General features: G+C 42.0%; 1 protein-coding gene and 1 long non-coding RNA gene across 3 annotated transcripts; one reads left to right on the top strand and one right to left on the bottom strand.

Moving 5' to 3' along the window:
• Positions 1–76,030: 76,030 nt before the first annotated feature.
• On the bottom strand, positions 76,031–102,611 carry ISX (intestine specific homeobox). Its single transcript, XM_064654925.1, has 5 exons — positions 102,018–102,611; positions 94,215–94,457; positions 82,260–82,411; positions 77,989–78,105; positions 76,031–77,317 (listed from the first exon to the last, which is right to left on the bottom strand). Exons 1-5 carry the CDS (start codon positions 102,295–102,297, stop codon positions 77,081–77,083), a joined length of 1,029 nt encoding a protein of 342 aa, XP_064510995.1. The 5' UTR covers positions 102,298–102,611; the 3' UTR covers positions 76,031–77,080.
• On the top strand, positions 80,757–286,417 carry LOC135414307 (uncharacterized). 2 transcript variants are annotated; one of them, XR_010430655.1, is made up of 3 exons: positions 80,757–94,133; positions 94,288–94,421; positions 284,842–286,417. It is a non-coding gene; the product is annotated as an uncharacterized LOC135414307 (long non-coding RNA). The 2 variants fall into 2 exon arrangements; XR_010430654.1 differs by lacking the exon at positions 284,842–286,417 and adding an exon at positions 212,912–215,590.
• The last annotated feature ends 1,941 nt before the right edge of the window (positions 286,418–288,358 follow it).

The raw sequence follows: 288,358 nt of genomic DNA, 5'->3' as shown, positions 1-288,358 counted from the left end.
CTCTGTTCTGCCTAAGCATCCGGAGGGACAAGTGGACGTAGTGGGGGCAGAGGTGGCAATTCTTCCTTCCCCATCCCTATTCACTGTTAGGGACCAAAAAAGGGGAGGATAGTCAGTGCCTGGAGAGGACACTGCTGAAAGCTGAAAAGGTACTGAAAACCTGCTGGGAGTCTGTAAGAGGCACAGGAGGAAAGGAGAAAAGTTAATAGTTGATGATGACTGGAACTAATGAGACCTGGATTGAGTCACTCCAACTGAAACTTTTCCTGTGGTTGGGGCATTTATAAGGTTTCTTGTCCATGTGGGCTGTCTTGAGTCTAATAAGCTGTGAGTTCAGCCTGCAGACTTTCCATAATTTGGGACACAGGGACTGTCCTCTACCCAGACATCCTCCATTTTTTTTAATGAAAATCTTTCATTTATGCCTGTCATGTCAGTTAAAATCAGCTAAAATTGTCCAGTGAGCTCAAGGTATTGAGGGAAGGAAAGGCAGACAACTGGACAGACAAACACATGTGCATTAACTCCTTTGCACAAAGCTTAGTTTTGTGAATCCCATTTCCTTAGAAAATACTTGATTTTTCAGCAAGTAGAAGACGGACTAAAACACCCTGAGTGCCTTGGGGATGTGAAGGACCATGAAAATGGGATGCTCAGTTTTTATTGTCCAACTTCCATAATTGTTCTAGAGGAGAAATGCCACACATGATGCCTGAAATCTTCAGCCAGCATCTACCTCCAGCTTCTCCCCTGCAATTATCTTCTAAAGGGAAGAAAATTGTTTTCTGCTCTCAGTCTCTCACTGCTGCTTTCTTCTTCTTCTCCTTTTTTTCCATAAACATCATGAAATCATCACTTGAAAAGAGGAGAGAGGGAGAGATTAATTAAGAAGCTTGTATTCCAGTTTGAGGCTTTCACTGATAATCAGAAACTGCTTGAGTTGTGCTTTCAGGGGTTTGTAATAAGAGCAAAATCTCTGGATAGCGAGACAGGCTGTAATTAATTTCTCTCTCCAGGACGATTACAGATATAAATAGTAAAACAAAGACAGACAAATATCAGCAGAGGTGCCACGTTGCATGTACTCCATCATAATGTGGCTCAACAGCAGATTACTTTCTACTCAAGGTCAGTGGTTCACAGCATAAAAAGGATATGGCACAGAATTTCTAGGAGGTCACTCATCCTGGCCTTTGCTAGCACGACACCTGGTAATCATCACTTTTAGCCATTTTTCCAAGTGTCAGGCATAGAAAGGAAACTTTCTCTTCTCATCCCATCGCTGCACTATCAGAGACCTGTCCTTAGGAGAGCTGGCAGCAGAAACTAGTTAAACTGGGGTAGTTTGAGCATCAGTGCAGCAGTATTGTGGGAAGCAGAAAGTCTTAGCAAGGAGATGAAAGGGAAGGATTGTCAGAAGCCTCTAGCTGCTTTTCAGTATCTCAGGTTTCATGGAAAAAAAAATCAGTGCCTTGCTGCCAGGGGTCTGCAGCAAATTTCAAAAGAAAGAACTAGTGTAGTGTTGCCACACTGAAGAAGTTTGCTGGCAGCCTGCAGAAGCAGGTGTGGCATACAAATGACACTGGTTTGTTTCAGTAGGTGCCATCTTCACAGCCAGCCCTGACACTTCCAGTGTCTTCAACATGAAATTGCTGACCAAAGAAGCCTGGGGAGAAGAAGGAGAAAGCTAGGCAATGCTTTGGGCTACATGCTGTAAGACACAAGGGAGCAGGGCTGTGGGAGAACATGTAGTTGCTTTCATGTCCCCCGAGGATGGAGAGTTGTAATGTTCTGGAGGTGTAGCTCTTCTGTATGCCACTCAATCTGAAACTAAGTGAAAGTCAGTGAGATAACAGCCAGCTCTTTCCTAGAGCTCTTTGTTAGCAGCCATCAATGTTCTTTCAAAGAAGGTCAACAGCATCATTGACTATTTTATAGAGAAGGACAATGAAGCAAGAGAATACACAGACCAGTGCACTCACAGTTTCTGCTAGCAACAGATACTGTGTTTTCCATGACCCATATTGAGCTCTAATCCAAAACTATAGCTTCTTTTAAGGGCAAAAAAGTCCAAAAGAGCTAAACTATGAGCAGTTTCCAAAGCAAGTTGATGCCATAGCAATGAAAACTGCTCCTGTTTTTCTCTACAGACTTTCCAACAGCAATATCCAGCTCTGTGTGTTGTGGGGTGAAGTCACAGCCCCACAACTGAAGTTTGAGGGGTTTGGAATGTTACAAAGTGTTGGGCCATTTTCCATGGGAGCAGTGAAGCTAACTAGATAGTTCCCATGGACACAGCCTTGAGCTGTGTGGCTGAAGTGCAGGTGCGCATTCCTGTGTTTTTGTGGAAATATGTTTGTGTTGTGGGTGTGGGAAAGTAGAAGTGGGAGAACCTAATAAAAGGCTGCCTGCTGCGCTGAGCAGGCAGACATCTCTTTGTCTCACTCCCTTGTGTGTGCTGTGTGTCTTCTTCCCCCCTCGGACCAAGGCCCTTCGACAGATACCCAGCTCTGTGTGTATGTTAGTAGTAGGAATGAGGGGATAACTCACTTTGAAAGCTTTCTTCTGGGGTTTATGTAAAGTTTTTATCAACTTGTTCTTGCACTGACAATCTGCCTAAAATAAAGGACTTTGCTTTGAAAACAGGGACTCAAGTATCTACTTTTAAATAAGCAGAAAGGAAGCAATAGTTAGGGACTGGCTGAATAATGCAACAGGCTCCCTTGTAGAGGAGAACAGGAAGGATCGAGGTGATGGTGGGTCAGAAATTGTTGTTTGTCAGGTGAAGAAAAATGTAGGAGATATTGAAAGGTCCAGAGAAGGTCAGTGAAGATGGAAGTGTCATTGAATTTACAGATGATGAGAGATTGCAGGGACTCTTTAGCCAGAAATGATGACTAGTTGGAGGGAGACTTGTCTGCGACATTCGCAATGATTAAAGATGGAAAGTGAAATTGATTGCTCCTTCCTTTCTTTCCTTTCTTTTTTTTTCTTTAAACTCTGTCCTGCAACATGGGAACAAGGGGTCATTCACTGAAATTAAAGGGCAGGAGCTTTAGAGCTGATAAAAAAAAAAAAAATTTTTAAAAAATGCTGCATGTAATTTATCCATGGAATGTATTGTCCCTCTCCCTGAGGTCATGGATGCCAAGGCTGTGGCTGGATTTTAAAGAGGCTGGACTAATTTCATAACCTTTTACAACATTTGTGGCTACCTGAGGCAAGGCAAAAATGACAGGTATTGAATCACATGCTTTGGGGCAGAACCTGAAAAATCCTAAGGCAAGGTGGACATCTCCCTGGACAGCTCCTGTCAGAGCATGGCAAGCAGCTGGAGTGAGTTTAAACATGCCCACCCTTGTGCACCACTCTTTTGTGAGGGTTCTCTGCCTCTGGAGTCACCTGAAGGGAACATGGCTTCTCTCATTTCCAGGATGGGATTTTAACAAAAACTCACCTTCATAGTTGCCCTAAGCTATGAATTAGTGCACCTGTGCCTCAGTTCCACCACTGCCAACCTCACGCTGCAGCAGGCTGCCAGAGTAGAACATGGCTGCAGAGGCAGTGAAACAGCATTTCTGCAGCCAAGGAGTCAGCCAGGGTGGAAAAGTCACCACGAGGTCTGAAATACCACAAGGGACAGATGAAAAAGATGTTAGTGATGTACATGGTGCTTTACGGAGCACTTGTGAGAATCAAACATTATTGTCATACTGACAAGATGAGCCTTCTGTCAAAGGAATATATGCCAAGCCCAGTGCTTGGCTATTGAGCACTCTCCAGAGTAACTGGGGTCTGTGTTCAGAGCTGAAACATGGATTCAGCTCTCACATTCATTTGGCCTTGCCTTTTCTTAAGGAAGGCAGCAACCATCATGTTTTGTGCATTGGAAAGAGGTGGTTTCATTATTCATTGGCCATGAAACTCAACCTGCTTGGGAAAATAGTGAACAAAGAACAGATAAAGTTGCAAATCTGCTGTGACATGAGTTCCAGGGTGATTATGCCAATGATGAAGGATTTGCCATTTCTAAAGCTGGGCCCTAAAGATAAAATTAGAGCCTTCTAATGTGCTATAGATGGCACACTCAGAGGAAATCATGGGCTAAGGTTTAAGTTCTGGGGACTGGGATATGGTTTTGTTTGCCATTCTGTTTTCAAAGGAAGATGGTGATGGAACATATGCAGTTGTTTGAAAGAGAGCTTACCCTCTGGCAAAACACAGATTAGAGAAGCTTATTAGCACTGGATTCTTCACTGGAAACATCAGTGGTCACATTCCTGTGTCCTGGAGAGTCATCAGACATTTCCAGTCTTAAGGGAAACATAAGGCTCTTAATGCCCTTTCCCAGTATTTTCTGAAGTAGGGATTTCATGTCAGTGCCCCTAACATTTCTTTTCATGCCAGTGATCTTCTGGCTACTCTTCCTTTTTTTTTTTTTTCCCTCAACAGCAGCCATGACTAATAGCTGAGGTTCTTTATTGCTCTGCTGTGCCACCAGACATAAGTTTTCCCACCTCACCAGTCAGAATGGGATAATGTCATCCTATTGACAATGCTGTTAGCTCACTGAAATGTTGCATGATGTCCTCCCAGTGACCAATTTGTCTGGGCAAAGCTGTTATCTGTGTGGTTTCCTGTAGAGTTTTGGGGTAAAATCCCTCTTCAACTGCACATTCTTTACATTCTGATCTTATCAGGATAGCTTCCTGATTACTTCCATTAAAATAAGTAATCCCTTGTTCTCTTCTCTGTCACTTCATCCTTCATGTGTGTTGTGCATGGCCAGCTGGAGAGGATGCTTCAAGTAGTGGTGGACTGTTTCTCAAACTGACATAGAAGAGCAGACTTGTGAATTTTTTCCAAATCCCCAGACGGTGCCCTCCACTGAGATTGCTGTTGATCAGGTGGAGCTCTTTTCCATCTGGGCTACAAACATACAAATACACGCAGAGGAAGGATTATTAATAATGCAACAGTGACTGTGATGAACCATGATAGGTGGTGACAGAAAGTGAGAGATGAATACATTCAAATCAGCGTGCTTGGCAGGTATATGAAATATTATTGTGTTAGAGAGGGGACCTTTAGCACTATAATGCCAATACCTCAGGCGAGAGATTCAGCACTGATGCTGTCAGTCAAATTTGATTTTTCCTAGGTTCCTCTCACCCATCACTGTGGTGTAGGAGCTCCTTTTATCAAGCAATATCACTGGTGCATGTCACAGGTGGTTCTTTCCTCTTTCCTACTTTTCTAGTTCCAGGAGAAAGAGAACAAAATTAAAACAGGCAAATAGAGAAGGAGGAGAGTGGGTGCATCTGTGAGACCTGTGTTACAAAGAGGAGTGCATGACACTACAGGCCGCTTAATAGCTCTAGTCGGATCCGCAGTGCTAAAGCAATTAGCAGATGTGAAAGGCAGGGAGCAGGAGAGATTCCACTGCAAAGAGGATCACCCTCATGTAAGCAAATGCAATAACTTTTTGAGACCATGAAGAGAAAATGTGAGGTGAAGTTTTTCAAACAGTCTGTTGATCAGGCTTCTGCTTTTCTTGATCCTTTAGACGGGAAAGGATGAAAATATTTCTAAATTTGAGCCCTGCCTTCGCCATCCAAAAGGCATATTTTATCTCACAGAAAAGCGTAATGTCCTGCTTGTCTTCTTTTTTGGGAATGGCTCCCTTTTTTCAGCCTGAAGAAATCAGTGCTGAAAAGAATGGTGTGGTTGACAGGTCCCTTGGCAGTCTGTGAATGTTGAACTCTTCAATGAAGGTCTCACCAAATGATTTGTGGATGATCTGCATGCAGTTAAACATGTTTGCACATAACGCTTATCAAATAATTCTGAGTTTTGCACATGCAAAAGTCTTGATGTGTTTGCAGGCATTTCATGATCAGAAGTAAGAGCCTAAAATTTGCCATCTTAAGTTGTTCCTGACAGAATAATCAGCATGCTCTGCTGTGCCCTGTATTTGCACCCTGTTCTGTGCCTGAATTATAGATAGAGGAGATGCTCAATGCAGTTAACCCTTCCCACCTGGGTGTTTTAAGAAGCCAGTTTTCTCATTCTGCACAGTAAGAAATCACAAAAGCAGACTCACTGAAAGATAGTTTGGGTCTGGGAAATTAGGAATGAAACTGGCTCAGATACAGAGGAGACTGGGGGTGACCAAGTTTTTAGGAGGCCATTGTGCTGGTAGTGAGGTTGGGTTTTTGTTACCTGATTTTACACGCAGCATTCATACTACACCCAGCTCTGTTCTGAGAAGAGGTGACTTGGCCCAGGCCGGTTTTGTGTGAACCACTGAGCTGTGCTGGTTCTTATCCTCAAAGGCCACATTCAGATGTGTGCAAAGAGAGAAACCAGTGACCTAGGTGAGGTTGGCACTGCTGCTTGTCACAGGCTGAGATACATGGAAACAGCCATACAAAATCCTCTGCAATCCATAAGCCTCTGTTTTTGGGATCTGTGCTTTGTTGACTCTTTAATCACAGGAAGAAACACTAGCATCTCATGTATGAGCAGATTGGACACTCTGGCCAAGAGCTAGGGCCAGACTGGGCATAAATTGCTGCTGGAGACTGGGTAAGCTGGGTAAGCTGGTCTCCCAAAGTTGCAGCCTGTAAAGTACATCTAGTCCAAAGGTAGGGAAAACTCACTTTTGCACAGATGTGTAAAAAGCACTAAGATTCAGTCAAATAGAGATAAAATCCTAAGGTTGCTACATAGGGGCTTTGTTGTTTTGTAATTGTGAATTCTGCAGGGCCAAAGACTACAAAACTTCTATGTTTCAGCCAAACTTGCTTATGGTATAACTCTTTAAACTGTTGACCAAATCAAACACTAAGTGGACCTATTTGCTGTTAGACTTCGCTGAGAAGTTTAGACAGCAAGGGGGGCTCACTGAAGCTTGTGACTCAACAGGAGGGACCATAACCTGATTATACTATAATCCACTGTAACAGATAATAAAGCTGTTATTTAGATATTGCATTGGCAACGTTTAGATACTGTATTAGCAATAAATCTAATCATCATCATCCACATTATCACTGTGTCCTACTTCTTGTGCCTGGCTGAGAGCCTTCTCTCCACTACTCTGCCACAGTGTCTGACTCAAACATGAGAATAGGGCTACAGTGTTTTAAACCCTTTCCCATCACATCTGGGGATTTGGATTACCTGCAGCTCCTGCATTGCTATGCCTCTTTTGTGGACATATCCTACAATTGAGCTGCACTTGAAATGTTCTCAAGTCTTGGCTCAAGAACCACAGGGTGGTTGCTTCCAATTAAAGGCCAGAAGCAGAGACATGGGGTTAAATGTCTTTGTTAAATGTCTTTGTTAGATGTCTTTGATTACTCTAGCACCTGTACCAGTGCTGGTCAGTAACTATACAACAATCTAGAGTAGCTGCACCTCTGACGGACAGGATGAGACTCCTGAGAGGGCAGCATCTGTTCCCTGGATTTAATCTGTTTTATTTAAAAAGAGAGGATGGCAATCTTTAGGGCTGGCATATTACAGGGGTCCTATATGCAAATGTAATCATGCATATGAAAATCCCTTGAGAAAAATCCAAATAATTCTTAAACTGGCACACAGAATATACTGTTAGAGGTGGTCAGCCTGCTGGCCATTGCATTTCAATTACCTTTACGTTCAGTTGGTGCCACTGAAGTGATTTTCACTAATTAGTGCCAACAACCAACAGATACGTTTTTTCCTTTTTGTTTTCTCCTTTTCAAAACCGAATTTAGTGCTGATGAGCAGTGGCAAAATGACAACTCTGCACCCTGCAGGGTTTTGTTCAGCCAGGGAACTAGTCCTAGCATAGTATGAGCAAGGGATGCTTTGCTTGGGAATGGATGCACTGGGGAAGCAGGAATCAGTTAGCTGCATTTCCTTTTTTAGCGGTGTGGTGCATGTTCCCAATGTTGGGGTTGGAGTGGCAGCTTTGTGAATTTTCACATGTGCCTCTTCCAACTACATGAGGCACATTTTGACTTTCCTAGTGAAAGGCAAAATTTTGGATTGGAGGGAGTAGGTGGAAGGGGATTCTACACTCGTGCACTGCTCAGGCACTGTTGTCTTGTGCCTGACTGTGGTAATGGAGTGTGCATACAGTGTGCTGTGGAGTGAAGAGAATCTTTTTTCTTAGTTCAGAGGCAGCATTTAATTGAGTTCCTTATATTCTCCTGGCTATCCTATAGAGCACATTTCCAGGGGGTGAGGTCGTGGAAATGTTGCAGCCCAGCTAGGAAGGGTCTGCACCTGCCTTCATAAAGGCTGCTCCTTGTGCCTCAGACTGTATTACAGAATCATAGAATCACTGAGATTGGAAACGACCCTTAGGATCATTGAGTTCAACTGCTAACCTAGCACTACCAACTCCACCACTAAACCACGTCCTTATTATATGGATGGGAATTGTTGGTGCTGATGTCTCTTTGATGCACTCTGATGGACTGGGTAGATAAGCCTTCCCCTTGCTAATTCCCCTTGCTAATGGGACTGGTAAAAATCAGGTTGCACAAACCACAAAGCAGCAGGTAGGATAACAGTGGTTTCAGCCACCTGTCATGGACTTGGGCACACTGACACACAGAACTAGGCTATGGTCCCTTCTGTGCCCTTGTAGGCAGGGGAAAACAGAGACATCAAGTCTGGACTGTGTTTCTTGGATCACTTGAAGCACAACCAAGCAATATACTGGATTCAGGGTCTTCAGGACAGGCCAAATGGTCCCATGGCAAAAAAGAAACGAAGCACCAATGCTTTTGTACAGCAGCACTTTCCATCACCATGAAATTGCTCAGCACAGACTAATGAATGACAAGGGCCAGTTACCTCAGTCACCAGGGATGCCATAAACAGCCTGGCTGCTTGCATCTCATTCTCTTCTTCCCACCCTGCCACCTCTCTCCCTGAAGCCCTAAGAAAGAAGAGGAGGAAGGTGGATATTTATGAGCACATCAGGGAGAAACAAGTAGCAGGTGTGCTTGAAGCCATGCTTTTCTTGTGACATTTTGTTATCATAATTATTATTTCAGATGCCTTTGGAGTACAATCAACAGTTGTCTCCCCATGAATGTGCTTAGTAAAAATGTCTCAAATGCATGAGAGAATCCATTTATTGCTTCTGTGTTGCAGGAAGCTGAAATTACTGCTTAAATAACCTCTCAGTTCAAGTGAGGGTAAATCAATGCCGACCGCGGAGAACAAACAGTGCAGATTTTACTCTTGCGACCCAAAGCTGCACACCATCACAATTCATCTGATCTTCTGATCTTGCCAAATGAAAATGGAGGTGAATTATCTGTCTTTTTCCAGCTGGTATCCCTATGATGTGGACAGGAGATGCATTATTACAATAGTTAAAGAATTTTTTTCTCTTTGGCTGCCTGCTTGTACATTGAAAAGGGAATAGGAAAAACCATGCTGCTGTCCTGTTTAATGTGCTTGTGTATATTGTCTCTTGCTTAAGGTTTCCTCCAATGAATCATTTAAAATCATATTAAGCATCTGCTTTCTCTGTTAAATATTTCACATGATTATGGACTGAGTATTGCTTTTAGCCTTACCTAAGCCATCTTCCTGAGTCTGAGGGGTTATGCAGTGGCAAATGAGGTCAAGTCCTTGTCTTCTCAGTTTTCATTGTGGTATATTCAACATGTGCGAGTTGCATATATCACAATCCTGCTGCATTGCTTTGCTCTAACCCTGACAGAAGCAGCATAAATACATGATTGCTTGTATTACATCTTTATGGCCAACAGAGGGCTGGTGCCTATTCAGATTAGTTTTGCCAGAACATGGTAGAAATTGGTCTGGGATGCTGTGTTTTCTGGGTGCCAGTCTTCTGCAGTCATGTTCATCTCATATTTACCATCTTATGCTCTTTGAGGTCCTTGAATTTTTGAACCACTTGTCCAGCCATGTAACTTGACATATATTTAGCCATGAATTTCACTCTTAGGCTGGAAGTGTCAAGAAAGATTTTTCTCTATTTCTGAAAATATAATGAGTAATAGTAGATTATAGCATTCTTGTGTGTTGGACTTTCACCTTGGTTGTTTTGCCAGTTTGATTCCTACAAGTTCAGAAGGACAGTGAAGAGCATAATGTAGAGGTCAAGCCTTGTGTAGACAAGATGCCTACATGTTCTAGGGATATTCCAGCACTCTGGGGTTGTCTGTGAATAAATCTTGCTTCCAGCTGTTTGCTTTAGCTTCATAAGGTTTCCAGACCTTCATAAGATCCTTCAAAATGCAAAAGAGTCCTTGAAATTGTTGATGGGATGATGAGTCGAGGAAGCTCATCATCTTCCTGACAAGGACCTTTTCTAGAAGAGGCATTTTAATTCTACTGCATATTGGTGCAAGAAGTGGAGGGTGAAATTTATGGTCTGTCATGTGCATGAGTGAGATTAGCGGATCTTAATGGTCTCTTCTCTGACTTTAAATTCAATTTCCCATTTATTTTTCATTAAACTTGGGTTGGGGTGATTTTAGTACTCACTTAAGCAAGGGGTTGAAAATGTGGGATATGATCAGGTGGAGAGGGTCTTGGTAAAAACCCTGGAAAAGCTGTTTAATCAGCAAAAAGTTTCTCTGTGTGATCCAGGCACTTGGAGCTCACTTGTTTATGACTAAAGAAGAGGTCACAGAGAGGGTTCCCACAAGTTGTCTTGTGGAACATACTGTCTCTGATCTCCCCTGCTCTGACAGCAGAGCTACAGAAAATTTACAGAGGAAAATTTACAGGACAGAGAGAGTTTTAACCACCTCCAATTCAATTTAAAGAAAAAAAATCACTCTGTGGATACCATCTACGTACTTAGACCCCCCCCAAGAATCTTGAATTAGTAAAACCTGCCTCGAGGCTGTTGGATGATCTTAATTAAACTAAATTAATTATTTATTCAAATAAAATAAGATATTCCAAGGCTCTCCAGGGAGGCTGTAAGAATAATAATGCCTCTTATTAGAAAACATGTGAAAACCTCACACAAACTCGGTCCATTTAATTTATATGGGATCCTGTTTTCTTAAACTCTTCAAGATTCAAAATAATGAATTTTCATTTGGGTATGGTAGGACTCCTCCACCCCTCTCCTACCATCGCCCTCTTCCTATTTTGTGCTGTGGAACTGCAAATACTAGACGGACATCTCTTTTCCTGAGAAGCTTTTGGCAGACTTTACACAAACTTTTAAGATCATTTATACAGACTCGAAAACAGCAATGCCAAGAAGATATTTCTTTTCCATGACACACTGTGAGTGATTCTTGCATAAAATTGCCAAGCACTTGACAAAGTCATAATCACTAACTAATGATCCATAATGCAATTGCTGTAATTAGTAGCATTATTGATATTACCTTACCAGAGTAATTGGACTCACTTAACCTTTGTTTGTAGCAAGAGAAATTGGGATATTGATGCTGACAAGGACTGATGTCAAGTGGACAATAAACAGTCTGTACAGCAGTTATTTGCTGACATGCCTGCAGCTTGGTCTCTGCTACTTACCATAGCTGTCTGATTGGTTTGGAGCTGCAAGAAATTGGAGCAGCGGAGAGTCCTTCTTCCACTGGATTCTGCCCAAACCTGTCAAGGCTGTGCCTTGACTGAAAGGTTAGGTGTGGTTCAAGTCCCACGACCTGTGGATTAAGCCTAGTGTGTGCATATTCTTCATAGGAATAGTCAGCTGGAGGTATCTGCTGGTGGGCAGAGCTGGAGTGTGCTTGGCTCTCTCCAGGGAGGTGAGTGGGGCAATGCATCCCTGCAGTGGCCTGGACCTAGAGGTACACCTTCAGGGAATGGCAGGGTGCTCCACATGCTGTGCCATCTTGGGTGCTCTGCCAAAAGCTGGAGAGCCCTCTGGTGAGGCTTGTTTTTCCCCCAGCAAGGAAATGAACTGAAACCAACCACACATCAGATGGCAACAGCTCTAGCTGCTAAGAGACTGGGCTGGATTCAGCGTGTTGTCATGGAGGAAAGGGCTGGCTCAGATTTCACTGTGAAAACAGCCGCCAGAAAGAGGGGTTTACTCAGACAGGTTGGCTCCACCGAGGGGGTGGAATGACAGATGACAGATGATGGCCATGTGGCACAAGGAGCAAGCTACTTTGAGCTGAAGTCCTGTAGTAAAGCCTTCAGGGAAATCAACATCTTTCTCTTTTTAATGACTGCGATATATTATATTGTCCTCCCCCTATTTGTTTGAATAGGAAACATCCACCAAACCTGTCCATCTGTGCACAGGCTGTCCTCTCTGAAGGCTGGTGATGAGGATAAACACCACCTCTCTTCCCACTGCCCATTGCAGGCAGGCTGGATAATCATGATGTTCCTCTTGGCTTTGTACCTGTACAGTTCATGGCTTGAATAACAATAATATTGTCTGGAGAAAGAAACCATGTCTTATGGGACTCCTACCCTCTAGCCGGAGCCCCATTTTGAAGGGTGCAGCAGGGAGAAAGGGCAGAAGCTTTGAGAGGGGTTGCTGTGGAGAGGTGCCTTTCACCTCAGCAAAGCCATCCCTCCCACCAGCTCACCCCAGGGCATTGTAAGGAGCTCCCAAGCTGCACGGCTGCATCCAGTCTCACAGAGCCTCACAGGGCTGGGTGAGGGCCAGCCTGATGGCTCTGTCTTCCTTGTTGGGCCAGCTACCTTGGTGCCATTTCAAAGTTATCTCCTAATTAACCTTGACACAAGCCTTAGCTTTCCAAAAGTCTGCTGGACCTCTGAAAAATTCAATTTTTGTTCTGATGAGATGTATTCAGATGAATTTCAGCTTGTCAGGGCCAACAACCAATCTCAGTCCCTTAAGTGTACAGGTGGATGCTTAACTCTACTTGTCCTCTTCATCATAGGGAAAACCTGCTACGTGCCAAAAAAATTAATTTGCTCATCTTTATAAAATGTATTTATGAAAAAAATCTACAAAGGGGAAATTAGATTGAAAACTGACTCCAGGCACCACTTAGTAAGAATTATTTCATGCCAGTATGTGTTAAATTCAATACCTATTCCATTCATGCAGTGTAGTTTATTAAAATGAACAGCATCTCAAATATGCATTTCTGCATTCAGTTACCTCAGCCTAGTCTTGATGGATCTATTACAGCTGAAGGATACAAATTTCTGTCAACTGTGAGAGAGTTTGTGAACATTTGATGGTGAAAAAAAAAAAGGGGAAAGTTGGAGGCATGAAGTGCCTCAGCCTAAAAATAGCAGTGAGAACCAAGCAGCAGGAGACCCACAGCAGAGCAATATATAGTTTGTCTGGGGCCTTTCCGGTGACAGAGCCTGACTGCCACATCACTGCTGACAGATAGTTTATTGTGAGCATTTTCCACTGATAGGGAGGCATTTTCCTGGGGCTATCTCAGGAGGTGCTGGAGCTGAGGTGCTCTCAGTAGCCTCCAAAAACATCCTATATCATGAGGGCTTGGTTTTGTTTGAGCCTCCTTAAACAGCCTGGTGAGGTTCCACTCCAAGCCCAACCACGTCTTTATGCCACCAGCCCTGTACCAGCTCTGCCCCTGGGACCCTTCTGTTAGCAGGCACCTTTCCACCCCCATCCCCAACAGCACCTCTGGCCAGGTCTGCTCCTCCCCTCCAAAAACGAGGCTGTCCCCACTTCTCATCCTGACCTCTTGGTACCTGTCCAGCACCAGGCAGCTGCGCACCCAGCTTTTTGTTTCTCACACCAGTGGACTGCTTAAAATGTCCCAGTGACTAAATTGAGTGTGTAATGGACTCCCAAGGGGCAGCTGTCATAAAACTCTGCAGCAGTAAACATAGTCCAGAGGGTCTGAGAAAGCAAATGAAGAATAGCTAGGTATGTTGGCATATTTAAATGGGCCATCTTGGCTTCTCTGTCTGCATACATTTCACTTTTCTAAATTTCTTGCCTCCACCTCAGATGTTTTGCTATATTTAGCTTGATAACTAGCTGCATTTCCAGTAACCTTGCAAAGCATTTTGAGTTAAATGAATATGGAAGATCCTACCAGAAATAGTATGATGTTATCTTGTGTTACACACAGGCTTATTTTTCTGCCATTTTCCTTCCTGAGGTGAAAAAGCTTAAAACACATATGTGCCTGGTGGTTTTAGAGGGCAGCCCCAGCGCTAATTACGTGTGTGAGCTAAGTACTTCCATTAGCTTTAAAAAGAGGAGAAACATGAGGCTGAAGGAGGAAGAGACTTGCTAAAAAAGTCAACGGAGGGTCCATGGCAAAGCAGAGGTTGGAAACATGGAAGCTGGTGTGTGTTAAGTCTGATAAATCAAAGCTCTCATTAGTACTATATGCCTGCACTGACTCACATGATTAGAGATTTTGCATCCACCCTTTCTGGTGCACGCTGAAGCCCTGACTTCAGAAAATCGAGTGCTTTGCCCTGGGTAATAAAAACAGATGTACTCCAAACTGTTAGCCCTCATTGGAAAAGTAGCGCAGGGACTGTGCTGTTACAGCTGGGTTGTGGTACCCGACATCTGTTGCACTGGTCAGCTGCAGCCAGAGATGCACTGTCTGCTGGAATGCACCTCTGTGAACTGACTCACTGAGACAGCTGGAGCTTTAGCCCCATAAATTAGGAGTTCCACAAAATGCTGGGCAAGGACACAAATCAGTGGGTCAGTCCAGCACCAGAGATGTCTAAAAGGAATCCATTTTTGCCAGGGTTAAATCTTCCCAATCAGAGGCAGCCATTTGGAGCCTGGCTTTGTCACACAAGACTAATTGACAAACCTCTGCACTATAATATTATCCCTGTCACCCCACTGAAACACAATAGTAACACTGGCTTCTATAAATCACCCTGATCTTAAAAAGGAGAGTTAAATGAGCATTGCATTATAAACCACAAAGCACATTCATCACTCTGCTACCAACCATAAATATGACAAGTGCATCTATCAATTCAGCACCTTTCTTTCAGGTTTACGTACATGGACATTAGTAACTTAATGGCTCCGGAAAGCTTTCCCTTCCTAAATACACTGTGGAGTCCAGTCTTTCATTTACTGCCGTTACTAGATGTGGAGCTCAACTGTCTGTAGCCATATTGCTGTGCTGGGAGCTCCTGCAAGGGAAAAATCCACCTCTCTGGAGGGTGCACCTAGAGTAACTCTCTTGGAAAGAGTTACTCATGCTACTACACTGCTAGTTCTTTGACTGTACAAACTGTGGCAAGAGAAGGATGTGAGTCTACTATAGCCATCGAGCTACGCAAACTAGAGAATAGTCTAATGGAAAAAGGATAAACAGGTCTAGAGATAAGTTTTCAATGATTTGCTGTCAGACTGTAAAGATTTATTGAGTGGGTACTCTGTGTCTCCTGTAATATCGTGTTTTCATTAAAATGGCTTGGTGGATGGCCTAGGGAATTTTTAAATCTATCAGATGAGGGTGAGCTGGAAAGAGCTCTACACACATCTGGAAGGCAGGATTTGAAATGGCTAATGGGACTCTGGAAAATAGTATATGGTTCAAGGAGGAAAACCATCAGTCGGAAGGTTGCTGGATCCTCTTCTGGACGCACTGTCACCACACTTGAAGATTCGAGTTCTGAGCCAGCTGGTGACATACAGTGGAAAACATAATGAGGGAGGAAAAGTGAAAGAACTAGGCTTAAATGAAAGAAGAGATGATTGAAGGCAGAGATGACAATGGTTTCTAAATGCACAAAAAGCCATAGTACAGAGAACAGGAATACATATTTTTTTTCCTGCCTGCTTTAGTGAGGGAAAGAAATAATGGCCTTACATTGTAGAAAGAGAGATTTAGGTTTGGCATGAGGACAAAACTTTCTGACAGCAATGGCAGAAAAAGCAGTGGAGTAGGTTGCCTAGAAAGGCAGTGACATCATCGTGGGAGGCTTTTAAGAGCATACTAGGCACAGCAGACAGTGCCTTGTGGAAATGGGGTGAAAAAAACATTGTTCGAGCCCTTCCATCCCTGTTTTCAAATTCTGTGTTTGACTAGCACTAGAGCTGTTAATCCTGTTTGCTCTACAGGATGTAACAATCAGTGCTCTGTCTGCCCATTTTGCCATGTGCAGTTAGATTTTAGAGGAAGCAGGCTTAGCAGTTTCCCACTTGCATCTTTTCTACCTCCTGCCGAAGAATGGGTCCAGATGAGTCATCACATCTTCCTTCACTTCTCTTGATCCTTTGGAGTGAACAAAAATGGAGCCCAGCCCGACCTTGCTACTCTGAGGGTAACAGATGGACTTCAGAAGCAGCACAAGTGCAAAATCTCATGGAGGCATTGCTACTAGAGCACTGAGCACACCCAGAAACAGCTTTTAAAAGTCAAATCTCGGGCACTGCTTTTGGATAGAGCAGCTGACAGCATAAAGACTGGCTGTAAAATATCTAATCCTCCAAAGAGAGTAAAGCTAACAAATGTTACGCTAAGCCCAGCGTACAAGGATACTGCCACAGCTAGATTCTGGGGGAAGGGATTGGTAACTTGGGATGTGTGGAAGTGTCACTAGAAGAGTTTTGAGAGAAAATGTCAAGACTTCCTATCTTACTTGCTGCCTGTGGTTGTGAGGGTCTGTGCCTGATGCTGTGAGGCTGACAGTGTTCTTCCAGATCATCAGGTCTGAGACCCTATGACACTGGTGCTGACCCCCAGGTCCCCTTCTGTTGTCTGGAGGGGATATTGCTCCCTTTCTGTCCCAGCAGCCCACTCCCACTTGCACCCAGCCTCTGTAACACAGACCACCAGTGCAGCTGTAGCTCCCACAATATGATGTCACTGTCCTGTGGACTGGCTTAGCCAGCAGCAGGATAGCACCTTCATGGGCCTGGCTGGGAAGGGGAGAAGAGTGTGGTCAATCCTCTCTGCCTAGTTCCTGCACCCTGCATTAAATGGGACATTTTAGTGGGTTTTTTCATCTCACCCATAAAATATCTTTTGTAGCCAGCCTGGAAAAAACAAACAAAGAAACAAACAAAACCCAGCAGCTTTCTTTCATCCCCTCTTCCCTCCCCAAACCGCGTCCATAAGCAGATGCCTGGAGAAGAATAAGTGCAGGGCAAATGTATGTGCTGCTCCTTCTAATAAACATCACTTGTTAAATGATTTAGGCCAAGTCAATACACAGAAATCACAGCAATTGAATTAAGTGGGTGCTGAGGAAGCTGTAGGTTTATTCTTTTTCATTCAGTGTTGCTCCTGAAGCCCAGGAAAATTTTTTAGGGCAAATCACAGGTGATTTGCCAACATTCCAACCCAAGCTGAGGGCGGTGGTGCAGATGAGGAGTTGGTGATCTTCTGGAGTGGAGCTGATTCCAGGGACAGACAGGACCTTGCTGCTGAGCCGAGAGTATTTGAGTGCGTCTGGAACCTGTGAGAAGGGTGTTATTTGTATGTTTCTTGGCCTGATGCTCTTGCTCGTATGCTGCCCCTTTACCCTCCTCGAAGACAACTAGCTATGAAAGGGCTTTTGGTGGTGTGCTTCACTTGCATGTGTGCAGCTTTTAAGCAGGTTAACTCATGCACGGACTCTAAACTACCAAGAGCTTTAGGGATAGTGAACTTGCCTAATTAGATCTTTGTCACTCTTTGAAGCAAATCATGCCAAGGACACATTCAGCATGTTAAGCCAAACACCCTGAATGTTTAAAATACAAGAATTCAAGATTTCTCTCCAAGCTTAATCACAACCCTTCACACCAGTCCATGATGGTGCAATCATTGATTATGTGATCACATGCTATTTTTTTCCAGATGCCCTCGTGCATCATTTCTCATGACTAAGTTTAGTAACCAGCTGTTAGCAAGCTACAAAGGAAGACACAGATGGGAAAAGTTGATATTCAAGTGGTTTTAATAGGCCAAATCTGGGCAGGTGCAACTGGGCACAGCAAATTCTGCTGCTGGAACTTTGCTCCTGCAATATTTCCAATCTGTCATGTACAGTACGGAGCTAAAAAGGCTCTTACAAGCCCCATGGAGGCTTTTTAACGATGGAGAGGGATAGGAAACTTAAATAAGGAGGTTGTGGGGAGAGGTAGTTGAAATGGCTACAAGGATTTGGGGAAAGAAAAAGGAATGTCATGCAGTTGCTGTTCTTTCCTATGACCAGGAGTAGCATGTTGCATCAGGCAGTACTTAAAGAGGAAGAGAGAGACTAAATCCTTCTCAGAGGTGTAACATTTTGCATTAGGCTCAATATGAAAACATTGCCTCAAAACGAATCTGAACATAAGTGAAGTTAACCACTATAGCCAAAGTTTATGGCTAGCACACAGCTCTTGGCTAAATAATGATACCAAAGCATATTCTTTTTGTTTTAAACGAGGTCCAAATAACTATGGAGGTCTGTTTTGAGGAAAAATTGACCAAGCTTAGCATATCTTAATTAGCTTCCATCTTCCCAAAGGAAAAAAAATTAAATGAGATGGTATACTTCTTAATTCAACATGCCAGAAAAGACCATCTTTGAATGCCTGATCTGTTACAGATGCGTCACTTTTTAACATAACTCAGCCTGGCTTAACACATTTTGACAGGCTATCATAACGTGCTGTGGCATGTTAAGAAGAAATAGTCATTCTTTTGGATGGGGCTTTAGATCAAATAATATTGATATCAAAAAAAACTGGGGAAAAAAAAGAAACCCTTACAAGTGGATTGTAGGAATGAGATATATTAGATCAGCTATTTGTCAGATGGTGTAATCTGATGGTCCCAGTGGTCAATGATGTGTTTTTCAGTAGTGGTGAAGCTCCTGTCAGTATTCAGTTGTTAGTGTTCCTGAAGTGTGAGAGGTGAGGATGCTTAAATAATCAAGCTAGATAAAATCTAGCCACTTTCAAAACTCCACACAACTATTTCTTTGCTTTGTGTTGCTGTAATAGGTATTTCATAGTGAGTGTAGAATGATCAGGTGTTTGGATGGCCACAAAGTTGTGGAATTAACAGTCATACCAGAGGTCTCATCTGGCTTCAGCCATCCAAAGATTGTGCCTGTGGTGAGTATTTGGTGGTTGATATACATGAGGTTGGCAGTCTCAGTCCAAGTCACAGTGGTGGCCGAGTGTCCACAGCAGAGCAATGAACCCTTGGAGGAGCACTGAATTTGGGGTGTCAAGGTTTTGGCTGCAGATCTTCCTAAGCTGGCAGTGAGAAAGCTTGGTAGTTACCTGTGCTGCTTTCACTACCTGCAAAGCACTGCATTGTTCCTGCACTTCTTATAGTGGATTGTGACCAGATGGGGACAGAAAGATCCAGTCTCACCACTAGAACAAGTCCCAGGAGATGCTTAGTGGTCAGGAGCAGGCAAGATGGGAGGGTTCCCTCAGAGAGTGCTTTCCTTTTGTCTCTTTTTAGAACTCAGCAGAGAGATTGAGTTTTCCAAGGGATACCACCTAGACGAGGTCCTCCAGCCTAGCTGGGCTGGAAACATTTTTAGAATTTTTGTTGTACCCTTGAGGAAAATAGCAGCATGAGTTCTTTGGCCTTCTATGGTACAAATCTTAAGGCTACTTGGAGGCCTTCATCATGATGCTGTGAAATAGGCTATCCCCAATTTATAACTAGGACATCTTAGGCAGAAGGCAAGTTAGGTGGCATGGCCAAGGGTCCCTGGGAAGCTGGTGGTGGGATTTCAAGGCAAGGAAGGCATCCTCACATCTCATACAATGCAGATAAAGGCTCGTTAGTCATTAACTGGAGCTTATCGGAGCAGATGGCACTGCTCCATCTTCTTCACCAGGAGCCTGCTGCAAAGCCAGCAGTGACATTGGAAAGGCTCCTACTTGCATGATGGGCTCTCAGCCAGTTCTCTTTGCTCCTCCGCCAAACGTTAGGGGTTTTTTGCAGTTTTCGATTTCCTCTCTCTTCACTTACCCCCATCAAGGGCTTGGCTGAATACAGCAATAAGGAAGCAAGGAGGGTCAAGTTTATAAATGACTGTGGGAAGTTTGGTTTCCATGGCTGCCAGCAATTACTGTGCAGGCTCAGATGAGTGGAGATTACAGCCCAGGGCTGCTATTTTGCGCGCTGGCAAGACACAATAACAAATGACAAACTTAATTCACTGCTGCAGCAGGGAGGAGGCATCTCACTCTGTGAACCTGGGGCTTATCTTACAGGAGAAGCAGCTCTAAGTGGATTTCTCCTTTTTTTTCTGGCTTTGCTGATGCCAGCTAATGCATATTCTTCAGTCAGTAGCATCATTTCACCTCAGAGATCTTAAGTCTATTAGTCAGCCACCCTTTCTATTTCTGGACCTGGGAAATGTTAAGCAAATAAGAAAATTCAGCCCCCCGAGTGGGCTTAGAATTCAGCCTTATTTTTAAATTTTTTTTTCCCAAAGTATCTGATGAGCTTTTTTCTAATTGAAATACAAAGTGAATAGTTGCTTGGCCAAGATGCAGGGTGGCAGCTTGCATTCCACAGGGGCTGGGAGTTCATCTCTCTCCAGAACATTTCCACATGCTGCCTACCATCAATACAAATGCCAGGGACTTTATTTATAAGATTACATGTCCACTTGTATGGAGCCATTTATTACTGTTAGCAATCAATTAATAATCCACAGCCATCTGTACTAGCTCAATTTGGTATCGTGGCTTAGACCACAGTAAAGGGTATGCACTTGGGCAGTGCAAGGTGTGCATTAGTATTCCCAGCAGGAAGATTTCAAGAGACCATCTCTGGCAAGTTTCAGTCTTTCCTGGTGCCTCTGAAGCAAAGGAAGCCATTTGGGGCAAAAAAGAAACTTTGCAGTCTGCTCAGTGCTGAGCAGACACAGTAATAGAATGTACAGCTATAGAGTGAGCTGGCACTGAGGCAGTGCATTTCAGCTGTTATCTTAGTTGTTGCTGCAATGTCCTGGCAAGCAGACAAGTAATGTTCCTTACTTACAGGTACAGGAGATAAATACTGGGAGTAGAGTTATGCATCAATGACCAGCTTCAGAGCAGATATCACTCAGCAAGTAGCTACTCCACTGAAATCAATGGTACTTTTGCTATTGATGCTTTCCTCTCTGTTGGATGCCAAAAGAGCAGTTTGGCTCTTGCAGTCATGCCTTGAAAGGCAGGTTTGAAAATCCCAAGAATGTTATCCTGGATCTTCTCTGGAGCATCTCCACTCCGTCAAACTGTTTCTTGAGCTGAGCAATCTGGGTTTCTGGTGTGGTTGCACCAGCTTCAAAGAAAAGATGAAATTATCTCCTTATTGCTCTCAGAGGGTCCCTGATCAGGTATTTTATCAGACCTTTTGGTGATAGCATTACACTGGATATTTGTGCTTGACTAATTGGGGTTTGTAACTCATTTTTAAAGACATTCCTATCTGTTACCTGAACTGTAAGTGTCATCTACATTTTCTGTTCTTAGATATGTTTATGTCACATATGACTGAACTGAAACATGTATAGTTCTAGAGTATTTGTTGCTCCAAAATTACCAAGAAATTTCAAAATTGTTTGTATTGGTGACATCTCCTCACAATTTTGTACCCTACCAATCTTAGTATGATAGATTTTAGTTACAGATTTGAGTAGATCACAGGTATGAATGTAAAATACCATCATGCCAGCCACCTCACGCTGTGGGACCCAACCCATAAGACAATTGCATGATGACAGCTTTCTGGTTTCAATCATATTTTCAGAGTCATCAGTCACTTTAATCCATTTACTACATACTCTTCTGGCTTTGTATTGTTCCAGGATTTAAATCCAGCTAGTGTGTGGTACCAAGTTGAATGCTTTGGAAAATCTTATTTTTTTTTTCATCAACACCCTTGACTTCATCAAGTAAACTTGCAATCAAGGCAAAGAAAGATATTAAGTTCATTTGACAGGGTCTGTTTTCCATAAACCTCTGCTGATGGGCATGAATTATATTCCCCCTATTAGCTGCTCCATTATTTTACCTGGGATCGATGTCAGCTTGACAGGCCTATAATTACCTGGGTCGTCTCCTTTACCCTTTTAAAATATTAGCTCAACACAAGATTTCTGTCAGTCTTGTGGAAATTCCCTGCTGCTCCGTGAGTTATGGAAAATTACCCTTTGTAGTAGAGAGCTGTAGCCAAAGCAGCACAGGACAAGGCTGTCTTCTCTCACTCCCCATCCCCTGCCATACTTAAAAGGTGTCCCCCAGCCTCGCTGCTATCATTACACGTAGTCAAGAAAGTTGGACTTTGACCACTTGCCCTGTTTTCATGAGCACAGGACCCACTTTCCGCCCAGCACCACTACATGATGCCTTTTTTCTGCTCCATACCATGGTCCTGGTTTTCACAGCATGGACTTTCAGGAGCAGAGCTGGGGCCTCTGGCAGAGCCATGCCCCTGGGGAGCACATCCCAGCTGTGGGTGGCAAAAACTAAGGACATCCCAATTGTGGTGGCTGGGCTGCTGGGCCACTGGGCTGCTGGGACCCAAGAGGTGATGGTGTGTCTGTCTGCCAGCTCTGCCTTCTGCCTGGGGAGAACAAATGGTTCCTCTTTCTACGCTGAGCCTCCTGGCAGGCAAAATGGGGTTGGCTCTTTCTTGGCAGGGAGCTTTGTAGTCTGTACATGAGAGGAGGTAAACATGAATACATTCTTTGTCTTCTTTTTTCTTTTTGTTTTCCCTTCTTTTCCTCCACCTTCTCCACAATCTCTTTTCTGCTTCTGCCTGCTTCTTAACCCTCATCTTTGTCTAGGTTTCTGCTGCTGTTATCATATCCAGGCAGGGTCTGTGTAAAACAAATGCATATGCACGTAAGCACAAGAATCCACAGCCTATTGGACCACATGATGAGTGCTGTGTCTTTCATGCTCTGGAGCTGTTCTTGTGCATGTAGGCTGCAATTTTAACCGATGTCAAGGTCCCCTGGTGAGAGACAGATATCTTTTAATATATAACTAAAAATTGGCATGAATAGCTATAAGTTCTGTAAGGAGGTAAGCAGACGTGCAGGGAAGAGTTCATAATCAATAATATCAAAAACATCATAGGGGAAATACACAAACTCCTGCTTTCTCCATTTATGTGAGCACATAGATCAGTCAGCATATACACAAAGAGCAAGAAGGTACTGAAAAGGAGCATCCATGTCAAGCTAGGCTAGATGTTACACAGAGTTTAATAGATGATTCTTTTTTAGGTGTATGTTTCAGCAGTGTACCATCCCATCCCAAAGCCAAGACATTTTTATAGCAAGGTTCTCACAGATTCCTTATGCTAACATCCTTCAACTTTTTCTCTGACCTTCTGAGAAAAAACAGATCTAGAATTCATAGAAAAAATCTCAAGCATTACTGGTTTTTGCTTCCAAAAGTGATTAGAGTTAGGCAGGGAGAAAGGGTAAAAAAAAAGTTGTAGACCAGGAAATTAGAAAGGAAATATGTCAACATAGAATTTTTCCTCATGGGCTATTGACAAGGGACATGGCCAGTACAGTAGCAGTGAGCGATCATCCTGTCAGGCCACTGAGATGGAGGAGACACAGAGAACTCACTCAAATTTATGAGGACCCATGTAAGATGCTAAGCACGACTTGCATTTGGATATTAGTTTGCAGGGAAGTGATGTTTCTCTTCCCAACACAGGCCCCATAGAATAGTAATAAGGAAACATTAAGGACTGGAACCAGCTCAGGGTTATTTTATTAGTGTATGTGGTTATCAGGCAAAGCCTAGCACTGGGGATCCTGTTACACACCACTGCTTCCCAGTCATTACTCCAAGCTTATGAGAGGAGCACATTTCCCTCCTGGGGGACTCCAGAAAATTGTTGATTTGGAGGGTGAAGATGACTGGCAATGCTGAACCACTCACACACACACAAAATGTCAGACTTCACTTCCCATGTTTTAATGTAGATGCTTCAAGAAGAGACTGAGTCATTGATTTCCCTCTCCAGGATGAATCCTAAAGAATAGGTAGGCACTGACACACAATTTGTTTCTCTGTCTTTCTGATAGCAAATAAATGAAGCAGCATTGAGAGTAGTGCTGAAGCCACTCATTGACCGTGAAGCACCCACCCTGGCACACGGTGGTGTGTGCATTAGGATAAGGTGGTATTGTAGGATTAACTCTTACTTGCTTGCAGGAGAATAAGCCTGAGCTGAAACTGGAGTCTCTTGGTAATTTCACTCCCATTCTGAACTGAGGGCATTGGTATTTAATGAAGACATCGGAAGGTAGCAAAGTCTTAAGACTTGGCACACCTGACACACCTGACACACCTGTCCTTATTAGCATTGCTTGGAGAGGAAGTAACCACACTTAAAGCTCAACCTAAAATTTGTTGAACTTACATGTAGCTCCCCATGTACAGCAGACTCCAGGAAAATTTCTGTAGGTACAGAGATAGATGACAAGGCCGAAATACTTTATCTGTGCAAAATCCAGGAGCACAGGCAAGTGAGTTCGTGTAGCTCAGGGACTTTGTGGAGGTCAATTGGGACAAGAAATTTTATTTCCTTTCTGGACTGAGCAAGGAACACCTGAGTCCAGTCTGTTATGGCAGCTCAGCTGATGAGTAATAATTTCATTTCTGGTGGCTGCTCTGCCACAGATGTACTGCAGATATACTGCTCATCCCAGCACTGCTTTAAAGGAGTGGGAATCAGGATATGCAAAAGAAAGAAGGGAAGAAGGAGATTTTGTTTGCACCTGCACTCCCTGCAGGCAGTGGGGTACTGGCTTATCAGTGGTTCTTCACTGGAGAAGGAGCAGGCTTTTGCCTTTTGAGATTAGATGAGCACTGCTCAGTCCAAAGGAAATTATCTGATTTTGAGAATTTCAGAGAAGTAAGCCATGTCCTTCTATGGTATTGCTCCATTCCCTATATTTAACCTCCACTTATGGGCATCAAAGCAGCAGTGGCCTTTTTCTGTCACTAGCACATCCCAGCATGTCCAGGGACTACTTTGGCCCTCAATGAAAGGGAAATCAGCAATAAGCACTCTCCAGGCAGGCCCCAGGAAACTCGCATGCTGCCAAGGCTACACAGCTACTGGTGTCCAAAACAGCCAAAGTCTGCCTGCTAGCCAGTGGTCTCTGCAGCACAGACATCTCCGGAAGGATGAGGCCCATCTTGCCCATGGCAATTTTATGTCAGGGACTCCTTTAGGTCAGGATTAACTCCTGTTGGAGTAATATCCACATATGCTGCAGTATCTGCACGCATGACTGTGTATAACCCTAATTGTGCGAGTGGTTCTTGTAAAATGCGCAGGCAAGGGCCAGTCCTTCATTTCTCAGGTCCAGTGCAGGCCCTTTAACACTTGCAGCATGTGTTCAAAACATGAAGTCCAGCAAGATATTCACTTCTACAACTATGGCTGACAATGTAGTTCTGCATGTTGAGGTTTGCAGAGCCCTGGAGTTCTTGCTGCCCCACAGTGGAAGTGCAGGAGTGATTCCTGCTGTTCCATCACAGTGACCTGGTAATGACAGGGCAAGGAGGGAGGAAAGATTCTCACTACCCTAAAGCAAACAGCAAAGAAAGACTGAAAAATTGTGAAAAATCATTTGACAGCTTGTCTTTAATTACAGGGCATCAGCCCTGTGCATTGACCTGGACTAAACAGAGTGGTCCCTCTGGGGTACAAATGTCTCTTGCTCTCCGTGCTGTTTGTCTGGGAGCTGGAAGGGATGTCAGTAAGTCACCAGGAAATACCATGTTCTCGCAGACCCTGAGGTGCCTTAATTTTCATAATAATATTGTTTTCTTCTTAATTATTAATAGTCTTCCTAGATGAAAATAGTCTTTAAAAATGTATTAAGCAGAGATGTTCTGCCACGAAAGAAACAAAAATATAAAATTTCGTCTTGTAGCTGCCTGAAGGCTTTATCCCAAAGAAAGATGTTTGAAGGAGAAAGAATAACCTAACAAATAAGGCACTGGATAGAGACTTCAGGAGCCTCACTGCTCTTCTTGACTGTGCCACGGGTGTCCACTGTCACCTCTGCTCCCTTGCTGCTTAACTGTGGTGCAGAACAAGATGTATTTCCCTGGTGTGTGCTTTCTTTTGAAGCTTTAATTTTCTTGCTTCTGACTGCAGAGGAGACAGTAGTCCAGGGGATTGGTGTCGTATGGGGAATTTAACTTCTGTTGAAATACATATAGTAATGTAAAGGAGCATTGATGATGATAGACAGAGGGTCTGGAAAACAGATGTAACTGCATTTGGGGAGAAGTGGGTTGTTTCTAGACATTTTTCAGGTGATGATGGCTGTTACCAGTCTCTAAGACAATGTTCCAATGCTGTCATAAAAATAAAACTAAGCTCTAAAGGTGAAAAAAAACCCCAAAATGTCTCTTGGCTGTGGTCTCAGACCAGTTCAGGTATGCTCTGAGAAAGAGGATACCTGACTGCAGCCCTCTCCTTTATTATCCCCTACAAGTCCTTTAATGCTAAGATCCATGTGAACCATCAAAGAGCCAGCACAAAAATTATCCTTAAGGGAATTCTGTGCTGGTATTATTATTTATACTAGCCCAGTAACATGGTAGGTAGCTCTCAGACTCCCCATAGAATACTGTCTGCATGGTTCAGGTAGGGAAAGCAAGGCAAATAGCTTAAGCAATTTATCCCAGAAAGCACATGGGCTAGGAGCAGAGCGGGAGCAGCACTTGGATGGTCCTGTGTGTGTGCACTCCTCTGCACTGGCTGTTTAGCAATGCAGTTTGTCCCCTTAAGGGGAGCAGAATCCCCCGCTAGGATTGTTTAAACCTGGCAAAACTCATCTATTCCAAATGACTACCCAAAGTAATCATTTACATGCAACCGAGTATTGTCTCAGAAGTAATTTACTACTGATTACTTCTCTAATGTGCATGCTAGTCGTATGCAGCTGCACAGCATTACATGATAATCAGCCCTACCCTTCCGAGGGGAAAGCTAACTAGCTCGACACAATCCAGACCCTCTTGCCAGCGAGAAATAATCTGATTATTCTGTAAGATTATTGTTTTTCCTTTGCAGAAAGTTCTGATCCTTCTGTTACATCCAAGGACATCCATCATCCCAGCATGCGTGAAGCAGGCCACTAGGTGGAAGTGTTGGCTGAGCGAGCTAAGGAGATGCAAGCTAAATAAGACAGAAGAAAGTCCTGGGTTCCTGGCTTGCTTTCTGTTTAGGAACATCTGTACTAGCAGCCCAGCCTCACACTTGGTGAAAAGCACCATTGGTGAAGGCACTCTGTCATTTTGATAGTGCATTGCTGTTGAATAAAAAAAGAAATAATACAGAAGTTACAACTTAAATTGAGATGGCTAAACACCTGACTGAGGCATCTCCATAATAGAGAAGCCAATTTTGCAGAGTTCCTGTTGAGTTCAGCAGTTGTGAAAAAATACAGCTGTTCCTTTGAGTGCCTTAAAAATATAAAAGCAACTAGCATAACCCCTCGGCTTTAGGGATCAGCCTGTGGCAATCCTGGCCTGCCATGTTCTCCTGGTACCTCCTTATGCCCTATTTTGCTGCAAGTTCAAAATTCTGGGGAAAACGATCTTTTCTCCAATGATCAGAGAGGTTTGGCTGGAGAAGGGCTGGCACATTGATCGATCGGAAGAGCTGCAGAGGTGTGATGCCTCCCTGACCCCCCAGCCTTCTTGAGGTAAAGGAGGTGACCTGGGGGTGAACTCTGCCTTTGGCAGTGCAAGGAGGATTGGTCACAATAGGGAGGGGGCCGTCCCGTGTGAGTGGTGGGGGCTTGTCCAGGCACAGGTGGGGACTTGTCGGCAATGTGGCAGCTTGACTGCTCCCCCCATCAGATGCCAGAAAGTGCTGCTAAACCTAGGTACCACGGTGATTTCTTCCTCTGGGATATCTCTGAGGACGACTGAGTCTTTTTGCTTCTCTTAAAGCGCGAAGGAGAGGGGCAGCGGGAGTTTCTTAACAGAGAGGGAAGATTTACCAGTGGAGGGAGGTGTTCCTGCATGGGAAGCTGCTGCTTTACCTCTGTGTTTACTCTCCCAACAGTTCCCACTTAATTAAAGCGCTCCAGCAACAATAAATACTTTCGGTGTGCGGTCTCGCCATGAGCTGCCTTACACAGCGGGGTTCACAGGGCTGCTGCATTTCTGTGCTCTGCGGTGGCTGCCCGGCACTCGCCATACCCACGGTTTCTCTTCATTGCCTTTTTAGTGTGCCTGAGCATGATGAGCTTGTGCCTAAAGGGGGCATAAGTGAATCTCCAAAGGATGGGGGATTAATTTGGAGAATGTAGTACATCTCAGTGTACATGGGTATGGATACTGCAGTGTGACAGCTCTGTAAATCCTCCCGTGCAACCCACTAAAGTGGAGGACAGGATGCTGAGAGTTAAACAATGGCTTTCTGGCAAGAGGGCATCATTGCACGCCTGAAAGAAGATGGGGATGATGAAAATAAATGAATGCCCTTAATAGCACTCTTCTTGGAGCTCTGAGGAAGAACTGTAAGTTAAGAAGACAAACTACGCAGTCTCAATCATATGAAACTTAGGAGGACTCATTCAAGTAGGAATTATCAGGTTCCTATGTGGCAGACAGGGAAAACCTCACTGCTTTTTTTGCCTTAAGGGTTGTTGTTTTTGGGTAGCTCTTTCAAAAGAGAGTCTTTCAGGGAACTGGGCTGCCCTTGCCACTGCAATGTCCCAGCCTTCCAGGCACTGAAGCTAAGCCAGGAGGTCAGGGCATCCAGTTATTGGAGATTGGAGCCTCCAGGCTGCTTCTCAGAGCAGATGAACTGTGCTATTTCATACAACAGAGAGATGATGGGTTGGGATGCAGCTAGCCAGCTAATAGTGACACAGCTAGGTAGTATTTTGGATCAGTGCCTTCTTTTTCCCCCTACATGCTTCTGTAAGTCAAAGCAAACTTTAGATTAGCCCCTTCAGTTCTTCAGCCCCCCCTAATGTTAGGAAACACTCCTTAGAACATATTAATATACCCCTTCCCAAAAATTTATTTTCTTCATGCTCTTTGTATTTTTGTAGTATGGCCCTCAGTGGATCTTATAACACATTCATTACTTCTTAGGGGCCACGCATAGCAGCCAATGGCTGGAGGGAGCACAAAAGAAATGCCTGTCTCTCCATACCATCTTCTGTGCTTCTCCATAGACCATCTGTTGAAGCACAGAAGTGTCAGGTACCAGACTTACTGCTTATCTTGCATGTTGTAAGATGTTGCTCCTGGGACCATCACGGTCTTGTTCATGGTGGCAAAGTACCTCTTGTTTTTCCCACTCTGTATGCCTCGGAACCCCCAAGAAAGAAGGTTGCTGATGCACCACAATTGGTGGCCTGCAATACCTCCCTAGCATTGGTTTTATTTTACGTGGTGCTGTAGTCACTGACAAAGTGATAGCTGCTGCTAGCAGAGCAGCAACTGCTGTAAGCAGGGAACAGCTTCAGGGCACAATGAAAGACATCAACCCTCAGCCTGTCGTCCTTCCTTTGCTCTGTTGAGAAGTGCCCTGTCTTGACAAATATGCCACAGTGTGAGCAGAGCTAGTGAAAGATTTGCAAAGCTGAGAGCATGTATCCCTAAATTTGTCCACCCAAATGAGGCTTGTGATGCCCCAGACCTCTATAGAAAAAATTAAATCCCAGCTACTGCAAGCCTCAGATTATTGGCTGAGAGCATATATTCACATGATACCTTTGGAACTGTGGAAATCCTGGAAGTTGAAACAAAGGCTAAGACATCCCAACACTGGACACACTAAATAATATGACAGACCATTATGTAATGATCCAGGAAAAAAGGTTCTGCTCCTGTAGTGGCTTTGTCAGAGCATCACCACTGAGGCCTTGTGGATATAACTTTGGCCCAAAAGGAGGGAAAGGCTCCTGCTAAAGGTGCACTTGTGGCCCAGCCACTGACTTTTTCCAGCTGAAGATCCACCCCAAATGCTTGAGTTTAGTGTGCTTTTTCTGCTCCCCAAAAGCAAATTCCCTTGTTTTCTGAAACAGCAAGATTAATACTTAGGGCTTGCTAACCATTTTACATGTTCAGTGTGCTATACAAATATTAACTAATGAATCTCATCATGACATAATTAAATCTTATTTTACAGTGATTGAATGTTATCTTACACTTTATACAATACTGTAATTACAAAGATAGGGGGGGAAAAAGCCTAATAGATCTAAGAGTGAGAACGACTGACAGTTTTATGGTTCCTTTTTTCCTCCTTCCTTGTATCCAAGATGACTGGAGAATCCAGCACAGTTTTCTGAAGGCCAGAGGAAATTAGTTCAGAAGATGAGCAGATCCCAAATCCCATGATGGTTGATTTTTTTTTTTTTTTTTTGAGAGGGTCTTTTCAATGCTGTTGTTTTTCCAAGTTCCTGAGAGATCAACACCAGTCTGAGCCTAGTTCAGCCTAACTCTCCCATTTCTCTCTGAAGGAACCAAAACTAAATGCAGGCAGCAAAGAGTACTCCTTCCTCTGATCCTGATCCCCAAGGAGGATTTGCTTACTAAGGAGAGCACGGATCCATCCCAGCATACAGCCTCCTTGGCTCCCTGCTCACATTCTAAGCACTGGACAGCCCACTGCCCTCCCTCCAGGACCCACCGTGGGGTACACACATCTACAGTACCTGGCCCTGCAGCTGCAATGCTTCTTGGCCTCATAGCAGCCCTGAAAAAGTGGATGCCAGGGTTTTGATGCAGGGAAGTGTGGATCAGGGCACTCAGACACCCGAGTTGCTGCTGTGTGGGGTGGCCTGGTGGCAGCCCCCTGCAGCACCCACCCATGAAAGGTGACCAAAGCAGCTTGTGTTTGCAGAGACCCCTCTGCCCGCTGCTCCCCAGGCTGAGGCAAGGGAGCAAGGTGTGAGAGGGGGAGTGAAGATGGTGCATGAGAGGAAAGGATAGACTTTGGGGATCACCCTCTTACAGCCTGCTCCATGTTATGTCCTATCATAAAGTCAACATCTGACTCTGAGGGGTTATGAAACTGCTTTCCAAAAGGAATTTCTTCCTTATCTCTCCTACATTGTTTGCCAGGAATAAAGCTCTTCTGAAACTCTCTTCTGGACACAAGGATTGCTCTGTTAGCACAGAGCAGGAGGGGGCAAATTGATGTTGCCAAGGCAGAGTATTTGCTCTGAGGTGCCTTGCATGTGAAATATGGGGATGGGCTGCAAACTCATTTCAACAGGGCAGCAAAACTGGGAGTTCCTTGAAGATAAAGCAGCCCCAAAAGGCCAGTTGGACCAGGCTCTGCTTAGCACAGGACACAAGAAAGAGAGTACCTGGCTCCAGACAACCATCTGGATAGCCAGAAAACTGCTCTGCTATGTTTCAAGTATCCAGTGCTCCCAGGAGAGCCAGAGGTTTCTGGGATGCTGAGAGTTGGTGTGACTTCCACTTGCCAGAGCTTCTAGAGACTCGTGACTCTGTGCTAGCAGCTGTTTTATGGTGGGCAAAAGGGTCCATCAGCAGACTGGGCATGTGGTAGGCAACGTTAGCCACAAAAGTGAAAGAAGGACACAGGTGGTTGCAGGAGGGCAACAATACTAATTCAATCTATGACAGAAATAATGTTAAGAGGAAAAACTACAGGATGGAAGATAAAGAGGATGCTGAGTGTGATCAAACAGGAGTAGGAGCAACTAGTGGTGAGGAAGTGACCCAAACATTTGCTCTTACAAAACCCAGTCTAAGATCTTGCTGAGAGACGGGTGACAAGTAGCAAACAGGGGAAGCAGGCAGACAAGCCCTGGATGGCTTCCTCCTCTGCAGGATGTGCTGACAGCTGTGGTGAGTGGTGAGCCTTCATCCCTGGGGCACTCCAGGCATGGCTGGTGCAGGCAGCAGGAGACAATGCCCACTGGATCTATTCCAAAAGCAGAAGAGGTTCAGCTGCATCTCAAAGTCACCTTCAGAGAAAAAGCATGGGAGTAACTTGAAAAGGAGCCTGTGTTAGTGGGGCTACCCTGATGCTAGGAGCAGATCAAACCCCATTCAGGGTTTGAATATCCTATTGTGCCTTAAGTTTGGTTAGGTTTCCTGCTGTGCTGATGAAGACACAGTGGCAATGCTCCTGGGAGATGTAGAAAGGGGTGTAGGTGCTTGCAGTGCTATCCAAGATGCCAAATCAAGATTTCTCTCTCTCTATCTAGGAACAAAGTCCATGAAATGCTCAGCATTTTAACATGTCTGTTCTGCAGTGGATTAGTGCTGACAAAGCTTTTGTTATCCTGTTATCCCTGGCAGGTTGTTGTTTGTTTGGTTGGTTGGTTTTTGTTTGTTTGTTTGTTTTTATTTTTTTTTTAAACCTAAATATCTGAGTTATAATCATTAATATCTGAGTTGGCTTTTGTGTGACCTGATAGCCAAGTGCAAATCTCTTGCACCTCTTGGAGCACCGGAATTGCTTCCATTGCTTTATAGGAGGTGGTGTAGCCATGAGGGACAGTGGGTGTCCCTCCTAAATCACCACTCCACAGTGAAGGTGATAGCAGAGAGGAAACCAGCTGAGGCTGCCAGGGGGAGCAGCTGCAGTTGGTGCCCTGTGAGTTGAGGGGTATTCTTACTCTGGCTTTTTGAAACAGATTATATGCATAAATAATAAAATATCTTGCTCTGGGAAAGTGACCAGTGAGCTGCTCCATCTGGCAAAATGTGGGCATATCTGGGGAATTCGGCAATCCTGAATGGATCTGGCATCTAAAAGACTGGGTCACGCTCAGAGTCACTCACACCCCTTCTGAGGGGAGAGTTGGAGAAAAGGATGAAGAGCAAAGTGCTGTTCTTCTCTGGGGGGCTGGTGCTGGCTAGTAATCTGTTGGCCCAGCTTATGAGGGCTGCTTATCTTCTCTCATTTCTCAAGGTTCAGTTTCTAAAGGACTGGCTTCCAGTTGGCAAAGGGAGCTCCAAGCAACTTTGGTTTCATTGGTAGTCTCTGAGGGTGTCTAAATAGATCCCATGGTGCCACAACAGCTGCTAGCTGCATGGTCACCCTGTTCCCCTTTGTAAAGGGGGTGCCTCTGCCCCCTATTTTTCTCCTGTTAGTCTGGATCCATGCTGAGGTCCTGCTAATGGTGTAAGAGGACTGTCCAGTAGGGACTGTCACCATGACCCACGGTGACCTTGTTCTGCATGCTTCTCTCAGGCAAAGGCCAGCAAATAACCCTTAGGCAAGGAGGTAACCTTTTGTGCAGGGGTCTCTGAGGTCTCTTCCTGGCAGTTTTTAAGCCCTACTGGACCACAGTGGTGTAACTGCAAAAGCATCCCTCTCTTCTGGACCAGGCCGCCAGTGCTGCTCTGGTGGTTGTTCTGCAGCTTGCATGACTGGCTGGGATTGCCACATTACTCCTGGGCTGGACTTCCACCCCTGCCCTGTCAGGCGTATCAGACATTGTCCCTGGCACACAGTGGGCTGAGGAGATGCCACCAGGACATTTCTGCTCCTGCTTCCCATGGACCTGTAGACAGCCCAGGTGGCAGTGCAAACTCCATGGCAGGACATTTTCTGCAGAAGGGGTGCATTGGACATGCTTAATGACACTTTGAGCACCTTTTCCATAGCTTGTAAGCCCCCTCACATGTGCCTCCAGTAACTCTGCTAGCCTCTTTGTGTGGCTTCTTATCAACACTATTGCATGGCAGGGAAGGTGTCTGAGCTCAGGTTGCCACCCAAGTCTTCAGGTACAGGGACAAAAAGAGGGAGGCTATATCCTCTCTCTCACCTGGGATGTGAGCTTTCTCCCTGGGTCCCCCTTCTCTCCTCAACAAAAGCTCTGCATGATTATGAAACTGTGACAGCAGACAAAAAAATGTCGACTGAGGGAGAGAAGCATAGTGGGCAGTCACATATTATCACAGTTAATCCCTTGTAGTTTTTCCCCAGTGAGAATTTGTGGCTATCAAATAGTGTTAAAAATTGCCACAGGCTGTGTGTGGGGTGCAGAGGGGGGATCAGTTTGCTTAAGACCAACATTGTCTCCCCACTAGGGATCATTCTGTAATGCCTGATGAAGGACATGGTAGTAGCTCTGGCATGGATTAGCTGCAACCCCTCTGTTAACCTGTGCTATCCCACAGAGATGATACTGCAATAAATAATCAAGCACATCAGTGCATAAACATGCTGCCTTCACTCTCCCCAGGTCCTATTCCGGTGGAGCAAGCATTGTGTATTCCACACCAGGCTAATCATGGGGAGGAAATTTGCTGCAGACTGGAATCTCATCAAAGCAAACAACAGCAATCTCAATGAATTGCAGCAACCCAAGTGTCTGCTTTAATCACTCACTCATGTGTTTCCTTTAGTAAAATAAAAGAAAGCACAACACATGTAAACTTGATCGCTCTTAAATGAACAGTTTAATCCTGGCATGGCTCTTGCTTGTCTGCAGAAGGAAAGGGGATTGTTTTTACAGACAGGCTTCCAGATGCTGTGGCACTGGAGCCCGTGTTGCATGCTGAAGGGCAAAAACATAATAACCGAAGGAGGGCAATAATGCTAGGTAAAAATCTGGTGCCAGGAAGCTTAAAAAAAGGTTATATTGTAAGTAGGATGGACTGAACAAGTGCTTTGGAAATCAGGGAGTGTGTTACTGGTGTCACACTGGATGGCACAATTGCAGGCTTGGGTAATGTTGAGGTGTCATCAACCTTTTCCTTCTGGAAGTAACAATTAAGGCTGTTGTGGAGAGAGTTATTTAGAAACAACAGAAGCTACTGCCTAAGACAATCTACTAGCTCCTCAGGCCAAAGACAGGATTCATCCAAATTATTTCTTTAGGTTATCTAGACTTTGATACCTGCTTTTTCTACCACTGGGGTGCATTGGAGAGTTTCTAATGAAACAGAAATTACATTTTTTTCCCCATGGAACTTTGATTGTTTTACATGCATTTACAGTGCTGCTGCACTTCAGCTCATTTGAGGAATAAACTCACAAATCCATTCCATCACCCTCTCCCCTTCTTGCAGAAGAAATCCAGAGCATCTCTATTTCAAAAAGTGAAAGTTGGACTTTTTCTTTCAATAGTCTGTAATAGACCCATGTATTATTTCATTTGCTATTTTGTCCCACTTAACCATCATTCCCCACTTTTCAGAACCTGGAAAATTATTTGGTTTGATTCAGGATTGTGTTAATAGATTTACCCGAGGGCACTGGCATTGACTCTAGTGGTATAATGCCTGATTTACGTCCTATGTGAGAACAGAACCAGGCATGCCACCTCTAATCCTAAATAATTTTCTCACTTTCATATTGTAATATTGATCTGTCCATTTCAAAGCAGTGGAGGCATTCATCTTGTTATCAGATTCTCACAGGAGCACAAGGCTATGTTCAGTCAATAATTTCTCAATAAATGCTCTATTTTTAAGCAAAAAACCCACCCAAAAGCAGACAAACAAAAAGAGTTAATCCTTAGATTTGACTACAAAACAAAGCTAAGTTAATAAACTGTAAAATAGTATGGAGCAACGGGGCTAGATTTCCCTATATTCATGTTGGTTTTAATTAGTGATTTACCCTGGGATGAAGCCCCTGAACTCAGCAGAGCTTGCTGCTAAATAAGATGTTATTGAGCAATAAAGAGGCCTGACTTCCCACCGTGAAGCTCTCAGTACAGATGAGCATATGTGTCCCTTGGCCGCTCATATTAGGGAATGAGGAATGTGGATTTAGGGAGAGTGAGTGGTATGTGGGTCCATCCATGGGAATACTCCCTTTTTAAACCTGAAGCCCTCAGGATCTCACCAGCTTCAAAGATAATTTTTCCAGGTTTAAACAATTAGAGCATCCTAGAAACTCTCTAAGTAGCTGAAGCAGCCCAGTGCAGGTGCTGAGAGCCATGTTATAGGCAGCTGGCTGGAAGGAAAAAGCCAAACAGGGCATGCACAGACACCTGACACAATGTACCGAGACGCTTGCCACTGACTTCAGCGGGATTGAGATTTCTCCTCCCCCCTGGTGCTGGGCATCAATTGTGCTCTTGGGCAAGTTGCATTGAAACACGGGAATACAGCTCTCCTCCCTCCAGCTGTATCACGGTTGATGCAGCCTAGTACATGGTAGGTTTAATGCCCTGGTAGCTTCTCTCTCCACCTCACTTCTGGCTTTTCTGGTGTATTTGATCATGCATTACTTCATCTTAGCCACACTCCATTACGTTTTTTAAATGTTAATCATTGCAGGTCTAGCAGTCCTCATAACAGATGGTGAACTGGCCTGTTTATTCCTAATGCTTTGGGAGAAGGTGGAATAATCAGTAAAGATATTTATGGTGAAATATGGTTTCAGCAGGGTGGGACATAGTGCCTACATTTGCAATAGTAAACCAAACAGTGCACAGAAACACTCATGGATATTGGCTATTACTGGCTATCCTGTTGGAGACTTCTCAAGCACACTGCTGGCCTGTGCCAGCTCCATGCTTGCCTGTGGGATTACTGGGCATGGTTTGGGAACTGGATAGTTTCACAGACAATTCCCCTGAGGCAGTTTGCATACAGCTGCCCTTCTCTGAACCTGGGCAGAGCATTAGGCAGCTGCAGGCTGCTCCATGGCACTTGGCATAGGGAGTGTGTCCAAAGAAGGGCAATGAACCTGATGAAGGGTCTGGAGCACAAGTCTTATGAGGAGCAGCTGAGGGAGCTGAGGTTGTTTAGCCTGGGGAAAAGGAGGCTCAGGGGGACATTGTCACTCTCTACAATTACCTTAAAGGAAGTTGTACTGAGGTGGGAATCAGTTTTTTCTCCCAGCTAACAAGTGGCAGGACAAGAGGAAATGTCCTCAAGTTGCTTCAGGGAAGGTTTGGATTAGACATTAGGCAAAATTTCTTCACAGAAAGGGTTATTAAGCACTGGAACAGGCTCCCCAGGGAAGTGATGAAGTCACCATCCCTATAAGTGTTCAAAAAACTTGTGGATATGTCACTTGAGGACATGATTTAGGGGTGAACATGGTGGTGATGCTAGGTTGACAATTGGACTTGATAATCTTAGAGGTTTTTTCCAACCCTAATGGTTCTATGATTATATGATATCCCAAACCCTGATTTGCCAGTATAGCTGTATTCAGTGACCCTTTCACTCTCCTGGTCACTCCATCTTCCTTCTGTTTGGACTGTTGTAGGAAAGCATCACATTTCCAGCATCACATTGCTGAAAAGCACACTCATTCCAGCCCTGGAAAAAAGAGCAGCTTATGTTTCCAACACAAACCTTGCCTCTGAGGGCTTGGCTTGCTGTAGTCAGGTCATGCACTGACACTGGGCTTGCTTGAGCTGAAACGCCATGAGGGTTGACCTGAACACCATCATCAGAGAAGAATTAATACCAGGTTCAACAGAAACATCAAGAACCCAGGCAGCTGGTGCATGGTCATTATGCTGGGGATGATGTTTTGGTACCAGAAGGAGGCACTGCAGGATCTTCTTCAAGATCTTGACCTCATGTACACTAAATCTCATTCAAAAGGCAACATCTCCCATGATGTAATCCCCTTTAAAGAGCGGACAACACTGGGGTATCTCCAGGGGAGAAATGCATCAGACAGTAATGGACTGCGTGATCCATGAGCTCTAAGGCTGTTGCAAGAGTGTTAAGAAACAAATCTTAACTATGTTGAAAGGGTGTTATTGCACACCAAGGCACTGGTGTTTCTTGGCCACCCCATGCCTGCTCCTCCCAAACTGCCAGCCCTGCTCCACCTCTGCCACTTGTTGAGATGTGCAACCTCATGACACCTTGCTGGTAGCACCTACAAAGCTGATAGAAGTAGAAACCTAACCCTGGCCTGCTGGTTCCATGCAGAGCTCCCAGCATAAATAAACATGCTTGTCTACAGATATTCATCACGTCTTTTTTTCCATGAAGCCTGCTAGGGCAGTAAAGAAATGTGCAGGAAAAAAAAGCAGTTTTTTAAAATAACTTAAGAAAATTTATCACATATAGGTGGTCAAAGTTCCAATGCTACTCACAAGGAATGGTTAAGTATCTCTGAAAACCTCTAAGAAATTAAGAACTGCCAAGAAATACGTGCCTTTTAACTCATATGCCTATGGTCAATTGTTGCCATAGTTATATCAGACAGCAATTCACACTCTGTCCTGAGCTCTCAGCTCCACTCCAGGCTCTGGGAGGACCTCTGAGATGACCAAGGCAGTCACAGCAAGTCATTTAGCAAGGAGTGCAACACATCCTCTTCTCAAGAAAAAGGGCTGAATGAACAGAGAGGCCTTTGTTGCACTGGCCCCTGTGTTCCAATATGCACTGTTTGTGAGGACATCATGCAAATCTCAAAGCCAAAGCCTGCCCAGAAATGCAGAGACTGTCATTTCATTACTTCAGTCTGAGCAAGACTGATTTCATGCTACATTACCTTTCTACATGCTGCAGATGTAATTCTAAATACCTGTGCCATTTGCTCTGCACTACATGCTACACACGTGTTGGAAAGTAGGTTATTTTGCTGACAGTTTTGAGAAGGCTGTAGTTACAGCAGTGCTCCCGTTTGAGTAGCACCTAGTGAATAGGGTACAATATATGATCAAACAGCATTGGCAATCCCTTTTCATTAGTGGGAGTAAATGTTTGACACTGCATCAATCTTCTGCTCCCTCTCCTCTTCCTCTAGGAGTGCCAAGTCATTTTAAAGACACATTAAATTGCCAGAAGACTCCCAAAGAAAGCCAGTCAGCTCGCTGCTCGTTTGGATAAAGTTAATTACAGTGAAAATTAAAATCTATGGTTCTTGATTGGTGTTGTTGAGACTTACAGAATCTCATTGTCCTTGGGGAGCTACCTGCCAGCTCTCCTTCCTCCCTCCCTCTTCCTTTCTTTGTTGTTTTTTGTAATTGTTTTGTCGCCTTTGTTGAGTGTATCTGACCAGGGGCTGAGCTGCCAGGGGCGTGATGTGCTGCTGCCGTGCACTGCTGACTGAGAGCAATGTGGAATTGCCCAGCCTTCATCACCATTGCCATGGCATCTTGTCTCAGTTGCTGCCTTGAGATAGGACAGGGGGATTTTACAAGGAGAGAGAGAAAGTATGTCCTGGGACTGATGGTAGTGCATGGAAGGGGAAGGAAGAGCCTCCACAGACATCAGTGTTGCTTGTGAGCCACACTTGCATAGGTGGCTTCTGGCCAGTCCCAGGACTGCTCTGGAAGAGTGGTCTAGCTACAGACTTTATTATTTATTTATTATGGTACTTTTTTATTTTTTATGGTACCTAACACCTGCATTTCCCCAGCCAAGGTTTCCATTCATAAGAACAAAATCAATTACAAATGGTTAATAAAAAGGACTTGTGATGCCAAAGAGTGCTGACTGTCATGTGGACTAGTAGTGTGTGCTCTCTCACTGTTTCTTTAGCATCTCTCCCAGGTGGAATCGAAGCATTCTGGGGAAATGCTTGAAGGGGAGGAGAGAGAATAAGCTTGCTCTGTGCTGACATGGTGTCCTCGGCCCTTTCCTGGACTGCTGAAGCCAATGCACTCAGCATCAGGGTACTTTTAGAGAGGGCTGGTGTGAGAGGTGTCAGAAAGGTGAAAGCAATACAGCACTGCAGAGAGACATGAAGGCCCCAGCATGTGTGTCTGATGCTGGACCTTAGCAATGCCCAGATAAGTTACAGAAAGTAAAATTTCCTCTGTTTTAAAAGCATAATAATTCAATACCTTCATAAAAGATCACAAAAAGATGACTGCTTATCGAGTGGAGAATACAAGAACACAGTCACAAATGTGACAAATTTTGGCTTAATTGGGTAAAAGAATGTTAATGACTGGTTTTGATTGAACAGCAAGAATAATTGATTTAAAAACCCACATAGAACATTCAAAATTCTGGAACAGAAATTTCTGAAAAATTAATAGCTGGGCATATCCCTTAAAACTCCTGACGAGGGTTGGCTGTCTTAGGAGCATATGGGATTTGTCATCCCATCTATGGAGTTTAGGATACTGGGTCATATGAAGAAAATGGGGATCAGTGTGCTGACACATATGTAACATATCTGGTGGTTTTACACATTCTGAGAAAGTTAGTTTAAAGTATATTCTTGACTTAATACAGCCTTGCCCAGAAGTGCCATTCTTTTTATTTAAGGCTATTGCATGGAGGTGGCATGCAGACATTAGCTGCCTGAAAGCTCTTCATCTCTGCATTTCCCTGAGCCATATCTAAACTCTGACTCTTATGAGGTAACTCCATGCCATGAAGAGAAGGTATGTGCCTCAATGTGCATGTGTATGAGAGTGGGGCTGCTCAGGGCCAGGTGGTAAGAAGGCGAGAAAGAAAAAACAATACTAAATTCAGAATCAATTTCATGCTGCCTAAAGCCAAGCTTGTTCTCTGATGGATAAGAACACATCGGGGGATACAGAGTATTTGTTTGGCATGTGTCTCCAACCAGTAGATAAAGGCAGAGCTGCTCAGAATCACTGTATTGTAGATTTTCAAAGGGAAAAGCAATGTCTAAAAGTGCAAGGAGAGAGCAACACAAGATTTCTTTAAAGGGAACTTAAAGCAACCAACATGAAAGCAAGTACTTAAACTAAAAGCAGTTTCCTCTGCCAACTGGTTTGCTCTTTTCTCCTTGAAATTCCATTCAGAGACTTAAAAATCACTGCTGACATTTTGCAGAACATCTCCACTCCCCTTCTTGCCCACTGTAGCCCTCCCTTGTGCATTAGGACATGTAAGAATTAAACTGACACAAAAAAAAATAGCACCTTGAGCGGTTTCCAGGCACTTCAGGGGCTGTATCCTGACATGGTGACTTTAAACTGTGCGTAGTGGAGGGAGGAAACAACTCGGCAGTAACGAAAAGCCATTGGAATAGAGGGTGATTGCTGACTCAGAAATGATTTTGTGCATGCAGGGACAGAGGTGACAGCCAGAAATGCTACAAGAACTTGACCAAGTGGTCACACCAGGCCTGCTCTTGAGGAGCAGGTTTTTGCTGTGTCTGTCTGTTCTTTTTCTTGGTATTTGACTTCTAGCACTGAATTCTGTAGAGACTCCTCCACTGCTTACTCTGACTGAAAGTGTTCCTGGAGTAAAGCCGTTTAATGAGCCTCTGTCCTGTCTGCTCCTTTCCCTGAGGGTTCATGCCCTGAGTGGACTAAAACCAAGCAGTTATCCACCTTACCAAGCCCCCCTGGGACACAGCCCTACACACTGTGGCCAGCATCCTGACTAGCATAGTTGTCTTGCTCCTGCTTTGCTGGAGATGACCTGATGTCAGCCCACAGAAGCAATGTAGACACCTCCTCGTCTTCTCCAGGTAGGACAACCCATATAGGCAGCAACATATTGGGCTTTTGGTAAGCCTGGACTCAAGAGGGTCCTTGGTACCTATGGCTACCCCTTCATTTCAGGTGTGGCCTTAGGGGCTTTAAAATCATCCCGGGCTTATAAAATCAGAAACTCAAAGGGAGCTGCTGTTCCCTAGTCAATGAAGCTGGCTTGTGAATGGGAGCCTTTCACTCTGTGCTTCCTCTCTCCCCCTGCGAGAAGTGGAGATGATAATAAAATGTGAACATCAAACCTTGCTTTGTGGAGTTCTTTGATCCACAGATGGAAGGTTATATAAATGCAAAGTGCTATCATTATTTATAAGGAACACACAGTCTACAGCTCCTTGCAATCTGGTGCGGTGGAAATAAACAGGAAGGCACAAATTTAGCATGATGACTTCACTGCTGGATCTAATAAGATGCAAAGACAGGCTGGGAAGATGTAAGTTTGTTTGAACACATGATGCTGTTTTACCAGTAATTGACGAATACAAATTATGAAAAAAGAATCTGATGTGCTGGATTCACAGGTGGTGAGAACTGATCTGACCCCTCTTAGTGCAGCAATCTCTGAGAGTTTGCATCAGTTTCATTTCCCTTGTTATCAAAGCTTTACTTCCAGAGAAATCTATGTTTTAGAAGCTGACTGCTTTCCTTCCAGGTATAAATTAATGTGGTTAAAATGACTGTCTTAAACCAGTGCTGACTTAAAATGCTGGTATTTTGTGCAGTTGCAGCAGGAATGCATTTTAACTAATAGCAGGCTGACAGCTTCAGAAACTGAAATCCAGGAGTTATGCTTAAGAGGAACAGGTGGGAAGACAGCTGTTCCTCTTCTGCTAGAAATGAAAGAGCCAATTCCTGAGCTGCTGCCTGGCTTTAGGGAGTATCTCTCCCTCTCTGTCTGTCTGGTGCTGTGGGATCCCTCTTTTCCCTGTTTTGACCTTTTTTTTTTTGTTTCCAGTGTGTAGGCGCAATACAAGAAAGGAAATACGAGCTCTCTGGCAATGTGCCTCAGCTCTTCCTTGGGGGTATGCCAAGCTGGTGGAGGAGGGGACCAAAGGCTCACCTCTTGGTTCCTCTGGGACCCAGATGCTGCTGAGATTTCTCATACCTGGTGATCGGTAATTTGGTGCAGAGACTGAAGGGTGAAGGCTATGGGTCCCCTCGCTGGCTTTGCTTTGGATGCTGTGAAATCCCTATTAGGCAACTGGGAAGGCAATGCTGCCCAGAGTGTTCTGTGGCCCACCTGTCTCCCTCCTCACTGCTCTGGACAGAACCACTCCCAGCAGTGCAACCCAGACTGCTCAAATCACCTGCCCCAGGGAGGCGCTGGCTGAGGGCTCCCTCTCCCTGCAGAGCTTTTTCTAAGCCCCAAATCAAATTAAAACACAACGCTCTTTGCTCAGTGCTGCCGGGGGATCGGGAGCTGCACAGGCTGGGTTTGGAGCTGTAAGTGGACTTTGGCAGCTGCTGTGAGTTGACCTGGTTATGGGGCTGTTTTACAGCGTGATCACACCAAGCCCATTTGGACCAGCACTGCCTGGAGAGACGAGGTGAAACAGAGGCAGGCACATTCCCAGCATGGCAGTATTTCAGCATCTGGCTCCAACCCCCCACAGAGCACATTCAGGGATTTTAGGCAGCAAGTCAAAGTACAGGGGCTAAGGGACCTTGGTTTTCATAGCATATCTTTGCTTAGGATTGAGAGACAAATGACAGGTAAGAGGGACCTGCTCAGGCTTACCGATTGGCCAGGCAGGCAATGGCTATCTTATTTTAAAATCTTGTTCTCTAATGCTGTACTGTTTGCCCTTTGGACATTAGGCAAAGCATTGCTGTTTGCGCGCTTTTCTGAGCACCTGCCTTACTCCCTCGTGTTGCAGGGATTTACTTGTGTTGAGCTCTGCAGGGCCAGGCAACCACTGCTGCTCACCACTGCCACCAAGGGCTCTGGCTGGAGCTGAGACTGGGAGGAGGAGATGCCTTTGCCTGTCTCATCCACCCCTCCAAACAGAGGTGCAGGAATGAGTTTTCATGCTAGGCTTCCACAGGTGGGAGAAAGAGTAGGAAGTTCAGCAAAATTTGTAACTTTGCCTGCTGTTATTAACACTGAGAGAGGGAACGCGTTCAGAGACGGATTGAACATCAGGTTTGCTCGAGGAATGCCATAGATGCAGAATGAGGTATTTCCCAGAAACTGAGGAGCACTTGGACTCAGGGCATTTGAAGGACTTCTGACCAGCCCCACATATAAGGGATAAGTAGTGGCATGCTTGGACTATGCTTGAGCTGGATGGATACTACGGGTTTTGTGAAGTGATGTTCTTGTCTTTTATGGAAGGGTATGTTCTCTGGGTTTTGTGTTGTGCTCTGGAGGAACAAATGAGTCATATATCCAGAAAACAGACACTTTGCTTAGTGCTTTGATGCACAGTGTTTCAGGATATATTATGTGGAAAAAAACCTTGTCTGATCTTTCAGTGTTCATTCTTTATCTCTCCCTCTGTGTCTCCTGTTCAGTGAATAAGTACTAATACTTTTCCTGAGTATAGGACAAGCTGTCAGTATTCCTCAGAGTTTCTCATATATTATGTGCTTTGCACTGTACATATGTTGCATTTCCTGTGGAGGTGTTTTTGCTTCTTCAAGCCCTTTCGATGGGCAGATAGATACTACAATTTCAGTGAAACATGAGCTCTTGTCTCTTATGGCCTCCTGGATGGCTTCCGAAGTCATTGCTCTGGTTAACTTCTCCACTTCCCTCAGTGCTGAATGATGCCACAGTACTGGGGCTGGGAAAGGACTTTGCCGACTATAGCTGCCTGGAGATATCTTTGTGTACAACAGAAGGGATCTGCCAAAAGGTCCTCCCTTAATCCAGAAGTGGATGTCTGTAATGGCAGAGACCAGAGCAGGGTGCTGAGTGCCTCCTATGGGTGAGGGATAACCTGGGCTATACCTATTATATATTCACCCCACTATCCATAAATCCCCTGTTTCCAGCTCAGTGTTCTCAAACAACCACACGCTTTTTCAAAAGGAGAGAGTATATATAACACAATGGGCAGAATCACAAATACTTCTGCTGTTCTGTGAGAGCTGTGATGTGATTGGAAAGTGTGTACAAAGTGAGTATAACAGTCCTCTCCTGCTGTTATATTTTTGTTTGCTGTTCAGCTGGACTGAAATCTGGGAACATCATCAAGCAGAGGAGGGTGGAAGTGTCACAGAAGCTACTTTCATGCTTCATTGGGCATCAGCTTGTGGAGAAGCACCTGTGGAAAGTGGTATCTAGCATGCTTTTGCCTGCTTGCTTGCTTGTTCTTGCCAACAAGCAGCAAGTTGAAATGAGCAGTATCTGCATTCGGAATTGCTTCTTGTTGCCAGTTAGCAGATCCAGCAATAGAGGGGACTGGGAAAAAGTGGAATATATCTCCATGTCCTCTGGTGTACACAACAGTTGAATATGCAGCAGGGTAAGCAAACCCATGAAACAGCTTTTGTATTGTTATATCTGGGCAAACTGCTTTATCATATGCTAAGAGCAGGCTTGTAGACACCTGGCATCAGTTGTAGCACCTTGCACTGGGGCCAATTAACCCCGAATGCCACATGATGCTCCTCCAGAAGCATGTTCTGGGCAACTTTCCCTGGAGTCCAGGAGTCTCAACAAGCCATTTCTGCAGTGGGATGACAATTGTAAGGTTGCTAGTATTGGCACAGTCAGAAGAGGGGTGCATTTTACTGCTGCAACATTATGTAACTACCTTCGCCTCACAGGATGAATCCTTGAAGAAGTTCTGGTGAAGTCAGTGGCCCACAGTGTCAATTCAGAGGAGGAATGATCCTCTTCCTCTGTTGGGAGGGGACACCCTTGTTTAGAAGTGGTAGCGGCATGGCAACCTCCCACACCAGATGGGGATGACAGCAGCTCATCTGTGTCAGGCAGGGCCAGTGGTTGCCTTCTCTGGGTTTGTAGCCATCTCTAGTGGAGATTCTCAGTCTGGGTTATTCTCCGTCTGCTACTACCAGTGAAAGCCTCTTGGTCAAGCAGCGGTGCCGCTTCCCCTCCCTCTCCACCCCTCATATCCCTGTTTGTTAACTGCATCCATTCAATCTTTTTCAGTTATCTGCTAATCTCCTCACAGTCACTGTTGAGCCAAGATAAACATATATTCTTTAATTTTTCCCTTGTAAATCAACTCTTCCGCCCCTTTCATCATGTTTTACTGCTCTCCTCTGAACTCTGTTCACTTTAGGCACATGTTTCTGTCTGTAGGATGCTAAAAGCAGAATATAACCCCTCAGCTCTGGGTGTTGTCTGGCTGGAAAGGGCTATTACCTCCTGCAACACCTCAGGGACATGAAGAAGGTGACCTGCTGATGAAGGACCTGTAAACTGCTGGTTGTCAGCTCTGGCTGTTGCTAGTCAGGCAGCTACCTTCATCCTCCTGGGCTAGCCGATGCTCTCAGCCTAAGAGGTCTCCTTTCTCCACCTGAGGCAGATCACTACAGACAGACCAAAACTGCTTTGCCCACTGCTGCTGCACAAGGTTTTCACCAGAGCCTGTCGCAGCACTGGTGCTCAGCCCTGTCCCGCTGCCAGCACTGGCAAGGGAGGCTGCAGGAGAGAACAAGCCTGCATTTCATAGCAGTGACTGGCTGTGGAGGCAAGTTCCTCCAGGTTTTTGTCATTGTCATAATTCATGGCCAGCTTGCGTATGAATTTATTATGTGTCACTGCCAAGCCTCCTTCAGTTTCACTGTTTTCTGAATTTTCCTTCCTCCCTTTAAATATCTGTTGTGAATCACTTATTTTTTCCCCTTTCCACATTCCCTTGCATTTTCCGTCCAAGGGGGGAACTGGTTTCTTTTTCATTTCAGAACAGTCTCTCAGGGTGTGTTGGTCTTCCTTCTGTCTCCTGCTTTTCTGCTACTTGCAACAGCTGTCACTTCAGGAGCAGAAATACAAGTAAGGGAGAATCCCCGAGAGAGCAGTAAGACATGGCCAAAGTAATGAAGCTAAAAGGCTGGCTCTGTACACTGGGCAGCATTAGCACGGGGCGCAGCCTTGGCTCCTGAGGTAGCATCACGGTCTGTTGATGATGGGATTGTAATGATGTCTCTTTCTGTGGGGCTGCTCCACTGTAGCTTGTCTGCTTAAGCTCTGTGAAATGCTTTTCTTCATAAAAATAAATGTTTCTAGTTAAAGGCTGTTGTGAGAGGACACAGAAATTCTACCAAGTCAGTTGCACAGTTTGAACCATATCTTTAGAGAAATCCAGTACAAGGGGCTGGAGGTGCTGGGCAGCTGTTTGAAAGCTTAGTTTTCTGACTAAATGCATCTGCTGATGATGTTTTGACAGCTTTCAAAATAAGATGGCGCTTGCAAATATCCTTGTCTCTTAATGCAAAATCTTTATGGATGGCTGTATCTGAAGGAAATATTCCCTGCAGGTTATGGTCGCAAATGATTGCTGATTTGTGAAACTCACGCTCCTGATAAAAAGTGGTGGGTAGGTGGGGCTCTTTCAAGTCTTTCTCCATGGAAATTTGAAACGATTCATTTTGTAGTCCAAATGTTTGTCCCTGAGCCTTCTGCTACGTTACAGCTGCATTCCAGCTAATGCCAGCAAACTCCCACCAGTGCCTCCTGGGCACAAGGTCTCCCAGCCAACATAAAAAATAACATGTCTGCTGCCTTCAGAGGGTTTAAGTTGTGCTGCCTGGCAGGTGACACCACACCTGAGACACAGTTGGTGTAGTGATTTAACACCAGCTGGCAACTAGGCACCACGCAGCCCCTTGCTTACCCCTCCCCAGGTGAGGTGGAAAATCAGAAAGAAAGATAAACCTTGTGGGTTGAAATAAGAACAATTTAATAACTGGGGGAAAAATAATAATACTACTAATAAATACTTATAATACCAGTACTAATTGTAATGAAAAGGAGAGAGGAATAAACTCCAAGAGAAACAAGTGATGCACAACCCAATTGCTCACTACCTGCTGATGGAAGCACAGACCTTCCCTGAGCAGCCATCAGCCCCTCTTGGCCAACTCGCCCCACTATATATACTGAGCACGATGTTCTGTGGTATGGAATACTTCTTTGGCCAGTTCAGATCAGCTGTCCTGGTCGTGCTCCCCCTGAGCTGCTTGTGCAGCTCCTTACTGTCAGATCTTGGGAAACTGAAAAATCTTTGGCTTACAGTAAGTGCTACTTAGCAACAACTAGAACATCAGTGTGTTATCAACATTACTCTCATACTAAATCCAAAATACAGCAATGTATCACCTACTAGGAAGAAAATTAACTCTATCCCAGCTGAAACCAGGACACTGTCCTTTGGAGAGGGAACAGTACAGCTGCCTCTGAGATCAGGATGTCTCCAAGTCAGTGTCATGGTCAACAGGCTGACGAAATAAGAGATGAACAGTGCCTAAAAAAGTGGTATAGTGGGAAAAGTAGGAGGAATTGCTTATTGGCAGTCACAACAGCTGTCAGGTGTCGTACACAGGACTGAGCTCCACAGACCAGACTAGTGTTGAAGTAATGTGAGTTAGTTTATCTTTGAACTGGTGTCCTCCTACAGGACTCTTAGTACCTTGATGGGCCCTCACTGGCAAAGTAAATGGACATGTGTGCAACAGGCAATGCACACATGCAAAACTACACACCTGCAAAACTATGAGCCACGTATGCTCATATGTGAGGCATTGCACAACTGATCAGATTGTTGATGGAAAGTAGAGGTCTCTGCTCCACTATTTCCATTACACACAAAAGAGCTGGCTGCAACGCTTGGATGACTTGATACTCTTCTGTGATCTCAAGGATTTGGGTCATATTAAGCAACTTGCCTCAGTAAGTGACAGTAAGCAGGGCAGGCTTTGTGGGAAGATAGTTTTGAGTCGCAGAGCCTGTACAGGACAACACATACTACAGCTTCTGGTGCTCTAAGTATTCTGTACATTTTTAGAAATGCAAAATGAGACTTTAAGATTTTATCAAAGCACTTATTTGTGCTTTATAAAGAGTCAAGATAGAGCTATATTTTGTGTTTTGTGGCTATACACTAATTATTTGCTACTTATTTGCAATGCTGCTGTGGATACCTTTGCTGTTGTCCCAGGTATTCTTCAAAGGCAACATCAAAGATGGGACATGGCCATTGAAGCACCAGCACATCCTTAAAATGGCCCTGAGGATTCTCCCATTTTTCTGATGACAGTGATATTGCATATTAGATCGTGTGCTGTACCCACAGTCCTATTAGCAGAATGGGGCTTAATTTGTTTCTCTTGGCAGCAAGTCAGAGCTTCCAGAGTGCCAGAGTTAATGCTAAGCTAATGCCGAGTTCCCCACTCTGTCTGTGACAAAGTACCTAGTTGCTACTGAATTTCCAGAGAAAGATGAAAAAAATGTGATGAGTAGGGGGAGAAAAGATGAAGAGAAAAGGAAATGTAGCTCATATTTCCTGCATGAAGTTCAGATCACTGCATTTGAAAAAATAAATCTACCTGCTACAAAAGCATGCAATCCCCTGTGAAATGGGGTATGTATGTGTGTGGCTCCACATTCCTGGGTTGGTTTAAAATATTTCTCTTTAGCATCAGTGCCTAGCACACATTGGTAACAGGTTAGGCATGTCCTTTCCTTTCAGAACTGGAGCTGTCTGGGGAAGACTGAATGGAATAATTGATTTTTTTATCAGACACAATAATTGAGGAATAATGGAAAAGGAAAGCTCAGAGGAAGAAGGGTCTGGGAATTGTGGTAATACAAAGGTGAGGAATCCCTTGGGGACAGATCATATCAACTGAAGTGAAAGAAATATATAGGCTTTTCTGTCCTTCTGGCCTCTTGTAATAGCAAAGTGAAGAGGAGAGCAGGGAGTAGGAAGGGAAGAATAAAGCCAGCTTCTTCTCTCATTCATTCCACTTTCACTTTAACCCTCTGCTGTCTTGTGCAATTGAAAGCAAAGTGGGATGTCCTGCCCCTTTTCCTCTAATCGATGGGTTAGGAAACTGTAACGATCCTGAAGAAAATAGCAGTTCAGCATGTTCAAGGCTGATGGGGAAAAGGCAGGCCTGGTGAGCCTGGATTTGGGGTTTGGAAGATGCCAGTTGAAGAATGTCTAGTAAGAATAAGCTCATGCCACCTCCTGAGAAGCATTTGAAGAAAGTTTGGATGGTCTGCACCAAGCAAAAAAACCTCACAAGCCTAGATAAATGTCTACAAAACATCAGGAAAACTTAGCAAAAGCAACTGTCAATTTGCCTGTGCTCTGCTGCCTACGAAACCCTTCTAGTGATTTATGGCACCTTACAGTATCTCAGATCATAAAGATGCACTGCCTTCCCTTGGGGAAACTTGTCACACCAAGCAGCACACTATCATTGCCTGGAAAAGTTTTCTAAGACTTTATAAATTAATTTCTTTCTTTATCCCTTCTTATGTTTCTCTTCCAGTAATTTTGCTGTCCCTCTTTTTGTCTGCTTGTCATCAATTATCCTACTTATTTTTAGCCATTGCTTAGTGAACTGATACAAACTTTGCTCTTTCCACCTTTTCTTGTAATTAGATGTCTCTATTCAGGTAATCAATTATATATTACTGTGTCAATAGCTTTTCAGTATTGAAGTGTCCAGAACAGAAAACAATAGTTTAGGTGTGATGTCCATAGAGAAAGAAGAACATGGCTTGCTGCTGCATAATGTATACAGTGCTTCTGTGCACAAACGAGGGGGTTGCATTGTCTTGCCAAAGTCATATGCAATTTGCCCTCTATTATAGCCCTTAATGTTCCAGTGTTGCAGTCCTCTAGTTCCCATTAAGCACCTGTGGTTTGGGTTATTTTCCTCCTCCCTCCCTGATCTCCTCAGATAATTTTATTTATTTTTTTTTTTCACCAAGCTTAATGTTTCATTTGGGTAATTTCTCCTGTTGTTCCAATTTCTCCAGTTCCCAGTTTGTTATTTCTCCTCCTTGGCTGCCTTTGAAAGCAAACTCTCACATCCTCTCTGCTCTTTCCTCCAAACTGTTCCAGATCTTTAATGAAGATATTATTAAAACCAGAATAAACAATGGAACAATAACAGTCTTGCTGCAACACCCCTCCTGATGCTCCCCTTACTGGGCACATACCACCAGGCATGGCTTGCAGCCAGTACTCATGCTTTGTCATGTCCACATCTATGCCCTTGTGAATTTGTTTTGCCACTGTAAGAATTTGCAAGTTGCTCTACAAAATTCTCACCTTACCAAGGTGGGAAGAATTGCATCTGGTGCATTTCCTTTCTCCATCATAATAATTTTAGCAAGTGTGTCAGGAAAGCAAGCCAGCATGACGTGCTCAATCATTTCCCATCACTCTTAGACCACAGTGCTCCTGTATTCCTTGTTTGGCAGTCCACTCGCTTTGCTTGTGCTCCTTAGCTTTGCTTCAGAGCATTTATCTCCAAAACTTTTCCCTGTTCCCCACAGACCAATATACATCCTTAACCTATGGTGTATGCAACCCTTTGCAGTTCCCTTCCAAGCTCATTGCAGTTTATAGGACCAGAGCCTCAGCTGCTATAAATTGTTATAGCTCCACAGAAATCAATTGAGCTATGTGATTTGTTCATCAGCTGGACATCTGGCTGGGATTTTATGGAAGACCATTTGCATGGACTGCAAATAGGGCACTAAAGATCCCCAGGGCCAAGTGAGCTTGGGGAATGTGGGAGGGTAAAAAAAAAAAAAAGAGAGATTGTAGAATAAGTCAGCTCTAGCAGCCAAAAGACCTGGAGGAGAGCCAGATGAGACAGAAAAAGCCATCAGCATGGACTTCTGTACTCTGAAAATGCCATTAATGTACTTGCCGCAGATGCCTCTCAGCTCCTTATTTTGATGGTCCACCTAATTCTTACACAAGTTCTTTTTCTTAGTATTGGGTCACCTCCCATTCTCTTGTATTTCAACAGTATCTTTTCTCATGTAGCAAGACTCTTACTGTACAAGGTGCTGTAAATGCACAAAAAGACCAAAAACTTATCCTAGAAATCTGCACACCATTTGCCACCAGTAGATGCAGTCTGGGAGCAGAATACTACTATCAAAAAAGAACATGGGCAGCTTGATAAGCTGTGATCCTGGTCCTTAAATGCTGGAAAAGTTGCTTCTGTGGGCCTCTCCTTTCCAAAGAGAAAAATGGGAAGCAGGAAAACACACCAAAGGGAGAATGGTCTGAGAAGATGTCAGGGCTGCCTGGTGCATAACCCAGCTGCTATTTGTGAAATCCCATGGCCACTCTCCTAGTGAGCCATAAATCACTCAGGTTGTCCCAGCTGGGCCACAATAACTCACTGCATACCTTCCCTTAGCTCAAGACAAAGTGCCCTTGCTGAGCCCTTGCAGGCAGAGGTCTGAGCAGATCTCAGTGCCCTCCAGCTTGCTGCCAGCCCCATGTGCCATCAGGCAGCTGCTGGTGACCCTGAGTAGAAACTCTTGCCCTGGAAAGGGGCCTTTGCTGCTCACCTCTAAGAAATAGTTTGCCCTTGAGATGGAGAAAAGCTGAGGCTTCTAGCAATCATTAGGAAAGCACTGAGGCATATAAGCTGTTGGGTTGTTGGTCATTTGGGCAGTCCCCAAGAGGCTTTTGTGTGGATGGGAGGGTGAGAAATGTGCCTTACACAACATGTGTAAATGGTAACCAATTTTTCTTTTTTTTTCTCCTTTTTTTTTTTTTTTCCTGAGTGCAAAAGGCCTATAAAACAATTAGAGCTTAAAATTGGACTCCTGGCAGAGAACGAGAGAGGGAGTTTATGCCTTGTTAAGTGTAATCAGTCTGGTGATAAGGGGACAATTTCAGCTGTGTGAGATATAATTACATCATAAACTCCACATTACAAACAGGGCAAGCAGAGGTGAAAAGGTAAAGAGGGAATAAACTATGAAGCCCTTTGGTGGACGTGGCAGAGAAGACTTTTCTGGACTCTATTTCCCAGAGAAATTTCTCCAGCTGGACTGGGAGCTGTGAGCTTGCAGGAAGGGCATGCTGGCACCTCAGGGCTAGTGCCTGCCATCATTCTGCTGGGCAGCTGGATAGAGTGCCTTGCCACGGCCACACCTGAGGTTTCACATCTGCCAGCTGGAGTGAAATCTTACTTTGGGCAAGTTAAATATTAATAATGTTTCAGAAAACAGACAAATATTTCTTTGTGGCCTGAAGCTGGAGGAGACCATCTGCAGCTTCGCTGCCAGCTGAATGTAGAATGACAGCCAGCTTCAAAGAAAAGGGAGGCACAAATAACCCTCCTAGGTGGTGGTGGTACACCTAAGGCTGCAGATGCACAGCCTGTTCGCAGGAACAGGAGCTACTGCACAGCTCAGCACCAAGCTGGAAAGGATATGGCTGCCTGAACAGAGCATGCTGCTCTGGAGCCCACTGCTCACAGGCCCTAAATCTCAAACAGGATCCTCAAGCTGTTCCATCAAAAGAGTTGTACTGCAGAGCTCAGCACCAGTTTGTCCCTTTCCCAGGCTACCTGTGGTAGCAGTGGGAAAGGGTCTTCCACCTCCACGCAGGACATCATATTGGACATAAGGAAGGGACCAGGCTTGCCCTGGGTATTGACTCTGGCTAGCCCCATCAGGGGACAAATCTCAGAAATGCTCCTCAGAGCACATGTGGCTGCCTGGGTCTGTCCAGGAAAAAATGAGAGACATAAATCTGGTTTAACACTAGCTACTTTAGGTAAATACTTCTAGAAGTGATGTTTTGAAAGGAGGAAAACAGAGTAATGAAAGAGAAGCAGCACATTGGGGGAATGTGGGTTCGTTAGAGAAGTTTTTGGAAATGCAAGATTTCTCAGATCCGGTACTTAAATTATTGACAAAAGATTAAAATAATGTTGGGAAATTCTTTCATGGTTTTCTCTCTCAAAAATAGATGGGCATTTTTTTAAAAGTTTTTTTCAGAAACTCTGCTCCCCATTTCTGGTTTTATAGCTAAAGACCTTCTTTATAGACTAGAAAACTGTGTCTGGGTCTGGGATCAAGAGTTCTAGTCTTTTCTTGTCACTGGCATGCTTCATGGTATTAGATAAATCACTTAACCTTTCTGTGACATACTTCCCCGTCTGTAAAATGAGGTTGATAATCATATTTGCTTACTTAACAAAAGTGTTAGAAGAATGAATTATCACTGTTTTTATAACCATTTATATCTCGCTCTGGGGCAAAGACTGCTTTTTTTTCCCCTGTGCTCATGCAGCAGCACAGGAGTCATGCTCTCTAATGGGTCTTCATAAGTTCTATTATGATATAGAAAGATAAAAATTAAATATAGCTTTTGACAGTGCAGCAAACAGGGTTTGCAAGTATGAAAAATATAATGAGTTATGTTAAAAGAGCAAGGGCTCCTGTTTTTGGTGCTGAAGGAATGATCGATTAAGTATAATGATAGCATCCTGAAATATAACCCTACCTCAAAGTGGGCAGTGTAATCCTCCTCTGGCAGCCACTCTTCTGTAAAGGACAGAGAAAAATAATTAATGTTTATACAGATCCATGAATAGATTATTATTATTTAGAGTACTTGAAGAATTTGGACAAGATCAAGTTGCAATAGGAGCTTTACAAGTCCAAAGCTGGACACAGTCCTCATCCTAAAGAGCTTGAGGATAAAAGAGACATAGCATGAACTTGAGACAAACCATGTCAAGAGAAGTAGAGATATGTATGTTCAAGGACACATAACAACCACCAGAGATGGGGATTCCCAGGCTGACATTATTTTAAGTCATTTATGTCACTGCTTCCATGTGACTATGGTTCATGTGCTGTTCCTGTGCTGCAGGTCAGCTTTATTCATACAGGCTTGGTATTCTTACTAGGAACAGGCAAAAAAAAGCAGACTGGCCAATCTGGAGAATTAGCAACAATGCAGACAACTGAGGAAGGAGGGAATCAAGGAAGTTTGAACTGGCTTTTGGAGTGGGGACCATCACCAGCAACAGTCAGCGCAGCCTTGGCTAGTGCCTGATGCTGTTGCTATGGAAGAGACTTTCATGCATCAATCAGGACTGAGTCAGTCATAAGTAAGGAGCTCAGCACTTACTGACATATTACATTTAGAAGGACTAATTACTCCCTGGTGTTGTCTACAAGGAAAGACTTAAGCTGCAAGTAACAACACAGTTTCATGGAATGGCAATGAAGCAGCTTGGATTAAACCCTGCTGTGAGTCATTACTGCCACAGCTTTAGCATCAGACTGATCACAAATACTCTGTGTGAAGTCTGGGGCTGACATCATTAGGCATCTTCCTCAGACATCCCCCTTATGGAACTGGCTCAGTACTTTCTACTCATGCATGACTTCTTGGACCAGCACAGAGGGAGTAAGCAAGCTTTATGGGCAGAGAACTACAGCAGAGGTAGATTGTCTGTGCTTTGGGACACAGAAGTGATTCCTAGCTCCTGGCTGTGCCAAGAGCAGAACTCACAGAGAATTGCTGCTCTCGTGTCTAGGCCACTTTGTCACCCTCCCTTGCCTTTGAGGAGGGTAGTTTCTGTCATTTTCCTGATTGAGCGGGGTCATAATTTCCATGAGTTGTAGGGACCCTTCTCAGTTTGGCTTTCCAGAGGGTTTAAGGAAGGTTCACCACATTGGAGGATGGGCCCTCTACCTTCCCTGCCAAAGTCACCAGGGATGAGATGAACAGTTGGGTCTGTGAGAGAAACACCAACCAGAGAGGACCTCATGGAGTACTGGTTAAGCCTCGTGCAGTCTGAATGTGATCACCCCTGGACTGTGAGCCATCGTGAGACTTGTAGGACAATCCTTGGCATTTTTCTGATAGACAGCCTTGTGGTAATAGGCTATGTACCATCAGCATTTCTTGGCTGGAGAAAAAAAAACAAAGAGCAGGCTGACAGAGGTAACCAGTACATTAGGGCAGACTGTTGTGGGATGCACAGATCGTGAAGGAGGGTTGGGAAGTCCTCAACATCACAATCGCTGTCAGCATCACAACTGCATCCCAAGGCACAATGCTGGGTCAGCCCACAGGATCTTTTCATTTCCAGGGTCACTGTGGACAGCCTGGTGACTGCAGGAGAACATGGCCTCCATGAGAGCATGATGAACCCTATCCATGTCTTTCACTGTCAGCAGGAGGGTGTGGGGGTAGAAGTGAAGTGTGAGGCTGTGTAGGGAAGAAGGGGAGATGGTGAGCAGTGATTGCTCAGGATTCCTGCAGTGCTGCCTGATCCTGAGGCAGGCTCCAGCTGCCAGATGAGGAGGACCAGGTGCTACAAGACTGGATGGGTTCTCCAGTCATGCCATCTACGTACAAAGTATGCCTGTATGCAGAAAATTTGGAGGGAAACAGTTTTGTTTGCGTGCTTAAAAAAAATCCCCAAACCCAAAGCCAGTGAAAGTGCACTGTATTTTTGTCCCCAGTATTCCTTGCCCAGCCTGGGTACACCTCTGCTTGGCATGGTAGGGATGCCCCTGGGACAGTGCTTGCATCAGTATTGGAGACCCCTCCCGCGTGTGCTCCCTGTGCTGTCCTTTTCTGTGGGGGACGAAACAAAGAAATCTCTTTATACACCAAAGACATCTGACAGTAATTGGAAAAGAGCCCAAAAAGTTGAAACCTACCATCAATGTAGGAAAGGATGAAAGAGAGAAATTATGGCACTCAGTCCTGACACCACTATTTCTTGGCAGTAGATGAGTATCAGTACATCTCAGATAACTCCCCAGAGAAAGTAAGTGCAACCAGAGCTCAGGGGAGAGGAGCAAGGAGCTTGGAGGCAAAGGCCCCATCCTTCTGCTGACCCCTGAGGGAAAACTGATGTCCTTGCCACCCAAACTGGCACATCTGACCAGCTTGTCTCTCCATGCTTTCCAAATGGCCTTGGCAGTGGATGGAGACCTCTGTCTCTCCATCCTGCTGTCTCAGATGAAATCCTTGTCTGCAGGAGGCAATACCTCCAGTAGCAGGGCTGAATCTGACCAAGATGCCACTGCTTTGTTCCCTGTGCTGCTATGTGATGGTGAGAAATCATGTGTGCGTTCCATCAGTCCCAACTGGAAAGCATCCCAACAGTCATCTTTTCCCAATTTCTAAGTACTTAGTCACATTATCTGAGCATACCTAGTGGCCACCTAATATGTGTGTCCAGGCTTTTTCATGCTTGGAAAAGGAAATATTTGACATACTGCTTTGACTGTAACTGTTAAAAGGAGTCTGCCTTTGGATTGAAGCAAAACACTAAGAAATCCTTAGAAAATCTCCCAGCAGTGTCAGAAAAGTGACAAGAGACTGAAGCAAGGGCTTAATAATGGAGTGACTCTTCCAATCAATTGGTGTGAGTTAATTAATTAATTGCTACAGTTGCAATGACATTCCCTCTGGCTGAGTAATCGGGGAAATCAGCCACCTGAGGCTCTTAGGGAGTTAATTGCCTTAAACTTTGTTAAAGCAGAATGATAATACCATTTAAAAAATGCTATCAATGCACATTTCTTGTCTTTTTGGACCTTGCAAACCAATACTTCATTTTGCAGAGCCAAACCTTTAGAGTTTTACTTGGAATAACTGAGTAATGGAGACAGATGAGGTGGAGAAACACAGAGCACAGCTGTGAAATACAAGTTCTCTATCATCTGAAACAGGAGCCATGCTGATGAATTTGAAATACCCTGAATCACTCTCCAAACTTTCAGTGTCCATCCAGACTCCTGTCCTTTCTTAAGTGTTTTGTCCAGCAGGGAGTGGAGCTTTCCTACTCTCTTGGAGTCATGCTTCTCTTTTAAGCCTTGTGTGAAAACCCTTTTCTTTTGTTCAACCTGATTTTATCTTAAAGAAGTGTCGGCAGAAATAAGAGAACTATTCTGGGAAGAGCAGAAACCCTCCTCCCTCCCTTTTCACAGTTACCTATTTCTCAGGTTGAAGCTGAGCTTCTCTGTGCTTTAGACCTCCCTTCCAAGTGAGCCCTTTGAGACCTTTGGAGGACAGTTGGTTTTCAGTCAGTGGAAGTGGATATTTTTGGCTGAAGCCCCTGCAGACATCTTTTTAAGGAGGCAAAGTGGAGGCCTTTGAAAGATGACAAGCTGTCCTGATACAAAACTAGCCCTGTCCCAGTAGCAGCAAAATCACTGTCAGATGAGCGAAGGCTCAGCCTGTCGTGTGTCTGGCTGTCTGCCTCTTAGACTGGCTGTCACTTCTGCTCTCCCTGCAAACCCTGCTTGTTTGTCTGTGGTTCCAACATGCAGTGTGCTCCAGGCAGCCACCTTTGCTTCTCCTGCCTGGGGCTCCCATCTGTACCCTGCAAGGTTTTGACTTTCTGCTGAGTGATGGAGCAGGAGAAAGAAAATTCCTGCTTGGACTTAAGCACTCTGAGAACTCCCTAGCCAGGGCTTGCTAGAAAACTCCACCTTTTGTTGATATTTCTGATTGGAAACAACCCACAAAAAGTGAGCTGGAATAAAGAAAGCAAAGGAAGGAAACAGATTTGTCCATCCAGTGTTCATCATATGAGAGATAGTGAGTGCATGTAGAAGATATGGGCATTGAGCATTGAGAACTTGATATCAGTTCCCATAATTTTTATCACAGTGGTTTATAGTGGTTATTTCTTTCTTTTCCTCATAAAACTCTTTGAGTCCTGCTGCTGTAGCATAATCTTAGTGTTTGTTAAAAATGAAGAGAGAGCCTAGCACTTCAGATGACAGAGGAAAGCTAAAAATTGTTAGCCCTACAGCCTCAGAAAAGGGAAAAAACCCAAGAGACTCATGTTATAAATGATACTTTTAAACATTCCAGAGATTTTATAGGGCCATAATAATAATAATTTTCTTACTGCTTGAGATTAGCAAAACTAGTATTTCCTTCCTTGACCAGGATTAAGGATTCCAGGTCTCGGCGGTCCTTTTGAGGAGATGACTAGGGGATGGGTGTCTCACATCTCCCCGCTGCAGCCCTTTCACAGGCTCCCAGTGAGGAATGCTACAGTTCTTAGATGCAAACCGCCGTTTTCTCCCTTCTATCTTATCTATCAGTCACTTCGTGTGTGAGCTCATACACATATTATTAAATATAAATACAAACCCCAGGCACACATTTTTATCCTTAAGTAATAAAACCTAATGGAAGAATTTACAGTCATGGGTTATAAAGCAATAATAGTTGTAAAATCATTTAGCAGGGTTCAAATACAGGTGAAAGGAGAAGTTCAGAAGTTCAGCGTCTAGATATGTATCCTAGCAGTTTCCTATGACAAACAGCAAATCCCCTATTGACATGCTACCAGTAACAAAAGCCCAGAATTACTCTCAGCCCTCCACTTGTATTTTTGAGTAGATGGCTTGTTCAGTTTTATTACTTTTTGAGCATACTTTCTACAGGTCAAGTTATTCAGTGAGTAGAAGTGAGGACAGGCTGAAAAGGTCACTGCATAGTCAACAAGAATCCAATTTCTGTACAGTGCCACTCCGGCCCCATGAAGAGGGAATAAACTTTGTACTTTAAACATAATACACATGATAAATCACAGGTGGAAACCATTGGAATTACCTGGAGAAAATTCCCAGTACAAGCAGGCCTGGGCACTATTTTTATTGGCCCCTCCAAGAAGACTTAGATGCTATTGTCATTAAAATGCTTACACATGCTTATATTGCAGTTTCTGCCATTTCTAGCAAGGCAGCACTTTCTAGTGACTACTGCTTACTACATGTAGCTATTGCAGGCTGAGCAACAACTTTGCTAAATGTCTTCACCATGCCAAAGCATAAAACACGTGCTCTGTCCTTAAGAGATCGAGTGTGTTCTATTGGTGCAAGAATGAAAGCAACTAAAATCTACACCCCAGGAATCACATGAAGCATGTCGGGTGGCTGACTCTAAACTTCAGGTCCCTCTCTCTGTGTTGTGCCAGCCCAAAGCACTGAGACAGGAATGAGGTAAGAACCCCATAGCTGTTGTTAGCTCTGCTTCTGCTGCTGCAATACTTAACATCCCACCTGAACTTTGCCCTAATGATGGAGGCAGATAATAAGCTATAAGGTTGCTCACTGGATAAGAAGATAACTTTGCCCTATGCTTCATTTCGTAATTATTTTTTCGAAAACAAATTATTAGAAGGTGTGAGATGTACTAAACAGATTGTACCTTCTCTCAATAAAAAAGGACTCAATTTCATCAGCAAGCTAGTGGAAAGGAGATAGCTTTGATACATGCAACACAAGAACTTTAGCATTTCATGGTCTTTGGCTTCTTTTTAACTTCATTAACCTTGGAAATCTAAACTACTTCCAGAGAATTAAGGCCACACTCCCAAACAAGCCCCTATTACTGGCATATGTGAAGAAATATTGTCACTTCCTCCAGACCAATCAAACATTCATGTTTATCCTGAGAATTTAAGAGGTTCTCTATCATAATAGTGTGCATAAAACATGTCTAAACACCCCGTGCTCTTATTGAAACAGGTTGCCATTTTGTTGTTGTGATATTTCCACACCCTAGGATGCCTGGGGTGCTGAAGCAGGCAGCCAAACAGCCTGGCCAAAATGAGGATGTTATCCGTGTTTTTCTTGCTTTCCCATGTGGCCAGGCTGTTCTTTCAGGGGTTTGTTTGAAAAAAACATCAGAGAAAGCTTTAGTTCTTGTGGCAGTAAACACATTAGCAGTTTTACTTTCTTTTGCCTGTTTCACTCCCTCTGTCTTTTATCTGTCTTTCTTATGCTCTCTGCTGTTTCTTTCTTCCTTTAGTCCTAACTCCTGGTGTGATTTACTTTTTCTCTGCCCAGCTATTTCCTCAAGGACAGGTTACAGAAAGTAAGCACGAGGTCACTGGCTGGAAAAAAAGGGCATCTCTGTGGACTGCCCCTGTACTGCACCCAACAGAGACCTCTTCTGAGAGTTTATGCAGTCTTGTCTGCAAAGAAATGGTGCTAGACACAGAGCAAGCTTGAAAGGCCAGTTCTTTGGAAGGCAGGGAAAGTCAGCATTTTGTCTACCTGGAAGGCCTTGATCCCTCCCTCCATCTGTTGTCCTCCATTACATGCCAGTGCACCTGGCTGCAACACCTTTGAACATTGTTTGAAGAGGATCACCAGCTGAGAGACTCATAGATCAAGAATCACTGCCTGTCTGGGATGTGAGACAGATGGGTTGGGCTTTTAGTGCAGCAGGGTAAATCTAGACAGTTTACTGGGAAAAGTTCCCAAGCCCATTTTTCAGGGTTCAAGTGGACTGAACCATGCTGGTACTGACGGAACTGTGTCCTTGCGAAGCAACAGAGTACCTGGCCCTGCATTTGTCAGGGATGTGGTTAACCCCATAGCTACTTGCTTCTTGACATTAATTATCCACCTGTGGTTTTCCCCTCTTCTTCTCATATATGCCTTTACCCTCCTTCAGTAGAGTTTTGCAGCTGACTACAAGATTTGTCAGTGCAATCAGATGCCCTGAGACTGGACCCTGGGAAAAGAAGACAAGCAAAACCAACCAAAATTTTCATCCCCCTGGGATTTTCAGGTAGCCTCTTTTCCCCAGGTGAAGAGTTCCACTTTATAACATCACTGCATGAGACAACTCAGACGAAACAGTTCCTCCAGCTTTATATACAGCCAAGAAGAAGCACCGCACGCACAATGGCTCATGCAGTCAGGGCACATGTTTACAGAACAAATTTAGCATCGACTGAAGCAGATTAACAATTGGTTGCAGAATTTTATACATCCTCATTGTCCCCTAGGACATCATGAGTCAGTGAGCAAGCTGTTGACAGCACAAGAGATCAGACCTTACCAGCCCAGCAGTAGCTCTCATCACTGTGGGCGTCAGAACCTGCAGGTGGAGATCAGTGATGCACACTGGGGCTACTGACGTTGGTGTTAGGACTTGATGGGGCTTTAGTTCCTAGCCTGACAGATGTCAAAGAAGGGGGACAACAGATTGGCAAGGAGAAAACAAGAAAGCCTTATGGGTGGGAGAGCAGATACCTAATCCCCTCATCTCCAAGGCTCTTTGTGGTGGATTCCCAAGGAAGCAATTTGCAATGGGTCAGTTTAACCTACAAAAATTAGTAATCAGGAAAGACTCTGCATGGGGTGGTTTAGAACAACTAAAATATGGAGCCCATGTTTTTACCTGACCTGCTGAAAGAGCCTGAAGTTGTATCTAATAATTGAAATTAAGTGCCAGCCACAGCACCTTCAGGGGTCTTGGTATACTGATGAGTTAAAAATACCAGGTAGATGAATGCAAATAAGATCACATTTATAGCAAATGCTAAGAATATAGTGCTGTTTCTAAGGTAATTGAAAAAATTACCCCTTTCTTTATTAAGGAAGGCAACATTTTCTTATTGTGTAGACACAGAAGTTGGAAAAGTTGGTTAGTTGTTCACACTAAGTTGAATTAACCAAGTTGTTACTTTGTCTAAAAAGAGTGGTAATGTTTCACACTTGTACCTGAAATGGCATAGCAGTAGATTCCATTGTGGCACTTGAGGGTTAAACCTTTTTATGGGCCACCTTATTTTCCCTTATTTAGCTCCATGCTCCATTTCAGCCCCACCGACACCCAGACCAGGTTATGACCTCCCTCAAATAACGTCTTGGAACTAGGCAGCTCTTAGGAACTGTAGTTGGTAATTGTGAATGAGATAAGCTGGTTGGGAGGCTAATTGCTGCTAAATGACTTGATTGTCTCATACAGACAGCAGGAAGGTCTCTCTGCTCCCATCCCACGTGTACAGTGCAGAACTGGGGTCATGTAGAGGTGGCTGATTAGAAAAAGTAAATGCAAAGGCTGCTGACCTGCCTAGACCATCAGATACCTGTTTCTAGTATATGTGGCTAACTGGCCTTCTTCAACTTTTTAATAGGCTGATGCTTCTCAGAGGGTTTGAGAAGTGCTTTCCCTCAGGAAAAGGGAAATGGACATGGACACCAGGCACTGCCTCCAGCTCAGCCATGATCCCCAGCCTCTATGGAAATCTACATTGTTTATATTTTGCAACCTTTATTTCCCAATACCCTGGCACTGCTGAGGAGCTTTAAGTGCAGCTTTGTGTAGAGTGTGTAGTATGTGCAGGTCATTGCTAAATTGCACTTTCTCCTTAGCACCTGCTCTGCCAGCTGGGCTGATGGAGAAACTGGGATTCTCCTGAGCTGGTCCCAGGTAGTAAAGCCTGTGCCATGAGAAATTGATGAAATGAGCTTCCTGTTCCCCATTTGCTCACCTGATGGGCAGAGCAGGGTCGTGCTGTCAGCTACAGGAGCAGACATCTCCTGAGGAAGGAGAGAGGCAACTAACTGTCCAGTTCCATGCACTGGCTTGTGTGTGACCTCTTTCACTATAGGGAAGTGGCAAGAAGTGGCAGGAGCAGAGCAAGGCTCTAAGGAAAGGTCACATCTTGTAAGTGGTGCTGCTCAGGGAATGTAAAAGCAAGGACTGGTGGGATGTGTGTCACACATAATGCTATTCTTGGTAGTGCTCAGAGTGTGTGACCTTGCGCCAGACTTCTCTGATGACTGTCAGTCCCCTCCAAGCATTTTGCCTCACCATATGAGGTATTTTGGAACACCATATGTCAAGAGCTAGGAGGACTCTGTGTTTGGCATGTGTTTCTTGGTGTGTGATGAGACACAGATGTGTTGCATAAAATTTCTGCTTACACTGAGGGGCAAATACCAGACTGAACAGCCCTTCACATGGCAGGAAACTCAAGATGTGGGGCAACACATAGTAAAATATTTCTTTTGCAAAGGAAAATTCCATCACTCATGAGACTGTGGTTTTGTTTTATTTCTCTGTGGCATTTTTGACTGACATGTGAGCATTGCCACTGCAGTGGGCAATGCAACCATTGCTTAGAGCAAGTGTTAAAGTTATTACATTTTTTAGTTCAATTTTGCCACAAAGGAAAAAAAAGTGATGTAATAAGTAAGATAAATCTTTAGTCTATATTAGGATAAATGGGACAATGCTTAGATTAAACTCTGTTACTGAAGCAGCATTGATTCCAGGTGGAAGTTGCAGAGCTCAGCAATAGGAAGGCAGCCGTGATGCCTTCGGTTAATGAACACATTCCTGCTGTCATCAGCCCAGGCGCTGCCTTTACACTGCCCAACTAATAAGAGAGAACAATGTTGCTTTGAGTTTTTAATATAGTCTCCACCTAATGTGTTGCTTCCACCTGAGTTTGGCTTTGAGCATCGGGTATTTTTTCAGCCTCAGAAGAGAACTCTGGGACTTTGAAGCCATTCCTCCTTGGGAAAAAGAAGCCATTAGCAGAGATTTGTGTGGGAGTTTGCATGCACACAGGGTGGTGGCATTCTGCTCATTGTGATGCTGTGAGATGTGGCAAGATAAATCATTTTAATCACAGAGCCAGTGGAGAACGTTTCTTTTCACCCTTAGATTTCTCGATGACCCAGGTGTAACAGTGAAAAAACTAATCCCTTGAAAGGACATGTAGCTGTTTCAGTGGCCAGATTTAATATACCATAGGGTGGAAATATATGGGAAGCATCCGTCAATGTGTCAGCATTTTAAAATGAGGAGAGGGAAAAATAAAGAAAACAGCCAACAAAGAAACCCCCAAGTGGGCAAAATGGAGTTTGTTTAAGAAAGACTATCCAGAAAGGACATTGCTTTGCTTTCGCTTGTATTTCTCAAGCCATAAACTTGCTTTAATGTCCCCTTGTTCTATGCTAACTTCTCAGTGCTCCCAGGAGACTTGGCCTGAAATGCTAATTTGCAGCAGGGAAATTCTGTAACCTTTGTAGGAGACCCTGAAAGCACCTCAACCTGTTTCAGATACTTTGACTATTACCCAGTGAAATAGTGGATGCCCCCTCTCTGGAAGTGTTCAGGGGTAGGCTGGATGGGGCTCTGAGCTACCTGGTCTAGTGGAAGGTGTCCCTGCCCATGGCAGAGGGTTTTGGACTAGATGATCTTTAAGGTCTCTTCCAACCCAAGGCATTCTATGATTCTTTGATTATTTTCTTAGGTGCGGCAGCTCTCTGTGGAGAAAAGCTGAGCTGAAGCAGTGCTGTGTAAGAAGGCACAGAGCAGTGGGTGGTAGTCCATGTCCTGACCTCCTGTGCCTCTCTGGGGAGCCCAAGCACTTGACAAATGCTGTCCTCCATTTTCAGGGATTCTTGCCTACATAGTGGTACCAGAGTGAGATCACTGTGAAAGTAACTCAATCCAAATTGTGTAAAATGCTTCCAAGTTTGTGTAGCCAGCTGACTTTCTTGGTGGATGCACACTGCCTTTCTGTAGCAAAGAGCTGGTGAGGAGAAACTCTTTCTAACACGCCCGCCACTCCCTCTCCCAATTTGGAGCTTGACTCTCTGGTGAAAGGATTCCTTGAACAGGGTGATGATGTCCGATTAAAGTGAATACAAACCTGTTAAGAAGAAGCAAGATCCCTTGGGGATCAGCCAAGGAAAAGGACTTGGTTTCCGTTCAGAAGTTACCGTGACCTAGACACCACCAGAAAGTTTTCTTCTTGTCTTCTATTTAAGTAGAAAAACTTATCATTGTCAATAGAGAAACTCTGAGAACTGCCTAACCTTCCCAGAGTTTTTTCGAATCGAACTTTATTGGCACATGTGTCTCAAAATTGATGGCCCATAAAGGAGAGATTTTATTTAGTCCAAGAACAGGTGGGAGGGGAGTAAGAAAGGATGCATGTGTGACACAGGCATGCACAGATAGTGTCCAGGCAGCCCTCTGTGGGCTATCTGGGAATTCTCCCCCCACTCCTCCCCACCAAGGGTAGGGTGCTTTTGGTGAAGTGCAGCTCCTGGGCTAGTGTGCCCAAGTAGCTTGCAGGCTGAAACTGGTGGAGTCTCACCAGGTTATTGCTCTACATTGGCCAAAACTAAGCATACCTTGACTGTCATGCCAGCTTGCTGTGAGGTGACGTTTAGCATGACTGGTGCCAGTGCTTCGTGCTGCATAAAAATGTTGGCATGCCATTTGGCTATTTTGGAGCTGGAAGAACAGGTTCTGTCCCCGGGAGATGTAAATCTGTTTGATTTATTTAGCGAGTGAGCTCCTGCTTTTAATTTTTTTTTTTTTTTACACTGGGATCTTGTAATGAGTTTAGTGAGTTAAAATCAGATTATCAAGGGTGGCTCTTCACTGCCAGCAAAACAGAAAAAAAATTAATCAAGAGTTTCTTGTCACCTGCTAGAAAATACTTTCCATCACCCCTAGGGAACTGTGCCTACTGGAGACTGTGAGTGATTCTGGAAGCAGCAGGCAGGGAAATCACTTATTTTATTAGCTATATTTTGCAGCCCAGTATGTTTGTACAGTAAATAATATTTTGCATAAAGTCACTGGCTGATGCTGTGCTTTTTATCATGGACTGCTATTTTTTACAGCTGCTCTTTTAAGTGTCAGCACTGAGCATTTTTTTGTGTCATCATCTGTGCTTACATTGCTATGTGTGGCAATATAACTGTTCCAAAGCTTTGTACTGTGACAGGGGTGTCACAGTTATTTGGGAGAGATGGAACCACACTTTGAACATTTTTCACTTTTTGCAAGGCCACATTTATGGTGTTTGTAAAATTCTGTGCGATTTTATGGCGTTTCTAAAATAACGTCATTTTATGGCATTTGGGAAGTGCTGTGATTTCAATGAAAAGTGGACTACACTGGTTTCAATGAGAGAATTTTCCAATGCCACTGAGGGATAAAAAAACACCCCTAAACTTTCTGAGCATAACAGAAAACTTTTTGAGGACAGCAGCAATTAAAGTGTTTTCTGCCTTTAGCATTTAAGTGATTATTCTTCTAGTGGTAAATAGTATTTGCTACTTTGTATGACATGTATGAGAAAAGAGTACAGAAAGAAAACCTCTGTAGTTAAGAATTTTAATAAAGGAGAACCTCAAGGAAATTACATATTTATAGTCACACCCATATGTAAAGGAGTAATCATGTTCAAAGGCTGCCAAGTCCCTAATGCTGATAATGGTAAAATTTAGTTCTGTGCAAAGGGCCAGAGAAGGAGCTGTGGGGCTTGTCTCTGCTCAGTATCCTCCATGTTAATTTGTCCCTATTTGCAGGATGTTAATGCTCCTGTTTGTCAGAATTAAACAGGAATGTCATTAAATACTGCAGTCATTTTTATTCTTTGCAGCTGTGTTACCTTCAATAACTATGGACAACTCCCCCCATCTCACCTCCCCTTCTTGCAGGCTTCACTCTTAGCCATAATTGGAGAAAAATCCAGAGAGGGGCTGGAGGTGAGGTTTGTTAGAGCTGCTAATTAGTTGATGCCGTCACATCAGAATTACAATCCAATTCCTTGGAGGACTCCAGGGCCTCTTCTCTCCAGCTTGGAGACAGATGCCAAATTTACCCTCAGAAAATAGGGGCAGATGATTAGTGCTGACACTCTCCAGTTCTGTCACTGAACTGTCTGGCACAGGGTGGCTGGTTTAAGGATCTTGGCTGGAATTAAAATTTTCTGTCAAGGTTGCTTTTCTTTTATTCTTATTTTATTTTATTAAAAAGATTCCCAGACTAATTCGACTGAATGGGAAATTTGATGAGGGAAATTTCCTTTCCGAGGCTTCTCATTCTGGGAGGAAGGGAAAAACAACAGCAGCTTTGCTGACAATAAAATTCAATTAGAGTTGAACTAACATTGATTGTTGTGATTTCATTTGTGTTTATCTTTTAATTAAGCTATCCTCATCTGATTTTTAATCTTTTTAAAAATATTTCCCCCCCCCCTCTTTTTTTACGTGTGATTCAGGACCAGGTGTTCTGTGACTCTGAATGAAAATGCATAGTGCTACATCCCTTATTTACCATGCTGGATGGTGAAGACAGCCTTCTAAGATAAATACTGTTAGGATATGTATACTGAGGACAGTATCCAGACCATGCCCGATATAGGTAGGCATTGTGAAGCCATAGTTTTGTGGTCACATCTTGGCTGCCTGAATTAGTCAATCTCCCTATAGACTCTCTGGAGAGATTTATAGAATCACAGAACATGATGAGCTGGAAGGCACCCACAAAGATCATTGTGTCCAATCCATAGTCCTGCACAGGACTATCCCCAAGAATCACACCATGCGCCTGAGAGCATTGTCCAAATGCTTCTTGAACTCTGTCATGTTTGGTGCTGTGACCAGTTCCCTGGGGAGCCTGTTCCGGTGCCCAACCACCCTCTGGGTGAAGAACCTTTTTCTAATATCCAACCTAAACCTCCCCTGACACAACTTCAGGCCATTCCCTCGAGTCTCACCACAGAGAAGAGATCAGTTCCTGCCCCTCCTCTTCCCCTCATGAGGAAGTTGTAGCCTGTGCTGAGGTCTCCCCTCAGTCTCCTCTTCTCCAGGCTGAAGAGACCAAGTGACCTCAGCCACTCCTCATATGGCTTCACCTCAAGGCCCTTCACCATCTTTGTTGCCCTCCTTTGGATATTCTCTAAGAGCTTAACATCTTTCCTGAATTGTGGTGCCCAAAGTTGCCACAATATTCAAGGTGAGGCCGCCCCAGTGCAGAGCAGAGTGGGACAATCCCCTCCCTCGACCGGCTGGTGATGCTGTGCCTGATGCCCCCCAGGACACAGCTGGCCCTTCTGGCTGCCAGGGCACACTGCTGAGGTATACTTGAAGTCCAAAAGCCCTGCTACTTAAACATAATCCTTCTCAGAGATGCAAGCAGTCAGCAGTAATGAGAGTATTTGACACCACCAGCTCTGAGGGTGTAATCTTTGCCACTGTGCTGCAATTCCCAGGTGAAAAGACACAGCTGGACCTGACATCTGTTGATCACAGCTTCTGTTCACCAGGATGTGCACTCTGAGTTTTCTCTGCCTTGAGGAAGATGGGATGCACAGCTCTGGTATGGGGTAAGAGGTAATTCTTTTTCAGACTGGGTCATGGTGTGGGCAGGAATGCATAGGCTGTGGAGATGGAAGGAGAGCAAAAATCAAAGAGCCCAAGCAGGATCTAGCGGTCTCCTAGGAGAAGCAGGACTGGGTTTATCCTCCCTGATCACATCCTCTCCATGGAAAATGAAGACACAAGATGAATTTTGGTTCTAGTAAATACTTATACTGAGTAAGAAGCAGTTATTGTGTCACAGTGCAATAAGATGTTTCCTGGGCTAGTGCTGTGTGCTGCAACAGATCCTACAAGAGCTGAGAAGATTTGGCTTCCCAGAAGAGGAGGTATGAATTTTCGTAGCTCCTTCAGCACTATTGTTCATTGTAACGAGTACAAATTTAACTTTATTAAAGCAGCTTTTCTAAGGTAGCTCAGCTAGACACAGAAAATATGAGACTACCACATGCTGTTGTTTTCGTAAGGACAGCAGCTTTAATATTGGAAAGCAATAAATAGCCCAAAATGATAATAAGTCCTGGAATGCTGTGCTAATGCTGGTCTGCACTTGAGCAACTCCCTGTGCAATATCAACAGGCCTCTGGCTGCAGTTTTCTTCAGTGAGTAGGTGCATTAGAGGTGTTTTTTTCCAGCATACATCGATCTCTGGTTCTGCCAAAGACGATTGATATTTTCCTGTTGCTAACAACAGGGACTGAACCAGACTCCCACAGCCAGACTCACCATCCTTCCTGGAGCCATTCCCAGTCCCCAGTAACAGAGAGCTGAGCAGTGGATTTCTTCAAGATATAGATCAGAAGGCAGTGTTCGCCATATAGCGCTCCACATATTTAATGACTGTTCATAGGAAATTGCTTATTTCGTGTGTAGTTTGTGGGTTTCAAGAATCAGCAAAGACTTGTGATGCCTGGGGACCATTTTGGATATTTGGGGGTTGAAGGTGGATCTGCTTTTTGCATAAGACACCTTGTATCCACCTCAGTCAGTCAGTTTTCACAGAGTCTGGGTGAAATTAAGTAGACTTGTGAGTACTCAGGAAGGTGGGTGCTTTGTGCAGGATGAGGTAATATTATGATTTTTTTGTTCTGAAATAGGCACAGCAAGGAGATTTGGACTAAATATTTTGCACAGAGGAGGAAAAGGAAAATCTTGATCCTGAAGGGTTTCTGGTGGCTGGGGAGGCACCACAACTCTCACTTGATACAGCTCTCACAACTTCACATCACAAGATGATGCCAAGGACAGAGAGACTGCTATTGAGAAATGGCAGGATGTTGGGTTATTTCCTTGAACAGGATGAATGCACAGGAATAACCTGATAAACACAACACAACATCAACGTGGAATAGCATATGCTCAGAACATCCAGTGCTGATCATCTGAGTACTCACTGATACTGAGCTGGGTGTTCATTTGTTCATCCAGTGTGGCTGTTTTTGTGTTCTTTTGCTCCTGCTTCCTATGAAATAAGCAGTTTTATCAGTGGAATTTATCTTTTGGTCCAGTAGACTCTAAACAGTTTAATTCAAGAAATTCACACACACACATACACAGCCACATTTACAAACACACATACACTCATTAGACATGGCTATCTACATATTATTCTATTGCTGCTTCTTAGTAACATATGATTAGGTAATAAAATGCCTCCTAGTCTGGTTAGTTTTTTTCCATCAGTTAATGTAAGTTTATAGCTTTCTGTTCTGCATGGCACAAAGTATTCTTGCTCTCCTCACCACACACCCCTCTCCAGTGATGCTCCACACAATACCACAGGCAAAAGCTGAGTAAATAAAAAGCCATTAGGGTAGCTAAATTGGGCACTGAAAAGGGTAAGAAACCTCAAAAGGGTGGGGTGAAGTCTAGCTCTGCCCCCTTTCATGCTTGCATTGTGTCAGTGTCCTTAATTTAATGATTGCATCATGCTTTTTAACCTGCAGGATCAGATTTCATTGCATACACAGGATGGCAGGACTCACTGAAAAACAGCCTTCGGTAGAACTTGTTTATTCTCTTTTTTATTAATTGTGTGCTTTCAAGCCCCCTTAACTGCTGCCTGTTCTGGTGGTAAAATTATTCCCAGCCTACCGGGCTCTCTATGGGGATGTCTGAGCCCCATAGACTCACATCCTGCAAGGTAAGCATTCCTTATTTTGCAGACAAGAAATGAGGCACAAGCTGGCAAGAGCTGGGAGCACTCCTGAACTTGGCACATCACCGTCAGATTTTGGGGATCTTATTTTTGCAGGCGGGCACTGCCAACTAGTGCTGTAGTGTGATCCAGCCAAGCCAGACATGTGGAAAAGGCACCTTGCATAAGTGAAATCTGCAGTTTAAGCCACTAGCTGAGCATCCCATAGGAACAGGTAGAGCCAAATCTGCCCCTCACCTTGCCTCAGATCAGCTCTTTGTTCCTGTGCAATTCACTGCTATCCACCCATCCCAGCTCCATGAACCCACTGGCATCTACTCCAATCACACCTCCCTGGCTCCCCAGCTGAGACTCATCACCCAGCCATCCTCTTTGGCCTGTGCCAGTCTTTGTCCTATTTCCCACTCCAGCCATCCCACCTTCCCTATGGAATGTTCCTCCAGTACTAGGCTTGCTCCACTGACCTGATCCTGTGATTGAGGTGGTGGGGCACTCAAAAATCAGGGAAAAAGGGCCTTAGTGGCTTTCATGAGAGTATGAGAGAACATGTTGTTCACAGCAAGACAAGAACTGAACTTGTGGGAGGAATTCATGCTGAACCATCAGAATAAGCACCCCTAGGGAGCATCGACTCCACAAGAAATGTAATTGCTATAATCTGAAGGACACAGAACAAACCTGTGCAAACCAATACTTTTCAAAGACTTATACTTTGGCCAGATGACAGTAGTTGGTGACAATTATGGAAAAGAGCAACATTAACAGAAAAGGCCACCTCTATGCTAGATTTCAAACTCCTGCTCCAAGTGCTGTTCTCAAAAGGGTACTGAAATTTTGTCTCTGTGAACAAAAAGTTCCATTTCGCCAGCCTCAGGGACTGAATTGCTTAGATTCAAGGCATTGGCCTAAGGCAGACAGATAACACAGAGAAATGTCAAATTTTGAAAGTTAAAATTTTTTAAAATTCAAAATGTCTGAGAGCAGGGGGATTGCACTGTGGAGTGCTGTAGAATGCCATCAATAAAAGATTTTTCAAACACTGGCAATGCAGGCTCAAATTTAAGACCCCTTGGTGGGGACCTGCTTTTCCTTAACTATAAGAAAGATAATCTTGAGATTCATATGATAGACTCTGAACATCAGACACTTATCTGCTCCTGCTGCAGGCAAATGAAGGAGAAGGCCCCTCCTGGGTAGATGTCTACATCAGCAAGCATTTTATGGCAGTGAGGAGGTGTTTTGCCCTGCCAGGTGCCCCTAGAAAGAGGGTGCACCTATTCCTGCTTGGGAAATCCTGACAGCATTGTATGGGACAGCCCTAAGTTCAGAGCAGTAAAAAGAGATTAGGTGAGGGAATAAAGCAAAAGTAGCAGTGGCATTAGTCCTGTTAATGTATGGGGGAGACAAAAGAAAAGAGATAGGGAATAGCAAGGCTTCAGAGAGTGGAAAATTAGTGACAGACAAGGTTGATATTGCTGAGAGTCCTAAAAGTTTTCCTAGCTTCAGTAGTCACAAACAAAGTAAAGGCTACCATCCTAGAGTCAGAACTGTGCTTCCTGCAGAGAAGCAGAAAAAGTGTTAAATTGGCTTTTCCTATTGTTGAGAACAGACAAAATGGTTCTTTTCTGCTATGGAAGCATTCAAAACCATTAAAAACTGACAAGGCCTGGGGTCTGTAAGGCTGTAAATAGCAGCATCTATATTTAATCAAAGATGATGAAGGCTTCAGTGAATTTCTGTCCTGTAAGCTCAGCATCAGCTGTGTGACAAAGATAAAGAATGCAATGGCAAAGAACATGACTATGAGAGTTTCAAAATGCAGAAAAAAGGGGTAACTACTACAAATTCTTGGCACGTGGTTGCTAGCTGGTACTTTTTAATTCTTAAACAAGCTGCAGATTGTTCAGGTGGCTGACATATACTGCTTGATATGCTGGTTCCAGAAAGGATTGCAGTGCTAATGCAAGCTACCCCATGAGGGGACATTCTCTCCTTGAAATGCCCATGACATTATTATTATATATATATATAATGGCTGTTGGAGTAGTGAATTATCTACTGCTTTGAGACAGATTTTTTTTCTGCAGCTGATTAAAAAGAAAATCTGTTTGAGTTTCCTTTTGAAGCATTTAATCTAAACCCACCTTGTGACTATGACACCAAGTTCATTTTTGATCAAACTGAAGTCCTTTCAGAATCTCCAGCTCTGAAGAGCTGAAATTAAAGGCATTTTCCCTTCCCACCCTCTCCATTCTGCTGAGCTTCAGGAGATCAGGGGGTGAGTTTTTATTGTTAGCCACTTGAAAACAAAACTGTTATATGTACGTGTCTTTGGATAGACACTGTAAATGATGGATTTCAGCAAAAGCAAGACCATGTCCTGGAAGAGGGGTAAAGCTGTCCCAGGAACAGAACAGGTTTGCATGAGGGCACAAGAAGGGAGGAAGTGTCACAAGAGCCCCTCTGCGGAGAGCCAAACTATCCTGGTTGGATAAAAGCTCACCTGAATTAATTCACAGACAATTATATTTTGAATTAAACTCTTATTTACACCCAGTGTTTTGCTTTGATCTCCCTGAGATGCTCAGACATGGGCTCATTTGGTCCCTGAGCTAGAATTGATAGTGTTTTCTCATAACAAAAATAAACCAAACTACCCAGGGGCAAAAAAGGAGCAGAGCAAGGAAATAAAAGTAGGCCCTTAGGTGAGACCTATAATCCAGGCCAAGGGGCCACGTGAGGTAACAGAGGAAGGATATTTTGCCGTCACCTAGTAGAGTCAGGTCAGGGCACAGAGTGGGAAGAGCACCGAGAGCTTGGTCGAAAAGCATAAAGAACCAGATGTTTGGCTGCTTTAAATCAGAGCTTTTTTTGACCCGAGGTCTAGTGTATACCTGTTTGGAATTGCAGAGCAGGCAGCACCCTCTCTGCACGCTCTCTTTCTGACTGTGATCAGAACACGTGGCAATCACAGGGGTAAAAAAAAAAAAAGAAAAAAAAAGAAACCTCTAAAAGTAAACAACCCCCTCCAAACTCTAGCTCTTTTTTTTAGCCATCCCCAACAGAACAACAGCAACAACCATAACAGAAAATCTTTCTAGATGCCCCTGGGCTCTCTAACTGTCTTTTAGTGAAAAGTCAGTGTGAAAATGGAAATCAGGGCTGTAAGCCAGGGGGAGAAATTGTTCAGGTCACAAGGGGTTTTAGGGAAGATTAAAGGTTGAAACTGTCATATGGAAAATGTAAGTGGAATGTCATGGGAAGCTGTGAGACTGCAGAGGGGTCTCCCCCAAGGGGGCTGTAAATCCTGTCATTTGAAATCGGGTGAGGAAAAACCTCTGAGCATCTACCACAAATAACGGCCTCTCATTTTTGTCAGGTACTGGGACAAGACGGGGCTTTCCTGTCACTCTTTTCCAAAAAGCTCTTAAGCTAATATGACCTGGTCCAGCAGATTGCAGTAACAGCCTTCCAGGATGTCCATTGACGGGGACCACGTAGCTCCACGCTGTCACCTCTCATTGCCACTTCTTTTGAGAAGTGATTCAGATCCGCCAAGGGAACAAAGTGTTATCATGACTGGATTTGAGCCTGAACTGAATTCTCTGCCAAGCCCTTTGGATAGAGACAATAACCCCACATTTTTGTTTCAGGTGTAGGATGAGTCTGCTAAGAGGTGGTCAGGGTGTTTCTGGCTGGGACAAGTGTAGCACATGGTGGGAGGTCACATGGACCAGTTCACTCCAAGGCAGTACAAATGGAGTCATATGCCAGCAGTGAGAAATCTGATATCTTTTTTTTCCAGCCAGTTGTTCAGGGAAAGCACAGACTATTACTCTGAAGTTAGGATGAAACTATGACTACGTTTCTATACTCAGGTCTTGCTGGTGTGTAGTCGGCTTCCTTAGATGACCTGTCCCTCAAGCAACCCTTTGTCAGGTTTAAGATACATTTTCCCCAAATAATCCTATATATCTGAAGGGCTGTGGAGTTTAGGATGTCCCAAAGATTCGTGTACCCAACCTGACATTTTCTGGAAGCATCAAAGGATAAAACAATGTGAAAGTAATATCCTAACGACCAACACAGCCATGAAAGAAGTGGAACTTGCTTACTTCTTTCTTGGAAGTTAAGTAGGGGATGCAGAGGAAGGGAAAGATGCCACTATTAGAATGAGATATGATGAAAATCTAAAGACTAGGAGATGTTGGGGTATAAAAGGGTGCCAATGCCAGAAACTGCCTCACTTCATGTTAATTTGTTCTGGCTGCACCTCAGAATAAAAGCATGAAATTGGTGAAAAACATGGCAATAGTACTAAGTTTCTCTAGGATTTGACCAGCTGCATGTGGAAGAAAGTGCTACACACATCATGAAACCTAGATTTGCTTTCCAGTGGAAAATTTTGAAATTTCATAAACAAACAAGAAAGCCTAAGCAAAATTGTTCTGCATCAAAACAAACCCTCCAAATATTGAATCTGCTAGCAAAAAAGGAATTTCAAGACTTTGATTTTTCAATATGAAGTTAATTAAGCTCTGCTTCTCACCTCTATCATCCAAAACAGGGCTTCTAGAGGACTTTGGAAGCATGAAGCATCATATTCTGGGCAGGTGTCATGATGTGTAGGAACCCTGGCTGTGGCATTGTCAAACAGACATGGGAGTGGACAGAAAGTAGGCAGTAACTCTGGAAAGCTGCTTGGTTTCTATTAAAAGTCTGATGGAATTAAAATGCTCCATATCCTGACCAAGGAAAATGTTCAGGTGATGATCTCAGAATCCTCCTCCAGGCTACACAAATATTCCCACAGGATAAGCTGTAGCAATGCAGGTGCTGGCTTGCATCCCTGGTCTGTTGTGCAAAGAGTCATGCCCCTTAGCTTTAGATGATTACGATGCCCGTGTCTGTTTCCAGATAATCACTGCATAGGGCCTTTTCACATCCCAGAAACTGCACTAATGTGTGAACTGCGCCTAACTTAGAAACCTTAATACGATCACTTTTTCTTCTTAAAAGCGAGCCCAAGGTCCTTGACTTGGGTGTGAGTAGCTACAATGCAGTCATCTAAAGTTGCATGAGGTGAACACTACAACTGATTTGTGTTGATTTTAATCAGTTAGATGTGTAAGCTCTTCATTGGAGCTGAAGTTTAGCCCTGTATCTGACTTGACTGTCCTTCAGATGACAGATAAAATGACAGGGATGAAGATGATGCATAGTTCAGATCTAAGCAGGTATGGGAAAAAGGTCTTGCATAAGACTTATAAAAGGAAGGACACAATACATCTAAGTTCTGCTGAGCAGTTGTGGCCTGAAGAAGTGAAACTCATACAGGATAGGAGTTATCTTTTCCCCTGCAATGATCAGCTACTTCCTAGCTTACAGGTCTTCCAAACCTAAAGTGCTTGGAAGGCTGGTACCATCCAGACGAGAAGAAAGCTGTGACCCACTATGTAACTAACAATTAGTGGCTATAGGAAGGCATTAGACCTGACCACTGCAGTCTGGCTGGAGGTATTTCTAAAGTAAGCAATCTATTCAGAGGCATTAACCCACCTGCACTCCCATGTGCACAGGACAGCCTGCCCAGCAGACCACTGGGTCACAATTTGCTTTTCTCTTGGACCTGTCATGAATGGCCACCCTTACAAGTGATATTTCTGGGAAGAAGACCACATTTTAATGGCTTTGTTCAGTAGCTTCCCCTGTCAGTGTGCAGTCTGTGCTGTGGACACAAGACAGAAGGTGGTGCAACCAGTACTTTCCAGCAGTGAAAGTCAGTGGAGGTATTAGCGGAAGCAGGATTGGACCCTGAATAAGCAGGGGAGAAAAAAGCATCATATGCTGGAAGGAGATGAGTATTATGTAAATAATAAGGCACAGAGACATTTTGTAAGTGGGCAGGCCGATCTCATTATTTATCTACAATTAAACTAAACTGTGGGGTCATATCATCCTATTACAGCTAGCAGATTAAACTCAGGCTGTCTCTTTTTGTTATTGTTTCTGATGGGGTTTTGGAGCTTTCTTAATTCAGGTCAAAAAATGAGAAGCTTCTTCATAAGCATTTTAATTAACCAGCTGAAGAATTCTCTTGCCCCCAGAGACTCACAGTACCAAATCCAGAGCTCAGACTGTCATATTTCAGCTCAAATTGTGCTTGTGCCCTTTTATTCAAGTCAAAAACACAGGCAGCAAATCAAACCCACCCTCCTCCCTCATTGACTACTTGGAAAAAAAAAAAGTATCTTGAAAGTTTGATTTTTGACCTAAACATGTTCTTTGCAATCTCCAGTCCATGAGGACCAGAATGTATGAGGAAAGCGACCCAAATCTGCAGAGAAAAGCCCTTTTGGCTGGACCTTGGGGCTGTGCACACTTTATCACAGGCATCTTTCCTTCCCCAAGCCATCATCAGTGCGATAGGGTCATCCAACATTGTCTCATGGCTGAGTAAAACCCCAGTCCTTTTGCAGGGCTGCTTGGTGCACTGTCCGCCCGGGGAGAGGCGCTCAGTTGAATGGTTGGGTTTCTAGGGAGCGTGCGGCAGATGAGGAGCTCCTTCCTGGTCTTTGGTGGCTCTTGCCCACATTCTCTAGGTTGCAACAACTTTTAGTAGCAGTCCTGCAGCATGCTGACCTTGCACCACAGCCACCCATCATCCCAGCAGGTTTGTTCGGGAAGAGGAGTGGCACACCTCCAAAATGGGCGTGGGGGAGGAAGGCACGCCCCCAAAGTCCCCCACTCCCCCGCATCCTCCTCTATGTGGAGCTGGCGCAGATCCTGCTCCTTTCTGACTTGTGGGGTAGTGACGAGCCGTAAGGGGGGAGGACATTGAAGACCAAGTACGGTTTTGGGAAGGACAGCAGCTCCATGTGGTGGGGAGAGAAGGAGAACGCGCTGGGCAGCCAGGCAGTTGTCAGCTGTCCTTGCAGTGGTGAGTAGTATCCCATAGCAGGAAAGGAAGCAGAGAGCTTTCTTGGCATCAAGCTTGGAGCCTTTCAGGAATAAAAACGTAGTTTCAGGTGAATCAATATGGACTTTTATTTAGATACAATTTACAGTCAACCTTATTTGTTTCCCTGGTGCTCAGTAATTAAGAAAAAAAGTTTAGAAGAATAGACTTCCTAAAATCTAGTTGTGTGCTGTCACCCAGGGAGCAAGGCAAAACACCCTTTTTTTCTAGCCATGAAAAAGCTTCTGTCAGGAAAAGAGCCTGTGTGCCAGCCACATAATATTAATAGTCCTGGACATGGCAAGGGTCAAGGGCAAAAAGTAGTGGTAAGCCTTACAAGGCTGGATGTTTTAAAGAGATACTGTCTGTTAAGAAACATGGCTTTGTGGCTGCAAATGTCTTATTTTCTCCTCTTCAAAAAATTTCTCACGATAAAGACAGTTTGAATTAAAGTATGATTTATGGAGAAGTGATTTACAAGCAAAATGGGGAAAGACTACCCTGCAAGACACCTCATAGCATATTTACAAAACGGGTTTAATATTATGAAGAAATGTGTTATTTGACCAGATTTGCTGGGATTTCTTGTCATCATATTGCCATTTTTGTTTTTTCTAGTCCTCCTTCTCTGGGATAGTCCCATGTGAAGTGATTACCTGATGAAGGATAGCTGTCTCTCCCTCGGTGGCTTTATACATAGTGTTCAATACTTACTGTGAAATCTGACTTGGGAGCAGGAATGAAATCAACTTCTGTAAGATGCTGAAGGCCACCAAAGTTGCCAAATTTTTCATGTTTCCTCCACTTTGCTCGCTGATTCTGGAACCAGATCTGGAGAGAGGTAAGAAAGAAAAGGCACAGAAATTAACAGAATATGAAGGAGAAACTGCTCACAGCCAACTGCTTTCCCTGCTCTCTAAATGATCGTCATAAAACATTGACATCCAGCTCAGCAGAACCAGGGGTTGAATCTAATGGAATATAGTGGGTTTGATGCAGCACCTTTCACACTCTGCATAGCATGTGGGATCTCTGGACTATCATGACAGACTCTCTTCTACCACAGCTCACAGAAGATCTAGAATCACCCTAATCAAGGAAAGACACTGTTGCAGCTCTTACAAGCCTCTCCTGGGAAAGCAGATCCTTCTGTGGTCAAAGCTGTGCAGTAGTCAAGGCCCATGACGTTCTGTTTTCCCTGTTTTCCCCAGGAGGTGTGATGTGTTGCATGATGGGGCTATTTTGCGCTGTTTCCACATGAACAGACTGAGAAAAGATCTACCTAGATGCTTTGCTGGGCTGCAATAAAAATGTGCCACCAGTGGAGATGCAGTAACAGGGTTCTTCCTATATTTAACTGGTAGCATTTTGAAATTCACATAAGGGAACTAAGCAAAAGACCCAAGGGGATCACTCAGCAATCTATGTTGTCTGCCATCTCTTTTGCCTGAAAAACAGACAAATAATTTTCTCAGGGGAGTTTCTTTCATCTATTAGCTGATTTGACCAGTCTGACTTCTGGAAGAGACACGCATGTATTTATTTTGAAGCAGCAGTAATGCACCTTGCTGCATTGTTGTGAAAAGTTTAATTCCACTTCCACTGTAGTTTCTATCTGGCTGAGGGACTGGCTGTTTGAATGTAAGCAATAGGGTCACATGAACACAAAGTGTTAGTGATCAAAATCAGATGCAACTGGATATAAATATGTATGTATTTTAAACCAAATAATGAGCAGCTCAATTATTTCTGCATCTCTTGCCCAGGAAGTAATGGGAATGTCAGGAGCCCTCTGCTGTATTACTGATAGTTAGCAATACCTGAGGTCATTGAAATGACAGCTTTATTTATCTGAGTTTGCATGTGTTTGAGAACTGCTTAGTCTGCATGAACTGCTCCATTCCCTTTCTACCATGCAGGAGTTATGTGGTGGAATAGCACCACTTAACACTGACAAAGTGATTGAGAGAAATAGGGGGCTGAAGACAACATTCAGCCTCTGAAGTGCTCCTTAAAGTCTGCACACGGGATAAAATTCTCTTACATTTTTTTACTAAAGGCAAAACTTTCAGTCGTTCTCAGACCAAATTGGTCTTTTCTGCCCAACCAGCTCTGCAACACACTTAGTAACACGGTTTCTCAATGCCCACTTTTCCAGTGTTCCTGAGCTATGGCACTGAGACAGAGCACAATATTCCCATGTGTGTTCACAAAAGTCACACCAGGGGCAAATGCCTCCTTAACCCTGACAGAGATTTCACAAGACTCATTTACAAGGACTAAAATAGAATGCAGAGGGAGGGTGGTATGCCCCGTATTGTAGGAATGGCCTCCATTTGTTTTACTAATTATGTAGTTCAAATTCATCTTTTTGTCAGTAAATGGTTCCTATGACATACCACCTTTGAAATGTTGCCATGGGATACCTGTTGCAGACCTAGTTTTTTGTCTACTAGCACATGCCATTTGATCTGCTCTGTTTTCTTAATCCAAGCAGGTTGTAGGACCAAGACAAGATCTTCACAGTGCCATGTCATCAATGATATCAATTACCTTAATAAACCAAATACACAGAATCATAGAACAGTAGACTGATTTGAATTGGAAGGGACCTTCAAAAGATGATCTAGTTCCAACCCCTCTGCTGTGGGCAGGGACATTTTTCACTAGACCAGGTTGCTCAAAGCCCCATCCAACCTGACTTTGAACACTTCCAGTGATGGGACACCCACAACTTCTCTGGGCAACCTATTCCAGTGTCTTGCCAATCTCACCATAAAGAATGTCTTTTTTATCTTCCTAAATCAATCTTCTTTCAGTTTAAAATTGTCACTAATAATCTCATCATAAAAAGATGACTTTGGCAGCATCTTTTTTTCCATAAGCCAGTGTACTCTTCATTAACAGAGACTCATATCATCTTTTTCACAGTTTTGCAAAAAATCAGTGTTTGGCTGACAGGTTGTCCTGTTTACCCTTTAAGTACTGACACAACATTACATTTCTTCAAGGCCCTTGGAACATCCCTTGTGCTCCAGGACTGATTTAACATCAGTTAACACTGATGATCCAAAGTGCTTCTCAAGCAGCTTCTTCAGAACTACTGGAGGTAAGTCACTTAGATGTCTATATCTACAACTGTAGCAGCTGCTGTTCAACATTGTCCTTACAGAAAGTGTTACCACCTTACCTGACATATGTCCAAAGATAGAGCAGAAACTATGACTGAACATCTTTCCTATTTATGCCATATCCTTGACAGTCCTACTGTTTCAGTAAAATAACAGATCAATATAATTGATTACTTTTGGGTTTGTTTTTTTGTTCTTAATCGACTTTTATTGAGTTTTTGATCTAGAGTTTTTCTGACCAAAACTTTGGCCTGTATCCTCCTGCCCTGCTTATTCATTTTTTTAAATTTCTTGTTTCTAATGTTTACTCATCCAGCATTCTTCATTTTCTCTTGTATGTAGGCATGCACACATGCAGTGATGCAATTTCATCTATTCACTTAAACTGTTTCACAGCAGTCATATCTTTTTTATTGGTTGGAGGACACAAGCTTTTTCACAGTTATAAAATGTTTTATTTGGTTATCTGATTGTTCACATTTTTTCCCCAGTTAAATTACCTTTCTGAGGTGATTTGACTTATATTGCTTTAGCTTTGTGAAAATTATTATTTCAAAGTACCAAGAGCACATGTGAATTCTCAGCATGCTATTTGGTTTATATGTGATAAATGCAATCAATCAAAATTATAACAACTTGTAACTTGCACCTAAGTTACTGCTAATTTTTGCTTCTGTGGCTGATTTCCCTTTAGCAGCTAAGATGAAGTCAAACACAGAATTTCCTGTGTCGTGTGTAACCCTATCTGAACTGGTTATTTGTCATCTGCAATTCATACATCGTGGACTTTTTACTTCCTTCATTTACATTTCAGGTTGATGTTTCCCATAATAACTCATTTTTGTTTTTCCCCATACAGATTATAAATAATTTTTTTAAATAGAAAAGTGCCCTTTTCTTTCCTGTGATTTGTTGTTCTGTTGGGAACACTGGCTGGTAGCCCGGCTCGTGCCTTATGCCATTGGAAATGCATTGTTGGTGCATTGATATCGCTAGTAGGCATATTGTGGCTATGCAGTTCCAATTCTCCCTGTCACCTAACTATGAAGCAATATCATCATGGTTAGTCAACAGCCTCAGGCATGTCATAGTCAATAAACTGCTTCATGCTGAACTTTGATTGTTAGAGTGGGATATGTGCATAGAAGTGCATCAATGATTCTACAATTATGGCAAGAAACTGCCTTGTGCAAAAATCATCTCAACAGTGCCTGATAAACAACACCAAATGTCAATACACAGGGGCATGTACATTTTAATGTAGCAGATCTCATATGCAGTAAACATCTGGGGTCAATTTTTAGCTCAGTCAGCAAGACTATATTACAACCGAGGGAAACTGGATTACTTTCTGTGCACTGAAATTACAACTGGGACATTTATAGCCTGTGATACCAAAATACAGAACACTAAAGAAAGCATTTTCTTTTGGGCAGCTATTTCCAGATTTTTTGAGACCCTGTGGAAGATGGATGTGGATGACAGTTTGTGCTGGATGAATATTAGCCCGTAAACAGTTGATAAATGACTAATAAATATTTTCATAAATGGCCGCTCTGTTGCTACAGAGTCCGACAGGTTGCTCATAACCATCTGTAACTCCTATTTGCTATGCATTTAGTACGCTTAGAGCTCCTGCTAACCCTTTGATTAATCCCATTTGGTTAGTCACAGTTGGGTGACAAATACTTCTTCCCTATTTGTAAAAGGAGAACAGTGATACTGGCCTTGTCTGTAAGGTAAGAGAGAGGTCACGTAATTCATTAGCATTGTCACCCAGGCATAAGCTATTAAGAATGTACTCTGAATAATGAATTGCTACAGTGAACATAGCCTTTAGGAGAAACAATATACCTGAACTCTGGCTTCTGGGAGGTTTATCTTTGCTGCCAGTTGATTGCGAATATGGACATCCGGGTAGTGAGTCACTTGGAAAATCCTCTCCAGTTCCTGGAGTTGCTCAGCTGTGAACGTTGTCCGGATTCTCCGTTTCCCTTTCCTCTCAACTGTGAAAACAAAGAAAGGTGTATTGCTTTTTACAGGAACAACCTACAGGACTACAAGAAGATTCAAAGAGCACATTGCACAGGATTACATTGATGGTTCTTGAATATCTCCTGTGAGGGAGATTCCACAGCCTCTCTGGGCAACTGATTGCAGTGCTCAATTACCCATCCCTATCTTTTCCTGTCATACTGATCTTACCAAGCTTTCCTCCAGCTCTGATGTATTATTTTATTGCATTGTCACTCTACAAATTTGGATGAATTTTCTCCTCCCAACAAGATCAAAGAGTTTCCAAAATGTGTGAATGTTGTGGAGGGAAGTTGACCATTACAGACTGACTCACCACTGTTCTCTTCCCATACCATTCCTTCAGCAGTAGGGATAGCCAGCAGTTTGACTTTGCAGTTATAAAGAAAAGGTATTTTTCTGACTATACCATTGTGGTGTGTGGACTTTCTAAACAAGCTTAGCCTTCATAACTTAACCTTAAAACAAGGCCTTAAAACCCATGGGGAAGTTTCGGTGTTGTGAATTCCTCAGGGGACTCATAGACTGCTCCATTCCTTCACCTGCTGTGGTGTGACCATGCTAAAGACGTCCCTCAGCGCTTCTATACTGTTTTGAAAATGCCCTCCTACACCAGGTATTTTATTTAGATCATGAACTTTGTGTGACACTTGGTGTAAGTTAAAATAAGGTCTAAGTTGCTCTGAAATGATGCTGAAGGGCTGATGTCTTTCAAGGAGGAGGGGAAAAGAGCAGCAGAAGTGAGCTCTGAGGCAGCTGATCTGCGGAATGTGGAGTGCAGTCTTGTCCCAAGGCTGGAATCCTCTCTGATGCACAAGTGGAATATCTTCCAACTGACATTGAATGACCAGCACAAAAAGCCATGCCCCAAGTGCAGTGAGTCACAGGGTTTCTTCTACTGAGCTTGGAAAACTGCAGCCTGATAGGAGCATAAAAATTCCGATATCATTAGTGGCTATGATGAGTTTGCTATTCAGTGACCTGAAGCAATTGTCAATGAAACCTTGTTGCTCAAAAAAATGACTGCTTTGAATAACTGCTTTTGGTCTTCCATGGTCCGATGACAACTACCAATTCATACTATGTAAGTAGATGCATACCCTTCCTAATGGGAACAGTTAAACAGCAGTCCCTCAAAGAAACTTTGTGCTTTCTTTTCATCCCTTTTTGTTCATCTATTAGCATATGCTTTTCCTTTTGAAGGCTAAAACTGTGAAAAGGTAACTAAATGACTTGGCCAATATAAATTGGGCTCTGTGCCAACCAGAAAATGGCATTTTCATCTCTAATCAAAACCTCATCGTGACTCTGTTAACATAGAAAATAAGGAATAAAAATTCTGTCCATTGACTTGGTGGGAAAGAGTCTGGGACACGATACCACTACGAATATTTCATAATTTCTAAACATTTTGGGTACTTTGAAAGGAAACCAGTCATGCAAGAATAACTGAGGAGTGTCATTTATCATAAACACTGTCAATACTACCTTGTCTCAGAAACAGCCTAATAAAGCTGATGTCCAACACAGTTAAATCCATGTCATTAGGCTTTCCACCAGACTATCAAAGTACTACTCATTAAACTGCAGCACTTGCTTCAGCCCCCAGAGAAAAATGTTATTTACATTGAATCTTGCTGGCACTATTGGAGCAGAGATTTGAGATGAGAAATATTTTTGTGTGTTTATACTGAAGGTATGAATGGGCACTGTCTCCTAAGAAGCCCTGATTACATCTACTTCAACCTTTCCAAAAGATGTCTGTAAGGGGGTTTATTGCTGCATCCAATAAAGGGAGATATCAGTGCTGACAGCATGAATCTCAGGACACTACATCCCCTGTAGATATGATAGGGTTCATGGCTCATAATGGTGTTTCTTGTCTGAAAGATTTTCACCTCACACATCTATGTGGGGACTGCTCTCCATATACTCCAGGGAGATACTCCAGAGAGGTAAGATTGAGTACCAAGATGTTATTTTGTCAAGCACATTATGTTCTATCATACAGTAGTGAATCTCTCTGCCGTATTTGTATCAATACGATTTATGGTATCTACACTGCTCTACTACAGGGCAATTCATGTAGTAGATCCCCACAACAAGTGAAGTTTACCCTAACCTTGTCACAGTCTCAGAAATTTGATGCCTCCCTGAGATGTCCTGTATGTCTCTCTGAACACTAAGCTGAGTTCCTGCCTCTATCCAGAGTAGAAGACTGGCTCTACAAATCTGGGAGAAGCTGCAATCTATCTTCAGCATTTCCAGAACGAAGCAAGAAATCCAAGCTCAAACTGTGACCAAGCTCCTTGTCCCTGTGGTCCCAAGCATACAAAAATATCTGGGATGCTGGCAGGGTTCTTGTCCTGCCAGGTTTTGTATGCCCAGGCAGGCTGTGTACCTTCTAGCAACCAGAAAGCCTTTGGAAGAAAGAGAACAAACCTGCCTGCATCCTGGAAGTTTCTGAATTAGAAAAAAATTACCCCCCCCACTAGATGAACTGGATTATAATTTCATGACTCTGCAAAGCAAGAACAAAACTGTCTACAGTTTAAACCATAAGATGTCACATCAAATAATAATAAAAAGGTGTATTTTAGTATTCTATCAGAATACAAAAAATAATGATTTAGTCCCTTCTGTCTCATACATTAACCAGACTTGGTTAAAAGAATTGGGGTGACTGAACTGAACCATGATGGGATTGAAGTAAATGCCAAAGACTAGCTGGATCAGACCTCATTGTGATAGGCACCATGCAAACAGCAACCATTAGTTCTTGTCTTAGGCAGGACACTTGGTACAGAGTTTATTGGATTAATCGACCTAGACAAATTCAAGAAATCAGTTGTCACAAACAATGCTATACCACGTCTGCAGGGCTCAGGTGTGGAATAAACTCAGTAGTGAAGATCATGAGTTTAGAAGGAGCTGCAAAATCTTTGCTGCAAAGAGTACATGAGAATGAGAAGGCAAAGGCTGTGCACAGCTGGTGTAAATTTGGGAAGCAACTTTTAGCTGAGCTGGGACACCTTATGGTACTTGAGAGACAGATCCATTGCCTTGAACCACACAGTATTTTAAGCTGCTGGAAATGGGATGGGCAAGGCGTCTGTCAGATCATGGTTTACTATATTCTGTGCCATTACCACCTAAGAAGCATCCAGGACTAGAGAGCATGGCTTGAGAGAGAACTGGTTCAAGAGTTTCTTGTGTCTCAGATCAGTTTCTTTGGTGTGAAAATGACCCAGATAACTTGGTGATGGGCAAAAGAAACTCCCTATCAGTTCGCTCTGATATCCTTCACATTTTTCCTTCTTGAAAGGTGAACTGTTTTACAAACAAAACTCTTACATAAGGGAAGGGTCTACACAGTGCTCAGAAGTGTCAATCCTACTGAAATCAAACTTTTCAAAGCCAAAATTCATCAGATTGAACAAAATACAGTAACATGAGGTCAGTTATGGGCCAGTAGAGACTGAAGGACAAGCTTTGATTTCAACTAGAAATAGAATTAAATTGATAACAAAATAGAACCCTGTGAATTAATCAAAGCTTTTACCAGTAGGAAATCCAGAAATGTGCATTTTTTCTACAAGTAATCAGTCATTTTATTTTTATTTTTTTAAACTATTAAGAAATAAAAAAAAAAATCTTGGACTCTGTGTTAACATCTGCTCTTGCAAGATGAAACTTTCTCTGACTGTATCTGTGATACTTCCCTTTGCCTTGGGACCTTAGCTTAGAGATCCCATAGCAAACAACAGCATTCAGAATTACAGTCTAATAAAGAATGTGGGTGGAAGATATAAGACTAGAAAGTGTTGGAAGTGTAACATTGGCTTTTCAAATGTGGCTATAGAGTCTCTGGGGAAATAAGACTCTGTCTGAGTTTCCTGAGCTATTTTTTTATGTAAAAGCTGGGGATATTCAAGTGTGCTTTTATGCTCTGTGAAAGTCATTTGCAGGTTAGCTGACTGCTGAAACCAAGCCTGAAAATACCAGGCAGCTAAATATGTCAGCCTTCTCAGATGCTTAGAGATACAGCTGTCTATACATTGCCTTGCTGTTGACATTGGAAGGGCCAGATTCTCCAAGCTGATAAAGCAGTATAGCTCCTTTAAATTCAGTAGCAGGCTCATTTGTCCTCTGCAGATCTACTTTCTTACCAGGTCAGACTTGGAGCAAGTTGGGACATTTGAACTTTGTAGAAACAGAGATTCGTCTTGAAGGTACAGAGTGGAAGGATGAGGTCAATGGCTACAAGTTGCAGCAAAGAAAATTCTGATTACAGACTAGGAAAAAAATATTTTCATCATGAAGATAGTCTGACATGGGCCTGGAGAAGCTGAAGTCTCAGTGCTTGGAGACATTCTGAACTTGACTGGACAAAGGCCTAAGCAATCTGATTTAAGCTGGCTCTGCATAGATTTGGGGTTGGACAAGGTGGCCTCCAGAGGTCTCACCCAACTTACTTTTTTATGTGATCTCTGACCTACCAATACCCACATAGGGTAAAACCACCCCGTCATTTCTTCCCTAAAAAAGTAAGGGAGCTTAAGTCTTTAATACTATGCACAGCTCAAAGAGTCTGATTTGCAATTGCTTATATACACAGTTTTAGCTTAACATATAATGGCTTATTTTCACTGTCCTGTATAACACAGTTTCAAGATATTAGAAGTAGGAGCAAATCAATACTGAATACTGAATACTGAATGCTTGTACATGTCTGCTAACATTCACAGTTTGCTAAGTAGAAGTTGTGCAGCTGCAACAATGCCATACTTGGGGCAAATTTCTTCTGGGCTATAATCTGTAGTAGGCAGATAGCCTATGGTACACCTTGCACTGCTGTTTCTCAGCTGCCCTGCGTATCTGAACCAGCTAGAAAAATGCTATCTCAGGGAGATCTCTGCAATTGCATTCCCCATTTGCACTTACCCCTTTAGCAGGCTAAGACTGTTTCAAGCCTACTTGGTCTCATTACATGGGTGCATACACTGGAGGGATAAGGAATTAAAAACCCAGGAGAAAGGCTGGAAGTCAGTGCTGGCACATATTTGGTTTGTTGGAGGTAAACCGGATAGGTGAAAACTGGTGCAATCCTATTTGTCTTTTCTGGACAGACACTCTCTCATGGTATGGGATATCCAAAAATTTTGTTTCTTCTTTGACAAGGAGAAAGCAGTTACATAAGCAAGCAAGTGGCTTTAGCTACACATCCTCAGAAATACATTTTTGTCTGTGCAACAAAGTTGACTGTATCACTTGTTTCTCAGAAGCAAATTCAGGTGTGTTGAAAAAGAGCCTCATTATATCGGGTTAAGTTTTGTTTTCTCCTTCTTGCCTTTGAAAAAGATGTTCCTCTCTCTTCTCTTCAATTAGATATATGGGTCTCCAAGCTAGTTCCTTCCTGTGGCTTTTCTGAACGTGGTTATCTTGTGGTGACATTGTGCCCATGACAGACAGCCCCATAGAAAAAAACCACAGTTGCAACTCTATCAAAGGGTTATTACACAGTACTGATGGTATTAGGACAAAATGTTGTGTACAGAGATGTGCCCATGGCATTCCCTCTCCTAGTTAAAGAGGTGGCTTATGGCTTTCAGAAGAGCTTGTGCTGCAATATTTAGCTGGGACTATTGCAGTGTGGCTAATCTTTATTAAAGTGGTTTTTCAGCCTTTGTTGAGAAGCACTAGCATAGCCAGCGAGACTGATCCTAATTGGATAGGTACAATGTGCTCCAGATAAAGCCTCCTGCTAGTGAAATGCAGCCTTTAGCACCCAGCTGCTGACTGTTCAGGCATTGCCAAAGTTAAGAGAGAGAGGCACAACTTGAACTTTTAAAGTCTTGACTTCCTCCCTTCAGTCCACAACTCCTTGACAGAAAGTTGCTTCCACCTTGGTGTTGAGAGCAGTGCCTTAATCACTTGACAGCAAGACTGAAATGCAGAGAGGTACAGACTTCAGGTAGTGTGAGCAGCAATGCTAAAAATATCAGGCCAGAAACCTGTTTAGGCAAGCTGAACAGTGGTGGCCAAGGGAGTTTCTTAGTCTACTTGTCAAAGGAGTTGGCAAGGAGTAGACAGTATGTATGAAACCATTCATGCGAACAGTTTGTTGTGGAGGATTGTGCTCACCATCAGCCTGAGCCCCTGGTGAATTTAACCTTTCTCGTCTGCCAGCAAAGTGATGACAGTGTTTACAAGTGCTGCTGCCTGAAATGGTGTTGTGCATAAGTCTGGCACAGCCAGTGGTCAGCAGAACATCTGAAGGATGAAGCATGCAGGCTGTGGTTCGAGGGGCCTCAGCTGACAGGGGTGTGTGTCAGTTTCCATCATCTGAATATCAGAGAATCATAGAATTGTTAAGGTTGGAAAAGACCTCTAAGATCATTGAGTCCAACCATCAGGTCTGTACCTAGGCTGAAGAGCCTGCACCTTCTTGAACTCCTTCAGGCCAAAGTAGATTTGGGGTACATGTGTACGTTCCCCATTCTGCTAAATCTCAAACTTGAAATGTACTTTCAGTGAATGTTTAGCCATAGTCAAACTTCATCTTAAAAGAAGTGGCCAGCCTAAACCAATAATGGTTCTCAACAAGGAAAACAGGTTCCCCACCACTCTTTCCACACTGTCTGGTCCAACATCTTTGTGAAAAACAAGCCATTTGACCAGGGAGAAAGCTGAGCTTATTGCAGGTTTCACAGACAGCCTGTTTTCTACTTTATTCCTGCTCTTTGGGGTTCTTTGTACCTGCAAACATCTAGACATCAATCAGGCATGCTTATTTACATCCCTGCCTCAGAGTCTGTCCTCCGAGAAAGCGTAACTCCATCATTATTTTGGTATGTAGTTTCTGCTGTTTCCCCTTTAAGCATAAAGGCCTTGCTAATACAGTAAGTAAAACACCTGCCCTCAATTTCAAAGAACAATAATTAAAAGTACTATATCCCGGGGACGTAATGAAAAGTTCTAGGACAATTTAAGTGAAGCCAAGTGTTCATTAAGACCTTTGAAATAAACTTATCAAGATGTGCCATCAGCTTTACAAGTGGTCACGTTACACAGATTTGACCAGCAGGAACAAATTAACCTCTGAGTCCTGTATAAGGTACCCTTTGGATTCAAAATTCCCAGAAAAGAAGAGACTGCTTGAGGAAAGCATTGAATGCTAATATTTGCTTTAACTAAATAAAAGTCCAACCCCCAAACCCATGAAGAAACAACACAAATGAAATTTATGATAGTCCCCCAGCTGCTGACAGCTTTGCTTTGTTCAGTGCTTACTTGCATCAGTGAGACTTTTATTTTTGAAGGGCAGGAGTAAAGGATTAAGGTTTTGTGCCTTTCATTTAATATCCAGGGTGTCCTTATAAACAGTCAGTCTGCAAAGAGGGAGAAAAAAAAAGGACCAGCCTTTAACAATACCTCAGGCAAACCCACCAAAACAAGGTCAATGGTCTGGGGCATTTCTAAATGTATATAGAAGAACACTGCACTTCAGAGACACAGGGCTGCAGGGACTATTCACACAGATAAACAAAAGACTGGTAAGACAGCTAATGGCAGCCAAACTATATATATAGGCATTCATTTTTTTTCCTCTTGCTTTTCCTTTTCGTTTAGAATCCTTCTTTTTGTTCTGCAGGACAGTGGGATGCTTGTGCCCTTTCTCGGAGTCCCATTGGCATATTCTGGGCAGCTGATATTTATCTGGGACTGTGATTATACGGTGCTTCATTATCTCTTGGGTGTTTCAAAAATGCATTAAGATAAGTCAGCATATTGGGGAAAAGACTGTTTTGTGAGAGATAAACCATGCTGTTTCACAGGGGTACATGGATTTGACCATATTGTTCGCAAATGAACAGTACAAGTGAATTTATGACTTCAGAGAAAACATGAACATTAAGCTAAAGATGTCTGCAACTGGCATCAGTACAGAGGGAACATGATTTACACTGGAATTTCTCCAGAACTGAAATTATCTCTATACTTTCCATTGTCTTTATCATAATTGTCATCAGAATTTGTATATGCTTTGGGATCACAGATGCTACCATAATAATAAAACAATGAGATAAATAAAAAGATCCCTGAGCTCCCAGTCAGCATTGTGTGGAGGATTTTCACTATGGAAATATTTGGGTGACGTTGACTCACTATGGCAGCTTCCTTTACAGTGAATAATGAAGACATGAGCTGCAGGAAATAACACGAGTCCCTGAACCACCTAGGCTTCACAGCCAGAACCTCTCAGTTTCTGGTGGAATTAGGAGCTAGTTCTGTTTATTGAAGCGTGATCTATCCTGTCCTTGAATTATTGCTCAGAGAAGGTATCCCACAAGACCAGATAACCACCAGTGTCTTAAAGTGATGCTGCTGTCTGGCTTCTCCAAGGCACTGATTGTTCCCTTGCTTGAGCAGAAGACTGGAATCATTACCCATGTGCAATGCTGGGCACATTGACCCACTGCCTTTGGATGTAAATATTTACAGTGCACACACACACACACACACACAAATGTATACAATCGGACCCAGTATGTGTAAAAGACATTGCAAAATAATTGTCCATAAGGATTTGAACTAGGCTGGGATCTTGTACATGGCATTCTCCATCAGGAGCTGCCACAGGTCAGGTAGGCATGGGGATATGTTGTTGTCTCAGGCTCCAGTGCTTGACTGTTGTGAACTGGTCAAGTCCCAAGGACATCAGAGTGAGAAAAGAGAACTAATTAAAAGGAAAGTGGGAGCTCAGGATTTGGGTGTTTACATATTGTTGAGATGCCGAGTGACCGCCACAAGAGTTTGCCCTTGCTTTAGCAGCAATGGTGGTTGCAAATACCAAAGTGGCTGCAATTACTCATCTGACAGAGAGCTGGCCCAAGTAGAGTCTGTACTGGCAGCTCAAAGGCCTCCATTAGAATGATCTCCTTCTAAAACAGGTTTTATCAATGCTGTTTCCCAAGAATCCAGCTTTTTTGAAAAGGTTCTGCTGAGCTCTTCATGAAGAAAGCCACACAGGTGAAAACACTCCACACTGAGGACAAAGGCTCCCAAATTCAAATGAGGGCTTAGCAAAACCAAATGCCACTGTCAGCATGTCTCTAGTATATGAGAGCTCTTCTCTTTTTTTGCTTACAATGCAGTCTCTAAGTTCAAAGTACAAGAGGCATTGCTCCCTGCAAATGGTTTGTGATAAGGGCATAAATCTATTTAGCTTAAATGACACTGCATTTCTAAACCGCTTAGTGGCAGAAGCCATTTTTGTGGGAAAAACAAATTTTTAGGGACACTTCATTGTTACAGGGTTTCCTGGAAATATGCTCCAAATTCATGCTCTGGGTCACAGTCAGGGTGCTCTTGTTATCTCAGACCACCTGCCCATGAAGGGGGCTACTGTCATAGCCTCCTCCTCACTTTTCTCACTCTATCAAAAAAATCACCAAAGTCCAGCCCTCCTTCCTCCAAGGTGATTGTATAGTGTTCCTGATTTCTTCTGTTCCCTGACAATTAAACAGATGTGTATACCTAGATGGAGCCCAGTGCCTTTCCTCACAAATGATGTAGGTGTTTTATATAGATAGAGGTAGGCTGAGAGAGGGAGGTGAGGGAGCACCCTGCCAAGAGCTTCTGATGTCTTTCACATCAGGAAGGTTTCCTGCTGCTGAGGTTGGTGCCGTTCCCTTGGGTGGTTGTGGGCATCCTCAGTGTGGTTGTGAGGGAGATCCTAGGGACACTTCCATGGCATATGTTATGGGCATTTGGCACTGCGCAGGTGTCTTGTCAGAGGACCCGTAACCAATCTCTAGCTACCATGCCAAAAGTGCGTCTGAAGCACCCCAGAGTCGATAGACATGTAAAGAGAAGTTAATTTGCTATCAGCTTGAGCTATGAGGATTATAGACTGCTTACAGGGATGATGCAGTCTACCCATCCTGCAGGTACTGCTGCTGATTTCATCAAGGAAGGGTGACACCAGCCACAGCCAGGGGCAAGAGAAAAAGATCCACCAGCATTTTCCCCTAATGTTAAGTGGAAGAAGAAGGTTGAAGCTTAAGATGCTGTAAAGACCAGCATTAAAACTGGGCCTCCAGCTCTCTGCTAAGAATGACACAGTGCATGAACAGGATCCGAAACATCATCGTTTGTGCACTGTAGGGAAAATGCCAATCCAGTTCTTTAGGATCATCCCTCCTTCATCAGCCAGTTTCTGTCAAAGGCTCGATAACTGCGGGAACCAGTAGCCTAGAAAATGGCAGATCATTAAACCTCTGCTTGGTTTCAAAACCCCACCGCCTCCAGGGAACAGATGGATTTTGTTTAAAATGCCTTTGAAATATAAGTTGTCATTGAAAGGGTCTGCTCATCTTGGCTCAGTTTTGTGCAGATAATTACATGCTTCCTCCCCTGCTTTACTGATGAGGCTGATACAGACCGTGGTGCTGGTCAATGAGGCTAAGCACCAAGTTGGGGCAGCCACCTCCCACCTCTGGTGTGATACTTGTAGCTGGGGACTCCCTCACACATGAAATATGGTATTTTTATACTCAGAGGCAACTCTGAGTGTCAGATACATACAGCCCTGGCTCTTCTGTGAGGAGGCAACAGGATTTTACCCTGCTACCATCAGCTGTGTGCAGCTTACAGGGCAGAGGGAGGCTAAAATACCCAGTTATCTTACAAGGCTTCTCTCTGCATCAAGATTGATGTCTGCCTTGTGCAGGAGGAGGAGATGACAGCAGCTTGTCACAAGACTGATGTATACCTTAGCACCAGCAGCAGAAACAAAGCTTTTCTTTTAAATGTATTTCACAGAAAGAGTTGTTTCCACTGCCAGCTTGCAGAGTATGGAGCAGGGATGATGTGTGGATCTCCGGGAAGCCAGATGAGTAACCCCGCATCTGTGGTAACATGAGCCCATTAGTAGTTTTCAACTGACTTAAATGAAACTCCCTTTTTTTTTTCTGGAGTAAATAATAACAAATTGTGTAGGAAACACCTTTCTACTGCTACTGAAAACCTGTTTTCTGGAGTGTAGTATAAACATCTGTGTTTACCTTTCCTCAAATTCAAAGAACTTAAAGCAATTTTTGTCATGTTATTAATAAATTGCTGCCTGAATGTTAGGAACTTGTCTTGTTCTGGTACCATGTATCCTGCTTAGCCTAAAGTCTCCGTGCAACATATTGGAAAAGGCTATTTGTACTGCCTAGTGCTTTGGCTGAAAGATAGACTGCTGTTTGTTGACACATCCTGCCAGATCTATGCACATAAACAGTTTGCCTGTGTGTGTGCTGATGACCTCTCCATCACCCGTACAGTGGGTCCAAGGTGTACAGAACACATTGAGCTGATTAGGCACATTCAGCAGCCAGTCTCCCTACATTGTGCAATGCACATTTACCAGCAAACGGGCGTTGCACAACCCTGGGAGTAAGGCTGCCCAGCATGGTAACTCAGTAGATTGCCACCCCAAGCAGGAGGGCAATAAACACCCAAAGCAGTCCCTATCACTAACATTGGTAGGGCTGGCAGGCCTGAGGTAGATCTTTAGCTCAAAAGGTGGCTCTCCAAGTTTTTGATGGCAAGAGTGAAGAGTTACCATCCCTGTGACTCATCCAGGAGCTATGACCATCTACTGTGACTCAGCCAGTGGAAACATTCTGCGACATCTGTTGCTAGGTATTGCCATGTACATAATTGTAAATAACAAGTGTGGTTTTGGGGTACTCTAAGAGAAAGTTTGGATATAGAGGCACTCACCATGAAGGGGATGCTCCACTGGGAAATCACACAGCTGCTCTTCCTCTTCTTCATGTTTTCTCTTGCCTTCCAGGTGTTCACGTCCTATGTCCTCACCCAGGAGGGACACTGGGCTGTCTCTAGGTCTTCTGCAGTGAGTTGCCTGCCCTCTCTTTGCTCTGGCAATAGGTGTAGCACATGTGGTGGAGAGAAGTATTTTGGCTGAAGGTAAGTCACATTCTAACTGACTCCTGCTGCTGGAATCTGTGAAGGACACAGCACAAGACAGCTTTGAGTAAAGCAACCACCATTCAGCGCAGCTTCTAGTTTGTGTGAAGAAAGTGGCCTAGATACTGTACCATTCTAACCAGATCATATTTAAAATGGCCTTAATCCTTCTGTGCATCAATGCCAAAATCACCCCACGTTGCAAGGACAGGGTCCTGGTGAATTTGACCACTAAATCTAACCTGTTCTCTGCTTCCTTCCACCTTGAAACTTTCAGTGGTCCTCGTGGGAGATTTTTAGAAAAGGACTGTAGAAATAAGGAGACGTGACCAAAGGGTCAAGAAACTTCAGCTTCTCTGTCAGTATCCAAATTAGTGGTTGCCTGTTCTGAAGAACTCAGAGATACAGTAGATATGGAGCTGCTCTGAAAATCTGATGGCAAGATTGCTGTGGAATTTGCTGGATGCCAAATACTTTTAAAAATATGGTCCTTCCTTAAATCTCCCTGTAAGTACATCTACCCTATAGGAAAATGGGCCAATGAATAGGATAAAGGTTAGTGTCTTCCCCAAATAAGGTCCATCTGTCCTTTCTTCTCCATCCTTTCTTCTTCATCCAGCTGCCTGCTGCTCTGATTTAGCCATTGGACAATTCTAAAGGCAGCCTTTGCCCAGGCTCTCAACATTTCCTATCTGCCTTTGTGACAGGTGACACTGGTGATATTTGGAAGGTAGTGACAGCCAACTCATCTTCATGAAAGCACCTGCACACTCTTGTTGACAGGACAAACAAGAGAAGTACATATTGGCCCATTTTCATGAAGTGCAGCTGTAATGTTAACTTAGATTTGAGCATGGATGTTATAAACAATCTCTAAGGTAACCTCAGCAGTAACCAATGATGACATGTGCTAGGACACCTGACCCTGAGTGGTTAGGAAATTGGTCACAGAAGCCACAATCTTTCTTCAGCCACAGCATTGCCTTACTACTAACAGCATTACCTCAGTGTGTAGCAGGGGCACCTCAAAGATCTTCCAGATTAGTTTTCTGCCCTCATGAATATGGCATGAGTTCTTACTCTTCCTTGTAAATGGACCTTGCGAAGCCATGCACTGAAATATAATATGCTGGGAGGCTTTGTGGTTCAAAGTAGTGGCTGTCTGTGGCTGTTGGCCTTCCAAGAGAGGTATATCAAATACTCCCACTTTCCACCCTCTTTCTTTTCTATATTAAAGCCTTGCCATAAACCCCAATGCTGAATGCTTTATGTGCTGCCTTTGGTAGTTGCAATCAAAGCTTAGGCTTGACTCTTCAAATACAAGACAACTGTGTCTATGTTGCTTTAAAGGCAAATCTAGAATTTGCTCTAGTTTTCCTCCATGCCTGGATTTCTTTGCTTGGAAAGGCAGACTAAGAGGCAACACATAAACATAACATACCCATTGGGGAATTTTAGTTCCATGGTTTGTGAGACCCTGAAGCAATTGTGACAGTACAGGTTTGTCTTCTATTACTGCCAAAGAACATTAAAATCTTGATGCTATAAAGGACTGCACTCCTGAGCAGTCACACACGCCTACATTCTGGGGTTTGTGGCACTTGTGGCTGGTCCCCTCTCCCCTCTCATATCTAAATGGCAGCAGATGTGAACCATTACAGATAGTACTGGAAGAAACTTCACTTTTTAATATACATTTTACAATATATTTTATATATTTAAGTTGTCATATCTGGCATTGGCAAAGCAACTAACTTTTTAGACTTGTCGGAAGTTAATTTTCTGAGCAAATAACAAGTTCTGTTTGTAACCAGCTTAGGAGCAATGATAAATATAACATCTGGAAACAAAGCACCCAATTCCAATTCTGCTCTCAGTAAAATCCCACACAATAGGAATTTTATAAAGGATTGACACTGACATGAAGTTATAAGAGCTCTGAAAATTAGCCAAAGCCTCATGTAAATACAGGATGGTTGTTCAAATGTTATCTATTCAAACCATCACCAATCTTTGAGTAACCTTCTAAACACAATTACATATGTCCAACCATGCAGACCTTAAAAACCTGGTATGAGGTCCACCTCTGTGTTTGAGGCATATTGTGCAAAATGGGATTAATTTAATTCCTTTAGTATCAACTAACTTTGAGTTTTCTGGTGAGAAAACAAGTGAGGTTTTGACCAATATTTCTGGGATAAAGAAGAAGGATAGACCTGGGAGTGGTCACAAGCATGGGGCTTTGGTTAAATGATTTGCTCAAGAACTCAGAGGATATCAGTGTTGGCATAGGTTCTTAGCGCCAAGGATTTCTATCTCGGTACCCCATCCCTAAATTAAGGACTACTTGCATACCTTTGCTAAATGTGATGCTGTGAAAATTAATATGTTACGGAATTGATGCTTATATCCTACAGTAATGCAAAATGTAAGGGTACGCAAGCAAGGTGCTCTTATGGGGAGTTATTAAAGCTTTCTAAGAGTGACATTATCATTTTCTTGATTATAGAAGACTTTTCACGTGTCTTCATCCTTCATATACAACTTGCCTCCCCAAAATTTTTCTCTGAGATGTTCACATACCCCAGTGAGAGGGGTAAGAGCATAACTTATGTATGAGCATGGATAGAGTAATTACAGACTGAAGTACAGAGAAGAGGGAGAGAATGGAAAACAGTTATAGATAGATGGGAAGATGCCAATGTTTTTGTGAGTTGGTGAAAAGGAGGTGGAAAATCTGTTGTTTGAGACTGAAGAAGCAAATTAGAATGGCATGAACCTTAAGGAGAGGCTGAATAAATCAAGGAAGTTTTCTGGAGGATAAGACTGAAGGTAGATATTACCGAGTTTAAAGCACATAGCTCAGAGTTAGGATCCCTAAGGTCTAGTCAACTTTTCATTGCAACCTTCTCTGGTGCTTGTCCTGACCAACTAAGGAGATTGTTGGAAGTCGTGACTCTTTAGGCAGGGAGCTCTGAAAAATACCCATGAACTGGCATGGGGTAAAACTTCCCTCAGGGAATGCAGTTTTGTTTTGTTTTGTTTTGTTTTTTTCAGGGATGGCAATAACATTTCAGCCTAGCACAACGTGAGATATTTATTGCTGTCACACATAGAAATGACTTTGACTTGTGGCTCAAAATGGTCGCTTTGCCTTGACTTTCAGTTGTATAGAAAAGAATGGAAAATTTCAGGGAAGATAGTAGGGTTTCACTTTGGAAGCAGTAGGTAATTTCGGATGACATAAGTTCCATTTAAGCCTCACTTTTTTTTTTTACCCAGGTGTATCTGATGTATTGGTTTTCCTTAGAATAGGTGGGGTAATTTAGTGGTATTGGTCAGGTGGTATCTGCTCAGTTAGATTCCTTCAGTTTGTTTCCTCTTTTGTGATAAAGCTGGGTGGAGTACTGCTAAAAGTGAACAATCACAATATTGACATTTGTATGTGAAGCAATGGTCGTATTCCTATTAATTTGCATATCTTTAACATAATGGAGCATAACACAGGCAGAATGACAAAATTACTGTATCTGTTACTGCTTTTACTGTTAATTCCTCATCCCAAGCTCTCCCTGACTTGATAAAGGGCCTCCTGCAGGTGAAACCTCACTGGTAGAAACATCATTTCAGATGTACTTTCAAGTACATTGAAATCATGTTCCTAGGAATTTCAGAAGAATGATTTTTTTCTGAAATAAACCTGATATTCTTCTCTGGTTTAGATGAAAGAGTTGGCACTAGGGAGGAGATCAGCCCTTGCTAGGTGTTTATTTGGGTCCCTTGCAAAGGCCATGGTTACCCCTTCTAGCTATTCTGACAAAAGTATGAGAGGAAAAGCATAGACTGCATACTAAAATGTCTCCTTGTCCATTATTTGGTTTTTTTAACTTGGTAAGAGTCTTTCAAGGATTTCAGTAGGTTTCAACAACTGGAGCTCCAGATTGTCCAATAGTTGTGCTTATATAGTGAACTCCTCAATGTCTAATACTGCAACTGGGAAGCCAAATGCTTCAGAGAAGACTGCACACTCCTCACTCCAAGTCCCACTGGAATTACACTCACAAAAAATGTGAACTTAGAAGTCAGGCCCAGGGATCTCCTCATATATGATCAAGTCCTGCCCCAGCTTCCTATGAGAGGCTGGCACTGTACATCACAACATCCTTTTTGTCAGAGACTCATAGAGTAATTTAAGTTAGATGCAACTTCTAGAAATCATCTGGTCCAGCATTCATGAGTTTCCTTGGGAAGCTTTGTCTATGCCCCTCATTTAGAATCATAAGTTGGAAAAGGCCTCTAAGATCACTGAGTCTGAACACTAGACCACTGAGTCCAATAATTTCTGACATTCTGCATCTTCTGTTTCTCTGGTCCTACCCATCTCCTTGGCTCATAATGGCTAGATTTAGACTTCAGGTGTGATCTTGGTGATGTAGTCTGTCTACATCAGATGATGATTTTCGGCCTCAGTATTTAACTTACAGTAGCCACAGGTATGTATGTAGTGCCATACAGTTCTCATATGCCATATGGATCTTCCTTCCTCTCATATAGATCATGGCTTTGGACAGATACATGCCACAGGGGATGTGGGAAATGTTCTTAAAATCCATAGTAAGATATAACTCAGCCCTGACCTTTAGTACTTCCTTCTTTGCTGCAACCGAACTCTTATGAGAAAGCAGCTGAACTTGTGTCCCATCTGGAATTTCCAACAAATTCCCTAGCTCATTTCAGTTCCCCGACCTTGGCCAGCACCGAGCCATACTAGATATGGCTGACTATTTACACAAGTTGTTTAATGCCATTGTTATATGGCATGAAGTTAAACAACTTTGATGAAATACGGCAATTATCCCTAGATGTACAGCACAGGGTATTGCACTTCTGAAATAAATAAAACTTACCTGAATAAATCACATTTCTGTTCAGAAAGCAAAGGGTAATAAGCTTAGGTATCTCTTTGATGTTAGTAAGAAACAAACAGTGAAAAAGTTTCTTATTCATTCTCTTTTTTAAACATCCTCGATCAATTGCAAAAGCAAAGTACAACATTTTTGAAGATTTCTACATCTTTCCTGTTTTCTCACCTCCAGTAACAGTCAAGTGAATCTTCAAGTGTGTATACTGTTCTCATTAGGTAACATTTAACATTATCTTAAGTATTTTAATCCAACCTTGCTTTCTAGCAGGGGTGAGAAGAGTCATTATATTCCCTCGGTACAGCTAAGTCTCTCTCTGTTTGGTGACAAAGCAAAGTTAGAGGCAAGGCCTGGTGGTTCTGCTTACATTGCTTTCAAGGTGAAAAACTGACTGTATGCTCAGGTGGAGCAATTTGGGTTGAGGCTGCACTGGAAGGCAGTAATACAATCCTAGGAACCTACCGTGTCCTGCATACAGATTTGTCAGACCTCGTGCTTGGAGCAGCACGCTTAGCCAAGACACGGAGTGAAACTGGGCTTCAACATGTTGATCCTGAAACAGACTTCATATAAAAAGGTCCTGTCCCTGCCGTGCTTCTCTGTTCCCAGAGAAGAGTCTCATGTAGTTAAAATGCAATTCTATGGTCTGTGTTATGAACAAGCACTGACTGAGTTTTCAGTGATGTTATCTGTCTCACTTTGGATCCAGTGGCACAAGGTGACTGCTGTGGGCCCTCAAGAAAGGACTTTCAGCTCACAAAAACTCACTCTTACAGCTCACACCAGTATTTCTCCCCCTTCACAATGTGGCACCTGTGTTCCTTTGGCACACAAGCCCCACTACATTTGCACCAGCATCAGCTTGTCCTTGTCCACCCCTACAAACTACCAAGCTCTTGCTTGTATCAGGACCAGTTGTCCAGTTCCAGTCTGTAAAGGCAGCTTTAGGAAACCTCTGAGCACTCTAGTTCTCCAATGGTACCAGTGGTGAAACAGCCAAGCAACACTTGCCCTGGCCTTCAACAATCTTGTCTATCTTTGAAACAGCTCTTTCTTTGGGCAGGAGGCCGTACCTCAGATGACCTTGAGAGGTTCCATCCAACCTCAATTACCCTATGGTTCTGTGAAAAATGAGCAGCACACTATCCCTTTTCCCCATACATAGGTTTCCATGGAAAGCTGCAGCTACTGGCAAAAAGGCAGCAGTCAGATACTGAGCCCCAATGCCTGGGGCTTCCCCAGCTGTGAGATGTGTGGTGAGCTGACTGTCCCATGGTCAAGAGACAAGTCTGTACAGAGTAAGTGAAGTTATCCTGTGTCAGAGATAAACAAAAAATCTTGTGCAAAGCGTAGCAGTGTTAGGGAGCTCTAGTCCAGCCGGTGACTAATGTTACACTAATGAGTACTTTCCTTCCCCACTTAGGTCTTGTTCGCTTTCCAGTCCAGGTCAGTATCCAGTTTAGACATAAAAGGAGATGAAACTATGTGAATAGACAATGGTTAATTGGACTGCCAGGATTTTGGAAAAAGACTCTCTCCCTTACTAATGGGTGGTTCATTCAGTGTCCTGGGAAATGGGGTGCTGAGCCATGAAATGGGGTGCTGAGCCAATATTACAGAAAATAAAGTGTAGCATTTAGCTTTGTTGAAAGCAATTGAGTGAGAGGTGAGTGAAAATTTTCTGTCAAAACTACAGGTCATTTTTCATTTGAGTGGATATGTTTGTATACATAACACATATCCTTTTCATGGAAGATGTAGATTAAAAAAGAAGAAGATATATTAAATCCAGAAAATATTGGGCATTGGTCTTTGTTTAAGGAAAAAAAAGAGACTATCTCTCTTGTTGACTATTTCAGTGGGGGTAAATGTTCACTCAAGGCCTAACCCAGCTAAACTGAGAAAACTGAAGTCAAAAAGGCTAGTGCAGTTGCTGCTTTGCTCAGATTAAAGTCATGAAAGTTTTCTACTAGCTGCTTTTATTTAGTTCATGAAAGAACCTAGTGTCCATGATGATAAGCAGAAATGATTAAACATATATACTTTCTCTTTTCTTATTTCAGCAACTGAGTTCTAAAACTGCTTAGCTACCATCACCCTTACAGACCATTTCTCCTGCTTGGGATGAGTGGTCAGATTTATCAGAAAAGGGTGCTGATATGAGATTTGGCTGTAATTCCAGAAAACAGTCAACTCTTGATATAAGTGAAACTCCAAAAATTCCATTAAATTTTAGCAGTTTTAGGCTAGTTTCCTGAATTTGAATACCTGTCCTTACTTATGACAGGCATTTATTTGTCTATCTTTTTTTAATAAAATGAGTACTGTTTTTTAAAGGGAAAGACACGAGGCTGTTGTATTTGTTTACAACAGGCACTTCTCACTGTTATTGAAGACATACCTGCAATAGCTGTTCAGGTTGCATATTCACCTCTCCAGTGACAGTGGGGCTTTACAATGCACAAAACCACAGAGCCCAGTCTACTGTGAGGTTGAAAGCAAATTTTTTTTAAAAAATTATTTCTGTATATGTAATGAATGATTTGTACCTGATTAAGGAAATACCAGATTCCTACAAAAGCTAAGGAATAAAAATTCTACATAATCAAACATGACAGCTCTAGAGCTTAGTAAGAAAGAAGAATTTTCATTAAGTGTTATAACTGGTACTTACCAACAGCTAGTGGTGACCCTGCTTTTACGGATGGAGATCTCTCAATGTAGTTCCTTCTCTTCCTGGTTTCAGTGCTTAGGACAGTGCTGGCAGAAGGTTTCTTTAAGATTTCCTCAATGGAAAAGGACAGGCTGGGCTTCCCCTGTCCAGCACACCCCCGGGGGTCCATCATATTCCTGGTAAAGTGGCTGTGGGGCAGAGAGTCCTCTCCTGCTCTCCTGGCTCTCGGAGCACCCTGAGGAACATGCAGCTGGGATGGTGCGTGTCTCTCCCCACCCATGCCCGGGTGACCTGCTGGAGCACTGGGAGGAGAGACGAAGGCAACCCACAAGTAAGCACACACACCTGCTCCCCTCTGCTAATCAGGCCGGAACCAAGACCTGCACTCCTGTGTCTGGGGATGACAGCATTAGAAGTGGGGCTTAAAAGTCTTACCAACCCCACCCACTGCCAAGCATTTCCCCTGCCACTCAGATTTACGGAGCTCTGAACAATCACATGGCCATTCCAGGAGGAGGTGTGCTCCTTGCAGACCCAGGTGAAAAATGCCCTGGGAAGGGTTGCTTCTTGCTGGTAAATCCTGTCGGTGGGGAAGTTATCTTCCTTTTATGCTTTCAGGCTGAAACCTGCAAAAAAGCCCACTAGATTTGTACCATGATAAAGTTAAGAAATAATTGGCATGACAAATATTTATCCCTTGTGTCACTTACTAGCAAGAGAGACAACCTGTAAACTTCTCTTGCATACAACTAGGTGTATGCAAGAACCTAGTTGAAAAAGGTTCTTGCATATGAAAATCTCCCTCACAGCAATTGCCAGGTTATTCTTCAGCCATCCCTCCCAACCATCAGCCTTGGTTCAGATTCTCTTTTCTTCTACTTTGGAAACCCTTTGAACTTTCCAAGCAGGTGCTTTTCAACGTCATCCAATCTTATCAGTCAAAAAGAAAAAAAGGCCCTTGCAACATGTGTAGGAATCAGAATTAGGGCCCTCTACCTCCCACCTATGCAGATAAAACATTATCTCATTTCTATCCTGAGCTGTGAGGCAAGCCAGCTTGATAATCATCCCACCAGTTGCTTATGCCTCCCAATTAGGCATCCACTGCAGGGGGAGAAGATTTCCTGGTTAATGCTGGTGAATACCAGTGATTCCTCTCCTGAGCCACTTCTATCTTCTTGTTAATTTTTATTTTGAGAAGAATGTGTGGTTAGATACACTCCTGTTCTTTCCCACTCCCTCCCCTCAGTGGCTTTTTTGCCTTCTTTGGGGATTGCCCCTCACCTTTTAAATTGCTAAAGTTGCCTATCTCTCTCCTGTTGGTTCTCCTCTGCACCTTCCTTATCGGGCTCTTATAATTGTATTGGCAGGCCCTGCCTTATTTGTCCAGTGAACTGACAATTCTTGAGCTGATATCCCATCATATGACCTTTTCATGGAGTGGAAACCAAAATTACTGTGTAACCAGGGGGCAATAAACCACACCTGATAAGATGAAAGGCTTTCGGCTTTTTCCAGATTCTAGATACTGGAAAAACAGTGGGGGTGGTGGGGAAAAGAACAATAGAAGAGGTTAAAAATGGTGCAGTCAGTCGTGATGAAGAATATTTAATTATCTGATTTCATTAATCAAGCTTCTCCGCAGGCAACAGGGTAGAAAAGCGAGCATCTTTCAGAATGATGACATTCATGGGGTAGAGTGGGAAGTGTTTTTCTTTGTTCCTTTTGCATCCCTCTGCCGTTTTTGTAAAGGAGGATCTTGTGCCTTCATGGTTGTGTGATGAGGTGGCAGCTGTTTGTGTGGGTGCAAAAGGTCTTGTGGCTCTCTCCATTAAGCAGGGAACACCTTCTTGTTTCAACCAATGCCTCTTTGGCCAAGCTTTGTCCTCTCCAACTTTGCTGCTGGTGTCTGTAATCCTGGCTGGGCACATGAAAAAGGATGTCTTCTCCTTCTTTGCTTAGGCAGAATGAGAGAGTGGGTAACTTATGGGATGAGAATTAGGTAAGTGTGCTATCTGTATACAGAGGGAAGGGAAAGAAAGGTGCTCTGAATCTACACCCTGGATTAAAACTGCCTATTTAATAATAGGTTCCCCTTTTTTCCTTGTGATTCCTGATTCAAAGCCCATTAGAAAGCACAAGGAGAAACCTGGTGTATTCTTTTGCAAATGCCTTACTTTCCCTACTGTGTTTGCCTGAGGCACTAAAAAGGGAGCCACTCTTCTTGGTTTTACTGGCCTCCTACAGAGCAAGGGCTTCAAATCTTACTCACTTCTCAGATGTCTCAAGAGTCCTTGACCCAGCCTTCAGTGTACTAATTTAGTATACATGACAATGCCTGAACTCCCTGATGTTTACTGTGCTACCTATTACCTGGAAGTTTCAGGCACAGGAAAACTAGCTCTAGGGACCTCTGTTTCTTAAGTCTCCGTGCTGTCAACTTTTCCAAAGGTGCAAGAGTGAAACTCGTGGATTTGTCTGCTTCAGTTGTTAAATGAAGCAAGGCCACATTTTCCTTTGCAGTGGAAAGCTTTGGCTTTGGTTTGTTATTAAAACTTATGTGTTCAAGGGGCTAATTTCCTCCTGCAGGGGGAGGAGGAGGAGGATTTGACAGGAAAGTCTGATAGGTCCCAATACTCCTAATGAGACGACTCATATCTTTGGGTAAATTAGCTGGGTAAATTAGCCAAGAGAGTCCCAGGGCAAAAAATACACCTCCTATCTCTTGTCCTTGCTCCAGCTCCACTTTTGCTGCGTTAAACAAACACTGTTTTCAAAGGAAGAAACTTAACCTTCTGGCAGAAATACATGTGCTTTCTTGTTGAAAAATTTCTGAAGAGAGTTGAGACAGACAGACCCCAAGTTTTCATCTCAGTGATGAAATGATCACACTGGCAACACATAGCCAGCATATCCCCATGTTCAGAGTGTGTGTGCTGCCTGTCTCCACTACCACCAACTTGCTCTGGGCAGGCACCTGCTGAGACAATCCTGTAGTCCCATGTCACAAAATCAAATTGTGCATGTTTGTATAACTATTCTGTCTCAGTCTGCAACTTTAAACCTCCCTGTTGCTCGCAGCGACAAGTTGATTTTCTCTGCATGTTTAAATTAGATGCTCACATGCAAATTTACGACTTGAAGGCATCTTTGTGAAGGCTTTATTTTTGTTCTGTCTTATTATATTGTTCTTTTTTATTAAAACTGAAGGCAATGCCAACTGAGAAATATATTTTTCTTCTTCTACATGGGAAAACAAAACAAGCACTAAAGTAGGAAACAGGATAAACTCTTGAAAGGGGATTTGAAAGCAGCAGTGTAAGGTTGCAGAAATCCCATGTTTTGTGTACAGAAGTTTCTCCAGAAAAAAATGTAGTTTTGATATCAAAATGTTTAAGTGGTGCCAAAAGACTTGAACATTTTAGTATTTTTAATACAAAAATAGAAAACCAGTGATAAATGCTATTTCATTAACTAAAAAAAAAAAAATTAAATACTGTCTTTAGAATGACTGCTAGTTTGGAATTTCTTTGCTTTGTATTATGTTAAAATAAAGATGAGTGGCAAAAAATAGATGCTTGAAATGCAAATGAACGTTTTGCAAATTAAAATAGTTCACCTGACCCCCTTTTTCAAATGATTGAGTTGCTGAAATGTAACAAACTATTTATGTTCAAAACAAGAAATTATTTACTTTTAAATTACCAGAAAATGAAGAAGTTATTTTTCTGCCAAGTTCTAATATGATGACTTTTGCATGGTAGTTTGGGGATGTTTTTATATTTCTGCTTGACCTGGAAATGCAGATGACTCTCATTTGTTACAATTATTTGCTACCCGTCTAATTTAGTCTATAAATTCCATGAGGCAGGAAACATATCTTCCTCTGGGATTGCTGAGCTCTGAAGGCAACTCTGTACAGCAGAAGGGAGCTGTCTAGAACAAAATCATGCCGTGTTGATTGTCTCAGCTCATCCTCTCTTTGCCAAGCAGACCTAGAGGTCCACAAAACCTCTGAGATTTTTAAAATATTGAGTACTTTCAGAAAGTGAAAAACCCTGGATGTATAGACTTGAAATCAACTTGATATCAATACTTTGGAGTTTTTTGTCCAATAGCACCTATCTCAAATTAGAAGAAGAACTGTGTTTCTGCTGTCAGTCATGGAGCAGGACTGTTCCTGCCCCACTGGTCTCTTTCACTAGATAAAGACAATAACAGGATGATATTCCACCTGGTACCTCTGAAACATCTCCTTTAATCTCCCATTCTCAAATGTGACTCAGAGTCAGAGCTGTCCAGTGTTTATGCACAGCATGGATGCTGCAGCTCACACCACCTCATCTCCGAGGGCTTGTGCTCAGTCAGCTGTTCAGAGCAAGTCAATGAGCTCGGGCAGTCAGAGACACTGGCAGTTGCCTGTGACGGTGCAGCTGCAAATTGCCCACAGCACCTCTGGATCCTCATGTCCCTGTAGGTTGTCTTCCATCCTTTATGCCTTACTGGACTCCAACAGTCTCCCCAGTGACATCTGAACTGCTCTGGTTGTCTCGAAGTTCAACAGCTGGGAGTGATCTAGCATAAAGCCCATGCAGCCTGCTCCTGGAGTCCTTTTCACCTCAGATTTATTAGCCCTGTTGTCTCTGCAGGTTTCTCAACAAGCTCATAAATTAGAAATATTAATAAAAGGGACACTTTAGGTTTAGACTGATAACATTTATTATGATTTTTTTTTATGGCACAGTTATTATCAATTGACATTTAAAATGGCATCATAATCCATCAAAGTGAAATGGACTCAGAAAAATATTTCTCCCAAGCCAAAAATAATAGCAACAGCAGCAGCAGGATTGCAGGAGAGGAAGGACACAAACAGTTTGAGCCCAGGTCATTGATTTCATACTTTGGAGGAGTTTTTTAGCAACTTCATCCTCTGTTTAATCCATTCTTACATTTTGCAATGCTTCTTCTCCCCTGCTGGGCCCCTCATGCCCTTTGTAGAAGTTTTTCTATAGAAAATCTTTAGTTAATCCATGATGGGGAGCATTTTGCTTCGAACAGAGCAGGAGCAGTTATATGTGGGAAGGGCTGGAGACATCAAAGGTTGTCCTTTTCATAACAATTCAGACCTCTCTGAGCAGCAATTGCCATGGAGAATTGTCCAGCATGGCTATAAACTAGCTTTATGCTCATACTGTTTGGCTGATGGAAAGTTAAAAATAAAGAAGGATGTGCTTAATGAGATCCATACTTGCAAACATGGGGAGAACAACAATTCTTCCCCCACCTACTGAAGAAGGCTACAGAGTCCTTATGTACCAAAATAAACCAAATTCTCCAGTAAAAAAAGGAGGGGGAAAGGCCCAGGAATCAATAACAGAGTAAAACAGAAAGTCCATGACCTGTAGCTCATTATTTCAAATTGGTTGTAGTTTGGTAGTGAATAAATGTCCACAGTGATGCATGAAAATGAACTTCCCATGACCCAGAATGGTTCATCATCACCCGGATGTGGAGAAGGCACTGAATCCTCCTTGGAATCACTAGGGCTATGCTGAACTGCTGCTGTTTTGTAGTGGCACCTGCTATTAAAGAATTAGGTCTTCACTGCATATTCCATTATGGAGTTGCCCAGCAGAAGATAATCTTTGAAACAGTGCCATGGCAAGCTGTCTCATTTCCCAGTGAGGAAAAGACTGGCGCTTCCAAACGGGCAATGCAAGGTATCCTCAGGTAAATGCCGGAGAGAAATGTTCCTTGCATCCCTCAGGATGCACTTCTCTCGCTATATTTAAATTAATCTAAATTCAAGAAGTTTAGATTAATTATCTAAAAGTTAGATGAATGGAGTACAGTACACACATCCCCCCCTCCCAAACTGACTATGCAATGCAGAGATTGAGAGTGTGAGACTGACTTTTTTTTTTTTTGTCCTCTGTTTTTAACCACATGTGCACTGGACTGATTTTTCCATGTGTTTATGTGAAGAAAAGGCACAGATGGACCAAGTGAGCATAGCACTCAGGCAGAAGTCAATGAGGTTTAGCTGACCATCAGTGAGTTGGCTGTATGGAAAACTCTCCTGTTATACTAATGGGGTGGAGCTATCAGTTGTTGTCTCATTCCTGAGAAGACTGAATTCTCAGTATTGCCTGGGTACAGTTTCGTGGGAAGTAGCCTTCTCATGCTGGACAGATTTTGAGATTTCAAGAGATGCTCCCACACCAAACCAGAACAAAAAGTCAAGCTCTCAAGGACTCAAAAAGAAATTTGGGTTTTTTTAGTACATTAGTCTCAGTTCAATAAGAACATTCCATTTTGATCATAATAAAATGTTTTGTCTTGCTGTTGAATTTTCAAATTATTTTTCCACCATAATTAATTTATTTTTAAATAAAGTAGCAATCTCAGACAAGAAAAATTATCTTTTATAGACTATTGGAGCACCATGTTTCAAGCATATGAAGAAATTTTTTAATTTTTTTTTTAAATAGCAGCAAATCCAAACAACACCAGGGTGCTGATGTAGTGCTCTGTGTGTGCAGAGCAAATGCACCTTTGCCGCTGACCCAGTTTCCTGGTTTCATAGATGAAACTGGAAAATCAGCTATTTGCAAAAAAAAAAAAAAACATTTAGGAAAAGTTGTATGATGTATGTTTGTCCTAAGCCTTCTGTCTGTCCTGATTGACAGGAGGCATAGTTATATTATATTGTCAAACTCAGTTTATCCAAAGCCTTTTCCTTTATTCATGCAGTTACTTTTCTCAAATTCAGCAGTCCAGTCTGTGAGGTATCCTGGAAAGCAGTTACTACATAGATAATTTATGTGGGAATAAAGAAACTCTAAACTGCATGTGCAAGAGGGTTTTTAGCTGTCTGGGATGGCCATGGTGTGTACAAGTTTGCCTTTCTCTAAAATTGCTTTGATTTCCACAAGAAAAAAGCACTACTGTGTTATAAAGTCCCCAACTGGCTCTGACACCTGCACAGATTTTAACCAGGCAACACCTTCCACATGACAGGCTTAGCAAACAGCATTGTGAAACAGTGCTTTAGTTGCCACTAATTAATTCAATGTTCAGGCTGACAGAGCCAGCATTAGAGGATCACTGCTTGAACCATTTCTGCCTCTCAAAGCCAAGCAGAAGAGGGCAGCATGTCCTGTGGGATAGCACTCCGGGGCTGCGGCAGCCCAGGTGGGGAAGCGGGAGTTGTCTTACATCCTCATCTTTAAGTCGAATCATCTCCATGATAAAAGGATGTCACAGAATAAAAAGTGGTGTTCTTATTCACCTGATTTGCATGCAAAGATTCTCCTTCAGTTACTTGACACAGTAAAGCCAAGAACAAACTTGATTTTTCCCATAGATGGGTTTCTGCAGCCTTGCAGAGTGGGAATTACAAAAACAGAGTCGGATAGAATAGAATATTTTTATAAGAAGAGACCTACAATGAGCATCTAGTCCAAATGTCTGACCAACTCAGGGCTGAGCAAGTTAAGGCATGTTATTAAGGGCATTGTCCAAGTGCCTCTTAAACACTGCAGTATTGACCACTTCTCTAGGAAGCCTGTCCCAGTCTTTAGCCACCCTCTTGGTAAATAAATGCTTCCTAATGTCCAGTCAAACCTCTCCTGGCTCAGCTTTTAATTATTCCCATGCTCTCTAGTACTGGACACCAGGGAGAATTGATTAGCACCTTTCTCTCCAATTCCCCTCCTCAGGAAACTGTAGAGAACTTACAGTATCTATAAGATAAGCCAGTAAATTAAAATCAGTTAAGGACTGGTCACTAAAGATCATTTTTTAGGTGACTTATTCTAGAAAGCACAAGAGAAGCTGAGAGTTTTCCTGTGTTCTTTAAACTTCAGTCTTCCCAGCACCCAGACATGCAGTTTTAAGGAAATTAATAATGGGGAAAGTTACAACCATGTCCTCAGAGCCATACAAAGGGAGTCCCCAGAGGAGAATAAACTCTTGTTGACAGAGAAGTGAAAGCAGTAGATAAAAAAAGTCTCGGTAGCAGGAGATTCTGGGCAGGAGCAAGAAACATCAGCAGAGCAGACTTGAGATAATATCCTTGTAACCTGTCCTGTCGACACATCATCTTCGTCACTGCTGAAATTCAGGTCAAACTCCGTGAAGGGAGAGTAAAACAAATTGCATTGTAGCAATTCATTAGTTCTGCTTACAAAACCTGGGGAAAATGTCACTTCCAAATTTAGACAATACATCAAAATTTCACCCTCTGCCAGGGACAGTCGTGACAAGCTGGCCAGATGGCAGAATGGCAAAGCAAGCAAACAGTCTGCTGAGACCCTGGAAAATCTTGAGAGAGCACAAGATATCCATGTACAGACTAGAGAAGGAAAAATATCACCTGCAGGCACACAAAGGAGACGTTGATCCACTTACTGAGGAGGTATGAGACCCTCCTACCTGGCAGAGCTCTTGTATCTCCCAGGCTCCTTCCCTCCACTTTGGTAACGTTGCAACTTTCCCTGTCCTATCCCTGGGGATCCTGAGAAAATGATGAAGTCCACAATATTCCTAGGCTTTCAGCATTTTGTTTTGTTTAATGGGCTCCAGTGGGAACTCCTATTAATCCACTCTAGAGAGAAGAGCTTTTTGGTTTTGTTGCTGCTGTTGTTGTTTGCCCCCTTTTGCCTGAGGCAAGTAATGAATTATGTGCCTGATTTTTTCCTCGCTCCTGGACTTCTCTGTGATGTCCCATGGGGACCCATTAAGAGCTTCCTTGCTGCATCCCTCTAGAGAAAGACCAAGCGCTGAAGTGGCAGAGGCAGGGGTAGAAAGAGGCTCTTGTGACTCAGGGGATGACAGGATCTTTGGAAGGCAGCAGCAAGTCACCATTAGGGTTTGGAAAGGGGCAGGACATCTCCAAAGCTACATAGGCACGTGGGGTTCTGCTGGGGAATTGAGTTGCATACCAGAATAAATTGTCCTATTACAGGGCAAAACCATGATTTGAGGTTTTTTTTCTTCTGAAGTTGCTCTTTGAGTCATGGTATTTCCATTCACATAGTGGCACAAGAACTCAGACTTCAGGGAAATGAACACTTCTGACCTGCAACTGACTGCAGATCCTTCTGTGATGTAGCCCATGAACTACACAAACTTGAGCCAAAATTTAGCTCCAGCTGCTAAAGCTGCCTATGCCTTTGGGGCAGAAAAGCCCTGGTTTGGTTCCTCTGAGTGACGTCTAACATAGCCGCTTTAATACGTTTCAAATAAATTTCCCGCAAGAAGCCATCTCATGTTTTTATAACCGCAGATATTTTAAATACATTTCTGTATTTTCTGATGTGCCACTGACACAGGCTATGAAAATTGTTTAGGCTATATATAGCTGGGCTTTTTTATTTTCTCCCTTGCAGTTTGTCATAGGAAAGCAAGATTTCTGTAGTGATGTGCTCACCTGGTACCTTTTCAAGTGCACTGTCTGATTTTTTTCCATAAAATTACATACCAGAAAGTCCATCTAAAGAACCTTAGTAGCTGAGGCTGCAGAGTCAAGGACTGGAAAGCTAAGGCAATGCCAGACTTGAGATTTCTGCTGCTCATACATTAAGAGGCAGATGCAGTAGGACATACTAAAAGCTCTTATAGACGGGCAGACTCCTGCAGAAGGTGGGATGATCTTTCTCACAGGCAGGACTGATGAATTACCTGAAAAGTGACTCATTTGCATGAACTCCTTCTTCTTCAGCTGTGGCTTCCCACTCCCTTCCCTGTGCTCATTTTGGCCCACTGTCTGTATCCTTGCAAGTCCCAGTAGGTACTAAAACCATAGTGGCTATGACGCAAATCATGGCACTCTGATACAGATGGAGAAAGAGAAGGAGGAGGCAGCAGATGAGGATTGTCTAGTTCAGACAACTTCTGAGGGGTAAGAAAGGGCATTTTTTCAGGCCAGAAAGGAGGAGACAAGAGCCCTCAGGCAGATGACCCCTCCCTGTGGTTTACTCCTAGCTCATTAAACCTCCTTTGGTGATGAGCTGTCAGTCACAGGTGAGGCACTGAAAAGGGCTACAAAAGTAATGTTATTTTCTGATCCAGTAAATAATTCCACAGTCTACTCTGAGGAGAAAATGAAAATTTACCCCAACCACACATCAACATAGTGCAGAGCAGTTGAGCTGTGTATGACCAAAACAAGGCACCGAGGAATCCCCTGTGCAGCCAAAGAGAAATCTGGCCATGGATTTGTGAGGGTTGTTAGGGGCAGCTGGTGAAGGGTCTGTCTCTCTCCCCCTACCTCTGTCTACACTAGTGATAATGTAACAGGACAGTTAGTTTCCTTTCTGACTGAATACTGAAGCTTATTTGCAGTATATTTGCCAAAAATAAAACCAACTATCTGAAATATTCCATTTAGTTGTCTTATTATAGGAGTAAGTTTTGAAAAATGAAAATATTTTCAGATTGTCAGTGCTCTTTTTATGGAATCCATGAAAGCTGAATTTTTAAAAATGAAAAATCTTTTCTGTCTTCTTTATTTATTTAGGAAAAAAAAAAGTCCCTGTAATTTCCTTTTAGCTTTAGGTACAGCCCTTCCCTCTGCTGGACGCTGACAGCAGATTCAAGCAGATGTTGCTCTATCCGTGACATGCAGGTTTTCATTTCCAGCTTTCCTTCATGGCCAGGAGGGCTAAAGGCATTTCTTAATAAGGAAAGCACAAATGTTGTTGACATCAAAGCAGAGCTGGAGCCCCGGGCACATGCCTGTGCATTAATCTGTCCTGAGCATCATGTAGATTTGTTCCTCTGGATCTGCAAAGGCAGGTACAGCCTCGTGCTTTATCCATGGGAACTTTCTTGCAGACTACATACTAATTGCCATCCCTGTACTGGTGACATGTCTAGGTGAATACGCAAGACAGTCACTGCCAGATTTGGCAGGATTTTTTTGGTAAATACCTTCTGGATTTTGTTTACATGGTAGTACACTAATAGTAAAGGTGAAAATGAGATTAAGAATCAGCTTATTATTACCCATCACTTTTTATTTTAAAGAGTAAGTTTCTATTACTCTTTTGATAAACTATTAAGAAAATGGAGTGCGAACTCACATTATTTTTACATCTCCACATCTGCCACATTTAAATCAGTGCTCAGTTATCCATACGTGTCATGTTACTTGACTAACAATAGTGACATGGTAAGTATGTCTAGACCCCACTTCATACTCTGGCATTGGTTATTTAGAAATTGTACTACATAAAACCAAACTCTAGTGCCAAATAATTTGAATGCGGCATTCAAGCATCCTCCTGCTTATACCTGAAGACATATGGTTTGACTTAAACCAATAAAAAAATTTATGAGCCCAACTTGACTCCCATAAAAGTCAAATAAAATGTTTCTTTGGCTGAAATGGTGGTTGGAACAAGCTTGCGGCACGTCTGTATTTTTTGTTAATACAAAAGTGTTAGAACTACCAAATGTATCTAAAATATTAATTTTCTGAGACTGTATTTTGAATTCAGAAGTTCTGAGGATGCACATATTGGACTTGGGGCTTAAGAATATAATAGAAATATCACATTCCAATAAAAATCCACCTCAGGCATAACAAGCTAAATGTCTAAATATTCAGTTTGCTCCACCTTAATACATCACAGCTACACAGCAGTAATAAAATTGCACACACACACATAAACACAGAGTCATATATAGCCAAGGACTTTTTTTCTCTTGATAATGCAAGGTAGTAGCGGCACAGATGGCATAACACAATTCACAGAAAGGATTAACACAGCTGGCACTGAATACATTTGAACCAGTGTGAAGGAGGATGCAGCTGAAAAAAGGATGCAGTGAGGGACTATGTCTGCAGACATGTTCCTGACAACATCCAACAGCAACAATGTTCCACTTGGGATGCTGCAGCACCGTGTTGGTGTCCTCTTTGGATGTGAAAATAGCATACTGGTTCATGTGGAGCACCCACAGGTTATTCTATGCAGTTAATATCCAGCCTAGATAATGGACATACAGAGCATCAAGAAGAGCTGCACCATAATCTTTTTTATCACCTGCTTCACCTTCAAAAAGGGTAATCTCTGCCTTCCACAAAAATCTTTTGACTAAGAGCGTTTCACCATTTGTAACTGAGCTAATAAAATTCAGAATTCTTCAATTCAAAGAGAGTACAAATATCCTTAGTGTGAGGACCCTGCCAGACTCCACTTTTTAAATAAATATTAATCCAAGTTGCATATTTCTTCTATTTGCAGCTGCAGCAGGGAGAAAGATGAGAAAACAACATCTTAAATCTCATGTACAAGCTGGTTGCTTAACCTGGTTCATGCCTGCCCAATTTGCAGTTGCTTTTTAGTGCCAATGGTCAGCTTCTCCTTTCACTATTGTTTCCACAGTGAATTGTTGATAAATCTTCCTGGTGACATTTTAGAAGACCAAATACACAGAAAGTGGTTTAAAGACACAAAGAGATACAGTTTGCATAAGCTTTTGTCTGTGAGGAAGCTGTGGAAAGTGCAGCTTGAGAGTGTTTTGATTTGCTTCCTGAGAGACAAAGAGAATGATATCAAGGTTTTTTTGTTGTGTTTTTTTTTTTTTTTTGGTTTTTTTGTGTTTTTTTTTTGTTTTTTTGTTTTTTTGTTTTTTTTTTTTTTTTTTTGTGTTTTTTTTTTTTTTTTTTTTAATATAACAAGCCAGGCTGGATGGGGAATTGAGGAACTTGGTCTAGGTGAAGGTGTCCCTGCCCATGGCAGGTGGGTTGGAACTAGATGATCTTTAAGGTTCCATCCAACCCAAACCATTCTATAATTCTATGATATGCTTAGCCACACTCTTCATGACAAAAAACAACTAACAAATGATCTATGTAATTTTATAATCCATGTAGTCAAATTTCCTACCTGGGGTGCTGGCTGAGTATCCTCTGACCACAGCTCAAGTACTGGACTTCAAGTGCCCTAGAGACCTTTGCATGTGGAGGAAATAAGGAAATAAGGAAATAAGGAAATAAGTGCCCTTCCTGCACTCCTCATATAGACTTAGTTCACGGCTGAGAAAAGCACTAAGTTTTAGATCACAGTAACACAGTGCAGTGGGTGCATTTGGAGGAGCACAGACAAAAGGAGTAAAGCCATCTACAAATTGTGCTATGTACCTGATTCATGTGTTAGTTGGCCTGGATTATCAACCTGATAAGGTTTTTGCTTTTTGGCTTACAATTGCAACTGTTACAAAGCGTTCTGATCAAGGCTGATTTAATGCGTCTTTTGGCACCTGAAGTTTCACCCAGGCCAAATAGTACACATGCTAGGTCAGAGGAAAAGGGAATGGCTCTGTGTCTTCACAGACCCTCTTGCACATCATGGCTGCATTCAGCCTTCCAGTGGGTCCTTTCCTTGCAGTCCAAGCATATGTCTTTTGAACCAATAGTCTGCAGTCATGAGTAAAGGCTGGAAGCTGTAAGCTTGGAATTTTTTACTATTGTTGATGCCAGTCATATTATTCACTGACTTTGCATCCTGTGCTTGTTTAATTCTCCAAAATGTAGCTTCCAGCTGAACTTCTCAAGGCACTAGACAGAGTTTGCAGCTCACCTCTTTAACACCAAAGAACTTCCTTGTGCTGGGTACTGTAAAAGTATAGAAGAAGGAAACACTTGTCTGGGTAAGATGAGGAGTATCCAATTAATGCAGTGATCTTAAAAAAAAAAGTTACAAAAATCTTTTATGTCTTCATGCTGGTCTTGGCGGAATTGGGCTGTATTGAGATGAGCTAAACTGTGGCTGTACTTTAAGCAGTTGTACCTGAACTTTCTTTTAAGTGCATCAGGGCATGTTAGCACTGTGCAGTTCGGAGATGTACAGACTGGTTTCAAACCTGCTGCCTCCTTCACGTAGAGTTGTGCTGAACTTTGCCGTACTATGATGTTGCTTCTAAGTCCTGTGTAACTATCTCAGTTAACACAGACTCCCAAACAGGCTACTTAATCTTGTTCTCTCATGTGAGCCTGAGGAAGCAGGGTTTTTTACAGCACTGGCTTTTGCATCAACACACAGTGCTGCCACGGGTGAGGGAGATAAACCCCCCCATTCTCAGTGCCCTCTTTCTGAGCAAGTGAAGAATTGTCTAGAAAGCTACTTCTTTCTCAGCTTTTCTGAGTCTGCACTCTACAGCACACGCGGCTGGTCTGCCAGCAGTTAGCAGCATGCTAACAAAAGCACTGAGATCTGAGTTATGGCAGGTTCCCAGCTGAAATGCTCTACCCTGGCAGGGTCCTGGGCTCCCCGTTCACTAGCTATACCTCTTCAAGTCCTTCAGTTAATTTTTCTTCTTTCACCTCCCTTCGGAGAAGATGTGAACAAAAGAGTAAACAGGAATTTTCGTTGTTTCTTCCCCCCCCCCCCCCCCCCCCCCACCCCCGTAAAATCATTCATCTCCCCCTGTTGCTGGGACGCACATACATTCTAGAGGGCTGTGACAGTGCCATGGCTTGGGAAGGTCTATGGCAGCGAGTGCAGCAGGGTATGATCGATGGAGTGAGCAGGGATTTGGGACCGCGCAGGGCGGCCGCCGCCAGAGGGAGCCGGGCGCACGGCCGGCCCGGAGCCTCCTGATGGGCTGGGATGCGCCAGCCGCGCCCGCCCGGGGCACCGGGAGCTCGGCGGGCGCCAAGGGCTGAACTCCCGGCGGGGCTAGACGAGCTGCTTCTGCCGACCCAGCGCAGGAAGCAAACTAAAACTATTCGTCTCTCCCCCCCCCTCTGGCCTGGGACTAGGAGGCCTGGGTTTGGGAAGGGGAGTTTTAGTGTAGAAAGAAGTTATGGGTGGGCATGTCTCCACGAGGAGCAGGGGAAAGTCACACCTGAGATACCTGAAAGTACCCCTGAGATACCAGGCAGTTTGGAAACTGTTGATCTGGGGATCTTAGAAGGTAGGGGCAGTTTCACAGAAGAGGATGGTTGTTGGTGTGGTCCCACAGGCACAGCATGCCTCTAAATACTCTCCTTGGAAAAGAGGTTGATAGTGAATTGGCACATCCAGCTGCTGACATCACATTATTTACAATAGTCACAGCTAAAACTGTTTGTGAAGGCTTGAAGAAGGAGCTCAAGAAACTGAGTGATTGGGTAATAAAACGGCAGATGAAATTCAGTGTCAATAAATGCAAAGTAATACACATGGAGGAAAACAACCTTAACTATACATTCGCAGTGATGGACTCTAAATGAGCTATTACCACTCAGAAAACAGATTTGGGAATCATTACACATAATTCCTCAAAAACTATCAGCTAAAAGCTAGCAGTGGTCAAAAAGACAAATGGAATATTAGAAATTATTAGGAAAGAAATAGATAACATAATGAAAACATACTTTTTGTTACCATGCAAATCAATGCTGTGCTCACATCTTATATACTATCTGCAATTCTGGTCTTCGGGCATAATAAAAAGAGATAGGTGTGGAAAATATAGACCCAGAAACTTCACGAAGAAAATTACAAGGTCTAGTGGAGGGAGGGAACAATTTATTAGACAGTTGGTTTAAAAGAAGCACCATAAGTTTTCAAGAGACAACACTGCGGAAGTCATTGTCACAGGAAATTTTGAAAGTCCACATGAAATTAAATTAAAAGTTGTTGGCATTAGGTCAAAAAAAGGTTGTATTTTTCGAGTGATGTAGACACAACTACAAGCTCAGGTAATAACATACTTTCTAGCTGCTGGAAAGGCATGGGGATAATCACTCTATCCCAGCCTTGCTTCTGCTTGTTTCGGTTTTTTTTATCTGTTGGGTTGCACAGACCTTTGCTTTTAACCATCAAGGCCATACTTATATCATTGTCCTGAAGATAGAGAAATATTTTGGTCCTAAGGAAAATCAATGACAGAATTCATTGATTTCAAGAACAGGAAAATCACTTCTGCCTTTAGCTGGGTCATGTCTCACTGTGCGAGGTGTTGCACTGATTGAAGCAAGGCTGAAGCAAGACTGCTGGCACAGCATGAGCAGTTTATAACAGGTATCTTTGAGCTACCCAGAAAGCAGCAGTGACTGCGAGTGGGATTCACTTCAACTGACTTTTGTTGCAAAGTAGGTGCTTGTTCTTTAGGCAAGTGAGGTACTTCTTCCTATCACAGTGTGTCCACAGTACCAGTTTTGACAGAGGAAACAAACACATATCATGTTCCCAGAAAAAAAACCGACTGAAACATCAGGAGCATAAGTTCATCTTGCCTGCTCTTCAGCATCTGAAATAGGAAATTAAGATGGTGTTTGGACACCTTGAGGTAAAGACATCAGGGGAGAACTTAATTTCCCTGAGGAAAATAAATGTGATACTGTTTGCTTTTGGAATGTACCATGCTTTTCAGGTGTCTCAGTGATAGAATGAGTTAGCAAAACTCAGAAACAGTATTTGCATTAGAAACATGAGTATTTCTATTTGTTGCTAGATTATTAAATAGGGATCCCACTTTAGGTCATTAGTGAACTGCTGCAGAGCTGTAACTGGTTTGCCTAGCCAAAGTTTTATCCCTTTCTTATGGAGAAAGACCTTCTGCCAGTGAGGAAGCATCACTTCTCGGGACTGGGTCCTGCCTACTGGAGTAAGCATGTCTTAGATTAATAGCAGGCAAAACCCGAGCAGAATATTGCAGAAGGCAATACAGAAGAAAGAATCCTTTAAACTGTATGTTTTAGGAAGGCAGGAAGGAGGGGACTAGGCTTTGTGTAATCTTTTCTAGGAATATAGATTATCTCTTCCTTTTCTTTCATTTTAAATTTACTTATGTAGTTGCTGATCTCCAGTTCTTCCCCTTGCACTGAGTTTTTTTCTGTTTTCAAGAGAAAAGGTTAATGAATCAGAGACTTTAGCAGTAATGAAAACCTAGTATGTTTGTTCCAGAAATACTTTAAAAATGGAAGACACCATTTCAAAATCCTGAAGATTTCGTGGTTTAGGAACATCCCTCTAATTCTCTCCAGATCTCAAGCCTTATGTACCTTATTTTTAAAACGGTCAATCACTGAAATTTTTCCATAGAGAAGAAATATGTATATACACATATGTATGTGTTTATAAGCAGAGAGAAAAATAAAGAGATAATCATCTTTTCAGAAGTGGGTACATAGGATCTGGCAGTCAGCTAGTTTCTTTGGTATGTACAATTAACTCATATTAATTATCATGCACTGAAGTGGTGCTTAGCAGCTGCCACTAAAATTGAAGGTCCCTTGTGCTGTATCTGCAAAAACTGAGGAAGAATCCTAGCCTTGAAGCCATCAGTGCTTAACTAGATGAGAGAAGCCATGGCAAGAAAGAGGAGATGTCTCCTCTGTTTAATTACACTTAAATAGCCTCACAGTTTCTAAAGGAACATTTACCCAAAGCAGTGCTTGGTCAGAGACACCTGATCAAGCTAGTGTCTCAAAATGTTCCAGGGCAGTACTGTGTAGAGACCCTAGAACAAGCCCCAGATCCAAAAAAAGCCTCACAGATGTGGTGCTGGGCTCTACCAGAGTCCCTCCTCTGACCCAGATTGGTGTGGGAGAGCTGCCAGGCTGGTGTGGCTTTCATCTCCATAGCAAGTCTGTGGAGCACTGGGAGAAGAGCCATCACTCATCTTGCCTTCAGTCACAAAGACAACTAAAGTGGCATGGCTGAGGGCATACAGAGGGGCAGCACTAGAATAAATTACAGACCTGCCTAAATCTTCTGAATGAAGAGCTCCCAGTCCAGCAAACCTTATTCACGAGTGTGGTCACATCTGATTTCATCTATTTACTGTGAATGGTGCACTGTCTCGGGGAAGGAAGCATGTGTTTCTGCAGTGTATGTTGATTTTGGCAACACCTAGTGTTTCAGTACAGTTTCTGGGTACTACCTTTTAAGTTTTTAAAAAAAGAAAAAGGGTTGCCATTAGCGCTCAGTGTTATTTCAATATGATGGTAAAGCGTGCATTAAAAATGCATAGGTAGGTTAGATACTTAATATTCAGCTGGTGTTCTGGCAGAGTCTGAGGGCATGAACTGTAGCCAAGAACATATGGATTCTTAAAACTGTTTCCTGTGCTAAATCTCAGCATCAGCCTGTCCATAAGTAATGAGGAGAAGGATGATGTAAAATAATGGTATTGTTAACATACTGTCACCTCTCCCTCCCCCACATTTTTTAAAGAAATATATTGAAAAAAATTCATAATGCACATGGCCATCTTTCTCATGTCTTTCTTTCTTCCTCATCCTGATGGAATCAGTGCTCTATATTACTTCTTAGATTCAAGAGATTATGGCAATCTTCTCTCTTTTTTCATTAGTTGAGCTGATTCCATGCAAAAGCTGTTTAAGATTCATGAGTGATTTTGCCTCTGCAAAGAATAGGAATGCAGCTGAAGGAGAGAAAAAAAAAGGTTTTCAATATTCTAGTCTGACCATGGGATACAGATGAGAAATATGCACACGATTAACTTGAAATAAAATGAAACAATTTCTTCTTTAAGACTGTTCGCACAAACTGAGGTTTTCTTAGCTTACTGCATCCTTTGCATCCTACTTCTTGTGCACAGGCATACTTCTGCTTTACTGGGTCTCTACAGAGCCATAAGCTCCTGACAATTTTCGTAGATCTTCCTCAATCTTGGATCCTTGTGGTCTGTGGTTTCTGTGGCCAGACCCCATTTCTTTAGGCCAAAGTTTCTTATTTTCTCACACCAGAAACTGGAGGGAAATGAGTCCCCTCTCTGGCCACAGGCTGGCTACAGATGCCATCATACGTGGGGATGCTCTGTGGTTGCCTGAACAACTTTACCAGACCCTGGCAAATGGTGAATTTGGGTTTAGATAATTCCTGTACTTCACATCTGTAGTTCCCAATTCACACCTCTCAGTGGATGCAGAGATAATTTTAACTGTGTGATTTTGGACTGATTGTCATAGATATTGTAGGAAGAAAAGCAGAACTAGTAACAGGATCCCTGCTTCAGTGGGCTTATCATGCTCAGAGGTGCCAGTTACAGCAGTCCAATGTAGTGCAGTTCAATGGCTTTGTACCTCCTGATCCTCCAGACATCTAAGGAGCCTGATGTAAATGGTTTGCATACCCTGGATTTGCTCAGGAGGCAACAACTGCAGGTGCTGTATAATGTCAGATGTTCCACACTGGGATTTGTTTGCTAAAACTGTTTGCAAAACCCATCTCCCTTCCCTTCTGGTTTTCCCCTACTGTTTCTGCAAGGTATTTGGAGCAGGATTGTGTCATTGAACATAAGATAGTCTGAAGAATTACCTTCAGGCTTGTGTTTAGGCTCACGTGATTCATTATTTTCTTGGACTAGGGCCTTAGCTTCCTGCAGTCACCAAGTGAACAACCCTAACGTGAAGCCAGTGCCAACTTTGAGTGGCTAAGCAACAGAACTGGCACTTTGTACCAATGTTCTCTTCTTCATTAAGAGAGATGATTCAAATATCATTATTTCTTGAAAACCATCCAGCCTGTAAAAAGATTCAGACACTGTTGATCAAGTTACCATGGATTTCTTTCGAGACATTCAACCTATTAAGAGAAGGAATGTTTTGTCTGAAATGTTGCACAGAAACCTACCAATAGAAATAATCACTTCCTACCTTTCATCTTTTGTACAAGAGTAGAAGTTTACCATGTTCCTAATTACAGTGAATTAGATAAATTTGTCCTAGAAAATGAAGCCATTCAGAGTGTGAATATTTTCTGGAAAAGGAAGAGCAAAATAGACTTCAAACAGTGAGTCCAGAATAAAAGGTTGTGAAGATGGGCGGACATGAGTCATAAAGGAGGGATTCTGTAGGTATCCTTCATACCGCTGCTTAATGCTTTTTCTTCTTGGAAAAAGGAAATTAGTAATGTTGTATACAGACAGCAGAACACCTTCTTCTGAGGACATAATTTATTGGAGTTTCTTAAAGAACCACTTACTATTTCATATAATAGGGACAAAAGCCTTTGAAGCACCCTGGAACGTTCAGGTTCTATTGACCACAAGAAGATTGTTTCTACTTTCTAATCCTTCTCCAGAAAGTTTCCAAGATGAACTCTGCAACATAACTGTAACCATAGAAATAATTTTGTTCACTGCTGGTTCCAAAGGAAAACAAATGAGGGACTGATGAAAGAAATTGTATATAGCTTTTTGTTCACATTTGCAGAAAAGTCTTTTTACAAATTTTAGTAGTGTGGATTTGAGGTGGATGCTGCTACAATCTAAGAAAGTGGGGAAAGAGGAGCAGCCATTCCCTAGCCTGTGGCTAAGAGAATACATGGCATCCAGTACAAGCTGTAAGCAGAGCTATAACCCCGTCAACTTTTCTCCCTATTAGTCTGTCTCTGATGTAACAGCAAGGAAAAGTTGTGCAAAAATAGTATTTGCTTTCACCTTAAGGTCCGTTGTAAGGGTAGGGGAAATTAAAGTCAGCATTTCTATGCATAAAAGTGCTACTTATTGCTATAAACTTTTGCACTGTCTTCTTCAGGGTTATGAGGCGTAACTGTGCCCAGTAGCACAATTGCAGAATCTCTCTCTGAAGTTGTCTGAGGTTTCAAATTGTTTCAATCCTTCCTCAGTTTATGAGATAAGTTAACACAAATATCACCTCTTTAATTCCTAATCTAGAGAACACTGAAACTGAGAGAAGCCCAGATTTTGCTTGTCTCTCTGAATGCAGCAAGCTCTGGGGCAGAATACTGGCACTTTCTAACAGTCTCTATTACAACTGCATTATTGACTGAGGTGGGATGACTGAAAATGTAAGAATAACTCCTTGGTGGATGCTCTTTCCCCCTCTATGTACCGGGTAAGAATTTGAAAGTTCACTGCCATTCCTTGGGAATCAAACAGCTGCAGAGGACAAGTTGAGGGGAGGTAGAGGTGTCACATTACTGTGCCTCACAAAGGAGACTTTGAGATTCATTATTTAAACTCTTATGTTCCCACAGGGATTCAGGGAGGATTATGACCTGTCCTCGCTGAGAGCAAGGTGACTTTAGTTAATACTTTCTTGATTTGGTTTCTCACTGTCTGCACTTCCTCCCACACCCCAGCTCTCCAGCCTGGTCCACAGATTTGGATGGGGATTCCCATCTTCTCTGCAGTTGAGCTTCACTTGATGAGAAAGTTGCTGGGATGCCTCATGCACCACTGGGCACAGTTTCCCAGGGACGGGGACTAGGAAACTGGGGTGTGTCTTGCCCAGGTGCTACTATTTTGTCATGTTACCATTTTAAGACAGTAGTATTATTAGCAAACACTGCATGACAGCATTTTCAAGCAGCTGGAATTAGGCAAGGGGCAGAGAGGATAAATTCATCCCGAATAACCTCCCAAATGAGAAGGGCTACAAAGTTTGCTCTTTAGAGCCACTGACCCAAAGAGAACATATGTTGCAGGTCCAAATGCTGCTTCTCCAAACATAGTAGAAGCAGTGCTTATGGGACCAGTCAAGGTTTTTTAGTTATGTGTGTCATCCTGGTATTTCTGTCACATGTTTGGCTGGGATTTCCTGGTTGGGAACACACCAGACATGGGGAGGTAGACACTCCCTGATTGCATCACAGCTGCTAAAGGCATATCTTGGAAGCAGCAAAATAATGTTTTTCCGGACTGATTATGCTAAGCAATGATACTTGACTAGAAATTTTTGTCTGAATCCCTAAAAAACACCAAATAAACAAGGATTTCAAAGGTTACTTGTACAGCACTCCCAGGCAGAGGAAAGAAGAACGTGCTTCAGGTACTATGAATGGGTGGCAGCCATTCTTGAACACTTCCATTCATTGCAGGTGAGACACCTCAGATCAGTAGGTTCAGCCTATGGGAGTTACCCAGTGTAGATAATCCAGCTGGGGTTGTTTTTTCCCATCATGACAAAATGATTTATTAGGCCTGAACTGGTACTTGACCTTTGCTCTGCACCTGAGCTTCTTAGTTCTCTTCATCAGCTCCCAGGTAGCTGCCGGATGACCATTCATCCTTGCCTTGCTGCCCAAAGACTGGTGCCTCAGGGTGACAATCACTACTGCCACATCCTTTTTAAACCACTTAGATTAATCCAAATGAATTTGCTGGGCACAAACTAACAATCCTGACACAACCTCTGTGTGGGCTAGTTCAAAAGGATGCTTAGAGGTGGGAAGGTGTGGGAAGAGGACCGAGGACACCACAGATGAACAGCTGCAGTGGTAACATGCAGCAGCACAAGTGGATCTGAAGGAGTTTGTTTGTCCACAGCCTCTGAAAGCAATTAGACTGGAGCCTTGGGGGGTCTGGCACATTTGAGAATAAATGCTACTTATTTTGATACCTAAATAGGGATTTGGATACCTGCCTTTATTTCCATATTGTAACATTCATGAGCTTCTGTGTGCTGTGTAATCGTTGAAGATCTGGATGCTTTGATTACTGGTAGCAGCTCCTTCACCAAATGCTGCATCTCACTTGAGAAGACAATAATGATGATTTCTAAGGTGAAGTAGGGGGAAGGGTAGTTCTGCTGTGACTTCCATCAATACAGAGATTCCTTTTCTTCCAAATCATATTGTCTAAACTCAAAATGACACAAAATTTTTGAAGAATTCAGCTTTGAAACCAGCTTGCTTTCCTCCCCTACCCCAGTTTCTGCATTGTCCTTACTTTCCTAAGGTGCCCTGTGAATGCTGTATTTGAGAATACTCATTTCAGTGCATCCTGGGACTGTGTGAAATGCAGCAGCCTAAGATAGTGGTCCCTAAAACACTTCTACACACAATGAATTGAACTGTGATGAGTTATTTTGTTATCTATGATACCTAAGTTCATAGTTCTTCAATGAGGTTTGTGAACTATTCATTATTTTATTTTTATATTATTTCCTTTAGGAAAATGCAAATGTTTGAGAAATATTCCCTAGGTCTGAAGAACATTACTTTGGTTGTCTTTTAGAAAATAATAATTTAACAAAATCAAAGGGTTTTTTAAGATGCATCAGTTTCATCTACATCATCTGGTATAAAATTATTTTCATCACCATGATGGAAATGTTTTGGTTAAGCACTGTCAAAAGAACTTTTAACTCTAGACTAATAGCTAAGCTACGCTGTTTTGGCTTTTAATATTGAAAGCACATCTTGGCCATAAGAAATTGAAATTATACTGTCAAAATGGCACTATTTAATATAAATATGGTCCTTTTCCAGTTTACACTGTCCAAGATAGATCTGGGCATACTTTTCCCAGAAGGGGGCATATAAAATAACTTCAGAGGTTGGGCGTTCTTCCACTGGTTTGAACTCTGATTTCGGAGCCTGACCGATGAATCACATCTTAAACATACCAAACAAAAACATGGAAAACAACTGCTTGCAGGTTCCTTAGTACCTTGAAAAGGTGATATAAATTTCCTGACGGTCAGTGCAGACATCTCTGCCATTTCTTCAAAGTTGCTATCTGTGATATTCTCATTATCGTGTCTGGTCCAGTTCTTCCACAACTTCAGGCATGGTGAAGTGGGTAGCCTTTACCCAGCCCTGTGTGCACCCATGGGAAGCTTTATTGGACAGTGGTTAAGCAGTCTCCTTACAGCACATAGCAAGACTGGCTGGAGACCTGTTGAGAGCTTGACCATACATGGAAACGTGTCCTCCCACTGCCTTCACTGCCTGCAACCATTTCTGTCTTCCCTCAAGCAAAAGTCCAAAGGGCCAATGCTCTACATCCTTTTTAAAATTAAGAATGGGCAATGTTACCTATATTTATAAGATTCTAGGCCATTTTTATCATTTCTCGTGTAGCTATAGTAAATTATTTAATTGTGTGGCACCTCTTTGCCCCTCACAGCAAGCACATAACACTTACTAGCTGCAATAGGAGTTATGTGCACATAACTGTGCAAGAAATGAATATAACCCTTTGATTACAACAAGGTTATAAGCAGCAGGAGTCCATTATGATTAGCAGTAAAATGAAGAACTTTTCATAAATCATAAATGCTACTTTATTATTTCCATTCCTCCTTATCTTTTTCTCTGTGTGCATCTACAAATTTATATTTTGTCCTAATTCAGGCACTTTTTGTGCAATTCTCCCAAAAGCTGTTATTCATTATTACCCACAATGAATTTTCTGAATCTTTCTTTTTCAATTTCCAAAGGATCAATTATACCAGCAAGAAAGTAAAAATTAAAATAAAATAAAAAAATAGACTAAGAACAACAAATACATGAAAATCACTCAATAATATTTGCCTGAATTGACTTTCTGCTTCTCTGCCCTAGGGCTAGATCTGACTTGAACATCATTTTGCATCCTTGCAAAGTCTGCCACATCCTAAAGTCCTCATACTGCCAAATGGCAACAGGGGCACTGTTAGTATCAACTTAGCCACTCCAAAGCAGTACAAAGAGTAGAGGGAAGGAAGAAAATGCTACCAGCAGCTGTATTACTGCAACTACTACCACAGTATCTGCCTGAGTTGGTGCAGTGTGACACCTTTTCATTTGGTTGGGAACTTCTGTTCTCAAAAGGTATTTTCCCTACCATCCTGTCACCTAGCAGTGATTCTGGGAGACCATGGTTTTCATAACAAAAATGAGGGATGCAGCTCCCGTACAGGCAGGGTCTGAGATCCCTGGTGCCCGTGAAAGCTTTGGGGCAGTGTTGGAAGAAAGGTGCAATGGTTCTGAGGTGAGGGCGGGACTGGGACTGTCCCTTTAGCTACAGCTGTGCATTCACAGCTGTCAGAGGTAGGACAGTGGACTAGGCAGACTGAAGCTCTACTGTGTCAGCTCTCGTATTTCACATGTATCTGTATGACTTTGAAATTTAGGCCAGTGCATGTGCTGTGCAAATGGCCAAGAATTACATCCTTTTTTGACATTACAGAACACATTTATTTGGAGACATCAGGGAATCAAAAAACAACAGAGGAAATCTTTGGCAGTTCAGGTGGAGTTACACATTTCAGCAAAGAAGGCAGCATTTCTCTCCTGACATAAAAAACAAATGGAGGCAAGTTGTTTTTCTCAGGATCAGATTTAGAATTATATCCTCTGGTATGATGTGCTCAATGGTCATTAGAATGTCTGTTAAGCTTGCTGACATCTCAGTTGTTTTTTCATACCTGCTTTGGTCCTGGTTGAGAAATCAGAGTCTGTGTGTGGTTTTGGAAAGTGGCCATCCTGTGTTTCAATGACCAAACCTTCGAAAGGAACAGATCTGCTGCCACAAGGAATCACATTATCTTCCATAAAAAGTTAAGGAATAGTTCTACCAAATGCTGTGTGGGTTCATAACAAGCAGCAGGCACAATATCAGCTTGAAATAGGGGAGCTATCATGAAATCAGAGGGCTAAGAGGCATGTTCAGCTATATGTATACAGACTCACGGATATAACCTCAGGATACCACAGTGAGCCAAATCCTACTGTGGTTAACTGTGGCTGTGGCATGTGTAACCACATACCTGTCCACATATTGCTGTCATTTTGCACTGTTTACCTTCTTACCCCAAGTGTTCTCCATAAGATTGACCACTTCCCATCCTGTTGTCTGGAGGTTTTCCACTGACTTCAGCAGGTGTAAATTAAGTCTTGTGACTAAAGAAAATATTTTAGATAGAAAAATGCAGCATAAAACAAAAGAAAAAATATTTAATTCAATTTGAGCACTAACTAGATGTAGTTCAGTGTGAGGATGAATATTTGTTTTCTGTGGTGGTGGTGGCAGTCTTCCTGAGAGGTGGAATGGTAGCTTTCCTCTTGGAGTTAAGGGCACTGGATTTTTGCTTTTTTTTTAGGCTTCCTCTTCCAAAGAAGCTCTTGCAACACAGCAGTGACGTGTGCTTGAGTTGAAGAACATAGTTTGTGATGATGGAGTCTCTTTTTTAGTGCAGCAAAAGCCATGAGAAAAATCCTTTGCATTTATCACTTTAAAATACTTGCAAGATTATAGCAGAATGATCTCACTGTAAAATCAGGTAAGCCAATGCTTACTGGTTCTTCCAACACCTGCAAACACTAGTGCCTATATGCTTCTTGTGCTTCAAAAGTGAATGACAAAAAAAACCATGAAGTTTTTTCAAGTTCCTTCATATTTTGTGACTTTTATTTAGACACTTTTTTCATTCTAGAAATGTTAAAATCCCAGAATCAAGGTACTATATGCAAAATGATGTGTTATTTCTATATTTAGAAAACCACAGTACCAGGTATTAAACTGACAACTATCTCTATATTTAAGATGGCAAAACATTTTTTATTTAAAAAATATATTTTCCAGTAGTTGTAGCTTGACATACCCACCTTCTAGGTTAAATTTGCCATGCTTGGTGAATAGTTTCAAAAGTTGACATACAAAATGTTCAGAAAAGTACTTTCAAGTGAGAATGAAAAGCAGAATGTATTTCTCCCATTGTATCTTGTAACCCTTTTCAACAACTCTTATGGGCAAAATGGCTGACAGTTGAAAATTGATTTGCCGTGGAAATAGCTGTGCCTAGGTCACAGTGCCCAGCCTTATTGTGAAGGAAATTGATTTTTCTTTAGCTGAGATATAGATGTTTGAAAATCACATACCAACCATGCACTGTAAAGGCTTTTTCTTTTCTTTTTTTCTTTTTATTTCCTAATTTTGCCTTACAACGCTGATCTTGGAAAGACCTATAGAGATACTTAACTTTGCATTCTCTGAGCAGTTCTAACAGAATGACCACAATGTATACAGCCTGTGTGGGAAGCAGGTCTTTATAAAACAGGGTTACATGCCTCTTTTTTTATGACTGACATACCCTGTAACTAATCTCAGTGCATAATGACCTGGCTACATTTCAAATGCTTTGACAACTTAAAACTTGTTTGAAGGACCCAGACTCACAGCAAAAGAAGCACTCTTCTCAGGGTGTACACACTTCTCTCCTACTGCTGTGATCTATAAAAACCATATACTGAACAGCGAAGAAAAATAATCCTGCATTTTATTCTGATCTTTTTTTTGGTGATTGAACTTCATAGATTACTGTAATTTATGGCCACTGTTTGCTGCACTCTGAACAGGGTGCAATCTAAACTGTGGGAGCTGGAAAGCTCTAGTTCAGGATGCAGGCTGGCTTCAATAAACAGCCATCCCTCTCCTTGTTCTTGAAGAAGTATTTGGCAGCTGATCACGAGATAAACATTTTCAATTCCTACACTGAAACTGGAACAGTGAGCTTTCAGGCAAGCCTGGTTAAAAGAGTAACAAAAAGGGGTCCAATCCCACAGCTATTAAAAGTGATAAGGACGCTGCCTGCTGCAGGAAAAAGTCTGGGACACTCTTTCTACTGGGCATTGCCTTCCAGTCTTTGAGCAACTCTTGCAGGCATCTGCAAAAGGATGTAGAGACAAGACATTAGCAACAGACATTGAAAAGCAGGTAGTAAACAAGGATGTGCTTAACAGACCACTGGTGAAGAGCCTACAAAGAACATCCATGCATATTTTTTGTAAGAGCTCTAGAAGCACATGTCAGAAGGTCTGTCAGAGCACTGCCACTCACTCGGGGAATCTGAGCAAAGGAAAGCTGTGTATGGTTTCCATACATGCGTTGCCTCTGCCATTCTGTGGCACGTCCTGTAACAACGATGGACTTGTCTAGAGGTGTCGAAGCCAGCCAGTTGCCTTCTGGATATCTCCACAGTGCAACAGCACATTGCAATGCAAGCTCTAGTTTGAAAGTATTTGAAAGTATTTGAAAGTATTCAAGCCACATTAATGTGACCAAGCTAATAAGCTCTGCTTTGGGAAACTGTTACCTTACATTTTAACAACTGTTTAAAACATCCTGCCCACTCAGGAAAATGCTCTAATCAGTGGAGTAGAGAGCAACAGTACTCATACTTTTTTGCTGTCTGACCTGATGATTGACCATTGCCATTTGCCTCGTGGCCCCTGGGTAAGATTTGAGAAAACCTAAAAGATTGGCAGGTTGTTAAGCAACTCGAATGAATGTTGAGAAAGATAGACACGAGTCTGTCTTTACTAAGCAGGGAAGCAAACTCGGTTTTCCACTGGGAAGAGAATGCCCCAAACCCATCACTGGATATGGGCAAACCTGTTCTCCATCCTTGTAAAGCAGGAATGGGAATACCTTCCTTTAATGCTGGGGAGAGCTCTCCTATTCTCACGAAAGACAGCACACCCCAAGTGCTAAACCTGGCATAGCCACACACTCACTACATTGCCCAGTGTCTTATTCAGGCTTCTCTGACATACCCACCCCCTCTTCCCAGGAGCCATAGTGCTCATGGGCCCTTAGCACAGGTTTTGGATGCTAGTCTGGGGATACCAGCCCAGAAGTTCAGTGCTGCAGCTGCTATGAGCTCTCTGGGTTCTGGCCTATAGAGCCACAGGCAGAGCTGAGCATGGAGAGCCATGTGTGAGCTGTCACATTCCTGACTCTCATAGCAGCTTCTAGGAAGGAAGAGTGGGAGATGGGGGTGGGTCTGTGGAGATGGAATAAGTGCATGATAGGACTGTGTTGGGCACAAATAAGGCACATTTTTCATGATTTGTAAAGGACCATTTGTGATCGATCTCTCAGCGCTTAACTGGAAGGAAAAGAGTGGGTGCATTACAGCACATTGGCTCTCAGCTGGCAGTGGGGGCAAGTATTAAACCGATTTTGCCTTATTACAGACAGTCAGAGGGCTCACTGGTAACAACACCTGCTTATCTGAACAAAGAGGCAATTGTGTACTGCACACATATCATTTTATCCAGGGGCTATGATGACTCAAGCTTCCTTTCTTGAAGCTGATGGCATCATTAGAAGGTTTCTGCTCTGGATTAGAACAGGAATCCTGCAAGGAATAATAGCCTCATGATTCATAGCCTCGAGTTATTTATTTGCTTTGTAAAAGACTTAATCTCTTTGTAGAGAGATCAGGGTGAGGCTGGGTCTACTGCTGGGGCCACAAACAAGCGTTCAAGGGATGAGAGGGTGAACTGGCAGTGGTTGAGGCATGACCACTTGTGAGACTGGCTCCTTGGGGCAGACTTTAAGCAAGGTGTCAGCTTTGTTTGGCTCTAGGGAACTTACTACCTGCACCTTTTACCAGTGCACATTTTCCACCAACTTTGAAGAATGGTGAGGTGAGTTGGCCTCAGTCCAGTTGAATTTAATCACTCATAGCTCCTCCAATATTTCCTAGGCTCAGTGAGTTGTAGAAAACTGTCATTAAACATGCAAAAGCAACACTTTGGTTTACTCTTCAAGGAGGGAGAGAACATATGGAATGAGCCCACGCTTTGTGCACTGCTGCACTTCAGAAACTGGATTAGCATCTCTTTTTTCAGTTGCTAGTCTGGCCTGGCAGGTTTGTTAATTGACTAGTGTTGTTAGCATGGCAAACATATCAGTGTGTTACCCTGAATGCATCTGCAAGCATGATCCTAATGTAATTTTATACCTTCTGATACTCGATTTCTAGTAACTTCTAGAAGATTATCAGCAATATTTGACTGCTGACATCACCACTGATGTTGTACCTGTTACAAAGACGGTTCTTTTTCTCTGTCTCTCAGTTTTTCATCACCACAGCCTCCCCTTGCTATACATCAACATGCAGTGATTGTGTGATAGAGTGGTTGGGTTTGTGGCCTTACTTCATGCCATATAACTGTGGAGACATAAATATCATCTACAAAGGCTTCAGAAATAATAGGGTTTTTTACCACTGAAAAATCAGTAGGAAATACACAATTCAGTTTTTACATGACAATAAACTCTTCCAGGTATGCTGTTCTGAATAAAAGAGAGATATCTTTTTTAGCCCCAGTTCTTCTATGTTTGCAATTTTGTTTTTTTAATTTGAAGTGAGAATAGCAGTAAATAGTGATTCTCTTCTAGAGGGAATAACTGCAATGACTCTTTTGGAATTGGAGCTAAAGACTTATTTTACACTATAAATGGAAAAAAAATGGAAGGGCAAAAAAGTCAGTTGTAATTGGCTCATGGATTTGCAGTTTCTTAGCTCTCTGTTTTTAACTGTCCTTATAAATATATATATGCACTCATGTATATGTATTGTTCTGAATTACTGCTCTTTCATGGCTTCCTCTACTCCTTCTCACACTAGATGAAAAAAAAAAGGTGTAAGGTCAGGCATCTTATTGACAGGAAAGCCACAGGAGAATCCCAGCCTTCCACCTAAACTCTTCATTTGCAACATTTTACATAGTTCTTCTTGGGGCAATGGTAGTGATGCAGGTCTAGTGACAGTGCTTTCGAAGGGAGCTCTGGAACAACATTTGAAGTTAGAATTAGTTTGGAGTCAGGTGGGTTAGATTTCATCTGAATCTACAGGCTGCAGTAGTCATCTGTGCAATTCCCTTATTCAGCACTCATTTCCAATGTGCAAGAAATTAGGTTTATTTCTTTGACAGCTGACCTAGAAACTCAGGGTCAAGTTATCCTGCTTATATGTAGAGTTTTATATTGCATCCATTACTGCAGCCTCCAAGCAATTTTCATGTGAAAAAAATAACTAATTTCCAGACTTCAGGGGTCCTCTTGCAGTTTCCTTTTTGGGGTCAGCACTGCACATAAAAGGCTGTCATCTTTTGAGGGAATGAGGGCATGAGGGGACAATAAAGGTTTTTGTGCTGTTAGTGTCAATGATGGCAATAAAGTTGCCTCCAAGGAAAGCATAGTGACAACCCTTAGAGACCCCCAGGCTTGGGAGTGCACTTGTTCCCCACTTGAACAATTCCCACAGAGACTTCCCTTTCATCCGAGCTGTTTTGTTGTCAATTCCCAGAGCCATTGGCTCAGAGGAGCCCAGCTGTCACTGGAGGACACAAATTGAAATTTGGTCCTTCATGGAGCAGAGATTCAATCTTTCAGCTTCTTTGAAAAATGAGACTTTGAATTGATGTCAGAGGCTATGGAAGAGGTAGAGAAGGGACTATAGCAGAAGCTCTACATGCCTATTGAGGCTCCAGCCATACAGAAGGCAGCCTTTTGTCCTCTCTGGAATTGAGTGACAACCTTAAACTGAGGCCCAGATATGGTTTCTTCTAATAATCTATGCCAATACTGATAAATGCATAGATTGGATTAGCCATGTCCACTCCTGGAAAGAAGAGATAAAGTTGCCTTGCAAATGAAGAAGAAAAAAAGAGAACTTTTAGAAATTCATGTGACTTGGTTGCCCAGGTTTAGTGAGGATTCTGGTGGGACTCTGGAGCTTTGCTCCACCCTTGGCCAATGAGCTTCACCAATGGAGCCTCTCTCAAAGCCTGTTTGGCCCTGAAATGCCAACAGGTGGGTCCCTTTAAAACAAAACTGTGTCAGGTCTGTGAAAACTTTTGTCTGCAGACTGGCACAGACTCTGCAGGTTACAAACGCTCCAGCTGTGGCAGGAAATATATTACCAGAGAAGCAGAGTGTGTAGGAGAGACTGACTCTCGTGCCTTGAGTCCAACTGCTGGGGTGGGAAGGGGGAGGCAGAGCAGACACTTGCCAAAGGCCAAAGACTGTTAAGTGTGTGGTAGCACAAGGAGAACCCTGTCTGGGAAGTCTTTTCTGAATCTGCGTGTCCCTCACAGTGTAGATGCCACTGTAGGCAGGACATTCTCCTGAATGTGAGAGCAGAGGGTGAAAGATTTTGTCCTGATTCCTTCAGCTCTTTCTTAACACAGGCAGCTTTTGCAGGGATGCACACAAAGAAAGAGAGCAGGCTATAAGAAAGAAAGTGGAGAAATGTCACAGTATGCTGTGGGGAAAATAAGGCAGATGTCCAGGCCAAGGAAAGCATGAAGATCAGGATCAACAAAGGCTTGTCATCCAAGCATTACTCCCAAAACTGGCCATAGATTAAGCAGCAGAAAAAGTGGCTAAATTAAGGTGAGAAAGTACCATTATTTGTATGAGGTTGAAAGTCTTTGAGCAGAAGAGATCCTGAGGGAAAGTGGATATGAGATGAAAGAAGCGATGGTCTGGTGCAACACAGGCCACAGGTTTCCACTAGGAGTGTCCTTGTGAAGTCTGACATCTCATGCTGAAAACAGGTCTTACAGAGAGACGTTCAACTTGACTACCGAGATGGAGAACCCACCATTTCTCTGGGTATTTTGTTCCAGCGATTAATCATCTGTGCTCCTAAGAAGTTGTACCCCATTACTACGTTAGATTTGCTGGGTTTCACCTTCTGGTAATTAGTTCTTTTTATGTCTCTCTCTGCTAGATTAAAGATCCCTTTTGTAGCCAGTATTTTCTCCCCATGTGGGTAATTATACCCTGTAGCCACATCGCTTCTCAATCTTATTTTTGATTAACTGAAACAGATTGAGCTCCTTAAGTCTTTCCCTGAATGGCAGCAGGCTCTTTCATTCTTTCTCCACCCCCAGTCTTTGAATTACATTTTGCATCTCTTCTTTCCATCCTGACCAGTTTTGTGTTACCTTTGTAACAAAAGGGTGGTAGAATACATTCTTCTGTCAGCAATGCTCATAGTGGGTCACCAACCATGCCAGAACTTTTAATTTTAGTATTTTTATAGTAAGCAGTATGTTATCATGTTTTGTTTGAATGTTACTACTTTTCAGGGTTTGTTCTATGTCTGACACAGACTTTATAAACTTCTGTATTGGCTTTTGTGTGGCCAAGTTCTCGTAGAGGAGAGAGGGCTATAGGTGTGGCTTATCAGAGAAGTTACTAGAAGCTTCCCCCATGTCCAGCAGAGCCAACGCCAGATGGCTACAAGATGGACACACCGCTGGCCAAAGTTGAGCCCATCAGCAATGGTAGTAATGCCTCTGGGAGAACAGAGTTAAGAAGGGGGAAAAAAACCCTGTGCAATAGAAACTGCAGCAGAAGGAGTGAGAATATGGAGAGGAATAAGTCTGCAGACATCAAGGTAAGTGGAGAGAGAGCGGTAGGAGGTAGTCCAGATGCTGGAGCAGAGATTTGTCTGCAGCCCGTGGTGCAGACCATGGTAAAGCGGCTGTGCCTCTGCAGCCCATGGAGGTCCATGGTGGAACAGAGATCCTGCAGCCCCTGGAGGACCCCACGCCAGAGCAGGCGGATTCAGAAGGAGAGTGTGGGAAGCCCACATTGGGCCCTGGCAGGACCTATGGCCCCGTGCAGAGAGAAACCCATGCTGGAGCAGGTTTGCTGGCAGGACTTTGTGACCCTGTGTGGGACCCATGCTGGAGCAGCCTGCTCCTGAAGGACTGTATCCCATGGAAGGGACCCATTTTGGAGCAGTTCATGAAGAACTGCAGCCCATGGGAAGGACCCATCCTGAAGAAATTCATGGAGGACTGTCTCCTGGGTGAGGGACTGCGCGCTGGAGCAGGGGAAGAGTGTGAGGAGTCCTCCCCTTGAGGACGAAGGAGTGACAGAGACTAATTGCGGTGAACTGACAATAGACCCCATCCCTCAACTCTCTGTGCTGCTGAGGAGGAGGAGGTAGAAAAAATGAGGAGTGAAGTTGAACGCAGGAAGGAGTGGGGGTGGGGAGAAGTTGTTTAAAGATGTGGTTTTGTTTCTCATTACGCTACTCTGATTTTGACGGGTAACAAATTAAATTAATTTTCCCAAGTGCAGTCTGCTTTGCCTGTGATGATAACTGGTGAGTGATCTCTCCCTGTCTTTATCTCAAACCTCAAACCTTTCATTACGTTTTCTCTCCCCTGCCCAGGTGAGGAGGTGAGCGATAGAGCAGCCTAGGTGGGCACGTGGTGGACACCTGGTGTCCAGCCAGGGTCAACCTGTTCCAGCTTCACTGACAACCCACGGCTCATTCTTTTAGTTTGTGTCAATAATCAGTCTTCACGTTGTGATATGGAATTGCTCAAGCATCAGAGAAAAAATAAGTTAACAATATTAACCACAGTAGTTTGAACACAGTAACTGTTTTCTATTCCATTTGTTATACATGTCATCTTAAGGCTTTTGTTAATACATTACCTTCAAATTTAGAGGGTGTCCAGGTGCAGATGAGTCGCTGTTGCAGACACATCATTATTTTTTGGGATATCTTGCCTTTGGAGAACTGAATTTCAAAACTTTAATGTTTTACCAAGCCAAAAGGCTTATGCTAAGGTATGAAAATGCAGTCATCACAGTCGATGTTCTTCAGGTAAACCTAATCTACAGTAGCAATCACCTAATTCTGATATAATTAAAAATAGACAGACAGGAAGATAGTCAGAGAGAAAAAAAATATTCTGAGTAACATATTTTTTGATGGTATGTGCTGAGGGAAATATCAGAATAAACCAATTTAAGCATGGTTAGGAGCTTAGATCATATATTATTTCTTTCTGTTTATAACACAAAACGAAGGGGTCTTTCTGCCAGGCTTGTCTGATTGCTTGTGACAAGATTTGGAGGGATGCCTTTAGAACAAATGGAGGTTTTTCTCTTCAGTGATCCCAGTCTGGGTGCCTCAACTGGGCATAGTGAAATGTGACACAAAGCTCCTTTGATCACAGAGCAGCCTTCTGAAAGAGGGTGAGACAAACAGTTTGGAGACAAGGCAGGGGAGACACCTCCGCACTAAGGAAAAAGAAAAGCTGTTCTGTGCATCAGCTCTGCGATATCTGCCATAAAGCCCATCATGGGCTGTGGTTGGTTGTGTCAACATGATAACCAGTCACTCAGGGCGTGTCGCCACAGAGGGGGGCACAGGGAAATGGGAGCCTGCTGTGAGGTGTGGGGTGTGATCTCTTTCTAGGCCAAGCCAGGTGAGCTCAACTCAGAGCTGGAGCTAGGAGTTGCATACAGAAACACAGAGCAAGCAGAATTACTCCCCCACTGTACAGATGGCAAGCTGACACACAGGTGGCAGTGGCCCAAAAACCCCCAGTGATGGTATAAAAAAAATTTATGGTCAAGCAGGGCATTGAATGAGAATCATCCAAGTTCCACACAGGGGATGCTGGAGGGGTGGGAGCGGGGTGGGAGGGGAGTGGGGAGAGAGGACTGTCAGGAGCAGGTGAATATCTTGAAGTGACCCCAGAAGACACAACAAAGTCAGCAATTGGAAAGGGACTGAGGACATACAGACAAAGCTATTCTGTACTTAATCAGCTTAGATGCTCTCTTTATTGTGAGACTTACATATGTATACATGTCATATATTATGTATGTGAGACTTGTATATGCTCCAGCCTCATGAGCACTTTTAGGACCACAATTAACTCCCCCAGTTGTCTAGAATAATCAGACTATAGAGGGGACAGGGAAAGAAAGAGAAAGAAAACAAAACAAGGTAATGAAAGGAAAAAGCTCTGTGACTAAGGCCTTCTTTGAATAGGATGTATTATTACTCTAATACTTTTACCATAGTAGTGGGCCTTTCTCAGGCAGGAGATGCCAGCTGGGACAAAACAGGTGCAAAGCTGGTTCACTTCACAATGTGGACTCTTGCCTAATAGGGGCTGAACTCCAGCCATCAAATGCATTCCAACTGGAATCTCAGATTTGTCTCTGAAATATTAGACAACTCCGTCATTCATCCTGCTATGCTGATCTTCCAGGTGAAGCTTTTACTCTGTTTGTGGGTCTAGGAGGGCTGTACCAGGACCCCTTCCCTTTCTGTGGCTAATCCAGTGCTCCCATAGGAAGCAGATTCTGTGAAGGAAATACAAACACTACAAGGTTTCTGCAGAAAGGCTTTGGAAGGGGAGCACACCCACCCCTACCTCCCCAGCCATCTCCCTCTAAACACAGGGAACATTTCCATGCTTTACTCTAGTAAGATGAGAAGCAAGGTTGAGTTTACAATGATTGTGGTTGAGCATCATCAGCTTGCTTGGGGTCTAAAAGAGATCATTGTTGAGAGGAATTCTTGGAAACTAAATCAGATCTGGCTGGCATGAGCTATCTTTTAGCAGGGGGAAAATTGTCATTAATACTGCAACTGCCCAAGCCTGGTGACAAGAGGGAGACTGTTGTCTTAGTCATTTTCCAACAGGCAAGAAAGTGACTGTCAGCTGTACCAACATCAGGCATGAAGCAGCAGAGACCAGGATGTAGGGAACAACAGTTGGATTTCATGGGCTCTAAGAGAGAAGAATTTTTTCAGCAGGATTCAAATGAACCCACAGAGCAAAGGGCAAGACCCTCAGGTAACAAGCTGTTGGGTTGCAGCACCAATATCAGCAAAATAAATTCTCATCATCTGACCTTACCTTCCTATCTACATTATCTTTCCTAGCTGACAAATGCCTTCCCATTAAATGAGAGCAGGAGAAGGAAGAGGGCAGAAGCAGCCAGGGGTGCAAACTGCACCTGACTCAGACCTTCCATGCTAAGATGTCACTTCTCCTTCTGGATAGAAAAGGGTATTCTCACTTTACAAATGACAATTTTAAAAAGCTTTCCTTAAGTCACAGAGCAAACTGTGGCCGCAGCTGAAATAAGCAGCAGCTTCCACTTGGCTTTAACTGAACACTTAAGCCATTATTATTAAATAATACTATTAAGGGAAAACCTAGATGCCCTGGCCTTGACAGGAGATCTATTATGTTACATTGTCTAGTAAGTTTATGACAAGAGCTGTAATTATTTAAGGGCTAAGTGGATGAAAAAGAAAAAAGGAAAAGGGATATATTCTTCTTATGAGCTAGCTAAGGACTGTCTTGCCTAAAAACAGTTTTTGCATAACTGAAATTTTGTCATGAGAAATTTCAAGTTTGACAACAAATTCCAGCTTCCCACTGAGAAAATGCAAATGACAGTGCTAGAGGTGCCTGCCTGGCAGGCGTTTGTCAACTTTGTTTTCTGTCTTCAGGGATGCAGTGGAATCAACAAGAACCATTTTGACAGGCAAAAAGTCAGCAAGCCAAACAATAGAATAATAAATTCTGTTTTAAATTTTCTAATAAGTGTGTGTGGGTGATTCCTACCTAGAATTTCACTTCTATGGAAAGCATTTGAATCTAATTCCTCTCTTCCAAGTACTCAGGGAGTGTAACAGCACCGAGCTTTGTGTACAGTGAAGTAAGTGAAGAACTGGGACACAGAAGAGACTGCAAGCCAGGATTTCCCAAGTTACACTGGCTGCTGTGCCTGACCCACATTTTCAAAGATGTTTTGGAGCTTTTATCTGAATACCAAAATAGCCAGCCACATCTTAAAATGCAGAATCAGAAAATAATAGATCAATTTACATCAGAAGGGACACTTCTGGGAGACCAACTACAAAATTAGATGAGGTTGCTGAGGATCTTATCTACCTGAGCACTGAAAATCTCCCAGATTGCACAGCCCCTCTGGATCACTCTTGCTGTGATTTCACCACATCTATGGTAAAAATTTTTCCTTATATTAAATTGAAATTTCTGTTGTTGTAAATTGTAACCTTTGCCTCTTGACCTTTTGCTACATGCCCTCTTTAGTATCATAGAACCATAGAATCATTTAGATTGGAAAAAACTTTTAAGATCATCAAGTCCAACTGTTAAACCGGTACTGCCAAGTCCACCACTAAACCATGTCCCTTAGTGCCACATCTAACATGTCTTTTAAATACCTCCAGGGATGGTGGCTCCACCACTTCCCTGGGAAGCCTTGACAATCCTTTGGATGAAGAAATTTTCTCTAATATCCAATTCAAATTACTGATAAAGATATTAGTCCAAACTGACTCCAATACTGAGCCCTGGGGAACATCAGTAGTGACCGGTTGTCAACTGGATTCAGTCCATTCACCTCCACTCTTTGGGCTTGAACATCCAGCAAGTGTTTTAGCCAAAGAAGAGCAAACCTGCAGTAGTAGTAGTGGTCACGGAGATGAATTAGATCCTCTCGGCCTGTAGTGGTTTGAACCATGACACGACCTTACCTCATCCTGGCTGAAAAGTCCAGTTCCTTCGGCCTCTCCTTATGCAACCCCTGACCATCTAGGTGGTCCTCCACTGAATTTTCTCCACTTTGTCTGTATCTTTCTGCCCCAAAACTGGACATAGCACTCAGATGCAGTCTCAAGACAGTTGAGTAGAGGAGAATAACCCCTTTCCTGGATTTATTTGGGCAGGGCTGTTTAATGTACAGAAGTAGGATGGAATGTTCCTTAAGAAGGGCTGGATGAGTGAGAAGGTGTCAGGAAAAAGAAAACAGGTCTTACTTGTAAGAAAGTGTCCAGGAAAGAAGTCCTTATACCAAATCTAACGTAATATAAAGAACGGAGTTGCAAAGACAGCAGCAGATGCTGCATTGCTCTGTACATTTTCAAAAGAGATCATCAGGAAAAATTGGAAGGGAAAAATACTCCAAGCTTAAGTGCCAGCTATTCAGAAGTAGATGTAGACATTAAATGAACCCCCCATTTTGGCTCAGAACACTATTTTAGTGCAGGACACTGCCTAAACCAATGTAGTTTATGATGACTGCTCCTGTCTGGTTAACCTTAACCTGATTTACAGGTGTGTAATTGTAGTGCGTTGACCCTGGCTAGATGCCAGGTACTCACTAAAGAAACTCTCTCACTCCCCTCTGCAACTGGACAGAGGAGAGAAAAAAAAACCAGCTAAGGATTCATGAGTTAACAAGTTAACAGCTGTGAGAGGTCAGTTACTGATTACCTTCATGGGCAAAACAGACTCAAAGTGGGGATAGTGCTTAAATTTATTACTAACAGGATCAAAGCAAAAGAGTGAGAAGTAAAATAATCTTAAAAACACCTTTTCCCCACCCCTCCTTCCTTCCATGTTCTCCCTCTTCCCCCCAGTGGTGCAGGGGGACGGAGAATGAGGGTTATGATCAGTTGTTGTTTCTGCTGCTGCTCAGGGAGAGGAGTCCTAGCCCTGCTCCTGTGGGGTCCCTCCCATGGGAGACAGTCCTTGATGGACCTCTCTGTTGTGAGTCCATCCCTCAGGCCACAGTTCTTCCCAAACTGCTGTCCTGTGGGTCACTCCTCCATGGGGTGCAGTCCTTCATGAATGAGCTGTACCGGCCAGGGGCCCCCACAAGGGCCACAAGTCCTACCTGGGAAAAACCTGCTCCAGCATGGGCTCCTTTCTCTATGGGCTGCAGGTCCCCGGGAGGACTCTGCTCCATCCTGGGCCTCCCACGGGGTCACAGCCTCCTTCATGCATTCATCCACTCCAGTATGGGCTCCTCCATGGGCTGCAGGTGGGTCTCTACACCCCGATGTTCCTCCATGGGCTGCAGGGGCACAGCTGCTCCACCATGGTCTGCACCATGGGCTGCAGGGTCTCAGCTCCAGCTCCTGGAGCACCTCCTGCCCCTCCTTCTGTACTGACCTTGTTGTTGCCATGTTCTCACTCTGCTCTTCCCTGGCTGGAATTCTTTCTGCCCAATACCTTTCTGTTCTTAAATATGTTATCACAGAGGTGTTACTATTACTCCTGATTGGCTTGGCCTTGGCCAACAGCAGGGAGCCCATCCTGGAGCCAGCTGGCATTCGCTCCACCAGATAGTGGAATCTTCTAAATCTTCTAGCAGTTTCTAACAGAAGCCATCCCTGTAGCCCCTCCCCCCCCCCCCCCCCCGCCCCCCCCCAGCCACAGAAACCCACTACAGTAAGATAACAGGGAGTGGAAAAGTAGCATCCCTTATCAAGTCTATTGTTCCCTGTCAGGTTAGCAGAGACTAATCACTGTGACTTTTATATTCTCTGCTCCTTAGTTTAAAGTCAGCTCTTTGCACTGTGGTGTAAGTCTACGAACTGTTAATCTCTTCATGATGTGTATTCTTGGCCAAAACTGTACAAAACCACCATGATGGTTTACTGTGGTTGAACACATCAATCTTTTCTCAGTAGCCAACCATTGCTTTACCAATGACTCCAACAACATGTGGGGAAGTGGCACTAAAAGATGAAAAGCACAGGATTTTCAGGACTGTTAGGTGGATGTGAAGCTGATAAGAGCCAAGAAAGGTTTTAATAAGCAGAAAAATGTGAGAGTGATAACAGGGGCACAGAGGCAGGGAAGAGGAATGTCCTAAAAAAAGAATGGCCAAGACCATATATGCAACATATCATGCTCTCATACTTGCTTTCCCCCCTTTCTCTCTACCTCTCTGTCTCCCCAAAGACATATCTAGCCTAATGTTTGCATAGAACCACTGCCAGCAAAGAGCCCTGAAAGGTCAAGCCAAACCAGCACATCCCTGGAGTATCCTGAATACTCTCACATGGTTTTTTTCTAGGCTGAATGAGAGACCAATACATTATTAATCTTTCTGCCACTCCAAGATTGTTCCCTGCAGTATATTTTACAGTGCTTTGTCCAGTCTGGTTTTAAAACACCGAAGTGATGAGACTTCTACCAGTTTACTTGGGGGAACTATTTTACAGGCTAACAGACATCACCATTAGCACTATTTCTTGTCACATGCATCAGCAGCTCTCCCATAAATAATTGCTAACACCACAGCTATTCTACCGGCCTAGGGAAGGCGAAGAAATAGAAACAGGGAGTCAATATTCAGGTGAATAAAGGAACAGAAGGATAATGGAAATGTCTGTCTCCTCTGGGAACATATGTTTTTTAGTTGGGTTATGGACACTTGAATAAAATGACAGAGAGATAACTGGTTACTTCCACACTCATCCCTGAATAAATGTGAGGTAATCTGAGAGAGCTCAGGCACAGTGGGGAACTGGGATGCTCAGGCTGCCAAGTTCAGCTGTGCCAGGATCTAGCAGAGTTGGCTACCAATGTCTCCATTCCCCTGTAAGGCCACCCCTAAGTAAATTACCTCACATCTGTTATGGGGTAAAAGCATACCTAGAAGAGTTACTGCAGAGCAGTTTAGAGAGTTCTGTGTTACTGATATTGCATTAAGGAAACAAACATATGACCCAGTGAGTAATGTCTTATTTAGTGTATCCTAGATTCTTTTGTTGAAAAGCTATTTTCTGCTCTTCTAGTTCTTCTCCTTCTGCAGAGATCAGCACCTGACAGAATGGTTGAAGCTTTACACTCCTGTATGCAGCCAGGTCTGAAGTGTTCTGTGTAAATGAAAAAAACCCCGTCCCTCTTGGCCTCTGCTGGCAAGTCAACATCTTTGGTAGGCCGCAGTGTATTGTACATGGTTAATAATTCAGTACTGATAATGGCTGTGACACCAGCAGATACTTTTCAAACATCCTTACTGCAATATTCCAATCAAGGTCCTCCTTTGGCAAGAAATTCAGTAGTTTTACCGTAACATACTAGGGGGTGCCACCTTCATTTCCTCATGTTCCTTTGATACATGTCCATGTATCTCAACTCTTTAATAAAGGAAACCAACTGAACACATTTCACAGATGGCATTTCTCTTACAGCCCCCCATTGAAACAATGAGCGGGCTGGTGCACACAGCACTGAATGACACACACCACGACAGCTTTAAAGACAAGGTGATGCCTCTCTCACAAAAACTAGTAAGATTTTAGGGTCTCTGGCTTTACGCAGAGGCTATCTGACCTCAGGACACTGTTCCCTCTTTTGATCAATGTGGAGTGGCTCCTCAACAGTTTTCTTGTAGTAGAATCAGTCTAGTTTAAGCAGTCCTGGAGCAAGGTTTCTCCAGAGAGCTTCTTTCACATCTTACTAGAAAGGAAGAAGTTTTTCTTAACATTCAAACTTCACAAGTTTTCCTTCTCTGAAGTTCATCCTGTTATGCATTGCCCCATTGTACTAAGCCTGCACAAGTCTCTTCCTCTTGGGATTTTCCTTGAGTTTATTTGGAAGTGATTATCATATCTCCTCTTAGTAGTTGCTTTGCCAAGATGTACATAGTTTGCCCTTTTACTCTCTCCATATCAATCAAGCCTTTCCAGTACCTAAAAATAATTGTGCCTTCTCTCTGAACTCCCCCCAGCTTTTCAATATCTTTCCAATGATACGGTGCTCAGAACAGCACAGGAGATGCCATCTGCATTTGCATCTGTGTGGAGCAGCTTCTTTGTTCATTTGCTCTGATGCAGAGTATCTTTAGCTAGTTTGCCCACCATGGCCCCATGCATTGCTACAGGCCTGGGGAGGAGCGGCTTGAGAGCTGCTCAGCAGAAAAGGACTCTTAGGTGCTGTGTGACAGCTGGCTGAACATGAGCCAGCAGTGTGCCCAGGTGGCCAAGAAGGCTGATGGCACCCTGGCCTGTATCAGAAACAGTGTGGCCAGCAGGACTAGGACAGTAATTGTCCCCCTGTACTCAGCACTGGTGAGGCCGCATCTTGAATCGGTTTTGGACCCCTCACAACAACAAAGTACACTGAGGGGCTGGAGCGTGTCCAGAGAAGGGCAATGAAGCTGGAGAAGGGTCTGTAGCATAAGCCTTATGAGCAGTGGCTGAAGGAGCAAGGCTTGTTTAGTCTGGAGAATAAGAAGTTCAGGAAGGACTTCACTGCTCTCTACAACTACCTGAAAGGATGTTGTAGCCAGATGGAGGTTGTCCTCTTCTTACAGATAACAAGTGATAGGACAAGAGGAAACAGCCTCAAGTTGCACTAAGGGAGTTTCAGATTGGCTATTAGAACAAAAATATTTCACTGAAAGAGTGGTTAGGCATTACAATAAGCTGCCCAGAGAGATGGTGGATAACCAAGTCTGAGAAGTGTTCAAGAGGTATCTGGATGTGGCACTTGGAGATCTGGTTTAGAGGTGATTATGGTGGTGCTGGGTTTGTGGAACTAGATGAAGGTCTCTTCTAACCTTTATGATTCTGTGATTCTACTGCCTTCCATTGTGACCCTTCCAAGAGCCAAGGGAAAGGAGGTTTCAGTGCTGGAGAGCTGTCAAACAGGTAAAAAGTTCCTCTGGATATATCATACCATGATTCCCCCTAAAAACTTGCTCCCTCAAGGAGCACATGCTGCCTGTTTCTGGGAAGGTACTGTTTCTTCTCTGCTTTAGTCAAATTTTTGGTGGTAATCCTGAAAAGTCAATGATGCAAAGTGTCTATGCAGAAAACGAAAACTGATTTGATTTTTTTTAAGCTGTACACCACATTATGAAATCTTTTCTGATTTACTTATTTATTACTTAATCTAATAAGAAATAGATCTGTGAATCATGCTTAATTGAAAACATTCAATTACCAAGGCCCAGTCCCGAAAACCCAAGAATATGCTAAGTTTAGCATCAAAATGTGTTTGATATTATAGGAAGAACTAGCAAAGGGAAAATACAAATATGCCTTATTATGTTTCTACCACTATTTAACAAGAAGTTTTCTATTAGGGCTGAAAGAGCAGAAAATGTTTTTGGCTTCTGCCAGCACCGCAATCTATCAAGTAATTGGTCTATCCAAGATGTTAATTCTTGGTCACTAATTGCTGATCATATCAGAAAAAGAGAATCACAAACAGAAGACATAGGCAAAAGAAAAAGATGAGAAAATAACAGAGGAAAAATATAAAAAGAACCTTCAGGTTTGTTAAGGTTTAAACACTCATGAAGAGGAGATAGAAGAAAACACTAGAAGAAGACAGTTGCTGCAACATGGGTAGTAAAATACTTTGCCTAATGACTGATTGCACAGTGCTGTAGTTATAGTCAATAAACCAATCCTCCTGGGTCAATTTGCTTTTTGTTTTTTTCAGGTTTGCTTTTAAACCTTTAACATACAGTTAGAATTCATCACCTGAGATCTGTAATTAAGACTGGATATATTTTCAGGAGACAAGCTCTCACACAACTTAGAATACCTGGCTTCTTATAGGAATCAGTTTTTGGGGGACCTGTGTTGTGAAGGGAATTAAATTAAAGGGACAGTATAGCATCTGATGCCCTTAAGATGTATAACAGCTATTCTTTCTCAATATTTTCCCCCAAAATATTCCAAGCAAAATCTAGAAGCTGCGCTATTTCTTTAAGAAAAAAGAAAAAAAGATTTATTCTCTGTCCTTGCACCTCACTTTTTTCCTACATGTTTTGGGTTTTCCTTTTTATTCATCCCTGTTAGAATTTGAAGCTCTCCCCCAGTTCAGCATTAAATGTGAATTTCATTAATGAGCTGTTTATTTTTCTTCCAGACCAATTAATGAGGGTGATAAATGAGATAGGACACAACACCACTCCCTGTGGCACCCCAGTAGCTACCTCCCCCAAATTAAAACACTGCCATTTATCATTACCATTTGCTAATGTTCTTTCCGCCAATTTGTAGACCCCGTGGCAGTACTCCTACTGAAGCCAATCTCAATTAATTATTCAAGTACATTCATAGGAGATGCAATATGAAATACTTTATGGAAAGCCAAAATGCAGTATACCAACTGAATTTCCAGTAGGCACTACTACTTTAATTCTTTTAAAACCTTTTATATCTGTTTGTGAAGATTTATTCCCTTATTATTTGTACTTCAGTGGCGCCTGGAGGATCCAACTGGGCTGAGGACCCATTGTCATGTTACTAAAATTACATTACTAAAATTTTATCTCCAGCTGTTTAGTGATTCTCTTTCCTCCTCCTGTCTCTCTTATTTGTTTCATTTTCACCCCAAGGATAGAATTTAAATTAATGGAACTGTAATTGCCAGGATCACTGACAATTCCTTTTTTCAGGAAATCAGGTACATTTTCTATATTTTGCATATTTGCTACTTCCACTTTTTCTTTTTCAAAAAACACCTTATTATGAGTCATGTTTGCATAAAAACATGCTTCTCTCTCTTTGCCTCCACCACGTATCTGCTCCTGCTGTGTATTCCCCACTGGAGTCGGTATCACTGATAATCCTGTGCCTGAGCAGTCTCAGTGAGTTACATGGAGATGACTGATGTCACACTTGGAGGATTAAGTAGGGAATAAACAGCAGGAGCACATCATCTCTCAAGAAACTGAGACCTCATCTTGTCTATGCTAGAAAACGTCAGACAGATTTTTAAAAGATGTCATGGTGCTTCTTGATACAAAAAAGAAAGCCTCTAGATGCCAAACTGAAAACAGACTGATTCAGAAGGTGGAGAGGAATGGCTATTTCAACAAGTCCTATTATGTCCAGAGCCCAAGGGCAGATGAGCTGTATTAACAGACCTCATATGCAACTTTAGTCTGTGAAAGACTCACAAGTAACAACTTTGCCAGTAAATTTACAATTTAGTAACTTTTTCTTTTCTTTCAAATAAAGGTTATTAGATTCTTCACACTCTTCCCTGGTTCCCTTTCCTGAGACAACCTGCTAACAGTGTCTGACAAAGACTTCACCTTTCCTCTCACCCAGGAAAGAGTGCACCCTGGGCTGGAGAATATTTCAAGGAAACACTGAAGAATCTTTTCCTTGATCAAAAATCAGAGCTTGGAGGAAATATTTTCCCTTGCCTCCTAAAATCAGAGGATCTATCTGAATAAACTGATTTTTCCCTCCCAATCACACAACAGGAGTCTTCCCAGCACTGCTGAAAGTATCCCATCTCAGTGTTCCTTTGTAAGGAAGCCATTCTATGGTCTCATAAAGGCACAGATCAGCTGCACTTTGAATTTTTGTTAGGTCCTTTATCTGTCACAAAACAAGGACAAAGGTTTCCATTTGCATTATGTTCCTATAGATGCTGCAGAGCCAGTTCCTTAAGCAAGGTACATAGTGCTGTGATGTCATGCTCCTTCACAGTGCTTGAGGAAAATTAGCTAGTCACCTGCATCTTGCCCAATTTAGAGCTCTAAGCCACTGCTGGAGTGAGAATAAGATCTCAGTCCTAGGCCATCCTGACTCCTGAAATGGTCTGTTACTGCTTCTTATTACTCCTCAAATTCTTAGGTGAATGGCCCATACAGGGATCAAACCCATGACTTTTGCATTATTAGCATCATGCTCTAATCAACTGAACTAATCTCAGGGTCTAACCTTCTTTCAAATAAACCTTATAATAATCAACAGCTGTTTTTGTTTTCCCCTATGCTGACAATTATGTGCAGGCTACTGCCCAAAGGAGGTCAGGTCTTATTTTAAGCTCTATGCCCAGTAAGTAGACTTGGGTTTCTGCATCTAAAACTGAGTATCATCTCACCCCATCTCAGCAAAATTGTGGATGTCCCATCCCTGAAAGTGTTCAAGACCAGTTTTGAGAGGGTATTGAGCAACCTGATCTAGTGAAAGATGTCCTTGTCCATGTCAGGGAGGTTGGATTGAATGACCTTGAAAAGTACCTTTCAACCCAAACCTGTCCATGATTCTGTGATTCAGTTCAGGTTTATTTTCTGTAGAGGAAATCAAAATAGAGGCATCTGAATGTGAGCTACAGTTAAGAAAACCTCTTAACTTATTCCCCACCCAGGGCACGCAGTTAGAGTAAACCCATTTCTTTTGATGCTGTAAGCGGGATATTTACCCAGAGGGGTTCAAAGCTGGTTTCTGCCTGCTTCTCTCTAACCCTGGTATTATTCAAGAGTCAATAATCCAATTCAAAACAATGCAGTGACAATGAGGTGGAATTGTTTTAATGGTGTTTACTTGTTCTTAATGATGTGCTGTATCCCCGTCTCCCTATTACAGACAGTAACAGATGATAAAGAAGGGGGAACTACACGGTAATGCAGACAGTAAAATCAAAGAAAAGACACTCCTGTCGAGATGAAAGAGAGACTCCCGCTAGTTCCTGAAAACTCACAAATGTAGGATTTTTACTGCCACAGTTGAGGTCTTTCTGCCAACAAGGACCTAACTGTAAAACCAATGAAAAATTTCCCAACTCAGAGCAGTTCAGAATCCTTTTCAATATAACCATTTTATCCCCTAAAGCATGTTTTTGGCCAAACCAGGATAATTCTCTGCTTCCTGTCTCTTTTTTTTTTTTCCACATTCTTTCCAGATTTTTTATTCCCAAATGTGACATTTTTCCCCTCTCAGAGAAAATAACTGGAAAGGGAATGCACTTATGCTCAATGCCTCAGGAGAGGAGGCAAAGAAGGAAAGGAATGGAAAATTGGTCTCTGCCATGATTTACAAAGTCTTGAAGTTGTTTCAGTTGGAATAGTTCACCAGGTCACACTAAGCCAGCTGCTTTGTGAGGGCCTAGGTTGTCTTTATAGCCCCACCATAAACCTTCCTCCAAGGGTGTGAGGAGAGACAGAATAGCACCAGTTTAAAATCTCTGCTTGCCTGTTTTGGACAGCTCTGGAAAGACAACTGGAAAAGAATTTTGTGCAGCGCAATGTGCTTCTACCTTCCTATTTCTTTAAACATACTGCATTGACATTGTGTCTGTATGGTGTAACAACAGCTTCCTCTATCCATGAGGGATCCTGGCTTCTCACAGACTTGTGGCCAGCTGTACAACCATGATGATTGTCGTTGTTGCTTTGCCATTTTTGTGCTCTATTCATTATTTATCTGTGACAGCTACTATGGTCTGTGTGCCAGTGAGTCTGAAAACCTTCTTCCCGAAGGGGAAGCAAGAAGGATTTTTGAGGATTTTTGTGAGGACAGTGAGATTATAAGAAACTGCCTGCATATGAGAGACTGTAGTGGGCAGCTGTGTTGTTGATATTGCTTGTTAAACATATTCCTATCTGGGCTTGTAGTTCCAGCAAAGGTTGGTTGCTGGTTTGCCAGCAAGCTGAGAAGCGTCAGGTCTCACAATGCTTTTTACTGATGTTCTGGGAAATGCTGGGAAGGAGCTGGTGGCCACCATTCCTGTGGGTGATGTATGTGGAGAGGTTTTGGAGATGAAAAAGCAGGATGTCCTTGGCACTCTCCCTAAAATAATCCTGGCAATCCACTCTGGGCCAGGCAGATGTGAAGAGGTAATTCTGTTTGGAAAATTATACACATAAGAGAGTTCAAAACCATCAAGACTAGAGAAATATCTGGAAGAGATGGAGTGTGCCTGAGGGAATTCCAGCTGCTGATGGTGTACAGGAGGGTGCTCACAGGAGGGTGCTGAAGAGCATAAGGGTTTGGAGGACACATCCTGACATTATGAGAACTCTTCATCCTCAAGTGAAGCAAAGTACAAAACCTAGAAATTGCCAAGTTACTAACAAATACACAAGGGCACAGATAGAAGAAAGCAAAAAGTAATTTTATGCATACATCTACCTTAATACTAGCAGTTTAGGGAGATATGATTATTTAGATTTAAATGAACATAAATACATAAAAGATATGTTGGAAATCTGGTGGAAGGAGAAGCAGATGGACAACATAATACCAATTTGAAAAATTATACTGGAAAGACAAAATGCCCTCTGTAGATGAAGGGATGATACTATGGCCTGAAAGACACTTTGAGTCAAACCAAATTAACGATCAAACAAACCTTGTCAACAAGCAATAGAAATCCTGCAAATCAAACTCCAGTCCCACATAGGCAAAATACAGCACTAAGGCTGCATTACAGACTGCCTGATGAAGATGGTGATAGAGATTGACACACTGAAGGAGATCTAGGAAGGCAGGAATGAACAATAAAAGAAGATTATAATTGCCCTCATTTACTGGGTAAACTTAACTGTGGGAATTGATGTGTGGGCTGAACTTTCAGACATTGAAAATTTCTTTTTTTTATGGAAGCATGATACAGGGAAAAGAGAAGAGGAGAAGTCCTCACTTATGTGCAGTGATTGTTACAGAGCTGTTGGGAACAGTGACAGTACTGTATGTCCAACATCATCATTCCTCCTGCAAGAGAGGAGATGTCTACTATTGTAGCGATGAATTAAAAAAAAAAAAAAAAAAAAAGATTAACTACACAAAAAAAAAGGGATCTTGTTATAAAGAAGCTAAAATAAGTGGTTAAAATATAAAAATCTTTTATTAAGGGACAGCAGTAAAACTGTTTAAAGATGTCATCATGGATAATCATAGCAAACACATGCTACCTATCAATAAATTTTAGAGAAAAGACAAAAGATAACAGGGAGCTTTATTAGGAATAAGAAAGCATCATTCAAAAACCACAAAGCCGTGTCCTACTAAAACTGAAAAACAAACAAACAAAAACCCCCAGAACCAAGCCATAATAAACCCTAAAGGAACAATAGTCTGAGAATGCTGAAGTTCAGTAAGAGGGACCAAAAAGTGAACAGCAAAAAAGCGGACACACTAATTATTATGCAAGGCCAAGAAAAGATCAAGGAGCAGAAGGCTTCAAAGACAACAAAATTATAGCAGAAAACCCAAATTTTTCAGACTGCACTAAAAATTAAGAGCTTGGGGAAGATTCCACAAGAGACCTTTTCTGGTAGGGGTTCAGCTTTCCATGTTGACGTGTACGTAGTTGGTATCTGGTGGCTATAGTCCATGTACACTTCTGAAAGGCATTCTTCAAAGTCCTCAGCAACAGAAATCCTAAATTATCATGGAATAAGAGCAAATGTCTTCATGTGGACATGTAACTAGTCATAAGACAGTAAAGAGAGCTATAATTTTTTTGTAGAGAAGATTGTTGTCAGTGAGCTTCACACAGATCTATATTCAGACCCATGCTGTTCATGTGTGCATAAATGACCTATAAAAAGTGAATTAATTGTGAGATGTTTGCCAATGCTAAATTATCCTAAGTAACAAAAGACATGACTGTGAAACACTGTAAAAGCCACTCAGTACAGCAAGTAACTGGGCCTAAAGTAACAGCATTTGCAGTAATGCATTCTGGGGAAAAAAATCCTAGTTTAACATATATAATGATGGGTTCTGAGCTGCCTATTGCCATTAGGAATGAGATCTTCAGGCAATAATAGATAATACTACAAAATGTCAGTTCAGGGTACAGTGGTTGCCAAAAGCAATCACGATGTTAGAAACTTTGAGGATGGGATAGCAATCAGAACCAGAAATATCTTTATGCCACTAGAAAATCAGTTGTGCACCTGTACTTTGGAGACTCAGCACAGCCTGGTCTCTTGATCTCAGAAAGAACATAGCAGAAACAGGGAAGGGGCTACAAAATCTGCAAAATAATCGAAGTGATCAAGTAGCTTTTCCTATGAGCTACACAAAATATACTCGCCCTCTTCAACCTAGAGAGAAGACAATGGTGAAAAAGGATAATGTAGATTTGTTAAACGAGAAAACGTAACTTATATTTGTTAAATGCCGGAAGCATGCGGAAGTCTTGGTCACTTATTGACAATGTGATAATATACTGTAGAAAGCAAACAAGTACTACACCTTATGATGCAATCTTTCCAACCTTGGTGCCTACCAGGTGTTATTGAAATTATGTCCACTAGTACAACCATTACAGTAGAATTAACATTTACTATTTCAGAACCGCTTGAGATGAAAACATTGTATAATTGCTGACATGATTTTAGATGATATGATATGATTTTATATCATAAAAGCACACAACATAAATAACTTAGTAAGTTCCCAAACATCTATCTATGCAGCAAATTGGATTGCTTACCTGGGATTTGGCTTGTGAGAAATTATATGGTTAAAAAACATTCAAGCAACACTGTAGCAGGAGCCGATATGTTGCAGTGGTTTATTTCATGGGCTGAATCGCTGGAAGTCCAGCCAAGCTGAGCTGTAAGCATTCCAGGTTGCCAATTAAAGGTTAAGGCCCACATTACACTAGTTAGTTTGGTATCACTTTGCATTGCACAGCTTCCCATTGCAGTATAAATCAAGGCAAGATAGCAGATGCCTATATGGTTCATTGCCTGGTTTTGCAAGGGCACAGCTGGAAATTGACTCTTCTAATACAAAATATTCAGTGCCTGAGTTTCATAAACAAATCCATTGGCTATACTTGTTTTTAGGGGATTGAGAGTCCAATTAGAGTTTCCACAGAGAAATGTACCCCTGCATGTACACACACATAAAAGTGCAGACACACACATGCATACAAACAGAGAAAATCTGGGAGATTTTCTGATCCCTGGGATGAATTTGTTCTATGCCTTTTGTGCTCAAATAGCAGGTAGGTTATACTGGGCATACACACAAATGAAAAATGTAGTTCCAGCTGAAATAAACCTTTTAAAGTACTTGGAAATATGAGTGATATCTGCAAGAGCATTTGCAATGGCTTAAGGCAAGGGAACTGGAATGGTGAGCTTACAAAAATGAGAGATGAGGAAGTCAGGGTCTGTATGTCCTAAAGCAGTGACTCTCACAAAGTAACTCTTATTGGAATCCATGTTTTAAACCCATCATTTTATAGATAGAAAAATGCATGTCAGGGAAAGCCATTCTCCTGCTGCTGGTTACAACTGCAGCAACTGAAGTCAATGAGATTCACTTGGTATTCTGCAGCTGGAGACAAGGACTCCAGGGTCTGTGGTTCAAGTTCTGTGCATAGACATTCTGCCCGTGCTGGAAGGACTTGACTACAGGCTTGTCAATCTCCCCAAAACATGAGTAATGGCTGTTCCACATTCTCCCATCTGTAGTCGCTTGTTCAGCCCTCTGGAAATATCTATAAATCCAGAAGTGGCATTGCCGTTAACATATCATATGCTCTTCCATCTACCTACTTTGAAATATTCAGCTGAGCCTGATATAGAAATTATTCCTTCTCCAAGTCCTCAGTTAATCGTGGCCAGCTAGGCTGAATGCTTGTGCAACCCCAACTGCTGTAGAGACGATCCTTGTATTTGTGGGGAGATATAGTGAGGATTCCAGTCCTTACACAGAGTGTGTTAATTAAACTAACCTACTGACTCTTAAGGCTCCATCTAACTCAAGACATGGGCTCACATCAGAACCCAGACTCCTCAGCTGACAATATTTACTTACAGCTGGAATGTGGTAACTTGCTCTGTAGGAAAGAAAATTAAAGCAAAGCTTCAAAGTGCTCCAGCCCTCCAGCCTCACAACTTCGTACACAGTACTGACCTGAGTGCCTTGAGAATTTAGCTTCACACAGCTCTCAAACCTTATAAAAGCCACCCTGTAATCTTCAGATAGACGCTCAAATGTCAAAGACTTATACTAGTAGTCACAAGTGGGCGACCAAAGTAAATAAAGCCTGTCTTGGAAGACCCTGAAGAACAGGCTCAGAAGAACAAGAACAACCTGTGAATACTGTCATTTCACATGGCAGTGCCCAACAGTCCTAAGAGAGGCTGTGTACTTGGCCCCTTGAGTTTATATGTACAAAAGGCTTTACAGGTAATTGAGAGAAGCAGAACTGTGAGCTTCATCTTTACATCATACAATTTTTAATGAGATTATTATGGAGAGAATACTTGAATAAAACCCTAAGGTCACATGTCCAGAGGTATCTGAGCCAGAATTGTGAAGGCTGCAAGTAAGAACTGTGTGTTTAAAATACTATAATTATAACTGCAAATTGTACTTCAGCCCAAGGCTTTACAGCAAAGCTGTAAAAAGTAAAATCAATTTTAATCTTTAAGGGCACTTTGTTACATTCTTCTTCTTCAAGGCTAAAACCAACTAGGTCAGTCCAGGTAGGAGCTGAAAAAAATATGAGCTCTTTCTCCCTGAGCAATAAATATTATCTTCGGTATCAAAAGCTGGATTGCTACCAAGTACACTGCATGGCTCCTTGGGGAAGCTCAGTCCTGGGTCTGAGAATCTATCAGAGCTGAAAAAAGGCATCCAGGGTTGGGGGAAAGTATTCTAGATCAATAGAGAAGAAAATCTCTCATCCATGACTTTTGGTGATTATCAGGCAGCAGGAACAGTTACTGTTTTCTTGATCTTAATGTGGGTTCATTTGCTCTCACTGTGGATGTACCCTTGGATGGAAGCATTGCTTATATGACACTTCTGTCTTGGGGTTCTCCCTCTTCATATCCCAGCTTAGGGCAGCTTCCTTGCCTTGAATTGATGGTAACCCTGCCATTACACACTGCAAACCTGCTAGCCCACGGTACAATACCCTCTTTCAGCATCAGTTCTACAGTGAGGGTCACAAAGCTGAGCACAGAGCTCAGTGCTTTCTCTCTGAAGTTTCTCTCTCCGGTTTTACACTGGAGATGGGGAAGCAGGAATGTGGACATAATTAAACTTCTGTCCTTCTGTAGCTTTCATCCCCTCTGAAGATGGGGGTGTTGCTATGGCTTCAGGAAAAGGATGGACATCCTTATTCCCTTCTGCTAATTCTTTTGTCTTCTTTTACTCCAATAAAAAATAAAAATTAATTCTCAGGTTAGAAAGATCATATTTAATCACAATAAGTATTTCATAAGCAAAAAGTCTTCCCAGAATGCTCAGACATGATTATTTGGGCCTCCGGTGGCCTTTCAAGAATGCACTTGCTGGTAATGCACTATTATTAGAGTTGGTTGAATAATGTTAAATGGATAATTTATTTAACAAATGCTATGATTTTTAAAAACAAATTATTCATTTAAAAATATTATTCACAAATATAGGGGACAGAGTGAGTTATTAAATATATTCATCAACTAAGTTTTTCAAGTTTTGCAATGTATTTGAATAAATTATTCAGTGTATTCATTATTCATTGAGTTCTAATTATTATTTTAAACACTTAAATAGCAATATTAGAGCACTGGCATAAGTAGCCAGTGACAAAAATGACAAGTCTTCTGATGGATTTGTAATATAACTAAGGCTGGACTAAGGCATGGTAAAAATGGGCTTCGCCCATACCGAAAGGGATGATTACTATTAATTTAATGATCTTTCCATTAGAGATGACAGATTTGTGCCTATGCTCCTAGTTCCAGGAAGGAAAGAACTTCAGAGGTCTTTGTCTCCATACGACTGGGATAAACACCTTGTTGACAATCAGCAACGCGAAGTGCCAGGTCTCACACTTGGCTCAGAACAACCCCCTGCAGCACCACAGGCTGAGCACCACAGGAAGAGTAGCTGCAAAGCTGCCTGGCAGAAAAGGACCTGGGGTGCTGGTTGACAGCAGCTGAACATGAGCCAGCTGCGTGACCAGGTGTCCAAGAAGTCCAATGGCATCCTGGCTTGTATCTGAAACACTGTGGCCAGCACGACCAGGAAAGTGATCATTCCCCTGTACTCAGCACTCGTGAGGCTGCACCTCAAATCCTGCGTTCAGTTTTGGGGCCTTCGCTACAAGAAGGACATTGAGGTGCTGGAGCACGTCCAGAGAAGGACAATGAAGCTGGTGAAGGATCTAGAGCAAAAGCCCTTTGAGGAGCAGCTGAGGGTAATGGGGTTGTTTATCCTGGAGAAAAGGAGACTCAGGGGAGACCTTGTTGCTCTCTACAACTATCTGAAAGGAGTTGTAGCCAGGTGGGAGTTGGCCCCTTCTCACAGATAACAAGTGATAGGATAGAAGGAAATGGTCTCAAGCTGCGCCAGTGAAGATTTAGATTGGATACCAGGAAGAATTTCTTTATCAAAAGGGTTGTCAAGCATTGGAACAGGCTACCCAGGGAGTGGTGGAGTCACCATCCCTGGAGGTATTTAAAAGAGATGTAGATTTGTCCCTGAGGGATGTGGTTTAGTGGCAGAATTGGCAGTTCTGGGTGAACGGTTGGACTCAATGATCTTAGAGATCTTCTTCACCCTAAAAGATTCTATAATTCTGTGGTTCTATTGAAATTAAAACTGGCACAGTAATGTCAACCTGAGTATGCCAGCAGCCTAAATTGGCAGCTTGGAGGACTCTCAGTGTAGCTCTTGGAGTGTAATTCCAAACCTATGGCTTCAGGAGCATGTGGCGAGAAGTTTATTAAACTTAACTGCCTGGGGACACTACTGCAAATCAGCTTCTATTGCTTTCAGGGGATGTGCTGCAGGAAGTAAGAGTATTCAGCCACAAACTGTATAGCCAGAGACATCACAGAGCAGTAAACTGACCCCCACCACGCCTGCCCCTAGCACTGCCATCTCACCAGGGCATTGAGCACATGACCCCACAAAAGGCTGGGGGAAGAGTGGGTGGTAATACAGCACACTTGTTGTCAAAAAAATATCAAGGTTTCTTTTATTGAAAAAAAGCTCTTCTTTCAAAGAGATGAAAAGCTATGCTTTGCTTTGGAATTCTTAAGTTCTTTTCTACTACTTTAGTGGGGAGACAAACCAGTTTGATAGAGAAAAAGGAACCAGAAATTGCCATGCTGTACCCCCTAAATGGGGCTTTATCACAAGGAGGCTAAAATTCTTCCCAAGGCTCATCTTTCAAACCAACACCTGGTAAGATCCGTCCTTGTTTTCTTGAACTTTCTGAAAAGAAGCTCAGTTCTTCTGAAAGAGCAATGTAGTTCATATCCTAATGAATTTGAATGGAAGATACAAAAACTAATGTTGAGAATACACATTTTTATTTTTCAAGGAAGTGGTTCTCTTCCTTGTTGTTTTCTCGTGTTGTCTGTCAGCATTCATTTTCTCTGATTTTCTATCACAAATTAACACATGTACATGTATGTGGACATACTGTCCTCTTTTCAGTGTTCCTCGTCTTTCACTTTTGCTATTAATTGAAGGTTAGAACTGTGAAGTAGCATCTGATGTTTCTAAAGTGAGAAACTATGGCACAAATCAGGCTTAAAAAACTATTTTTCAATGACATGGTGCGTGTCTGAAAAGCCCAAATTGTGATTTTTGGAGAGTGCCTTGTGAAATAGTTTGCACTAAGAGGAGCTCTCTCCATGATCCAGCACATCTCTCCTGTGTCTCCTGTAGGTCTTATTATAACTCTGACTACAGAAGGCAATTTACTTCAGATGAGACTGGAAACTTAGAAAGGCTTCAGGGAGATGAATTGCATCCACAAAATGCAAATTCTATACCATCAGGAGTCACCCCTCCCTATACATATATATTTATTTATTTTCTAGTCTGAAAGCTTCATGCTAAACATGAACGCAATCTTTGAGCACTGAACTGTAACTCTTCTGGGCTGCCTTCTTGTTGATAAAACTTGAAAAAGCAATTTGCTCTCTTGGGCCTATTTAAGAATTTACAGTGCAGAAAGGGGAGGGGTAGAAAGACAAGCCACATTCTTTTATCTCTCTCAAATTCCTGCCTGGTTTTTAAGAAATGAGATAGAAGGGGAGGGACAGGGAAGGGGAGCCAAACACCCCCCCCCCCACCTGTGCACACAAAACCCAAAGGAATGACAACATTTCCCTTCCTCCTGCATTGTATTCCTGCCCCTTATTTTACAGGAACACTTCCAGCCATCGCCTTGGTCTCCAAGAGGAGAAGCAGGGCAAATATCAGAGCTTGTCCCGAACTGTCTGCAAAGCTGTGAACTACAAGCTCACCGAGAACAGACACCCCTGCCCTGCTCCCCTCCTGTCACACCCATACATACACACACAACACATTTACAAATGATAGCACAGAGGCCTGCAAGCACTTCCATTACAAGTCCCAGTATTTTTTGGGACAGTTGTTGGAGTACCTTGGTTGTCAATCTCTAATCTCAATGTGGTAGAAAGGAAAATAGGATTTGGGAGGATAGGACCCTGAGGACTTCTGGGAAAAGAAGAGGCTCTTCTACCTTTTAAAATTTATTATACTAGAAGGGATTAAAGGACATTGGAGGCTTTTTAAAACAGCTATGTTATGCAGAGCTAACGCAGAAAAGAGTAGTGGGCTTCCAGTGGATCCTTCTGTGCTTCTTCAGCCCAGTGGGACCTTCAATCAATAGCACAAAAAAATGCCATGCACCCAAACCTGAAGTCTCTCTGTAGATGGACAAGAGATATGCTCCTCTCATCTTAACAGTTCCCTGAAACTGCTGCACCTCTATTTCCAGCCTTCTGTCAGGGAAGAAGTTTCCTGCCATGGAACGGGACTAAGACAGTTACAAATATTCCTCTCACTTGTTGAATGCTGTGGTCGTGCTGGAGCGTGAACCTAGGTTCAGCTCCCACATGAGACTCCAGGATTTGGGTAAACACACTGGCTTTGATTCAGGTGATGTTACAGACACTTCATACATAATAATAGATATCATGTTGCTCTAAAATTGTTGGATTAATACCTTGAAAAAGCTCCTTTGTGTGAGGTGACTCCAGAGAGACAAAGCCAAGACGCCTGCTCTCTGGAAACCCTTCCTTTGAAGCGTTCAGCACTTTAAGGGAATCTCCAGACACTGTTTCTTGTACCAGAGACCAGAAGGGGTGCTCCCTGAGCCAATGATGCTGCTGCTTCTGGGGTTGCATCGGACATCCTGGCCAACCTGTCTGCTTTTATTTTAGACACCTGATTTTCCAAGAGACACTTCTCTAGCAAAAACAATGTAGGTTCTGCTATACAAGCAATAGATGTTCAATCCATATCTAGACCAATAATTACCCTTGCTTTTGCAAACAAGCTGGTTTTGTGTGCAGATGGTGTGAAGTGGGACAGAGGGGCTGTGCCTGTATGAAACGACAGGAATTGGCATGACTGCAGATGGAGAGCCAGCCTGTAGAGGGAACAGTGATTCATGGCTCTGTTTCTCACTGAGTGCATCTTTAAGATTTACTTTTTAATGTAATTTACAACCAGAATATAAAAAGGAAAAAGAAACACTGAAACCCTGAGCAGCATAAGACAAGTGCACAGCTTAGAAGGAAATATTACAAGTGCTCTTTAATGCTTCCCATCCATTTGCTCTTTCCTTTATTTAGGAACAGGGATGGAGAAGGAATTTTACCTGAGTTATAACAAGCTCTTCGGAAGTAAGCGTTCTGCGCAGGACACAGAGTCTCTGCGGGCTTCCTTTAGGACCTAGCTTTTAAAACAAAACAAAAAAGCCTTAATCCAATGGCATGACGCCAATAAAAAGCCCTTGTGATTATCAGGGTTAATCTCAAATGGCACGGAATTGCCACCTGAGACACAAGGTCTTGCCTTGCATTTTTTCTTTGCATTGGTACAGTATGAGCAGGCTGGAGGCAGTGCTCTGGGACATGTCCTTCAACCCTCCAACTTGAGATCACTTTTCCTTATAGCAGACCTCTCTGAAGCCTCATACGCTTTGTTAGCTTCCAAAAACACCAGGATAAATGTTCTGCCTTGTACCTCTCCCCTTCATGAAACAAATGCTAAAAGCTTTAGGAGAGATATTGCTTAAGGCAACTGAGTTGGGTAGTACCTTGTGACTATTCTGTATCTTAAAACTGCTTTGGAAAAAAAAAATCAGGTAAATTAGAAAGACTACAGAAGGGTAAATTATCTTTTTGTATCCCAGCCCTCCCACAAAAGATGGATGCTGTGTATTTTAAGGTAACGCTGCCAGACTCCGTGCTGAAAAGTACAAGGAACTCTTCTGTGAACTGAAAGCATTGCCAATATATTTTGTGAAAAGGATCTCTATCTGGAGTCAATGCCTGAATGCCTGGACCTTTGGGGATGAGAAGTGGCAGTTGAGTAATGGAAGATGAGTTATGGCAACTAAAATTAAAGAGTGATCTAGAGAAAGAGATACAGTGATATTTGATGAGTTCTCCAGCTTCCCTTTTTCACCTTCCTGACCATTACAAGCTCTGCTTGATCCACAGGGCCGGTGCTCCAACTCTTATTAGATCCTTCTGCTGCAGCATCTTTCTAGAACCTGGCACCTCGTTGCTGCTTTGGAGTGCTGGACTCCACTCACAGCCATCATGCCTGCTGCAAGTTGCTCTCTGTAAAAACTAGTTTGGAAAGAGTTGGAGACTTTATCCCCTCTAGTCTCAAACTAATTATCATGGAAGCTCTACAAATTCTCCCCCCACTGAGATTTCATCATATCTGGTGTGCTGCTTAGTCACTTTTGTTTCCTTCTGCTGGTGTTATCTTTACTTCATCTAGGATATGGGCTCACTCTGGTATGGGATCTGTGTGACTTAAAATTGCTTCTTTGTCCATTATGTCAGAAATTCACAACTCATTGTATGATAATTTTGGCCTGATAACCTCAAGTACACTTGAGTTTTAAAGAAATCATTATATTCATTTGAAAGACTGACTAAAAGCATCTCTATAAAACACAACAACATTCAAAACTAGATGAGCCAAAGCAAAACTGTCCAACAGAAAGGATATGAGATTACTGCTGAGTGTTCACATTAAAATCATGAATACTAAGAACTGAAATGCTTAGGCTGAAACAAGGTTTTCCAGCAGCAGCCAGACCTGGGGAGAGCAGGAGGATATGCCAGCTCATGATTGACTTCTATGGAGATGTAAAAGGCACAGAGACAACAGCTGCTCATATCTAAACACAAATTAACTGCAGTAGTGCTGAAAATAGTAGCACAGAGAAAAGTGCTCTCAACCTTCCTTTTCAGCTCCATGTTTCCCTCCATTTCTTCCCTTTCAGATGAAGTGCTTTCTGGGCTTATACCCACATGCTGTGCAGGATACAAAGAATATGCCACATGACATGTTCCACTCCATTTCCCAGACATGCATGTTTGTGCACATCATGTCTAAATGTCACCTTTCCCTACCTCATCTCAGGCCAGAGCATTTGTGAATTTCACTGTGGTTTGGCTTCTTAATCTGACAAGATTTAGATAACTCAAGGCAGTTTTGAATCAGAGGAAAGGTAGATCCACAGTCCACGCTGACAGGCAGAGATGCCATTAGTAGGAAGGCCATAACCTCATGCTACCCAGAATTGTGGGTGCTTTTGGGGAAGTCTGATTTTTCTAGAGATACACCTAGTAGGAGACAATATATTTCAGTCACTCCATTGCTCTATGCTAGTACTGAGACATCTGAAGGTGTTTCTCAGTCCTACTGCAATTTTAGGATGCCTAGATCTACTCTACAGATACATTCTTTAGAAGCTCACATGGATAAATGGTTCACCTGATAAATGAAGTGATGAACTTCAGCCTTTTTGCAAATAGCAGTCCTTATTCTGGAGCTGTACTTGTTATTCATTGATAGTAGATGAACAGCACCAATATATTTGTGTCTAAATTGTTAATCACTTTTACTCAAATGGTAGTGAGGCACTGAAAGAAGTTTCCCATCCCTGGAAGTGTTTGAACCCAGGTTGGATAGGGGTCTGAGAAACCTGGGCTCGTGGAAGGTGACCCTGCCCATGGTAGGGGATTTGGAACTAGATAATCTTTAAGGTCTCTTCCAAACCAAACCATTCTATGATTCTATGATCACAAAGGAGTGTGTGCAATGTTGGCTGACCATAGTAAGGTGTATTGAGCAAGAAACATGCCAAGGGCAGCTTCATGTTTCAGTTTCCCTGTCAAACCATTTGGAGCAACATCCAGTTCATTATACATGTAAGGGCAGGTCTCAAATTTTGTGGTGTTTGCGACCCTGTGGCCGTGATAGCTGATTCAGAGTATTCACAAAATATGTTGAACTCTTTGGTACAGAGTCTCTCACTGTTTAGCACAAAGATAGGGAACTCAAGGATCTACACCTACTGTTTGCAATAGGGGAAAAGACTGTATAAAGCTGAGTGGTCTTCTGACTCCCCCTGCACCTGCTCAGTGAGTTGGAAACAGGCTTTTAAATTACCTGAAGGAGAAGAGAAAGCATTTCATCCTCTGAATTTTAAGGCAAGTAATCTCTAGAGAGTGATAGAGAATTTTTACCCTCTGTTTAAACACTTTTTTTTTTAATATAAGCATGAAACATGGGGTTAAATGAAGAAAGAGAGATTCACATCCTGGATTACACAAAGTCTCCACTTCTTGTAGAGGAGTTCAGGTCCCTGTCCAGCTTGGTTCACCAGAATTTTGAAACTGTATTACATCCCAGATGAATGAACAACTAATGGGATTGTCGAGCTGATCTACATTTGGATAGTCTCATCCATCTGATGAATATAGCTTTAATCCTAGATTTAATTCTTTCCAAAAGAAAGTTTTGTCAAAAGCAATACATTTTCTGAAAGTTTAAGTTCCACAAACCTATATTTGCAAGGAAGAATCAACAAAATATTTTGCTGGGTTACTGTTGGAGTGAAAAAGTAATCATCTACACTAACATTCAGAAAACATTTGGTAATTCAGTGAATAAGGTAGTAAAAATAACGAACAATTGAACAGGAGGATCCTATGAAAAACTGCAGAGAGAATTTGCATATTTGTTTTGGGTTATCTTTACAATCTCTCTTAGTATAACTCAATCAGTTCAAATCATCTCTCTAAAGAATGCCTTGTCTGACAACCACATCAGAGAAGTGGTTAGGTAGTTTTGCGTGGCTGTGCTATTGAACTGAGCCTCACATTGATGTTAAAAAGCCAAAAAAAAAAAAAACAGCAGAAAGAAAAGAAACTGGGAGGCAGGCTTCTCAAAAGTGTCTGCACACAGAACAAAGAGGACTGCAAGGCAATGCTGTGTACTGCACAGAGACTGGTAGTGAGGCATGATGTGGGTTAAAACTAATAAATAAGAAAAGGCACATGGCAAAAGCACTACAGGCAGAAATGAAATTCAGGTCTTTTCTGCATGTCTGCAGGATATAAGTCAGGGGTGTACATGGGGTACGCATGCTGAACTCTGAGATTATGCACAGCAGTCCAGTAGCATATTTGCTCTGCTGCCTGCTGGCCTGGATCATAACCTGATGATGTGAGTTTCCAGCCCTAACATCGTCCATGCATTTGCCATGGCTTATATGCCTGATATTTCTTTCCAATAATAACTTCCCTTTAGGCACGGTTATTAAGACTTCCATCACTGTGAAATAGCTTCTGTTCAGTGAGGCAGGCTTTTAATGGGATGTGATGCTGTATAGCAAAGTTTCATCTACTACATTTAAGAAGGTAAATGATGGATTGTTTACTCCCCTAATCTATCTAATTATGGCATCTTACAGAAAATCGGAGAGAAAGAATTTGTGCTGTAGGTGATGCTGAGAGAGATCTGGGAGCACATTGATTTAAAAGGCCATAAAGTACTGTCTAAAATAGACACAGAGTAGCTTGTTGATCTCGCTATAAGAGATAACATTGATAATTCAATACCCCCTGGGAGATGGCCTGTTACCAGCTACTCTAAAAATTTCTAGTTTCTTTTGTCTTCCTTTGAAGGGTGGGTAACTCAAAAGGAAATCTGTAGAGCTGTCCTTATAAAGCTACATCCCAGTATGGAAGGGAGAAGAGGTGGAAGGGGAGTTGCTGCAATAGAGTCATGGACCTGGGGCGTATCTGAAGAGCCACACAGAGTATGTGCCTCCAGCCTGCTGCCACATGAGCCTTCTCCCATGCCCCTGGCTCTGGCAGCAACAATGCAGTAGTACAGCACCCATGTGGGGGAGCATGGCCTTTGATTACCTGCTGACACCTCCTGGTCACGCTGCATGTCACAGAACAGAGGGAGGAGGGCTGGTGCTTCTTTCCTCACTGATTGCTACTGTAAGAGAAGAAAATGGGGTGTTCTAGGGGCTCTGTTGCAAGTACAGCATCATGTCTGTAAGGATATCTTGCCTTGGTCACTTAGTTGGGTGTTTAAGGAGGTAAAAAGCCTGCCTGAAACTTTTTGCCAGGTGTCCCATGAAGACTCAATTCTATGTGGATTGCTTGGGATTTTGGACAAAAAAGTGTCTCCGTCTCAGACTCTATGGGAGATGCTCTTGTGTATGGAACAACCTATTTCAGTGAAACTTGTCAGACTGAGCGGGTTAAAATTCAGCATTTTATTCAGGATTTGTTGGAGAATGGAAGAGGAGAGGATAATCACACAAAGCACAATGACATAAACTTCTAATAGGAAATCAGACAAAATGCAGCCTCTTTTAGTTTGCTACACAAACTGCTGAAATTTCAACTGTATGCATCACTTTTGTAGAATGCTGCCTCTTCTGCCACCTTACTACTTTTTATACTACTACTATTAGCAAATCCTCTAATTTGTGAGTTTATTTTCTTATAGTTATTGTTTTTGTATATCTCAACATTTTAAAAAGTCTTCTTTCTTCTCCCCACACCCTCCCACTGTCTTATCATTATTAACTGAGATCAGGTGCTTTTAGAAATAATTGCATCTAATAATCTATAAAATAATTAGTAATTCTAATAGAACCTGCCTGTGTTGGTTTTCATTGGGGTTCAGGAGAGCAACAAGGTAAAGAGTTTGACAATTAAACCTCCATTATTATGTTCTCCCCTTTACATTCTCGGTTTAATAAATCCTTCACTGAGGAAATGGATAGACTAGAGCTCATTTGAGATGAACACCATGAAGAGCTCAAGATTAGTTTTTCATCAAAGTGACATGGGGAAGCAGTAATATAGAAAAGATTCTTTCTTCTTGCAACCTGTTTGCCAGATGGCCTGCCAGACATAGATACCAGGCCGAGAGAAAGAATTGTATCTTCTTGTAAATCAGAACTCAAAAATATGTAGTCTGTTGAGTATATGTGTGTGAGTCCCTGTTGTTACCAGGGACTGAAATAAGGGCTTCCAGAAATATAAGCAGGAAGGGCTCCAGCATGCATTGCCATATGTAGCTCTGAAATACTGAAATGAAAACTCATGCTAAGTGTGTAGCAACCCTAAGATGTGGATATTGTCTTTCCCATTCAAAGGCTGCAAGACACCAGCATGTCGTTGCATAGCTTGCAAGGCAGTTACAGTGGTTTCCCTGTGCTTATGAATGGGGATGGAGTGCAGAAAAATTTTGCTTTTAAGCAGAGCTATTAACTGGATTAGGAACCTGTGTACATCAATAAAGCTGTAGGTGTTTACACATGGGCCCAAAGCACCTCTATGTCTGAACTTAATTGCACTTGTGGAATGTGATGGTCTTTCTTCCTCCTCCCCTTCCCCAGTCAGTAAAAGGTGCTTTGAGTGCTCTGCAAAGCCCCAGTTCAGGAGTCACTCATTCATTCTGCAGATAGTGAACCCTGTTGTCCCTGTCTTGGTGATGCTGTATCATCATATACTCCCCTTTGACCTGAAGGTTTTATCCCTTCAACCATAAATTTTGAAGTTGGAAATGCCATGAGAAAGTAGGGACAGAAAGGAAATGAAGGGACTCACTGAAGTTCGGCTTTACAAAGGGATTTAGATGCTTAATGGTATTGACAGGCTATGCAGTTATGGCCATTGGAATCACAGCTTCCAAACAAATCTCCAAGCCCAGTCTTTGGAAAAGGCAGGGCTCACTGAAGAGAAGTTTAAGGAGCTAAAATGAAAGTGCTGAACAGGAAATCATCTAGAGGCAGGCTAGAGAAGGCATCAGCCAAAGGTATTACATGCAATTCGGCCTGTCTACAAGTGTTTTAGTGAGCTGTGGTCTAACTTTCATCCTAGGACGGTAAACATGGGGAGTAGGAAAATGAAGACACTTGTAAGAAAAAGAGAATTTACTTTTTTCCCTGCTACATATATTAAAAAAAGCATGAGGGGAAATAAAGCTGATAGCTCACTGGGAGGTTAACAGGAAGGCAAAAGAAGAGTAAATGTGTTGATGGAAGAGCACATTGTCCTCTACAAATCCCAGCTGCTCACTGTATTCTTCCCCTCTAGTTCCTGAGCAGTAGAAGCAAATACAGTAAAAATCAGCAGCTGGGACTTTTTTGCAAGGCAACAACACTGAGCAGAATTCCTCCCTTCATATTTTATAATTTGTCTGAAGGCTACAGACATCTGCTCAGATGGCCAAGCGGAAAAAAAGCATGAGGGATTTGGGCTAAATTCAGCACCACTTAGGAAATACGCACCTGGCCTGCCATTTGTTAGGTTCTCTCCTCTCTGCTTTATGATTTATATTTTATAAATACTTTCCATTGTGGCTCCCCCCACTTTCCTCCTTCTGTTCCTGTTTGATCAGACTGTAAAGGTTCAAAGTGTACTCCTGTTACTTTAATTAAAGTCATTTCCCTCTGCCCTCCCTGTTAGAACAGATGTATTGGAAATCCCCAGGCACTTCCTCCCTGGGCAAAATTGGACACTAAAATGTAAAACTGCATTAAGACAAATTCCCTGTGTTAATTGCTTTTCTCTATGCAGCGGGGATATGCAGGAGTGAAAGCGTTCCTCCATGCTAGCAGGTCTGTTTTATCCTCTGTAGTGAGTTCATGGTGACTACCTGAATTCCTTCTCACAACATCTTGACACTTGCCAAAAAAGCTCAAGATAATAGAAGCTACAACATATATCTGGCATCATTTGTTACCTTTACTGTCTCTCCCACCAATATCCTGGTGATCCCATGTCCCTGGCTAGTTTCCAAACTAAACATTTCATTTTCAGTGGAGAACTGTGCCCACTACACAGAGATTTTTTAGGCACCCTTACCCTCAGCTAGGTTTAAGGCTGAGAATAGGAGAATATAGCCTGAGGTAAAACCAGACTTGCAGCATTAAGCCATGAGAAGAGGCAGGAAAATATATTTCTATGATTAAGCTTAACAGAGAAGTGCTGGCTCTTGTATTTTAGCCAGCTCGTGAGATAGCTAATTAGTCTATATGAGCTTGTCCAGGAGAGCATTTAGAGCTAGATCTTTCCTGCTATTGGACTTAGCTGCCCCCTTATCTCCCCCTCCTCCTCAACCTTGCTTAATGGAGATTTACTCTCCATATGTTGTTTATAACCAGCCTTGATGCTAATTTCCCTCTCTTGCAGCTTCTTTAAAACACTGCACATATTATGCTTTATGTGCCTTTCCCGTCTGCTCTAAAAGGATAGCCCATTCTGGAGAAAAAAAATTCATATCTCTGCAGACGGTCATTTCATCCTGGCTAGAACATGTCAAAAGGCCTAAACATCGACTGATCCAAGGAGCAAACCAGTTCTTTGGCCAGCAAAGGTTACTTTAGCCAGTCAAAGCATCACTGGCAGGCTGCGGAGGACAGCAAAGACCTGGAGGACAGCAAAGACAGAGTATAAAGCTCTGTTGGTTTTGAGGAAGTAAAGCCTAGTTACATGCAGAGTTTAAGAGGGAAGTAGAAAATTGAGGATTTTGTCCTTGCATGAAGATATATCGTGTCTATTGTGTCTATACTGGCCATTCCTGGAGCTCTGGCTGTGCTCCCCAGGCGATATTCCCAACCTGTGCACTCAGTAACTCTGTATGTTAGCCAAGCCTCAAAAATGCCCAACTCTAGCAGCAGTCTCAAGCAAATGTTGTGCTTTTTGTGTGAGGAAAGCTACTCGGGTTCACCAAGCCAATGCTACTCCAGAAAGGTACATCATTTTTAGCATTAATGGATCCCAGAGTCAAACTGCTCCTTCGCCCTCCATCTCATCAGAAATGCAGAGCTGCGTAACTCCATCTCCTCCCCCAGAAGCCTACACAGGTTTACAGTAAAAAGAAAGACAACAGCACTAATAAAGACCTTCTTCCCTTCTCTGCACATTCTTTTCTAGAGACAGTTTTCCTCTCTAATTTTACATGGTACACTGGGACTTACCATCTGTTTCAGAGAGCCCTCAGATGACAAAAAAAACACTCTGTGTCTTATAGGAGAAGAAGAAATCCTTGAGTGCCACACAGAATTCTGACAGAGCAAGATTTTGGAGAACATTTCAATTTAACGTTGTAAACAGTTCTGTCCCTCCCTAAGTGCTTCCCACAGAACAGGCAAATTTTGCACTGTCAATTCCCAATCCCTGCTCCTGCTCCCCGAAGGACAGCAAATGTCTGTCATTCTTAAGAAAACTCCCACCTCTCTCCTTCTTATTTTTTTCTGATGGAAATATTCATTACACACCAGTCCTACCCACCTCTGTGTTGCATTCAGATGGTCATTGACACCTGGATTCTCAACCTCTCCATGGCATCTTTAGACAATGCACTGTTCTTGAAATATCCTAAACATTTCAATATTATGTCTAAATCCTTTCAAAGTCTTCCCATTTTCCTATTAAAGGGAGATCAGGCTGGGCTGATCTATGTTCCCTAAGCTAAAATGAGCATGACCAGCCCCCAGACTGTACATTTGAAAATTTAAGGAAATTCAAACTTACCACTGAGTTTATATATTTCATATTTAAAACATCTAGGATGTTAAGCAAGCATCCAGATTGCAAGCAAACATTCAGAACATCACACAAAGCAGTAATTTTTAATTAAAACTTCTAAATTAATAATATTATTCAAATGTTGAAATCCAATAGCCTGAGGATGACTGCTACATTAACGTATAAATACAGGGAAAAATCCAGTCATGCATGCTACAAGAGCATGAACTCAAGGAGAAAAAGTAGTGAACAGGCAAGGATAATGACGATCCAATGGATAGATATTATAAGGGATTCCAATGACAAGCACTAAATGTGCCTTCTAAAAGACAGAAAATCAAAAGGAATGCACTTAGGCATAAATTTTTCATTAGAAATCCCTTAGGCTAGAACTGGTAAACATCTCCCTACTGCCAAAAATTTCATAACTGTTCCATGACTCACCAGCGACTTCAGGTCAATAACATCAGGCCACAAAACCTCCTTGCTGGAGATGAGTAGGGCCCTGGGTGCTATTCTTAAATCTGGATAATATCTGCAAGTAAATTTTAATTTTTTGTTCAACCAATTTTCATTCTAGAATAAGGTGAACACATTCAAAAATGTGTGTTTAACAGAGAAGAGGATACAAATGGGGCCATGTTCCGGAGCAAGCCCCATTGACAGACTTACAGGATAAATGATGAGGTTTTGGAAAGGATACAAAGGGCACCTGGTACTTGTGATGGTTGACAGCACTGATGCAAATGCTGACAAGGTTTGCACATCTTGCTTGTGTGTACGTTTGCCTTTGCACACTATACTGGAGGTGAGAAGAGCCTGCGCTGGCGTGAAGACATGTAGCTTAAATACGACACAGCTGAGAGTCAGTGATCATATATTTGCTGGAGGGTGCTAAAGCTTTGGGCATTTCCGGGGCTTTACAGATAATTTGATTGCTGCTTTTTATGAATTTGCTTCTTGCAATTTTTTTAAGTAAAAACCAAACATAATAAATTGAAGCTCTCTGAGTAATGAAGGTATATGGGGGCTGTATTTGATGAAAAGGAAGGTCCTAGTGGAAAGAGGAATAAAATGTTCACTTACACAAGTGTGTGGATATGCAGGGCAGTCACACTTTTCGTATTTTCTCCTTTTTCTTTCTTTCTTTTTTTTTTTTTTTTAATTTTATTTTTATTAGAGATTGACCACCTCATTTGGTGTTTGTGCCAAGAAATGGACTGTGTGCCTTGTTGGCTTTGCCTGCCTGACATTTTATAGTTAAAGAACATATAGGATAATTGAAATCTGTGCTTTCTATTTTAATGCAAATACTACAAGAGTGAATTATACTTCTGAAGAGACCAGCTCCTGACTCTGATAGAATATCTGCCTTGGTAAAGACAAAACCAACTATTTCTATCAGCATCAGAATGAAAGATGCCAAATTTCTTACAAGCCTGTGGAAATTTTACTTGGATTCTCTGCTGTATCCTATATCAGACTCAGTAGCAGATTACAGCAGATTTCACACTTCTCATGTGTCTTCCTTTTGCAGGTAGGTTGGACTCCAGCAATGGATGATGCTATTATTATTAGTTCTCTGGTAGCCATTGCTCTTTCCTTTGCCCAGTTGCTCATTCTCACAAACAGTAATGCAAGATAACATGTCTGCTTTCATACTGCTTTCACACTTTACCGATATCAGACAAAAGCTCTTCTAGCCCTACTGATCTGGCCCAGAGATTCCTCAGGGGCAATGTGTTCCGTTTCTGGAAGGGTCAATAATGATGGGCAGAGGCAGGCCTTCTGCTCCAGCAAACAGAGCAACGGTCACTGGTGCTGGTGGTGGCAGGAATCACACATCTCGAGAGCTCTCTCTTCCTTAGCAATGCCCCTTCCTGTCTTCCCTCCCCATGATGAAGAATGTAGATCACAAGTCCCCAGCCACTGTAAAATTCAGGTTTTTTAACTCTGCTGAAAACCATTTAGGTAACACTTTGACTGTACACTACGCAAAGCACATCCCCTCACTATGGCAGAAGTGCTGTAATAATCTATCTGAATTGACATTGCAGAAACTAGTCTTCCTAATCACAGCACTTCACCCTCCTCTTATCAACCTTAAATAATCCCCGTAAAAGATGATTTCCTTCTCAGAGTTCTTGCAATGGCATGTGCACTTAAAACGCTTAGCTTCTTAGAAGTACCCAACCATGAAGCCTAATTTCAGTCTCTAAAGCAGGAAAGAGCAGTTAGAACTCAAGAAGCACAGTCCAGAGAGCTCCATGTTTATCTAGAGAGATTTCACTAGGAGACCCACTTAGTTCCTTGTTCCTTTGAGGATAATGATTCACAATTACACTTTCTCTTCACCAGAGTATCCACATCAACTGAACTGTAGTAAGAGAGGACCGGATACTTACAGCTCTTGGGACTCTCAGGATTTTGCAGCTGTTTTGGTGATACAGATTTGATAGTGCTTCTAAAGCCCATGGGTCATTTTGGGGAAACACAGCTTTTATCCTTTCATAATTAGCGTGCACTCAAAGATCTCCTTCTGGAATTCAGATGGTGTATACTTTGTCACATGAGCATGGAAAAGAGAATGTTACCTGTGTCTCAAAAGTGAAAATCCTGTTGACAGCATATTCTTTGAGGCAGAGGACCATGCTCTTCTGGCATGTTTATACAACATAATCACCCTGTTATTCTTGTATGTCAAGTGCTGCTGGTTATGCAATCTGCAAGCATAGGAATGGAAACCAATGTTCTAATGGAGATCAGTCCATTAAAAAACCATTTCTATCCCATCTAGAGAAATTATTTTTCTCCAGCTTGACTCTCACTGAAGACAGAAATTTGGTTATGATTTTCCAGGTACTGTGATACAGTGTTAGTTCACAGAGTTTTACCAGAGGCAAATATTAATGAACTAGTTGAACTAGGTTTCCTTTTCATCCATTCATCAAAACATCAGATCATCCCATCCAGAGGCACGAAAACCTATAAATATTGAAGGTAGATAGGCTACTCTGTTAGAAATTTTATATGTTGTTCTCTTGTCCAAATCAGGAGGTACCTTAAAAACAGCAGCAGACTTACATTTGCATGGATGAGAGATAAAGAAGAGGAGAAAGCAGTCTAACAGTTATTAAAAAGATATCCCCATTTTGGCTATAGAATTGATCAAGTATCTATTGTTTATTTTATTGGAAAGGACAAAGGATAAGACATGTCCTCTTAAATAGTTTAAATTAGTCTGTAGGCTTGCAATTGCTGGCCCGGTAGCTCAATTTGCATGGTCATGGAATTGATGGTTAAATCATTTAGAAGTGTATTAAATCTGGATGGTCATATTTCTTTAAGGTGTTTTCTTCTTGTCTATGAAATACTTACACTGAATTTACAGACATTCTTGACCTTCACCATTATCTTCAGTTTTTTGAGATAATGGAGTACTCACAAATGTATGCATGAATTGACTCTACAAATCATGGTGCATTTGATTTACATGGTACTCTTACTAATTTTCATTATTTTAAAGTTGGTGTGTATTCAGGTCTGATATACGGTCCTTGAAACAAAGAATACTGATCCCAGTGAATTTTGTTAGACCCATAGGACCTCATTTGATCTTTGTCTTTCACCCAGCTCTCCAGGCCAAAAGGGTTTGCATCGGAAAGTCAACACGAAACTTTTGTAAGAAATCAAAGTTCGGGGGTCTTGAAGAAAGCCAGTGGGGCTATGTGATTTGCAGTCAGAAGGGAAGCTGAAGGAACTAGCTGATGTTGCATGAGGAGCAGAGGGAGTCTCATCTGTTTCTCTTGGATTTTCTTAGCAGAGAGGAAGCTGGACAGAGAGGAGCCACCTACGTTATTTAATCTGTGCTGCATCCGTCACTTGCAACCAGCCCATCATTCCTTTGTGTAGACTGAATGACAAAGCACCAACATTTTTAAGGGATGAGGTTTTTTTCCTTTCCTCCATCACACCGTTGACTAGAGACCATTCTCTAAATCTGTTTGGTCTTTTATTGATATCCTTTAGATTTAGCAGACAGTATTCTCCCTTCCTACAAGGTTTATCCACATGATATATTACTGGGCAGTAATCACATTCTCTATCAGCCCTAAATAAGAGCTAAATAAGCCAAGCTTGATTCCTGTCTTATTCAGGAAAAGGCTTCAATGTTCCCCTTGTATTTTAGCAATCTGTTTCTGTGGCTATTCTAATTTAAATTAATCCATCCTCATCACGCTTAGCCAAAACTGGACACTTTGCCAGGCTATAGTCCTTGGTATTAACCTTGACTCAATATATCTTGAGATGACAGCTGTTTATTCCTCTCACACTGGTGGGTCACAGATAGCTTGTATTTGTCAGTCATTCACAAGACTTTCCTCATTTGAACCAGTGTGTGACTTAATGTCTTATATTATTCTTCTTGGTGATTTCAGCTTTAACAGATTATCTTTTATCCATGCTCTCCTCTTTATTCTTTTAGTTTATTGCATGCAAAGTTTCCCTACCTTTCCTTTTATATGTATCTGTCCTACACAAAACAAGGACAAGCAGCAATGGCGAGCTATTAGGGTGGAGATAAGAAATCAAGAGAAAGACCCTCTGGGTCCCTTAGGAATCACAGAGGATCTATATCATCCATGGAAGGCAAATCAGAGCCAATTTGTTGGCTTTTGCTAACTCTCATCTAATTTCAACACATGATTTATCGCCAGAGTCTTCTTTCACATCCTTGAAACAAACAGCAGATGCTTTCCACGTTCCCTTATTTCTCCAACCACTTCAGATTCAGCCAGCATCAATTCCAATATCTCAGGAAGGGCCCTGTTTGTGCAGTATGACAATAAAATCTATATCTTTATTCACAGCATTTAGTGAATTCATAAAATGGAGTCGATGGCATCCTAATGGTTATTTCATCTCTGGGACAGCTGTTAGCAGATCCTCAGAATAAAGATGGATGCAGGCCCTAGAAAAGCCAAGATCCATATCACTGTGGTAGCACAGAGCAGAAATGGCATGCAAATTAGCAAGGAGGCCAGGCAAGAAAGCTGATCCCTAAGCGAATAGAGTGTGAGCACCAATTATGACTTTTCCCTACAAAGAGGTGGAAAGAGGAAAGAGGGCTCAGCAGCCTCTCTCACTGGGTTTTAGCTCATCAAGGTGGAGGCCTAGGAGTTAACTATTGGAACAGGCTTGGATGGAGCTCAGAAGCGCAGTTGTTGTGAATTGGATTTGATGATCTTGGAAGTCCCTTCCAAACCAGCTGATTCTATGATTCTATGAATTTCCTCAAAGGGAAACCATGATTTTGGCTGTGAATTTTCCCTCCCTCCCCATGGCTGGAACACAGTAAAATGTGCACATTTTAGAAGGAGAGACTGAGATGATCAGCTTCTAGGGGTGACAGTAGGAGACTGGGAGTCTGTAGCTCAGTTTAAGCGCTGTGTATTCTCTTCAGGACATGTCATGAAGGTGTGCCTATGACACTGTGCAGCCCAATTGGGTTGCCAGACTTCCCCATGACTCCAAAGCATTCCATGCTGTCCGCTGGATTTGCACTGCTGCAGGGGCAGCCTCCCTTCCACAGCTAACACTTCGCTGGCTGTGGGTGTTACAGCCTTTGACAGACCTCCTGACCACTGAAAGGCAGAAGTTTGAAATGCAAGGGAGAAAAGGAATCAAAGGGAAAAACAAAGCTTCTGAACAGGTGAGGGCAGATAAAGATGATTTCAGTTGTATAAAGACTCCTCATAAATATTCTTACTTGCTTCCTTTATACTACTGATCTGATGGCACCTCTTATGTGTGTTAAAAAAAAAATCATCAAACTTTGCATTGATTTTTTGAAGGAAATAGGAAGGAAAGGCAAAAGGCAATAAATCAAAATGGTTGCTCCTGAAGAAAAGACCTCTAGAGAGCAAGTGTCAGGCAAGTTCCACTTGTCCCACAGTTTTGAACTGAATGCATAAAGCCCTGTGATGACATCACTAATTTACCATGCCTTTTCAGCCTTGGAGATAACAACGGACCAAGCTACACCCTGTGAAAGTGTACAAGGTACAAGGCAGCAAGTGGGGAACTTCTATCAGGGTGTCATTAAACACAAGCTCTGCTGTTCCACAATTGTTCAGACATCCCACTGTCTTTTAGGCCACTGTCCCCACATTTGACCACTATCATTCCACTAGGAATTTATTTTTCCCAGTGTGTAACTGGAATTTCCTTTATTCCCTCACAAGTGCAGAACAGAGTGGAAAAATCTCTTTCCTTGGCACTAATGCAGCCCAGTTACTGGTTGACCTTTTCCACAAGGAAATACAACTGGCTTGTGTTAACTTGTCCATTGAGACGCCCACAACTCTTTCCTTACACCAGAACTGAATTTCTCAGAAAAAGCAGTAGGTTGTACCATTTGGGGTATTCATTGCTGTGAAGTGAACAAGCAAATGTTGAGTAAGTGATAAGCATCTTTTGCAAATAGGAACTGTGGATTTAAACCCAGGCCTCCAAAAGAAGGAAGTTCCTGTATTCTTCTGTGTGCCATAAGGAAATCGTTCAAGATTCCATTACAGATTCCCAGGATTTATAGCTTTAAAAGCTTTTATACAGGGGGAAAGAAAAGTAAGCATCATTAGCATGTTTCAAAAAGACAGTGGAGTGCTTTTTCATCTCCATTACTGAGAAATTGAGTCAACTTTACTCTATATAAATTCTGTCTCTCAGACCTTTTGTTCAAATCATATTTGCTACTTAACAAAACTTGATTTACTGAGGGGGATATGCTTAGAAGAAATGGAAAGGAAATATTAGCATTTCATTGGAAATTTTAATATAGACATTAAATGGCACCAAAACCCAGACAAGTTGGTGCTTTTATTAACTTAAACTCCTAGGCACTAAACGTTTTTCTTCTACTGTTGCTCCTCCTTTTCCTGCTTTCTTATTACCCTAGCCCTACACATCAGATCCATTTTCTCCTGTGCAAGATTTCTAAATCTCTAAATAGATGATTTTTCCACAGTACATCTACTGAAATTACAGATAATGTGGTGTCTAAAAATATGAAAGACAAATACCAATGACTACTTCCAAGCAGAAAGCAGACAAGGCTTTCCCACATGGCTTTAACAGGACAGTGTGTACCAAACTGAGGAGATGATGGCCATCCAACCCTGGTCAAGGTACACTCTGTTACTGGCACTTCTCTTCTTAGACCTTCATTCCAGTCCCATTGACCACGGCTTGCAGTAAGGATCCCAGCAAAAGGCTCCTTTTTATCTTCATGTGTTGGAAAGGTCACCCAAGAACACTTCTCCTTTGGAAAGAGCACACTTAATTGTGAAGCCAAAGGTGATTTGTTTGAATGGGTCTGAGAATGTTACTAAAGTAATGCATAATGATATATATTTCATTCCCTACTCTGGTCATTGCTTTAATCTTGGTGACTGTAATTTGCATTTGGTCTGAAAGATGATAAAAATGTGGTAGTTTTTATACAGTGAACAGCAGTATCAGGACAATACTGATAGAGAACAGGTTCATAAATCACACATCCATATAAAACCATTAGGAGTCACCAAGTCTGACATCAGATTAGAGATGTGGAACTACTTTGAGCAATTCTGCCTTGAACTGAGGAAAAATATTTGAGTTTTACTTAAAAATTGACTGAAGTGAAGAAATTACCATCAGCCTTGTTCACTGCTCCAAGCTAATGGCAATACTCCATCTTCCAAACTACCATCTTATTTTCAACATGGTTGTATCCACTTGCTGCTTCCCAGCCAGGGGTATTTCTGCATGAAACTTGGTGAGAAGTCGCTATGCAGGTAGTTCTTTCTCTCAAAACCAAATCTACTAATTGTCTGTTTCCAGACTCTAGGAAGAAAAACATTGACTAAACAACAGCAAAAAAGGGCCCTCTGCTCTTTGTTAGACCCTTTTGAATTATTTCTTGCTGATCTGCCAGGACTCAAGATAAATTCTCCATTGACTGTGCCCCTGATTCATTGATCTTTACAGCAGGCTTACCCAGAACCTGTTGCTGTCACTGGCAAGCAGTCACACAGGCAAATAACATATTTACACCATTGATGAAACTCAGCTCAGCAACTAGTCCTGAGGGAGCCAGTGATTCATAGCTTCATTCAATGGAGGAGAATATTCCACTTGCAAATACTTTCCAGTTGTTCATTTAGATGTGTGCGCCAAACACCACTAAAACTAAAAAGATGTTAAAATGTAAAAGCCAAAGAAAGTACTGGTGTAAAAAAAAAAATCCTGGCAATCAAATAAAAAAGAATCAGAGACTGTTGTTACATAGTCTTTGCAAAAGTGCTGCTTCTCCAAGAAGGAAAAAAAAAAACCAGAAAACAAAATATGAAGAAGCCTGAAAGAAAGAGTTAACAACTTCAGATCAGTTTTCCAGTACTGTATAAATCTACTCACTATTTACACCTCCCACACAGCCTTTCCCTTGTTTCTTTTTTTGTGCTGTAATGGAAATGCACTGCTGAATTTCTACTGTTGATTTTATATGTTGTTTATTAAGAGTGTAGAACATATTTTGAAAGAAACATGTCCCAGGGTACATCAAGCTGTATCAGACTTTGATAGGTTTTCTCATAGTGTGCTAAGCTGGTGAAGCAGAAGAATTTGCTTATGGTGAGGACTAAAATGATTGATCTGTTTGGTAGCTTGAGATGTGTTGATTATAAGCTGTTGCAGGCTTATGTGGGTGTATGGGCAACTTACTAGTTAGTATTTCACTATACTGCATAGTAGCTAGCATAAGCAACAGGGGTATTTCTATCATATACAATAATGCATGTTTGAGCTTTAGCACATTAAAATCCCGTATTTCCTGTTTAAGTGAGCTATTTCTAGTCACTTAGAAATAGCCTCTTTTGATATCCACACAATTTTTAGAAAAACCTTTGAGAATTAATACATGATAATTTACTTCTGAGGTGAAATAAAAATCAGACTGGAAAGAAGACATTTTTAAAGAATTATGAAATGAAGGTAATTAACCCTTAGCCACTTTCCACTTAACTAATTAACTGCTTAACCCTAAACTTTTTATAAAAGAAATACAGTGAAGTTTCTGATGGTCTGCAGACTTTAAATCACACTTAAAAGCCTTTCTAAGAACTACCCTCCAGATAATCAAGTAGCTACGGAATTGCTGTAGGAATTGCAAGGAGAAATTTTATAGTTAAGTAGGAGATTAGGAGATCAAATAACATTCTCTGTAATTCTATCATTCAGAGCCTTCACAGAATAAAAGAACTTTCTTCTGCAGCTCTCTAAGCACTTAAAAAATGAATATATCAAACTTCATCATGGACATATCACCAGCCCCTTCTCAGCTGGACAAACTGAGGCACAGTGAAGTTACGAGGCTGATATTTTTAGAAGCAGACTGGAATGATGTGTGCCATCTCTTCGGGATGTTAATTGTTTGATGCACAAAGGGGGATTAGACATCTCACACTAAGCTGTCTGAGCTCCTGTGCTCCACCTGTGCAGTGGAAGAATATATGACAGCAGGAGACTGACATCCTCACATCACCCTTTTCTCTTTTATTCTTCTCCTGCAGTGATACACAGAGCTTAGCACATTGCTCTATGCGTTGGCAACTATGATTCCAGGTGACCGAGTGGATCTGCCAGTGTATTTTGCAGGCCCTTGAAAAGAGTCTCTGTGATCAGTGGGTGGATCAAAAGGTCAGAGAGTATAATTGAGTGAATTGCAAAGTGTTAAAAATATTGCTTCTGATGTCAAAATCCAAGACAAACTTCTGCTTCTCCCCCTTGCCTTTTACCCAACAGCATTCCACATATCCGTAACATATCATGCTGTGACAATCATTAACCACCAACCTTTAGAAATACAGAAAAAAAAGAAATAAAATGATAACCTGGAGCCCTGCCTAGTCTCATGCTTTGACCTCTTAGCCAGTCTCACAGTGCTGTCCCCAAGCACAGGTATGTGTAGGCTGCCTGGGTAACATTTTTGGCCTTCTCCCCCGAGTAGATGCTCTGGCCAAGTTTTCTGATCAGTGATCAGTGATCACCAGACCAGCAAATGGGACATACACACCCAGCAGCAGATGGCAGTGGCTGTGCCCAAGCATGACAGCTCTTTGCATGCAGAACTGGCTGCAGAACAAAGCAGATTGTTCAGGCCACCTAGACACAGCTTTCCATCCGCTCTGAGCCTTGAGTTGAAAGCATTTTGTTACCTGCTAATACACCCGAGCATCCTACTGAAGGTTCCTGGGAAGCAGAAGAGTTTCCCTGGCTTCTGCTTTCTAGGACTCCATATAGGCCCCTTGAGTTGGGTGAATCCATAGGGTCTGGCACATGTGAGCAGGAAAAATGGCCTCTTTAGAACTATTCAGCGCAGGGATACACTGTCAGGAGGAGTAGTCATATCTGTGACTCTAGAGGAAGCACTATCCTTTGAAGGACCCTAAAGCCTGTTTATGTACTCTATGGTCTTCTACTTGTCCATTTATCCTACTTCCAAAACCTCCTGGAAATTCCCAGGAATCATCTCCAACATTTGCTTCCACATTTCTCAGGGAGGGGGGCGAGTAATCAAGCTCGCTGATAAGCGAACTGTTCTTTATCATTATATTAGGACATTTTGGGAATCATCCAGCCCCATTTCATCTAATCATACCCTTCTTGAATGTGGTAGATAATTTCTCTTATGCTAGTACTTAATGGAGTAAGCAATTTTTTTTGCTTGTTTACATGAGGTAGCAGCACCAGCTACGGGTTAGAGCTCCATTATGCAGAGAGTTGTAAAAACAGTATTCACAATAAGCTAGTAGATGGTTGTCATATCTCTCAGGCCTTTGGCATGTTATTTTTTAAGTGGAGGAGAGTTTGAAGACAGATGAAATTAATCTGCTTTATAATTCATACCATTACATAATTTTGATTAACTCACGTAATAAGAAAGTCCCAGAGCATCCCCATGGAAACAGATTTTGAATCCACCTCATAAGATGTCCAGAACAGGAGGCAGTATACTCATTATACTCTCAGCAGCACCTCACAGGGGACTGCTAGTTCTGTCCTGTGACACAGCCTTTCCATTTGTGTTGGCCCAGTGTTTGCACGGGTATTTTCTGACATTATGAGTTTGTGTTAAAAGGATTGGTGCCTATTTCCTGAGTATGCCATCCTAAATTGAGATAGTCTCTCCCCTTCTCATACCTGCTGGAAGTCGAAGTCATGTGAGAGCCCTACACAGCCATACTATTTAAATCAATATGTTGTCATTTGCCATTAACCTTTGCTTTCAGCTCCAGCGTTGCTCTTTTCCAAACCTATTGGAATCAGTTTTGTGCATGAGCTTTCTGGAAGCATTGTAACAAACTTTACAAAAAGCAAGCAAGGATAGTTGCTGTGGTTCATCTCCTTATGGACCTAAACTCATTGTGACAAAGAAACTGGCACGTCAATCTAGGTGAAGTGCTTACAGCATAGCATTTGGGAACCCTGGAGGGAGCACGTGGAACTTGCAATAGCCCTGCATTTTGCATATTGCCAACTGGAACGGAAAGCCCAGGGCATGCTGGTTTGGTTGAAGATGAGTGTGTTAGATTACAAGGCAGGTCTGGTCCTACCTTACTGAAACCTTGCTGAAGAGAGTAAGTAGACTGAAGAGGCTTCTCTTCAAGTTGGAATTAAGTCTAAGCCTTCAGAGAGTTCATTTAAACACACAAACAAAAAAAGATATCTGTTTAATATAGCACCTGCTATGACAGAGACACCCTCTGGCGAAAATTACTAGGACCCACTGCAACGAAAGCAATAATTCATCTGCAAAATGGGAACATAATACAAAACGGACTAAGAATCCCATGCAAACTATTTTTTTGTCTGTATAAAGAACTCAGAGTTTTTTTGTGATCCATCTCTATTACATGTGGCAGTAGAGTGTTATCCAAAGGTAGATTAAGTTAAACTTCTCCTCCTCCCAAGTGGCCATTCCTTGTAACTAAAAAACAATCCCAAAGTTAAAAGAATTGAGTACAAGATTTACTGCTCACATTTAGACCATGGTTTTAACATTCGTGCAAGCAATAATGAAGAACAATTGATCTGAAGAACTGAAAAGTACATTTGTTGCAGAAAGACACACTTCCATTTTAGAGGGAAAATATGTTTTCAAAAATAACTTTTATGACAAAACATATTTAAAATAGACTCTCAAAGGAATTATAAACAACAATATCATTGCTATTATCAGAGTTTGTAAGTATCAATAGATGTAAGAATTCAAATTGTGCCTACAATGCCATTCCAGCAGATATGGTAAAAACAGTGGAGATGTTCTCTTTTCAAAACCTACACTTCAGTGGCTTTTTCTGTGTTGTTTTAACCCATCAGGCGGCTAAACACCACACAGCCACTTGCTAAGTCTCCACTCCACCTGTGGGACGTGGGACACTAAAGAAATAAAATTTGTGGATCGAAATAAAGGCAGAATAATAGGTGAGAAAAGGAAGTGATGATGATGATGAAGAAGATGCTAATGAAAATAATTATTAGAATGTACAAGAGTGATGCACAATGCAGTTGCTTCCCACCTGCTAACCTATGCTGAGCCTGTTCCTGAGCAGCAGTCCCTGGCCAATTATATACTAAGCATGATATCATATGGTATGGAATATCTTTTTGGCCAGTTTGGGGCAGCTGTCCCAGCTGTATCTCCTCCTAGTTTCTTGTGCCCCCCAGCCTACTCACTGGTGGAGTGGAGTGAGAAGCTGAAAAGTCCTTGACTTAGTGTAAACACTGCTTAGCAACAACTAAAATATCAGTGTGTTAGCATTATTCTCATCCTAAATCCAAATCACAGAACTGTGCCAGCTACTAGGAAGAAATTAACTCTGGTGGATTGCATAGTTAGTGATTTGGGGTACCTAAAAATCATGTGGTCAGTCTCTCAAACCGGAGTAAATTTAGTGGTCAAAACCTCTTTCAATTTTTGAGCAGTCTCAGGAATCCGGAGAGGTCCCAGCTGACTGGAAGCTGGTGAACGTTGTCCCGATTTTCAAGAAGGGCAAGAGGGAGGACCCTGGAAACTACAAGTATTGAAAAAACATCTGAAAGGCAATGCAGTCACTGGTTGCAGCAAGCATGGCTTCATGAGAGGAAAGTCCTGCTTATCAAACCTGACTTCCTTCTATGACAAGATAATCCACCTGTTGATCAAGGGAAGCCAGTTGATGTAATGTTTTTGTATTTCTGTAAAGCTTTTGATACTGGTTTTCACAGGATCTTCTGGACAAAGTGTCCAGCACACAGCTGGATAAATACATCATGTGGTGGGTGAGCAATTGGCTCATGGGTCAAGCACAGAGGGTAACGGCGAATGGGGTAACATCAAACTGGTGACCTGTCACTGGTGGGGTTCCACAGGGCTCCACCTTGGGCCCTGTGCTCTTCAACATCTTCATAAATGACTTAGGATGCAGGACTGGAAAGGATACTAAGCAAGCTTGCAGAAAACACAAAACTGGGAGGAGCTGTTGACTTCTTTGAATGCAGGGAGGCCCTGCAGAGAGACCTCGACAAATTAGACGACTGGGCGATCACCAGCAAGGGAAAGTGCCAGATTCTGCAACTGGGATGAGGCAACCCTGGATGTATGCACAGTCTGGGGAATGAGATGCTGGAAAGCAGTGCCATGGAAAAGGACCTGGGGGTCCTGGTCCATGGCAAGTTGAATATGAGTTAGCAGTGTCCTGGCAGCCAGGAGGGCCAACTGTGTCCTGGGGGGCATCAGGCAAAGCATCACCAGCTGGTCAAGGGAGGGGATTGTCCCACTCTACTCTGAACTGGTGTGGCCTCATCTTGAATATTGTGTGTAGTTTTGGGCACTGCAATATAAGAAAGACATTAAGCTCTTAAAGAGCATCCAGAGGAGGGCAATGAACATGGTGAAGGGCCTTGAGAGGAAGCCGTATGAGGAGTGGCTGAGGTCACTTGGTCTCTTCAGCCTGGAGGAGACTGAGGGGAGACCTCAGCACAGGCTACAACTTCCTCATGAGGGGCAGGCACTGATCTCTTCTCTGTGGTCACCAGTGACAGGACCTGAGAGACTGGCCTGAAATTGTGTCAGGGGAGTTTTAGGTTGGATATTAGAAAAAGGTTCTTCACCCAGAGGGTGGTTGGGCATTGGAACAGGGTCCCCAGGGAAGTGGTCACAACACCAAGGCTGAGAGAGTTCAAGAGGTGTTTGAGTGATGCTCTCAGGCACGTGGTGTGACTCTTGGGGATGGTCCTGTGCAGGGAGAGGAGCTGGACTTGATGATCCTTGCTTCCAACTCAGCATATTCTGTGATTCTCTGATTCTCTTTAACATTCTTGCATGAATGTCCTAGATCTTCTCCCAACATGAAAACCTAGACCCAGATGCCTTCTGTTTCAACCTGGAGGAATAGGGTCTATTATTCTTATTATTCTTAGCATCTATTATTCTTATTCTATAATTATTATTATTATTATTATTTTATTATTATTATATTAGATCTATTATTCTTAGCAGAACATCTAGCTACTTTTTCAAAACAGGGACAATCCACAGGAAATGAAAAAGCAAAGGCAATGTCTTATCTCAAATATAAAATTGCTTTTGAAATGTTCCTTTTTTTGTCTTACAGAAATATTGAGGGAGTGGAGAAAAAAAAGAAAGCAGTTCAAATGTCCATCTTAACAACTCTCAGACCTTGGGAAAATGTTTTCCTCTGACTCTGATGTACATTTCTCTAACCCCTTCAAAATTGCCTTTAACAATATGTTTCTACTAATACTGTGACACACTTCCAGTTGTAAGCCAGAGTCTCCATATCTTGTCCTTTTTGAAAACTACAGCGTTATAATATTTCCCTCCAAATAATTGACATTTCTTTTGGTTTTTGTCAACAAACTACCCCCGTGTCACCCTCCTTGTTTTGGTTTTATAGAACTAGTATGCACACTTTTTCCTAGCTCACTTATTTGATGCCTAGGTCACTTTTGCTGTCAGAATCTATTTATTGAATAAAACTGATTTTTTTTCCGCTTCTCAAGTTACAGTGAAAAATGTGCAAGAACTCTCAGTACAGGGATGTTGGTTACTAGGAAACACACTCTCAAGAGAGCGGAGTAGGAGCACAAGCCTTGGACTACAAAGATTTATTTGGGGAAGGATCCTACAACAAGGGTTGGAAATAAAATAATGGTAATCTAAAAAAAATGTCTTTGCTGAAGGACAAGTTTAAAGACAGAAATGGGCATCTGTAAGAGTCTTACAGCAGTCTTCTCCTCTTGTCCTAAGGAGATGTTTTACATAATGGTCCAAACTTTGTGGATATCTCTCAAGAAACAAACTTCAAATATTCTTAAGAATTAAAAAAACCCCAAAAGATACAGAGATTCAGGGAATCACAGGTGGTTTGAGTTGGAAGAGACCTTTTAAAGGCCAACTGGTCCAACCCCCCTACAACGAGTCAGAATGTCTTCAACTATATGAGGTTGCTCAGAGCCCTGCCTAACTTGACCTTGAGTGTTTCCAGGGATGGTGCATCCACCATCTCTGTAGGTAACCCATTCCAGTGTTTTGCCACCCGCATTTTTAAAAAAAGTCTTTCTTACATGTAATCTAAATCAACTCTCCTTCATTTTAAAACCATTACCCCTTGTTCTATCACAGCAGACTTCCTAAAATGTTCATCCCCATCTTTCTGATAGGCTCCCTTCAAGTACTGGGAGGTTGCAACACAGTCTCCCTAGAGCATTCACTTTTCCAGGCTGAACAACCCCAACTCACAGCCTTTCATCATAGGAGAGGTTCTCCATTCCTCTAATTATCTTCTTGGCCCTCCTCTGGATCCATTCCAATAGGACCATGTCTTTCTTGTGCTGAGGGTCCCAGAACAGGATGCAGCACTCCAGGTGGGATTTCATCAGATCAGAGAAGAGGGCCAGAAGCATCTCCCTTGACCTGCTGCCCACACTTCTTTTGATGCAGCCCAGGATATGGCTGGCTTTCCAGGCAGTGAATGCACATTCCACCGAAGATTTTTGTTACTTGGCAGGAAAAACTGCTGCTCAGATCTGTCATGTCTAAGTATCACGCACAATCATGATACTTAAAGATGCCACTCTCTACATGGGCTCATGCTGGTTAATATGTTCAACCTGAAGTGATAAATGGGTCCTTGAATATGACTTTGGAATATGGCCTTTATCAATATTTTGATTTTCTTAATGATTGTCAGTTAATTGGCAAAATAAGAGCACTAGGATAGAGTTAAATAAAATAATAATAATTAGAAAAACCAAACCCTAAAAAATCACAAACAAAAATACTACTGAAAAAGACACCCATCCAAGAATAGTGACAGTATTCTGTACTGTTTGTCTGGTGCTTCCATTTTATGCCCTCTAAAAAATGGGAATATAAGTTAGGTGGAGCCTTCTGAGAGGAGAGGCATCAGCTCTTGAGGAGGAGATATTCTAGTCTGGAGCATGTGGCTTACAGAGAAAATAAGGGTCATAGGAAAGAGTTCATGGAGAGACAGTGAAACAGTTGAGAGGAACATGGGAAAGACCCACAGCCAGGCCTTAGATGTGATGGAAGGAGACACTTTGCAGGGACCAGAAAATACTGCAGAATCAGCTGTAAAACCAAAATTTACTGTGCAGATTGAAACAAAGCATTAAAGCAACTGCCTGCCTGCAAAACAACAGTGGTCAGGGAGACAGCTGTATATAAGCATTGTTTCCAGGCTGTTTTTCCTAGTCACTGAGTTAACAACATAACTGTTTTAATTAATAGTCTAACAAAATCTGGCTTCTTTGAATTTAAAAAATTTTTAGTCTTCTACAGAATGGATTTTTACAAGGAGAAGTTCTGGGCATAATTTTACCTGTCTATTAGCTTTGTCACAATTCTGCATTTGAGATATATTGTCCAAAGCTTTTCCTAAATGTCTCCCTGGTTCTCCCATGAGAAACCCCATGACACCCTGTGCCATATTGTTTGAAATGCCTCGACGTGGTCTGGAAAATATGCAAAATAGGAAATGATCCAGCTAGAAGCCACTGAAGACAAATCCTACCCAAAACATTTACAGTACTGGAGCAAGGCCCAAAGTATCAATGTTTCTGTATTACTTATTCGGATTGACACATTTTAGAAAGAGAGTTGTAGGAGAAAGTCTTCCCTTTTATCATCTTGTAGTTTCACCTATCTATCACCAAACAGCATTATAGATGGAGATTTGAAGTGAATGAAGAGCCCTGTGCTCAAGTGGCATGAATGTCATCATAGTAATAAGTAAAGCCCTCTTGGAAAATTCCTAGAGAGACTGTCACTTGATAACCTATTATGTCTGCTCTGCAAGGACCATGTAAGAAAGCACTGCCTCTGGCTATTTGTCTTAGATGTAATTAGTGTGTGTCAGATGCTCTCACATTCCAAAACGAAGAGTGGAGGTAACTGCAAGAGCCAGCTGGAGCCTGGCCCTACGAAGTTGGTGCCAGGCAGTTTGAAACAAACACTAGTCTTTCCCACGCAACAGTTTGCAGTGCTAAACACATCAAAGGCAGGCAGGCAGCCAGAGGCAAATTCATGGAGGTATACACATTCATATGGTGATACCATGTGCTAGATACCAGAAGAGGAGGTAGTCTTAATCTTGACAGGTTGTTCTCAGGTGAACAGGAGAATAACAAGCTCTCCTCAGATTAAAAAAAAAAAAAAGAAATACAACTAAGGTTTTTGAAAATAAGAAAGCAAAGTGTTTAGGTCTGTGTGCACCAAGATAACAGTTCTGAAAACACTGATGGCCTCTCCTGGGAATAGAACTTTGAGGCCTATAGCCTAGGAAGGCTTCATGCACTCCTTTCATGCTTAGGAGACTGAAATGCCTCTAGAATGACAAGAGCTTCTCTTGGACTCTGACCACAGGGAAGGTGTGTTTTTATACAGCATTGAAGACTGGTGATCCACCCCCATAGTTAAAAAACAACCAGAATGGCCCCAGAAAAATTGAGGGACATCAGGAGACCAAGGGCAATTACGCTTGGGACTACTGTGGGGTAGTTTTTCTCAAATTTTCACAGATACTTACAAACATAGTTTTTTGGTTTAGTCAAAGCAAATTGTGCAGGAAACCTGAGGGATTTGCAACTGAACAAAAAGGCCAGGAAAGATAATGTCCCTAAGAGAGGGATTCATGATCATATACAGAATAATTCAGTGTCCATGGACTCACCTCTTGGCGCCTCCAAGGAAATGGCTTTACTACATACTCAAAACTGAAAAGGTACAGAAGCATACAATCAAGTCACTAAATTCCAGCTTTGATATTACAAGGCAAAAGCTCCTTTCCTAGGCCTTCAGTGTGGCATTTTTTCGTTTATTTCCATGCTTAAACTTGAGGGTGAGGGCTGTCAGTTTGGAGAGAGCAGAATCGTTGCATTTGAATTTTGCTGATTATTTGACCCTCTTGGGACCATAAATCAAGACCATCAGCATAGTAGAACAATTTTCAAACATTTCAGTCTACGGACCCACAAAAAGAATTGTCACATGTTCTACATCGACAGATTCACAGCAAATAGCTGTGAAACCTGGGCAGCAGTGACTAAAAGCACTTAACATGGTAGATGTCAGTTAAACATGAGAAATATCTAGGGTAGATGGTTTGCACCACCAAAATCAGGTTGTACCCATCAGTGGACAATTGGTTTAGTGGAAGCAAAAAACTTCTTTTAGATAATTCTAGAAGCTTGAACTGCTCCCTGTGCTCATTAGTCATGGACTCATGTACCTGGTAGGACACATAAATGTGAAAGAAAAATCTTCTTTGGTGTTAAAATGCAGAGGGAGGTCAAGGGATGGATCCACCAGTTTGCATTTGTGACAGTTTACTGCAGTCAACAGCCATGGGCAGTGGCCTTTTACCAACACGTTGCTGGTCACTGTGGAAGCCTGGCATTTGCATGGTGTTGTGGCTGGACTCTGGCCAGCAGCCAGGCACTCATACAGCCACTCACTCCTGTCTCCTGTGGGACAGAGAGAAAATAGGAAGGAGGTGAGAAGACTTGTGGATCAAGATAAAAATAATTTAGTAAGTGAAGCAAAGGTGTACACACAAGCAAAGCAAAGGGGGAATTTGTCCACTACTTCCCTCTCAGCTGCAGCCAGGTGTTTAGCTGCTTCCTGGAAAGCAGGGTCTCTGGATGCTAGTGGTTACTTTGAAGGACAAGTGCCATACAAGTATTCTCCTTTTCTCTTTCTCTTCTTGAGTTTTGATTGGTGAGCATGGCGTGATGTGGCACAGGATATCTCTTTAGTCAGTCTTAGTCAAATGCCCTGCCTGTGTCCCCTCCCAATTTATTAACCACCCAATCCACTCACCACAGAAGGCATAGTGGGAAACAGATACATTCTGAGCATTGTGCAAGCACTGCAGCAATAGCTGAACACTGGTGTGTTATCAATGCCATTTTAATCAGAAATCCAAAACACAGCACTTGTACAGGCTGCTATGAAGAAAATTTACTCCATTCCAGCCAGCCTCAGTACGGATGGATTCATAAGATGATACTGAGCAGGGGAAATAAGGAGACAACCACAGAAATTGCAGTTGTCAATAGGAGCTAGTGAGGAATAAAGTCTTAACATCTTCAGTCCTATACCAAAAATCAGTGCTAGGCCCAGCGGAACATACTGAGTGATACTTAATTGCAGGATATGGACTTCAAGCCTTGGAACTGGACTAACACCACATCCAACAAGTATAACAAGCTACGGAATTGGAGATGTATAGTAGGACAGCCTGAAAAAGTCCATTAATAACAACTGCATTAACTACAGTAAGTGAATGCCTAAACAACAACTGCAAGCGGCACTCTAATTTTGTCCTTGTTTCTATGCTAGAAGGAATTTCCAGATCATGGACAAGAAAGCATTGTGGATATAATTCAGCAGAGCATAAGATCTGTTCATTTGCTGGAGGTTCTTGCCCAGAGATATGACATACTGGATCTGCTGATGTATCAGCTTGTACAGTTCTTCCTCCATCTTCACAAGTTAGGACTAGACAAGACAATATTCTGCAACTCTATATCTTAGTGATACCATCAAGAAATTCAAAAAGCTTGGCAAATTATTGGTAACAGTGTTAAGACACAGCAATTGACTTAGCGGCTCAATAGGAGAGCAAACCCAGTGTTATACTAGCAGGAAAAGTCTGGAAATTGCAAGAATTTAATATCAAAGTCTTATCAACCTTGTCAGTCACCTGCTTTATCCTCTCAGGAGGAATTAGAGTAAGGTGGCATGAGTCCAAGAACATACAACTTTTGAAACTTTGTCTGTCCTAGACAAGGAGAAGTTGCCAGACTGTTCAGCTGGAGATGTCTGCAGTACTGCACAGACATTTGACATGTCCTCAAGTGTGGTTAAAAATAAAAATTCTGCATAATACTTCATCTAACACACTAACTTTTTTTTAATTTTAGTTTTCTTTTTCTTATTTATGTAGCTTTTCTGCATCTTTATTGCATTGCCACCTTCCTTTCATGAGATTCTTCTGTTTAAATAGGCTAATGAAAAGCATAACAAAAGTTACCACTTTTGATAGGTAGAATATCAGGGAAATTCTTTCTACAGTCCATTGTGGAGTTTTTCAATGGCTTGAGCGAATCCCTCAACAGAATCCTCGCTACCCATGGAACATGAATAGCTTCTCCTCCTTGGCTTGTCCTTCATGCACCAAAAAAAATCTTGGCTTAGTTCTTTAAACTTAGCTCTTTACCCCAGCACTGACTTTTTCCTTATGTACCCAAAATGTCCCCAGAAAACCCCCATACAACATCAAAATGCAAGAAAACTCCCTCTCTGAGAGTTTTACTTTAGCTACAGTGTTCATATCAGTCCCATTTAGTACTTAACTATAAAAATTTGGAAGAAACTTTTATAAGCCTTGGAGAAGCCACAGCTTGCCATTGGGAGAAGGATTATCCTGAAAAAACAACAGCAAAACTCCTTCCAATTAATTCAGGTGAGTTCAGAGGGAGTGCCCCTAACAGACTGGCAGTAAGCATAAAACCCAGCAGAAGATTCCAATGCAGAGATGCAAGTTAGACATAGGTAAGTGAACAACAAAGACTTAGGACAGTTACACATGATCAAGGCCTGAATCTGAGATAGGGGGATCCATTTGGGGAAGCTGACAGAAACCTCCTTTTCTAAATGTGCTGTGCTCCTCTTTTAAATTTTTTAAAGGTGTCTGGGCTGCTCAGTAGCTGAGTCAAGGCAATTGTTCATGCATATTCCTGACCTGTGGCAAATGTGAATTAATGTGTGATCTCTCAGCCTTCACATATTGAGGCAAAGCTCAACTTTTCTTTCATTAGCTGCAAGCTAACCCTGCACACAGACCATGGCAAGGGATCATCTGATGTTATCACCTTGTTCAGGAGACTGAAAGCTTCCACTCAGGCACTTAAAAATAAAGGCAATCTGACAAGTGTCAATAGTCATTAGTAACTACTTTTTCAGGGATAATGATGAGGTGAGGAAGTCGAATGCCACTGTAGTAGAGTTTCAAGTGAGCTGCAGGTTTGAATAAATCATCAAAAATGGATCAAAACTATCTATTTGAAAGTGAGCTGTTTACAGGCAACTAATTATAAGTACCCAGATTTGAAAGTACTTCGGTCTTTGAAAAAGGCTGTTGATTTTTCCAGGTGGCTCAAAAATTCTCAAATAATAGATAAACGCAATCTCCTCCTGTAAGTAATTAGTAACTAATTAGTAACTAACTCATTAGTAAGCAGCAGCTGAATTCTACAGATGTACCATTACCTTTTCCTTCTAAGGAGCAGACATGGATGATGCTCTGTCAATAGGGTAAAATCCTGCCTGACTGGTGTCCTGAGAATCTTGGACATTTCCTTAGCAAGGCTAACGGATATTTTTGTAAGGCCATAATTGCAGAACAGCCTCTCCAAGCACTTATTCACATGTTTCACTTGCTGTGCTATTTCTGCTCCAAGGAAGGGGGATATTTTGGTGGGATAAGAAGTAGGAAGCTGCTTCCTATTTGATACAAGTAGTTGCGGAATACAACTTCCCTGTACATTGCTGATCACTGGCTATTGTAGTAGCCTTCTGGCTGCTGCAGTATGACAGAGCAGCCCTTTTAATTTACACTTACGAGGAGCTAGCTGTCCCCACACACTGTCTGATATTTAATAAAGAATCCTTTCTATCTTTTCCTCTTCCCTTCCCACTATGCTCCATAGTCATGCAGATGGAGGACCTGACCACCAGGTGGAAAATGTGCAGGGACTGACTGTAAGCACAAAATCATCAAGCAAACATTGCGTAGTGTGGATTATCATTTCTACTAGAAGCAAACCAGTGTGTGTGTGTGTGTGTGCGTGAAGAAAACATCAGGATTGGACTACCTCTTCTGCCCCATAAATCTATGGAGGAGAAACCATCAACTTTCTTTTCCCTAACAAACCCATCTTTTTGATGGCAGCAGTGAACTAATAAGGAAATGGAACCCTTCAGCATTGCCCCTTTGCACAATTTAATAGTTCTCCTCCAATCCTGTTGCTACTGTCTTCAAACAGGAAGCCCAACCAAAGCTCAGATGCTGCTTCAAATACATTCAGGAAGTCCTCTAATTTGTCGAGGTCTCTCTGCAGGGCCTCCCTGCTTTCAAGGGAGTCAACAGCTCCTCCCAGTTTTGTATCATCTGCAAATTTGCTTAGTATCCCTTCTCTTAATTGTTTGGTTTGGAAGGGATCTTTAATAATGTTTGAACTCAGTCCACTTCAGAGCCATTTCACTTTCTTCCAGACTTGTTTCATACTATTCCTTGCTCAAATTACTTGGGAGAAAAGAGTCAGAAGCAGTTTGTTTTTCTTGCTTTTTTAGTGCAAATATATTTCTTTCTCCAGTCCTTGAAGGATCCTAACTCTTTGTGACAATTACTCTTAAAAATTGAAAATTCTCACCTTTTTTTCTTTGTAAAAGAATCATAAGCTCTTACGGCAAAATAATTTTGAAGGAATGTGGATTTATTACTGTTGTCCATTGGTCCCAGTATAATATTATCTCACTCATTTAAATCCTTTCTCAGAAGCATCAGGGTAAGCAGGGGTTCATCACCTTCAAGTATTTCTTTTAGATCTGCAATAGCAAGTCATTCATGTATGCTTACCTATGACACCAATAATCTAAAGCAATTAATTTATGTGAATTTCAGCTGTTCTCCAGATTTATCACCAAAGACTGAGGCTGACTGCATGAAGACATTTAAAGGATGCAATCACTCCCTTTTCCTCAGGGATACCATACAGCAACAGCTCAAATAGCAACGGTTACACTGCATAAAACCACAAAGCAAAACTCCTACAAGCTGCATACTGACAACTGGAGCAAAACACAGGCAGGTAGAAATTATTTTTTCTAACTCTTACAGAGTAACCTTATATATCATCACAAGGCCAGTGATGTCAGTGACTGGCTGAGAAACCAGTTGTAATGCAAACTTGACAAATGTGTGAAACTTTTTAGCACTAGTGGTCTTTAAGCATTAGGTAGTTCACCTCCTCAATTTCAGTAAGCCCGAACCAATCTTTTATTATTATATTGGTCTTTTATTCCACAGAAAGAGTTTTACATGTGCTGTGGGGCAAAGCTAATCTAAAGGCAGACCTATGAGTCATCTTTGAATGGGGAATCCTTTAAACACATGAAGAAAAGTTAGGGGATTTACAGTCTTCCTAGATCATCTGTGCCAGGGACATGGTTGGGGAAAAAGCTGAGCCATCTTTCTACCAGAGGATCTCTCAGCTGCTGGGAAGGATAGCCATAAGAATTTTGCTGAGTAGTATGGAGTCTGAGTAGAGTTCCAAAGCTGATGCAAGTCACATTCTCTGATGAAAGAGAAGGAAAGTGTCACAAACATTTTAAATCAGAGTAGTCTGACAGTTGCTTTAGTGTGTCAGCAAGTTTCCTACCTGGAGGGCCAAGCCACACCAAACAAGAATCACACAGCAGTTGGGCAGAGTTTTGTCTCCCCGAGCCAACTCTGTGCTTCAGAAGAAGAGACTGTGTTAAAAAAAGGCAGCAGCATCAGTTCTGTATCAATGCAAGACTCTCCCAAAGAGGATAAATATTGATTAAAGAAAATTTAGGAATTTTCTGGAACAGGCAAGAAGATCTGAGCCAAAGATCCCAAATTTACAAATAAAACATCACAGTAAAGTTAGCTTTTGGTAAGGGAAATGCATTCCCCACCTTAGCTGTGTATTAATTAACCAAGCATTTTACTTCAGGGAATAAAATATTGCCCTTTGTTGTTTGCAGCTCTTTCTGCTAACCCACTCTTTGTGTAGCCTGAACCTGTTGAGCAACTAAAGCTCTAAATTGACTGCTAATTTTGTGTTGGGTCAAATTAATTTTGAAACCAGATTAATTAAAGCAGATGAAGCTTTGTTTATCCATTATTCATGAAGCTCATTGGAACAGGAGAGAGTACATTAGCTTTATTTAGGATATTACTTTGCTTTAATGAACTCTATTTTTTGACTCTTAATGCTCCTTTTGAGCAAGAGTTCAGGTTTGTGTTGTTGGGTGCTTTGGTTTTTTTTTCCTTTGGTGGTCTTAGTACAAACAATGTAATTAGCTGATTTTCTTGCTCCAAAAGAGCTACAGCTGACAAACTGCAGCAGTGGCTGCCTCTTGCCATAATCTTGCAGAGGGAGAAAAGGACACGTGTGTGTGCTGAGCAAGGATCTCCTGCTCATCCTCTCCTGTTGCAAATGGAGGCTGCAGAGAGGGAAAGGATCTGTTCACTGAGCATCAGAGTCAGATAACCCACAGATGGTCAGAAGAGGCTGCTGGATAAAAAAAAACCAGAACCACCTGGGAGCAGTCGAGTGTCAGTGTGGATGATCTGGCGAAGAATTCTGTTCCCCATGAAGCAATGATTTATAGAAGCCGAGCTAGACATGAGGGGGTGTGAAGTACAGGCTAGAAAATATTACTGGAGCTGTTACAGCTCCTTTCACAAATGGTGTAAACCCTCTGGATAAGGTTTAGTTCTAGAAGCTCTGTCTAAAACGATGTATTGAGACCTGAGATACCTCTTTTCTCAGAAACTAATGGTATTTATGAGCAAGTGGAAGACTGGAATTCCTCCGAGTGAACAGAATAAAAATAGATCTTTGCTCAAAATTTGCAGTAACATCATATTTGTAAATAAAATTAGCTAAGCAAATATAAGTTAAACAAAGGAAAGGTTATCTTCTCAAAGTAAATTGTACTAAATTAAACAAAATATCAACATGCCAATTAAAGAAGATACAGAGCTGGGTTTGTGTACAAAGACAAAAGGATAATTTGCAAATATGGAAGCAAAAGATTTAAGACTGCTAACCCCCAAGCCCTTTTCCTGTAAAACAAACTGATTGACAGATCTCATTGCCACAGGATGTTAATGAGAACTGATGAAGTTAAAGACAGAAGTGGTTACCCATATGACTTAGGTAAACATCCAGGTACAACAGTGAGAACACTATAAGGGATCCAAAAATAAATTTCAGTTTATGAAACAGCAGCAAAGAATCAGGATGAAGCTTTCATAGAAAAAAAAAATCCATTTTCCTCTTACAGAGCTTGGCTGAAGATATAATGTTAGGCACTGGGAAAAAAACCAGCAACCCAAAAAAACAAAACAGGATAAGAAAACACACATAGCAATCAGCTTATTCTCTTAACTGTGGTATCCAAATATCTCATGATCTCCATGTATTTATCCTCACAATCCACTTAAAGCAGTGGGAAAATAATTTGTGTTTTAAAAATGAATGGAAAGAAACTAAAACTGTGATCCTCAGAAGTGTTTAGGCACCTAATTACTCTGTTTCACACAAAACTGTACTAGTAAGGAACTGATCTTTGTTCCCAAGGTCTACTTCCCTTGTCACTGCTTTGTTGCTCTTCTTAAGATTAGGTGGTCCAAATCGACTATTATAGCCATATTTTTTTGTGTCTATCAACAAAAAAAGTATTTTTCCTTTACTTCTGAAGAGAAGGATGGTTGCTAAGCAAAAGAGTACCCAGCAAAGGGAATGTGAAGTGGTTAGAGAGATCAAGGCAAGAAACCAGAATGATGATGTGAGAGCTTATGTTCCCTTTATTCATGGCACTTTTATTAGTGCTGTATTTTCAGATAGCTAAAGTGCTGTTGTAACATCACTACAGAAAGCACCAGGATCTGGAGAAGAGGAAGGAAAGAACAAAAGGCTGTAAAGTACTGAAGAGGGGGGATAAAACTTACACTAAAGTTGCTAGATAGAGTCATGGCTGTTGAAGACTAAACCTCATGTAATGGGGCTATATATCTGTTTTAGTTATCATTATGGTCAATGCTATCCAATAAACTTCTATTAAGTAGATCAGTACCAGAGGGTATAGTTCCTGTTTATGAGCTGGTCATTACCACATCTTGAGCTAAATAAATTTGGAACCTGAAGGCTGAAATTTTTATAGGAAATAAATTCTTTCAACCTTGGAGTTTCTTAGCTCTGGACACAATGAAACCAAGCTAAGTGGGGAACACTGCAGTGTGTTTACAAAGATATGCTCACCTGGCTACTCTAGCACAGCTCTGCTTACTCTCACACTGTTTTCAGAAACTGGCACAAAACATAAATAAGCTACTCAAGCTAGTTTTATTTAGGTAGTGTTTTTGCCTTCTCTCTGCACAACAATATTTTTCATCTGGTAGAACAGGAATCAAGGAGTGTGGCCCTCAGGTCAGCTGACTGCTCATCTGCCCTGCTTGGAGGCAAGAAAGTGTGATGAGACTGATGGAACTGAGGGTTCACCCTGTGTATCCGGCTGGGAGAATTACAGGCAGGCAGTGGTCTGGCTGGCATGGGCACCATGCAGGGCCGGAAGAAATAGAATTTTCTTAGTAGTGAGAAGTGACTGTACTATCTGTATGTGAATCCCAGCACTTTGATTGGCTGATGGCTGTAAACAGCCAATTAGGCTGCACGTGTTTGCAAATTAATAAATGGTCATTCCACTGTGGCTACGTTATATAGCAATCCTTAGTGTGGCTTGCTGAGAACATTCCTCCACTTCTGACTTTAATTGTTATTAGTTTGCATTATATGTTAAATAGGGGAATATTTTAATGTAATAGCTGTAAGCGCTAAAGCTGAGTGAATAATTCATAGCAAGTTATTTATTCAATAAATTTAGCCTCTTTTACTCTTCATTTTTTCAGAAACAAGTTTATTATTTTCTCAAAAGAGTGGTTATTATTCAGAATTAATTTCTAATCAGTTTATCAGAATGTCTCTTGTTCTGCAAATCCCGTGGGTAGGCTATTTTTTACTAAATCAGTAAGCCACACAGCACCACTACCTCCCCTCTACTGATGTATGTTACCCTTCACCAGAAGTTTCCAGAGAAGACTTAGGTTTAACCAAAAGCAACCCACCTCTTCTTTCTCCCACTGTCCCTGACATGTGTCCTGCCACAACACTTTTACCTTCTACAGAGGGTGGCCTGGGAAAGTGGTCAATGCTCTGAAAGTTGAGGCAAATTTAGGACTGAGAATTTCTATTACTGTGATGAAGAACATGTATGATTGTCCTGTCCACCCTGTCTTCAGACAGTGGATGCAGAATATAAGAGATGCAGAAGAGTTTGCTTTAGGATCCAGGGCTGGTATGATAAAGCCATTACAAATTGCTCAGTGATAAATGGCATCTGTCTCACAAAGTGTCAGAGGACCTCAAAATATATGCTGTTGTTATTTTTTATTTTTTCTTTTTTTTTTAATTATTATTATTATCATCTTTCTTTTTTTTTTTTTTTTTTAATACTTCACAGCTAAAGGAAAGCAGATGAGAATCAAAGTAAAGGAAGGAATAACCCCCACTCTCCACATAACTGCATTAGGCTGCCCTCTGTGCACCTCTCCTGGCTCAAAACTTTTGAGCTGAGCAGGTTACAACTCTGCTTTTTTGAGCCTATTTGCAGCAATGCTTAGATCTGCACCTCGTGCCAGGTGTCTGCCTCAGGTATTTACACGCATACATGAGATCTGAGAAAAGCTGAGCTAATCAGTGAGTCTTAATTAATAAGCTCTGCAATCTCACAACATTCTGCATTGCTCCCTTGCCTTCCCCCAAGTTTCCCAGGGATTGCTCCTACACCTCCTGCCGAGGTGTGCTCCACCTCAAGGGCTCTGGCTCAGAGCAGCTTCTGTGTTACTCACAAATCTGCCAGACAGCTCTGCAGCTCTTCTCTTTCCAGTTAGTGGGTGGTCATCAGCATAATGCTGTTTGCTATCATCATGGGGAGGTCTGCTGTTTACTGAAGACCAAGTGGGAAAGCAAACAGTTTAGGTAAGCTCTGCTGATAGTGGAGTACAGCTTTATTTAGTAGAATTTGATTCATAGAATGGTATCCCAAGGTACTTATCAAAGTTAAATAATACATAATAGCAGAGGGAGAGAGAAATTAAGAGGCATAGGCATGGGAGCAGAGAAGTTTTCAGATGAGATTTTAAAATGGATGGAGAAGCAGCGAGGCAGAAAGAACAACAGGAAAAAGGGGCTGTTCCAGATGGTGGGAGATACAAGGGGAAAAAGCTTTTGCAACAGCCGCAGTTTGAGCATAATTAGGCACAGAGAGATGGCCGATGTCATTTGGAGAGGAAAATGGGAAGAGGAAGGAAGAGGAATTCCAGGAGATGAACTGGGAAAAGGTCATAGAAGACAAATAAAGAAATGAATGGGGAGCTGTGGGAGCTTCCTCTGTAAAAGTCATTATGGCGATTTGAAAAGTCAATGCACCTGCAAAAAGACTGGTGTGTGTTCAGCATGGCTGGAGACAAGAAGAATTTCTTTTTATCCAATCAGTCATGAGAAGGAGTCAAGGTGCTGCTAGAGATATAGCAGATTATGGTAGTCAAAGGACCACCCCTGTGATCTGAAGTTGTCTCCATTTTTCTGGGTGGAAGAAATAAGAAGTCACGGTACACATCTCTAACACTAATATGGAAAAGAGAGGAATACTGCAGGAGGAAACTCTGGTGACCAGAGTGCTTCTGCCTGACAGTGCATGAGACAGGGTTGTACTATGACTAGTTTGGGTTGTGAGGCAAGTAATTAAATGCAGACCTCCCAGTGTGGCAGCTGTTGCACTTCTGACCCATGAACTCTCCTGTGTCAAATGTGCACTGGTCATTCCATCGACACAGACAGTGAGGACCCCAGTGAATGCTCTTTCAGGGCAGCAATATAAACTTGCCCACTGCTCTGTGGGTAGTCTGAACCTTCTGTGGATAGTTCTGAAGACACTGCTGTATGCTACAGCATCTTAAGGGTTGCTCATGTTTATACTGGAGGGAAGGAATATTTTCACTACTAGAGGAACCCTCAGTGTGTTTATATAAAATCATAGAATGGTTTGGGTTGGAAGGGACCTTTAAAGGTCACCTAGTCCAATCTCTCTGCAATGAACAGGGACATCTTCAACTAGATTGGGTTGCTCAGAGCCCCATCCAACCTGATCTTGAATGTTTTCAAGGACAGAGCATCCACCATCTCTCTGGGCAACTTGTTCCAGTGTGTTGCCACCTTCATTCTTTTTCCTTATAGCTAGTCTAAATCTACCCTCTTTTCATTTAAAAACATTAGCCCTTGTCCTATCACAACAGGCCTAATAAAAAGTTCATCCCCCCTTAAAGCCTCCTTAAAGTACTGGAAGCCTGCAATAAGATTCCTTTTCTTTTCCATGCTGAACAATGCCTGCTCTCAACCTGTTATCGTAGGACATCCCTCTAATCATCTTTATGGCCCTCCTCTGGACTCACTCTAAGAGGTTTGTGCCTCTCCTGTGCTGAGGACCCCAGAGCTGGATGCAGCACTCCATGTGGGATCTCGCAGAGCAGAGGGGCAGAATCACGTCCCTTCACCTGCTGCTCATGCTTCTTATGATGCAGCCCAGGATATGGCTGGCTTTCTCAGCTGTGAGCACACATTGATAGCTCATGTCCACTTTTTCATCCACCAGTACACCAAGTCCTTCTCCACTTGACCTCTCTCAAACTTTTCACCACCCAACCTGTATGCATACAGGGACCTGCCACAACCGAGATGAAGGATCTTGAACTTGTCCTTGTTAAACCTCATGAGTTTCCCATAGACCCACTTCTCAAGCTTATCCATGTCCCTCTGCATAGTATTCCATCCCTCAGGTGTGTCAACCTCACCACTCAGCTTGGGTCATCTGCAAACTTACTGAGGGTCCACTTGATCCCACTATCTATGTCACTGATGAAGATATTAAATAGTACTGGTCCCAGTACAGACCTCTGAGGGACACCACTTGTTGCTGATTTCCATCTGGATATTAAGACACTGACCATTCCCTCTGAATGTGACCATCCAGCCAATTCCTTAGTCACTGAACAGTCCATCCATCAAATCCATCTCTCTCCAAGTTAGAGAGAAGGACGTTGTGGGGGACCATATTAAATACCTTACAGCAGTGCAGATAGATGATGTCTGTAGCCCTTCTCTTGCCCACCGATGTAGTCACTCCATCACAGAAGGCCACTAGGTTGGTCAGGCAAGACTCGCCCTTGAGGAAGCTGTGCTGGCTGTCCCGAATCACCTCCCTGTTCTCCACATGCTTTATCATAGCTCCTAGGAGGATCTGCTCCATGATCTTCCCAGGCCCAGAGGTGAGGCTGGCAGGTTGGTAGTACCCAGGAAATGGAAAGGAAAGTGGATGCTGGTCTGGCAGGAGTGGTCACAAATCCATCAAGATGAAACAGATGCTGGGAAGAGATCTAAAACTTGGAAGCCACTTTATGTGTAGCCCTAGCCTCTGTAGGGGCAGTGTCCACACATTCCCTTTAGAGCTATCACAGCTCAGAACACAAAAGGAAGCCACAGCCCTGGCAGTGAGGGCATTGATCCAGCAGCCCCTCCAAGAGCCCATTGAGAGAGGAGCTACAGAGAAGCTGCAGGGCGTAGCAGTGTCTTAAAATTTGTTTCAAACTTTTGTTATTTGTAGCCTCTGTGCCTGAAAAACAGAGGTCAATCAAAAGAGAAATGAAAGAGAGAAGGAAGGAGAGATACTGGTTTTGCCAGTATAGAAATCAGATAGCCTCCCCCCCCCCCGCTTTAGGAAGTGTCTGCTATCAAACTTCAAAGGAAGCTATGTAGATGTCCATACTTATTTATTTTTTGGTGCAGAATTCCCAGCAAGAAATAATCTTGTATTCAAATATTATCAGAAGGACTTCCATATTTTTTTTCACAAACAGAGGGACTTGGAGCAATATTAATCTTTAGGAGAAGTAATTTTCCTAATAATATAAATATCCCAAATCTGCCTCACTGTTTCTTACAGTACCAAATTGGTCTACAGAATTGTTGTGCAATGTGCAAGACCTTGCAAGAACAATCATCTTTTCTACTCTGAAAATTATTGTCATATATTGAGAACAAGACAGAGTGGTGGGGAAACCTTGTGTGGTGACGGGCCACAAACAATTGGTTGATGCAGAGGAGGATGGAGAAGCTGAGGTTGATCTCAATGAGGTTGACTGTTTTACACACACCTGACTAGCACCCTTAACTTAAGCTGCCTTAGAGCAGCTTTAGCTGATTTTGTTCAATCTTTACTCAACTCAGTACACACACTGCTTTGGCAGGGAGAAGTTCAAACCTTGGAGCATGGAGAAGAAACGATTTTTCTGTGGTGCTAAAGTCTCCAGTTTCTTAGAGGGTTTGCAGGTGGTCAGAATTCCAGCTTCCCTGCTTAGGGCAGGTGTATGAATAACATGTAAAAGAGGGAAACATGAGAAATCCTCTTGTCTCCAGCTGCCTGAAAAGGGGAATTTGGCCCTATTTTTAAATGGCTTGTTTTTCTTGGATTTGAAAATAAATGGCATCTGTGGGTGCACCGTTTATTGCCAGTAAACCAATTTTTCTAATTATCAGGGCAGCCCATTTTGCTAGAAGGTATTAATATTTTATATAAAACCATTTACTAAAGAGTTTGCATTGTGTTTAGCTTATTAAATTGCATTAATAAAAAGTTTGATTCCTCATTCAACAGTGCTGATAAATAAGAGAATAAAAGGTTGTGCAGTTGAACTTTTATGCCATCAGACATTAAATGATTATTGGTTTATTTTTTACCAAGCCATAGCAGATATAATTTCCCTGCACAGTCTCTTAAAGGAAGTGTCTTTCACCTGCTTACAGCCTTCCCTGCTGCTAAGAGAGAAACTGAGGTAGTGCTCCTAAATGCTCCAGTGCTCCTAAGTACTCCAACAGCTGCAGTGCATTAAATGAAACCTCTCCACGATTTCCACTGCTGTGTGCAAGACAGACATGCCAGTACCTGGCCAACCCTCCCCAGGCTCACCACTTGGAGCCTTGTGTTCCCATGCCTTCCTCAGTACTCTCATGACATTGCTGGGACTTCCCACCACTAGCAGCCCACAGCAGAAGGTGGCACCAGGTATCGGGCCAATATGTCCTCTGCCCCTCTGTGGGAGCAGAATCTACCCACAAAAACAGTGGGTTATGTTGAATACAGGAAAGTCCTAAGCCTTGTGAATACATAGTCTTGTTGACCATTTTCATGCTGTCAGTAATACAAGGTTCATTTCCTTGGTCATGGTCTTGTCAGCTTCAGTCACACTGGGAGGTGATGTAAGTTTAAGCTGCAATTTGATTATCTGCTTACAACACCATATCATGAAGATCTTCATGGCATTTTGTAACAGCTTGTGGTAGCTCAGGACACTCCTGGTTTAGGGTCAGTGTTATAAAGCTGTTTTCCATGACCTCAGGGTCACACTTCACTGTTTGTGTTGGTGAAGAATTGAAGAGAGCAGGAAGGAGCAGTCTGTCCTGGGTGAGAGGCAGATGAACCAGGAATGACAGATGAGCCACGGAGTGAAGAAAACATTAGATGAGGAACAGATGTCCCATTCCCAGAGTGCTTCAAAACCTCTGTAGCATGGACACACAGCACAAGGTGACACAGCACAGAAATTGACACATTTTGTAAGAGTAATTTAAACAGAACACTGCTGAGCCATATGGCACTTTTAGGGATGGATACTTGTTCATGGTGACTGCTAACCTGGTCAGTAAGGGCAAGTGTGGTATCCTGATGACACTACTCAGTCAAACCTCAGAGCAGAAGAAAGAGATAGGCAAGACTGAGCTGCAGCTGGCTGGCTGGCTGTCTCTCTGATGTTTTCCTTCTCCTTCCAACGTGAAGAAGAGAATTGAGAACTTTCTCATTTACCTCTTTTTGTATGTTTTGCAACTAGTCTATTTTGCTTCAGACAAAATCCTCCTTAAAAATATGAGTACTGCTTCCTTTCCATTTAGAGGCAGGAGGCAGCAGCTGCCTGGCCCTGGGCACAATTACACTCCATAGCGGAGGATGGAAGTCAGTGGCAGCCTCATTTTCCCCCAACTTTCAGGGGGAAAAATTCATTTTCTGCACAGCCTCCTCCTTCTCTGTGAAGAAAGAAGCATTTGAAATAGCTGCAGGAAGAGTAATAGGCACATGCATTTTGGCTGTTTCCTTTTTCAGTTGTTGCTGGTTTTCCCCATGTCCTCTGCAAACACATTTTCTCCCATCTGTGTGTACTCCCACTCCACTCAGGTGTCTAGCACAGAACACACATTTCGTTCTGTTTGTTAGGCATCTGCTTTTTTTTTTTCTTTTCTTTTGTCTTTAGCTTTCTAGGAGGGACTGGTCATTCAGGAGACCATGCTGTGTGACTGAGCTAATCATAGAGTCTATATAATGGTTTGGGTTGGAAGAGACCTTAAAGCTCACCTACTTACAATCCCCCTGCCATGGGCAGGGACACCTTCCACTAGGCCGAGTTGCTGAAAGTGCATCTTCATGGTATCATTTGTGCTCACTGGAGCCTGAGAGTCTCCCCTGAGACATTTGCATAATACCTGCCACTAGTGTTGGCTGTGTGAGCTACTACACTTGCTGTAGCTGCTTGATGCCCTTTTGCCCCAAAGCAGGTACTTCACACCTTCCCCCTTTCCGGGAAGACCAGGGTCATGTTTTTTCACATACGTGTGCCTAACTAGGATGGAGTCACCATCTTTTATGATTACAGAGGTACCTCCCACCCTCACAACCATTCAGGAAAGATGCTTCCCTTAGTGGATATGCACAATATTTTTAAGAAATGTTTATGCCGAAAATCCCATATTATGTTAAGCTTCTGGTACTATTTAAACTGTCTCTCATTAAGAGTATCTGCAGTATCTAATGACTCTGAACTGTTTGATAAGTTTGATACATGTCTCAAAATTGTAATGCCTGGATTTTTAGAAACCAAATATTACCACATGACATCCCACAGTACCAAGTGCACTTTTATAATCTGAAATTTAAATACAGATCAACTGATTTTCAGCCTTTTCAACAGGCTACTATTTTGACATATTTTTCCATTACCATGCTATATTAAAAAAAACCACAGGAGTCAGTCACATGAAAAGACAGTTTCATTGCAAACTATTTAAACTCATGCTGTTGAACAGTGGTTCACCATCAAATTGCTGGAGCAGATACATCATGTTAGATAAAATAACTCAAGCCCTTCTTCTGTCTCTTGCAGATAAAAAAGTGGATCAAATTATGCTGCATGCAGCATACCCAGAATATTGTTGTTACTATCTCTAGGACACATTACAAGCTACCCTTCCAGCCTGAACTGATTCAGGATGACTGTCTCAAGTGAGCAGGTATACTTGTTTCTACAAAGGTGAAGAACTTTAGCTGGAGATGTTTGGGCAGTGCTCTCTGCAAAGAGAAAAGAACGAGGGACGGAAAAAGAGACTGGGCTTTACTTACTGTACCTTGGGACAGGAATGAAGATATCTGAGACTGGAAGCATTGTCTTCTGGGCTTGAGCCTGCTGTAGAGAACTGGAGATGTGCACGTTCAGAGTGAGTGAGCTGCCAGTACAGTTTTATTTAGGCCTTGAAAGTCCCAGAGATCATAGAACTGTTATAGCTGGACCAGCACTCATGTACCCGAGACAAACTTCAGGAGTCCGGTGCAAATGACACAGGTGAGGTTTCTGTTGCAAGAATAATGGTGATGATGGCCTAAGACCTGTGAGGGAAAATAGTCTTACCATGTGTTGCTATACTGTTGAGCTCTGATGTTGGCTGGGACTTCTAGGACTGTTGATAACCATGATAACAAGTTCCTTCCATATTTACTAACACTGCACATTTGTCTATAAAGAAAGCTTTATAGATCTCTGCCAGCATGGAAGAAACTGAACAGCAGTCATGGTCTTTTTTTTTTTTTTTTTTTTAATTGGTGCAACTTAGATTGTTATGCTAAAAACTCATTTGGGGGGAAGGGGAAAAAATGGGACATATATGTTTTCTGACTGAAATTGTTAATCTGATGGGAACTTCTGAAAGATAATAACGTAATGGACAAAACAAATGTACTGAATCTTTTTAGGCCATGGACATCAATCATTTGAGCTCTCTAAATATCTGTACTGACAAGTAAGATATCCACCGTCAATCATGAGGGGCTGTGTAGTGGAACAGCATTGTAATGGACTGGTTCTTGGTCCATGCTCCTGTTTGTGCTGAGGACTGGGAATCAGGTGGGGCAGCAATGCCCTTTATAAGGTTTCTTATAAAGAACTCTGCTCTCTCCCTGGAGGCTGCCACAAAATGATTTTGCCGCCTGCTCTCAGGGAACAAATAATACACAAACTGCTGCAGTGTTTCTCTTTGTTATCCAAGGAAATATATATGTACTTTAAGTACTTTAATGACTCTCTATTCAATGCATGGTGACAATGACAGAGGCTGGGGAATGCTGTTCACAGCAGGACACAGTGGGTGCAAGTCGGGTCTTTGTGTACTGACTACTTACACTTGTATAACAGTCTGCCAAGCCATAAGCACTTCCCAGCTCTAGGGAGCACCAGGTAAAAAGGGAAGCTGCACGTGCACCGGTTCAGGGCAGTCTGCCTTGCAGGCTTTCATACTTAGGCAGTTGGAGCTTCTCTGTAGAAGACACAAGAAACCAGACAGTGACTTGCATGATGTAGCTTTAAATGGCCAGTATCACATTGTTAAGACCAGGGGAGAGGAATTCCTCCCATGGACGATGAGCTGAGGTACCAAGGAAAGGCTGTGAAGGAACACAGAGGCATGATGAAGAGAGTCCTGCTCACATCCTCCCCAGTAATTCTATCACCAGTCCATCTCCCATCTCACTGTTTCTTACAAGGTCTGTCTAGACTAGGAATGGTCCTGGACTGACTAGCAGTGCATATATAGACAGGAATACCACAGTGTAAGATGTCTAGTTCTTGCACATGCTTTGTTCATGGTGTATAAGGAAAGGGGAATACAAATGCCTTTGTAAGCACAGATGTTTGCACAAAGCACCTTATGTAAAAGACATTTTGGAATATATATTGGAATATATAATTCCAATATTGTGAGGCTATAAATAGCTAGAGAACAACCTGATCTTAAAATAAAAAACAAAAAAGTAAGTTTTTCATGCACTAAAATGTCTAAAACCAGCATTAAATGCCTGCATTTACAGGCACAAATCACACCTTATCGTACAGTTTACAGTAACATTCACTGGAATCTTTGTAGTCTTCATTGTGTATACTACAAAAGCAGCACACATACAGGAAAGAATGTATAGAAAGATATCTAGGGGAGTCACATTTTATGGTGAAATTTCTACTTCTTTCATGGCTGAGTTTATTAGATTAAAGCTGAGCTTTTTGAGTATGAACATCCTCATGTAGGAGCACAAGGCTACCTAGAATGGTGAAGACTGGATCTCATTTATCAAACGCTTGCAAAACAGCTATGATAAATTTAACTTTTTTTTTCCCCAAAGACATTCTGAAACCTCTTATGACTGAAGTAGTTTTAGTACAAGGTCATGCAAATCTACAAAAGTAATTTTGTCTTGTTGAAATGAGCAGAATAGCTGCCAGACATGAAGTCTGCTGTTAATGGACAAATCTATTTGAGTCTTCCCTATATGTAGGCTATTTGTATTAGAATAGAAGTATCTTCTGAGATAAAATACTCATCTTTCAGTCTCTTAGCATAAATATTCATATATGTGACATAACCATATGCACAACCAATCCAGTTCTCCACTTCCCATACATGTTGAGTCTGTGTTTAATGATGGAAGTTCTCCCTGAATATACTCTTAAAGCTATCTGCTACTTCTGTTCACCTTGAAGTTGTTTTTTTGTGGCAAATATCCATTACCAGCATGGCCATATGCCTTTAGCTATTTGTTGCCTGCCACTTTATCCAGGCAGAAGAATGGATTGCTTAAGAAAGTCCTTCTTCCCTTTCTTGAGAACTGAGGAGAGGAGTCTCTTATTCGAAGGCCCCTTTGAGTTGAGCAGATAGGCAATTCAGGCTCTGTATTCCAGTCTTTCATGAAGGCAGACTGATGCTAAAGCAAATGACTTCTCCTATGCCTCTTAAAAGGAAAAAGGCAATCTTCCCCATCCAAACTTATGTCTAGCCATGTTTGATTTGCCTTCTGACTGCACTAAACCCATCTTTAAACAGTGTATAATGAGCATAGTGTGGCTCTGCTGTCTTGTAATGCACGATTAGTTTGCTAACAACTTGTTTGAGTAGGCATGTGTGTTGCTTCATGTCTTTAAGATTATGCCTGAGCAGGAATAAAAAACAAAAATCACAATTCTCCTCCTGTTACTCCTAACTAGACTTTCTCTGAGATTTCTCTCTCTCTTATGTCTGTCTTAATTAGATCATGCCAATCCTAATTTGGGAATGCAGATTTTAAGCAGGGAGAAAGGAAGGAAATACACAGACAATATACTAATTTTAGACAAATGTGTCTTTTTCAATTAGGGAGAGAGAAGAAGGAAATCAAAATTAAAAAAAAACAGCAGAAGAAAACCTTTACATGAAAATAGTACATTGTACCTGAAATGGTGATTCTATCGAAGAGTACCAGGAAATTCAGCTGGAGAGAAGTCTACAGCCAAGACAGCACTCTGTTACCAGCTCTAATGGCTCTCTAGCTCTTCTAGCTCAAGGTATACTACAGAACAGTATTGCACATTTCCTCATAAGTACACGCCAAACATTTTTATAGCACTCAGAAACTACAGGAGAAAACAGCATTTAGACTCTATAGCTTTTCCCATGCCCATCTATTCTAAAGCTCAATATTACCTGTGGCTATTGTCTTCTAAAGGATTTCTCCAGTGTAAATAGTTGCATGCACGTGTTTAGGATAAACACCAAGTTCAGGGTTCCAGACTGTCAAGATTCTTGTGTGTAAGCATGGATTTAGAGAACGATGCCTAGCACATGTAGGATGTAAACAGCAGTTCCCCACCAAGCAGACTGTTGTTACAGCCTGGGGGAGGGAGGAAAGCCCTCGGAGTGATAAATATGAATTTGTGCTAGACCTTGAATTGGCTTTGAATAAATCCATTCTGTGACTGTGTGCATGAGGAAGGATATTTAAGATGTGCAGTCATTGCTGTTTATTACTGTATATTATTTATTTCTTCCTTTCTCTGGCTGCCTCCTTCTATTGACGCAAATTATGTGCATGTGGAATTTGGATCTGAGAAATACATAAGCAAAGGGGATTATAGTTTGGTCCCCCCAAATGATTCCTCCTTCAGATTCATCTTCCATTTTTCTGCCTCACCTGTTATCACAGAATTATCTGCTCTGAGCCAGGTTATTCCATGCTGACAAACCTGGATGAATGTTTGGAGATGGAGTTGCAGTCCAGCTTATTAAAAAGACAGATGAAATTCAGGAACATTTGTAAAAGTCTATTTTCTTGCAAGTTACTTTTGCCGAATAAACTGGATGGGTAGAAGTGGAGAATGAGGCTGTGTGTCACCTAATTTCAGTGATCTGGTTCCCCTTTTCTGATAGCAGTCTTGTTCTTGTCTGAAGACAAATTATCCAGACACCCACTATGATGTATTGGGCAGGTGACATCTGCTTTTGCCCAGGTCAAACAAGAAGCAACACAGGAAAGTCTATCTGGTCCAAGGAGCAAATAGAGCATTGTCAGAAGGACTAAAAGTAGGTTCAGTATGAGTGGGAAGTGCCTTGTCACAAGAGTGACAAAGTGTGCAGTGTGAGTCTTTTATGAAATGCTGTGGTGCGGTCACATCCCAGCACAAGCAGACGGGCTGCATGCAGGTGCTCTGCAGTGAGGCCAGGACCACAGTATGGCTGCAGCCAGATCTGGCCCTTAGTGGCATCAAACATAGAACTGCTTGGTTTTACCCCAAGAATACTTTGCAGTGGATGCAAATGGGAGGCTGGATGTAATTTAAGAAATTAGATGGGTAAGGTAGGTAAGGAAAGGTAAGATGCCTTCTGTAGAACAACAGGTCCTAGATTTCTCTGTTTAGTTTTCTTCTGTTTAAGAGACTGGTTTTCCTGTTCACCTCAAACTGAGCTTACACTGGAAGGCACAACGGAATGAAAGTTAATTTCAGCAACTTTTCAGGATGTGCTAATTCACAAAAACTCAGCCTATGGTTAGAACACATTGCCAGGGATTCGGTGGTAGATCCTCCAGATGCCATAGCACAGCCAGAAGTGGCTGGATCGCAGCAGGCCCTGCAGTGCTGGCAACTCTCTTCTTCTTTAGGAATGTGGTTCAATTAAGCATCTTTTCAGCTGCTGGAATTTTGTGAAGGGACTACAGCAGAAAACTGCTCAAGGATGTTCATCTGGCTTTTCTTATACTTCGATTCGTATTTTATCAGACTCGTCAGATTCCCAGGTAGCAGTTTCTTGCGCTGAGGGTAAGGAACAAGTGACCTTTGCTGCAGTTGCTAATACCCTTCTCATGTGCTGAGAACAGACCAGTATAACACCTTCTGTATGGGACTTCACCTCTGAGGTCACTCCCAAACATGAATTGTCTGCTTATTAAATAAAGGTACTCTCAAGTGACATGTTACAACAACAGAGGTCACAACTTCAAATGTAAAGGCAAGCCCAAATACCCCAAACAAATAGAACATCTTTCTGAAATGTACCAAATCTGATTTGAAAGAGCCCAAGCAAAGACAATCCAACTTCTTTGCCCAGTAAGCTCCTTTAATGTTTAGCCAACCTCCTTGTTAGAAAATGGCAAGGTTACTTTCAACCTCCAAAGCTATTCTATTGCAGATGGTACTTACTATTTAGTGGCATCATGAGAAGTTCTTTATATGCATGAACACCCTTATGCAATGATCTTAAGAACATATCGTTGACTAACATATAGTGACTCACTGTCATCCTGTGGCACGTGAAGGAGAGTGAGTAACTGGATAAAACATTATCCTTCCCCCAGTATATCACTTCAGTTTCGTGCGACAAGGTATGCTGGGATTTCCTAAGTGGAAAGCTACTTCTAGATCTTTACATTCTCAGGTAAAACAGCTGTTCACCTCCTTAAGATTCCCATTGTGTAAGTTTGGTTTTCCCTGACACTGGGTCATTTCTGTGCCTTTTGGCATTCACAGCACCATTTCATGAGAAGCATGTGGAAAGATTCTCTATGACAGACCACTAAAACACTGTCCCTCTACTCTCAAAGCTGAAGCTACATCAGTAATGAGGCACTGTGACTCAGATTCTCTTGACAGCAAAGCTCTCAGCCTGGGGTTTCTCTCAAAAAGAATGTGAAATATTTTAACTTTCTGGACCTGTCAGCTCCTATGCTTGGAGTATGCAAGCATTATGAAAGACCTGGAAACTTCTGCCAATTTAATTTCTGACAAATACCTTCTGCAAGAGAACTGGACTCACAGTGTTTTTTCTGACTTCTATTTTGGGTGTTATTGCATGTTCTGTGTTTCACCATGACCTGCCTGAGTCCACATTTTACAGCTTTTAAAGCTAGTCAATCTGCTCTTGCTTTTAATTTTGCCACGTACTTTTGGCTTAAAGCACTCTATGGGAAATCAAAAGAAACAAAGTGTATCTAGCAAGACTGCACTGTTTCCCTTTCAAAGATGAAAAGTGTCTTTGTATTGTGTGTGTTTTGCCTCTTCTATCCTCTTAGTAAGGAGTAAACTGCAGATGAACTTCAGACTCCTCTCCTCTGAGCTGTGCTGAAATTCTGCCTCTCTTCAAAGCAGCCTTTTGATTGTTCTAAACACACCGCAGCTTGGCCCCTGTTTTCCTTGACACTTTGCCAAGCCTATTACACATGTCTGAGCAACCAGGGCAATAGAAGAATTATGATTTCCATTTGGCCAAGTCTAATTTTCACTGGTTTTGAAATACAGCAATTGCGTTTCTTTTGTTTTATTTTTTTTTCTTGTCATTATGTTGTTTCTCTTTTCTTTTTTTCCCAGAAAAATTGAACAATAAAAAAATCCTAAGATGAAATCCCCTTTCCTACACTACTTTTTTATAAAATAACTACTTATTTTTTCCAGAACAAGATTTCATTGTCTGAAGATGATATTTCTTTTTGCAGGAAAAAAATGTGCCAATGAGGTCATATGTAATAAGAACATATGGAATTGCTTCACCATTATCTCCATTTCAACTGTTTTGGAAGGAAGATGAAAGCAGGATATGTGTGTGTGTGTGTGAAGGAAGGCAGTAACCATGGCTAGTAGAGCATTCCTGCACCATATGAGTGGGAATGCATGTACTTCTGAGGCAAAAGTATTTGCTTTTCAGAAGGGACTATGCAGGCTGGAGGAATAAGCCAGTGAGGACCTTATGAAATTTGATAAGAACAAAGTCCTGTGTCAAGCAAGGAATAACCTCTTGGAACAATACAAGCTAGGGACTTACCTGGGGAGCAACTCAGCACATGCTTGGAGGGGAACATTGCTGGATACAAACAACTCAGGAGTTTCTGGAGTTGCTAGGGATAATTTACTCATAGATGGACAAGCCAGCAGAAAAGCTGGGTAGAGAACAATTGATCAGGAAAAAGAAAGCAGTTTTATGATGAAAGCTGCAGTGATTATAAGGTGGTAACATGCAAATTTCCAAGTGATATGAAGGCAAGCAGCGACATTACCAACCTGCACTGCATGAAAGCATACTTCAGGTTGTCCAGGGAACTGACATAAGGATTGCCTGGGAGGCAGCATGCCAAGGCAAAGGGCTCTGGCTCTTGACTGTCAGTTGGCTTATTTTCCAAGCCAGCTTCTTAAAGCCCAAAAATGGTCCATTCTAATCCTCAGGAAAATGAACAAGTGTGGCAGGAGGGTGGCCTGGCTGCAGTGGGAGTTTCCAACTGAGCCCAGACAAGAAAAGGAAACATTTGCAAGGTGAAAACAGGGACAAGCAGGAAGAATACAGAAGAGCAGCATGTATAGAGGATGTGGAAGGCCAAAACTTGCCTGAAATTGAAACTGTCAGTGTATCTGGAGAGTACCATTTTACTGAAAAATTTTTCTGTAAGACTTCCCAGAGAATAGTGTCAAGGGCAGAGTGTGGGGAGGAAGGAAGAGGAGTAATATCCACAGCAGAGGAAGACTGAGATAAGGACCACTTAAGCAAAGTAAACCTACACAGCCTGTGGGTCCTGATGGGGTACTTCCAAGGTTGCTGAGCAGGCTACTCTCTATAGTTTTTGAAATTTCACAGTGATCAAAGAAGTTCCTTAAGATTACAAAAAGTACACCTGTTTTTTATAAGAAAAGGGGAAAAAAGATACATGAAACTACAGGTCTGTCCACAGTGTCTGGAAAGATTATGAAGTAAACCATTCTGGAAGCCATGCCCAGACATAGGAAGAACAAGGTCAGTGGGAACAGCCAGCATGGATTTACCAAGTTATCCCAACAAAACTGATTGCTTTCTCTGATGACATATATCCATGATTATGGATGAGTGGAGAGAATTATATGTTGCTCACCTTGACTTTAGTGAGACTTTTACAGTTTCAAATAACATCTTTATAGAAAAATATGGTTTGAATGAACAACTTAAAAACTGTGTGAGAAACTACCTAGACTGCTGAGTTCAGTTTAAGTGTCAGCTGTTCAAAAACTAGTTGGCAGTCAGTTACCAGCTATGATCCTTGATGGTCAGTAAGGGGGTAGATGTTGTGCAGTATTTTCATTAATGACCTCAACAATGGGTTAAAATGAATTCTTGCTGAGTTTGCAGATGATGGCAAATTGTGTAGATTACTTGAAACACTGGACAACAGAATTGTCATTCAGAAGGACTTTGATAAACTGGAAGAATGGGCAGACAGAAGTTTCCTGCAGTTCAGTAAGGGCAAATGCTTCATTCTGCATTTGGAACATGACAGCTCCATGCAACGGCACAGGCTGGGAACTGACCGGCTCAGTGGCAGCCTTGCAGAAAAGGGCTTGGTTCTGATGGACAGCAAGGACAAGGCAAGTCAGCAACACATGTTAGTGAAGGGTAACCACTTTGTTGGTAAGACTGTAGAGACACTGGTTTGTTTAGCTGGGAGAAGAGGAAGGGCAACTTGAAGTCTTCCATTAACAAAAACGAGATTGTAGAGAAGTCTATGCTGGACTCTTCTCAGAGGTGCCCAGGAAAAGGACAAGAGAAAATCCAGCTGAACTGAAAGAAAACTTCACGGTGAGAGTGGTCAGATGTTGGAATAGATTTCCTTGAGAGACCGTGTGAACTCCATCCTTAGAACTGCTCAAGACTTGGACTTGACATGTCCACAAGCAAACCAATCCTAGTTTGCCTTCCATATTAAATTGTCGTCTGCATCCATGATTTGCAATGCTGATGAAACAAATAGGTGCTGGGAGGACAGATATTTATATGGGGTTGCCTCTGCTTGCTAATCCTAATACTAACCTACAAAATAATGCCTCTAGCATACTGGATGTGACTTCCTTCAAGTGTTTTGATGAAAGAAAGATCAATTAATGGATATGAAAAGACCTATCAGTTCTTCATACTAAAAGGGAACTCAAAGGACCCTATTCCTTATGAGAATATTTTCCACATGCTTGATTTTATCTTTCTCTGCATCCACTAGATGTTCAAAGGAACAGAACTGACACGCATTTCTCTTCTTGCTATAGATTCCTCTTGGGTGGACATGATTTCAGGATGAGAAGAGGCTGAACTTCTGGATTCAAACATCATTATGTCCCTTGTCAAAATGTCACAGGAGCCTGAAGTGACTAGAAAAGCCTGAGGTGACAGAAGTCTTTGCTATTCTCACCAGCAAACACAACCCCCTGGGATTTTTGTAAGAACAGTGTTCTAATCTAAACTACGGTCAGACTGACAGTTATTCCTCTAGAAAATATGGCTACTTGTGCTTGAGCAAAGAGTCTGGTACAATAAAACTGGATCATCACACTGAGTCAGTTAGTGCTGAGGCTTCTATTCTCCACTACATGCAGACTGAAAGCCTGCTGGTCTGAAGGCTTGGGTGTCCCTGTCATGCATATGTGTTGAACTTGTACAAAGAGAAACCCTCCCACAAACCTTTGCTTCCTTGCTTATGAGCCCATCTGTGAAGCACCACATTATTGTTTTGTATTTCAAGCAAATGATGGGGACATCTTAATGTTCCTGTCAGCTCTAATAAGGTTTCCCATATTTAAAGAATATTTAATCTGCCTTTATTTGTGCATTTCCAAGTGACATCATAATGCTGCTATCTGAACTCCCCAGTTCTAGTTCATTCAATGTTCAAAAAAAGTGTCACAGATGGAGTATGAGGGATGACAACAGTGGCCTTGACTCTACAGCAGATACTCTGGGAGAACACTTGAGAATAGTGATGCTGCCTCTCTTCCCCTGCCATGGAGAAATACTGGAAGCCCTTGCCACTGTGACTGCTTTGGCTGTGGTTCTGGATCTATGAGGCAAACTCTGACTGATGAAACAGAATTGTTCTTAGGACAGAGTACAACCAGCAGTGAATGCCTTTCAGAGGTTGTGGGGCAAGTCTGAGGTCCTCAGCTATGAACTAGTGCTATGTTTTCATCGCCATTGGACCCAGTTCTGTGAGCCCATAGCTGTGTTAGAGAGTGACTGTTGCCCTGGGGAGTCAAAATTTTACCCCTAGTAATGGAGTAGTTTGGTGTAGGCAAGACTATCACAGATAGAAAGGTGACTGATACTTCAGGGGTATTCTATAAGGCACTTTTTTTTCCAAACAAGTGAGAAACATCAGCGTGACTATTCAGGAATTTAGTCAGATGCAGTCAGCTGAAACAAGTGCAGAAAAGCACGGGCAATATTTTGAACACTAAGTGACATTCATCCCCTTGGAGTGATATAACCAGCTCCCCAAAACATGTGGAGGTAGTGTTATATCAGATTTGTTAAGGCGTTGTCCTATTACAGGGACAGATACTGCTTCTGAAGTGACCATAATAGCTCTGAGGAAGACGTAAATACAGCATCAGAGGAAAAAAAGTCATGAAAGAAAAAGAGAGAAGGATAAATAAAGGTTCTGCTCATTGGGCCATACCATCAGGAGAAGCACAGCAGATGCCAGGCATGCAGCCTAATCTCACACCTAGGCTCAGGAGGGAACTGAGAAGTGCATGCTTGGGAAGGGGGTGGGACTACTGCTTACTGTTACTGAGCAGAAGCCATATGAGGTCACTGGTGAAGGATCAGTGGCTAAGAAATTATTTGACCCCCATTGGTGCACTGCAGATGGACTGTGACAGTTATCTGGCTTCAGGTCATTGTCAGACAGCCAAATGCACAAGTCCTTTAGAAGGAGACAAAGGATTTAAGTATTTCCTGATGGCTTCTGACATTGCTTGTAATTTTATCAAGTGTGCAAGTACTCTGCAGTGACCAGGAACATAACTGGAGGCACGCATGGACCGATCACATGCCCCCATGTCTATGTGAGACACTCACCTACTCATGCTGCAGACAAGCTGTCCTTGGTATTTCCAACTATCTGAGGTCAATCAAGATTCAAACTACATTTTGAGATGGTCTGCTTTCTGGAGTGTCAGGATGGTACTGCTTAAGGAGGGGATATTAATGTTATGTCCACAATAGCATTCCATACTCAAATAAAAAGGATTAAAAAAAATGTAAGTAAGATAAAGAACTAGACAGCAATGGGAGACAGGAAAAAACCTCATCAGTCACCTATTAGTTAGCTTCACTGCTTGTTTATTAGTATTATCTTTATGTGGTGTTCATGGCTGTTTTGTGTGTGGAGTGTTGCTGTGCAACAGCAAAACTTGCCACAAATTAAAATTCACCCAACTTACATGAAAAGAAGAGAAAAAGAGCTACCTGTTCTCAGCATGAATTTTTTTTTCAACTGATTTCATCCTAGGCAATTAACTTCTTGTGAGAAAAGACCTATTTTGTGCCACGGGGGAAGGAAAAATACCCATGCCATAAAATATAGTGAAGGCTGAAGCAAATTGAGCTGAATTCAAAAAGTACTCAAGCAAAGAGGTCAAGTGAAATTGCTCCATAAAGTGTTCATTTCTAGCCTTTCTTCAGAGCTTCAACCAGCACAGCAAAAACTCTGATGCCCCATTACCCTTATTTCAAATACTTGCTTCTCAGCAGCTCAGTTCCCACAATGGTGACAGAAGGCATTTCTCAAAAAAAAAGGGAAAAAAACCCCAACAAACAGACCAAATCCCAAAACTTGTCAACTCGTCCAGTTCAATGCAGCCTACCCATGGGCAAACAAAACCAAGTTTTTTCCATTTTTGCCTTGCAGGGATCATCATTTCAGCACTAAAGAATTCCTCCTGAAACAAAACAAAATAAAATAAATAATATGTTTGATGATCCATTGTCTATCTTTTTCTCCCCCCTGTTTTTAAAAGCAAAATCACATCAACACAGCTGCCCTTCCTAGATATCAGACATACCCTGCCAAGATAAGCAGCCCCTCACATATCTGATCAAATGTCATTTACCTCCCTACAATCCAAACAGCAGAATCAAGGTTGGAGCTGCAAATAAGGACTTGAAATCCTTTCTTCTCCATAAGATGGGTCACTTTTTATCTGCAAGAGTGACGTTCCTGCACCCAGTATTTAGAGTTGTTGAGGATAGAAGATGTCAGCCTGAACTGTCTTCAATACCTCTCTGCATAACAAGCTGGTGACTTACCTCTGGGATTTGTTCCAGCAGTGATCTAACTGCAGGAACTGACAGTCACCTGGTAACTGGTTATTCAGAGAAGGCTTTCAGTAGTCTTATCCATTTGGATTAAAGCCAAGAAAACACCACGGTTCATGTCTGTGTCTATGGATATTCTCTTTTCTCACAAGGCCCCCTTCGCAACACAGAACAAATTTATCAGCAAGCACAAATGAACTACTCATGCAGAAAATGCTGGGGACAACAGGTCTAGGAAAGCTATCTTATTAAGATTAGTAATTCAGGAAAAAACTACGAAGCAGGGTTGAGCTGCCTGCAACAGGAGAGATTAGAGCTGGCTGGTGTAAACTTTTTTAGACCTCTGAGGGTAAAAACCTTAGCCAAAAGAAGTCTTTAAACATGGCACTATATTTTAACTGCAGCAGACTAGTTTCTCTTTTTCTTTTTTATATGGCCAGAGGGCCCTGTAGTATGTTTATTTCTCTTTATTGCAAGTTGTGTGTTATGTTCACCTGTTAGTTAACTATTATTTAATTGTATTAGGGCACAAATGCAAGCGCTTGCACATTATTACCAGTGCTTTAATTCAGAATACATGTTGACATGGTTTTGACCTGTGCAAGTCATCACTGTAACATAGAACCAGGTCTCATTTCAGGGGAGGGCACAAGCTACAGGCTTTTCCAGGTAGGCTGTCTAAAGCAATACTACTTCAGTTTGTTCCCTCTGGAAAGAACCATTTCAGTGACCACAGCTGCTGCTGTAAGGCACTGTGCACCTTATGTCAAAGTCTGCATGGCTTCAGAGAAGAAGCTTTCTCTGTCATTTATCCACAGTGCTCTGTGCTCCCTTTGTCTGGTCTGAAGAGTATCAGTTACCAGAGAAAAATTCTCAGACCCCATTTGTGGATCAATGAACAAATATATTTGCCTTTCTTTCAGGCAGACCTATGTGATGACACCATCCCTGAGGGTTTCTTGCACCCTTCACATCTTCTTGCATTCTTCACATCTTCTTGTAGCTCTTGCTATACACAGAGAAGCTACCTGGGTGCCAGCCACAGCTGGAAGACCTTTAGATATAGCAGAGAAAAAAAGGAGTGTGACTAAGTTAGGAGAAGAGAAAATAAGGTGTGAAGCAGAGCATGGACTTAAAAGTGTTTTCTTCTTCCAAAGTATAAGAAAATATAGTGGTTTACCAGCATGCTGCTCTTTTTCATGGCACATGGGAAAGCTGCAGGAGGCCAAGAAATGGTTTCTCTTCCTGAAGTGGCAGTCAATGCCATGCTTCCATATCAGACTCATCTTTCATCTTCTTGTGAGCAGCCTGTGGCTTACCAGTGTAAGCAGGTCTGGATTCCATGGCCAACAGCCCACTCTGATTTCTCACGGAGACTTGAAATATATACAACAGATTGTCTGGTTTCAAAGCTGTTTTGAGCAGAGCTAGAACAATCATCTCACATGATAAAGCAACACCTTTCTGGTGTGGGCCTTTTTACAGGCAGTTCAAAAAGCGGAGAAATTTTTCACAAGTGTCCTATCTCCTTTGTAAATACTGAAGTGTGTCTGGCAATCCACAACGAAGAAAAGAACACAAAGAAAACGTGTAGAAATACTCTTTCTGAACTGGTACCAGTGCCAGCAAGGGCTGGGGTTTAAGGGTTAGGTTTTATTTCTAGATCCATGGAAATAGTCCAAGAGCAGATTTTTCAAAAGATGCAGGATTTACATCTAAGTTCCAGTTCTGGAAGGTGGAAGCTGGGCTGTGGCATGCAGACCAGGGGTCAGAGTTTACCTGCAGTGCTCATAGATGACTATTAGTTAAGCTACTCTAAATGCCAACCCACAATCTAATTAATAATATTAATAGAATCACAGAATTACTTACATTTGAAGAGACTTCTGGAGGTCATCAGATCCAGTCACCACTTAAAGCAGGGCCAACTTTGAACTAGTCTGGGCAGGACCTTGAGCAACCTGATCAAAGTATCTCAAGGTAGTGTGAGAAAGGAATGGTAGATTCATGGTGGGGGATATGAATTAGCATGTCAGAAAGTGTGTTTGGGAGATCTGGGGAAGGAATAGAGAGTGTGAGCAAGAAAAAAACCCCAGGTTTTTGCTAAAAAAAAATGTTCATAGATGCAAATGATGGGGTCAATTTTGTTTTTTCTCAATGGGGATGTAGCTTTTTGAAGTTTGGGACACCATTTCTGTGGCAAATGCCACATCACTAAGCATAAATAAAGCCTCAGGTTAGCATACAGCCTTCTTACCATCTCTTCCTAATACCATTGTCTGAGAGAAATTAGAAAAAAAAATACTTTAATAAAATAATAGTTTTTTAGTTCTTTCTATTGTTGCTTGTTTGAATGATTTACTCTGTTGTGGCTATGGGAAGTTTGTGGAAGGTAGTGTTTTCAAATATTTTTTTCCCAGAAAAATCTAAACTTAGAGAGAAAGGAGTATTACGTCACAAGTTGCTTCATTACGGTCCTGTGATGTTTTTCTCAGTATATGAGTGCTCATCTCATAGCTGGATTTAAGGACATTGTATTTCTTTAGTGCTGTCCCCTTCCAGGAAGCATTAGATGGGATGCTAAATATATTAAAATTAACATAAAATCTCAAACAACGTGTAGTATTGGAGGTACGGTTCAGAATCTATCCAGGAGTTCAGAATCTACACCAAAGCAGTCATTTAAGTTGTTTCATCCAGCAGGCAACAACTTTTTATACAGGCATCGTTTCAAATTAGACTGACCTACATTTTAGCTCATTTATAGTTCAATAGGGTGTGCAAGAGACCTCCCAAAATTTTCAGAGTTGGACTGAAGAGTTCAGCAAAGCAACTATAGCTACAGAACAAAGAGAATTCAAAAGAGGGTTAAATTCAGAGGAGGTTGTAAAATGGAATGGGGGCTTTGCTTTACAAGTGCTCTCACTCATTAACAATAGAAACATCAGTTCTAACTGTTCAGCTTTCAATACAGGAACAGGCTCAAATCTTCACCACAATTTCTCTCACAGGATGCAGGCCTCTCCCATCTGCTTCTGTAACTGATCACAAATTGAAAGAACAACTCTAAAACACTGACCTTTTTTCCTTATGGGTTGTAGGAGAAGTTGAAAGGAATGTAAGTTTATATTCAGCAGTGGGTTCTCCAATCTCCTGTTAAGTTATTCATCCCCAGTCTATTCCTGCATCAAGTGTTAACTACACAGATGATCCATGTATGCTACTGTGCTCATTTACTAGGGTCCTTGTAAGGCATTTATCTCTACCTGCTAACAACAGGTCTTCTAGCATTTCAAGGAACAAACACCTGCAAAACTGAGGGCAGAGGCTGACTGTAACCATTCAATTCATCACTTGAGAGATTAAAACTAAAAATATAGTCCACACACAAAAAAGTGATCCTTAACAAAAATAGACCAAAAAACCAGGAGGTATAAATTCCAAACATTTGCTTCAAAATTCAATTCTACAGCTACATTCTGCTTTCATGGTTTTCTTCCAAAGAAAATGTCCAAAGTAACTAGGAAGTATTGGCAAGTGCCTTCCCCGTTTTATTTCTGCCAGTAGTTACTTACAAGATGCAAAGGGAAGTAAACCTTTCAAGATGCAAGGGCTACGAAGAAGAAACAGGTATAAGAAGAAGGCTGGTAAAATGTAAAAATCTTACCTGTCCCACCTTGGATTTAGAAATTAAATTTTTCCTAACTGTAGCATGCAGTGACATCACTGTTTTCTTATGCCAACTGCACAACCAGAGGGATTGTATAGAGTTATCCAGACCTTATTCACATCCAATGGTTGTGGTGGATTTGTCATTTCAATTATGCATGCTCTGAGAGTAGAAAGCTGAATTTGTAATGAACTTTCAATGCCATCAAGGAGAAAACCAACTTCACGCGCTGAAGTAATGTACAGAGTATTTTTTGTTTTATTCCTGCCTACAAAACTGTTTCCAAAGACAGCAGGAGGGAGATAAGTCTCATATGTATAGAAAAACAACAGCACACTTACTGCATCTCTCATATGCATCCATTGTTACAAATTGCCTCTACAAAACACACTCCTCCATCTCACTGAATAGTCACCTCAGCCTTCCCTTCCTTCTCACTGGGTAATCTCTCTAATCAACTCCCCCCCACTTCTTGACCCCTTGTCAGTTAAACATGATGACTCCGTAACTCCAAAATGCACTCTAGAGATAAAAATCACTTCCAGATTATGGTGTCCAAATATATCTAGCAGAGAAATTAGTTTTAACTTTCAGATAACACATATATATTTTTAAATATTGGAAAATTATCGTCTTCTGATTATACCCTCTCCTCTTAGAGCCCCACTTTCCATCTGGTATGGTTCCCCTCTCCTCTTATTCACCCTCAGTGGCAAGCATAATACCAGTAACTCCACTTCAGTAGAATTGATTGAGTGATGGTCAAGTATACAGTAACTGTATCAGGTCAAAGTAAAATTTGAAATCATTTCACTTCCCAGATAAAAATCCATTTTCTCAACTGAGGTTATTGTCAGCACACATAATCCACCAAAGAAATGAATGTAAAACTCAGGATGAGGTAGATAAGTCTTTGCATCCACATTGCTTCTAATAGCCCCATTTAAGGTGTAAACTTGAAAACAACTGTCATATGTTCAAAATATGTTCCACTTTTGTCCTAGAGTTTGTTTATTGAGTGGAGAGGGAAGGGGTGAAAAGGCACTTCCAAAATGCTCTGCATTCATGAAGACAGCTCCCATATTGTTATTCATTCAGCAAGTCACAGTGTTTTCATTCTTTTTACCTAGTGAAAACAAAGTCATCGCTTTTCATTTTTCTCTGAAAGTTTTGATGGCCAGAAATGTGACAATTTTATGAGGCACACTGGATACCCAATATGCTGTTGACAGATGAAAACAATAACAGTAGCTTAAAAATGTGAAATACCAAAGTAAAGTTCATTAACTAACTAGCTTTAATTCTCAGTAAATACTCTTTATTTTGATAAATACTCCCTTAGCTCCCCATCTGATGGAAGAAGGAACAGCAGCACAAAAGAGATGAAACCTCCTGACCCAAAGTTTGAAATACAACTTGAATCTGAAACTGGGACTTTGATGTGACCACCAGGTTACCAAATACATGATTCCCCTAAGGAAAGGAAAAAAATTAAAAATACTCAACTCACTTAGTCACTCTTGAAATCCAGCTAAAAGGCTTCCTGGCACCATAAGGAAAGGACTGAATAGCAATGTGTCCATAAAGCCTTTTGTTTTCACATTGTAAGCTTTGATTCTCAGCTTTGATTCTCAGCTTGGTCAATCTGATGGCAAACAAAAGACCATTTCTCTTTAACAATTGCTCAGTGGTCTGTATAAAATAAAAAGGTTGTTATCTTGATCTTACATGTAATGGAAATGGAACAAGATAACCATTACAGCTGTGAGAATAACTTACAGTGACTTATATACTCAGTGAATCAAAGCATTTTCTTCCTTCTATAAAAGTTAGGACTTGCACTACAGAGGGATCCATTGGAATGGAACACATCCCATTCTTTCTAAATGCAGTTCTCTTGTTTAGATGTGTGAAACTTCTACAGGGAACTATAAACATAAGCAATACAAGTTTCATCTGTCTTTGCCAATGAACTTGATAGCCAGTGTAGAGGTGAACAATGAATTTATACTAATTTCAAAAGAGTCTGGAATTAGGCATCCAACAAGAAGGATTCTGATGGTGTTGCTCTTCAGTATCTCATGACTGATCAAAGATGTCAAAAGGATGAAGGGAATCTCCCTCTGAAGATTTCTGGGTAGAGTTGGTTCCTTCAAGAGCATAATTTTAAAGCATCAGGATTAAAGTGGCAGGCGTTTACTTTTTACCCAGAAGTTCTGCAAAGCACTTTGAAATATTTTTGCTGCCTTCTTATAACTGGAGCTAAGATAAACTTTCAAGTCTTGAAATTTTATTTTCATCCTCTACAGAACTTTAGAGCACCATTCATTTTTAACACTGTAAAGAGAGCATGCCTGTGTCAATCCATTTTTAATAGCTGTGATTAGTTGTGTTTCTTCATTCAACAAATAAATTGATTTCTTTTGGATGGAAAGAGTAAGAAAGGGGAAAGAAAATATGCTAAAAACCATGAAGCCTTTCATGGGCCACATGAAACTTGCCCCAACACAGCTTTTAGTCTCCCAGTACCCTAATTTTCCATAGGTGGAATGAAGGTACTCAGTGCTTTTATGCCCTACTTCCCAAAAGAGAAATTACATGCTTCAGCGTGAAAGAAGTGTCAACATTCCCCCTTCTTTTCTTTCTGCCTGACTCTGGACTTTGTTCAAGAAATTCTGCTTGCTGTTTTATTAGGGCCACATCTACAATGGTATGTTCAAGTATGCCCAGAAATTTTCAAGATCTGGAACATGGCTGTCTATGAAAATAAATGGTCAAGCAGATTATTCCCTGGAAAGCCCTGGTCTGTGCTCTTAGTTTCTGGGCATGGTTGGTTTGACTCTAGCTAGATCCTTTGCAATGGATGTAGATGCTGGAAGCAGTCTCATAGGAAGGTTGAGTATCTCATCTCTTGGTGAAGATGGTAGAGATGCTTCAAATTGGACAATGCAATCCATGTGTATGTGGGTGTTCATGAACATTGGATGTAGAGTGAGTTAGTCAACTGCTGTTTCAAAAATGGAAAAGTCCAAGAGTTTAAACCAGTCGATTAAAACCTTTATTTAATTTCATTTTTGCTCTTTTGCGTTACCATTTTCTAAGTGGAATGCAATGAAGAAGTGGTAAAATTAAGGCTAGACCACTTGTCTTCAAGTGGTCAGACTACCCCCTTACCTAAAAGATATTAACTTCTTTTGAGAGACAACTGCAACAGTGTAAGGCCTTCAGGTCAAAGAAATCCAAGACTGAAATAACCAGTTCTATTTCATTTATCTTACACTGGATGAGAACAAATTCAGAATGTGCCAAAAGGTGCTAAATTTAGTAGCCTTGCTCATCCAAAAAGCAAACAGCTGCCAGTAAACCAAATGCATTCTTTCTTATCAGTCATCAGCATGATAAAAGGAAGGATGAAACAATTTGTCTGCCAAAACATACTGAGGCTTCAGGCACATGGAACACAACCCAAGGGTAAGTCCCAGGCTTAGCAATGTAAAGAGTTAGCAATCACAGCCTGTCACTTCCACTATTCAAGAACACTCTGGTGACTATCTGTTGACAAATTGAAAGAGATTCAGAGAAAAAATGCAAGTCTATTTCAATGAGAGGATATGCTGCCTTCTAGTAAAAGGTTTAAATATGTTCATTGTACCGGGGTCATTAGAAGAGTTGCTATATCATGACCTAAAACTACCTATGGAGGGAATGGGAAAATGTTCTGGTTTAATTTTCTTCACGGTAGCTTGTATGGTGCTGTATTTTGAACTTGTGCTGGAAATGATGCTGATAATTCAGGGATGTTTCAGTTACTGCTGAGTGGTGCTTACACAGAGTCAAGGCCTATTCTGCCTCTCACCCCACCCCATCCACGAGGAGGCTGGGGGTGCACAATAACTTGGCAGAGGGCACAACTGGAACAGCGGACTGCAACTAAGCCAAAGGATATTCCATACCATATGGCATCATGGTCAGCAAATAGAATTGGTGGAAGAAGAAAGAAGGGAGGGACATTTGGAGTGATGGTGTTTGTTTTCCAAGTAACCATTATGTGTCCTGGAGCCTTGCTTCCTGGGGATGGTTGAAAACCTGCCTGCCCATGGGAAGTGGTAAATGAATTCCTTGTTTTTCTTTGCTTGCATGTTCAGCTTTTGCTTTACTTGTTGAGGTGTCTTTATCTCAAGCCACGAGTTTTCTCACTTTTACTCATCTTGTTCTCTCCCTCATCGCACTGGGATAAGATCTCCAAGTCAAACCTTCTTAACCTAGTACTGCTAAATCTATCACTAAATCTTGTCCCTAAGTGCCACATCTACACGTCTTCTAAATACCTCCAGGGATGATGACTCCACCACTTTCTTGGACAGCCTGTTCCAATGCTTGAACAACCATTCTGGTGAAGAAATTTTTCCTAATGTCCAATCTAAACCTCCTCTGGTGCAATTTGAGGCCATTTCCTCCTATCCTTTCTCTTATTACTTGGGAGAAGAGATGGATCCCCACCTCTCTACAGCTCCTTTCTGGTAGTTGTAGAGAGCAATAAGGTCCCTCCTGAGCCTCCTTTTCTCCAGGCAGATTTCCAGCCACTCTGCCCCAAGCCTGTAGCACTGCAAGGGATTGTTGTGATCCAAGTGCAGGACCTGGAACTTCTCCTAATTGAACCCCATGCAGTTGGTCTTAGCCCATTGATCCAGTCTGACGACACTGAACAACTCCCCTGGCTGAGCAGGAGACTGGACTAGATGATATCCAAAGTTCCCTTCCAACTCATTTTTCTGTGATTCCTTAACTCAGATCCAGCATGTTAGAGAAAGGCAGCCCAGGCTATCGGTCCTTCGAGGTATTATCTGTCTCTGCCCATCTATGTGGACACCCAAGATCCTGCCAAGGGAGACCCTAGCCACATAAGGAATGACTACAGAGCTCTGGAGGTGGGAGCCTAGCTGGTGTTTTCCTCAGTCCTACTGAAGAAACATAAATGTAGGAGCAATTATTTTGCAAGTCAATAGCTGGTAGTAGAGCGTAGTGGGCAAGATTTCAGCTTTTCTGAGTACAGTACTCTCCTCAGGAGAGGACTGCTCAGGAGACATGTGGTCCACCTGACCAAGCAGGATAAGAACAACTTTGCCAAAAGGCTTTCAAACCCAGCAGGGAAAACTCAAGTCAGATTCATTGGAGGGATTAAGTTCAAAGAGAAGCAGTGGCACAGGTAAATGACTCTGAGTGCTCTAGGGACTGAATGATTGAGGGAGGAGGATCTCTGAGAGAAATCACTGTGACTGCAGGACAATTAAAGTGTCTATGAACAAAGATACACAATGTGGAACAAAGTCTTTGTCTGTGTGTGAAAAAAATGCCATACCATATTTAACTCCTCCATACCCAAATTGCCTTATTTTTCCATGGACTTAGTGTACTGTGTGGGTCTTTGCTGAGGGAATAATATTTATTTGGATGTCTTTTTTGCAGATATAAATAGCAAATATTGCACTTACAAGATGGAAATGTGTAGAGAAACACTGGGGGAGGGCAGGCAAAAAGCATACTTGATATTTGCATCAAGTTGTGCATTCTGTGCAGTTTATCCTGCTCAAAGCATCTTTGTAATCACTACGTACACATGCATTCTGACTCCATACATTAACTCCCTTGGAGCAACTGGGAAACTGAATTCCTTGTAAAAGCTTCTAAGCTCTTCTTTTGGAAGACACACTGCTTGTACAGAGATACATAACTTTCAGCTAGATGATTCATGTCTGTAAAAATACAAAGTTGAAATGCAGATGCAGAGAAATTTAATCCAAACTTGAGTAGAATTACTTGCTCTGATAAGCCTTCATATTACGAGTGGTGATACAGCTCAATACCTCCTAAACTTCTGGCTTTGCCAGTGTTTAAGTGATTGCCTTTTATGAGTATATAATATACCAGAAAGTAATAGGCACAATGTTACCTTAAAGAGAGTAGTATTATTCCTCTTCATTCCCGGATATCAGTCTCAGTTTGGAGGCAGAAATTTCCAAACTGAATTGTTCTGGCATAACCACTGGCAGTGATGACTACAGCAACTCCTAGCTGGCCACGCACGTATATGGAAAAGTGCTAGGAAAATTATTCAGATAACATCTGTGTCCTACTTTGAAGTAGTTAGCATACAGCTCTGCACACATCTGTTTAGGAACCTCATCTAAAGGCATTACCATCTTTTTCTCTTCATTACAGAAAGAAAAAGCTCTTCCCAGATGCTTTCTTCTCTCAGTGTTCTTGTGGCTTGCTCCGTGTTTCCCTTAATATTAATTTGTCTACAGCACCATACTGAGTCATGAATATACTATTTATCTGAAATAAAATCTGAAAGGCAATTACTAGTGCTTTTGATTTACTTGAAGAAAACCTGCAGTGTGTGTTTTTTTTTTTCTTCAACTGACACATTTTGAACTGTAAAAAATTATGAAGCTCTTTGACCTGTGTCTGAGGTCAAAGGAATATAAAGTTAAAAAATGAATACTAAAATCTTTGCCTGCACCCCTTTGGTGATGTCAAATCAAGACACAAATGTCTGTACAGACAACTTTCTCTTGGGATTTGTTTGAAGAAGAATGATTATAGCAGGTTAAAGATGTAAAGGAATGTTTCACTTCAGTGAAAATGTGCCCATTTTCAGAGTCAAGGGAAAAAGCAGGTACATTCATAAGAATCTCAGTTTACTAAGGCACTTCACTAGAAAATCAGACATCAGAAATCCAGTGGGGAATTCTACAGTTAGACATTTATTTAGATGCCAAGAGCTATAATGTCTTGCCCTTGCCTTGCAATCTGTCTACATTGCAGAACAGAACTCCAAGACCAAAAACATGTACTAAACTAGAACCAAACCAACCTGATGACTATGGGAGGAGAAATACACTCATTGCTAAATGCAGTGTCACCTCTTCCATCAGCATCTCTTCCATTCTGAAGTGCTGACTTTGATACAAATGTCACAGTCCAGAAACGTCAATTACCTCATAACATTCAGCTTGACTGTGGCACTGACGTGGCCATCTTTCAGTCTCTTCGATCACTGAAAAATTTAAGTGGAATTAAGGTAGTAGTAGCAATCAGTCCCAGATTGAGATAGCAGGATTACAGTTTCCTAATTTTCTTCTCAGTTAAAAGCCTCCAGTTATCTCCTGACAATTCCCGCAATGGGTTCTGTGTTATGAAGAATGACAAACCTGCAGCTATAACAGGAAAAAAACAAATGGATGCAAAATAAATTGCATTTAGCAGCAAAGCAAATTCAAGGGCTACTGCACAATGTGTATTATTCATTTTCATATTTAATTCATCAAACTTCATCTTTCTTTAATTTAAATAAACCTTATAATATCTCTTTTGCCTACTGGTCCAGAGCATTGCAGGTATTCCAGATGTGTCAGAAAACTTACATGCACTTTGCTGTTCCATACACAGGCCTTTGCACACACACAGAGGCATAAAATATGCATATTCTCATGCATTTTAGAGAAAGTGATGAAAAAGTACTGTCCCTTTATTACTTTTATTATTGCTTTTCTCATTTTATGTCTCCCTCCTTTTCCAGACTTTCTTTCCAACAACCATCTGCTTTCCCTCTTTCTAGTTTTCCCCATAACCCTTACATTGTTCTATACTTAAAGGAGATTACAAATTTTCCAGGGTCTAAATAGCTATATCCCCTCTAGAAAAATAACCACTCAACCCCATACCCCCTAAGGATTCTTCCTCTTGTATTGTTTTTCTCTGTGTTCATAAACCCTTTCCTGAATTTTCCCCTTTGCTTCTTCCTCACCACAACAGCCCTTGATTCTTTATCATCAGTAAAGCTTAAATCTCTAAGCCCCTACCAGTGCAGTTTAAAAAAACTTAAAAAGCTACTATCATTACCTTAGTATATAAGGTGTCCATGCTAAAAATAGCATTACTTGATTAAAGAAAAGATAACTGAGATGCTCATCCACAGGATTAGTGCCTCAAGAGTAGGCCGGATCAACAGAAGGTAGACAATAATACATCCCTGAAATTCATTATTACTGTTGCAGAAAATGTGATGATATGAAAATATATTATGTCCCTTGTGACAGTACAATCAAAAAAGGAGAAAGATCTGTGAAGGGAATGATCATCTTGGAAGAAGAAGTGCTCATGTGGTGCTTTTTCTCTAGTACAGGGATTGAAGGAGATATGTTGTTTCAAATTAAAATCTACAAGGCTTTTTGAGAAGAGGGACATCCCTGCAGGTTCAGTCATCCTGTCTCTAATATACTGCCTATCCTGGGAGAGGCAAATTCTCACTGACACAATGGAAAGCTGGAAAAATGCTGAACACAGCCTTTGTGCTGGGTTCAAATTAATGATGTGGTTCAACATTTCCTAGAGGATCTGTTACAGTTTTTTCCCCCATGGTTTATTGTCAGAAGGATTTCCCCCCCACAGGAGGTCATGCAATCTAACTCTTCTCACCTCACCTGCAAAAAAATACAGCACAGTTTTCTCCTCTCTTTCAGAAGTAGTTTAGCAATGCATATTGTAACTGCACTCCCCAGTTACAGTAACAACACAAGCCAGGAACCCTTCCAGCTTTAAAAAGAGTGAATTATGTATGAGCAGATGGCTGTCTACTGAACTGCACCCCAAGGAGCTAACAGACTAGAGAGAAACCACAGTCTTCTTTGGGGACTTACTGGACTCTTGCAGCATTTGTCACCAAAAAGAGGTAAGTCAGCCCACAAGGATAAGAATAATCTAGTTTCTCCACAGAAGACCCAGTTAGTGGGGCATCAGGATAGGTCCAACAGCAAGGATTGCGAGTTGGCAGGTTTAGCCTCAAACAGTTTCCACTACACTGCATGCCAAGGAACAGCAGACAATGAACAGTTTTCCCCATTGCTGTTGGTGAAGGTGTTCAGTGAAGTCATATATGTTCCTGGACCAAGGTTCCTTTGACTGTGCAGCAGGCACACCTTGCCTTTTTTTTTTTTAATATTCGTTGTGTCTCCATAGAAGACTAAACTGTAGGCCCAAGATGACTTGGGAGGGGAAGGGAGAGGAAAACACTCCTTCAAAGAACAGCTTTGGAAGCAGGGAGCAAGAAGACAAGCATTTTCATCACTCAATATTCCATGGAGAAAGTCACAAGAAGTTTTAAGGAGAACAGCTAGACACAGAGTGCCTCTTCCCTGCTTCCTCAATGGCATCAATTCAGTGGAGCAGGCCCCTGCACTTGCCAAAACAGGGAAGCACTGGGTTGAAAAGTGTGCTCTCATACAGAATAGTTAAAACGCTGTTTTTCAAACACAGAAAATGCCACATTGAATCCTTTCAGCTAACTGTCAGGTTCAGTCACCCCTAGAAATAGCCATAAGCATAGTTTGGCTAATACCATCCAAATAAGCACAGTGATCAGTGACTTTTACCAAGGGTTTTCTAAAGGTACCATTATCACAGTTTCTAACCCTTTAACAACGACATCCAGATCTTTCAACAAGCCACAGACACTCTTCATTGTAGCACCCATTCAGATCCATATAAAAAAAAAAAAAAAAGGCAAAAAAACCCTGTGATCACAAGCATCACAAGAAAGGGGTGAGGGCTAGAAATAAGGAGAAGCCTTCCATAAGTCCCAAGGAGTGAGTTAGAAGCAGCAATTTGTTTTGCTGTCTTACTATTTTCTACTAATTTTGATAAGGAGAGGGTTTTTTTGCTCTCACAGCTTTGGTGAATTCTAGACAGGAGGTCTCAGAATGACAGACGAGTTCTGCTTTTGCTAGAGAGGTATGGAAGTACAAGAATCCTCTTCTCTTCGGACAGGCCCTTTGTGTTTATAACTCAATGACAAAACCAGGAGCTGCAATTGAAATTTTGCTCTTGGGACATTTAGATGTGTCCCACAGCACTTCTGAGGTCAGGTTATACCTGACCTCCCAGCCTTCCTGCAGAAGGAAGCTTCCAACATCTGCTGTAAGCAGGCGTATTTTCAAAAGCTGGTATGGAACTAGTTCCTTATGACCTCTGGACCTCCCAAAGTTGGTGACACCTGTTAACATATAACCAGAATTACTGGGTAGGGACACATCTGTAGGCATATCCTAATATTAGCCTTCAAATCTTATCCCAAGAGCAAACCAGGATTAAAAACAACCCAAAAGAAGGGAACAACCATATGGCTGTAGTTCCTACCCTTCAGTTATTGCTTGTTCCCTCCTTTATGATGCCACAAATCAATCTACACTGTGTATGGTATATTTGTTTACAATACCTTCTTCAGTTTTTGATTATCCACAGCCTGTATGGAACTCAGGAACTGAATCCCACCCAGAGACCTGAACCCAAACCATTTGTTTGCATCTCTAGCTTATTAGAGGAAAATTGTTGCAAAGGTGTCTCATCTCAGCTATTTCAGGATTCTAGTTATCTAGACTGCAAACATCTCATCTTTCACTTCTCTATAAATCATTACTTTGTAGTGCACTAAAAATGATGGAAATCACATTTGTTTTCTCATTCATTTCTCTATTCACACAGGAGAAGGAGACCATCAGCTTGAAGTTCATATTTTCTCTTCAAAGAGTCACAGAAGCAGAGAAGTGAGATATATTTTAGAATTCACTTTCAATTAAAATCTAAGAGGGTTTCCCCTGCTCTACCAGAGAATTATCATTGCCATAAAGAAAATTTATCCTTATGGCTCCCTACACCAGTCTGTTTTTCAGCTACTAATTAACTTTCAGAAGTTGCCTTAATTTAAAAAAACCCAACCACAAACAAACAAAAAAACCTCTAACAAACAAAAAATTCTCTGATAGCTTACTTTCTGCTATCCATAGCCTACAATCCCTCATGCAGTACATAATCTGTCTACCTATAAAATACACTTGAAGGCCAGCACCTGCTTTTATGATACATCTTGGTATTCCTTGGCCTCCAAATTCCACCTGGCTTGGAATGAAGACACCTATAGTTGCAGGATGCCTCATCAGGGACTTCAGTCTTTGTATGCTGGAGCTGATGCTGGTCTCCTCTTTCTCTTGAAGTAGCCACACCACACTGTGATAGATTTTTGTAACTGTGGTTTTGTCTTTAGTAAGCTCACAAGTGTCTCACTAAATTGGAAACCTGAACAACAAATAATTTCTAAAATTATCTTTTTTAAAAATGTATGTTCATGTCATGTACTACATCTGTCAGACTATCTGATGAATTTAGTGAAATTAATGTAAATAAATTTTAGTCTAGGGCACTGGACTGGAAATCCAGAGAGTTTTTCTCAGTTTTGGTCTGATGAAATTGTACACATTACTGTCACCTCTATGACTCAGTTTCCCCATATATGATAGTAATGAGCTATTGAACTCACAAAGAGCTTTGAAAGCATTAGAGAAGCAACCTACCATGTAAAAGGTGAGTATTACTGAAAGAATTTTTAAAATTGGGAGTCCTGTGTTTAAAGGCTTGTGAAGAATTAAAAGGTGCTGAAATTCCTTCCATTTGTGTGGATCTTATTTTCTAAAAGATGAAAGAAAGACAAAGAAAGAGACAAAGGGGTAATCAGGCATATACAGGTTATTGGGCTGTGCAAGCGGTGGGTGCCAGGTGCCTGCATTTCTTTTCCAATTGCATGAGGATTATGAGTAAGTTTTGACGTGTATCAGGTTATCTAAGCAGAGGAAAATTCAGTGAATTTCTTACAGCTGACATGATCTTCCATCAACCATGTGCTCAACTGCATTCCAAACCAAAATTCCCCCAGTATTTATGTACCTAAAAATACACACCACTGCCTAATGGTGCTCTCGAAAGTGCAAATGAAGTGCTTACACCCCACTGCAATCACCATTAGTCTCTTTAGGTGCTTTACAAAAACCTAGTAAGTGCCTACCTTCACCTAAAACAGCCTAGAAAATGAGCCATTAAGTGAGTCAGGAGTATAAATCCCAATAAACCATCAATAGTACAGGAGCCATATTCAGACTGAGGAAAGTAATCGTCAAAGATGGATTGAGATCACAGCTCTGGGGTCTTTGCTTGAATCAGGAGTGGGGCAGGGGCTAGTCCCAGAGTTCCTACTGTAAGGTCCTTATGTTATGACCGTGACTGCTGCTATCTGTGTAGCACATCCAGGAGACTCACAGCTTAGAATGGCTTGAGACTGTCTTGCTGATCACTGCCATGGTTAGGAGCAGCAGACAAGGTTTGGGTTTGCAGCAGACAAACCAGCTACACCTGACAAAGTGATCATGACTGAACACCTCTGAACATGGAGCATGGGCTTTGTATACCTGTGCATCTTTCTTGGGACAGAAGAGGAAGAACAGGAAGAACCAGTTCTGTGGGAAATGTTCCTATGGAGGTTCACTGAATCTCTGTTGTCACTGGCACTTTTGAAGGCATCATGCAGGATGCACTTCAGACTGAGTGGCTTTTCTTCAGCTTCCTTTCTCATGGACAGACTTGTCCTTTACATCTCTCCATATCCCTCCCACTGGTTTTCGTTTCCCTCTACCAGTTCTGCTGATTGCTTTGTGGAATTTAGGAACTTTCTAGAAAGAAAAAGCTGTTTTTTCTAAATTTCAGTGCTTTATGCAGCTGAAATCAGTGTCCATTCAGAGCATGTTTATGAAGAATTTTGGTTTGATTTGCAGCTTGTGTAAGCATGCATCAGCCTTGCAAAATAGAAAAGATTGCTTATTGTTCTACATGTGTAGAGCAAGATTTCAAGACAACTTTATCCTGTGCATGTACAAAAAGGTATATGGGCCCAATTAATTTTCATTCTTTCTGTACTATTTTCTAGTCTTTGTGTTATGCTGGTTTTGAAAATCAAGTAAGCAGTTTCCAGACCTCTTCCAGAAAATTTAATCTCTCTTCCAGCCTGTTTGTGTTGTTTGTTTATTTTTGACAGTCTTCTCTGTCGGGACAATGAAAATATGCTTGGCAGTTTCAAGTATAATTTATATATTATTGTAGAAATTTCCTATGCAATCTAACAGGAAATTGTAATTTTCCTGTATGTCTTGGGATCACCCTGTAGAAGATGCTAATGCACAGTTGCTCTGCTGTGATAGATTTAGTCTGTTGGATGACTGCAGCGACTTTCATAAATAAAAGCCTATATCTTTGATGTAGCTACTGAATCAATGCAAAGGGAGCTTTATGCCGATTTTGCAGCTTCCTGATTCTTGAGACATTCAGTTGATGAGAAAATTCTGACTGGAAAGTTAAAACCACAAATGACCGTCCAAATTACAGCAGCCTCCCATCCTCTCTTTCTGTGAGGTAAAAAATGAAAATTGCAAGTGACATGTTTGCAGCAGCTGGTTCTTCAGAGAAAGGGTGAGTAAGCAGTGGGATTCTTTGTGGGAGTTAGAGATGTTTCCTCAGAATATGCTCCCAGTTCCCAGGATCTCATTGCTTTCTCAGGCTGTGTAAACTTTAAGCATCCATTACTGTCTACTTAGGAGTTTGCTACAATCCTCCCTTGGGACCTGCTATTGATGCCTTTTCAGTGGCAGTATAGCTTTTGATACGACTTGACATGGATGCTCCTACGAAGAAGGAAAACTTCTAGAAGGAATACTAAAAAAACTTGCAGGAGTTGCAAGCTTTTGTGAGTTCAGTGCAGCAGAGCCCAATGGGAGGAAATATGGTATCTTGCTAATTAATGGCCTGAATTGTTAGGCAACTTTCAGCTCTCAGTGGGCTAGTCAACTCCATTAATCAACTCAACCCTGCATCCGTCTCCTCTGATACTTCTGATGGTGCCACACTGTATTAATAATCAAAATTCCAATTAAATGAGACTTTGCAAGTCTGTCTTTCCCATGTGTAAATAAAACCTGAACTCACAGTGGCTGTTTTCTCTCTTTTATAGGATTTTGTTGTTATTGTTCTTTACCATGTGTTTTGGAGTGGAGTTTATTTGCTCAAAATCTCATTATAATCCACAACATTCAGCAAACACAGTTGTCCTGTTGTTTTGTTTTCATTTATTTTTATAATGAATATAAAAATAAAAGGCACCATTTTGATGAGCATCCAGACCACTCTGAACATCCATGGATTTAATCTCCAGGTGTTTTCAGAATCTTTTTCTTAAGCACAAGTCCACCATTTTTGTGCTTTTTGATTCCCTTGAAACCTGAAACTCAAAATGACACTGACTTAAAAATAGCACAGTCAGCCTGGTTTTAAATTGTGCAAACAGCTTTCAGGAGGCAGGGAAAACAAAGAGGAATAAAGGAGTGAAGGGCTAGGTTCATTTCCAGACTGCATGCAGACTTCATTAGGGGTCATCAGCTGAAACCTGGTCAGTGTCTGTAAGTCCAGAGCACAGATTACACTTTTGGTTTATTTGCTGTAAGGGTGAAATTTTGCTGAGAATATATTAATCAAAGCTCTCTAACACATTCTACAGGGAAGTTAATCATTAGCCGAATCTCAGTCTCTCAGATAATCTTTGCATCTGAAAAGACATCTATTAAGAGCCTTCTTCTGCCCTGCGTCACCCCAAAATCTTTCTAACAGAATTCCCTTGACTAGTTCACAGACCCACGTCCTGACATGGAAGAAGGCAAGATGTTCACATCTTAGACTATTCCTCTCAGAGTCTTTTCTCTAATATTCTATGATTAACTGTTGAATATTAAAATTCGATCTTAATTATGAGTTCTGGTTCAGACTACTCAGTAACTAAACTTTATGATGTTGGATTTAAGAAATATAGTAATTGTCTATTACTGAGATTAAAAATTATAGTCGCTGATTTTTCTTTTACTATGTCTCTGATTTGTTATGTGAATTCCTTATCTGTGAGCTGCCTAGAACTGAGAACATATTCTGCTATTTGTGTCCAAAGGTTTCTTCACCAAGCAATTTGTATTTATCACAGGAAAGCTGAGGTATACATCCATCAAATCTCTGGGGAACTTACCATGAATATTGCTTCTTTGGTGGTCATATAATCTCTCACTCAGCTGGCCAGGGTCATGTCCTCAGTCACCAAAGGACTTCGAAGCCAGTCATCTGGTCAGAGAGGTCTGGGCCCTGTATTCTCCAAGTACCAACCATACCTGTCTGCCCCCTCGTGTGGAAACCACAGAACTCACGGATGTCTCCGTCTGGGGTGAGGACTGTCCACTGCACAAGGGGAAATGCTTTCACAGAGCCAAAAGAAAGGAAGGATGCAAAGAATCAGCAGCAGTAAATGAGAACAAATTGTTGGGTCAGTCCAACTGGTTCTGTACTGTAGCTGTGGAAGGCAAGTCTTATAACTCCAGCTGATATCAAAAGCACAGAATGTGGCATTTTCTGCTTTCCTAAGGCCATGGGGAAAAGAAAGAAACCTACACTAACCAAAGGGATGCTGCAACTGTATGAAGTCCCTAAATTCCACACAGTTTGCTTCATAAGGAGAGGTAAAAGCTGAAGCCATCATTTGTCCAACACACTGAGCTCCACAGTGACAAGTTGTTTGCATTAGCCTTGCCTCTTTTGCCTACTGACATGCCAACACTGTCAGTCCAGCAGGAGCCCAAAGCTCTTCCCAAGGTCACCCATCACCCACACTGTTTACAAGCTTGTCCTTAGACATGACCTCTGGTCAAGCTCCAGAGATTGAGGTGCGAGGCAGATTCAGGACCACAGCTGTGGTCTTTCAGCAATTTGGGACCACAGGAGAAAAATCTTCTATAATCTGCTTTACAAGTAAGTTTCTGAAACTTGTTGTTTGTATTTCTCAAGCACAGCATGGCTTTGAGGTCAAACTTCAGCCAGGATGATGGAGTCTGATTAACCACCTAATATTACCCTGAAGTAATTCAGGTTTGAGCTAGAACACATCTTTCAGAGGACATCAGTTTTGATTTAGAAATAGGATCCTACCATCCCACATGGGAGTCAAAGGAGAATATTAGTTCCAAAGGGGAAAGAGAATTATGGAGTGGAATAAAAAGCTTCACATATAATGTGTCCCAGCTTCAACAATTGTAAAACAACTCAATCTCTGAAGTCAAAAGAACTATACTGATTTATGCCATTGCAAGAATCTGAATCCAGAATTTTGGGATTTTTTATTTTAAGGAAAGCTTTGCACTTCTTTGTAATGCTGATGTTGAAAGAACAGGTGGAGGTTTACGTTTCTGGAGTTTGATGAAGTGTGTTGTACTTCGTACCTGATAAGAATAATGTGTTTATTTATTAGGTGGGTAGATGAGAAGATTTATGTCCTTAATGATGCATTTCCCTTGCTTTATGTATTTGGTATTGCAAATGACAACTTTGTAAGTAATGCAACTTTACTTAATTACAGCCCATTTTCTTCAAAGCAAGTAGGGACATGAATTTTCAAGGGGACTTGCCTCCCTGGAAACCCTGAAGGGATAAAAATAACTGCTGCATAGCTAAAAGGACAAATAAATGGTGGGAAAAACCAAATTGGAATAATGCTAGATGTCAAGTCAGCTGGTGTTTTTGCCATAGAGAGACCAATTCCTCTCTATTATTTTGAAGGAGCAAGGATTATTATTGCAATTAATGATTTATTTTTTTTTTGCATTTAAAAATCCAGTTAACAGTTCCCATCCCTGGAAGTGTTGGATGGAGCTCTGAGGTCTAGTGAAAGTTGTCCTTTTCCCCAGCGAGGAGTTTGGTACTAGATGATCTTTAATGTCCCTTGCAACCCAAACTATTCTACGATTCTATGATTCAAAGATATTAAACATGGTACAATTTACTAATTTGGATTAAATATGTATTTTCTGTAGGATTCGTGGTATGCCAGAGGCATTCAAAACATGAACTGACAATGCAGAAGCACTAAACAAACCAGCTTGTTGAGTACAGCTAACAAGCCAACTGCATTAACACAGGCTTCACCACAGGTGACCCAGGAATACCCAGAACCTGGAGTAATGCCTGGCGGCTGAAACACATGCTTTACTGCTCAGATGCCTAAAGTGGTTACTCAAAACTGAGCCTAATGTTTTCCACAGGACTGGCTCAGAGTTTTGAATTGCAGAGAAATCAGCCTCCATAAGAAGAAGGCAGTCCAAGGATGCAAAGGGAAAATATGCAAGGAGACATAAAAGAAATTTGAGCCATGCTCAAGTAAACTTGATTCACTGTAAATGTCGTTGCAGATGAAGCTCCTCAAGAGCCTGCAAGAGCAGGCAGGATGTGATGGATGAGCTTTGTACAGAAGGATACATCACTTGAAGAAACCTACTGTGATGATTTCAAGTGGCATTCATTTTAGATAAGTTGGTGAGTTGCTGGCAAGACAGAAAGGTCGTGTGGATTTCTTACAAGAGAGGAAGTATTTTCATGTTGTACCACCCAGCTGGAGCATGAATTTCATCCACAAAGCCACAGACAGCATATGAAAGTGTTGGTTCTTTTGTTCTCTTTCCCTCTTTTGGCAGAAACTGTTAGAAGGCATTTTTCTTGACATAACTCTTTGTCAAAAATAACAAAGTCCTACAGAAAACACTCTGTATCATTTCAGACATTGAAATACAGCGACAAGGCTTGATAGAAGAACAACTACTGGTACATGATTAAATTATTTCAATCTATCATGTTAGGGGATCTGAGAAAGTGCTGGCTAGCACTTATCTGATGCATGTCAATACAGTGTTGTTTGAGCTATTTTTTTATTAACATGAAAGTCCCCCTTCTCTCTCTTGGCAGTGTCAAGTAACACAGCCAGTGTTACTTGGAAGTGTAGGGGAGGTGTACACAGATTCAAGGGGTCTGTCCCTCTAGCTGTAGTGCTCCTGGTCGGTGGGGCTTGTAAATTTACTGACATAGTTTCCATAAAACCCTCTTGATTTCAGCTGTGATTAGGTTCCGGAAATTCACTTGTCATGGTAGTTTTTCATTCTTTGTCTCTGACCAAAGGTAAATCTTTATCTGATGTCTAAAATGTATTACAGCATTCTCAAATCTACAGTTCTTTTAATCAACATTAAAGATATATTTGGTTACTTTAATTAAAAACTGTTGTTATATAGCACTTAGGCATTTAGCTGGAGCACTTTACTTCATCATGCTGGAGTGATTACTCTGAGTTGTCATCCAGGGTGTCTAGGACAGGTATTGTATTATTCATGTTACAGCTAATCACCTTCTGGTGAGTATAAAACCCCACATTTGCTAGCACTGTGACGCTAACACTTAAGAAGTTCCTACTAGACACTCTCCTTGAGACAACAAAATTCTCATGAGTCATAGGGGAAAACAAGGGAGTGAGGTTTTGTCCAGAGTACTGTGTGTTTGTTTACTGCCTACTGTGTAGGCAGACACTGACATTTGCCTGTAAGCTGAACTAGGAAGATGCAAGATCAAGATGATTGACAAACTGGGAGTGCGTTACTGGAGTCCCAGATCTGAGGTGATATTGCAGGCCTCTTTCAAGGATGTATTAGTTGGAGGGCAGCAGCCTGTTAAGCTGCTGTAGTTATCAGCAATTTAATCCTATATCACCTCTGCCTGATGGGGTCATTCCAAACTCTCAAAGTTTCTCATCAGGCACAAGTGAAAGAAGGTATGGACAATACCAGGGAATTGATGTCAACACTCCAGGAACCCTCTCTGACCCTGAGGGAATTGTTGAAATCCTGGGGAACCCCTAGTCAGAGTGATAACTCTGGTTAGAAGTCAGGCACAGCTATCTGAGAATGAAAAATCCATGAGAGGCACGAAGAGGAAAAGTTAATGCAATATTAAAACTAGAAATATCCATTCTGTCAAATGAAATGCCCTGCTGTTTGATCCCATTTACTGAAGTAAGGCTTGGGTTTTAAATTACATGTCAGATATAATTTTGCAATGTGGACATGAAATGTGGGACTGTCCTTTAAGGGAAGAAAAGATCAGCTCAGCCCAAAGTGGCTGGCTAATAGTGAGCTCTCTTGCATAATGGTTCCAAATCTGGCAGCCAGCCACAGCTTCCAATGAGTGTTTGGAAAGTGGCCATGAACACTGACAGCAATGTCCGGTGCTGACTCAGGTATCTCCATCTCCCTTAGAGGCATCCCTGTTTTGTGGCAGATTCTGCCAGGTGGACCCGAAAAGCAGAGCAACTCCACACTTCCCTTAGGATGGTATGGCAGCACCTGCAGTGAGCTCATTTCAGGGAGGAGCCACAGCGTTTGTGCAGGAAAAGATTTCTGTGATTCTCATACAGTTAGAGGAATAGGAATCAAGTGACCACACCTCATTGTGGGTTTTCTGAGTTACATCAAGAGTCACTGGCCTGTGAGCATAATAGCACAAAACCAAGCTTGCTTTCCTTTCCTGTGGAACAACACTTCTGAATACATATTCAATCTTGCTTCAAGAGGTCGTCTTCCTCTTACAGGCCATTTCTCTGACTTATTTTATTATCCAGTCTTATTGTATCTTCGCTAAATGTGCCTGTTGGGATGTGAAGGCAGCATTAGCACCTGTGTTTCTATTGTTGTACTTTCTGTCTCTCTCTGCCTGAATTTTCATGCTAGAAGAAATTTTAAGGGTGATTATCTACCTTAGTGATGTGATGGGAAGATTCAATCATTCTGTTCTTTAAATTAGAAGCCTTGAACACCTAGAATAGAAGGCAGTCCCCATGGGCAATTTTTAATTAAGTTTTCTCTCATTGGTTATATATTATAATCCGTACTAATGTCTAGGTTTCAAGACAGATCTGGGCTGCATTGTGCAAGGTACTGTACGAATCTGGGGAAAGGAATTAAACTCAGCTGATTTTAGCCATCCAAAATTGAAGCACCTACGCTGTGCCTATTGAAAGGGTTCTCTCTACAGCATACAGCAAACCAGCCCATTCTGTGATATGTTATAGAAAGGTGAGATCAATCTTCTTCTGGGGGTGCCTCTATCCATTAACTGTAGGAACCTAAACAAGAACCTTGTGTTGGTATCTTGGTCTAAGGATGCTCAGGTGAGAATCAGCCCTGGTGTGTGGCCTTTTTCATCACAGCAGGAAACAGCCCTTAGCCCATCTGAATTCCGATTTCTTCAGCAAACAATGGGGCAAGAGAAACTAGAAAAACAGTACCAAGCAGTGAAATTATTGTCATGTTTCGAAGTAGAGAGGGAAGCAGCACTCAGACCTTCTGTCTCCTTATCCCAGTGTTGAGTCACCAACTCAACGGGAGATTCAAACAATATGTCCATGGCTCAGCAAAGAATGAAACCTGGTTTACCCAGAATGAAGTGGGATCTCAAAGGGCAGTATTTTCAAAGGTTTCTATGCAATTGTGTCTTCCTTTCACCATGAAGGAGGCAGAACTTGAAGAAGCCTTGCAGAACTTTGCTAAGATCTCTGATTTTCTCCCTACAGGAAGCTCTTCACACCAAAATTAGGTTTTGGCGAGTTGCTCTCCATGTGATTGTCCAAATGAAGCTCTGATTTTGTCACAGTCTGATATCTGCACCAGGTACTCCATCCTCAAGGGCCTGTCCTTGACAGCTTTTTAATCAGATGAATGGTCAATTACAGAATTGGATTGAGTGAATTAAGCACAATGGATAATTTATTTTTCATTTTTACTCTATTTACAGATTTTTCTGGGAATAGACAAGGATTTCCTCTAATGTCTTTGTTATTTGGAATGATTCATGCATTTTGCTAGCAAATAATTCTTAGCCTGTAGATTACTCAACAGTAATTTGCTGAGGATATTTGGAATGCATGCAGTGTTGGTTAGATACATAATTCACTTTATATTGTTACTGTGCCCTGATTGTATAATTTATATAACAAAATACAGGGCAAATTATGAATTTTACAATTGCTTGAACAACGAGAAATTTACTCTCAGTGAATATTTGCAGATTCAGTCTCAACATTCATTTTTCATAAGCGTTCATTCTGGCAATGATGCTTTGCTACAATATTTCTGGAAAGCAAACACCAAAAGGATCTTAAACACAGACAAAAGGGTTGGGGAAACAAACTTGCATTTGATAAAAAGCGATTGCTGGATTTGTCCAGGACTGCTGCTGTGTTGTTTTGCCTAGTCCTTCATCTCATTGCTGGTCTGAAGAATGAAAGTGTCTGTTAGTGGAAATGAAAGGAAGTGAGAAAAACTGAAAGTCACTGTGAAGCCATCCCTGGCTCGGCGATTCAGGACTCCCAAGTCGTGCACTGGATGGCTGAAACAGAAACTGCCCCCAGATATCTTCTCTGCCTTTTTGGGAGGTCTCCCCTCCACACTAAATCTGTTTTCATTTACCCAACATAGACATTCACTCTCTTTCCTTTTTTTCTAATAATTATTGCGCCTGCACCCTGTAGAGTACTAACAGCTGGACCCAGGCCACTGCCGGGACTTCACAGCTACCTTTGGGCTCCCCAAGGGTGCAGGTGGCACTCCTCTGCCTGCACAGACCCCACGCTCAGGAAGGCTTCAAGGAAGAAAGGGAGAGGCTCCCTGCTGTGGCTGAGTGAACCTCTAAGCACGATGGGACTGCCAGCAAATCAGACTTGGGCCACACTGACAAGTGTAGTGCAGCACTGACAGCTTTGGAGCAATCCCTTGGGAAACTGGAGGTTGCTGGCTTGGGATTTGTTGTTAGGGTTTTTTGTTAATTCCTTCATAGTTGAGCTCTACCTTGTCACTCAGGCGAAGTATGGCAAAGCTTGAAAGCCCTGAACACATTATTTATTTATTTTTACAAATCCTGCAATAAGTCAGTTTAGTTGCTCTGAGGTTGTTTTATAATTTTGGATATTTTTTCCTGTTTTTCCACTCCTTTTAGCTGGAGAGTCCTTTGGTTCTAAGCCTCAGAGTAGCCTAGGCAACATGGTGGATAAAAGTCATGGCACTCATTTGAAAGGCTAAGTTCTCCCACCTGCTGCTGGTCTCCTGCTGACTCTTGGAGAGGCAAAGTGGAAAGGCTGGGGGAGCTACTGTATTGATCCACCAGGAAATTAGAGCCAAGATTTTTAATCAAACTTTGCCATCTGTTTATATGTGTCCATGTATGTCCATGAAAAGCACTGGCCCATTGCTGAGCTACCAGAAAAAAACAGTCCATATCCTCCAAATAAAGTTAAATCCCTGTGTTGCTAATTCCGAGCACTATTTTACAAGCCACTTGCTAGTGCCCAGGAAACCCAGTTCTGCCTTGCTGCTTCCTCTGGCTCTGGAGAATTTATTCCTTCTGGATTCTTTTCTTTTGCAGAGCTGGTGGTATGAATATAATCAATTTTCACTGGAAGTAATAGAGCCTTATTTGACCCTATTTGCCTAAAACGCAGATAACTGGGACGAAATTTTTCCTTATTGTGATGGCACTGAAATTGGAGGAATTGCATCAACATTGTAGCTGGCCAAAGTTGTCCATCTGAACAACTGAAACACATATCGTGCCTTTATGGGCTTGCTACTGCACTCAAGGCTTCACACTTGCATTGCATGTGCCGGTGCATCAGTCATACTCCCTTTCTGGCAGAATTCATGGCACGGCACATGCCATCAGTGATGAGAAAATTGGTGTAGTAGCTGATTGCCATCTCCTTAACGGAGGTATAGGAACATGTCTGCTCCAGACAAGGAAGTGAAAGAGGACACAATCTCTTTTGCCAGCCTGCATGGAGCAGCAGCAGCCTCTCCATGCAGTGGCTGCTCGCTCTGTACACGCCCGGCTGCAGACTTTAATTAACTTCCCTGACTGAGCAGAGCCGCTGCTAATGAAGCGGCTAATTCTGAGAGCAGGGGGCATGTTCCATCATTTAGTGCATTCGTGTGATTCCAGAATCCCATAATACTCCTTTTTCCTCAACAGTTACTTCCTTTTCTATTTTTTATATTTATAACTCTACCTCTTCTCCTTTCCCACATGGGTGCCTGTGTTCTGGCTTCAATTACATTTCTGCAAAAATCTATCTGAGCTGGATACAAAGCTCCAGTTCAAGATTTACCAATATCTGATCTCAGGAGAAAAGTACCTTGTGAAATACAAACCCCAAACTGGATTTATGTGCTCACTTGGAATTAACACAAACCTCCGAATGAGATTTCTCTCCTTCCTCAGAATGAATTCTGTCCATAACTGCTCTGACGACAATAAAATAAACTAGCTTTTTTTCTTGTTGTTGTTCACCATTTGCTATTGTCAAAACACCACTATTTTCGCCAGGGAGCAAAGGTGGTGCATGCGAGTGGAGGTTTAATATCTGATACAGCCTCTAGCTGGGTCTCCAAATAGATGTAAACTTCACCAATGTGGCATCCTGGGGTTTTTTTCCATTGCTGTGTGGGTTTTTTAACTGCATCTTATTCTCAAGCTAGCTTGTCCTAGAAACTTCAGATGAAGTTTAGTAGAAAGGTCTTGGAATCAATTTTGAGAGAAGGAAAAGCTCAGAGGGAACACACCTCTTGGAAACTCAGAAACTTCAAAATGACACTAACTCCAGAAGATACTGAAACAGCGAGCAAGGGCTGAAGGAAGCCTGCGGTTCCAGCTGAACGAACGTGATTAAAGTGGTGTCTTTCATTCAAACTTTCAGTAAATCCCACTACCTCCATTTCTGCTTATTGTTCTCTGTTGATCATCGCCTTCATCAGGCCACTCTGAGAAGCTCCCCACTGTTACTGGCAAGATGGGAACATCCAGTTTTTGGGAGGTTGGCCACAAAGGAGGATCTCACCACTCACTTCACTTTGGTGTCAGAGACAAAATAGACAGCAGGGCCCAAGTTAAGAGAACTGATCACATAGCACCCAGCAGGAGGCATTAGGTAGCCTCTTGGAGGCCACATGACTATAAAACATCTTGTGGGAACTTTGTGAGCAATAATCTGGAGAAAAACTTCTGCAGACCCCTCACCCTTCCTTATCATCATGCTCCCTTTCAGCTAGGGAAGAGAGCAAGGAGAAGAAAGCTTCTGCTGAGTGAAGAAAATAGAAAATGTTTGGACCAGCATGAAAATGAAATGACAGAAGCTGCAGCTGGTTGTGGTGAACAAGCTGGATCCCAAGGCAAGGAATAAAGGAAAGACTGAACTGGAAGAGGTCCACAGGCAGCAAGAAGGGAGGCAGTAATAGAGCTAGCTATTTGCTCAATTAATTGTCATTTGTTTAATTTGTAATTTAGAAATGAAATTATTTTTTTGTGATTCATTCAGAGGAAATTTCCTGAGGTGCAGTGGGCCATTTGCTAAAATGAAAGATGATATCCTGTGATTAGCAAGATGATTATTGCACTCTGGGCTGAAGGGGGCTGTTATCGCGAGGCGCAGCTTAGCAGCATATCTCTCTAGTCTTAAACCTGTCAAGGAAACTTCCCTATCCGACCATCCAGGCACCACTCTGGCAGTCCCTTGAGCTGGGATCAAGGCCCCTTTGCAGCTACACACAATCAGACCAGATTTCCTTACCTGCTCAACCTCAGGTTCCCACAGCAGAGTCTCAGAGGTCCCCATCCTTGATTTAATCATGGTGCAATAACAAAATAACATCTAGAGCTGGTGCCTCAGGGGGAGGACCCAGAACAAAGGAAACCCTGAGCTTTTATCCCCTCACAGTCTAAGTGGGGTGCTTGGCTCCCGCTGTGTCTCTGAGTGTCAGGTCACCTGGATGGGCCACATGTCCCCAGGCCATTTATTGTGCAAAGGGCCAGCATTTCACGGCCTCTTGCCTGGGGCTCTCACTACTCAGAGCCCAACCTGCAGCTCGCCTGCAGTTGCACCTCGAGCTACCTTCACTGAATGTATTTCTCAACAAACCCTACAATGTTAGACATGATGCTGGGGGGGTCTGGCTGGGGTTGGTTGCCCCCATTGGGCAGGTTGTGTGAGACCAACATCTCCATGCTTTCTCAATGTCCTGACTGTCTTAGTCTGATTTCTGAAGGTGAAGACACTGCATGACAGATCAGGAAAGACAGGAAAAATGGGAAGTGTGAAAAATGTAAGAAAAGTGAGGAGAAAGGTAAACAGAAGGTGCAGCAGCCAAGGCTGTGGCAGGGAAGAGCTCCTCTGTGCCAGAGGCAGAGGGGGGCAAGCATTGTGTCCATCCCAGCTCCCACGCAGAGATGAAGGCATTTGTGATATCAAGGAGTCGACTTTTTGCAAACTGGAATCATCCTTCAGCTAGAGGATCAACAGAGGAATAGGACAAGGAAGGCTTACAAAATGATTTGAGGAATGTCTTCTATATGTTCTTATTGAGGGCTCAATGCCTGAATTATTGTTGGTTTTGTTGGTGTCCTTATCAAGAAGGGAGGAAGACTTAACTTAAGAGATTATAATGATATTTTATCAAAAATTGAGGGAGATTTGAGAAGAACATGAACCTACACAACAGCTAAAAAAGCCAGATCCTGATACTGGTCTTGGTTTAAAGCTTACTGATTTTAAAGAAATAAAAATAAAGGACCAATAATGAAGTGCAAACAAACATGAAATGCAGTGTCATCTTACTAACCATTAGCAAAACTGTTTTTTTTTAATTGTAACTCTGTATTGAGTCTATTGATTCCAGCCTACTTTAAAGCAGTAGTCTGTTCAAAGACACTTATGTATTTACCATTTTCTCATCAGAGGAACAAAATACTGAAAGCAAATATTGACTCTCGTATATGGAAGTTAAAATGTATGCTGCAAGCCTGTGTTTTTGTCCTTCATCTCTTAACGTAGAGAAAGAAGTATTGCTGCTAAGCCAGAAAGAGACGATATTTTTAGCTGCAGAATATTAATAAATCAATGAGTTTCCTGTATTTCATGAAAGCGTGAAGAATATAGAAATATCAGACTGTATTAAGAAGGAGATACCTATTAAAAACAGCTGTAGGAATATAAAACACCAGAAGATCCTACACCATTTGAATTTCAGCTTTGTCTCACTTATAGACCAGGGGTGTTTGTGAGCTGGATCACACACACAGTCCTCTAGTGACAGAATAATATACTGAAAGTGCATATAGGATCCTGCAGGATTCCAAAATCATTCTAGATCAGAAAACAGCAAGGTCAGGACTATTAAAAAAGAGAGAGGCTAGTCAATAACATTTGGAAGTGGATGGACATCCTTAGGCACAACTCTGAGTGCCCAATTTCTACCTGGGATAAAGAATCATTTTGTGGCAATAGTCCTGCACTCCGTGTATCAAAACATCATTTGCACCTGGACAGAACAATTTTTTACTCTCATCTTAAGCAAATTTAGCACAGTGCCAGAAACTATATAAGGGAAAGGCAGAGACAAGCTGAACCCATTATTATTTACTATTAACATCATTACACTTCAAAGCTGCAATAAATTGAGGGTTTCTCCTGGCTATGCACTGGACAAAGACAGACAAAAAGGTGGTATGTCTTTCTTACCCCCTCCCCTTGCCTTCTTTATTTTCTCTCTCTCAGTGCTCCTTCTGGGAAATACACAGGGTAATAACCAAAAGCCCTATAGCTAACCTCTTTGAAGTCAGAATTTTTTAATCTTACATAAGGCCAGTAGTGCTTGGAAATCTGAAGCTCTGAATTTTACCAAAGGAAGTGAGGTAAAAGTAGCTGTGCATACATTACCCACAGAGTGAGCAAAATAGTGTAAGGTTTGTGAAGGGATGTGTATCTACCTGTGATTTCTGGATGGAAAGGATGAGCACCACAGCTACTGCCACCCACTTGGAGCTACAGCTTCCAGTTTTACCAGTGCTGATGTTTTTAATTCCCAAATATGCTCTCAATCACTCCCCACACTAAAGGACACAAATTGTTCTTTAAGGTAACTGAAGAAGATGTAAGAAAGAAACTTCTCAGAGAGCCAACACATGCTTCACACTATACAGAAACATCTCAGAGGAATGAAATAAGAGCTGGACTGGCTTTGAGCAATTCTGAGCCTGACTGAGCCTCCTTTTTCTGATGTACCCAAGTAGGAATGCACAAAATAAAAGAAATAGAGACAGAATGCTGGGATGCCCACATACATCAGTGAATGTGTTGAGACTTCCTAAGGCAGAAGTCATACCCAGGTCATCATCTTAAATAGCCATTAGTGCTTTTGCACTGCATAGAGGATGCATGGACTTATCATTGTCTAAATTCCATCTCCTCCACTAGGCAAAGTTTCCTTTCTTTGGTTCTACTTGCTGTCTCTGAAAACTCTTTTTAACACTCAAGATAAATGTGAGACAATAAAGCTCAGCTTTTACAGCACTTTTCATGCAAAATGGACCCTTAAGCAATTTGCTGAGTTAAATCACACAGTTACAGAATTAAATAATGTAAATTTAATTTTTTCAGTTTTAATGTATTAGTCCTTGTTTTATTGCTACTGTCCAATTTGAATAATTCTTTCCCTTCTTTTTAGTGCTATTATTTAATATTTATATAACAGTGCTGATCAGAGGTCTCAATAAGACTGATCGAAGTGTTGTACAGACTGAGTAGTCACATGTTATGCTCTTCAAGAGCAGATTCAGAAGGATGGGATGCCATCCAAAGGAACCTAGACAACCTTGAGAAGAGGGCCCATGGGAATCTCCTGGCGTTTAACAAGACCCTGTGCAAGATGCTGCACCTGGGTTGGAGCAACCCCCAGTGTCAACACAGGCTGGGGGATGAACAGATGGAGAGCATCCCTGCCGAGAAGGACTTGAGGGTGCTGATGGATGAGAGGCTGGACATGAGCGAGCAATGTGTGCTCACAGCCCAGAAAGCCAATTGTATCCAGGGCTGCATCAAAAGCATGGCGGGCAAAGGGCGAGAAGGAGGATTCTGCCACTTTATTCTGCTCTGGTGAGACCCTACCTGGAGCACTGCATTCAGCTCTGGGATCCCCATCACAGGAAGGACATTGACCTGTTGGAGGAAGTCCAGAGGAGGGCCATGAAGATGATTAGAGTGATGGAGCACCTCTTTTATGAGGAAAGGCTGAGAGAAATGGGTTTGTTCAGCCTGGAAAAGAGAAGGCTTCAGGGTGACCTAATTGCAGACTTCCAATACCTGAAGGGAGCCTACAAGAAAGATGGAGAGAGACTATTAACAAAGGCATGGAATTACAAGGAGAAATGGCTTCAAACTGAGAGAGAGTAGGTTTAGATTAGATATTAGGAAGAAATTTTTTACTGTGAGGGTGGTGAGGCATTGGAACAGGTTTCCAAGAGAAGTTGTGGATGCCCCACCCCTGGAAGCATTCAAGGTCAGGTTGGATGAGGCTCTGAGCAACCTGGTCTAGTGGAAGGTGTCCCTGCCCATGGCAGAGGGATTAGAACTAGGTGATCTTTATGGTCCCTTCCAACCCAAACCATTCCATAATTCTATAATTCTATGATCCTGCAGAGTTGAATTTTGCTTTTACTGATATCAGTGGTAAAACAATGGTTTTGCTGAAGTCCTTAGAGGATCTCATCCAGTTATTGATACCTGGTGATCCAGTCATCCCTAGTCTGACTGCAGATGAGACTCTCGTGGTTTTAAAGATCCAAAGATGATTTTCTGGATGTTGTACCTGGAGGTATAGCAGTTCTTGACTCATGCTCAAGGCACAAGAATGGCAGTTAGGTCTTTGGTGTGCATCATGCCAGTGAGTGGAAGTCTGGTGAAAACCTGGCTGAGGAAACAGAGATGAGCTCTTTGAAAGTCCAGTCAAGGTGATCTCCATGAAGTAATATTAAACACTGGAGTCTCATAGGCTGCTGAGCACTGGCAGAGAGCTGTCAGGAAACAAATAATGAGCATTGACATGCTCAGCCTCTGTCTAGACAAGTGATCAGAGACATGATCAGAAATGTGGAGGTCTTCTTGCTAGGGGATTGGGCACCAGTGTGTGGTGGAGAGGAGTGACTAGCTCTGGTTCAGACATGAGACCTTCTGGGGTTGCAGGCTCATGCACAAACTTCAGTGCTTGAATCAAGCCCATGCTTTAATTCCATGACTATTTCTGGAGTGCTAACTTTTGGCTCCCTGCAGTTTGTTAGCAGAGCTGCAGACTTCTGAAAAATTGCTTCAAGTGTACTGACCTTTCTATTCTGAGCCAGCTTTCACTAGTCCCTTGGAAACAGTAGTGTGCCCCAGGGGAACAAAGCCCGCAGGCTGCAAACCACTGTCCTAAATACTCCTCTGGCTGTTCTGAAGTGCCAGCTTCCTCAAGGGTGCAGAAAACCTGACCTTAGCACAACCTTTCTGGAGAGGCAAACCCAGAGAGAAAAGAAACATTTTGGCTGGCTCCAGTGAAGTAATCTCTCATGGGCAGTTGTCTGCAGCCAGGAGACAATATACTGAGCACCAGACCCAATTCCTTACAGCAGAAACTCCTCTCTATTTATTTCATCTTATCATTTGCTGGGTAACAGCCAAGTCCCATGCCCAGTGGCCTTTCACAGGCCTTATCTACCTCTTCTTCCTCATGTTCTTCACCAAAATCTGGCCAGACGTTTTTCAACAGAAGACTAGTTATTTTTTTCCTTTTGCCAGTTAATGAAGTAAGAGTGTGCCAGGAGACTGTATGGATTTCTAACAGTCTGAGGAAAATCAGGTTTCCTGTCAAAACTTCCTTTTTTTTCTGGCCACCCACCCAGGAAACATTGCAGATTCAAGCATCTGCGATCTCTAGGAATTTCAAAGGGAGAGTGCTCAGACCAGGCAGAGCTCTCCAGAGCAGGCACCTCAAAACTCTGATGTTTAAATGACTTGGGAAGCACTACTGATTTTAATAAAGAAAATCATAATACAGTAAAATTTCATTAGTTCTGTCCCACAGTAGTTAGGGAGCTTTAACTTAATGGATTACTCTGCCCTGATAATTTTCCCCACATGATGCTCATGTAGCATCTGATCATTCCTGTGGCACAATTACACTCATTTTTTTCGTTCTTCCACAGCTTGCTCCCCCTTCATTTGCAGGAAAATCACCTTCTTCCCCACCATTGTCCTGCCCTGGCAGCATTTTACCAGATCACTAGTCTGTTCTTCTCCCTGAAAAATCTTCTCCATAAAGATCTGTGCCAGAATAACATTTTCAAAAAGCTCATTTCCCCATGTCGTTCCAGATGAACCTTTAGAAAATCAGAGAGCAGAATGAATGTGCATTTTCCTGTGAGAACTTTCCCTTGCTGCTCTCTGCAGATCCTCTGTTGCTGTCTATGTCATTTCCCTGGAGGCTGCTGTCTAAATGACAAACAAGTGAAGGGACAAGAGTCATTTGAAAAGAACAAAAGCTCCCAGAAAACCCTGGAGGGCCTTTCCATTGCTGCAGAGAAGTACCTCCCAGGAGTCAAAAGGAAACCTCTTAATATCTAAACCAAAGTGAGGCTTTCAAATCAAGCAAGGTTTCCCTCAAATTTAAGGCTTCCCTTAACCTTTCTTTATTTAGTGTTGCAAGTCCAAGGGCTCTTTTTGCTCCAGCCATCAGAAGACAATTCAGAAGCATTTGGCCATGAGAAAAGCCTCTACTTCCCTAGTGAGGGAAATACAGGGAGTCCTTTCCCTGGGAATTTCAAGTGGCTTTGACCAAGGGAGCCTTTTTCATCTGACTTTGCTTCAGATCCAAACTTAGTGCAACCGTTAAACAGGGTACCAGAACATTATGTGCATATCGGAAGCCCTGAAGAAGTCAGGAAAACAACAGCAGTCATTCAATTTGGACAATCATGGCTATGCAAGACTTGGATGTGATTGGTTTTACACAGAACCATACTTGTTGGCTTTGAGACCAAGCTGAGTTACTGAGATTGAACTTACACACTGAAATTAAAGTTGTGTATATTTTTTAGTTTGTTTTTTTTTTTTTTTTTAAATGTGGATCTATAAGTGAAATTTCAAACTCCAGCAAGTAAACGAAAGAAATTGTGGAAAGAATATGCTCAATTGGCTTTTGTCACTTTTGCTAATGGTTAGGACACTGTTCCTCCTAGTTCCTTTTCTTAAGCAGCCAGTTTTTGCATTTTTCCTCAGGGAAACCTAGGCAATCAATCTTCAGTCTTCAGCCCAGGTCCTTTAAAGCTGCTGCCCTGCTACTGCTTCTCTCCCACCTCAGGATGCTGTGAATTAAGGCTGTACATGCAAGTCCTGGGATGAGAAAGAGGCCAAAACAGTGTGAGACAGAGGCCAGCTGTGCAAATCATCACCTGGCATGTGTGGCTTGGCAGAGCTGCAGAGTGCAGGAAACACAGCAACAACAACAAGCACCAACTGGTCTTTGTGACCCTCTTCCCTCCGGGGCCACACCTTTGTTTCAAGCTTCATAGGAGACCAGGAGAGGCTCAGATGAACTGTTTCTAGTATTTCAGGCTCTCAAGTTCATGGTGTTGTTGCTTTGACTGTTAAGTCAAGCAATGTCTTTATATCTAATTTCTTTTCCATTATAAATTATAATAGGGCAATATCATGGTTCCTTCTGCAACATTCTCAGGCATATATAGTATCTGATTTACAGGAAATAAAGACATAATGTCATCTCTGACTTGGTTACCTTCCTTCCTTAATACTTCAATAGATGCCTAATATAGCTTTTATGTTTATAAAAGTTCATTAGTTTACAAATGAGTAGCCTGAAGTGTATTTTCCTACCACTGAGTGACTTTCCATTTCTAGCAATACAGCTGTTTGAATTTCTAGCAATACATTCTGTTTGGACTAATGTTTACGAAATATAAGTGACACGAATGACTCAGGCACAAAACATTTTGAGGCATCCATGATCATTTTGTTCTCTTATAGTCTGCTCTTCCACCCATACCTCCCACCACTTCAAAAAGTAAAACCTGCCCCACTATTTTCCCTTCAGCCAAAGGGAAATGTGTCTTTTCCTCTAGGAAATGAGTCGGGCTTGGGAGAACAAAGCAATAGTGACACAGCATACTTTGAGGGATGCTGTATAATTGCTGTGAGCCTTAAGTGACTTGTAAGGTGTGAGGCTAAAAGATCAATGTCTTCAGCCTTCTCAGGTGTGAAAAGATACCCTAAAAACTGAATTATCAGGAGAAACTCAAAGGAAGTAGATTCAGTAAAAAAAAATAATAATGAGACAAATCTATGCATTTGACTGGGATTATAGACACCAGTTTGATATTGCTGACAGCCCATATTCAGATTCCATTCATGTCCTGAGAGTTTAATTAGTGTTATGAACTCCATTCCTATCCACATGAGAAGACCTCAGGTAAGGTTAACAAAGTACAGAAAACTGCTCTGTGAAAAGATAGAAAAGTTTCACTGAATTTCTGCAATTTGGCCACAACACCTTCTGGGTATTTTCTTTTTCTGGGTAATAAAAGGGAGCAAATGAGGCTGAAGAACAATCCAAAGCAGCAAAGGGTTAAGAGCAAAAGATGCATTGCTTGGTAAGGTGTGTTCTCAGACCAGACACCCCACATCAGCAATTTGCTGGAACAAAGCCAGTGGGAACCATGAACACCCACTACATCAGTACTGCACCTTCCTTGGAAACACATAGGGTGCCAGATACCAACCTTATGTAAGCACTGGCACTGGAAATGCTTGAGGGAGATGCAGTGTGAAAATCTCCCAGAGGTCTTTGCCTAATTAAAATGACTGCTCTCTTACACCTGTCAAAACTTTTCTCTGCTGGTCTCGGTGGATCAGATTGGCTCTCACACAGCTTTTGTAGCACAGCTGGTCTGAATCACAACTGATATAATCCTCCCTCCCCAGCTCTAGAGAAGCCACAAGCAATAAAGTCTTTGTGGTGGGGGAAATGAGCCTTCATGGCACAGACTCCCCATCCTCGGAGGTTGGTGCTGTGTGTTTCCAGATCCATGGAATGTGCTTTGGCAATTCTGGGAAATGAAAGAGACAAAGGGACCATTCAGCATGCCTAGGGATTCATCTCACATTTAGCCATCTTCAAGGCACCTTGTATAGGTCTCAATCCTTCTGTAGTCAGCAGAGAGTGACCACCACCTCCCACAACTTGCAATATCCTTCCCTGTGCCCTCCACAGCTGTTGCAGCCAGGGACTGTCTTCAGAAAGTTGGAGCACTGTAATGTACTATCAGAGAGAACTGGGTGACTTCACAAAACAGAAGTATGAGTAGATGGAGGAACCCTGGAGAAACAGCTTTTTAATTAATCTGAATTCTTTCTCTGGTCAAAACATATATGAAGATGTTGCAGTCATTAGGGTGCCAGAAAAAATACTGCAAAAATCCACAATGAAATCCAGCTCTGCTCTGGTGCTCATAAATATGTCGATGTCACTGAAGGCAGAGTCTTCTTTACTAACTAAAACTATAAAAGCTTGACTTTATTTTCAATAAAACTGCTGCCTGCGAAAAAAAATTTCAAAGTGATAAGAAGTCTCAAAATCATACAAAAGGATGACTCCCATTTTTAAATACTTAGAGAACCTGCCCAAACATTTGCTGGAGTGTGCATGAGTGTGACTTCGTAGCTCTGCGTGCCTCAGGGATTTTGCAGGCAGGAAACGAAAGGTGACATGACTTCAACTGAGTAACAGTTCCCTGAAAATTCACAGTTTATTAATCCTCCTTGCTTCAAGATTAGCAAAAGGGAGGTTGGTTGTTCGTTGTTCTTTCTGCTCAAAAGTCAAAGTGTAGATCTATATTAGCAACTAAGAAGAAAATTAACTCTATCCCAGCTGAAACCAGAACAGACAAGACCTCAGTCAGGTGTCACTCATCTATCTGTGGTAGACATTTCTATGGATAGTCCCTGAGTTTGACAGAGTTAGTAGCTAGAATGATACTAGGCAAAGTGCAAATATAGCTGCCTGGCTCTTAAGGTCTCCCTGATAACCAATTCTAGGCATTGTCACAAAAAGCACATATACTAAACAATCTTGTTCCAACAGGTACAGCTATGTTTAGGTCTAGATATATCCAGCCATCTTTAGGTGTAGATACATCCAGCAATTGGTTCATGTGTACTCTTGCTGCATATTTACTTCAAGAAGTCAAATAAAAGCCATTTCTGGCCTGACTATACCATCTTCTCTTAGGAAATCTTCAAACCTTGGGTGCAACACCTCATTAATATGGCTCTTTGACTCTCTAATCAGGACTGTTTTATATCCAGCCAAACTAAAGGGAACACATATGTGACTGCACACATTGCTACGGGCATACCTTACATTAATGAACATTAACATTTCTGGGTTTCTTTTACCTAGAAATTTTGTTTGAAACAGAACATGACAATCTAAGTAAATGTAACATGTGAGATATGTTAGGAAACATTTTCTCACGCAAAACCAGCAAGGAATGTAGTGCTAGGGAGTGGTGGAAAGATACTGACTGCCTTTTGAGGTACACGGTGCTCAGCTCTGGGCATTTTGAAAGCCAATTAGATATCATCCATCAAAAATGGCTTAAATCCTGAGAGTGGATCCTAAATGGGCAAGATGACCTTTAGAGGCCCCTCCTAAACTTACTTTCTCTGGACATGTTATATAAATTGTTATTTTAGAAATTATGTAATTGTTTTAAAGCCGTTGAGTGTGTCTACTAAGTGATTGGTCAGGCTCTGTTCAGTAATATCTGGGATGCACTGGAATGCAACAATAAGGGATACACCTAATGGTCTTCGGGCTAGCACCAAACTGAAAGAGTTGGAAGCACCCTGAAGAACAGGGATGCAATGCTAAGGGTCCTGACAAACTTAAGACCTGCTATAAAATCAGTAACTGCAAATCAGTAAAGGCACAGGAAAGGAATGCTAACAGATGGCAAAACAAAACAGGGAGTAATCAGATAGGCAGCAGGACAACAAGGAAATATGAGAGCTCTTTAGTGGCTCTTAAACCAACTGTAAGTTTAGAGCCTTGTGCATTTGATCATGGCATAGGTTTGCTGTGTGAAAAAAGCACTGAAAAAAGCACTAACAAGGCCCAGAAGGCCATTTGCACTAGGGGTTGGGGGGGGGGGAGCGAGCTGGAGCATACAGGGAAGCTGCTTTGAGGAGAATAATGAGAAATGAGAAATATGTAGCAAACCTTGAAAGCAAGGCAGAGCTGGTGTAGTCAGAGATGGGAAGATGCATAAATCTTTCAGCATGCAGAAAGCTGTTAAAAAGGTGATATGAGAGAGGGACAGCTGAGAAAATTACCAGAGAATGAAGGGCAAAAACTGTTTTTCCTTTATTCTCTCATACACACTTAGTTGCTGGGTTCCTACCAGGGGAGCTCTGTACTCTTTCCTTCCTAGAAGCTTTCTTCTGTTCTCATGGTGCAATAAAGCACTCCAATACGCTGCAAATATTATGAGAAGGGGCTCTAAACTTACACTTAGCTTAATTATCAAGTAGGACCCTGGAAATAAGGAACCTATCTTTTCTTTGTGCTGCTTACTCCCTGGCATCTCTGAAGGGATGTGAGGAACAGATGGTGGCAGTCAGGAGGAGCCAGCTTTTTGATGTCCAGAGCAGATCACCCACCCACTACAAAGATGAGATAAAGAGACAGGTGGCTCAATCTCTCATCCTGCCTCAAATGAGTTGCCCTCTCCCCTTGCAGTCCTTGGTAGTGGGGTAAACTGAGCTGCCAGTATAGTGCAACTGTGGGGAACTCTCTTGTTAAGTGGCAGCTACTAAAGTGGGGCTGCTATTTAAAAGGGGGTGTCTGATTACTGTGGGCAAAATACAAAAATGGTGATGTTTTCCAAGCCCATTGCTCAGGAAGCTCACGAAGTGCAGGCTGCCTTGCTCTTCCTCCTTGAGGCATATCAGGCATGCCTAAAGGCATCATTTGTTGTGAGCAGACACCTAACTCTTGGGTGACTTAGACACAACTGCTCAGTATGCAGTTTTCTTCCCTCTGATCTATTCTTCTTTGCTGATTATTTCCCCATGGAAGGGTGTTGTTTCCTACAAAGCCATTTAATGCAAACCAGCAGGGGAGGAGCTTCACTAAGAAACTAGTAACCCTAAGGCAGAAGAGAGCTTGCAGTTTTCTATGAATTCACACCCTGCATAACCAAGACTACTAGTTTTTCTAACTAAATTATTTTAGAACATATGTAGGTGAAAACAATGCTGTATGGGATGAAAGCAGTAAGAAGTGTCTAATTTCCACATATGTTGTACTTAACATCTTGTACCAAAATGACTTAGCCTGTCTCCTGCCCTTAAGTGTGACTTCTGGGGTCAGAATAGATAATGTAGAAGAAATATGAAAGGTAACCTTTCTTAACCTCTCTTTACTTATCCCAGTAGCCAAATACAGCTCTGAAACTGGCAGAGGAATTTCTCTTTCACCAGAGATTTGGTTATCACCTTCCCCTTGTGACTTCATTGGTGACATGTCTGTGTCAAAACACCTAATCAGTGGGCAGCTGCCCATGTGAAAGATGGAGCTGACACTGTCCAGCCTCCAAGCCATTTCTGCTCTCATGCCTGAACAGTGCTTGTCATGTACAAAGTAGAAATTCTGGCTTTTACACAGGGCCTTCAGTCACAAACTTTTTAGAGAGCTCAATAGTAATAAAAACTCTTAGTGAATTAATATATCAAAGTTCTGGAGATGGGATAGGGCTTAAAAGTGGCAAAGAGCACAGCCCAAGGGGCAAATATTTCTGCTTGAAAAGCCACAATGTTTGTCTAAGCACTGGCAAAGATTTCACACCATCAAGAAGCGCACATACAACTGTTATTTGCTGGCACTTCAGGAAGATTTCAGAAACTTTATTGAATAGACAGGAAAAGAAAAAAGAAATACAGAGAGAAGCAATGTCGACAGCAGTAAACATGAAAAAAATCAATACCATTATTTTATTTAACCTGTGGTGTTTCTATAGAGGGACCATGCGACTCAGGGATGAGCTAGCAAGTTGTAGAGCCTTTACCTCCATTCCTGGTCAGCCTGGTAGCTGTCAGAAGCTACTAAAGCTGGGTGGATGCAATGGGATCCAGAAGGTAATTCGGGTGATCCATCTCAAAAGCTCACATTAGACTGGGGGTGTCACATGTGATTCATCAGTACAATGGAAACTGTGTCAGAAATGCTGTACTTACCCAGGAGCTCAGAAAATCTCCTAATAGATACCCCAGCCATGGGCTGACTCCACAGTGGTGGAGTCCCAGATGGGTGTTGGACTTCTGCACACCATCCTGGTTTCTGTGAGAAGAAACCCCAGACACATGGGCTACAAAGACGTATGGTATGTGCTGGTCAGATCCCCAAGGCAAACAGCTGGGATATGAGACCCATGGGCCTTGAATCACTTTCCCACTCTGTTCAGATGCCACCTCAGGCAATAGGGTTGATCCTCATATCCTGACACTACTTCTGCTAATCATTTGATGAAGTCTGAGGCACTCCCTGACCTGCAGATCAGTTTCCTGTACTTAAATATATTATTTTAAAGGCATTAAAATTTTAATTAATCTTAAGTTTATTCCTTTTAAATACATGGTAGAAAGATAAATATTATAACTGACAGGTTTTATGGCTTGTGGATATACCATCATCAGTTCCCTAATTTGCTTGGTGAGGATGGTGAAACAGACCTCCTTTATAAAGACCTCTAATTTCTGGAGATGGATCAGGTTAGATCTGAGACAGAGCGGATGTGTTTCCTCCTCTTCCAGCAAAGTGATTGTCTCCCAGGGTTGCTAGGAAAGGGAATAATTTAAGGACAGCCTATGAAATACCTGCTTTGTTTGTCTGTATAGATGCTTAGGAGCCAGATAACTGAGATGGAGCACTGAACCCAGACTAGCATGTACCAACCACGCTTCAGCAGCGTTTAGTAACATGGGCCCAGGCTGGAGTTTATACAGTTCTTACAAAACAACCACCTATGTGTTTCTACTCCAAGTTTTAAACTCTGTGCTGTCATACAGCAGCACCTGGCCTGGTTTTTAGTTTGCTCAAGCACTGTGCAATAGTTGCACTAACCAACCACTTGTGTGTCTCCTTCCCCTGCTGCAACAGGAATGCAAGCTAGCAATAGAGGGAAAGTGGGACTTTCTCCTTCAGCTCTCCTCAGCAGGGAGAGTTTGAAGCAGTGTCTCCTGCACAACACTCACGGCAGACAGCCCACTTCCTGTGTGCATGTCTGCCTCTTGTGCGGAGGGAGAGTGAGGACCAGGACCCCAGCATGTCCTCAGCTGCAGCCCTGAAGAAATCCTCGCTCTCCCAGCTCTAAAAGAATACCTCATGTATAATGAGGAGTATTTAAATATGCCATTTTAAGGGCATTAAAATCTTAATTCATCTTCCTTTTAAGACCATGGTAGAAAGATGAATATTATAACTGGCAGGTTTTATGGCTTGCAGACATATCATCAGCAGATGATCTCACAGCTAAGACTGAAGTTTTAGGCAGTTAAACTGGCTCGACCGTACATGGGTAACTCAGCACATAGCAGTTGGCATCCAGCCTGAGGGTATGAAGTGCCCTGTCACTGGAACTGCTGCTTTTAGAAAGATGAAAGCATGGAGCAGCACAGAACTGAACACAGGAATAACATGTTATTGTGAGAGTAAATATGCTTATATGTATACTGGGCATCTTTCTTTCATTCCCAAGGCTTCCAAGATCTGATGCAGTCCTTTTTAATCACTTCTCTTGTTCTCCCATACATTGAGTTGACCACATAAGCACTCTGCACGTGTTGGCTGCCACAGCTGAGGAACACTCAGATTTATCACTGTTTAAAGCTGTGAGGCTGTTCCTAAAGCCTCCCAGCCCTCTGTTGCGCGAAGGGGCTGGGAAGCTTCTCCCCAGTCTGATCAGCGTGTATTGGGACCACATCCACCTGTGACACAGCACCAAAGTGAGTCTGGTGGCGCTGGGTTGCTCCTGGTGGCAGGGTTACTTACTCCAGGGCATGCCTGGCTATCTCTGCTTCAAGTGCATCATGCCAGGTATGCTTTCCTAAGAAAGGATGGCTTAATTCCCCATTTGGCTGTAGCTGCATTTATAGTCGCCTGTATGTCAAAGGTTGGCATGTTGTAGCCATTAACACTTCCCAAAAATACAGTAACACCTTCCGCTTTTGAAACAGCACCTTTCTGACACAGATCTAAACGTGCTCATGACAGGGTGAAAACTGTCAGCCCTTTGCCAGACAGGCAGTGTTAGCTCTGCCTCACAGAGTAGCAAGAGCAAAGGGAAATGAAAATCCAGGTCTTCAGAGGCATTAGGTGGTCTTAAGTGCACTTAAGCACCATGGCTCATTCACTGCAGTTGGAGAGAGGTGTGAAAATCCCAGTGACTATTGATTACCCTTAGATGTCTTGAAACTCTTGAAAGTCTGGCTCTTGACTTCCAAGTGACTTTATTATTCACACATAAGGTAAGTGGCAACCGCAGACACAAAACTGGAGTGAGAGAATGCCTGTCTCTGTGCTTCAGCCCTCTGCAGCACTCTCACCTTACAGACAGGGATGGCAATTTCCCTGCAGCAATGGTGCTCATTAGGCCTGGTGTCCTGCCTGAGATTCACCTTGGGGAAATTATGTTCTGGATAGTCAGAATACCCTCCCTCTTCTTTAACAAATGGATGCAGTATTATTATGTTGTTATTACATGCTGATTTATAAAGCACCTTTCACATACATCACAGTGCTGTGTGATCTAATTACAAAACACCTGAGATGGAATAAGAAGTATCCAGGCAAGAAAATTGCTTGAAGCCTGACCTTTAATGCACTACAACAACCAGAGGTTTGGAGTGAGTGGGAGGCTCAAGATGAAGAAATCCATCAATCCTGACTGTATATAGGAACAAGAGCCTAGGTACTATGAAAACTGTACAATTAGGAAGTGGCCAGGTGGAAGAATTATGAATAAAATGGAGAAGCTTTCATTAATCACTACCTCCTGCATATCTCAAAGCCCATGGATATCAAGGGGAGCTGTGCTCTTGACTTTTCTGGGCTCTCTGATGTCCCCAGACTGAATAGTATGGGTTGCTGGTACCAGAGTCCTGCTATGTCACATCCCAAATTCAGTGTGCGTGTGATGATTGCTACCCATATACCTTTGCAACTAGTTTGAGGAAAAATACAAAGTATAATTAAAGTACTTAATTTTTTTTTTATTCTGACTTGATTTTTATTTCTGTCTTAATTTGGAAGATTGCAATTCACTTTCCTGAAGTCATCTCCTCAATCTTTATAATTAAACCTCATTTAAATATTTTGGTCACTTTCATGAACTAATTATAGTGACTTACAGTTGAGAAGGTACTTTAATCTTAAGTCTCTTTTTGCAGATGCTTAAAACTTTTAGAAAATAATATCCTTTTGGCTTAAAATTTATGTTTGCAGAGATCAAAGCTGACCTAGGTGTGGAAAACAATTATGTATGAGGCCTTTCTGTCTCTTTTCTGACATGCAAAGAGATATGAAATGGTAATTTTTCTCCTCCTTTCTTTATTACCTTCACAATTACTGGGACTGTATCACATTAGTTCTACTAGTATTTAGGGAAAGCTTCTCAGAAGATTGAAGAGGTGAGGAGGAATCTATGTCTTCATTAATAAATGTGCTGTGTTTTTTGGCTTTTTAATACAGGTATTTTTTCTTAGAATTTGAGGCATTTAAACAATAAGAAATCTATAACAGAACAAAGAGAGAATTTTATGCAGGATGACTGTAAGTGTTCCCCTCTTCATCACCACAAAAGTTTCATTGTTTTGGTCTTGAACTAAAGACTGTTAATCCTGTTTTTTGGTTGATTTCAGCAAGCCTCAGGTCCCATGTCATGAATAGACTACTTAACCTGAATTCTGTGTCAACAGAAAGAGGTTAAATCGTCTGCCTTCGTAGGTTACAGTAAAACTTCAAAGCTATGTTTGTATTAGTTCTCAATTTTCCAGACAGGTCTCCAGAAAAAGGAAGGAGCAAGGATTGGTTGGCATCTCATCTCTTCTTTGAGATCTAATGTTGTCCAGCACAAGGACCTAGCTCTCTGACTGTATTTTACTGTATCTAGAAAATGGCTTAATACATCTGGAGGATGAAACCTGCCATTAAACTAGTGAGGGTGCATATGGTTTCCGTTTCAACAGGGTTCAGAAAATGCCTTTTTGGTCAGTGAAACAAAACTGCAGTCTCTGTTCAAGCTCTTTCAACAGCCTTTGCTCACCTCCAGAGCTGCAGCCTCACACCAGGTTACCCAGATGTCCCATCCATTTCCTTCACTTCCCAGGAAGAGTGGCTTTTTCAACTACAGGTGATTTATAGCACAGCCTCTTTCCAGGTCCCCAGGCTTTGTAGCATCTCAACCAAATTGAGGAGCTGTCTTGGGTATCTGATTTTGTTACTTGAGCTGCCTGACCTATCCTTACGTGTCCCTTTTAATTAAATAACACTTGACTTGGTTTCGTAGAGATAATAAAAGATGATGAGGATAGTACAAGGTAACTTTACCTTGCCAAGATGATTTGGGAAAGCTGAAAATCCAATCTGTGTCTCTGAAAAATACTTCTGTTTGGGGGCTGGAGGGGAAAAGCCATCTCTGAGTTTCCTAACATTCTCCTCTAGGGAAAATTAAAGGTGTCTAGGGTTTTCTTTGTTCTCCCTCTGCCATCCCATCTTTCACTTTCTGGCTTCTTTAACTTCCAATCTCCTTTAAATTGCATTAAAGGAATAGGAGAAACCATTTCTTTTCTCTTTTCGCCTTGGAGCTAAAAGCTTTCTCTTTTCTTCACAGTGCTTGTTAAATGCGATAGAGTGAAAGCTTCATAAATCATAAACAAGCAGAGGACCTAAATAAAAGTGCAAACTGCAAACTAAGGAAAAGAGAGACCCCAGCATGCACATTAGGGCTAGCATCAAGCACACAGGACTTATTTTAAATTGCACTAGCAGGAGGCAGAGGGCATGTCAGTTTTGTGTCTAAGCCAGGAACCAAAACAAAAGCCAGTGGGCCACAAAAATCAGTTAACAAATACCTCTGCAGTGTTATGGCAACAGATAGATGCAGATTTCCACTCTCCAATTTTGTTCATCCCTCTATAATGACCACCTCCTGTTCTTTCTGTGCCTCCTTACAGCATGGTAAAGCTCCTCCGTTTTTTATCAAGTTGTAATTTGCTCCAGGCTCCACTGAGTGCAGCAGCAGCAACCTCCAGAGCACTCCAGCAGTGAGAAACACTGGATGTGATGCTATTGGATCAGCCTATACTCAGGGTTAGACGTTGGAATTCTGGCAGGGAAATGCTTGCTTCAGGACATACTGATTTTCCTCATGCCTGCTTACAATGCTGTGAGATGTCTGAGAAGGTGATACAGCAGAAAAAAATATGGAAAAGCAGTCCACATTTCCTCAAACATAAGCATTCACTGGTAGTAAGGAAACAGCGCAAGTTAATGCAGGAATCAGCAAATTGGCTCCCATTCATCCTGCTGATGGTGCCCAGCCTTCCCATGGTCAATCTCTGTTCCATCAGAGACAAACTGGGCTCTGCTTCTCCATCTCCCAGAACAAATCTGCACAAAGAAGGGAAAAGCCAGCTCTTGCCCACCAGAGCTCAGGTAGGGCTGGCTCATCTTGTCAGCCAAGAACATACATAATGAACAGACTGGTGTCCTCACCTCTGTATTAAGAGCGCAGGTGCTGCTGACCACGTTTTTCTGAAAAAACTTCTTTATGAGGAACTCTCCCTGACATTAGAAGAGCCCATTTCTTCTGTACTGCAGAAAGATTCAGTTTGGAATTGTACTAGTAATGCTGTGTTTCTTATCCTTGCTCTGAAAGTATGACTGTTCTTTAATCCCACCTCTTGGAGGTGGAAGCTTTCCAGACTTGGGTCTAGAAAATATCTTGTCAGGAACTGGCACTACAGAAGTGTCAGCAATAACACAGTATACTGTCAATTTGTTTCAACTTTAAATCCTAATAATTAGTTTTTAAATCTATGACAGGAGTTTACTCTTCATGGCATGATTATCAAACTTCTTGAATAACCCTTCCATGAGCAGTTTTATCCTTTGCAGGGGAATGGTTTATATCTGTTTATCAATCCACCACTATCCATTATGCTCTTAGTTCTTACAGTAAGATAAAGAGGATGATCTACAGTGACACATTGCTTTGTTCCTACTGTCCTCTATTTAGATTTTAAGCCTCAATAATTAACCTGTTATCTACTGTACTAAAGCACATATGCCTAAAATTCCTTGGATCCCATTAGGTTGTTTTTAAGAAGACAAAACTGAAATTTAAGGTCATCTATCTGTTAATTTTCCTAGAGTTCAGAAAGGTTTTTTTTTTTTTAAAGTGCTCTTCATTAGCACACAAATCACAATCATTTTATGTTCCTTCAGCAGTGTTTGAATTTGAAAATATACTAAGTTATTTCAGTACAATTTAAAATCATGGGTCAACTGATAAGAATGTTTTGGTTTGTTTTCGCATTCCTCTCCCTGATAACTATTTCTGCTGCTGCTTTTCTTTTACCACCCAGAAAGATGCACCACAGGGCAGCTCTCTTCTCCCATCACATCCCTAAGCAATGGTGGGAAAAGAAACATTTAGTCCTTTGCAGTCAGTTTTCCTTTGTCTTCCCTCTTCATCCCTTTGCAATTTTAACAAACCTGCTATCTCCCCCACAGGCTGCCTATTTCAGGTGCACTCTGAAAATTGCGTGTCTCAATTTTGCTCCTAGAAATCTAGACTTGACAAATGCTGCTCTTTCCTGGCATCCAATACAACCTTCAATAACTGATGAGAGGGGTTAACTTTTGGTCTGGGGAGTACAAAGTTATAAATCAGTTGTTGTTCCAAAGGGCTGAGTTTGCATCAGGTGTTTCACTTTTTTTTTTTTTAGAAAAAAACCCCAAAACCAGAACAGATAATCCAATACAGCTGTGGCTGGGAGGAAACAAGACATTTGTAACAACTTTTAAAGCATTAAAAAGGAAGCATGCTAGGAACAAATACTGTATTTGTGTTCTGAGGCTAAAACATGACAGTTTTGAAAGAAGAGATTTACTGAATCAGGTCTGATGCCTTAAAATAATGAGAGACTAGGAACTTCCAGGGGAGGAGGGGGAACAGAGTTAGGGTATGTGGCCTCATTTAGAGAAAACATAAATGTGCACAGAGCATAAAGGAAATGAACATTTAAGCCTTGGTTTATTTTCATGGAGGAAAAAGCTCTGTAATGTTAAACATTTATCAGGATGGCTTTTACTGATGTGGTCGTGCTGAGCCTAGAAGCTGCTTGGGTTCAGAGGTTTGAATCATAACAGTGGGACGCTGAATTATTCCCTGTAAGAAGAGAGGGCACAGCCTCCCAGATAAGGGCAGGAGGGACAGCAGCATAGGGGGGAAGAGGAGGAGGTGGAGGAGGACAAGAAGGAGGGCTTTGTGCTCAGTGCCAGTAGAGCCAGAAACTCTAATTGGGGCTTTTCCTGTGTGCAAGAGAGCTGTGCTAAATCCATGGATGTGTCTCATATCATACAGTGCAGCCAGGCTAGGCAAAGGCTCTGCCCCCACCCTTTAGACTATACAGACCCTTCTATTTGAAATGCTTTCATAAATGCCTATAGTCAAGTCAGTTTTGTCCTCAGCTTCCTGGAGATCCCCATCAGCAAACTGGGGAAAGCAGGCATGTCATTGCATGAGAAAACCTGCATCTGACCAGAGTTTTCCTGAAAACAAAATAAAACTTGGTTTTTTCGTTGGTTTTTTTGCTGTTTTTCTTTTAAATTTCTGGACACTTCCTTCTGCAATCCCTATAAGAGAAAATGCATTGATGGCTCTACACAAAAATTAAGTGATATGTGTCCACTTCTCTTGTTAAGCACTGAGAATCTTGACTCATATCTGCTTTGGTGCTATCATCTTTTTGGTAAGCATCTTTTTGGTTTTGCCAGCAGGGACATTTGGGGAGGCAAGAGGAGGCAAAGGGTTTGCCAAGGTCATTGTTCAAATGTCCCTGGCTCAGTCATGGCACACACAATATTTTCATGTCCTTCATAAGGCTACAAAACACCTGTAGTTTGGAAGGAAAGAGAAATTGCTGGAAGGAATGGTGGATAATCAGTGACAGACTCCAAAAGCAGAGAGCAATTCAACCGTGGACAGTGACCGCAGCACAGATGACAACATAAACACAGTATATGAGATTGAAGTAGACACACAGCATTTAAAAACATCCTCCCAACAATGCTAGCTGCTACGTTAATTCTTTAAACAGTGACAAACATGCTATTTAAGGAGGGTAAAAAGCAAATTGGAGTTAAATGGACATATACAACTGCCTCATGTATCCACATGAAATCACACACCTGTTGATACATTTGTACATATTATCACATATGTTATTCACTACCTTGTTCTTGTTCAACTAAAGGCGTGTTTTGCGTACACATTCTTACATTCCCCTACAGAACTTAATTTAATGTTGTAATGCATAGCACACTTTTATGTTCAAGAAACAGACTAAATCTTGACATTTCTGGGTGAAGTTGAGGCAGCGGGAACTAAACTCACAAGGATAAACTACTTAATACTTTTGAGTAGTTTTATGCAAATTGTATTCCTAGAGCTGGGGGTGATTCAGCTAAGCCAGGGAACTCCTGTGATTGGAGATACTTCAGGCAGACTCTTTATTATCTACTGTCAAGTCAATGTTTACTGAGTGTATGAAAAATATCCTGGAGGAGTTGTGTTCCATTACTGTTTTGGACAGAAGTAGACAACTTGTTGTTGTTTCCGTATAAACACTGTATACTTCTCACTCTTGGAACAGTCATGCAATTCATATTCTATCTCTGAAATATAATTTTCATTATGTGAGGGTGATGATGCCAAGATACCCTATACTAAGGTTACCCCTTAGTACCCTTTCCAAAAAACCTATTCCAGACCTTTCATCTAGTATTCTAGGTGGAAAATATTTGTAACTCTTATGTTTCCTTTATGTCCTAAGTACACAAGTGATCTGATGATGACAAAAAGATGGCTACTGTCAACTGGCTATATTGAATATCCCTGTTCCTCTGGCTTATTTTTTGGAGCAACTTTGTCCAGAACGGGATAACTAATTTAATTTTCCACTGTTGGTACTTGAGTGATGAGAGCAAAAAGGAGGATATCTTGTGTAGCTAAGCATTCATCACAGCCTGCCCCACTGCTCAGGCAGTAGCCCTTCCATGAGAAGAGCGGTTCTAGAACAGAGTCTGGAGAAGGAGATTGGTGGCACAGGGGACAAACAAACCAAAAACCAGCAGCATTTCTTCTTCTGATAGCAAGGGATGAACTTCAGTGCCAGGCAATCTGCATGTAGCTTGAAGTTTAATAGAATGCGGAAAGGTTAGGCTTGCTTATTATCCAAAGCTGCTAAACTCTACATGGTCAAGGGAGAGCAGCTGGGATTGTACGCTTTGGCACCTCCTCTGGATGCCTTTTGCCATTATGGCATTATGTTACCACATCAAAGAATGTTATAGCTCAGCTGAAAGCTGTTTGACTTAGTAATATTTCATTTACTACAAGAAAGATAAGATCAAAACAGATTTCTCATGGCTGCACCCATTCAGGTCTTTGGGGAATTGGATGCACAGTCCCTCTGGACAGTCTACCTGTTTTCAATGTGAGAAGTTTTTCTTACATCTGATGAATCTCTCTTGTTTCGTTTTGTGTCCATTGTGTCTCCTCCTTCCAGGTACCACTGTGAAGAGATTGGTTCTGTCTTCTTGATGTGTAGGAATACTGGTAAAGAAGACTTGTCTACATTTTATTTTCATGGCAGACATAAACAAGGAGAGAGTAAAACTGAGTTGTGAAAAATACAATCAAAAGCTCTGGTACTTTCTGTATCAATTGCAGATGATATTAGAAGCTGTGAGTATAAGGTGGCTTTCAGCTGTTGTTTTTTTAGGAATAGAATATGGGCTTATATTGCCCATCAAAAACATGCCATGAGCTTTGTGCAGTGCAACAAACAAGATGCAGTTATATATTCCAGGGCATAAAGACAATATATACTATATATAAAGACAATGCTACTGTATTACTGCAGTAGTATCAATTAAGAAAAAAATCCCAATATACTTTACTCTGTCTTTTTTAAAGACCATATGGGTACCTCGAACTTTTTCCTTCTTCAAAATCTGTCCTGCCAAAGATAATTTGTTCAGTGTTAATCTAAAGAAAAGCAGAGCTGGATGCCCCATTGTCTGTGTCATGATACATAGTATTTCGTAAGATGGAGAGAGAATGGATTGTAATCAAGCTCAACACTGCAATTTAGTACTACTTTAAGAGCAAAATGGGCCTGAGTCTTCCAAGCCAAGGGAATTGGTCTTGCAGCTTTTTTTCATCACTCCTGGATGAAACACATTGTTGAGTGAAATGCCTAGACCCACTCAGTGGAGAAAGGCTTATTGCCTCTGAGAAGTGATTTGGAGGATCTCAGGAAGGCACTAAAGGCAGTTAAAGCACTAGTCATAGGACCTAGGTGAACATATTAGGACACAGGAATCCAGCCTTCAATCTGTATTTGTCCACTCAAATGAGTGGCTTGAGGACACGATTATTTTCTGTATGAACAATATTTATGTTCATAAGTGAGAAAGGAGTCCTGAGGCGAAATACATACCTTGACCATGGGGTCTTTTCTGCTGGCTAGAAAGCAAACAAGGGGAGGGATAAACACGCTGTGTTTTGGATCTATGCTTGACAGACAAGTTCCTTGTCCTCTAATTGCTGTTTGCAGCAGTACAGACACCTGAGGCAGCTGTGGAAAATCACAAGGATGAGAAAGGCTTTTATGTTGTACAAGGGCATTGAGGGCAGCATTGAGCTTGTGGGTTTAGATGCAAAGTCTAAAATTAATACGAAGGCTATTTTGAACACACTAATGGGGGCAGCATGAGTCCAAAGAAGAAACTGTAATTTCCAGTCTGTTTGTGACTGACAGCTCTGGTGAGGACCAGACACGTGGTCCAGGCAAGTGTCCTTCATGCATAGGTGTGATGCAGAGCATATTTTCAGCATCCATGACAAAGGCAGTGCATGTACTTTCTCTTTAAGCCAGCCTAAACAACGCTGTGGCAGCTTGAGTCAAGAAAATAAGTTTCTTTACTTAGATCAGCTCTAATTTTTTTCACTTTCACCATTTTCCAGGTTAGGGCTGAGGCAACTGAGACTCAGTTCTTTGGTCTAGGTAATGGTGTGGCTAACTGCTAAACTGTTCCATGCCTTACTTTCTCAATTGGTAAAAGGGGGAATGCTATGTGAATAAAATCTCGGATAGAAGAGAACTATGATGAAGGCAATTGTTATTATTCAGTTTTGCAATGAATTATGACATTCTCGTTTTATTTCTTCAAATGTCACTCAGACTTGAGCAGCAACAAAGCTGTTCAGTGCCTTTGTTGAGATGCATAGATGAAAGACTACTGATATATTCAGACTTTGTCTGGCATATCCATAGGAATTTCCCAGGACTTCTTAGAGAGGAGAGATAGGTGTTTTCTGTTCTCACCTCCCATTCCTCAGAGGAACTGGACTAGGCCTCATGCAGTATAAAAGCAGGCTCCAAGGTGATACAGGTGAGTAGTTCCTTCCTACGACTGCTCAGAGCAGCAGGTTGTCAGAGATTGCAGGCCAGAGTGGAGATTGCACAACCTCTCTGGGAAATCTGTTCTGATGCTTAACTGCTCTAACTGTTAACACTTGTTTATCTTACGTCTACTTGTGCACTTTCTTAGTTGGTATCAGGTGGCATATTCAGGGTGACGGGACTGCCAGTTATGTTTGAATGTCAGGACTTAAGTAGTGTTTCCTTCCTCCCCAGATGTGTCCTGTCACTGGGAAGTTACAAGCATACAAGACAGAAGGGTGTTACAGTGAACTGGAGCTGATCAGGACCAGGACACTGAATTCATGGCTTTGTCAATGAGATGCTCCAGTAGTAGACACTGTATCTTGTACAAAAAAAGTGAGAGAAAAGATTATGATGGCCTTGGCCTGTAACAAGCCCTCTTTGAATCTGGCTGCTTTCCATGAAGCTCCTGTGCTGCTCTGGGTCATATTCCTGACCTGTCTCCTCTTGCTCTGTCAGAAAAATGGGGTTTCCCCCTCTCTTTTCTACTCTGCTTTTCTTTTCCAGCTTCTTGACACAAACAATTTTTTAGAAATATCTGATGTCTAATATTTGTCCTCAATGTTTTCAAATCATCTACTGAAACACATTAAATCCATTCAGTTTCAATGGTTGAATGTCGTTTCAAGTTTCTCATTTGGTAATTTGCTACCAGATGCGGAGGAAGGAAAAGGGAGCAGAGTGGAGCAGAGAACTTACACGGTGACACCGTGAACATCCATATAGAGAAAAGTCAGGCTCACCCCAGTACAGTCCTGATGGAATGAGCAGGAACTCTGACAGGAAAACTACAAATTCCTCATGCTTGTGTGATTGTTTGTACACAATCTGCACTTATCCCTTCAACAGCTCGCAGTCTCCAGAAGAAGATTTCAGTTGACTCCCAAATCAACTGTGTTAGATTTAGCTTTGCATATACCACTTTCCTTAGATGACCAAGGCCCTGATTTTTTGAAACAAGCTCTTTTCCATGTGAAATGTTAAAATGACATTTCAGAAATAAAAGGGCTTTTATATATGCATTGTTTTTGCACTTAAGGGTTTAACCGAAGGCTTAATGCTATAATGGCCAGAAAGCTGGAGCCAAGGAAACAGTAAAATTAGGAAAAGTGCATGAGTATGGTAACAGAGTTTATTAAAGTACATGCTACTTGGACTTAATCAGGAAATTCGTTTATTCAGGACATCTCTTGGAGCAAACCTAATTTAAGCCTAATGACATTTAATAGTGATAACTATGGCTTGGTGAGGATGATAATTCCATTTAATTGGGATGCCTCCAGATGATGCAATGGTGTTTCTGTGTGTCTGTGACAACTGCAGGCTGGTTCTGACTGTTTATATACCCAGCAGCAGCCTTCAGTCTCTGTCTAGCTGCCAGGCACCAAAGCAGCCCAAGAAAAAAGGTTTGAAAGTCCTTCACTGCAGCTTGAATTTGGTAAAAAACATATATTCACTTGCTGCCAGAAACGTTATTTGGTCTCTTGGCTTCTGTCTCTCTATGTGCTTCTTCCCAGGAGGGCTGTATTCTTGGTCACCTTCACAGCATCCTCACCTCATGTCCCAGAACCCATCCCATTTCCTGTAAGTTTGCTGCACAGCTTCCTAAAGACTGACATGAATATTGCAATAGCATTTGGTGTCAGATGGAAATTCAGGCTCATCAGGATGAAGGCCATCCATAGGGGTTTCCCAGAGAAGAGACTTCTAAGGCAGATTGCCAGCAGTCTCTGTTTTAGTAAAAGAGACTTTAACCTTCATAGCTCTTTTGGAGCCATTGCTGTTGAATTAACAGCCTCTGTATTTGTCTGTGCTGTCTCTGTAGCACTAGCATTCAGCTTATTACTGCAAAGCTCTTTGGAGTATCTTGAATATAAAAGTGTCCAAGAAAGCCAAATTTCATTCTTTTAAAACTCCTTTCTCAATCCTAAAGGAGTGTGATTGTGAAAAATTGGCCATTTCAGTTCCTTCTGCAGGACTTACTACATCCACAAGCATAACACTTAGATCTTGTCTGCACACAAAAGTGGCATTGATTTAAATAATCAGGTTTAAAATTAATTTAACTGAACTGGTGCAACCTTTTTACATGAACTTCGAGTCAATTTAAATAGAGCCTTTTATCCTTGTTACTCAAGGGTAGAGTCACATAATCACAAGTGATTGAGTTAAAGTGTGTCAAGAAGTTATTGTCTCTTCAGATGAAGGCTACTGTCCTCTCTGCTAGAAATTTCATAACCCACCCCCACTCTGCCTGAGCTGGAATTGAGTCTCTCACCCCACTGCACCCCATGACTTTGCAGGTGTTCTCAGTTCCCTGCACTGCAATTAAAAAGAAAAACTAATGGCCCTTCCACCACTGAATCCTCAGCTTTCTGGCCTCCACAGTGAAGCAGCATCAAAAAGACCAAGGGGAATGTTTCCGCTTCAGGAAGCCTGTACAGCAACAGTAGGAAGAGGAATCTTTAAAAAGAAAATTATAAATCAGAGCAAATTCGTTACTGGTATAAAGAATTGCAGATATCTTGATTACGATGAGCTTTAACTAATTTGTATCAGTAGAGAATTTGATATTGAAAGCTTTGACATAATATTCATGAGGTACACAAAGGGGAGGAAGCCAAGAGAAAAAGACATGCATCCAAAAGTGTATTTGCACATTCTGTGGATGTTTTCTTTCTTCAATACATGGGTGCCTTTTAAGAAGGGGCATAATGCCTATGCTCTTGAATTAAGGGGGGCATAATGCTTATGCTTGGAATTGTCACTGTATATAGTGCAGAACTTCTGCTGAGAGGAAGGAAACACGGGCAGAAGAGTACTGTGACTAGAGAGACATGTGCAGTTGAGTAAAAAAAGAATTTTAATAACACCATGAAAGCTGTTAAGAGTGGTTAAAAAGAATCCCACCTCAAGTGAAACGGATGCTGATATTTCAGTTTTCCACATGTTCAGTTGTATGAGTGAATTAATCTCTCCTGAACATTTCAAAATACTGCATTTTTAAATATATGTGTTAATTTTTCTCATTTTTAAACGAGAATTTACTTTCTATTCCAAAACAGAAAGGTCATCTTGACCTCTTAAATAAAACATTTTAATTGAAAAGAAGCCGACATGTAATGCCAAAGGAAAATGCCAGAGGAACTAGCCTTTTTCTGCAAAGCTTCATTTCGATGAATCAGCATGTTCTGACAAGAATTTATACAAAATATTCCTGTTCTGCTCGAGGCCTGAATACTGGTTCTTTACTGCAGCCTCTACAATGCAGCAGATCATATCCAGCTTGCTGGATGTATTTGGCTGATGGCTAAGTGTGCTCCTAAAAAGGGGAGGCTTACACAACCTTCAATATGGCTGGACATTCATCTGAAATATAAGGGGACATAAGATTTTATTAATACACATAAATATATATACACACATATGCATATGTATACAAGCATCAGTATGGGTATGTATGGATTGATTGGGCTGTCTCTGGATTAGTAGCACAGTCTCTACAGAATAATGGAACTACCTTTGTTTTTTCCTTTAATTTACCTGAACAAAAGGAACACATTCTCACCCCAGGTTAGGAGTCACCAGAACCACCAAAGACTGTCTCTCCCAGCCTCTAAAGAAGAATGTGCTAATACTGAGGAACTTCTCAGAGGATGTGACCTCCCTACACTCAGTAGCTCTGTCAGAGCAATATTTCATTGGTACATTATTATGAACAGAAATGCACACTCAAGCCATTTCTGTTTACTCAGAATAATGTTTACTGAAATATGTTCTGCAGTTTACTGTTCCTTATGGAAGATAATATTGTATATACAAGAGCAAATTGAATATATGTAGTGCAGTAATTGCCATCATGCCCAGCAAGTTGATGTGTTTGAATACTCAAGATAGATAAGGTTTCTCTAAGGATTTACCCCTCAGTACATTCACCAAATTTAATTTCGTATTGTTACTTACAATTTCTTCTATCATATTACTTATAAAAGAAAAAAAATTGCTGTGAATACGTTCTTTGAAAAACTGTTGCACATGCTTCCCACAGCCTCCACCCTTGGGATCTTTGGAAAGCAGTTTTATTTTTCCTTCATGCAGTAATGGGTTTCGTCACTGAAGAGCAATCCAGGGCCATTATTCTAGAATGAGGTTTGCGGGAAGCTGAATGCTGACTATGCAAATCCACACCCCTCATGTACTTTAAGTACCCTGATGTTTTTGCTCAGTATTTGGTAACACAATTAGGTGCTAAAAAATGACCTAGTTACCAGATACTGCTGGGAAGAAGTTTGAAGAGCAGGCAGCATTTAAATGAAGATATGAAGGCGCATCTATGAGAATGGAAAGGCTTAGGGGAAAAAAAAAAGACAGGTTTCTCCTTTTGTGATTCATATGGGATTCTGATACAACATGGCAGGAAGCAGAGACTGAAAAAAAATACAATGAAAAAAATATAGGCAAGCTTGTTTGGGCAAGGGTTGTGTTCTCCTGGTGTGAGAGCATTTGCTATGCACCCACACATACTAATCTCCCCCACCATCATTCATTGTTTCCCTATGGCCCTTCACATACTCCTCCCTCAAAACTCCTCACACTTTGTTTGCATTCCCATTCTATTGCTTCCTTCTTTTCACACAGCCTTCCATCTCTCCATGTTTTCATCCTGGAGCCCCAGTTTTACCCTAGGAGTTAGCACTATGAACAAGTACCTGTTACAGAATGACATCTATTAAATAACTTTTTTTTTTCAATCTGAAAGCTAGCTGATTACAGCACTGTAGATGTCAGTCCATGTAAAGCACAAAATTTAGCAATCCAATAGAAATATTCCAAAATAAGGAAATAGCATACTTAGTATGCATCCTTTCCTTCTGGAGAGAATGGGAGGAGAGCAAACTGCAGGTAACAGGCATACAACACGTCATCTGATGGGCCACCAGGAAGGATTTGTATATTACTGTTCAGAGAGATGAAAGAACTGTATGAACTGGAAAGCAAGGAGGAAGCACCACTTATGCAGTTTTCAGTAGTTTCTATGTCCCTAGTGGTTTGACCCACTGATCTGCACTGCTCCTGCACCACTGCTTCCTTATCAGGTCCTGTTTGAGCCTGCTCCACCCAGAATGTTAAGGAATCATGTGAGCTTCTCTGTCCCGCCCTCTCTTCCTTTCCTGATTCCAGCAAATCCACTTTCATCTTCCCTCTGTTTCTGGCTACTGGCTTTGAAGTCCCGTCTCCCTCCTCCTAAGGCTTTCTGACAGCAAGAAAAGAAGAGAAGCAGGATTTTACAATAAACAGCAAGAGAGTTTTGTGACACTAATCAGCATTTGCAAATGAAGATTAACGAAAGTGCAAATAAGCCTATGTGATAACTTCCCAGTCTGACCTAATCTTAATGAAATCTACAAGATCTATTTATATAAATAAAAATGAATTTCCTTGCTTTCAACATAGTGCAATTTGTGCATGTAGATTACAAGTGACACACACAATTGTTTTGCCTGCATAAGTGCCCCAACTTTAAAGAGCTTACTGACAGCTCCCTGCAAAGTGAAGACATGCAGCTGACAGAGCTGTCGCAACTTTATTCCGCTCCAGCAGGAGGGCTCCCTTGCTTTTCTTTTAAAAATACATTTCATTTAATTCCTTACTTCCCTGAGGACATCAGGCAAGACTGAATGCTGAGAGGAGGGTGATCTCTGTAAGCTGGCCTGATGGCATGCAATGGAATAGAGACAGAGGGAAAATATTATCTGAAGAGCTTTGGGATTCCCCATTGGTGGGAAGTGTGACTTGAACTCACAGTGTTTTACATTTTACCAGCAAGGGATGAACACTCTGCACATGGAAATGTACATTTAAATTAAAAACATTCAAACAGGACACTCTAGCAAAGCTCTGACACACTACAAAGTGTACATGAGGCAGAAGAACCACAAAGGAGGAGCTGGAACCTGAATCAGAAGACATCAGCTCAAGGAAAGATTCAGTTGCCTTGTGCACAAAACACTTCTCAACTCATATGGTGGGAAATTTGCGCACAATAGGTGTCCATCTATCCAAACTAATACATAATAAGGTGAATGGAGAACAAGGGTTCCAAACTGAGGACAAGGAGGTCTCTGAGGACCAGCACATATATGTAACTGCACAATTCTTTACGTCACTTCTTCCACACAGGCACTCCACGGACATATGAAAGTCACACTTCTGTGGTTACTTTATCTCTATTCCACATGTTGTGTTACAACTTCAACTATAGTCCGCTTATCAGAGTCTGGAAATAGTGCTTAAAGTGTTCTTTAAGTTCTACAGAGAAATAAAAAGGCCATTACCCTTTTCTCAGGCATATCACAACTGACAGGTACAAGCATATTAAGTAGGAAAGAAACTGAAGAGTAAATAAGGTAGTTGTAACCTTCCCCAGAAGTTGATTTTGACTGCTGACACCTTAATATCTTATGAACTAGTGAATGGAGGTCGAGGGAGAGAAGATGGTTATAAGAATACCATGGAAGGCAATGATTTCACTGCAGACATTTTAGCATCTTGCCTGCTGTTCTGCCTGCTCATACATGGCAGACTTCTGCTAATATGGTTTGACAATAAACTTTGAGAGCTGTCAAGTGCTGAGATATCTTTGTGTATCTGCATTCATGTTTGCTTACTGTAACCCGTCAGGTAACTTTCCATCCCACAGGTTAAGAAGAAAAGAAGTAGTGCTCGATAGTTTTCTACTTGATATTGCCCTTACATCATTCATGATGGGCTTTCATAGCAAATTAAATTTTGAAGAGTCACAAGCCATTTACCACTGCATTTGCCTACCTTTTATAGACAGCTACTGCTTATTGCTGTGGGCTATCCATCTGTTTCTCTAGAGATCTGCCTGCCATATATTTTTCCCATATCTACATCTGCAATATTTATGTTTACCACTTTTGTGCATTTGTTAATCTAGTTCTATTCCCTCTATCTTTTCTTGTGTATGTGTGTTTATGTAAGGAAGGAGCAGTATGTCGCTGTCTGTCTTAATGAATCGACAAAACCAACTCAGTTACTTGAGATCAGAAACATGAAGAACACATGAAGCCTCAGAAATCATAGGTACACACATAGTGCATTCAAACACTCATTACAGAGACCAACTGTGGCCCTCAAGGGGAACCAAGTGCATAGGCATCATTGTTTTCCCGTGAAAACCTGTTTCAGGGTCTCTGACTCTTGCTCTTGCTCTGAAGGCACCACAGGCCTTAAAGCCTCTGTCAGTAAAGAGAAATGGGAGCATCTGCCTGCCTGCCTGCTCCATGGGAAGGTGGAAGCAAAAGAGTCAGTTGGACAGGGCTACCCAGCAAGGTGTGGAGGATACACTTGGGCTCAGGCCTTTTGGGAGGAATATTTCGTATATCTTTTGCCTGTGGGAATTACAAAGTAAGCAAAAAGCTAATTTTGTTACTGACATCAGCTGCCCCTCAAACTCCAAGGTCAGTCCTAAGACTTGAAGTCAACAGAAGGAACAAAATGAAAACAAGCCACTGGCAAGGACTGAGCTGGTCACTAGCAGCATGAAGAAATCCTCTTTTCACCAGCTGTGATGAACATTGCTATTTCATGTTTATTTGTTGTGATGGCTTTAATCATATGCTGGCTGTTTACAGACATAGTGGAGTTATTAATTCTGCCTAGAGGTGGATAGTACGAAATCAAGGGAAAAGAGAAAATACGAACTCTTTATTCAAATATATCCCATAGCAGAAGATGACATTTATGAGGGGGACTAGAAAAGATGAGGACATGGTCCTTTGAAAGAGAGAAGATAAGTTGTTTGGTTGTACTGGCCTCCTTGAAGAAGAGAATAAGGCAAATCAGTGGGTAGCAGAAAAAAAGGGAGGATACATGAGCTTTCATCTTACTTTTTGGTTGTGTCATTGAGCAGTTTATATGAAGCTATTTAGACCCACACATGGTAACTTCTACACATCTGTTTCCTTGGACACTATGGTTTCCAAGCTATGGATTTGTGATCCCTAAATGAATATAGTTAGTGCCTCTGTTACAGGGAATGTAAGACTTGCTTATACACTTAAAAATAGGCCAGACATCACAGACTACAGATTGAGAGCTACTGCACCGATACATACTAACATGTAATATTCACCATCACTACTTCGTAGAAATAAATGTATGTTAAGCCCCCTCCCTGACATCTCTGAGGAATAAAAAGAAATAATTTAATTCTTGCTTTAAAGATTTCAAGAAATGGAAGGTAGATTTAGAAGACATAGTAAGCAGCTATTTCAGTGCAAACCCAGAAGAAATCTGTTACACGAAAATTGCAAGTTACTGCCTAGGGCACAAGAATCTGACATGTCAGTCTCCAGAAATGAAAACATGCTCCTGAGATTTCAAGTTTTTCCTGAAACATGCGTAGCACGATTTTATCTAGTATTAACACTTTTTTAAACTTAATGTGTAACAGAAATAACCACTTGCCTTGTAAAGAGCATTTGCACTAATTCACTACCATGTTAGTTCTCACTAATTCAGTACTCTGTATGCTGTTTTGTACCCGTTGAAACTAAATGGGATAAAAATATATAACATCAATGTAAAACAAATGATTGACTACTCTGAATAGTGCTTACTGATGATTTCTACACAGAGTATTGGCTATCTTTTCACTCAGAAATTGGTATATAATTCAAAACTTTCAAAACATACCTACACACCAGCAGATTCACAGAACCATTAAGTGGGACAGAAAAGCACAAGTACCTCCTTTTTTCTCACTGAAGAGTAGGAAAAAATACTTCCAATTTGGTGTATTTACAAGCAGTTTTCAACAGCTACACGTTGCTAGATGGAAGCATAAAACTGAATAAGATCAAAAGGGTAATAGTGAATTGGGTAACATCAGACTGGTGACCTGTCACTAGTGGGGTTCCACAGGGCTCCATCTTGGGCCCTGTGCTTTTCAACATCTTCATAAATGATTTGGATGTAGGACTGGAAGGGATACTAAGCAAGTTTGCAGATGACACAAAACTCAGAGGAGCTGTTGACTCCCTCGAAGGCAGGGAGGCCCCGCAGAGAGACCTCGACAAATGAGAGGGCTGGGCAATCACCAACCATGTGAAGTTCAACAAGGGGAAGTGCTGGATTCCGTACCTGAGATGGGGCAACCCTGGATGTTCATACAGATTGGGGAATGAGATGCTGGAAAGCAGTGCCATGGAAAGGGACCTGGGGTCCTGTTCGATGGCAAGTTGAACATGAGTCAGCAGTGCCCTGGCAGCCAGGAGGGCCAACTGTGTCCTGGGGGGCATCAGGCAAAGCATCGCCAGCCGGTTGAGGGAGGGGATTGTCCTGCTCTGCTCTGCACTGGTGTGGCCTCACCTTGAATATTGTGGCAGTTTTGGGCACCACAATATAAGAAAGATATTAAGCTCTTAGAGAGTGTCCAAAGGCGACGAAGATGAAGGGCCTTGAGGGGAAGACATATGAGAAGCTGAGGGCACTTGGTCTGTTCATCCTGGAGGAGACTGAGGGGAGACCTCATTGCAGTCTACAATTTCCTCATGAGGGGAAGAGGAGGGACAGACACTGATCTCTTCTCTGTGGTGGCCAGTGACAGGACCAGAGGGAATGACCTGCAATTGTGTCAGGGGAGGTTTAGGTTGGATATTAGAAAAAGGTTCTTCACCCAGAGGGTGGTTGGGCACTGGAACAGGGTCCCAGGGGAAGTGGTCACAGCACCAAGGCTGACAGAATTCAAGAAGCGTTTGAACAATTCCCTCAGACATATGGTGTGACTCTTGGGGATGGTCTTGTGCAGGGCCAGGAGTTGGACTTGATGATCCTTGTGGTCCCTTCAAATTCAACAGATTCTGTGATTCTGTGAAGATTGATGATGCTTTGCCCTCTATTCAAAATTCACATCAAATGAAAGGCTTTGGAAAACTTCTTTCTGCCTTTCATGTCTTCATCATTTAACTGAAGTTAATGAGGCTTGTTTATATTCTGGACAAGTCAAGAGTTTCTTGTAAAAATTCAAAGAGGAAAAAGTCCTCATGTTTCCCTTTAGGGGGCAAAAAAATTGAAGGTCAAAGTACTTTGGCACAAAACCAAACAATATGATTCACTATCGCTGTTTTTGGCAAGTTGCCTGAGAGTTCTTTTACGACTCTGATCTCTCCAGCTTCTACATAGCAAGTCTGCTATTTGGACCACACTTTTTAGTATCCATTTATCTATTGTCTGTGGTTGTGGAAGTGCGGGAGCAAACTTCTTTTATGAATTAGATGATGATGAAAAGAAATCAATTACATCATGAAATAGCATAGCAGACTACAAAAGCAAAATGCTAGAGAAGTCAGGTTTAGAGGTATTTCATACCTGTCACTCTCCCAGAAGCAGATGTGGGTATCTTATAATTGGAGGTCCCATTTTTCTGATTAAAAAAACCCCAAACTTTTTGCAATACAATTTCTGACCAGCAGTTTCAGCCATTGAGATGTCACCCCCTCATACACAATGATCCATTAATATTTATATTGATATAGGGACAATTTGAAATGTTAATGAGCTGGGATACATGAAACAAGCTTGTGTTTACTTCTGAGGACACCTAGCTTTATGTATTCACATTCTTCTGGTTTGGGGTTTTTTTGAGTGAGGAAGGAGTAAATTTTGCTTTAACACCATCCCAGATATTTTTAAAAAGCTTCTTTGTGTAGCCTTTCCTCTTCAAATTTTCAGTGTACAATCACAAAAGTAAGTGAATAAATTTCCTTTTGTAATCAATTTGTTTTCAGTAAACATCACATGACATTCACATGTGCAGCCTGCAGCATAAAGCTCTGTAATTATCTGACAGCTACTTTTCAGATTTCATTGTGTACTCCTTGCTAAAGCTGCAATCGCTTATCATCACTGCTATGCTGTTTGCTTTGTTCATAGAGTCTTTTAACCCTGGATTTTTTAGCTGGCATCAACAGCAAGCCGGTGATGGTAAAAGATACATCATAATGAAAACCTCCTTTCCTTCATTCCTAAATGTCTCTTGAGTGCTCCCATGGTGAAAAGACTGGGAGACCAACAAGAATCTATGAGAAAGTGATTGTGTGTCTCGGGGCACGGTGGTTTATGGTGCTACCAAAGGGGCCACAGAATTAGAAACTCCATCCAAGGGTGCAAATTGTGTGGAATGGTGATAGTGGCATTAATAGTCCCTATGTATTAAGACTTGATGCTGGCTTGTGAACTAAAAGAACAGCTGGCTGCAAGGAAACCAAAGCTCCCTCTCCAACAGCAATACAGACTGTTGCTGTCTATTCTCATATATTGTGAATACAGAAGCCTATAGTATCAGTGACAAACTCAATAAGCTATTTCAGATCCCATCAGGCGGCTCTGCTGTTTCCACATTTCCAGGGGATAGCTTCCAAGTTCACCAGCCCTCTCCTCTTTTTATGCAGAGTAGGAGGGATGAAGACCTTTTGAATAAATCAAATTTGAAGTTTCTAGGCCAAACCATTCATAAGCTATTGGGTGACAGTAGAGGAAGAATTATTTCAAATTGTTCCAGATATGATTGATGCCAAAAATTTCAAATTCCCTATTTTACAGGCTGCTTCTCTGCTTTTCTCGTAGTGTACCCACAAATAAATTATCACTCTTGTGGAGACTAGACACGTGGCAAGCTTTTCAGAATATGAAGCGAGACAAACTATAAATTCAAAGATATTCTGCCAGTGAGTGCTATGGAAATGCCTTCATACATTACCTAATTAATGGACTTTTACTTTTAAATTAAACTGGCTCATAATAAATAAATTCTGGCTACAGTCTTAATTATCCAGAGGTTACTTCTTCTCACTAATCAAAATCTTGACTGAAGCCCAAGTATTCACAATAGGTCATCATGATCTGAATCAGTGAGTTGTCACAGGTGGGATGCTAAATTGTCCTTCCTTCATTACATTTAATGAAAATGTGTGTGCCGAGGAAATTGCTTTGAATAGAGATGAACAATTAAGAGAACCAAATGTATATAGGGAAGAGGGGAGGGAAAAGCATTCCTGATGAATATGTTGGATGTGTTTAAGCAAGCTTCACATTTCAGAGCAAAATTCCTGTTGCCCTGTTTTCTAGATTGTAACCCCAGAGCAGAAGCAACTCTGCCGAGATATGAACCTTCAGGGAGGGAAGGATAAGAAAGACATTCCCAAGAGAAAAGCAGGAGTAGGAACAGGGAGAAAGAGTTGCAACTGCGAGACAAAGAATTAGAGGACAGGGGACAGCAAATTATTATGCTGAGGGAAGATGTGTGGAAACAATGCTGAAGGGTCACAGAATGATTGCAGTTTCAGCCGCCTGAATTAGGAACATTTTTATTTTACTTTTTTTCCTTACATACACAAAATGCACATAGTCAGTCTGTCTGTGTGACTTTGTATCTCTTCCCCACAATGACTGTTGAACCTGCTGCCTGATTTCAATCTAATTTAATAGTAAGAAAAGAGACATAGAAGGTAATTAAGCTCCTAATTTATAATGAAAATAGCTGTCTAAGAAGAAAAGACTTTGAGAACCATAAATGTGAGAAAAACTGCAAGAGGAGCCAACCTTTTACTGGAGAGTATGGGTCCATGCAGAATGTATCATCGATCAATTCCCCAAATACAGGCAACACTTCAATAAGGACTTATATTCCCCTGGAAACTGCAGCTGAGTACAATACACAAATCCGTATTGTTGACTCTGGTGTTCGCTTCTTTGTTATGATCAATGAAAGCTCAAGTAGTCTCACCAGGTTTTTGAAATTATGTTAATAGAAGGGCCAGATTTTTCAGTGTTGTGGGCCCTGCAGTTAGTGCGTAGCCCAGGAATTCTCCCTGAGACACAGAAATTACTTACCTATTGAATGGGATTACTACTGGCAGTGCACAACTGAGTTCCATACCTGTGTTTAGGACTGTCATAGCAAATATCTACTGAAAAATACAAAACGTGTAGGCAGTAAAATAAGCCCTGGTTTTAAGCTGACTTATCTATGGCTAGATATAAAGGAAATATGAAAAACAAAGTCAGGTATTTCTCTTCATACCTGTACAGATACACTCCCATTAATTCCAATTAAGTTACATTATACATATTTGCAATAAAGCTTGCAATTTTCAGCCAAGTGCTACCTGATGATAACAGATGCAAACCTTGCACTAGTTTGGTTTATGTTGCTGGAAGAGATTTAAGCGCCCTGGATGAGATTCTTAGCTAGTGAAAACCACTGATTCTGTGCTGATTTTCATTAATTACACCTATTAACATTAGCAGAGAAGCTACCTTCTTTTGCTGGTTCTCCGTGTGCTGATGAAGGATTTCATTATCCCTTATCACAGCTCCTAGTATGGGTACAGCCTATTAAATCATATTCAGTTCATACAAAACAAGAAGAAGAAACACACAAACCCACCAGCTGCATTTCTTTCCCTCTGCCCTCTATCCAATTTTACTTTTCATAAAGGAAATAAACTATCAAACCCTGAACAGAGTCAGAGTTTTCTGCAAAGAAAACACTGCTACAAGCACATTGTATGATTGCCAGATAATTCATAAGACTTTCAAGGCCACAAAAGTATATTGGTCCTTTAGCTCCAAAAAACATAGTTCATCATTCTCTCCTTCCTCGATTTACAATGCCCTGAATCCAATTTTTTCCCTCTGTACATTTCAAAATATGCTTGTAATTACTATTCAAGTCCCTTTCCTGTTTCTAGTATATTGTGTCTAGGGTTTCAAAGACATAAGGGAGTTAGATACATGACTCTCTTAGGCTGCTTTGAAACTTCAGCTCATAGCACTTAGAAATTATTTATTATGCAGTGTGTACATACATCCAATATAGGCTCATAAACCATGTTGTTAAACTCAAACATCCATACATGAACTCTCCCTAGATTATATTCATCTATGCATATCATAATTCCAGTGGATTGATCACTCTGATCACTCAAATCCTAATAGATTGATAGAATGTGCTTCACCACATAATACTGGTACAAGATTTTACCATCCTCTGACATAACCAAAATAATCCTGTGATCATAGTCCATTCAGGGTCCTTTACAGCATGTGTGAGAAAAACCTGCAGCATAAGTCCAATGGTGTACTTCTAAATGAACCAAATGAAGAGCAGAAGGATCTTAGAAAAATAAATTAAGAAATTGTGATGGTGAATGATGAAGGGTTATGTAGCAATGAGGAATATGTTGTCAGACATACCATTCATCTTCAGCCATTCCGACTTTTTTGAGCAGTAGAACTTCTGTAAGGAAAGCAGAATAATGTTTTGCTGATCATTAGCTGGACTGTAACAAAATGCATATCAGCCATAACTCTCTTCTATAGATGCTTTTTGTATGAGAATAATGCAAATTATCCTCATTACAATCAGATGGGATGGTTGTTAATATCTTTGCATAATTAGAAGCTATTTTCCTTAAATGCAGTTTATGCATGAACTTTACAAGGAGATTTATCTACTGGGGTAACACTGAGTCGTTTTCGTCTAGGACACACTGAAGGTTACACAACTCACCATTTTAATTTAGTTTTAAAGATAAACCAACTCACACCCAAATATGGTAAGAATTTTGGCCCCAATCCAGGTATGTACTGAGGGCACTTTGCTAAATCCAAGTGAATGAATCGTCCCAAGGACAAACACGCCAAAATGAATTTCAAAGCCATAAATGATCAGCACCTAGCAGGAATTATGCCCCTTCACTGCAATATCGAAGTGCTTCCTGTGCAATTGAGTTTGCATAACTAGGTGTCAGATGGAGGCATTTTCTTACTTTGCAGATAAGCCCCTTTTGCCTTCAGAATAAATAACTTTTAGGACTAACTATGAAGAATAAGAACTTACTGGTAAGAGAGCATTTTAAGAAATTTGATCCAACCTTGGTTAAAATGTTCCTGTGCCATGTATCATGTCCACTCTGGTCCCAGCAAAGCCAGTGACACTAAAATATTTTCAAGGATCTCTCTATAACTTACTGCCCCTTTTCTGCATCCAAACAAGACCTCGGATCAGAATTTGCACATGCTGATTCTCTGCCTCTCTTGGCTATTAATTTTTGAGCAGAAGAGCACAGTTCTGCCTTGGACCCTGGAAATGCCAAGACCAAGGAGTAGGTCTGCACACAAATAGGTGTGTCAACTTCAGTGATGCTTCTAAACATAAGACAGGAGGGTAGCAAAGCTTTTGGATTGAAATGGGTGATGAGGGTTTAGCATAAAAGAACAAATCTCTTAGCACAGGCTAGATGGAAAGAACTTTTCAAGACAATGTATGCTCTGCATGGAAAGCCCATTAGTGACAACAGACAAGGCTGAGGAGAAATTCCAATTGCCCCTACTACTGGTCTTAAATTCAGAAATCATAATTGCTCAGCCATACTAGCAAGTCCCTTCAGAGCTAGAACTGTGAGGAGCAAGCTAGAACAAGAAGAGTGTGTTTTTAATTGGTTTTGCATCAGTTTGCATCAGGTGGTGGTGTTTTTTTCTTTTTCTTACAAATGGCTTCAGTTTTCCATCGGACTGTAGTTATCGCTATTAGATCCTTTCACAGCTTGTGCCTAAGTACTTTTAAGGACAAAAGAATGCCTACCATAAGGCAAGAAGATAAAACAAAATGGTGTTCACTGGTCTATAAAATAACAAAAAGGGCTTGAAATAGGGCTTGAGATCTCATGTGAAAGCATCTACCTAAACTATGAACCCTGTAATGAAGTTCTTGATAAGGGTGACCGTAAAGGAGGGCTAGTCTGTTCACTTCCCACACAGTGCCTCAGGTGGGTGAAGGAGCTGCTGTGCATAAGTACCAAATGCTATTTGAAATGTGACAACTGACCGTTTCTGGGAAATGGTGCCAACTTGAGCCCCAGAGGAAGAGGTTTCCCTTTGTAATGGACCAGGAACAGGCAAAGAATTTGAAAAAGATAAGAACAATAGGGAAATCACTGCAATTAAGAAGGTCATACTGCTTCAGGATTGTAGAGAGAAGGGAATATTAATTCAGAGAAAATTAGCTGAAGGGGTGTGGGTGCCTGCTGTGAGATCCTGAACATAGTATCTGGCCCAGGAATGATTGGCTGAAGATGTGAGGGCAGGTTTTATGACACTGGTTTCCTATTTTCTTGAGCTCACTGATGCCCTTAGATTTGGCAGCACAGCAGCAAGTAGAATGTGTGCTGCTTTCATTTCAAGGAACGAGAAATTTTGCCACTGCCTGTCTGCTGCTCAAGGGAGGTAGACTTTGTCACTGGCAATTTCCCCACAAGGGAAAATTGTGATGGGGGGATTTCTGCCACAGGGATAATGCCATACCCTATCCCTTCATCTGCCAGGATGCTGGTTGGGATGAGACATTTCTGGGTAGTAAGAGGCTCCAATGATACGACAGGACCATTGAAAGTGCTAGGAGCTCCTGCCTTTCCTTTAAGCTCTTGAAGCCACAAAGAAGGCCCCCAGAGGTGAGAAAGGAAAAGATCCCTCTCACAGAGTTCACAAAGTGTGGTTTTCCCAGTGGCCCTAAAGGGAAGTTTGAACTGGAGCATTAATTGCCAGAGCTGAGAGTGGCTAAGATAAAGAAAGAAGTGACACTGTATATTAAAACCTGTCTTTTTGTATCTCTCTAGGCATAATGTGACTTGACATCACATCACCATCCAGCAGAGCATCCAGAGATGGCAATGGACATAGCTTGTGCAAGCACTTGGAGACGCTGAAACCCCTAAGTACCTCGGGGACTCAGCAAGCCAAGGGAGAACTCAAGTTCCCAGCACAAATGTTGCTCACAGCTGAAGTGACATGAAGAGGCTGCCTTCTGGGGATGTCATGCAGGGTCATGAGGTGTCACTCACACAGAAATCAAGAGGCCTTGAAAAACCTTCCTGCTGGGACCAAAAGCATTGGATGAAACTCAAACCCTTTAGGAGTCAGACACAGCCTTTTGGGACATAAGTCATTTGGAGGTGCTGGCAGCTGCTGAGGTACCTGTGGTACAGCAGAAAATGAGGTTGGGGCTAGACAACATGGGCATGCATGCCAGGGTTCCTGTCACTGCTTCAAGACCTGCCACCATACCTCCAATCCACCTGATCCTGGTGGGACATCAGGCAGCCTTGCTCACTCGCCTCCTTATCTCACAGAGGGCACTGCAGGTGTCACAAAGTCCCCTCAAAAGAGGGAAAAAAAATATTTTGTTCCAGACTTGAGAATGGGTAAGGAAACAGGAGGATTACACTTTTGTGTGTTTATATCTCAGCACTGTACATGTGTAATTGGTCTGCCCTGTGAGGTACAGTGCATGGTTGTAGCTTTCATGTGTCTGCAAAAATGGACAATTTTATAATGGATATTAAAGGGAGAAACTGTACAGCTTGTGTTGTTTAAACTAGATCAGTACTGAAGCAGTCTATTGTTTTATTTAATGACATGTAATTAATTGCCAATCAGTCAACTATATATTCAGGATCAATATGAGCAATACAATGAATAAATAAGATCCAAACACTTAAAAATATTACTGCACAAACCAGATTTTGCAACATCCTTTTACAAGTAGTCCAAATTTTCAAACTACACATTCACATATAGGATCCCAAATCACACATGAAAGTTTCCCTTTTCCTTTGGGACCTGCAAGTGCTTGAGTGTTTAGGTGTACCCTTATCTCTCCCTGCAACCCACTAATGCCCGTGTGAAAGCCCCCCATGAGGCCACACACCTATGCACCCCTATGTACCAGACTGCTCCATGGGTGCTGTGAGGATACAGCTCTCTCTGGCATGGGATGAGGTTACAATGCTACTGGGACAACTCCTTGCAGAGTCAAAGTTGTTGCGCTATCAACTACATCCTGTATTAGCTATTTTGGTATGGTGAATACGTAAAGTGATTTAATGTGCTTTACTTGCTAACTTGTTCCTTTTAACGAGTTAACAAGTGTTTGCACTTAGTTTTTTTGCAGGTTCAATTGTAAAATTCAATAGGGAAAAGCTCCTTGTCTAACTCATGTTTGTGGTCTTGTCTCTGGCTAAGAGTGCAGTGTGCATGTGAGGGGAAGAATTCATGTGGGATAGAAACAGCATTTTTCTTTTACAGTAGAAAGGGTATTCTCTAAATCATATCTGTATTTTCAGTGCCTGAAAGAAAAGATGCTTCTTTCTGTTGCAATTCTTTCATATGAATACAAATGATTAATTCCTCAAAAGCTCCGTACCTGTTTTTCTTGAATGTGACTTTAATAAAATGATATTTTCCTTCAAGTGGGTTGTTTAATCTTTAGTGGGAAATTGAATGGATGTGATATAGAAAACAGTAAGGTAATGATTTTAACATAGACCCATCAAACCAGTTATTGCCCTGAGATGTTATAAAATATGAAAATAGACCGACTGTGTAATGATTATATGTAATGTCCTCTTACTGTAACTGTTAAAGTTCCTGTGACTCAAAATTACACTTGTATTTACCTATGGTCTTCCTCTCTGACTCAAGAAAGCAAATATATGCATGCTTACAGCAAAGCAGGCACTCAAAAAGCCCCAAACAGGGAAGTTTTACAAACAGGAGAAAAAGGGAAGGGGCTCTAGTGAAAATAAGGAAAAAGCACTGGTGGCATATGACAGACTTCAGGTGAAACATGGTGTTCCTACTTCCAGGACTTGCTCTACAACCAAGTCCCACAACAAAGTCTAGTTTCACACATACATAATGCCAGACAAAGTGGGAATAAGCACAGTTAGAAGTGCTGTGTCTCCTGAGGCATTAGGCCAAAGCCACCTCTTAGCTATTCAAGGGGATCATTACAGATGCAGCTCATGGAGTGGTGTTCTGCTGCTTATGGTGCTCCTCTATGCCCAGGGGCTGAGGGATGTGTTGAATAGGCTTGCAATAGGCATCTCTGAAAGCCAAGATGCAATCACTTTGTGAAATTAAAGCTAATTTCCTCCACTGTTAAAGACAATGTACATGATCACTGCCACCAAGTGATTATATTTAAAGTCAAGGGATGCAGAGGGAATGCCAATTCTTTTGGTCTGTATTCAGTCACAGCTGCGAGGGATTAAGGGTTGTTTAAAAATCTCTTAAATGCCTGCCAAAAGTTGCCAATCATTAGAACCAATAGGTGCTTATCATTCCAGGCATTGTTCAAGATATTGGAAATTACACAGCCGCAGATGACCACATTCTTCACACAAAAAGAGTGTGTGGGAAGTTCAGGAGAAAGGATGTGAGCTCCTTCCATTCACTTTCAGTATGTCAGTTGCTGGAAGCCTTTCTATCTGCATCTTCAAGCATCTCCACAAAAGCAAATATCAACCCAAACCATTCAGTTGCTAGACCCAGCAAGCCTGCCAAGCCTGAGAGTTTAATCTGGAGAAACTTACAGAGAAAGTGAAGAATAGACTTAGTGTTCCTTTCTCTTCACTTCCATATATGTGTATGTGTATGTGTCTATGTATTGGGCGGCAGGGCTTCATATTTCTTCAGAACCCGTTTTCCAATATGTGTAATTTTCAAGAAGACTATCAGTTTTCTTTGTCAAAGTACATTTCATCGGTAAAAATTAAATTACATCTTCTCAGCAAGATGAAGTGAGAATTGGTAGTTTTGCAAAGTAGATTAGCTAAGTGAAGGTACACGGCACTGGAGTAACCGACAACGATCGGTAGAGATTGCAAGGTCCACGTGAAGTCAAAAAGCAGATTTCAGGATTCAAAAGAGTTTCCGTTTCACCCCTCTCTTTTCACTTGGTTAGCCCTTTCCATTGGAATGGATTTTGAGGTGAAGATGCTATTCCACTGCGTTGTTAGCCAACAGGTGTGTTTGTGAGAACATTTGAGGAAAATCCGTTCAATTTCTGTGCTCCGGGAGAAGAGCCCTATTCACTCATCTCACGGGGTTTTGTGGCACTTCTTGCAGCAGGATGAAGAGAACTCCCCTCAGTATGAAAAGAAAATCATCACAGTTTCTTTCCCTCCCTACACACAGATAATTAAAAAGCTCCTAAATCTGCAGCTCGTGGTGTCTGTTGTGAGATTGCATAAGGTGCGCGTCCATGTTCAGCCTGCAGAGAATGGGCTAGATAAGGAAGTGTGAAAGACTTAAATGTCACTCACAGTCAATCAGCATCAACCAGGAATTTCA

The sequence above is a fragment of the Pseudopipra pipra genome, chromosome 5 (genome assembly GCF_036250125.1).
Source record: "Pseudopipra pipra isolate bDixPip1 chromosome 5, bDixPip1.hap1, whole genome shotgun sequence".
Taxonomy (NCBI): Eukaryota; Metazoa; Chordata; class Aves; order Passeriformes; family Pipridae; genus Pseudopipra; species Pseudopipra pipra.
Note: the sequence above shows the minus strand (reverse complement) of the source record. Positions and strands in the feature narration are given on the sequence as shown.

What these genes read in the sequence shown, in the direction of transcription:
- ISX (XM_064654925.1), bottom strand. Translation starts at nt 102,297, where the DNA reads ATGGGTGGGGAGAGACACGCACCATCCCAGCTGCATGTTCCTCAGGGT. An exon ending in AGTGGAGCATCCCCTTCATG is followed by an intron (nt 82,412 to 94,214) that starts GTGAGTGCCTCT and finishes TTGTTTTCACAG; the next exon opens with TTGAGAGGAAAGGGAAACGG. An exon ending in CTCCCAAGTCAGATTTCACA is followed by an intron (nt 77,318 to 77,988) that starts GTAAGTATTGAA and finishes TATTCCTGAAAG; the next exon opens with GCTCCAAGCTTGATGCCAAG.